Source organism: Odontesthes bonariensis, chromosome 14, assembly GCF_027942865.1.
Source record: "Odontesthes bonariensis isolate fOdoBon6 chromosome 14, fOdoBon6.hap1, whole genome shotgun sequence".
In the NCBI taxonomy this organism is placed as follows: Eukaryota; Metazoa; Chordata; class Actinopteri; order Atheriniformes; family Atherinopsidae; genus Odontesthes; species Odontesthes bonariensis.
The window spans coordinates 6915340-7203697 of NC_134519.1; the positions used below are offsets into that span (position 1 = coordinate 6915340).

A 288358-nucleotide genomic window follows, 5' to 3' on the forward strand; every position below is an offset into this window, starting at 1 on the left:
GTTCAAATATAATTATAATCAGAATGTTGCTTAACTTCAGTTTTATTAATAGAATTAACGACGATTTAGATAATTTAGGTCAACACATACATCTCAATTAAATAAACGAGTAATAAACCAGGTTATTAGAAGAGCTTTTCACACTGTTAATCATTACAAATGACCATGAAACTTCCCCAGCGGATCAGACTGCTTATAAAGACTAAACTTATTCACATTTCACTTGACCGGCGACTTCAGGACGCGTAAAAGCCCCAAAAATTATGTTCAGACTCTAAAAAATGCGGCGCTCTGATAAGCAAACGGCTTCGGCTGGTGAAATCACCGCCTTTCAGGCTCCACCTTCTCAGGAAATCCGACTTATTTTAGGTACAAACAGATTTATACCTGGTGCGGTTTTGTTGGCCCATACATGGAAATAAGAGTTTAGATTCGACTGACTCGGAGAGGATATTTATTGGTGCGAATGGAGGCTGCAGAGCTGAAAGTGGTTTTAATACGCGTTCTTCATGTTTCTGTGATTTCCTTTTTCGTTACAGACCGACAGAGTTCCTGGTTAAAAGGACCGACACCGAGTGTTTTTACACTGTAAATGTAACCGATTATCGATCTTTAACTTTTATATTTTAAAGCAGAACTGACCAGAAAGCAAAGAGTGATTTAAACAAGTTGTAGTTTGTGTTTACACCTTTAATTCGTTGACTCAAATCAGGGTTTTTTCAGCAAATGTTTACTTAGAGAGTACGAAAAGTGCATGTTAACGTATATCCGTGTTGGCCTGAGTGCGTTTGTGGTGTTTACAGGATACCTGTGTGCACATTAACAAACTCACTGGGCTCTTTTTCTTTGAAATGATGCGTCACCATCCAGAAAACGTAAAGTTAATGTCCTTTTTTTAACATTTCTGGTTACAGATGTGTGTTTTTCTGTGCATATTTGCTGTGGCTGAAACACGCCCTCTCATACTGTGGTTGTTTGAATGTATCGCCAATGGCCGGCATCTTTTGACTATGAATTTACATTATTATACCGTGTTTTTACTTAATTACTGTGAACGGGAGCAACTGTTATTTAAACACCCTTATTTTCTCTCCTTATTCAGCATTAATAACACGCATCAAGACTGGATGCAACATACTGAATGCGTGTTTATGTGAACAATAAGGGGAAAATGCAATGATTTACATTAAAACTGATGGTTTAAGCTGTCAGATTGGTTCTTTTTTTTGTGCGTCTATCCTCACCAGAAACACTGACTGTACTTAATTAGTTAAAAACAGCTCCTCAGGGTGGAGATATCATGAAAGAGATCACTTTTTCTTTGTTTGAGAGCATTTATTTGGACACTAATTTAACAATTTCAGCCTAACAAGCTCCGTTCTGTTCCTGGGAGCAAATATAAGCAAGTGTAAAACTCACCAAAAACACAATCCAAGGCGCACCATTGGTTGAAAGATCCTCATTTAACAGGCCTAAGCCCCGCCCACTCACATCCACCCTGCTGGACGGATGAAGCCAGCTCCAGGAGGAAATGTTCTGTTGCATCTCCCATCTTATAGCAGCCTCGGAGGCTATAAGAGCCCAGTGGATAAACTATATTTGAGGGTAATGTTCCAGCAGAGTTAGCTAAAGACGATGGGCTGAAGAAACTGAGCAACAAAGAGGCATCAGACCAGAAATATAAGCATCTGAGAAGTAATACACCATGGTTTATATATTTATTCATCTACTCCTTTAGCAGCAGCTAATGCTAGCAGCTTAGGTAATTAACATGGCGTACACCAACTTCTAAGGAGCTACTTTCTTATGGTTACCACGTTACTTTGTTAACTGAAGCGTTCTAGTTGAATGTCTACACCTTAGCACTTTGAGATTTTATTGTAAATGTAAAGTGCGTTATAAATAAAATGTATTATTATTATTATTATAATTATTACACCCCTCCAAACAAAGCACAAGAGCCACTGTGCTTAAACCAAACTGCTCAGAGAGTTCCAGGTTATTTCCCTCGGTTGCGAACCTTCCTAACTCTGTTACAGCGTCGCTGAGTATTATTTGTGTTCAAATGTTCCATTTAAATTGTTCTGCAAAGCTGCATCTGAGCTCCAAAGAAGCGAAACTTGCAAAAAACGAGGTTGAAGTGGTAAAATTAACCCCCTGAAGCCGGCTGCTATGAACAGAAGTGTAAAAACAAGGCTGAAAACAGGGCTGTGTGTTTTTTTTAAACCAAACTACGCCACAGATAAATTGTGTAAGCTCAACCCGGATGAGTTCTTTTCTTTCTCTCTCTTAGAAGAAGTAAAACAATTAAATGGATCACTAGGGAGAGAAAAAAACAAAAAAATACGCCCTAAAACACATTTATCTTCACACAGAAGTTCATCTAAAAGCCCTTTTCCAGTTCCAGAAAGTCCTGATGACCGAGTTGTGAGGACAGGAGGAAGTAAAGAGCGTTGGCCAGCATCAGAGGCCTCTTTGAAGTTTTCTCCTCTCGAGCGAGACACCCAACCTCTAAATATTTCTGAGTATTTGCTCAATAACTAACAAACCGCGGCTGCTCTGCAACAGTGCACGTCAGTGTCCCGAGAAGCCGTTCAAACGCACGTTTGATTTCCCCACCCTGAGTAAATAAAAGTAGAACCCGTGTGCTTTTATGTGTTTATGTTTTTAATCTGTCGGGGAAAGTCCGGATTAAGCAACGAGCCTCCAAAAGAAAAAAGAAAATGACTCAACATTACGACCATTTTCAGTCAAAACTGTGTTTTTAGTGTCACTTTCAGTAATAATAATAATGCTTTTTGCCTTAAAGTTTGACTGAAACGCCTAATTGTTCATGATAAATGTTTAATAGACGGTGCACAAAGTTAGTTGAACCACTAGGTGGTGCCAGAGATCAGATATGTTTCAGTCTCCAGTGACTCGACACACATTTAAAAACAGGATTTTCCACGCTTGCCGCGGCCTTTCTGCTTCACAGAGAAATAATTGAATTTGGGGCTTCTTTTATCCCCGAACAAAGCTGGAATCGTGTAATCTTCTGGGATTAAACTCCCAAATGAGTCACTCTTGAACTCAGGAAGGACACAGACTGCAGAAACAGGAGGAAGCCACTGAGAAAAGGGGGATTTTCCTCCTTTTTGTGCTGCGCAGACGACAGCAACTAGATTTGTTTATATGTGAAAACAGGTTGGATCATTCGTAGTTAATGATAGAACAGAAGTGAAATATTTTACTCTTTCATGAGAAATCTTTTGAGCAGCAAAACGTCTAAAAAAAAAGTTGGGACGAGGGCGACAAAAGTAAGTTTTACTGAAAGGAAACATCCGGAGGAACCTGTTAAGAGTAATTAGGCTCGTTAGCAGCAGCTTATAAACATTATTGGGTACAAAAAGAGCACCATACAGAGGCAGAGTCTTTCAGGAATAAAGATAGAAGTGGAGCAATTTCAGAAAAAAATGTTCCTTGCTGTAAAATCATGAAGACTTTGAATATTTCTTCATTTACAGAACATGACATCATAGATTCAGAGAATCTGGAGACCGTCAGGCAGCTCAGCATTAAAAACAGACCTGATTCTGTCCTGGAAATTACTGCACGGGCTCAGAAACGCTTCCAGAAATCACCGTCTGTGAACACAGCTCATCGTAACATCCACAGACGAAGATTAAAGATAGAATGTGGAAAGAAGAAGCCAGATGTGACGTCTTCTCTGGGCTGAAGTTGATTTAAAATGGACTGAAAGTGGAAAACTGTTCTGCGGTCAGATGGATTTAAATTCGTTTTAGAAATCATGGACGCTGCGTCCTCCTGACTAAAGACTCCATCAATACAGGAAGGTGTATACAGGTTTTAGGGCAACATCTGCTCCCATCCAGACGACGTCTTTCTCAGGGAAGGCTTTGCATAATCAAGCAAGACAAAGGCTGTGTTCCAAACCGCATACTTCTCCTACTACTCCTACTAACTTTTTGAGTTAGTATGCCAGTTTGAGTAGAAGTTCCCGGATGCATACTAGATTCTCCTAAATGTTGGGTATGCATCATGAGGTTACTACTCATACTCAAACTACCCAAGATGCAACGTAACGTGACGTCGCCGATCGTCATTTCCTGTCAAAACGGCAGTTTCAAGCTAGCTACAACGAGGGTAGGTTCACTTCCTGTTTTCAAAACAAAAGCACCAATTGTATCGTAATAGCTTTCCCTATGATAAAAGGCAACGGGTATTTTATTTTGTGAAAATAACCGGAAGTGCGTTAGCTCACTGCGGCTAGCTTTAGTAGCGCCGAATTCGTGGGAACAAAATTGTAAATAGCCGGTATTTTGTCAGGTTTTCAACACGTTGGGGATCTAAACGACTACTTTCTCACCTGAAAATGTTTCAAATGTTGCTAAAGTTTACAGAGTTTAGAGCTTAAGCGAAATCAGCTTCAGGCCGGCAGGAGCGAAATGCATTGTGGGTAAACGCTCTGCATACTGTCTGATCGATGAGTATGCAGTATGTAGTTTCGAACACAGCCAAAGTTCAACCACATACTACATCATGGCTTTATAGAAGAAGAAAAAACATCTAAAATACCACAAAAAAGGCCCAGCAGCCCCCTCAGTTCCCAGATGTTTACAGATGTTATTATAAGAAGAGGTGATGCTAAACGGTGGGAAACATGGAACTGTCCCAACTTTTTAGACACGTCACATTCAAGAACTCGCTGCCTTCTGTTTTTGTTGGACTTTTTTGGACTCGATGCTGAATGATGGAACCAGATGGAGACACGTTCTGGACGGTTTCTGCTGACGCACTGATGTCAGTCTCAGGTTCTTCTTCTTTCTCTGGGTTTAGATTTAAAAAAAAAAAAAAAAAAAGCAGTTTTGACGTGTCGTAAGAGCCCGAATCGAGATGCTTTTAAAGGTTCAGAGTGAGTTTTTGGCCCCTTTGTAAGTCGAGTTTGGGATGAAAGGAACACAATAAAGACCTGCAGGACGCCGCCCTCCCCTCAGGCTGACCTGAGCTCACACCTTCCCACAAAGATCCTTTCTCTCCTTTCAGATTTTCACCCTAAATTTCATCCCCGTTTCTCCGATTTTGACGCTCCTCACACTCTGCTTTTAAGTTCCTAAAACATAATTCAAACAATGTCACGCTGAAATCCTTTAGCCTGTGTTCTGTGTTATCGAGAACACAGACTAAATCAATCCACAGAGAAATAATAAAACCAGAGAAAAGACAAGGAACTCTAAACAGAGTTCAACCAAAATACCAACTCAGACTTCAAAACAAAGAACTAAACCATAGAAAAGGCTAAAACCCCAAAGTTTTCTCTCAACTCTGGTGGACTGATGCAAACGTTTGAAAAGAAAATGGAAGCACAGCTGCATCTAAAACAAAACCACAAGACTGAAAGACCACAAAACACCTCACACCAGCTGTCAAGCACGGTGGTGGAGGGCTGATGATCTGGGCTGGTTCCGCAGCCACAGGACCTGGGCACCTCGCAGCTATTGGGCCTCATGCAAGAACCGTTCGTACGCACAGATTTGTTCTGAAGTCGTGCGTACGAGTGATTTAAGAGAATTGGCGCATTCACCAATCTTTTTGTATTTTACAAGCCCCTTTCACACTGAGGAATAACCCGCGTTTAATCCGCGAATTTAGCGTGTCCGCTGTTGCGTTCACACTGCCGACCCGGGCTGCCGCGTCCACTCGACTCGCCTTTCGACCCGCGTCGGACCCTAGTCTTTTTGCCGAGCCGAGTTTGGTGTGAAAGCAATCGACGCGGGTCGGACGTGGGCGTGGCGTGACGTGAGGAGTTTAAAAGACAGAATGGACAGCTGATTCAGAACAACAGCGACAGGTGAGGACAAGTTTCACTCCGTTTTAGCCTACATCAAGTTCGAGACATTTTTTAATATGGCCAACTGGGGAGACAAGGAGGTCCGCGAGCTACTCAGCCTCCGAGCAGAGGACGTTATTTACCGCCACATTTCGGGGACTATAGTGCTCTTGTATTCTCCGCATATGTTCTTCGGCGGCATCCCACGTTGTAACCATCCACACCCCGTAAAATAACATCTCCATGAACTGCATATACAATTGCAAAAACGAGTCGAACGAAAACGAAAATTTGATGCAGACAGGTGTATTTAACCCTACCTCCGACGCATGGCTTGTGCCTACGTCATTGTACACGCCCAGCATTTTATGTGTTTCGTGTGACGCTCTGCCACTAGGCAACGCTCCCTGAACTCGGCTTCAGGCGACACGGGTCACCTACACGCCAAGCGTTCACATTGCTGGTCGAAGGTGCAATTTGGACCCGCTAAGGTAACGGGTCTCAGTGTGAAAGGGGCTATTGAGTCCACCATGAACTCCTCTGGATACCAAAGTGAGTCAGATGTGAGGCCGTCTGTCCGGCAGCTGAAGCTGAAACTGGCTCACCAACAGGACAAAGATCCCAAACACAGCAGCAGATCTGCAGCAGAATGTGTGAAGAAGAGAAGAATCGAGGTGTTGCAGCGGTCCAGTCAGAGTCCAGACCTCAGCCTGACTGAGATGCTGTGGTGGGACCTTCAGAGAGCTGTGCAGAAACCAGAGCTGCAGACCTCAATGAGCTGAAGAGCTACGATTACTTTGAATTATTGCTGCTGAAGGTGCTTCTACAAGCTGTTTGGATCGCGGGGCGTATTTAGTTTTTTAAGACGCCGCTTCTGCCTTTTGGACTCATTCTTAATGAATAAAGACGAACAAACGGAGGATCAGCTTCCGTTTTCACATCCAGGCTTGGTCTTTTTAAAGGATCTCAGATTTCCTTTGAGGCGAGTAAAAGCCCTGCAGGTCAGCAGCTTGTTTTGGGACTTTCTACACGGAATATTAGCATAGAATAACTATACAGCAATAACTATACAGAGGCCCTGCCAGAGGAATGCGGTGGTCCAGAGATACCAGAATACCTGAAGGCTTTCTCCAGAAAAATACAGAAAAATACTCCGTTCGTGATGATAAACTACCCCCCCCACCTCAGCACAACAATATGAGATTACAAGCTGCAGACTCGACTCTCTGGGGTGTTACATCAGATCACAAATGTTCCTTTGACCTACTTAAAACTCCAGAATGGTTACGAATGACTACTTTAATTCACCGCACAGCATGCAGCCTCTGATCTCAGCAGCATTATATGGACGCTCAAACCGAAGCACGGCAACTCTGCACACTCACGCAGAGTGATTAGGACAAGCTCCATCGTTCCTTTCTGCCCTCTGACTCATCATCAGTAACGAGGCTGCCGCTCACGCCTGCTCTCTCTGCTAATTGAAAGCCGGGACTGTGGACGAAAGATGCGGCCGGAAAAGACAAAGTCGGTGTAATAATGAGGCCGGGGTGAGCGAGAGACTTCGTGTCCACGCTCAGCTCGGCTTTGATTGGGCGCCACAGAGCTCGACCTCGCTTAAAGCACAAAAAACAGAGTCGAGAAACTTCCCGTTCACACAGCTAGAGACTAAACACGGGACTCGGGTAGAACTATCCTGCCCGTCTTTTCAAAAGACCAAATAATGAAACTACAGAAGTTATAGTAACAGCGATGATCTGACAAGGAGCAGAAAGAAAAGACAAAAAAACTGGGAGTTATGACACAACACGAACACAGACTGCCAGGGATAAAGTACAGAACAAAAACACCAAGAACACAGAACAGAGGCTAAATCGAGGCCAAGAAGTTACAAAACCAGAGAAAAGTTCAAACTATATATCAACTAAGACTTCAAAACAGGGAGTAAATAAAGAGAACAAAGAAGTTATCAAAACACAGAAAAGACGAGAAACCCAAAGGACGGGAAAATCACTGGTTCGTGACATGCGTGTCGGTAACATAAAACCAACCCGAATGTGTGACTACAGGGGAGCTCTGGGAAATATAATAATAATAATAATACAGTGAGACTATATAGAATGTGCTCATTAGCATATAATTTAAATTATTTAGTTATAAATATATGAGATTTTGAATTGGTCTAAAAAAGAATGAGGGAAAAATCTGAAAGTTGTGCATAGAAATGTTTTTAAAAAGCACAAAAGATGAAGGATGAACTTTTCAGACCTTCCACATTAATCTCTTTATCTTCTAGACTTCGTGATATCATCAAAGATGAATCTAATTCAGAGACGTATCTTTAGTCTAGAGACGAAGAAGGCGACTAAAACTGGACGTCTTTAGGCAGGAAATCACTCCACGTTCTCAGGAAAACCTCTGAAAACCTCACTGTCAGTGGAAACGTGGAAACTAAAGTCCAGTTTTTACTAAAGATGAGTGAAGATGATCTGATCTGAGCGTTTTGAACCAACTCCCACACTTGGCCCTACCCCTCCATGTTAGAGAGGTAGGGTACCCTTCCTTCTTTGCATCATTGAGCGGTGGTCATCCAGCCTTTCATGACCGCTACGTCCTGATCTATAAAAGAAAAGAAGCACCTCCCCTTCCAGCAAGAATTAAAAAATGGAGGTGCAGGGTGGAGTCTTCACACCAGCATCCTGTTTTCTACGCTTACGCTTTTCTACGCTTACTATGATGCTTCAGAGTCCAACGACCAAAAGGTTTTTTAATGATGTACATTATCAGCTACAGTTCCTATGATTAAAACACAAGTTAAAACTTGTAAACTCCAGTTTGCCATCAACGCACAGCTCAAAATTCATCGCCTGTGATCACGTGAGGCGGGAAATTTACCAGGACCGCTGGAATAAAACGACATCCATCTTTTTCAGGGAAGGCGTTGCTTATTTCCGGGAACGTAGCACAACGAAATGAGAAAATAGTTCTTTAAAGTTGAGCGTTTTCTCCAACTTTTGAGACGTTTTTTTCCGGAATAAGACTCGAAATGAGCATAAGTTTCTCACTTTTAATGCTTTATCTGCTAACTTTGTGCTATTAACGCCATCAAAACAGGGTTTGAATGATTTACAAAAATCGCTGCTCTCCGATTTTATAGGTGAAACAGAAACTGTTCCTCTTGTTTCAGATAATTGAATTTTTAATTGGTCACATTTAAAATGAGCAGCCAGACTCCGCCCACAATCCAAGGATTGTCCAATCGTCTTAAAGTTTTACCTTAAAAAACAAACAAACAGCTGAATGAGCCAGACACTACAAAAGTCGTGGCTTAAATCTCTAGATTCGGTGAAATGTTTTGATGTTCGAATGGTTTAAATAGCACAAACTAGTACAGAGACAAAGACTTGACAACCGTGTGAAGTCAGTATTCACATGATAACTAAACCAAAGCAACGATAAACTGATAACTAAAGTGAACATAACACCAGAAACCAAGAGCCTGGAAGGCAAAGAATAAATGGCCCGAGAACATAAAACCCCACGAATCATTTTTAAATACTTCTCGGTGGGTTAAGAGAAGAAGCTCAGAGGAAGTAAAGTAAATCAGTTAATTAATCCTGTGGGTTTTCCTTCCACATCATCTGGTGGAGAAGAGGTGAAACCCCGACCGAGCCGTTCAGACGACCTCATAAATCCGTCCTGATTTCTTTAAAAGTACTAAATCATTCATCAATTGTTCTGGTTCAATAAAAACTAATAAACCAACTAAAGCCAGAACAAACAAAAAAAAATGCAGACACGCAGGACTGCAGGTGGTGCTGCCATGGCAACGGGAATCCATCCTCCGGGTCTGAGCCGCAGTCAGACCGCAGGGCGGCTCTCGGAGTTTAAATACTTGCCGTCAGATAAGCTGACGTGGTCGTTCATGGGACGTTTCTTCTTCCTGAAACTAAAGCTGCTTCATGGATAAAGATATCTTACAGGGTTAACTCAGGGGGAATGTCTCACAGGACTAATGACTCGGCTGTTTTGGTGCCCCTGGTGCTGCATGAGGGGGAGTGGAGGATTACCAGCTCGTTCTCAGGGGGCTTTAACACCCACTCTTAAGCACCCCACCCCCCAGGAAACAATCTTCAATCCAGCACATGCTGCATACAGACACTCTGCCATGTACCACCAGAGACACCCTGCACAGGTTTTATTTCTGATCCAAACAAACATCCCTGGAGGTCGGCGCCCCTTAGCTCACAGCTAACAGCTAACCAAGTTAACGCTAAAGCCACCAAGAACCGTAACTGGTTTAATGAGCCATTCATAGGACCGGAAATAGCTTTTACTTTCGGGTTAATCCACTTTATTTATAATATTTTCATCTTAAAAAAGGTGAAGAAGAAGCTTCTGAAACGTTTCCTGATGTTCAGTATTTGCTGAATTATGTTCGTCTTCACAGAAAGTTCATGAGTTCGTGAAAAAAAAAAAATCTGTTTCTTCCAGCATTTTCTAATTGAAAATCCAGGTTAAAAACATTTATTTTCTCATGTGTCTATGCACGAAATCTTTTAATTTATCTGGACTGTTGCTTGTTTTTAAATTCATTTAAATTATTTTATTTGTTTCTCTTTATTATTCTTTTATGTATTTTTAATGCTTCTTACACTCCCTGCTGCAATGCTTTTATTTTATGTAAAGCACTTTGAATTGTTTTGTACATGAAATGGGCCACAAATAATATTTGATTTGATTGGCTTTTGATGCTAATTAACATAATCCACTTCAAACGAAAGCAGCGCAATATCTACAGGTTACAGGCTCCTCCCCCTTCTCGTCCCTCTCTGCTGTGCTTCAGCTCAGGCTCCGCCTCCTCCGCGTGGTCTCCTGGTTTCCATTCTTACATAACGTACGTACTGCTGACCCCTTCTGCGCTGGCGAGCTTCGTCTTCTTCAGCAAACTTTACGTCATCATAGCAGCGCGTTCTTTTTGTTTTCCAACATTATGGCGGCGCGAGGCCTTCCGTAACTTTGCTTTGGCGCGTTAGAGCACTTGGATTCTTCTTCTAAATCCAACAGAAGCATCAGGATTTGCTTTATAGACTGTCAGAGCTCAGTGAAAGTGTCCGAAAATATGACCAAGAGTTATTCTGTGTTAATGAAAACAGCTCAGAGGCAGAAGTTGCCTTCACCCAGGTCGACTCTCCTGCTTTGAGTTTGAGAAGGGAACAAATCAGCAGGAAATTCAAAATAAAAGGAATATATATTGATTTCTGGCTGAATTAAAAGACTAAAAATCGTGGGCCTAACCATCGCTGTACATTTCCAGCAGGTTAATTCACCTTTTCCCGTCTCTTTACTCGCTAAACAACTAAGAAAACCACTCGGAAACATGTTTCCTGATGAACTTTGAGGTCTTTGTGAAACTGATTCAGATAATAAGACTGATCCCACAGTCAGAACATCTGCTGCATTGAAACCGCTTTAAACTTCGGCCATTTTCTCCACATTTTCTGTTAAATATTGTTACAAACCGCCTCGCTGCACTGATATCAGCCGAGACTTCGCACCTTTCTGCTCCTTCTGCCCATCTGAGACGAGCAATTACAGGCAAAAGATCTAAATAGGATCAAGTCAGCCGCACAGTAAAGGCAATCTCTGTGGGAGCTTATTTACTCTGCAGCTCTTATCGACTCTTCTCTTCGAGGCAGAATTTACATTTAAATGTCAATTTGCGTTTACTTTGCGGGAAGGAACCACAGGTGGGGAGCTGCAGGATTTTTCTGGCTGTAGGCGGTAGTTTCTGGTGTTTTTCCCATAAATAGAGTCAAATTTTTACTGAAGTTCAGCAGTTTTCTCTAAATTATGGACTTTCTTAGTCGTCCTTTTGGATCTCAAGTGTCTCAGATTAGCTCCAAATTACCCATAAACTCAGCTCGGCCTCCTCCTTAAAAGTCTGTTCACCCTATACATGCTGCCTCTGGGTCAAATTCTGAAGAACTCTCAAGTCAACCCACACAGCTAAGCAGATGACACACAGATATATCTCGCACTGTCTCCAGGTGACTGCAGTCCCATAGAGTCATTGTGCGACTGCTTAGAGCAAGTCAAAAAGTGGATAAACCAAAATTTCCTTCAGTTAAATCAAGAAATAACTGAGGTCATTGTGTTTGGCAACAAAGAGAAGAGGTTTGCTGTCAGTAAACATCTTGAGTCACTGTCTCTAGAAACTAAAGACCGAGTCCTGACCTTCAACTATCATATCAAATCAGTCACCAAATCAGCCTTTTCTCAACTTAACATATCCAGAATGAAGGGTTTCATGTCCCAAACAGATCAGGAGAAGCTGATTCATGCTTTCATCTCCAGCAGACTTGACTACTGTAACGGTCTTCTGACTGGACTCCCCCAAAAGAGTCTCAAACAGCTGCAGCTCATTCAGAACGCTGCAGCCCGAGTTTTAACCAGAACACAGAGATCACATCACATCACCCCAGTTCTCAAGTCTTTACATCGGCTCCCGGTCAGACACAGAATAGATTTTAAAGTTCTGGAATGGTTTAGGTCCAGAATACATGAATGACATGCTAGCAGAGTATAAACCCAGCAGAGCTCTGAGATCTGCTGACTCAGGTCAGATAGTGGAGCCCAGAGTTCAGACTGGACCCGGTGAAGCAGCTTTTAGCTGTTATGCTGCACACAACTGGAACAAACTACCAGCAGAACTGAAATCAGCCCCAACTGTAAGCACTTTTACATCCAGGTTAAAAACATTTCTCTTTCCGTGTGCTTATGGTTGAGTTCCTTTAAATCATAATGCTGTAAATCCTCTTAATTGTTTTATAATTTTCTCCCCCCCCCCTCTTCTTTGATTGCTTTTAACTGCGTTTTAATTTTTATTCTCTTTTAAATTGCTTGTTTTTCTGTTCTTTTTAAATGCCTTGTCTTTATTTAAATACATTGTGGTATGAAATGCGCTATATAAATGAAGATACCTTGCCTTAGTCAATCCATTAGTGATGTGTCGTGTTTTTTTTTTTTGTATTTCGAAAGAAGAAGAAAAAGAAGAAGAAAAGCAAAACTGAGGATGACTAGTGGGTCTGACTCTGATGTTTAATGTTTAGTTTTTTTCGATAGATAGATAGATAGATAGATAGATAGATAGATAGATAGATCGATCTCTCCACAGTAAGAAGAGCCATTAGAGCCGCATCTCAAAAAGAGCTGAAAATCCCATCACTACAATCCATAAAGGGACGGGTGTGGCAACCTTTATATTTAACAGACCAGAACTAACCTGTTCACGGACGTCTGATCGTCTGCTGCGGCCCTCTCTCGGCGTTGCTCTGGCTCGCTGAAAAACAAACGAGGTCAAAGCCGACGGGACGAGCTGCGTCGCCGTCTTCGTGGCCTTCTTTGCAGCTGCAGTTTCCCCTCTCAGGACGAGCTGCCGTCTCACTTTAGTTCAGCAGCTCCGACCCTGACCGACCTCACTGGAAGAAGAGTCGAGTCATCCCTCATTTTTTCTTTACACATCACCAGGAAGACGAGAAATAAATGCAGAGATCGATACAGACATCAATGTCAACGCAGGATTTAAGGCTAAAAACTGAGTTTTAACGAGCCTTTAAAGTGAATATCTGGTCCGTTACTCTCCAACACAGCAGTCACTCGCACCAAAAAACAAACGAGACGAGCTGGTCGAAACACATAATGCCCTGGATTTTTATTTTATTCTGTGACAATTCAAAGAGGATTCTTTTCCATGTGTGTGGTGGAAGGGTCTACAAAAACAAAAAGTCATGAATCAAACTGGGCCACTGGAATGGGCAGCTGGGATAGTGGTACAGACAAAGAAAAACTACAAGTAGCCTTGTTCAGTACCAAACTCTTCACAGAAGAGAGCCATTTTTTTTTTTAAATCTCATTTTTTCCCAAATGAAGGCACCCGATAGATAACATGTGGTTCGTGGCCTTTCAGCCTTCAGGTTCTTAAAAGTACAGAAAACGCTTTTTAATTCTTTTTTCTTCAATTCATACATGTTTTCTTATTATATAGAAGCTGGAATGATAAATGTCAGTTACTGCATGTTTTTTTTTTTTAAACCTTTTTTCAGTTTTTCTTTTTTAACTCCCTTATAGTTTTTTGTCTTTTTTTTTTTTTTTTTTTTTAGATCAACAAGTAACAAAAGAATGAAGTTCTTTTGTGAGGGAATTTAAATTTAAATTCAAAATAACAAAAAAAAAAAAAAAAAAAAAAAAAAACAGGAGATACAAAAATATTCTTTTAAAAATTATAAGGAGATGTGGGGGAAATCTTTTAGAGAAGAAGAAATGTAAATGAGGCCGTCTGATGCAAACCAGACGCCAGAAATCATACAGAAGCAGCATCGATCAATTAAAAAAACAAAATTATTTAGTGCTTAGGTTCGTCAGAAGCAGCAAAGGCTTCTGGGGGAGTCTTCTTCCCCATTGTTTTGTTACTTGTCTCAGCAATAATATGTATGGAAGAGCTTTGTGGAGACTGATTAACCCACTGATGCCTACGACAAACAAACCCACACCCGCCGCCTTCTTCTGCTGCTGCCGCCTGAATACGTCTCAACATCGAGGAAGGACGCCAAACCAGAGCCGGGCGACCTCCCCCCGGCCATGTTCGACACACGGATAATTCAAAGAAAATAGAGGAATTATGTGAGCTAAACGTGATGAGTTTAAACACGGGGAACCAGTGGAGGAGGGAGGGAGGGAGGAAGAGGGGGAGGTAGAGTGTATTTAAAAAAGAAAAAAGAAAGAAAAATGACATGAACGGAGGGAGAAATGAGACCTTTGTAAACACGGCACAATAAATAGATCCAACAGCAGGCCCCAACGCACCGTGCACGTGACCACACGTGCACTTTTCTCACTCCGGCTGCGGTTTTGTCGTTTTCTCTTTTAAATTTTTTTTTTTTAAACTTGTTTTTTTTTTTAACATCTCGAGTGCAAAACATCACAAATGAACAATTCTGTATTCAAGTAATGTTATATACAAGAACGGGGGGGTGGGGGGGTGGGTGGTGGTGGCGGGTAGGGGGGAGAAGAGGGGTGGGGGGCGGGAGGGCGTATTACAAATATGCAGTACTGTACAGATAATTGCCATATTAAGAATTTACAGACGATCTCTTATTAACAGTAACAAAGGGGGAAATTGGGGGGGGGGGGGGATTTGTACGAGACGAGCATTGCAATTAAGTCCCAAAACTGTTGCCATGGAAACCCAGCCTTGCCGCGCTCATTCGGCCACCGCTTGTCTTCACGACCAATCGAATGATGCATAGCACCTAAAAAAAGAAGAAAAAAAAAAAAGCCCAACTCAAAACGACAACGATGGGTCGTGTTGCCCCGCCGCGCCGCGCCGGAGGCTACGTGACCTCCATGGCCACTGTGTTCTCCGATAGACTGTTCAGTGCTGGCTTGTCTTGTTCGTGATTCTCCCTGAGAGCAGAAGAAGAAGAAGGAGGAGAGAAAGACAGCGTTAGTGTCACAGCAGCTTCCTTCTGCCTCATTTTAACCGTAAAATGTCGGGCGAATAAATGCTCCGAACTTTACGTAGTTTTTACACTTTTTACTGCACGTTAAACAGAGTTTAAAATAAATAACAGAAAAAGCTTAAATTTGAACAATATAAAACACATTTTTATAAACTTTGGCTGTGTTCGAAACCGCATACTACTCCTACTAACTTTAACTTTTTTTAAGTTCCCGGATGCATACTAGATTCTCTGAAATGTTGGGTATGCATCATGAGGTTACTACTCATACTCAAACTACCCAGGATGCAACGTAACGTGACCGATCGTCATTTCCTGTCAAAACGGCAGTTTCAAGCTAGCTACAACGAGGGTAGGTTCACTTCCTGTTTTCAAAACAAAAGCACCAATTGTATCCTAATGGATTTCCCTATGATAAAAGGCAACGGGTATTTTATTTTGTGAAAATAACAGGAAGTGCGTTGCTCACTGCGGCTAGCTTTAGTAGCGCTGAATTCGTGGGAACAAAATTGTAACCAGCGGTATTTTGTCAGGTTTTCAACACGTTGGGGATCTAAACGACTACTTTCTCACCTGAAAATGTTTCAAATGTTGCTAAAGTTTACAGAGTTTAGAGCTTAAGGGAAATCAGCTTCAGGCCGGCTGATTTCGGCGCGGGCAGGAGCAAAATGCATTGTGGGTAAACGCTCTGCATACTGTCTGATCGATGAGTATGCAGTTTCGAACACAGCCCGTGTCTCATCTTAAGGCGTTTTAACTTCTAGTGTTTGACCAAGTCGATTTTAAATCGATTAATTCTAAAGTTTTATGATAAGAGTTTATTTCCGCTATGCTTGAGCTGCTGTAGAGACACAAAAACCATCATGGCAGCTGGCAGGAAGCGTTCGTTCCCGCGTCTTCAGACATCTGGAACCTGTTTGGTTTTGCGATCTCTGACTAAACTAATTTCCCAACGTTTCATCTCTCGTTTAAAGGCCGTTGCTACCAAAGATGTGAGCACATTCGGTTAATTTCAGCACCTTAAACGAAGGCACGCTGCCCTCAAACTCCCACATTAGGGGATTAGTTTCCACCGTGTGTCCCGCTGGATATCGCTAAAGATATGGCGCCCATTTAAACGGTGGAAAAGCCCGGTTTTATGGCCCACTTGTGAGCTAACGAGTCAGAAACATTTACTCAAAGTTTCTGTTTATATTTAATGTAATTCATCATCTTTTATCTTCCTCTTAAAACGGTTTCAAAGCTTCCGTTTAGCTGCACCTTTAATCTAAAGGAAACGATCAAAGTGAAACTCGTTTTTAGTCATTTAGAATGTTTTTAAGAAATTTTAAAATCGAGTTTCGTGTGAAACTGAAGTTTTATTTTTAAGTTAAGTCTGAGGTTCTGAGGCCCCATCCACACGCAGTCGGGTATCTGCTAAAACGAATATATTTTTCTACGTTTGGACCCGTCATCCACATGAAAACGCATCATAAACGAATATTTTTAAAAACTCGGGGCAAAGTGAAGATTTTTGAAAACTCCGTTTATGCATTTGCGTGTAGACAGAGATAACCGGAGTTTTGCGTTTTCGAACGTCACAGTATGCGCCAAAACAACAACAAATCTGCTCTGACGTCAAACGTGCGACCTTTGTTTACTGAAGAAGCATGCTTTGAGAACTGTGGTGGTTATTATTGTGCAGGCGCTGTTTACCGCCTTGATTTTACACGCCCAACTACTGCTCCAAGAGCACAGGCGACGGGCAACATCGCGGTCGGTGATTTACCCCCTCATAACAACTCCACGTAGGCATGTTCTTCGCCGGATTTGGATCAGACCGGGACGCACTGCCATCTACAGGTTTGGATGCTTATGAATGCGATTGAAAACGCAGATGTTCGGTTATGTGTGGAAAGTTGTTTTTTTTCCGAAAACGAGGCAACGTGGATTCAAATTATTCTATAAACGGTTTTAAAAATACCCGGCTACGTGTGTACATAGCCTGAAACTCAGAATCAAAGCGATCGTGTGACCAGCGCCTACAGAAAGGCGAGCAGCATCATTCTGATGCGTGGTTTGGTCCCTCACCTGGGCACTATGTCCAGCGGCGAGGCCGAGGCCGGAGCGACCTTGGGTTTCTGACAGTTGGCGGTTGCTGCGTGGGCGAGCTTTAAGGCGGATGTCGACATGGTGGCGCTCAGCGTCCGGGGGGCGTGGATGCGCTTGCCGGCGGGGACGCCCAGACGGAGGCTGTTGTTGTTCCCCAGCAGGACCTGAGTGGCGGCGGTGTTTGTGGTCGTGGCGTTGGCGGGGTGGGTGGTGCCGTTGTTGTTACTGGTGGCTGAGCTGGTGGTGCAGGGGTGGAGGAAGGCGGATGTCTGGGTAGTGGTGAGAGGAGCCGGAGCGGCGGGGGACGGGGACGCTGTGCTCGAGAAGTTCAAGCCCTTGTAGACACCTGAGGGGATTCAGAGATGTTTAAAAATCACCAGAAGAAGAAAAATCCTGCTTCAAACATTTAACCCAAATCCCTGATGGGGGACATTTTTGTCCACTTGGGGTGAACTTTCTCCTCTAATTTCACACTGTAGATAGTGATACTCATCATATTTGGTCCAGTTGTGCATTTTTGACTATTTTTTCAACTTTCAAACACACGTCATATACAATGCAACTTTTCATTGTGTAGAAAAAAAACTCCTTTATTTCTGAAAAGGGACATTTTTGTCCCCTTTTAAAACGACCTAAAAACATCAAATATGAATGTTTTTTTCCCACTTTTTTCCAGAAATCTTTTATTCCACTTCAGTTTTCAATTATTTTTCAAAAAAATTAACCCTTTAGATGCCAATTAGAACTTTTTAGCCCAAATTTTAAGCCTTTAGATGCCAGTATTTTCAAAATATGGAATGCTGAAATATTGAGTGAGGATAATTATGGTCTGGGATATGTCAATGATTAGCAACAACGTTGATTTTTAGGGATTTTTAATTTTTTTGTTATGCCCGATTTAAAAAAAACAAACAAAAAAAAAAAACAAAAACAAATGCTGTATTCATTATAATGTATGTCTATGGGAGCCGTTTCTGTAATCTGCCACTGCAGAAAAACTTAAAAGCTGTAAAAACTGATGTTGTAGCTCATCAACGATATATCCCAGACCTAATAATCCCCCATAGAATATTTCACTTTGCACTGCATACATTGAAAAAACAAACAAACAAACAAACAAACAAACGTGAGACTGATTTGGACAGGTTTAAAAGCTGGCAGGGCCGTCATACCTGAGGGGGGGACGACGCCATTGACTCCGCCTCCCAGGGCCAGCTCATCCTTAGATTTCAGAGCCAGGATTTGGTCGGCGGTGACGAGGGCCGAGGCGGCAAACTGAGCACCGGCCTGGTCCAACGTGTTGACCAGGCTCTGTCGGGAGGAAAGAAACAAACGGGTGAGGGCGGCGGGCTGGTGTAACGGCCGCGGTCACATCTGTCTGCAGCTGGTTACTGACCTGTGTGCGGTTGGCAGTGCTGTTGGCTTGCTGTTGCTGCTGGGCTTGGTCCAGCTGCTGTTTGTGCATCAGGGCCAGCTGCTCCTGATGCTGCTGGTACTGTTCAGCTGTCAGAGCTGAGGGGGACAAACGCAGCGTCACAAACGCAGCGTCACAAACGCAGCGTCACAAACGCAGCGTCACAAACGCAGCGTCACAAACGCAGCGTCACAAACGCAGCGTCACAAACGCAGCGCCACAAACGCAGCGCCACAAACGCAGCGCCACAAACGCAGCGCCACAAACGCAGCGTCACAAACGCAGCGCCACAAACGCAGCGCCACAAACGGTCCCAACCGAGAACTGAACCCACAGCTTTTTTACTCTGTACGCCATCAGCAGCACGCGGCCGGACGCTATCCTTTTCTATCGGGCCTCGTTCAGGGCAGAATATTTGGAACAGTTTTTTTTTTTTGAACAACCTTAGTTGGAACAAACTCCTCCAACGCTTTCCAGGGTGCTTGCTCTTTTTCCAAATTAAAATTCCAGATTTTTTCCAGACTTTTTTAAAACAAACTTTTTTTCCTCCCAAAACCTTAACTTTATGTACTTGTAACTTGTGTGCCTACTGCCTACTTCATTGGTTGAGATTGTACCAACTGTGTTTATTAGAAATGTTCATTTTTATAGGCTAGTATTCAATGAACAAATGCATTATTCACAGTAAATTATGCTTTTACTGATGAAAACGTTTCAAACTAAATAAACAAACAAAAAAAAAAAAAAAAAAAAATCACAAGTACATGAATTTCACATCAAACAAAAACTATTTATAAAAAAAATAAATAAATAAAATAAATGAATGTATGTAGAATTCAGTCTCTTCACTCACATCTCATCCCATTAGGCTAATAGAGTACGTGACCAGATACTAAAATTATAGTTTTATAGCCTACCTTCCTATTTCTCATTTCACAATGCCTTTCAGCATTCTGTAACATTCTACCATACATTTATTTTCCATAACTTTATTCAGACTTTCACACAAAATTAAAGACTTTAAGGTCTGGAAAACAGTGCTTCACAATTCCATACTTATTAAGACTTTCAAGACTTGCGCAGGCACCCTGACTTTCTCTGCCACTTAAAGTGTGCAACAGAAGCCTTCCATTAGAGAGAATAACTTACATATTAAAGGCTAAACAGCAATTATTTGAAGCCCTTTCATGTGGACCCCATCAGTCCAGCTCTGAGGTCTTTACACTGGCTGCCTGTCCATCAGAGGATAGACTTTAAAGTTCTGATGCTGCTCTATAAAGCTCTGAATGGTCCAGGACCAGAATGCATCAGGGACCTCCTGACCCAGTATGAACCCTCCAGACCCCTCAGCTCATCTGGATCCGGTCTTCCATCAGTTCCCAGAGTCAGAACCAGACATGGAGAAGCTGCGTTCAGCTTCTATGCTCCACATGTCTGGAACAAACTCCCAGAAAGCCTCAGATCAGCTGAAACACTCAGTGTGTTTAAGACACACCTGTTTTCAGCTGCGTTTGAATAAAGCTCAAAACTTAATCACATTTTAACTACCGATTTTATCCATTGTTCTTATTTCTTTCTTTAAAATTTAAATCATTATTATTTCTACTGTTTTAATGTCTCCGTAAAGCACTTTGAATCGCCTTGTAGTTGAATTGTGCTGTACAGATAAACTTGCCTTGCCCTTTCATCAGCTACATTCAGGACTTGGATTTAAGAGATGAAGAAGTGGATGACTAATCCTGACCTTGTAAGATTTGTATGTTTTCTCTATATTTGCATTTTATTTTGCATTTATTAATAATACTTGTTTGTATATAGATTATCACCTTGGTCAACAGGAGGACTATCCTTGTTTTGAGTGTTTTGTTTTACTTTTACTTTTCTTTAAACAAATGCAGCGACTTTTTGTATGGAAGTTGAATGAAGATATACAAATGTAAAGGCTGTATGTAAAAGTTTGGGGACCATTTAGTCCAAAACGGGCAGTATTCTTCTGTTGGAAAAGGTCTAAATGGCAGGACAGGCTTGTTTTCAGTCGCCTGATGATGTATTAATAAAAATCAATTCACCTCTCCAGTTGTTTTTGTTTTAATTTGACGCCACAGGTGGGCCAGATCGAGACGATTCACAGGTTGCGTTTTGCCCACGAGTGCTCGAAAACCCTTTGAAACTTTTAAAAAACGGCACCTAAAAGCTGTTTGGATGTTATTTAGACTTTAAAATCAACACATTAAAATAAAAAACCAGGCCGCAGACGCGGGTGAATCATCTCACCGAGCAGCTTACGCAACAGAAACGTGATTACACATTACGGGTGACGGTTTACCTCCGTAAATACGGCACGTTTAATGCAACCGGGATTAATCTGGGAAAGAAACAGAAAACCAGGCTGGGATCAGGTTTGTGTGCTCGTGTTAAAATGACACCAACAAGCCTAAATAAGCCACGCCCACTGCGGGGGCGAGCCGATAACCAGGAAGAGAAGAGATGCTTTAGATATATTACGCGTTTATGATCGGGGTTGGAAATGAAGAAAAGTGAAATATGCTGCTCACAGCCGCCCTGTTGAGGGACAGATTCACCTCTCTTCTTTCTTTAGGGACACTTTGATTAAAGAAAGCATCGGAGCTCCTTTCCTTCAAACAGCTCTCATCGTGAGGTATGCATTGCTCAGATATTTCCAGGTCTTTTCTTAGTTCTTAGACTTGAGTCTCAGGGCGTCTTCAACTCACCAAAAAGCCACTTTTAGCAGAAGGTGTCAATAACAGAACATTTTAGGTGTAAAACAGCATCAACTTGCCTGTTTTTACCTCCTTTTGAGCACAAAGAACGAGCCCAAACAAACAGAATGACATTTCCATAAGAACCATATGGAAATAACCAGGTTCCAGAGGAGCTGGAAGTGTTACTCAGCCTCTGCGTTAACCTCCGCCTTCACAGGCCGCCTATTGACCGTAAAGCCAGTTCTCACATTTCAAGGTATTAAGTGACTTTGAGACGAACTGAGAGCGACGAGCTTTCTGGGATCTTGCGTAACGGAGAACTTAAGAGTGGATCAATATTTCACCGAAGCACAAAGTCACAGCTCGTCCTCAGGAACTCCCACCGTGGTCGTTTCCTACAACCCGACGGCATCTTATTTCAGCCAAAACCCAACTCTGAGCCGTTTCTTTAGTTTCCTGAAAGGACTTCTGTTCGTTATATTCATCCACAGGTGGCCGTTTTTCATGCGTATTAAAACACGGCTTGAAACAGCAGCCAGACAACAAACGACTGACGGCTCTCAAAGTAACACCACCCCGGGACGCCGCGGGCCTACGTGTCAACATGCTAATAAATCCTGTGCATCTCATGAATTTATTCATCAAAACCAGCTTTAATTGAAACAAAGCTCCAGGACACAACCGACGCCGGTTCTGCAATCAAAAAGCGCTCAGAGCAAACAAGAAAAATAAGACGTTCGATGTTAAAGGGAAGCGTCCACTTTAAAGGGATAGTTCGCCTCTTTTGACATGAAGCTGTATGACATCCCATATCAGCAACATCATTTATGAACATCTTCTTACCCCCTGCTGCGTCCTGTGAGCAGAGTTCCAGCCTCGATTTGGTGTTGATGAAAGTAGTCCGGCTAGTTGCCAACAGCCGCGCCTGTTACGGTGTTTGCTGCTCGGTCTGCACAGCAGGCAGTGATACGAAGGGAGAGAAAATGGGGCCAATCGATTGTGAGGTCTGACTTTTCCTGGAGAATGATTTTGTGATGCAAATGTATTACTCTGTTGAACGCATATTGTTTTGAGAAGCAAAACGCTTCTTTTTTTAAACCCCAGCCAACTAGCCGGACTACCTTCATCAACACCAAAACGAGGCTGGAACTCGGCTCACAGGACGCAGCAGGGGGTAAGAAGATGTTCATAAATGATGTTGCTGATATGGGATGTCATACAGCTTCATGTCAAAAGAGGCGAACTGTCCCTTTAAGCTCAGAAACGTTTTTAAGAACAACAGAACAGTGAAAACATGGGATTCGCCATCACTACCGACTCGTAGCCATGAGCGTGACGGTAATCACATGAATACGGTCCGACAGGGCGGAGCCACACTTACCAGCAGCCGGTGCGGGCGCAGGGACGACCCTCGCCAGGCGTTGGGATCCGAACGGCCGTCCCCCGGCCGAGAGCGGCCGCTTCAGGCCGCGGCTCAACCTCCTGAACAGAGGGTGGGCGTGGTCCAGCTCGTGTAGTGGTAGTGTCCGTGGTCTAAAGTGCCTCCATCGGCATGACTTTATATTCAACAGTATCTGGCTGAGGTCCGTGGGGGATGGATAGGGGGGGGCGGCGGAGGAGGAACTTCTGTCCGAGGTATTTGTTTCTGAGGTACTGGCAAACTTGTCGGTGGCCGGCGAGCGCGAAGTCGCTGAAGGAGGAGGAGACGCGGGGGGAGGCAGGCCGAGCGTTTCTGGATCCAGTCCGTGGAAAACGTCGCCGTGTTCCGTGTGCGCCCGGTCCAGCAACACCCTGAGAGACGAGGACAGCGTTGGGAGGTTATTTTTAGTTTTCATACAGGTCGAAAAAAGGAAAAGAAACGAGTTTACTGACCTGCCGCCTCGTCCCACGCGCCGTCGAGCCATGCCCAGGCAGCGGCGTGGAACAGTGAGCGTGGTGAGACTGTAGCGAAAGCGATCCTCTGCCAAACCGCCCTCCCAGGGACCGCACCACGGCCAACTCCCCACCCGATCCTGACGAGCCTGCGGACGGGACGCTGGATGTTAGTGCGCTCAAAGCCTCAAACCTCCCAGGGTGTATACAGGCATAAACAAGTTAAATTTAACTTTTTAAGACCTTTTAATACCACTTCTAAATGAAATTTAAGACCAAACGTACGATGGAAATAACATCGACAGATGACGGTTGAGTTTAAGAACATCGACTAAATGTGTGTCATGCGAAAAGATCACAAAAATGTCATCACTGTCCTAAATTAAATTTATTACAATATTTTCAGAACATTTAAGTCCCATGAACAAATGCTTATAAAAAACCAAGAAAATTATTAAAAAAATAAATAAATACTGTTCCTTTAGAGCAAAAAGAAAAATACACAAATATTTAAGACCCATGCAATCTGAATTTAAGACAATTTAATACTTTTTAAGGTCTTATTTTCAGGAAAATTGATTTAAGACTTTAAGGACCCGCGGCCACCCTGCCTCCCCTCAGAGGAGGAAACTAAAGCTTCAAATTCACCACTTTAAAGAGTAAAAACCACGATAAGTCGGATCCGTTTACGCCAACATTTAGCGCGTTATCCAACAACAGATCATCAGCTGAGGGGGACTGAAAGGTGACGGAGCTTACAGCGTAGTACTGGCAGCCTGCTTTCCTGCGAAAGGCGAAGGCGCCATCTGGGTCGTTCTCCTCCTCTGCTTCCGAGGAGCCCGAGTGCAGCTGTGGACGGGAGAGGTCAGAGGTCGTGTTAAGGTCAGTCTGGATGGGTTTGGAGCATAGATATGTATAGAATGGCTAGCTGTCTCGTCCGCGTTGCTGGGCAACGGAGTCGAACGTCCGCAGATGGCCGCCATCTTACCACAGGCAGCTCTCTCGCTGCGTTGATGGTGAAACATTCAAACATTCAAGACATAACTTGCTTAATTCTCAAACGTTTAGGTTATTATAAACATCAAAGTAGTAAGCTAATTATCACACTACAGACGAAGTCCATATTTATTTTATTTTTTAAATAAAAACGTAAATATTTCACGTTTATTTGCCCCATGACTCAACTTTATTTATCCCTTGGGATGACTCCCTCAGGGAAATTCAAGTCCCCAGTAGCTCCAAACACACACATAGGATCTGTATAAATATATAATTAAAATATAATTAATATAGAATAATCTAAAACAAAGTGTAAAAAAAAAAAAGAATATAGGCTATACAAGATATACAAAGTAAAGAGTTAAATAAAATAAGTTATAGCACTATGGTTGAGTTATTGCCCATATTGCACAACACTTGTGTTAATTACACATTGTATGCACATAATCTGAAGATATTGCACAGTAGTGACGTGAATTATTGCACAGATGACCGAATAAATAAAATATCCCACAGGGTCTTTTAGTATGTAAAATAGTGTAAAATCGTGGAGATTTCTGCGAGATGAGAGTAATGGCGTCAGAGCAGATCACTTACAGTAACTATGGTTACCTCAGGTTTGACTGTCTCCCGGTAAGATGGCCGACTTGTGCGGACGTTTTAAACTCAGACGTAACACATCTAGCCATTTTATATTCTAGCCATATTATACATATCTATGGGTTTGGGGACACTGCAGAACAGCGAGACCAAACACCGGCGTGTTCCCACCAACCTGTGAGAAGGGCTCGTCGTCCGAGCTGGGGAAGTCGTACTGGTTTAGGTCCTTGGCGTTAAAGACGGCGGGGCCCGGGTGGTGGGGGGTGCCCGACGACAGAGGCAGGACCTTCTGCTTCTTCTCGTACTTCCTCTTCTGCCGGGGAACTTCCGTCTTCTCGGGCTGGAGGAGGCGAGGAAACGCTTTAGACCGAGCGACCTTAATTACGAGCCAACACTTTCCCGAGAAGCGGCGGCCTCACCTTGGATTTGTAGTCCTTGAGGTCCATGTGGTCCTGGTGTCGGTACTGGTTGGTGAGCGGGACCAGCGGGATGATCTGCGGCCTCACCAGCGCCCGCTCAGCCAGAACCTCTGCCATCACTTCTCCACCAAAGTCTGACATGACGTTTCTGGGACAAACGGAGCACCAGTTAGTCCAAACGACCAAATGTAGTTTTACTCTCACAACAACAGCCTCTAAAAACAGATAAACGACCCCGCACTCAACCCGCCTTTGTTCCGGTTCTGTTCTAACCTCTTCTCAAATATCTCCAGTGTGAGGTGCAGCAGCTCTCTCTTGCTCTTCTCCCTCCTCTTGATCATCTCCAGGATGGTGACGGCTCGGCTCAGATCCCTGCGGAGCTTCAGCATCTTCTCGTAGGACGCCTCGTCGTTCTTACGGTTCTGGACGCCAAAGGAAAAAATAAATAAATAAATAAATAAAAGCAAAACATCTAAAAACAAAGATTCCAGTTTGGTTTACATGAACACGTTTAACAGCATCCTTCTTCACAGATTCAAAAGTAATGAGACAAACTGGCCCAATTATCATTAAACTGGTTCAATCTAAACCTTTAAAGCCAACATTTAACCGTCTGGAACCCACAGACATCCCCTCACGCCGAGTTTCACTCGCTGCTTCACTTCTTTGTGGGTCGTCGTGATCCTGGACTTCTTTTAAAAACAGAACTTTCTCCTCTCATCATCATCATGGTTTCCTTTCTTGGCCCTTTAGAGTTTGAGTAAACTAAGTTTTGTCCACCAGTCTCTGACTGGTCTGTTTTTTTAAATTTCAGCCCAGTGTTTGCCTTCCTGACCTTAAATATAGTGGATTTATCATGAAATAACAGCAAAATGAGGGACTTCTGGCAAATTCAGCAATTTGTCCGATTACTTTTGAGCTACAGAGTGCATATCTAACTGTCATACACACCACTTTTCATGCCTCCGTGTCCTTTTAATACTCTTTAAAGTACTTTAAATAAAGATTTACTGGCTGAGGGGTTGAAAAGCCTGCAGTTAAATTGTTTGGACGACCACTTGGTGGCATTTTCTTTACTAAAGGGTTGAGAAAAACCAGCTGACAGAGTCAGTCGTCCACAGTATTTAGCGGTTTGACACGATTAAATTAAAGGCTGGCATAAAAACAACTTTAGCACAGCGAATGACCCCTTTTTAAATCTTTTTCCTGGACCTGGGAGAGCTTTATAGGCTTTTGAATGAAATCCATCCACTAATAAAAACGACCATCTATCCAAGCACAGGCCAAAAACAACTTAAAAGTCTCTCAAACGCCTCCTCGACATCAGCAAAAAGCCGCACAGACCCACGTGACACTTCACTGTTACGAAAGTCTTCATCAGTGAAGCGATGTACTGCTAATGTGGCGTAGCGGTGGTTACGCTCCTCTACTAACATGTGGTCTGCGTTTACAGCAAACTGGATCTGTGTGAAATTCGTGGACAGAGGAGGAAGAAAATATCCTGTAACGGATAAAGAAAGTCCAACTGTATCTGTGTCTGACTGCATCTCCGCTTCTGAATGCTCAGAACGCAAAGAAAAACCACACACGAGGTGCGACTCGGACGGATACGACCAGCTGCAGGTCAGCGGATAAGAAGAGGGACACCGACCTTCCTGGTCTGCATCTTCTCGGTGCGCCGTCGGAAGGCCACGTACGGGTCGCTGGTGCTGGAGCCGTCCCGTTTCTCCTGCTTGACGTTGGGGATGAGACAGTTGGCTTTGCTGTTTTTCCTCTTGCGGCTCCAGTAGTCAAAGACCTCCTTGATGAGCTCGTCGTCCTCCTTCAGCAGCAGTTTGGCCTCCGGAAGACTCACAGCCTGAGCGGCAAAGAGGAGAGTCACATTTTAATCACCAGAACCAACCGTTTAACTCCCAGCTCATTGTGCAACCGGCGCCGACCTGCTGTCCGCTGCCTTTCTCCAGCCGGTCGATCATCTCCTCAAACTGCAGGCAGCTGATCTCCATCTTCTTTTTCAGCTTGTTGACAAAGGCATCGTCCTCCGAGTCCAGGTCGTAGTCTGGCTGCTCCGTGTCCAAGCTGAAAGCTGCAGGAGAGTCAAAATTAGGGCTGCAACGATTCGTCGACAAAAATCAACAATAGAAATGATCGACAATGAATTCCACTGTCGCCAGACGAGTTTTTCCCAACAGAGTGAGGCATCTCACTTAATTACAATCTCTGCCGAGAGTCGCACGTGCACAATGTAACGGTAACGTACACGGAAATGGCGGCGTCCAACACATTCGCTACGCGTACCAAAACTTCTAAAGGTTGGGAGCATTTTAGCCTGGATAATGAGAATAAAAAGATTACTTACAAGGTTTTCCACGAACATTTAAAGAGAAAGCACGTCGGGCATCTGAACGAAACGGAGTCCGACTCGCCAACATTCAAGCCAATACGTTTTGTTGTTGATGTACATTTTATAATGGACAGGGGTTTATTTATTTATGGATTTATGTCCATACTGACCGAGCACTGTGCCTAATTGGTTTTAGATGGGACATCATTTGCCACATAATTAAAGCAACTTCATGCTAAATTAAAAAAAAAATAATAATAATAATAATAATAATAATCCAATTAGTCGACTAATCGTTTCAATAGTCGGTGACTCGTCGACTATTAAAATAGTCGTTAGTTGCAGCCCTAGTCAAAATACAGCTCAAAACACACTTTATCATCTAAATCTGCCAAACAACTACAGCTGGATTGTTTATTTTGTCCGTTTATATTCAAATGAAGGTGCTTTTGAGCCCATTTGATGGACAAACGGTTTGTGTTTGATGAGTCCATCCACTCAGGGAGGGTTACGCTCACACAGCCACGATTTGTTAACCAACGTGCAGCACTGCAACACACCTCGAATAAAAAGCCCGACAGGAAATCTCTCAGACGACGACCTCGTAAAAGATGAGGTCCAGATTTACATTTCTAACCATTTCCTGTGAAATCCAAACTGAACGCTGAGCAGAGAAAGTTCTTCCTGCATTCAGCAGAAACACAAAGACCGACAACCTTCGGTCACACTGAAAGTTTTGGGACGAAGACGACAGGAAGCACCTTTACTTCCAATTTTTGCTCAACCCAAAGAGCTTCGGTTCTGCTGTGAACAACCAGAGTAGAAACCTCGTGTTTACAGGAAAATAAAAGGGAGGCACAGACTAAAATAAAGCAGAATACCTCCGATATCTGGGCCAACGACACACAGCTTACAAATGAGAGTTCAGATGATTATCAGGCTGAATTAAAACACGTTTCAGATAACTCAGGAGCTAATGAACGCTGAACATTATCTGCTGTTTGCTGGGTTCATACAGACAGGTGATTCCACATTAAATGTATTTCCTCCCGACAGTTAAATGACATTTAAATCACCGCCACTGAACCCGTTTCCATTCTGAATAATGATGGCAGCTTGTAGCCTGAACGTGGATAAAATAACACCAACGGACCTAACGGGGCCTCTTCTGTACCGAGTATATTCACGATTTCCGTCCTACAGTCGGGTTCAATCAGACCAACTCAAAGCTCAGAGGCGGCGGCGTTTGTTTAAACTCGGCTCCCGTGTTCCCGATCACAGATGCAGGGTGCTTGCTCTTTTTCCAAATTAAAATTCCAGACTCTTTTAAAACTGATACTTTCCCCCCCCCAAGACCTTAACTTTATGTACTTGTAACTTGTGTGCCTACTGCCTACTTCATTGGTTGAGATTGTACCAACTGTGTTTATTAGAAATGTTCATTTTTATAGGCTAGTATTCAATGAACAAATGCATTATTCACAGTAAATTATGCTTTTACTGATGAAAACGTTTCAAAACATGAAAATCACAAGTACATGTCAATAGACCTCAGCAGTGACGTTACAAAAATGTGCCAGACTAGGCTAAGCATGCGTTGATTGGATATCATCCCATTAGGCTAATACAGTACGTGACCAGTTAGTAACATTAGAGTTTTAGAGCCTACCTTCCTATTTCTCATTTCACAATGCCTTTCAGCATACTGTAACATTCTACCATACATTTATTTTCCATACTTTCACACAAAATTAAAGACTTTAAGGTCTGGAAAACAGTGCTTCAAAATGCCATACTTAAAAAGACTTTCAAGACTTGCACAAGCACCCTGCAGAGGAGACGACGTGAAGCTCAGAGCATCTGCTGCTTTCATCTTTAAAACAAACACCTCAGATTTAATTAAAGCGCGCCTCTCTTCAGCCTTCAGACGTCAACTGAGAGCGGCGACTGGGCGTCTAAAGTCTGAAACTCGCACACATGAACTTTCAAAAAGAAGGTTAAAAATTATCCAAACTGAATTTTCTACGAGTCTAAAACCGTCGAGAAACCCTGAGCTCAATCTGACGGCCGGTGACGGGACCAGACGTCCGTTATTTCATCCTCCAACAGACAGCGGCCGTCTGCGTTTGGTGTTCAGCAAATTGCTTTTCTCTAAGAAACAATCGCGGCGACCGCTCGACACGATTACTGAACTAAGCAATCTAACAAACTCATTTCCTCCGATATTAAAGAGCGAGGCAATTTCTCAAACTCATTTACTTGGACAAGCGTGCAACAACTCGGGAAAAGCCCACAAAGCCGTTAACGGTGCGAACAGCCGACAGAAACAACAGACTCCTTCACAACCATCACTTTATAATCGAAGCCTCTTTAGAAGCCATTTCCCTGTGAGGAGCCAGTCGATACGAGAGGAAACCGCTCTTCAAGGACGTCTTAGGCCACATTTACACAAAGTGGGTATTTAGAGAAACGAATATTTCCCCCCCTCCGTTTTCAATAATAACATCGTTTTCAAAAAAAACTTGTAATTTACATCAACCCGCATAAATACACCGTCAAGCGCCAGAATAACTGTGCCAAACCTATTGGAGGCAGTGTAGGGAAAGGAATAAAGCCATGCAAGCCAATCAAAATCCTCAGAATCGAGGACTTTCCTCATGTGAAGGAGGAGATAACGCGAGCAAATATCACAACAAAACTGAAGGCAATAAGAGGGAAATATAGACAGTCGGTGCATACTGGACGCAGGAGCGGCCACGGAAGAGTGGTGCTCCTCTATTTTGAACTGTGCGAGCAGGTTTGGGGTGGCAAATGCAATGAGGCCAGAATCGTCTGCACAGAACTTTTACATCATCCATGATAATCCTGATCAGCAGCCAAACAAACTGTAAACATAAGGCGCTCGCATGACGTTAAGCATTTTCTGGCGCATAATGTGACGTTTAAGAACCTAAAACGCCGTTTCTCCCAGTTGACACGGCAACACATAACCGGCGTTATCAGAAATCTCCACTTTGGCCGGCGGTTTTAGAAATAATCGTTTTCTGTGATAAAAACGGAGTTTTGGTGTAAATGAGAGGCCAAACCGCAGGAAAATATCTGCGTCTTCCTATCGTGTAAACGGGGCCTTAAACAGCTTTCCTTACAATCATTTCTCTGCTTTCTGGGTCACATGTCGTCCATCGGGGGAAAGCCCACTTACGCTGTATGTGAATTAGCTGCTTTGGCATCTTGTAGTCCCCGGGGTAGAGGGATTCATAGTAGGTGATGTTGCTCTCTGCCTCGGGGACGGGGATGACCATGTTGTCCCGCTTCTCGCCGTAGACCTGCTGCGCTGAGATGGCCCGCTGGAGATGGTGTTCCTGCAGGCACAGAGACGGAGGTCATTCACACCGACAACCTTCATCATTTCCAACACAGGGACGCCGCCGATAACCACCGTAAATACAGTTTGTACGACTTTACCGACACGCAGCTGGTTAGATGAAATGAAAATAGATCGTCTGAACAGCTAAACTGTGATTTTACCCACACACTAAAAACACATTAAAGTTTCTAAATGCCTCGCAGCTGGGCTGGACGCACCGTGGGGGCTGAAACTGAAAGAATCCCGTCCCACACAAAGTCCAAGGCTGGATTTACTCCGGCAGCGTTATTCTGCCGAGCTGCTGAGCAGATTCATGTCCAGAACGAGAGTACAGCGAGGCCCCGTTTTTCCTTTCTCATTTCATAAAACGCTTTTAAACACAAACATCTTGGCTCCTTCCAGCTTAACGCGTCCGACAGCTACAGGGTTCCTCATCTATCTTAGCAAAACAAATCAGACCGTAGCCTCCTCCGCTCTGACCGACCCATTTCTCAGAAACTATTCAAATTAAGGCCCATTTTCTGAGGCTGAACTGGTACCAGAGGAGATGACACAACTTTTAGGGTTCAGCAGAGTTCATGCCTGAACACAGCTGCTCACATTCATCTGCGTTTGTCCCATTTTAAATCAGAAAAACAATGCTTTACTGTGACCTCAGATAGATTAAATTAAGTACAAACGAGGACATGTAAAGACTGTCAATAAGTGCTAACTGCTATGGCCAGATGTGCAGGATAAAGCAGCTGGATTAATGAGACAACGGGAGATAAAAGAGGGTAAAACTGCTCCTCTGCAGGTTCAAAGAGGAGGAAAAAGGAGCTGGGGGAGGGAAACCGAACTCTCTTGAACTGCAGAGCACAAACACGGAGGAAAACTCGACACTGTTTTTAGCTTTTAGCTCGATCTACCAGCCGTCTTTGTTAGAACAGCCTGCCGCTGCCAATCTCTGACGGGGGCTATGCCGGAGGGATGGGAGGACTTTATACTACGGGGCTGTTTGTCTGGAGCCGTTAGCCCAAGCTGGGCAGCGAGCCACCGGCGGGCAGTCTGTCAACGAGGCAGCATGCTGCAAGTCTGCTGGAGCGGCTCTCTGGAGGGAAGGTGTGTGTTAATCGTTTTCCCCGAGGCAGCCAGTGAGAGCCAAGGGTGGTGGTGGAGGGTTATTTCTGTCTGGGGAATGCAGACGGAGCGAGCGAGTGAGTCAGACAGGTTTGAGTTTAAAAGAGCCACAGCGACACTTTCAGAACGCAACAGGTCTGTTACGCAAGCATCAAAGTGAATTCGCCCTCCAACGACCCCGGTCACATCTACAGACGACTACGAAGCTTTTTTTTTTTGGCTAAAGTTTCCACGGCAGCTTTGATTTTCTGTGTTTTTAAGTTCGCCTGCTCAGAGTCACCGAACACTAGGGATGGGAATTGATAAGATTTTTACGATTCCAATTCCATTTTCGATTCTGCTTAATGATTCGGTTCTTTAATCGGTTCCCTTATAGATTCTCATTTGGAGAAAAAGGACAACAAACCGGTCGATTAAGCATCAACTTTGTTTAGTTTAGCCGAGGACATGCTAACGTTGCTGGGTTCTGATTCACCGATGTTAATCATTCATTCATAGTTATTGCATGTTGATAGTGTTTCCTCCCTTTGGTGAAATATTCACTTTGCAAGTTGCCCTGTTGTCTTTTTTAGGGATGTGTAATCAAACTTTCGAGCGTTTGTACCGCTTGGGTGCCATGTTTACTGTTGACTGCGCTGGACTCGCCACGCAACGTTGCGTGGTGACGTCATTCGCGCCCACTGGAATCAATAAGGGAATCGTTTGCAAAATTGCCAGACGCTTCCAAGGAATTGAAACACTGGGAACCGGTTCTCAACAAGAACCGGTTCCCGATTCCCATCCCTACCGAACACAGACCAACAACTCAAAATGAGCTCAGATCAACCGATTAACGCCGTGACACTGAAACACATCTGGGATGATCTGCACCCCCCTTCCTCTTCAACAAGTGATGGGACGGTGAAAAGTGTGCAGATAGTTTTAGATGGAGGACAGATTATCCTCCCAATGCGAGCGGTAAACTTCTGGAAACTTCCCACGATTTCTACTTTAATCCTTTCTCCCGACGTGAAAACACTTGGATAAAAGTCAGACTGAAAGAAATATCCAAACCATAAATTCCTGAACAGGAACGACAGCGTTTCTGGGGCCGATCGTCTCGGGTTATTGAGACATTTTGACTTTCAGATTATTGGGATCAACATCAGTCTGTTTCTTCGCTCGTCTTCAACATTAAATGGAAATTTTTACAGCTCTTACAGATAAAAAGAGTCTTTTTTTTCCATAAATACCAGTTCAGAAACAGCGGGAATAAATTTTCCTCAGAATAGTTTTTCTTCTCCGGGTTGTTTTGAACAACACAGCAGAGCTGCGAGTAAACCACTGATATTCTGACATGGAATAAATGCACTAAACTAACTGAAAATACTGCTCGAACAGATGAACATCAACTTCTTTGGTCATCTGATGAGCTGCAACATCACGACCAGCTCTATAACAAAACTTTGTATTTCACAATGGTTCTGTATTCAATCAATCTTTATTTATATAGCGCATTTCAGACCACAGGCAACTCAATGTGCTTTATATATTAATTCCAGCTGCCCCTGGCACCAAATAACAGCCAGAGGAAGCGAGAACGAACTGGCGGCTGAGATGAACACGGAAAAACAACAAGTTTTCTCCCTTTTTCTAAAGCAAAAACAGACGCAACAGGCTTTCCCATCATGTCACCCGGATATTATTCCATAGATAACCAGACGAAGTCTGAAGGAATGCGTCTTATTTAGGCCGAGGCTTCGAGGCTCGTAGAACAACCTCTAAATATGTGTCCACGCAGCGACAACTGGTCGGCCATGTGCACAGTCTGCTCCATCGTCCTCAGTATTACTGTATAGATCCACACGACCACATTCTGTTTGGCCACGTGGTCGTTCAATCTGTTCAGAGGTAGCTGGAGGAACCTCTGAGCACGTGATGATCAGTGCTTCCCGGAGGAGCTCAAAACCTCCCGTTTAACCCGCCTGTGTGTGTTGGTGGGACGCCCGCTAACCCTCAGGATCCCACAACAAGTTATAATCCACAAAGCCAAAACGGCCTCAAGGAGAAACACGTCAGCTGCCAAACCTGATCACACGCGTTTGTTATCTTAGCACTGCAGCCGTGACGGTTTGCCTGATGAGAAACGGACTCGGATGGAGGTAAACAGTCAGAACACAGAGTATTAGTCTGCCTTTCTCACACAGGACTCCAGAAATAGCCCTCCAAAATGACCACATCGATCTCTGTCAAGTCTGCTGAGCGAGCCGGAGCCGCCGCCAGCTCCTCCGGCCGGTCGCCCGTGTGACAGCTACTGTCCCAGACGACTGTAAATGCCATTTAAACATGATGGACAGCTGCAGGGGAGCGTCTGCGAGGGCCCGCGCAGCTTTATGCGCTGCGTGGGAAGCGATAATATTTAACCGAACATACGAGCAGGGTTAAAAATCACTGGCAGCTTCGGGTGGAAGAATAACCGCTTACTGGGGAAGCCAACTGCTCCGAATTAAACCCGCCTGGAGGCCTTTTTACAGAAAAACTGTAAAAAAGGTGAATATAAAGCGGCCAGATTCCCAAACGTGCAGGCAGCAGGTACGTTGGACGGCTGACATGCCCCACATTCCCACCGAGCAAGGTCACACAGCCAGATTGTGTCCGAGGTTCAGTGCAGAAACTGCGTCTGGCAGAGAGGCAAACACAACAGATGCTTGTGGTTCCCAGCAGGGCCGCAGACACTGACCTCACTTTCAACCGAACGTAAACACAAGACAAAGTGTCTGACCCAAAACAAACAAGCCACACGTGCTGGTGGAATTTCAGTGATGCCGACTCTTCAGCTCAGCCACGCTGTGCAAACGCTGCCCGAGAGTTACGGGACGACACGCCGGGCTGAGATACGCCTTCTCTTTTTTTTTTAAAACGTGAACATACGAGCTGTTTCTGCGGTCTGTGTCGAGCAGCTGACTGATGAAAGCTTTCTATTAGGGAGTCAGGAAGTGCACTACACCACAGGCTCTCCCTGCAGACCACTGAACGCCGAGTGGGGGGGGGGGTCACTGTGGTCGAGGTGGCGGCGACTGAAACACGCGAACCCGCTGCTTTCTGGGAACGCCGTCAGAACGCCGTGCAAACATAAAAATCGACTTCTCGCTTTGCGTGTGAAACGCTCTGCCAGAAAAAGCCACGCGCCGCTCCCGGTTCGGATCAATACGACTCCCCCCCGATGTGCGTGCCCACCAAAGAAGATTCAAAACACACACAGGAATAGTGCGAAGAGGCCATTCCAGGAGACGGCTTATGTTAATACAACCGTTACATAATCAAACACTTCAGCTGAGCAGGGAGCAGACCTCGAACTGACAACAAAGCACCCCTCCTCCATCCCGCCACCCTGATCTCCTCCACAGGGCCTGCCATCTGACACACTGAACCCCTGACACCAAGCCTCCACAAGACCGTGAACTACCACAGCATCCACCCTGCAGTGATACCCCCCCCGCCCCGATCAGTTGCCCTCGAATCAAAACATCAGTCACGACTGCTGGCTCAGCAGACGCCGACTCGAACTGTTGTGCAATGAAGGGAATAAATGAATAAATAACAAAAAAAAAAAAAAAGGAGTCCAGTAAAGTTGCTGCAGAGCGTAAACACTCCCAAACAGGACGAACACACCGACATCTACAGACTCTCCACAACGAGAAGTATGAATCTTTTCAGATATCAACTAAAAGCAAAGCTTTCCAATCAAATGTCAACACTGGTAAAACCAGATTGGAGTTTGTGGTTCCCTGTAAAAACCACCTCATATCCCCCCTGTGATCCGCAGTGGAAAGTAAACATAGTTTCAGAGCAATCCCTGCTGGTAAATGGGAGATTAAATGATACACTTATCTGACAGCTGCACAAGCCTGACAGTAAATCCAATGTATTTCCTGTTCAAACAACGATTACTATTGTTGCAATGGCTGAATGACAGCAGAGGCATCACACACACACACACAAACAGGTTAAGGATGCAACCCACAGTCTGGGTATGAATAAACATGCAGGGCTGTGGAATAACTGCCCGAAATAAAACGCTAAAAAGCAGGAGGTCCCTTCGTTAAAACAGGGATTAAACAAACACATGCACAGACTCTCTATTCGCGTGCCCATCCCAAAAAAAAATAAAAATTAATGGCAGGACTGTTGACATTTCTGTCTGCTAACGGCACAGATGCCACATAATCTGAAACCACTAGCTCCCCCTTGCCCCGGTCCTCTGCAATTACGCCAACACAAGGCCCCCCATCCCGACAGACGACACAAAATGTCGGAACTGCTCAGGTCACATGACTCCTTTGTACTCCGAAAATCGCCTCATGCTCAAAATATGCCGGCGAAACCCGGCGATTTTATCCAATACCGCCTCGCTGTATCCCGGGGCAACCCAAACACCCGTCCGAATCCCTCACACGGGCATATTTCCAACTGAAATCCGTCGTGTTTCTCCTGAGAAAAATCGGCGGCCATTTTGTGAAAGCTTGCGCAGAGAGAAAAAAAAAAAAGGAAAAAAAAAAAAAAGAGGGACGCCTCTGACCATGTAAAAAAAATAAACGTATATTTTTCAAAAAATTTCAAACGGTTAAAAGCATACCGATTCCTCTTCTTTCTCCATCCCCGTAGGCATCTGCGGCACTGCCCGGTTAATTGATGCATATTCGTGTAGGTCGGGTAAATCCTCACAACGGAAGACGGGTAGTGGCTTGGAAGCGTCCAGCGCCCTCGCCCGAAACGACAATTTACTCATTTTTTTTCACAACTCGAGATGCAATATAAATCTATCCGATCTCCTAATATTCACAACGGCGCCGAGTGGAGCTTTCATGGATGATTCTGTGCGGTTGGTCTCTGTTCGAACGTTCGAATGGTCGTAGCCAGTATTTAGGGCGTCGCCAGCGGAGCCGGGGTGAAGGCCCGGATCTCGGTAGCTCTCTCTCGGACTGTTTTTTTCCGACGCTCCGCTCCCTATCGTTGGTTCAGTGCGCCATGGACAACATGGCGGACATTTAAAACTCTTTTGCTCTGTTTCGCTCGGAGCGGTCCAACCCCCAGTTCGCCGACCGACCATTCCCACACGATCCCGAGCGCTTGCGCGTTGCCTGGGTAGGGGGAAGGGGGCATTTTCTCGCAAACTAACTCCTGTCCACACACAGATATGATAAATGATTGAAATAAAACGCCGTGCATGGCCGAAAATGCGCAAAAATATAAAAAAAATATAGAAAAATTAAAATATTAAATGACATCATAGACAAATAAAACTATAATTTAAGACTAAAATAATATAAATTTAAGTTATATAAAAATAAATAAATAGAAAAATTAAAATATTAAATGACACCATACCCAATTAAAACAAACAATTAAGATTAAAATAATATAAATGTAAGCTATATAAAATAGGGATATTATTTTTTTTTTGATTATAAGAATAAATAAAAAAAATAAAACATTTTATAAAGTGGACCTGACAAAGAAAATGAAAACAAAATGTAACTTTTTATTTCAAGAGCCAAAAACAGGTTATTTTTAATTATAAATATACACACACGCACTTTATAAAATAAAATAATTGTCTCTAAAATAATTTTGAGGCGTTTTTTTTTTTCCCCCATCAAGAGAAAGCTAATTTGTTCAAAAGTTTTTATATAAAAAGGATGATTTTTGCCTTTTTCAAAAAGGTGACTTTTCAAAAACATACACCTTAAACAACTCACTCACAATGAAAGTAATTTCTCCCAAATTGGACTAATATTTTTCATCAAAAATACCTGAAAGTTGAGTCACAAGAAGTGTAAAGCTACATAAAAGTGTTTTCCGATGAGTCGTTTTGTGTTTGTGCTTCGGTGGAAAACTGGAGGAACGAGACTCTTTATCAGCTTCGAGCCAACACCTTAAATACCACAGAGGTAACCGAGCGTTGGTGCCACCTGAGCTGTCGGAGCAACTCAGGCCCAGTGAGCCATGTCAAGTTGATGCAACAACTACCTGAGACATTTAAAAAAAAAAAAGGTGTTTACTCCAGGTGAAAAGCTCCCACTGTGTGCACACTGCTGCCTCCTTCTGGTCTGACACGGAAATGCACAGCATGCATGTTTGAACAGGGTAAAAAAAAAAAAAAAAAAAAAAAAAAACACGACACAATACACAGAATTTATTTGAGTATTTGCACTACAAACACTTGAGAATGTGATATTTAATGCAGGTGCGTTCAGTGGAGTCAGACCTCTTACACCACGGTGCTTTCAGGACATTCAGCTTTTGTTTTAATCATGATTTCAGAGTCTCTGCCACATCTACTGTGCACAAAAACACCCAGACTATCAACATCAGAATGTTTATTAACCATAAAAGCGCCTTACCTGGTGCTGCCGTGTTTATCCGGGATCCAGCAGGAGTGGCTGAGCTTTTGTTTTCACGGTTAAATCCAAACACGGTGCCATTATTACCTGCGAGAAAAACAGAAAAGAAGACACACATTTAGCAAAAAGCATTTAACCCTCAAACAACTCAATTTCTGAAAAGGAGACATTTTTGTCCCCTTTTAAAACGACCTAAAAAAAAAACACATATGTTAATATTTTTTCTTTTATTACACTTCAGTTCTGATCATAACTACCAAGTTTTCAATTATTTTCAAAAATGTAACCCTTTAAATACTGGTTTATATGATGTAAACACCAATTTCTGTAAAAAAAATAAATAAATAACACAAAAACTGCTATATTTTCAATATATAGAATGCAAAGTGGAATTGTTGAGCGGGGATAATTATGGTCTGGGATATGTCAATGGTCAGCAACAACATTGATTTTTAGGGATTTTTATTTTGTTTGCTATGTCTGATTAAAAAAAAAAACTCCTTAATTTCTGATAGGGGACATTTTTTTGACGTTCAATGAGTTTTTTTTCTACACAATGAAAAATTGCATTGTATATGATGTGTTATTTATATTTTATTCATTTCAACTTCACAATGTGCAATATTATTTATACTAGGTCACTTTACTTTTAGTACTTACTTTTTTTTTTTCTTACTTTTTAGTACTTGCTTTTTCTCTATTAAAAAAATGTTTTATCTTTTTTAATTTCTTGTTTCATGTCTATTGTTGCTGCTGTGACAAGGGAATTTCCCCGTTGTGGGATAAATAAAGTACAATCTAATCTAATGTGCGTTTGAAATAAAAAAAAATAGTAAAAAATGCACAACTGGACCAAATATGATGAGTATCAATATTTCCAGAGTGAAATTAGAGGAGAAAGTACACCCCAAGTGGAAAAAAATGTCCCCCATCAGGGATTAGGGTTAAAGTGAAGACTAAATTTACAGTTCCTGTCAGGTCAACGTGACCGAAGACCCTACAATCAAACCGCGGTTCAGGTTATGAGCTGCTTGGTTCGCCTACCACCCGATTACAACAGCTGGTTACAACGCTTTCACCTTTTACACAATCAAATCAGTCACGTTTTCTCACAATTCAATGAGCAACAATGCCTTCAAGGTTTTATTTCATCTGTCCAGACTAAATCTAAACGTGCCAACATTCATGCTAACATCATAAAGTGGTGGTCATTCGTATCTTTGGTGTCTGGTACAGATATTTAAAACATTCACAGGAGCTCAAAGCTTTTAGTCTTTGCATCCAACAAATTATTTGAGGTTTTCTTTCACACTAAACAGTCACAGGTGTCAGAAGGTGGAGTTACGGCTTTTGACTGAAATCTCTTGACAGCTGCAGGATGGGTTCCTGTCACATCTGAGCACCAAAAGTCTCTGAAACCAACGTGATCATTTGTAATAAATCCTGTAAATCCTGGCAGTCCTTAGATGTTTAATCTACAGTAAAACTACCAACATTTACATTAGAATCTACTTGGTCTTTGGTGCCAGTTAGAGGTCAACTCATATGTATACACAGCAAATACCGTGTTGTTTAAAATAGAAGAATAGAAAAACACTTTATTCATCCCCCAATGGAATGGGGGAAATTCAAATTAGTCAAGTCGCTCAAAAAATTATTAATATTTAAAATATTAACAACAACAATAATACCAATTCTAATAAAAATAATACTACTAACTAATAATAAAATTAAAATAATAATAATTTTTAAAAAAAGCTTTAGATTACTGCAGGAGGGGGGGGGGGGTCGCAAAATCTTTGGTTGATTAGACGATTTTACATTTTTTTTTTCTTCAAACAGTTTTTTCACACAAATTGTGTGCAAACATGTTCCATCCACAGATGGTTTGAGGATTCATTGTCCCATCTACATGCATGTTTAAAGTTAAAATCTGTGGATTATTTGAATAGCTCAGTGTTGAATGTACAATAACAGAGTAGCTACGTTTACACACGGCACTAGGCCCCCGTTAAATATAAAACACAATTGTATGCCTTATAAATAGTAGGGGGTCCCTGCTCCAACTCTCCATCAGTTTGGGGGTCCCTGGCCTGAAAAACATTGAAGACCCCTGTCTTAAATAAATGAGGCACACATTACTTTTGCTTTCTTGTGACAGAGCCAGTCGATGAAGAGGAAGTCATATTTACGAATAAGTAAATGTAAGTCATTCTATCCATCCCCTTCCACATATCCGAGGTCGGGCTGAGGAGGCAACAGGTCCCGGAGGGAAACCCAGGCCTCCCCCGGGCCAGATGGAATATTTAATCCCTCCAGGAAGTCGTGGGTCTGCCTCCCAGTTGGACGTACCCAAACAAAAACTCCAAAAGAAGGCGATCAGGAGGTATCCTAAACCAGATGCCCGAACCTCCGGAACCGACTGAAATCACAAGATTTGAGCTCTTCACCCCGTCTCTAAGGAGTAGCCTGGAACAAAGACGAACCAGTCCGACTCGGTTCCCTCTTCACAATAACAGACAGGTTACTGTTGGTAAATGTTAGCATGCTAATGTGCTGACCTGACTGTGAATTTGTTGGCGCTATAGAAAGAATAATACAGATCATAGTGAAAAATGTAATCCAACAACTCATCAATCATGATCCGAGGACTTTACGTTTTCCCCAGGTTGTCCAAACCTCTCCGACGGTGCGTTCAGACCGGACGCACAGCGTTACTCGCGCGAGTTTTGCCGCGGGTGTAGTTGAATTTACTCGCCTTATTCGCGCGAGTAAACAACGAGCGAATTTTCGCTTAAGGGGCTATCCATTTCATTCTCTCATCAACCATGGCCGACATAAGTACCACGGCGTCCTTGTACCTGCTGTGGCAGTCCCAGATTCGACGGAAACGCACACGCCGTCGTGTCTGGGTCAGTGACATCATCCGGTGGTGCATTCAGCTCGGAGAATTTCACCGCCTTCTTCAGGAGTTGCGTCTGGATGACGGCCGCTTCCAGCGGTATTTCAGGCTCACCAGGACCCAGTTTGATGACCTGCTCGGGAGGATCGGTGCCGTGATCTCTCGGCAGGACACCAACTACAGGCGCTAGACGCAAATCCTGGAGAAGGCGGTGAAATTCTCCGAGCTGAGTGTCACTGACCCAGACACGACTCCATTTCTGCTGCGGAGCGCCTGTCCATCTGTCTCCACGTCACTGTCGTCCAGAATCTCAACTAGTAGTGCAACGGATCATCATTGATCCGTTCGGATCAATTATTTCGGTTCGGCACACACACGATCCGCGGATTGATTTATGAAAAAAAAAAAATTGTGCGCATGTTCAGTCCTCACACAGCCGTTATTAGAGGTGCACCGAAATGAAAATTTGTGGCCGAAACCGAAAAATAATCACTTGGCCGAATACCGAAACCGAATATTACAGTTCAGTTATCAAAAGTTAGATTTCTCACCATTTTTAAATATTGCTTAAATCTACGCCTTACAATAAATGTTTAGACATGTTTTTCAAAGAAAATAAATGTTTATTTGAAATCTTCTAAAGTTATTACTAATAACTATAACTAATAACTAGAGATAAGTTTCATTAATTCCCATTTTCAATTCATTCTGTTTTTTTTTTTCATTCATTTCATACAACAAAAAATACAACATATTATAAAAGCGTTGAGTTCCAACACAAAAATGTAAAAACATGCAATATAACAAATTATCTGAGTGTCCTAGCCTGCTCCTTCAGGAACAGTGGCAGCATTTTTTGTAGTTTGGGTGTTTTGCCTTTAAGTGATATTTTAGACTGAAACTACTACGGTGAGAAAACAATTCAACTTGGCTGTAAATGCAGGAGTTTTTATTTTTAATTTATTTTGAAATGCATGCTTTTACGTGGAAACAAGTCAAACAGGAAGTAGCGCCGGTTAGCTCCGAGAGCTTCACACAGAGACCGAGGAGCACCTGTAGCGTGATGTTAGCTGCTAGTTTATTTTTATTTTATTACTCCATGCTTGGTGGTGTTTGCTGTAACTGTGTGAATGTGATGCAGAGGAGAAGTGGAAGTTAAAGAATCCTAGTTTTGACCGTGAAGATTGCCTCTGGGGAATGACTCTGCCGTTGGTTGAGAAGCAGCTAAAGTGGCCAGTATTACTTTGATTATTTATTGGTACCAGCGACAATGCTAAGAATGCTATTTCTTTAATGATTACAACAACTAATGTTGTATTTTATTTTGTTTACTTGTTTACTTGAACATTTAGTTATACGGTGTTGATGTGGCGTTATTAAACATCTGTGAAAAGAACCGGAGTCTCGCATTGAATCAATGGGCGGCATATTGGCAGAGTTCACAGATGACTTTGGTTCTGTCGACTCCGCCGTCTGGAAGTGGATAATTTTGCGTCACCACTATTCGGCCTCCGATTCGGCCACTCATTTGGCTTTCGGCCGAAAGCCGAATGTGTTTTTTTTTTGTGTTTTCGGCCGAATATTTTCGGTTGCCGAATATTCCGTGCACCTCTAGCCGTTATACTAGTGCCAGAGCTATAGAGTAATACAGAGTTGCGACACGCTTTGAAGTCGCCGCTAGGGCTGTCACGTGGTTCATGTGAGCCTCCGGAGTTCCAAACATCACAGCGCTGTCAGTCAGTTTGAACGGGTTTTAGCGGGACGGAGCACAAAAACGATAACTTTAACATTTACGACGCAATTTTCGGTAAATATTGACCCATAATGTGCATTGATCACTTCACCGACTATGTATTTTAATCAACGTTTTTCTTTTTTGGAGCACAGAGACACATTTATCACCATTTTAAATCGTAGAGGGTACCCCTGCATGCTAGCAGGGGGCAGCTACCTCGTCCTCCTTTATACTGAATCATGCCAGTGGTCCAGCTTACCTTCAGATCTACATCCTTCAACAGAGCATGATGTTACTGTCTGTTCCCAGGATTTACTCCTGTTGTCCCAAACACTCTATCTGTAGAAGATGTCATTCAGTCTGTCTGTTCTCTCTGGTGTCAGATGGACAATGAGCCCCCCCCCTCCCGCGACCCGATCGACGGATTCAGCGGGTATAATGAATGGATGGATTAAAATATGAATTTAACTTTTTTTCTGGTTAAAACCATATTAATGACAAAATAAATGTGTCAGTTGTGAAAAAAATAAACAAAACAGATTTAAACCAAACATTTTATTATAAAATGTCATCATAGAACATGTAAAACAAGCCTTAATAAAGAAGTTATTTTACTGCTATCTCTACTGTTGGGTAGATTAATCTGCAACAATGAACTGTATTTGATCAAATTCAAGGGTTTGGACATTGTAGAAAAGTTCTGAAGTCCTAAGGGTTGATCCATGGCAGCAGCGAGCACCACATCTGCTGACCTCCCTGACAACAACAGAGAAATTAATAAATTTATTATCACAGCTGCAAAGTCATGCTGAAAAAAACTTACTTAATTAAAGAACAGTCAGCTAATGCCTCACTATGCCAAAAATGTAGTAATTTAATCAATTTACCGGAGAAAATACGTCAGAAATACCAAAAATGTATTAAATATATAGTATTTTGGTAATGTTTTAAAACCTAACAATCAAAACAACTTTACACAATGTCACCTGACAATAAAAAGTTAACGGACTTTAGTGAAATGATCACGTTAATTACCTCACGTTAGCCTCCGTTACCAAGCTTTAAGCTAGGTCCCTAAATCCATTCCATTTTTAACATCAACATCGACATTTCATGCTAACCAAATATAAAAATAACGATGTCTAAGAGTATACTTCTGATAGATAATGCTTAAAAATGTAAAAAAACGTTTAAAATGCTGTTATTTTATTAACTTACCAGTAATTGTTCTTGACGAGCAATTGAGGTTAACGGAGCTGCGTCCGTTGTTTGGAACTGTGGCGTCTCCGTGACCCACGTGACTTCCGCATTCCTTTCTTTCAATAGAAGTCTATGGGAGTGTCGCCACTCTCTTTTTACACCACTCTGACTAGTGCTACGTCACAAACCAACCTGACACAAACCTGTCGCCTAGGTTACCACACAGACATAACACGTAGCTGACATAGCGATAGCTAACATGAAGAAAACCCCTAACCTGCAACACAGCGTGGTCATGGCGAGCGGAGGAACGCCCCACGTCCTTTAAATCCCCTGTTTGGGAGCATTTTGGCTTCCCTGTCAAATTTAATGAAGAAGGAAAGAGGTTGGTGGATAAACAAAAAGACAAAATTAGTTTATTTGTCTAGTCTTGTTTTGTTTTTTTTCGAACCGTGAGTTTCTTGATCCGTTGCACCCCTAATCTCAACGCTGTCGTGACGCGAATATTTCGCCAAAGTTGGATTTTCTGAACTCTCGCGAATTCGCATCTTGTCATTCGCGCGGTGGTATTCACCTCAGTCGCGCCGCCGGCTCGAATCCGTGTCTATTCGCGTCTTTGCATTGACTTTGTATGTAATCACGTCGCCCGAAACATTCCGGTCTGAACGCACCGTGAGACCCGACGCAGTCGTACGGTCTGAGGAGGCCAAGAGGATCAACCCGATTGAATTAACGGTGCCTTGGTAAGATGGACGTATCGAGGCCTCAGAACGTAAGACCTGGAAATAATACCAGGACCCGGTCCAGCAATGCAGGGACAAAGGGTGGCAAGCCTGGCTATTCCCTGGAGGGCCTTTACAGTACTGGGAAGGGCGTTGTGGTTCAGGGTCGAAACGCCTGAGGAAAGTTGGAGGCCACCTGATGAAATCTTCTCCTGGCTGAGAGCGTTGGTGTAACCCATCAGAGCCTTCAGCGTCCACGACTTCCTGCCAGAGATCAACAACTCTGGCTGCATCGCGTCTTTTGTCCTTCTTCATTTTTCTACACTGGTTTGGATGCTTCGCTGCTGAAATAGTTTCTCTTGGCATCTTTTAACACAATTTACCATGAAAACGGGGAAGCTGACATGTGGGACCAGCTGCTGGTCGAGCTTTCCGAACCCCAAACCCGGACGAGCTGAAGAGGAGCCGTCACAGGTGTCGGGCGGGAGCAAAACGGAGACGAAGGAGGAAGAAGTTTAAGACATTTCTTCCCAGATTAACTACAGATTACATAATCCCCGGATATTTCTTATTTTCCTTCATTAATACTCCCAACATTATAGTTTATTTTTGGCAAAAGCTAAACGGTTGTTGCTGGTTATTTCATATCCAGATGTTCCCTTTTTGTCCACACAGGCAACCAAAGCCCACTCAGATGTTAGAGCTTTATGTTTGTCTCGATGAATTAATTTATGAGGATTACGGCGAACAACAAAGCACCAGAATGCCTCCAGAGACAGTCGACTAAAATTAAGTTAAATCTGACCATGTGCGGACATGTTTTATTTAAAGTTTAGACTGTAACCTGCCTAGTCATCACACTTGGTAGATGCTCGTTCAACAATATGACACAAAATTATTTTATCTAATGAAAACATGCATAAAGAACAGGTTAATAAAAATGTTTATAGATTAAGTAGAGGGAGAAAAAAAGAGATGAGATCCCCTTGTAATTTGCATTTGTAAAACGAGTCTGAATAAGCAAATGAGCTGCAGTTAAGAGAGTTTTGCAGCGCTTAATGAGCCGGATGATTGACAGGAAACACGGCTCCAATAAGAGAGCCGTCAGTGGGAACAATGGGATGGATTATAAAGCTCCTTCAAGATGGTAATTCAACATGAAGTGTGACAAAAGATGTTGCTTGTTCCCAGTCAGCTGTGTCAAAGTACAAACAAAATGAGAAGGCTGGAATGGTTTGTGGCCGTACCAGGTGAAGGAAATGGGATTTATATCCAGAGAAGCCGAACGTAAACCGTCACTAACCGCCTAAAGAGACGCAAACAAGGACTGTGGATGGTTGGATGAAGGTGAGATTCAGGGATGAATCGCCCGCATTAGACAAGGAGATGATGCTCGAACTGCAGTTTGGTTCAGCTGCGATGAAACATTGATAATTCGGGGTTGGTGTCGAGGGGAGATGGCAGCCATTCCCTCCACAGTAAACGTACAGGTGGACTCTGACCTTTTGGACACTTTAATCATTCCAACAATCAAAAAACAGGTTTGCGAGATGATGACGGATCTTTCCACGGAGCAGAGAGCGTTCAACCTCTATCCGATTGAAATTCAAACAAAAATGATCCACGACGAGGCTCCATCCTGCAAATTGGATCCGCCAACTGCAGCGTAAGAAAGTCGGGACCGGATTAAGATCACGTTCTCCATCGGTGACGCCATTAAAGCCAGATTAAGCTAAAACCCAAGCATCAACTCGTTTTTTTCCCCTCCTCCTACTTTACCTGAAAGAAAGCAAAAAGAAATCTACAGTTTTATCAAAGACAAGATTGTTCAGCCATTAAATAAAAATGTTTTATCTACATTTCTTTTAACCTAAAAAAAAAAAAAAAAGAAGCTGAATGAACATCCTCAGGGTTGACTGATCCCGTGTCTTCTTTATAAGAAAATACTTTTAAATCATCTGAATGTATGCCTGCTTTTAATCTATTGGTTTTTAAATCAATACTCTTGTAGTTTTTAAGTGATTTTTCCAATGTTTTCCCATTTTACCATCCTCTTCTTTGACCTTTTATCTGTTCAACCTTGTGGTTGGCGGCACATACACTTTAAATACTCTGTTATTAATCTGATTTATACATAAAAAGCTTAAAACTTTACTTTAATTGGAAGATCTAAGATCTGACTGGCTATTCCGGAGATTTTGGCAAAAATATGTTTTTTTTTTGCACATTTATGACCTTGACATGTTTGCTTAGGAGACACAAAAACACAACTCCTACACCTCTGACACTTCCAGCTAAAACACACAAAAGTGCCATGTGGGAGGGGTTTGTCCCACAAAGGCAAAAGAGTTCAGACCACCACGGGAAAGCACGAGAAACCCGATTTATTGTGCTGTTCACCTGGATGACAGGAGGCTTTTTTTTCCTTTTCTAAACTGAGAATTATAAAAGGGGGGGGGGTTACAGCCACCAAAAAGGCAGCTCTAATCCGCCCTTCATCTCCACAGACTTCATGATCTTCCCCCAGGGTGGGTGGTTGTGCAGATTAGATAATGAAAAAGGGACATACGAGAGACGCAGGGTGTGATATTAGCCATTTGCACAGACTCTATCATCATGCACTCTCCCATTTGCACTGCTCACTTTGTTTTTGCACTATCCGCACATTCAGCACAAGCATCCCACTCCTCTTCCTGCACAGTTTTGTTCATTCGTTCGTTCGTTTTGTGTGTGTGAACTGTGATCTGTGATGTGTTGTGTTGCATTTTGTATTCTGTGTCTGTCTATATAAGCTACTGGATCCTTAAATGTCCCTCGGGATTAATAAAGTATCCATCTATCTATCGATCTATCTGATCCAGACCCGTGCAGGCCAGGCCAGGCCAGGCCAGGCCAGGCCAAGCAGTTCCCTGGCAGACCACAGGAGCAGCCTGGCACTGTTTAGCCACACACACCCAAAGCATTTGACCCCCCCCTCAATGGTACATTTCCAACCGAGATGATGAAAACTCCTAATAAGAAATCGTGTTAAAATAACCGCGAGCCTCTAGCTGGCTCCATCTCACCGCCTTTTATTGACGTTTTCCTCCTCCTCAAAAAAAAGAGAAAATCCCCCATTTTAGGGTTTCCGACATCTTTATCCCCCCCATTAATGTGACAACTCGTGAATAAGATTTTTGTTTTAAAGAGTGAAACATCATTTCCATCGTCCAAACCCCGTCATATCACTGGAGCTGATAAAGTGAGCAGGAAACTTGTGGGTTTTCCGAGCTGAATTGTATCCAGCTGACCAAGCCAGGAATTTGATTGCGTGTATGAAATCATCTGATGCCAGAAAAGACTAATCACGATGGGCCTTTTCTTTTTTTTCTTCTTCTTTTTTTTTTGTGGTGGCGACCATCGATTCAAGTTGAAACCATAACAGGAAAATAAAAATACTCACCAAGTCGATGGTTTGGTACACGAAGAATGGGCTTTCAAGACAGATGGACAACATTTTCTGCAAGTCAGAAGTTTAAAAAAAAAAAAAAAAAAAATGGGAAAAAGACGACAGGCAACACGACGCAGCTCCGCCACAGAGGGAGCCAACTATAACAAACGTTTAGCCTCGGCTACTTGTTCCAGTTGGTTTCATAATAAACCGCAGACGGTCAGCCGGCTGTCTGGTGTACGTCCACCCCGTCAAACAGCGGATTTCGATCGGTGAAAACTCCGTATTTTCCCTGTCGATGTAATGCAGGCTGAAACTAGAGAGGTGGAAACCAAAGTGCTACTGTTGGGGGTTAACAACTTTGCTGTAAAAGACGCCCTCCGATTGGACAGCAGCGACCACCAATCACCTGCGGAGAGTCTTAGGCTCGTGGCGTCACGCTCTACAGGAGATGGGACGAAACGTGATTGGCTGGCAACGGTCACGGTTAGCTTTAGCGTACAGCCAACGTTAGCTTTAGATTTACAGCTAAACGTTGGCTTTAGCTTACAGCCAAACGTTGGCTTTAGCTTACAGCCAAACGTTAGCTTTAGCTTTACAGCTAAACGTTAGCTTTTTTTCCAGTTGTAGTGATTCACTGTAAATGTGGGGCTGTTCGAGCAAATGTAGCTCAATACCTTTTACAGTATTCCGTCCTATTGCGTTTTGCTTCCTTCAAACACCTTGTGAAACAAATTTGACCCTTTTAGAGTGTTATCTTCTTATACCGACCTTTTATTTTGTTTTACACAGCATTAATATTCCCGTTGAAACCGTTTAAAACGCAGCAAAAACTACCGTGTCACTCGTAGCAAGTCCAGTTAACTCAAAATTCACATAAAATCAAGGAACCAAAAGCATTTCTTTCCATATTTTCTTTTAATTGGTCAAAAATGAATAAGCACTGCTATTTAATACTCTCATTTTACACATTTTGAGTAAGAAAAATGGTCAAAACAGGACTAACAAACACTAAATTGAGCTTAAATGTCTGTTTTAAAACAAAAAGCTTCACACAACAGACATAAAACTGTTAACATGGAGGATATGTGGTTTAAAAACTGTTGATCTCTCTTTTGCAAGTTTACTTTCCAGTGCCTCCACTTGCCAGGATAATCCATGAAGTATTAATCAATGACCTGGCAAGTCATTTGTTCACATCCCATTAAAAGAAAAAAGGAAAATTCAAGGCAAATAAAAGTAAAAGCACAATGACGCTTTAACCATGTCGGGGTAAAATGTTTTTGAAAGTTTATTCAATAAATAATTTCAGAAAACAGAAATGTGTTGGTGAAATATGAGAGAAAAAAGGCACTTAAAAACAATGTTGTGATCTTTTCATTTACAGTAATTTATGAGATGTACACGTGGTTCTCCATTCACCAACCGCTCCGGATTCTTTCAACAGATCAGATCAAGGCATTCATTTAAATTTGAATCACTTATAGAGGAACAAGTTGGGGCTACTCCCAAGTTAATGTCCCACAAATATATAAAAACAAAAACACCCCAAACATTTAATGTAAGAAAGTTTAGTGAACAACACACACACACACACACAAAAGGCAGATTTGCATGTATTTGGCATTTCTAAAAACGATTAAGGACCTGAGGAGGCTTTAAGTTAAGCAAGTAAATCCTGCAGCCGCACAGTAATTCTACTGTAAACTGATGTCCTTTCATTTAGAAAAGGCACCCCAAAGAAAATATCAACAAAGACAGATTTCAAATGATTGTTCAGATGAATTAAGTCGCCCATTAAACAGAGCGTGGCCTTCGGCCCCGTTCTGAGAGCACATGTATGGCTTTGCACAGAACCCAAGCACTCTGTACACGTTTCACTGCTGCTACACTTTGCATTTCAGAGATAATAACTCCGTTCACGTGATCACGAACACAGCGACACCTTTGGTCAGACGGCAGATCAATCCGAGGACCTTTGATCAACCTTTTTAAGATTCATTTCTTATTCGTTTCTCCCATCCAAAACGCCGCAGACGCCATCATTTGGAAAGGAGCTCCTCGATATTAAACGATCAATTCGACCCTCCACCCAACACTGATGGCTTATGCTTTCAAAAAGGCACAGTTTTTCTATTACCCGGCCGGTTGTGTGGCAAAAAAAAAAGAGCCAAAAATCACATTCTCTCAAAAAAAAAAAAAAAAAAAAAAAAAAAAAAAATCCCACGAAATATCCAAACTGTACACAGACAATGCAAAAGGAAATCAAAGAGTTTGTTAGTAAAAACAAACAAAGAGTGGCAAAATGTACTGACGACAACAAACAGTGAGCATTATTGTAGAAAACCCGCCCCCCCGTGGTCAACCCGGCCCGGTTTCTTCTCCATACAGTGTTGACACTACGAGCCCGGCGCTCCATCACTTGCCCTCGTACCTCGGATTGACGACAGTCGTTACGGCACTTTTGTAGATCGGATTCTCGCCCTGAGGAACACAGAAGAGGAGCAGCGTCAGGGTCACAGGTCAACTCAACGCCACTCTGTAGCGTCAGGCGTTTAGCAGCCTTTCAGGAGGGCGCCGGGACACGTGTATCCCGCAAATTTACACTCTTACACTGTTATACAAGCTGCACAGTCACTACTTTACATTGTAGCAAAGTGTAATTTCTTAAGGATTGTCTCATGAAAAGACTTCATTTTGTTAAAAAAATGTCGACGTTGGACTTACTTCTGTGGTATACTGTACTTATTGTCTGTTTCTTTTAAATGCTTGCCTTTAATATCTTTTAATTGCCTCCCAAAACAAATTCAAGAATATAAAAAAAATATGATGGGAGATAATCGCGTCTTAGAATATTTAACAGAGTGGCGTAGTACACCAAACTACGCTGTCTGTCATGAGAATTTATTAACATTACTAAAATATTCGGGTATGACAGGAGATAAACAGGAAGTGACCAGTCAAGCACGCGAAACAACACTGTCACAACAATAAATAAACATTACTAAACTGACTGCTTTACACAGTAAAGTTACGATGGCAGGCGAGCAATGATAGCGTATGGATAGCTGCTGCTTCGCGTCGGCTTACGCGGCTTCCGTACTGCGTGGTTTTGTCTAAACTGGGTTGGAGAAGGGATACACGCCGCCAGGACACGGTTCAGCCTGAGGCCGAGCGCCGCCGGAGCGGCAGAAAAAGCAGAAGCTCCGTCCTGTGTATGCGGCGGCATGTGAAGCTCAGATTAACAGGAGATTTAATCAGAGTTAAAGGACACAAATCAGTCCGTCATGTGGAGGCTAACACACACAACAATGTGCAGTTTGGTGCGTAAAGTAGGGATGAAGGCGGGTAAAAAAACAAACAAAGGTATGGCGGTCCAACTTCTCCTTTTTCCTCAGGAGTGTTTGAAGCGTCTTTAGGCTTGTGAATTATTGGAGAATCCAACCTTTTAATGGTTATTCATTAGGGGTGGGTACATATCGCGATTTTTTATGGGATGATTTTAAAAATAGATTTTTCTCCCCTGAATTGATTTTATTTATATATATATATATATATATATATATATTTTTTTTTTTACCCTTGTCCTGTCCAGCATTATGGCAGCAGAATTGTAATCTGAATACCGTTTATGCTAAACACATTTGCTATGCCAAGGGAAGCTTTATCGATTATATTACGTCATATCCGTGTCCAGATAAACTTCATCAATTCATCACATTAAGTTATGTTAAAACTAGCCCACATTTGTGCTGTGTGGACATTTCAATTCATTTTGTAACTGTAAACTTTAAAAGATGCCTCTTTTTGTCTCAGTTGAAATAAATGTCAGCTGCTGGACTGACTGACACAGACTGATGTCCATCGTTTATGGGAACGACATTCATTCTAGAAGTGTAGATTCAACTTGTTTGTTTTTTTTAAGGAGAAGAAAATTGCAATTACTGATTATATCGAATCGCAATTATCAAGAATCGTGACCAAAGCTTATGGTCCCACCCCTATTATTCATTGAAGGAATGAAGGCGTCCACTGACTGCTGTTAAAATGTTCCATAAATCATTACCTTTGGGGATAAATCGTCTCTTCAGCTCTGTAACTGTTGGCAGTTAGAAATGCGTCCACGCAGCTTCTTATATTGTACTTAGAAGATGGAAAAACACTGTTTTTATTTATTCAAACACGAGTTTAATGACGTAAGCACAAGAGTTTGAGGTAAAGAGCGGATATAAATTTGATGAAAGCATTTGGGAATGAAAGCTTTCCTTCAGTTATTTAACTTTTAAATGTGAGAACGATATAAACTGATGTTTTTAACCGGACACTGCAGCCTGGTAAATGAAAATAGAAGCTCGCTGTGTTCAATATTCACATTTTTTCTGGGACAGGTGAGAGAAAACCGCCGCCAACGGGAGCACAAGAGACAAAAAGCACGATGAAAGAACAGGGACAAGAACCGACGGGTTTTAACTGTTTTCTCTGAGGTTTTTAAATCCCTGAAGGCCGAAGAAAACCCAAAATTCTGTATCATTTCTTGGATTTCTCATTTGGACATGAATAATGGGCGAAGGTGCGCTCCTTCCAGCAGTCATGTGACACGTCGTGACATCACGGCGAAAATGGGTGTTGAAACGAGTCAGCTGTTCGATAGGAAACAATAACAAACATGGCAATGTGTAGTTCGGTTCCCGAGGGTCGTTTTTGGTGGACAAAAAGACAATTTTGGAATACTACAGTGTATGACTTCGGCGATCGATTTGTGCGCACGCCTGTGGAACACGGAAGCTGAGAGAGGTAGGTGCGCTGTTTTTGAAATCTCAAAATGTATAATATCTGTGCTAGCTAATGGTATGGTTAGCCCCTGGGTTGAATTGTATTGCTACTGACTCCACGGCCAATTCGCTCAAGGTGGATAAGTGTGTTGTTTTTGGTCCATTATCAACTAAATGTTTATATGTCAGCCTAAAAGTTTTGCAGGCAGGGTTGTGAGAGAACTTCATCCACATTTAAAGCTTCCCTGTGTTCATCATAAGAGGCTGGAGGCTGAACAGTGAATAAACGTGCCAATAAAGCCCAAATAAGTAACTTATTAATCAAAAGTAAGAACACAGACGCCTGTGCTTCCACATGCTGACGTCACAACATGCGATATCTGGCTTAAAACCACACTCAGAGAGGAAACGCATGCACGGGACTATTAAATGGGATTCACTTGCTAACATGAAGGAAGAAGAGAAGAAAGAGAGAAGGGGGGGAACAGATGAGAAATAAATTAAAGGGACAGTTCGCCTCTTTTGACATGAAGCTGTATGACATCCCATATCAGCAACATCATTTATGAACATCTTCTTACCCCCTGCTGCGTCCTGTGAGCAGAGTTCCAGCCTCGTTTTGGCGTTGATGAAGGTAGTCCGGCTAGTTGGCTGGGGTTTAAAAAATAAAGCGTCTTGCTTCTCAAAACAATATGCGTTCAACAGAGTAATACATTTGCATCACAAAATGGTTCTCCAGGAAAAAGTCAGACCTCACAATCTCTTGGCCTTATAAGCCGCTTTCGGACTGTAGGAACCTTTGGCAGTTCTAATAACCTTTTAATCCGCGGGGCCGTTTTCTCCCGTGTTCGGACATACAGGAACTCGGGGCTTTCTCCCTTAGTTCCTATAACTATTTAGCTCCTTCTCTGAGGTCGGGTCTTTTCATGGTTCTATAGAACTAATCTAAGGGAGGTGTGTGGTGGTCGGTAGCTACGCCCCATGTCATGCTATCACGGCTGAAATGTCTCCTCATAGACACAGACACAACAGGCGGGTGTTTAATAAGTTAAACTTACACTTTGTCTCATTTGTCTGCAGCGCTCTGCTCTCCTTTCTTCCTTCATGAAATGAAAAAGTATCTCCTGACTCTCTCTGTGAGCTTTTCCAGCCTCGATATTAGACGCCTGATGTGATTGTCCATGATTAATATCACCATCATGCAGACCATAAACACAGTGGCCTCCCCGCTCTCCATATTAGCTTCTTGGTGGTGTTTTTTCTACTCTCCTTACTTTTACCGTTTTGTTTTGTGTTTGAATGTAGCGCTAAACGGCTAACGGCTAACACGTCACTGAAGCAGACGGCTGCGCGCGGCGCATCAGTCCCTATCAGGTCCCGACTCATGTGCGAATGCAGACTGAAACAGTTCCGCTGGGGAAGGATAGTTATCAGAACGAAATTCAAGGAGGGTAGTTCTGATAACTACTTTCTTAGAACGGTCTGTCCGAAAGCGGCTATTTTCTCTCCCTTCATATCACTGCCTGCTGTGCAGACCGAGCAGCAAACACCGTAACAGGCGCGGCTGTCGGCAGGCGGCAGCAGGCAGCGATACGAAGGGAGAGAAAATAGGGCCGAGCGATTGTGAGGTCTGACTTTTCCTGGAGAACGATTTTGTGATGCAAATGTATTACTCTGTTGAACGCATATTGTTTTGAGAAGCAAAACGCTTTATTTTTTAAACCCCAGCCAACTAGCCGGACTACCTTCATCAACACCAAAGCGAGGCTGGAACTCTGCTCACAGGACGCAGCAGGGGGTAAGAAGATGTTCAGAAATGATGTTCCTAATATGGGATGTCATACAGCTTCATGTCAAAAGAGGCGAACTATCCCTTTAAGGCAGGAAAAGGAGAGACAACCGGGAAACTGGGATAAATGAAAGAATCCTAGACTACAAGAATCCTTCAGAGGGAAAGCAGGAGCAGAGTAATGAGCAGCAGGCTGGATGGGATGAGCAGCCCTCCTCCGTCTGTTTTATTTCCTTTTAAGGTCGTGCAGTTGGAGCGTGCGGACGGTGAGTGGCAGCAGCGGCAGCCGGAACGAAGGCCACTCCCTCAGAGAGCAGAGAGCAGGCTGAGCTGCATGCAGCCGGGGGGCTGATGGAGGACGCCGTCAGGGCCGGAGATCCTCCCGTTCAGCTTCAATCCTTCGAGAGTAAAACCACACAAAAGGCTGCTGTGGCGGCGTAACGAACTCACCGTGTCCCACTTGGCGTTCATCTTCTCCTTCTCAAACTTGGCAAACTCGCGGCGGTCGTGGATGATCATGAGCAGCTTCCAAATGAGCAGCAGGGCGAGGCCGATCATCACGATGCCGGCGACCACACCCGCCACGATGGGGATGATGTCGGGGCCCGTCGGGCACTCTGAAACGGAGAAAAAAGGCGCCAACATCCGGTCAAACCCGTTGCTTTCTTTTATGAGAATAATCAAAAGCCACCGTTTCTAATTAGAAAATTCCCTGGAACAAATTATTGGAGCACTTGGCTACTGGAGGAACAGCACTGCTGCCACAATCCTGCCTAAACGTGTATATTGTGCGGTGTATACGTTTCATGATCAGAGGTGTACAGTAACGAAGTACAAATACTTCGTTACTGTACTTAAGTACACTTTTTAGCTATCTGTACTTTACTGCATTACTTATTTTTCTGCCTACTTCTGACTTCTATTCCTTACATTTTCAAAACAAACAGCCTCGTTACTCTTGGCTTCAGTTTAATGTTTATGTATTTCACGTCATGTGCGCCATCCACACCTAGTGAGAACGAGTGTAATTGGATGAATCATAACGTTTTTGTCTTGACTGTCAGCTATGACAAAGGGGGGAACGTGCGTGTGAATATCTTTTTTTCTTTGAATTTTTCAGGCAGTAAGACTTTTTTTGTTTTTTTGATGGGACGAACATGAATACCTCACGACCTACCTTTTGAATACTACCTCACGTGTAATTGAATTCCAATAAAGTTTGAGAAAGGACATGCTCCTTGAGTGACTTTGTCTTTGACAGGAATGGTTTTATGATTGTTGTCTTGGGCCACATGTAGAACTAATGAGTTTTTTTAATTTAAAAAAGGTTACTTTATACTCTAAGTATGTTTTGGAGCACATACTTTTTCACTTTTACTTGAGTAAAGAGTTTAAGTAGATACTTCAACTTTTACCAGAGTGTTTTTAAACTGCAGTATCTATACTTCTACTTAAGTAACAAATGTGTGTACTTTTGACACCACTGTTCATGATCCACTAAACTCTTCATTGTTCTTGCTTTTCTTTTCTGTCCTTTTGTGTTTTCTCTCTGTGATTATTCCCTCCTTTCACACTGACCATGAAGGCTAACTAGTCTAATTGTTGTTACTGTTGTTTTATTGATTTTACTTTCCTACGTTGTTGACATCAATCCGCCGAAGGGACTAAAAATGGAAATTAGCCGTTGCATATTTACATGTATATGTTCATTAATATGCATTGTCCCTGCTTTAAATAAATAAACTCAAACTCAAACTTCCTCTTTTTCTCTTCTGCCCTCGTGGGGCAAAAGACACATTTAGGCTTTTTTTTTTTTTTTTTTTAAGGGGTTAAAAACTCAAAAAACAGGGTATGTTTAAAGAGACATTTCCTATGAAAGCAGAGTTTTGTGTGAGAGTTTGTCTGGTTTTTGGTCCGGCGTACCCAGCTTCTCCACCACAACGACCTCCTTGGTGTCGTTCCTGACGGCGTAGGTGAAGTAGAACCAGCAGTCGTTGGCGTCCCGCTCCTTGCAGTGGCTCAGAGGGTAGCTCTGGTCTGTGGGCTGGGGCAGCTTATCACGATCGGACACCTTGATCAGCTTGAAGTAGTTGCAGTCGCTGTCGCACGTGTCCTTCTTATCGCCCGCCTGGAACACCCGACACTGCACACAATCCCTGAGGAGACACAGACGGCCCGCATCATTAAAAACAGCCCCATCCTTGTTGTGTCCCAGCAGCTCACTGCTCTTTGACTTTGGACTCTTACAAGCCAGGAGGATAATTGCATTATTGTGGAAAAGTATGGACACACCTTCTATTGTAGTGTGGACAAAAGAACTGATGTCCTGTCTCGCTTTGGAGAGACTAACATATATTGTAGAAAAGAAAAAGAATTTTGCTCACTTATGGAGACCTTATATGGACTTTCTGTAAACTCACAACCTTGAATTGTGATTAACTGTACAAGTTCTGCCATTTGTGCACTGCTGGGACCCTATTGGAATGTAATTTAGTTTTATCAATTATTATTTATCTACATTAGTATTATTTTGTTTGTTTTATTCCATGTTTATCTGTTTATTTATTTTTATTCTATGTTTATCTGTTTATTTATTTATTTTTATTATTCCCAGATGGGGATATAATGTTCATGCTTCAACCAAATCGATGAAAAATCATAATAAATTATTTTTTTAAAAATCCGCCTGTCAATCTCCTGCTCCATTCGTCCCTCACTCGTGAAGATACTTGAACTCCTCCACTCGAGGAAGGATCTCATTCCCGTTCCATCCTAGTTGGAACACACCTTCCGGTCCCCTTTTTTAAAGAGGGGGACCACCACCCCGATCTGCCAGTCCAGAGGCCCCCGATGTCCACGCGATGCTGCAGAGGCGTGTCAACCAAGACAGCCCCACAACATCCAGAGCCTTGAGGAACTCAGGACGGACCTCATCCACCCCCGGGGCCACCGAGGAGTTTTTTTGACCACCTCGGCAACCTCAGCCCCAGAAATGGGAGGCCCCACGTCCGAGGTCCCCAACTCTGCTTCCTCATCGGAAGGCGTGTCGGTAGGATTGAGGAGGCCCTCGGCCTTGAAGTATTCCCCCCACCGACTCACGACGTCCCTATTTGAGGTCAGCGGAGCCCCGCCCTCACCATACACGGTGTTGACGGTGCACCGCTTCCCCCCCGAGCCGCCGGATGGTGGACCAGAAACTCCTCGAGGCCGTCCGGAAGTCATTCTCCATAGCCTCCCCGAACTCCTCCCAAGCCCGAGTGTTTGCCTCAGCAACCGCCTCACGAGCGGCGTCCTGGTGCACATGTGGACCCCCTTATGCCTGAACATGGTGTTCGTTATGGACAGTCCGTGACGAGCACAGAAGTCCAACAACAAAACACCACTCTGATTCAGATCGGGGGGGCCGTTCCTCCCAATCACGCCCCTCCAGGTCTCACTGTCATTGCCCACGTGAGCATTGAAGTCCCCCAGCAGGACGAGGGAGTCTCCCGGAGGAGCACTCTCCAGTGCCTCCTCCAGGGACTCCAAAAAGGGTGGGTACTCTGAACTGCCGTTCGGTGCATAAGCACAAACATCAGTCAGGACCCGTCCCCCCACCCTAAGGCGGAGGGAGGCTACCCTCTCGTCCAACGGGGTAAACCCCAATGTACAGGCGCACAGCCGGGGGGCAATAAGTATGCCCACACCTGCTCTACGCCTCTCACCGCGGGCAACTCCAGAGTGGAAGAGAGTCCAACCCCTCTCGAGGATGCTGGTTCCGGAGCCCAAGCCATGCGTCGAAGTGAGTCCGACTATATCTAGCCGGAACACCTCCCAGCAGAGAGGTGACGTTCCACGTCCCAAGAGCCAGCTTCAGTAGCCGAGGATCAGACCGCCAAGGTCCCTGCCTTCGGCTGCCGCCCAGTTCACATTGCACCCGACCCCCTTGGCCCCTCCCACGGGTGGGGAGCCCGTTGGAAGGGGGACCCACGTCATATCTTCGGGCCGTGCCCGACCGAGCCCCATGGGCACAGACCCGGCTGGGCACCACCCCTGGACCTGGCTCAAGGGGGAGGCCCCGGTGACCCACGTCCGGGAAAAGAGAAACGTTGTCCAATATTATTTATCATCATAGGGGGTTTCTATGAGCTGTTCTTTGTCTGGTCCCTCATCTAGGATCTGTTTGCCTTGGGTGACCCTATCAGGGGCTTAAAGCCCCGGGCAACATAGCTCCCACACTCATTGGGGCACGCAACCCCCCCCCACCACAGTAAGGTTACAGGTCATGGAAGTGTTATAATGAATACAAAATGTGAAGCATTTTCTGACTCTGAAGTAGCCTGGCTGACGCGTCCACATCTCGATGAGATGGTGGTCTGGGAACTAGGTGTGCATTTTCTCGTATTTGAGGCGTGGTTTACGAATGCCTAGAGCCGTTTATTGGGCGCTACGAATGTCTATCAAATGGCGTCTGGTTCTTCCAATGCTGCTTTGCGCGCGATTCATAGCCAATTGTATCACTTATACCAGATGACGTATGTAGAGCGACAGAAATTCGACGAGGACGAAGGCAATGAAGTCTTTCAACGCCAAACGTTGCTCTTTGCGTTCTAAGCTACTTAAAACACTTGCTAAGGCTGCATCGAACGGTAACGTTGTGTCCGCTGCCATGTTGGATTAACACTCTACAAGCTTCGGTGTCGGGCATAGACGTCGTCATCGTCTCACTGCCCCCACCCCCCACCCCCCACCCCCCCCCCATGGGAATTCCCAGCTCAACGTGTCACGCAGCCTCCGAACCTCCAGATTTTATTTTAAATTTCGGACTCACTTGTGCTCTGCGCAGACGCCGGGGCAGGTGGGGCAGAGCTCGCAGGTCGGGCCTTGGAATTTGGAGTCGGTACATTTGCAGGTGCCACAATCGCAGATCCCGCGGCCGTTACAGATCTGCCCGTTCTTGGCGAGGCAGCTGGAGCTGTCCAGCGAGCAGTCGCAGGCGCTGCCCGTGTAGTTGGCGTCGCAGATGCATTGCCTGCATTCGCACCGCCCGTGTCCTGGTGGAGCAGAGACAAGCGTTAGCACAGAACCGGCGCCACCTCCGCGCTTCGACCCCGGCGTCCTCCTTCGGGCCTCACCTCCGCACAGCTTGTTGTTGGAGCGGTCGCAGTTGAAGTTGTCGCACTCGCAGTACTTGCCGCTGTAGACCTCGGCGGGGTTATCCCGCTTCTTGCACTCGCAGGTCCCGCAGACGCAGTCACCGTTGTTGCTACAGATATCTGTGCCGTTGTCTTTCCGGCAGTTGGCGTCCAGGTCCTCGGTGCGGACTTCGTCTTTGCTGCACTCGCAGAGCCGGCCGATACGGCCATCGTTACACCTGAAGCACGACACAAAGGTGAGACGTCTCAGTCAATGCAGAAATAACTTTTTATTCACTAAACAATAGGGGTGGGTATTGGCAAAGAAGTCACGATTCGATTTGAATCACGATGCATCACGATCCTTGAATTATTGCGATGCATTGCGATATTTTCACTGAACATACTTAAAAAAAAGATACAGCCATTACCAGTGGCTGACTGGCTGTGTATGATCTGGATAGTGTCTTCAATTGGTACATAACTCAAAGCAAATCAATTCATAACTGTATTTATTGAAACAACTTTTGGAGGTATTGCCATTAAAACAAATATTACTGGACACACTCATCACAAAAAGTGCATAGGATTGATAAAACTTAAAATAACAAAAAGCCCCAAAAAAAGTATAAATAAATAAATAAATAAATCGATACTTGGCATCAAGAATCGATGCAGTAGATCGCGAAAATTAGAATCGCGATGCATCGTCATGACGATTATATTTCACACCCCTACTAAACAATGTGACATAAGAGGCCGGACACCAAACATCCGACTCATGCCCACATATTTCGGCCCGTGGCACATCGTCCTCACTTACTTGCAGGCGCCACACTCGAAGGTCCCGTTGCCATTGTTACACAGCAAGCTGTTGGCCTTTCCGTCTGCGGCGCACTGACAGTCGCAGATGAAGTTCAGAACCACCACCACCTCCTCATTGAAGCCCAGCGGTTTAATCGTGATGACCTCAGGCTTCCCGTGCGAAGGACACTTCTGGGACTCGACGGAAATCTCAAAAAACACCTGCGAACCGGATGAGTTTACAGGGTCAGTGAACAAACAAAAGGTGCCTCTAAGCTCACCGTCACACACAATTTAAGATTATCAGCTCGTCGTGTGTTTGATCAACAGCTTCAGAGCGTCCAAGGCTCCTCGTTACCTCATCTCCGATGGAGATGTTGGAGCACTTCCTGCCGTTCTCCCCTGTTCCCACCACATTATTCTTACAGATGGACTTGTAGGAGATAGAGATTCCCTCTGGCAGTTTGCCGTTATCCAGGATGACCTCAGACGACAAAGACTGCCGAGAAGTAAAACAAAAAGAAATCGCATTCGTTTAGCTGATCATTTTATCTAAGATTTAAGATAGTAAAAGACCTCCTCCAGATGCGTTTTTAGGAAATTTTTCAGGGTCGTCCTACACAATTCGACAACTAAGAACACCAGGACCTGAAATAAGCCCCAAATGCATTTATTTATTTATTCATTTATCCATCAGACATCTTATGAAAAGCCAAGAGGAAGAATGTGCGAGTGTGTTCGGTGCTTCAAACTTCATCCTGACATGTGGGGAGCAGGGCGGCAAAAAATGTTCAAAGTTGGAAACTTTTCATGAGATTTAACGGGAATTTAAAGGAAATTAACGGAATAAACTGAATATTTTCTAAATTAAAAGGTAGGGAACTTAAATATAGTTGGTCAAAAATATATGGTAGCATAAAACAATCAGATGTGATGAAACTAAAGATGACATGAAGTCAAGTAAATTTTGATAACATCATGAGGTAGATAAAGTTTAACGAGCAGCGATTAAATCTCAGGCTGTGTTCGATACCACATACTACTCCTACTACTCATACTAACTTTTTGAGTTAGTATGCGAGTTTGAGTAAGCGAGAAGTTCCCGGATGCATACTAGATTCTCTGAAATGTTGGGTATGCATCATGAGGTTACTACTCATAATCAAACTACCCAAGATGCAACGTAACGTGACGTCGTCGATCGTCATTTCCTGTCAAAACGGCAGTTTCAAGCTAGCTACAACGAGGGTAGCTTCACTTCCTGTTTTCAAAACAAAAGCACCAATTGTATCGTAATGGCTTTCCCTATGATAAAGGCAACGAGTATTTTATTTTGTGAAAATAACCGGAAGTGCGTTGCTCACTGCGGCTAGCTTTAGTAGCGCCGAATTCGTGGGAACAAAATTGTAAACAGCCGGTATTTTGTCAGGTTTTCAACACGTTGGGGATCTAAACGACTACTTTCTCACCTGAAAATGTTTCAAATGTTGCTAAAGTTTACAGAGTTTAGAGCTTAAGAGAAATCAGCTTCAGGCCGGCTGATTTCTGCGCGGGCAGGAGCGAAATGCATTGTGGGTAAACGCTCTGCATACTGTCTGATCGATGAGTATGCAGAATGCAAGTATGTAGTATGCGGTTTCGAACACAGCCTAAATGTTTTCATACAGAAGCGATCTAACTGGTAAACCAGATATGCTAAATGTAAGCTAGCTAGCTTATCTCGGTGCTGGCTGCCTCAGATGTGATGCTGCTTCTTCCGCTTCCTGTTTTATACGACATCAGCAGACTGTCATCTGATCCGATGTGTGGAGTAATATTTACAAAACCTGAACCGAAGTTCCCATGGAAACATTCTCGGGAAATTTCGGCCCCATTGCAACCCTAATGGGTACGAAGCCACGTCGTCGTCGTCTATCTGTGTCCAACAAGCAACCCGCTGTCGCTTCACCGGCTGAGTGGAAGTCAAAGGGCTAAAAATGTTGTTTGAGTCGACTAAACAAAGGATCGTGTAGACATTCATCTCTTCAAAGTGTTAAATTTATGATGAGGACTGATGTGGTTCAGCAGTGACCTCACTCTTCTCGTCATGAAAGGCATTTCATGCAGGAAACGATTCATAATCATAATTCAAGCACTTTCTACCTATTCGCCCGGGTCGACTTACATTGTAGGCGTCAATGATGAGTTTGATCACGTTGCTGGAGTTGGAGGACAGAGTGCCGACGGCCGACTTGGGAATAAGATTTTTCAGCTCCTGTAAGAGAAACAAAAATCCATCAACACGTTTGATCCGAGCGGCTTAACTTGGAGACGTGTCACGTGAACATTAAAGAGGGCGGACCTTGTAAACGGGCTGGAACTCCTCAGTTATAGCAAAGATCGTCTGGATGTTGTGGTCACTCAGTTTCTGAACCAGATGAGCGATGGAGGGATAGTCCTGTCGAAGCAAGCACAGAAATGTTCAGAAAACGGCTCGCTCGGTCAACTCTCCCCAGATTAAAGGAATAATCCGGTGTAAAATTCACTTTAGATCAGTTTACGGGATGATTGGGAGTACATACGTTGAGTTGACATCAAAATCATGTCATTCGGATGTGTTTTGAGAATTTCAATTTGACCGTTTTTAGCCAAAAGTCGTTAGCCTGGAAGTGAGGGGGGCAAATCATGTCACCGCTACAAAACGCTATTTTTATACCTCTTCTACAGCTCCAAATAACATAACACTTACGTGGTAGTGAGTAGAGGGTCCCTAAAGCCAAACCGAAGTGTCCCGAGGTCTTCATGTGGTCGGATAGAGAGTCCAGAATGAATTAATCAAGCCAGTACCTGCTCTCAATCAGAGCTCTTCCGTCAACAGGAGGCTACCTCACGCGAGACATCACGTCACGTGACAACCTGTTAGTAAGCTAGGCTTTGCTGTTGCATACAACTTCATTTCACTTTCGAAAGAAATACTGGACTATGTTTGTAAAAAGAACGGCAACGAAATTGTGAATTTCCAGAGCGAGTTACTCCACACTCGGCAATTAACTACGGACTCACGTGACGTGATGTCTCGCGTGAGGTAACCTCCTGTTGACGGAAGAGGCTCTGATTGAGAGCAGGTACTGGCTTGATTAAATTAATTCTGGACTCTATGAAGACCTCGGGACACTTCGGTTTGGCTTTAGGGACCCTCTACTCACTACCACGCATGTGTTATGTTGTTTGGAGCTGTAGAAGAGGTATAAAAATAGCGTTTTGTAGCGGCGAAACGATATGTCCCTCTCACTTCCAGGCTAACGACTTTTGGCTAAAAACGGTCAAATCGAAATTCTCAAACACATCATGATTTTGATGTCAACTCAACGTATGTACTCCCAATCATCCCGTAAATTGATCTAAAGTGCATTTTACTCCAGATTATCCCTTTAAGTAAACAAAGAACACATACGTAGTAGTGGCTCATGGTGTACATGTTGTTCTCCAGGTGGCACTTCCCGTCATTGGGCAGGACGATGCCTCCCAGTTTGCCGTCTCCCGCGAAGTGGAAACCGGCGTCGGTGGAGAACACGAGCAGACGGGTCACGTTCCTCCAGCCGATTTGTTTCTGGGATCAACACAAACAAACATTAACTTTGTGCTCGACACTTATCGGGAAGGCGGAGTTTAATCTCCCGAAGAAGCGGCCGCTCACCTCGCACACCGCCACCTGCATGATGGCGTCGAAACCCCCCTCTGGGGAGTCCAGGTTGCCCGAGATCTGCTGCTGACTGACCAGCCGGTTGAACTCGTCTCCGTTGTTGGTGAGCTCCAGGACGTTCTTGTAGCTGAAGGGGCTGGTGCAGTTCTGGTTGCCCGTGCAGGGGTTGAGGAGCCTGGCTGGCGTGGTGCTGATGTAGGGCATGACCGTTTTCTCAACGAAGGAGCCGAAACCTCAACGGGGAAAAAAAAGAAGAAAGGATGTAACGTCAGACAGGACAGAGGAAATCTCTCCTAGTCTTTTCCTGGATGTTTTCCTCTCACCGATCCTGAAATCCGAGGTGATTCCCTGCATTTCCCTCATGAGGTCGGTGCCGAGGTTCTTCACGTTTTCCAAATCGTCTTTCATGGAGAAGGAGAGGTCCATAAGGTAGTAGAGATCGATGGGGTAGTCCTCAGCACGCTTGAATTTCAACTTAAACATCTGCGGCTCACCTAAAGAGATTTTTTTTTTTTTTTTAAATCCCATTTTTAGTCAGTGGTAATTTAATTAATGAAGTTATGGTTAAACAAAAGGTGAAATAAACACAATAAAACCAAAGAAAGTTAAATAAAATAACATAAAACACAACGGATAAAATCAAGGTGGTAAATTCTACTGAATTCTACTTTGATAACATCTTAAAATGTCAAAATCTCAGCATATCTCAGAGGAAAAGGTGAGTTTTTCATATATTTTTGTGTTGGACATTTGAACAATAACGATGCAAAGGTTCCTGCATCATTTAGAGCCTTAAAAATAAAATCAATCCTGTGATGAACAGGAAGCCATTAAAGTGAGGACAACACCGCTGTTATCCGGTTACTTTTGTCCGTTTGCTCCAAATGCTCTAAAGTGGCCTCATTTTGTATCAAGAGACGGCTGAGCTACGCCTTCACGGAGTTTAAATGATGCGACGCTTTCAACGAGCTGTAAAAACTCACAACAAGGTTTACTTCAAAAGTCGATTAATTACATGAAGCCAAAGACGACCGTTGGGCTAATTTACAAAGTCTGGTGGTGGAAACCGGAGAAAACTACGAGGAGCGACACCTGAGAAAAAGTTTGGGTGTCGGGTTTAAACCAGTAAACCGGCTCGTTAGCAGAGAACATAAATAAGCGACTTTTTTCATTTTAGTTTTTGCTGAAATGTCGCCGGCCTTTTTCTAAATTCTTTGAACGACTGTTGTTTTGTTCTTTTGATACGCAGCTCAATACTTGTTGCATTTGTTGAATGGTTCCTGCTTATTTTTGATCCGATAACTCGATTAATCGATGGTATATTCGATAGAATAGGCCTTTGCCTTAATGCCAACAGTCTTCATCCTTAAGGGCAGTTGTAGATTTCCTAAAAACACTAAATTTAAAAAGAAAACAGGGCCCAGGACGGAGCCCTGAGGAGCTCCAGATGCGAGCGGGGCTGCACAGTGCAACAGACTGTGATAAAAATAACAAACCGTTGAGCTCTCGCTCACCATTTCCTGTTGTTGATGCACAACAGCAGGAGGCACAGAAAGTTAAATAGACTCTGAAATGAATTAAAATCTTGAAAATAAGACTGATCCAATCTTTTTAAAGGGAGAAGTATGATACAGTTCTGTAGATTCTGCTAATTTTTGTGTGTTTGACCGATTCTGGAGGAAAGATGATGTCATTAAAAATTACGTCAGGCTGACTTTTTTAAGCAGACACCAGTGACGGAAACCTTTAAGCAAAACGCTGCCGCTTGAGAGCAGCTTGAAGCCGACTTTGTGTTTAAAGGAGTTGAATATTCACCAGATCTGAGCGACAGGGAGACTTCCTGAGGCTGGATCTGGGTGATCTCCTCAGCATTCAGTTTCCCTGCGACGCTCTTCCTGCGAGAGGTCACGGCCTTGTTTTTTATGATGACGATGTTTCCACGTGGATTCTCAATTTTCTTCTCGTCACAGTTTCTTTTCTTCAGGGACTCCAGATCGTCGCATCGGGCTGATTTGGGCTCCCCCTCTGTGAGGAAATTCTACCAAAAAAAGAAGGAAACAAAGGCGGTCGATACACACACATCTAATTCTCTTGATAACACAGTTTAACAGATATCTTCAAACATACTAAGTAAGTTTGCCTGCAGTTTTGTGAGCAAATTTTCCTCTTAAATTGGGGTAATTTTCAAAGGAACAACCACGAACATCTGGAAAGATCCTGCAAATGTGCAGGAATTTCTCTCGGTGTGGCTTGCATGAAAAGACATGTTGGCACCAGTTTCACTTCACATGTTGCATCAAAGATCTCTAAACTCAGTCTGTGAAGCAAAAAAAAAAATCCTGATTTCGGTTATTGGCTGCAAAAATGTACAAATCATAAAGGAATCTATGCAAAAATGGTTTAATTTCCACGACTTCATCACGAACAACTCAAAAACATCTGCCTTCCGAGGCTCGTTAACAGCGACGGACAAAGACAAACAGGTGACTGGGAGTGAAGCTCAGTATGAATTAAGTCGATTTGGAGGGAAAAGTTGAGACAACGAACAAAGTTGAATAAAAAAAATGGTGCTTTGACCCAATTTCTTTAAAACCACATGACCCCCCTTACCTTCTCCCCCACCTGCAGATGTGCATATAAAATGAGACGGAGGGATAAAAACACTAACATCAACCTGATTTATACAGATAAATAGTTTAAAATGCAGATAAAAGCTCAAATATTAAACTGAATTCATTCGGAGCTGCAGATATTCCACCTTATCTGGTGAAAAACAGCAGCAGGGGTTGGATGAGTACTGACAAAGTCCAACAGGAATGCAGCCTCGTCTTAACAAATGCTAAAAACCGACTCCCAGGATTTTAACCGTCCAATTAGATCTCAGCTATGCTAACACACGGTACCTACAGTTTACGTCTAAACACCCAAATGACATGTTAGGATATTTATTTAGGGTAAAAACAAACTGGATAAACTCCTGACGCATGCTGCTGCTTCCTAAGAAGTCACATCCGTCTCACTCTTCCACAGCAACCCATTGATTTCATTAACATGTGTCATTCGTGCTGATATATGCCAGATGTGCAGGAGTAAACACTTTGTTTCAACCTCATGCTCAGTGTATTGTTACTACAGCAACAGCATCGCCCTTGGACACTAAAAAAACATCCAATTAAACAGCTTTTCTCAGCCCGAGTTTCCAGTAAAGACGAGAAGAGGCAGCACTGATGTCAGCGTTTAATGGAGCTGTTGTGGTTCAGTTGCCTTTTGCTCAAAGCAAAACAAAGAAAAAGGCCCTTTCATCTCTTAAAACTGTGGTTGTTGCAACACTTTTAAGGCCAATTAAGTGCAGACAACATAAATTGTCAGAAATAATATGAATAATAATGATAACTTGTCTCCTTTATCATCATTATTGTTTACAGTGCTCATATTTTGAGACATTTCTTCTGGAAAATTAGAAAAACTTTGCATTATAATTACATCTACAAAGTGCAACAACCTCCATTCTCCATCTTAGAAACACATGTTACAAAAATCTGTTGGGGTAAAAGATTGGTATCCCGGTTTTATAACATGTTGAAATGTTGAAAACCATAAGGAAAACTCAGCAATGGATACAAGACCAACAAAAAGATATTACACTGGAGTGAAATATGTTTAAAAATACACTCAAACCATCAACACTCGATTGAGAATGATACAATTTAATTGGATAATGCGAACATACATCTCTCCTGTACAATTTAAACAATTTGATCCTAATATACTTGATCTGTTATAAGTGGAACAATCACCAGAGTACATTATATCACTGTTTATGGAAATGTGAAGAGATTCAAACATTTTGGAGCTCAGTGTTAAAGTGTATCTCTCAGATATACCTTTATGCCCTGAGGTATGTATTTTAGGCATTTATCCAGATGCCTGTTCTTTATCTTGTAAGGAAAGAAAAATGGTCGACCTTTGTTTATTGCAGGCCAAACGCTGTGTTGCATCATGCTGGAAGAATGTTGGTTGCCCCTCTTTAAATAACTTAACATCGAGTTTGGCCCTTGAGAAACTGACCTACATTGTTAGAAAGAGGGCTTCTGAATTTTATGATATTTGGAGGATATTTCTGGAACTGTTGAGGGAGGGAGAATGAGAGAATGAAAATTATTTTATTTGTTGTTGGGAGTGTCCAAGCTGTAAACTACATTTTGAATACTTTTTTTTTTTAATTCATTTATTATTATTATTATTATTATTATTATTAATATGTGTGTTTATTTACTTATTTATTTTTATTATTTTCATTATTTCATATTAATTGCACAGTAATTTGCTGACTAATTACTGCGGTTTATTGTATCTTTTTTAATCATTTAATTATTATTTTCTTTACGGCCATATGTTTTGGATGTTTAAATTGTTGGATTTTGTTAAATTAACATGAAAAACCAATAAATATAGGTTAAAAAAATTAAATAAAATTACGTCTACAAGCCTGAAAGGTAACTTAAAGAGCCAAAGATCCTCCGGTTAGGTTTCAGCCGTGAAATAAAGTCTCCTCTGCAGCTTTATCGATTCAACTCACTTCATCCGAGCACCATCCGCACGCCTCAGAGACCTGGATGCATTCCCCACAGGACTGCGCGTTCGCCTTGATGCATATGCTTCCATCTGAAAGAGACCAGGCGAATTCCTCTCAGCTAAGATGTCCAACAGATTTTCCATTTGTTCACCAGCTTTTGGCCGTAAAACGCCGCCGCTCGGCCAGTTCAGAAAAGTGAGTCATGCTGGGGGAAAAGCTTCAGGCAGCTGACCAAGAGATGACTTCACCCAACTGTTAACTGCCAAGACAGCCGACGCAGTCAGCACGTTTTATACAAAGCCTAAACTACATATTTATTCATGGCTTCTCCAGAAAAGACAAGAAAACAAACTGCTGAGACTTTGGTGTTGTCCCTTCTTACCTTGCTGCGCCCAGCTGCCACAGAGGACCGCCGATAATGTTGCTAAAAGAAGAAAACGTAGATCCATCTGCAGGAGAAAAACAATGAAACACGTCACGGACGGGTAAAAGGAGGAGATTTATGCCGTTTAATGTTTTTAAAAGAAGAACCTGCGCAGGTTTCATGGAGCCAAGAAGGACAACAAACAACAAACGAGCCGTAATAAACAGGAAGGTATGTGCATGAGCACCCGGCTTATGTGTTCTGCTGTGGTTAGAGAGGTTTAACACGACAGAGCTCACACCTGAAGAGTAGGTGCGTTAATCACATAGTTACTGAGCGTGAAAATACAGGAAACTGTGGTTATCTCACGTCACCTCAAACACATTGTGTCAGTGTGTCAGTGTATACCAGGTTTGGCTGCAGAGAACACAGTTTTAATCAATACATCTGCACCGATTTCCACTTTAAAACCGTGATAAATACCAGGAAAAATGTGTGTTTCATCGCAGATTCTCAACCTGCGTCGGGACTTGTAATGAGGTGAAATCCCTTAGATAGTTGGGCTCCAGCGGAGAGAACCGATCCCAAATATGGAGGAATTATTCACCCGCACTCTGCTGACGCCGGCTGCCGCTTCATCAGCCCTTCCATGAACCAACATGCCTGCTTTCTGACTGGAGTCTTTTGTCTTGCTGGGCCTACGTCAAACTAACTAACGAGATCCAACAAGGAAACGACAGACGATGCAAACTGTGGCTCCTAAAAAATGCCTCTTCAGCACATTAAGCAACAGCCCAAAGCAACGAGAGCTGAATTAAACACCGCTGTGTGCAGAAAGGCCGCGCCTGAGATGTTTCAGCAGCTGGAATCAGAGACAAAGAAGTGTGTGCGCCCATATTTGGTCTGGCATCTCTTCCTGAATCTCTGCCATTCCCAAATCCTTGAGAGGGTAGACCTCTGGTTATTGGAAACATGCAGCAAATACTCAGTGTCGACACCAGCTGGGCCAACAAGCGCGCCCTAAAATAGCTCGTTCCTGTTGAATATTAAGCCGGTCGGGGTCAATGGGTGTTTTTATTCTTTTTGCATTTTTTTTTCATTTTGCAGACGCTTTTATCCAAAGCGACTTACAATAAGTGTGTTCAACATCGGTAGGCAAAAGAACTTCAGGTCACAATAAATAATAAGTGCATTTCCTTCCAAAACCAAACAGCTAAGCGCATAACTAGTGCTAGAGTAAGTGCAGTAAGTTAGGAGACAAATGGGAAGACAATTTAAGAAACAAATAAGTGCGTAAACGTAAACGATGTGGAGCGGGAAAGAAGTAGCTGCCCGGCGAAAGAGCTGCAGGTCAGCGGGTAAACGCAGCGCGCCACAAAGCGACCACATCCTGTGAAACGCCGCCAAATGGCCGACTTCCCATCAGCGCTGGTGTGAAACACAGCGACAGTCAAACACCGCGAACAGAACAGAAATGTGATGTATATGCAGATCTGAGGCTCCAGCCCAACATTTCTGAACACAAGCTTTGTTTACTGCTCTGGGGTTCGCTCTGCAGAGGGCAAAGAAGGGCAAAGAAATGTAGATAAATGCAGAGAAATGATGGACTGGAAGGCGTTCAGGACCTCCGTTAGTCTGAGGCAAAGTCAGCGCGTGATCCGACTCAACAACGACCAAAAACTGCCGTCATCTAAAAGAAAAATTTACTTGTTTTTGTTATTGGCGACAATTCAAAATATAAAAAGCCTTTAAAACAGTGATACGCACTATTTTTTTCACAAGAGCAAAATCAAGGGCAGAGCCACTTTTACCACAACATACTAAAGTCCCCTTTTGCAAATATGCATTTCTACATATAAAACATCCCACAAAAAAAGAAACAACACAGCCAATACATTTTCAATTCAGACCACTTTTACTTTAATACTGGGATGAGCTGAAGCTGGCGTGCATGTGCTCGACTTTCTTCATGTTGTATTTGTAGTTTGTTGTTCTAATCATAGTGAGACATTCAGGATGAGCATGGTTTCTGGGCTGGTTTCTGTGCTGGTTTCTGTGCTGGTTTCTGTGCTGGTTTTTGCCCTTTTTTTAATTAAAAACCGATCCATTGTGCCTGCATCTCGCGCTGGCTAAAGCAGCTAGCGTGCACTGCGGTCAAGTGTGACGGTGGTTTAAGCGGGCTGCGTTGCCAGGTTTAACAGTAGCCCCCCCTTTAGGAAACACCATTAAGCCTTAATTAATACTTAATAAAAATACTTAATACTGTGCAGTATTCGCTGTGTGTTATTTGAAAAAAATGTATTGTTATTGTTACCATATTGTTATGAGCTACTATGAGAGTGCGAGCCGCGCAATGAGTATCTTTGCTTTAAAATGATCACATGAGTAGAAAATGTCCAACAGAGTCAGACTTCCTCTTTGGTTTTAAAGCATTAACGCTTTTCAACCTTAATCAGGGTCTGAGCGTCCAACTTCACAGGTTCTACAGACATGAAAGCCCGTCGGCGCCGCAGCTGATGAGAGCCGATAGCTGCCAACACAACCAGCGAGGAGCCCTAATCCAACACAGACTGTGGTCAAACTGTTGCTCAAAACTGTGAAAACAGAACGAAAGAAGGCAAACAAAGAGAAACGGGTCCAAAAGCACCGCCGGCTCATCTGCTCGATGGCTCAGTGGATTACCAAAGCCTCAGAAACGCCACTTATCACATAAATAAACATAAAAGTTGTTGGTTTTCCCCCCATTCAGAGGTGAAAAATGACTCTCCCAGTGGTAATAAAGGGCAGCCAGGTGCAGTCACAAAGTAATCAATGGTTTAATTAGGACAAAAAAGGTGGATTTTTCATGGTAAACTACCTCTAAAGCCTAAAGTTATCTGGGTGTGTTTCTTCTCTTCTTCACAGTGTGACACTTTATCCATTTATAAGCGCTCACAGACAGAGGAAGAGTAAACTGTGGCTTTGTATGGTCAGGCTGGAGAAGACGGGGACGGTGCATGCTTTGCGTTTGTGGCGCCGAAAGTCAACGTCAAAATATTTGATGCGATTCATCGTCTGTTTATAAGAGCCGGAGCGGCTCGTCTGCTTCCAGTCAGCCAGCTATCGATGTGGGACTGTAGCAACAAGTTTAACCTGTGAGGGTTCGAGTGTAGGAGTCATGTTAGATACAAATAAGAGAGACAAATGAGCGTCACTAGTGAGATGTCGAGCTGAAACTCAACCCTCAGCACTTGTTAGGATTGTGGGAACGTTTCTGTGCAACAACGGAGCATTTCTGACGAGAATACATCCAGAAAATGTTGTTAGCATGTGAAACTATAAAAGGGGAAAAGATACATTAGCATAAAAATCAGACTGAATTTGAAAAACAGTGTAAAAAAAAAATAAAATCAATTTCTAAAAAGAAAAAAGAAGCCGATTTCCCTTAAGCTCTAAACTCTGTAAACTTTAGCAACATTTGAAACATTTTCAGGTGAGAAAGTAGTCGTTTAGATCCCCAACGTGTTGAAAACCTGACAAAATACCGGCTGTTTACAATTTTGTTCCCACGAATTCGGCGCTACTAAAGCTAGCCGCAGTGAGCAACGCACTTCCGGTTATTTTCACAAAATAAAATACCCGTTGCCTTTTATCATAGGGAAAGCCATTACCATACAATTGGTGCTTTTGTTTTGAAAACAGGAAGTGAACCTACCCTCGTTGTAGGTAGCTTGAAACTGCCGTTTTGACAGGAAATGACGATCGGCGACGTCATGTTACGTTGCATCTTGGGTAGTTTGAGTATGAGTAGTAACCTCAGGATGCATACCCAACATTTCAGAGAATCTAGTATGCATCCGGGAACTTCTCGCTTACTCAAACTATCACACCAACTCAAAAAGTTAGTATGAGTAGTAGAAGTATGCGGTTTCGAACTCAGCCTTTATCTGTTAAAACAAGGCCGTGTCCACTAAAAGCAGAATCTTGTCTGATTGGTCAACTCTTGTGGCCTGATCAGACCCCTACGATCATTCTGCATCAGCTCTGCTAAACTTTCACATCAGGAAACCATCGCTTGATGCCCCTCGGAGCAGGACAAATAGGTCTCCACCATCTCTACAGTAGGTGGACAAAGTTTAAATGCCATCAGCTGACACATATACGAGTGTTTATGAGCCCACTTTGAACACACGGCGGATTCAAACACAACAGGGTCGTATCACTGCAGCTTTTAAACTGATGAATATAACAACAAAGTCTGGAAATTCAGTGAAAACAGGGCATTCAAAGTTGACGCCTCCACCCGTTAGAAAACATTTTCCCTCCATTTAAGACACTCCCCCCCCCCCCCCCCCCCTCTTGCCCGGCTCGTGTTCCAGCAGCAAGAAAACCGAACGAGTCCAAAAATCACTTTTTTGGTCATCGTTTGGGCTCTAAATGTGAGATCTATGCTGCTCTACAACAACTAGATCATTCACAGCTTTTCACCAACGCCGTCGCGATTTACAAGAAGCAAAGATTCACATCTAAACCTCCAGAGAACGAACTCCTCACATCAGCTTTCACAGCTGGATTTCCACTTGTTGCAGCTTAAAGTTCCTGCAGCGTGATGCAGAAACGCTGCGTTTTTTTGCACACTTTTGTTTGTTTTCCGTCAGTTAAGGTGACAAACGGGAGGTGAACATGATCGCAGTCTGGGTTTAAGTCTGAAAATACTGAGGCCCGAGTGTGTTTTTTATCAGAAGAGCGAACAGAAACGCCCTCAGCGGGAGCGGCTCGGGACAAAGTATCATGAGCTCGGGGCATATGTGTCGTCACCATGTGGGTCGCCCAGTGAAGGAGTTTATTATCGCCCGACTGAGAGTAAAACAGGCCTGTAAGCGCAGCAGGAAGTCTGCTTTCCTGAACCTGTGAGACGCCGAACAGAGAAGCGTGGTGTTGCTGCAGGTTAGAGCACATCTGTGAGCGTTCAGCATTTCTTAACAAAGTCCGAGTTCACAAACAACTGAGAACATGCAGGCCGGCGTGTCATGGTGGCTTCGTGCATCGGGTAGATGAAACTCATGCCTTTAAAGGTTAACCGCAGCGTGCCACCGACTCTGAAAAGTGGCTTTTTTTCTTCACAGAAACAGAAGTGAACACTGAGCCCACTTCCACATGAGAGTTTCTAACTTGTTGGCTTTTCGCTGCTGTGCATGTTCTACACCTGTGGGTCCATGCCACTAAATCCTGAATGCAGGCACTGATGAAGAATGAAGAACAAACCCGTTACGATCATTTCTTTAAACCTTCTCCTCCCCTTCCTGCTTCCTGGGTGCCACCACTTTTAAAACCTCTTATATCCAGAGGTGGGTAGTAACGAGTTACATTTATTTGAGTAAGTTTTTGAAATAATTACACTTCTAGGAGTAGTTTTAAATCTCTATACTTTTTACTTTTACTTGAGTAGATTTGTGCAGCAGAAACTGTCCTCTTACTCCGCTACATTAGGCTACAATGAGCTGGTTACTTTTCTTCTTACCTCTTTGGTATTCTACGCCTCATTATTTTTAGCCTCATTTTAATGTTTTATTCTGACAGAGAGAGAGACTTCCACCAAAGGCTCTACCACCTGACTGTGTTCCACCAATCAGACGCAGCCGTGCAGTCTGCTCACGTGACCGTACTCGATCTCAGCGGCGGGACGGGTTAGCTTTAGCATTAGCAGTCGTAGCAAACAAACAAAGAAACAGATGAAAAATGTCAGAACCAACGGTGGGAAATGAAGACGCAGACGAGGCCTCATACTGAAAGCATGTTTACCTTACAAAGAGTGAGAAACAGCAGCTACATTATGTGTCTTCTGTGGCAACCAAAACAAACGCACATTTCAGCAGAAACTCAACATCTAACTTGAGGAAACATGTAGCGCTAAGTTTCCTAAACTCGTTTTTTCCCCCCATGGATAGGTGAATGTTTGTTTTTTAGGTTACATATGGGTTACATATGTTTTAAACATTTCCTAAGTCTCTTTTATTTTTCTTGAATTTACCTGGATTATTTTAATTTAAGCTATTTTGTAATTAATTAATTAAAATTTATTTTATCAATTGGATGAACTCTAATTGGCCTAAAGATGATTATTTAGTATTTTTGTCTGTCTGATTGAATGCTTGTGTTAACAAATAAATCAGACGTTACTCAACAGTTACTCAGTACTTGAGTAGTTTTTTCACCGAGCACTTTTTTACTCTTACTCAAGTAATTATTTGGATGACTACTTTTAATTTTACTTGAGTCATATTATTCTGAAGTAACAGTACTTTTACTTGAGTACAATTTTTTAGCTACTCTACCCACCTCTGCTGAACACATAGGATCTTGCAGCAAAACGTCAACCTTTGTAAAGCATTTTTAGGCTTTACCAGAAGTTCCCATCGTACAAAGCCTGGTAACCTGAGCCAAACATCCTGCCCAGCACACAACTTTGCCTAAATCCCCATAAATCAAAAATATTCGTGCAGCCAGACCATTCTGTAAACAATCGGCGAACTAATTCAACTTTCCATCAAAACACATAAAAAAAAAACTATGAATCCATTTAGGGCGCAGTGCCCCAAATGTTCTCAAATCTTTGGGGAATTCTGCGACTAAACTGTGTGTTTATGGAATGAATTCAAGTTGTTCTTAACCCACATTTTTAATCTTAAATATCACTGGAACTTTGTAATAACCCACAGCTCTAATTTTGGCGGTTAGATTATTTACCGGCACCGTTTTCCAGCTTTTACTCACTGTACACCATCACGTGGAACACCCAAAAAGCTTCAGAGACTTCTCTAAAGCATCTCAAAACTCAGGTCTCACTGCGAGTGACATCACGAGCCTCCTCGCCTCCGTTCGCCACCAGGTGAGCCAGCCGTGAGCCGCCTGCCTACTCTCAGCACATTAATCCGCTCAGCGGGACTCTTCCCGATGCTAATTCCCTTCGTTGAGTCCAACCCAGGCAGAGTTTTTCACCCCGACAGGATGTTGGAGGACCAGGACGGTTTAAAGGAAACTCCACCCACACATAAAACGCCCGTTTATCAGGTCAACACCTGACTTTTCAGATCATTTAAAAGAAATTAGCTCTGATTTAACCTTTTTTTCCTGCTGTTACACAGAGAGCCGCTTTAAATGAGCATGATGAACTGTAAAAGGACATTAAAACTTCATGCTACGTGCTCATGAGATGTGGAAACTCAATCTGGGAATCATTAAATCCTTTTTTCAGCTGGAGCATGAACTCGTTTGGGGTGGGGGTCTGTTGTCATGTGGAGGATATCCCGATGTAGCAGCCCCCCTCAGAGAAGTGAGATCATGCATTCCAGCTTAATAAACTCCATACGGTGTCGTGGAAAACTCAAAGGATGGACTGAGTCAGCCTGTTTGACATCAGTACCTTGAACGTTTCTCTTAAACTCTTCCCCTTATGGTGAAAATTTACTTTTCCTTTAACTTTTCAACCCCCAAACATTCTCGATCCCTCTAAATGTTACCGAGACAAAACATAAATCAGACCAAAGCTCAAAGCCTGACCAAGTCTTGGTCCAAATTTAATAACAATGGCACAAAAAACTGAATGTTTAACACAGCTTTTAGCTCCAGGGGATCTTAAAACACATTTCCTCTACATATCTCCACAATAACTTGAAATATAGTTTAGTGACCATTTGTCCATAAAAAACTAATTCAAATTAAACCAAACCAAATGAAAAGACCACTGATGCACCATGGGGGATGTGGTTTAACGCAGATGAAATGTCCAAAAGGAATTCTTGCGTTTTCTGATGATTTATTTCAAAACAATAAAACAAACTAAAGAACAAAGAAAACCTGCTGCTCTCTCCTTTTCCCTAGTAAAAAAAAAAACATTGGCCCACCCAGATGCATGCTGGGACTCCAGGTGCCCAGTGTGACCCAATTACCAAAATATTTCAAACAAATAACTAACTAAGAATATTTGCAAAAAATCTAATCTAAATAAAGCTCTGAAATTAATCAAGTAAAGTTACTCAAAATTAGCAAATTAAATTTACAACCAGAACCAAAAAACAAAAACTAACTTTACAAATAGCTCCTACATATAGATTTAATTCAGAGTCAGACTTGTCGGCTGCTTCAGCCTGTGGACACGACATGGAAGCTCTAATATCTTAGCATTTTGGCCATATTTTGAACGCTCACATGCAAACCGGACTCATAAGAGAGAGAAGACGTGAATCGTTGGGCTCAGCAGTCGGCTCGTTTACTAAAAGTTTCACTAAGCTGGAATTATCGGGTCCCACGTCAATGAAAATGTGGACCAACAGATAACCAGGAGGCTTTATGGGCGAGTTGAGGGTTCAGGGTTTGACCTTTTTTGGGGCAGGAGGTCCGTCAGAGACGAGCGTGCCGTGAGAAAATCCACGACTTTAAATGGATAAACAGAGTATTTTACATTATAGAACACATGAATAACACGTTGTACATCGAAAACAAACACAGCTGAGCTACACCCAGGATCAATCGTGGTCAGAAAACGATTAATTTTACGTTAGCTGCAAACATTAACGAGCACCTGTGGAAAAACTACCGAAAAACACCACAAATTTGCATCCTTATTAACAGAAATGGGGGAAACTGCAATAAAATGCGTGGATTTAAGCAGAAATTAGCCTTTGGAAAGCTAAGGAACAACTACCCACAAACTATACTACAAACATGCCAGGAAAACATCTCGATGCCGAACACTGTACTACAAATACTCCATTATTTGGTGCCAATTTCCACATCTGCAGCCCTCATTAATCCACCGGCATTTGTCCTGTTTCGAGTCGAAATGTCTTTGCGATACTGGGATTTTCTGGGCGATCTTATAGCGCTCGTGTGGATTTATTAAAATAAAACCCAGCTGAGCAACAGCCTCAGATTCCAGCCAATAACTGAAATGGTTGTTACACTTTTCTACTGACACTAAAAGCTTAAAAAGAGTTAAAAAACAAGCTTTTCTGAGCCTGGATATGAATCATTCCAGAGGTGATGTTACTCTAAACCATGTGAAAGGCTATATTTAACACTTTTAATGAAGGATTGTGTTTTATTTACTGCTTGTGGTAAAAAAAAAATAAACAGATTATTTGTGAACTTTGTCCTTGAAGTTATGACACACACAGCCAGTAGGGGGTGCTGCTGCAACCGTGCACAGATTGTGTCCGCTGTGGTCACTGTATCGTGAAATGTTTTACATCAATCCAACCACAAGAATCGTTGCTTTCCAACGGCACGTTAAAGGAGCAGCTTTCAGAGGTGGGTAGTAACGAGTTACATTTACTCGAGTAAGTTTTTGAAAAAAAATATACTTCTAGGAGTAGTTTTAAATCCCTATACTTTTTACTGTTACTCTTACTCCGCTACATTAGGCTACAATGAGCTGGTTACTTTTCTTCTTACCTCTTTGGTATTCTACGCCTCATTATTTTTATCCCCCGCGTACGCCTCATTTTAATGTTTTATTCTGACAGAGAGAGAGACTTCCGCCAAAGGCTCTACCACCTGACTGTGTTCCACCAATCAGACGCAGCCGTACAGTCAGGTCACGTGACCGTACTCGATCTCAGCGGCGGGACGGGTTAGCTTTAGCATTAGCAGTCGTAGCAAACAAACAAAGAAACAGATGAAAAATGTCAGAACCAACGGTGGGAAATGAAGACGCAGACGAGGCCTCATACTGAAAGCATGTTTACCTTACAAAGAGTGAGAAACAGCAGCTACATTATGTGTCTTCTGTGTCAACCAAAACAAACGCACATTTCAGCAGAAACTCAACATCTAACTTGAGGAAACATGTAGCGCTAAGTTTCCTAAACTCGTTTTTTCCCCCATGGATAGGTGAATGTTTGTTTTTTAGGTTCCATATGGGTTACACATGTTTTAAACATTTCCTAAGTCTCTTTTATTTTTTAATGAAGTTCTTGAATTTACCTGGATTATTTTTAATTTAAGCTATTTTGTAATTAATTAATTCATTTTAATTTATTTTATCAATTGGATGAACTCTAATTTGCCTAAAGATGATTATTTAGTATTTCTGTCTACTTTTGGCTACTCTACCCACCTCTTTTAACGGGTTTATTTACAGCACGACATACGTAAAGGCCTTTTTAATGTCTTTTAATCCCTGTTTAATGAGGTTTTTTAAAGAAAAACACTCCTAAACGTTGTAAAAATGCAGCTGGAAGGCTTCGTATCTCTTCTTTAAACATATCACTCCCAAATACCCCACACAGCCATCCCTGGAAGCCCCGTCATCCCTGACTCACATCTCAGAAGTCAGAGCAACAGACCCGGGGGTGTGACGCACAATGACCCCTTCAAACTGCCCCGGACACTCCTGCTTAAACAGGGAAGTGACTCAGTGGTGCACAGCTGGTTATAGTCTGCAGACGTGCATCAGGCCTGGAAAGGGTGTCATCTGAACCCATGTTGCCATGCAAGACCAAATACGTTCATTTTCATGTCTCAATACGAAGCCCGGGGCAAATCTGTACAATAACCCCGGTCACTTACGCCCCCAGCGGCACAGATGACCAGTTTTAACCCTGCAAATCAAACGTCTCCTTCCTTTAATTCAACAGGGAGAAAACAACACCCTCAGGGATGCAATTCCTTCACAAGGGGAAGTTAAAGAGGCGGACAAGACCGATCCTGTTCGACTTACATACTGCAGTAAACATCTCTGACTCACATCCCTGGGCAAGGATCAACAGGATACTTTAGCTTCTGGTTAACCAAAGCGGTCCGCTTTGACATGCCCCGGCTTTACTGCACCCTAAACCACAGTTTATACACCGTGGAGGCCTTTAAACGGTCTCTACAGAGATTAAAATGAAAGTTTTTTTCCACTTGAAAAGGTCAGTTGAACTGGAGAACAACGCCAGCACATGGAAAAACACAAATGTTAAATGAATTCCTCTGGAGTAAAACTGCAGAAAAGAACATTTCAGACAAGCAGGGGTCATTACAGGACTACACAAACTGCTAAATAACTCACAACTTGAGCTGTCAAACATTTATCTTCAAGTTATCACTGGTTCTCGTTTGTTTAACACTGAAAACGCACAAAAAACTGGACCTGAAAATGAGAAAAAACATTAAAAGTCCTCCAACTTATCCCAAAGTCAATATAAACCACTGGGAGAGCTTCAGGGGGTGAAAATGCTGTAGAAAAGACCCAATAAAAATCACTTTGAGAGCAGTACGTTTCTACAAATCTACGTAATAAACACCTAAATGGATCTGTTAAAGGTTAAGTGGTGGTTTTTTGGCTTTAAACGGAAGGTTAACGTGATTAAAAGTGATCCAGAAGACATTTTTCTTCCTTTAACCACCCATTCTGCCCGTTTCGGCCACCAAAGCGCCTACTTTTGGCCTGCTTTCCGCAAAAAAAATCCACATTTTTATTCAATGAGGCCTCCTGTGGGTTGAAATAAGCCATTTGAAGCACAAAGCCCTTTTAAACCCGCACTTTGTGATGTCTTAAGACGATTCCTGAAAGTGTCTTTCGGCCTGGTAAACTCCTTAATCCACACCCAAAGTTTACCCCTGGAGACAGGCATTCTTCTGTGGCTTACATTGTTTTCAGGCAGGCTGGTTAAATGCGACAATAAAATACAGGTTAAAATAACACAACTCACCTTAAGATGACGCCTTAATTCCCTTTCTGTGGATTTAGAGTAACATTAGCAGCGAAAGAGTCCTCTTTTTAACGGGATAAAAACGGTTGCTGGGGCACAAAACTAGCTCCAACTGTTATGAGGGGTCCGCTTTGTTTTAGCTACAGAGCCAACGGCTAACGGCGTAACGTTTCCGATTAAAACACGGGAGGGGCTAAAATGTCTTCGTTTGATTATATGAAAAAAAAGAAAATGATAAGGGCTAAGGACACTCGGACTCGTCGGAACACGTTACAGCTCTAAATGCTCCTGGTGGTGACGAGCCGTTTTTTTTTTTCATTTCTCACTTCAACAAACCTCTTCTTCTTCTTTCTTTTAGCCCCGCCTCCACAGGAAGCATCGCGGTAGGTGTGGGGTTGAAGAACGAACACACAGCAGAGAGATGAACTCGTCCTCACCTCGCATGCGGTGAAAATTCTCACTCATGTGCGCTTTTTTCCGCACTTATTGCTCATATGCACATATTAAAATCTTGTTCAACCTCTCATTTCTTTTATATTTTGCTTCCCCGCAGTCTAGCTTTCATGTAATCTTTTAAAGTGATGCCGAGCAATAGTTCTCCAGGCTTTCTGGAGATATTTTTTAAACTATTTATTTAAAAATCGGCTGATTTTTCACTCACTGGATGCTGTTTACGCCTCTAAAACAACTGCATCTGTTTGTTTTTATATTCCAGAAATATTTGGTGATTAAAGTACTGTGCAAAAGCCTTCAGCCCAACTTCTAGTTTCTTTATATTCTCCTTTAAAGCAGCCAGACCGTGTAATATCTTAAAATGGTCTTTATCAATAGTTCTGAAAGCTTTTTGAGGGTCTTTCAGAGTTTTTCTTTGGACATTGGCTGCTTTTTCACTCACTTTCAGTCCACTCCTTGTTCCTGACCATTTTCAAGTGAACGTGTGTGCTTTTAAAGCCTCTTTACAAACACCTACGAAGCAACTTAGCAAAGAACCTATTTTAAATTATAGCTTTTGTCACATTTTTAATAGCAGCCTGTTGCAAAGACAACATTTATTCCCATTTCTTTAGTTTTTAGTTCTTCATCTATGAAAAATACCAGAGATAACACAGCTTGACAAACAGAATAAAGTATTTTCTGCACCAACAAGGTGATTCCCGAAGAGCTAATAGCTGAAAACTTGGCATATCTCAGCCTGGTGCGCATTGTTAAAACATTAAAACATTTGAGGAAACTGGTATTTGGAAGATGTAGCTGAAGCTGGGGAAGAAATCCAGCTGGAATTAACTCCGATTCCACAAAAACCCAAATAGATGGGAAATATAGAGCCGACAGGGTTTAAATACAACGAGGGGGAGAAGGTAAGTGGAAACGCTGTGTGAACCGGGTCAAATAGTCTTTGTTTAGGAGCCTTTCTGACGGAGTGAAGTGACCCGGAAGTGTCACGATGAGAGCTCCTCAGATTCTCTAAATACTTCCTCAACGATCTTCATAAGCACCGGATACACTGAGCCAACATTTATGAGAGTAAAGGAGATATTTCTGACCCTGAGTTCCCTGCAGCGCTCGATTATTTTCATTTTCAGGCACAAAGTTTGACGACAAAGTAATAATCTGGATCATCTCTAATATGTTACATGTGACCTGATAAGAGTGCAAAAGACGAAGTATCTGAAGCACTTTTTAGTGGCATATTTCTGGATCTTCTATAGTTTCAGAGCTGCAGACCCTCATCAAAACTTCTCGCTGCAGCACAGTCGTCTCTTCTCCTTCCTTCCGGCTTCAGGCCTTAATTCAAGGTGAAGGACTCAGACTCTAAGAGCTCCTGGAGGACGGAGAGAGCTCGAACAGAAGAACACAAAACAGAGTCCCAAACTGGAACGCTTAAGTTCGTGAGCAAAGACCTCAACGGCCAAACTATGAGGAAAGTTACCCGACTGCAACCTGACCGCTTGCACCTTTTCATACCATTTAACACGCTTACGATCAGGCATGAAAATGGGCCTGAATCTCCATTAATTTACGATTTAAACTTTTTTTATTTTTGAAACAATAACAATGAACAAACAATAATCCACATTATATTATTATACAATATAAATTCAGTCCTTGACAAGTGACTTCAAGTGAATTATACAACATTACACACACACAATTAAATAGTAAAAGGAGAGAATGTATACAAAACAAAAATTAACAAATAAAAAAAATAAATATAAATATAATCATACAGTATTAGTATATTAGTAAAAAAAATAAAAATAAATAACAAATAATAAAATAAATAAATACAAAATAAATACAAACAAAAGTGATGCCAAACTAAATCTGGACATGAAGTTTCAAGAGTTCAGCTGTATAAACCTATTCAGGTGCCTAAGTATTTGAGCTGGAGAGGGGCGCTAATTGAATATAAGCCAGGTAGGAGCCCCATTTTCAATCATAATCATCTAGTTTGTTCCATAATTTAAACGATAACCTTTCTAAAGAAGCTAGTTGGCCGAGAGATGTGTGCCAGTGATTAAGCGATGGAGCTGAAGAAGATTTCCATTCCAATAATAATAATTCCCTACCCAGCATAAGCGCTGTCTGATTATGAAACTCCATTCATAATATAAATCAACACATATGCTTTTACTTTTTCTTTTCCAGTCAAAATTCCACCTCGAACCATCAGTTTATAGACACAGAGTTCGCTTCTCACCCACATATGTAGCAGCTGCCGCCACCAGCTGGCCAGATGACACATGAAGCCGCCTCTTTGCATCGCTGTCACATACCTCTGATAATCTATCCAGGAACAGCTGGCCGAGAGCTTTTGCTTTTTAATATCAGTTTCACACAAAGGTTAATCTTAAAAGCGGCAGCTCTTTGATTCCTTCGCTTAAAGACAAGAGACTCTGGACCAGTTTGAGAGGTTCAAACCCGTGATTTGTGCCATCTTTGACCTTTAGGAGGTCCTTTAATATCCCCACACATTGGTCCCTAACGACAACAAAGTGTCAGCTTCCCAAAAACTGCTATAAAAATATGATATGCTCATATTTTTGTTCCACTTTAAACGACTCAGTCTTTTAAAACTACTTCAGACTGAAAGATCAGATCACTTCCGCGGCCACAGGTGTATTTATTCCAGCACCTAAGCATGCACACTGCTTCTACTAACATTTGCTCAGTGAGTTCCAGCCTGGTACCGTGACAGGAGGCCACCTGTGCAACAAGTCCAGTTTAAATTGGGAATAAGATTGGGAACGCCAGCAGCTCAAGAATCAAGAATCTTTATTGTCACTATGCAGGCATAATGAAATTTACTTCAGGAGCTCTTGGCTTTGGATACACGAAAAATATAAAAAGATATCTAAATAATATACAAGAGAATAAAAATAGTAAAAGTTAAAGTAAAAAAGTAAAAAGTTACAGTGCAATCTGGTTATTGTATGACTGTATCGTACATATTGCAGCATAAATAAGTGAGTCAAATAAGTCAAATAAATAGAGCTCAGCCACGAAGTGTTCGTCCACGTAAAACGACAGAAACGACAGACCTCTGAGGCTCAGAGGTCGCCAACTTTCTGCAGAGTCGGTCGCTGCAGACCTCCGAACTTCATGTTAGCTTCAGATTAGCTCCAGAACAGCACGTAGAGAGCTTCGTGGAATGGGTTACCATGGCAACTGCATCCAAGCCCTACGTCACCAAGTGCAATGCAAAGCGTGGGATGCGGCGGTGTGAAGCACGCCGCCGCTGCTCTAGAGTCCAGCGGCGGCGCGTTCTCTGGAGGGACCAATCACGCTTCTCCATCTGGCGATCTGATGGAAGAGTCTGGGTTTGGCGGTCGCCAGGGGAACGGTAAAGTTTGGTGGAGGGGGGATCATGGTGTGGGGTTGTTCTTCAGGAGCCGGGCTCGGCCCCTTAGTTCCAGTGAAGGGAACTCTGAATGCTTCAACAGACGAAGAGATGTTGGAATATTTCATGCTCCCAAATCTGTGGAAACAGTTTGGGGAACGAACCCTTCCTGTTCCAGCATGGCTGCTGCACGAGAGCACCAAGAAAGGTCCATAAAGACCTGGGCTGTGTTCGAAACCGCATACTACATACTACATACTACATACTCATTGATCAGACACTATGCAGAGCGTTTACCCACAATACATTTCGCTCCTGCCCGAGCCGAAATCAGCCGGCCTGAAGCTGATTTCACTTAAGCTCTAAACTCTGTAAACTTTAGCAACATTTGAAACATTTTGAACCATATTTTAACCCTTTAAAGGCCAGTATGCTCATATAGGTCCACATAGTATTTGATAATTATTCTCATCAGGCCCTGAGATGGGTCGATGATTGGCAGGAACATTGATTTTCATGCATTTTTACTCGCAGGAAACTTCGCTGCTTGCTTTGAATGGTTAAAAAGTAGCAGCAGCTGGTGAATAAATATAAAGTTATTAGTACTAAATTAAATCTCAACATAAAGAAATTCATGAGTTGACGTTGAGATAAATGTGGGACAAAATGGTATTTTCAATGGGACATTTAGCTTAGCCATTTTAGGCTAATTTAAGGAACTGACACGACAATTTTATAAACATTTTTAAAAGTTAATATCCTCTAAATTCATTCAGCACAGCCTAAATGGCTTGAAAAAAAAAAAGAGTGGCACAAAATGTCCCGAAAGGAGGGCAACTCCTAATAGCTGCAGGTGTGCAGAATAATATCAGAATAATTGGTTTTATTCAGGCGTTGTGGTGGGTTCCGTGTCTGTGCAAATATTATTACATCTGCTACTGAAAGAGAACACGACTTTAATTCTGTTCGGATGATTAAAACAGACAGGTTATTGCTACTTGAAGAGTGACTGAGCTGAAACTTGTGGGTAAGCGACTCAGTGGTGCCACTTTGGGCAGGAAACCTCCCCCAAAACCGAAGCCACAAGACAAAAGTTCTCACGAGAACCGACTGAGCTGAGACGAAGACGTCAGCCTCACTCGATGTAGGTCAGAGCTGAGACAGCTTCATGAAAGCATGAACACATTTCAGAGAATATCTGTGGCACAAAGACAAATTTACAGGCAGAACGCTGCCACTCTGTGGACAAAAAAAACTCAGCAACCAGCTCCGAACATCCGGATGAACTGACCTGGAAGCATGGGCGTCGCACCCGTGGGGGATGGGGGTGTTTCGACACCCCCACTTTTACAGCAAGATGATTTCACCTTTTTGAATTTTCAATGACCAAATAAAGTTTTAACAAATCATAAAATGTGTTTTAAAGACCCTGTACCCTCTTTAGAATGATTCCTTCCAGATTTGAGCAGTCTAACTATTGTAGTTTCCATACAGGACCTAGTTTAGGGCGATCAAAATGCAGTAAAATGGCCCTGTTCTGCATTTTCACAAATCAGAAAAAGGTTTCACAAATCCCAAACAAGGTTTTAATGAATCTATAGCCTCTTTAGAATAATTAAAGCCAGATTTGAGCAGTGTAACTATTGTAGTTTCCATACAGGACCTAGTTTAGAGCGATCAAAATGCAAAAAAATGCAGTAAAATGGCCCTTTATGCCCATCCATTTAATTTGTGAATCGGATGCCAACTTCAGCGTCGTGTCTATGGGCTTGATGTGGCGCTCATGTAACACCCCCACATTTAAAATCACTGCTCCACCCCTGCCTGGAAGCATCAGAGAGGTAATGAGAGGAGCTTTGGTCTCCTGTAAGGTTATCAGCAAGCATGCAGAGAGGATGTCAGAGGGAGCGATAAGGTGAACCAACAAGGTGATTCCCAAAGAGCTACCAGCTGAAAACTAAGCAGCACCGCTATTCTCTGTAGATGGAACAGTCCTAAAGCAACAGAAAACCAGACGAGTGCTTTTAATGGTGATGGAAACTATCAAACTGATGCCAGAAACCAAATCTATCAACTGATTGGATGCTGTTTACGCATCTAAAACAACTCCATCTGTTTGTTTTTAATATACTGTGCAAAAGCCTTCAGCCCACTTTCTAGTTTCTTTATATTCTGCTTTTAAACAGCCAGACTGTGTAATATCTTAAAATAGTCTTTATCTATAGTTCTGCATAGCCTGGCTGACGCGTCCACATCTGGATGAGATGGTGTCTGGGAACTAGGTGTGCATTTTCTCGTATTTGAGGCGTGGTTTACGAATGCCTAGAGCCGTTTATTGGGCGCTACGAATGTCTATCAAATGGCGTCTGGTTCTTCCCATGCTGCTTTGCGCGCGATTCATAGCCAATTGTATCACTTATGCCAGATGACGTATGTAGAGCGACAGAAATTCGACGAGGAAGAAGGCAATGAAATCTTTCAACGCCAAACGTTGCTCTTTTTTAAAAGCAAACGTTCTAAGCTACTTAAAACACTTTCTAAGGCTGCATCGAACGGTAACGTTGTGTCCGCTGCCATGTTGGATTAACACTCTACAAGCTTCGGTGTCGCGCATACACGTCGTCATCGTCTTGCTGCCCCCCCCCCCTCTGTGATTGGTTCCCTAACTCAGGCAAAAATAAGGGCGGTGGTTTCCAGGCTGCCTTTGCAGTGTGAATGAAATCGCACGCAAAGCAGCATGGGAATTCCCAGGCTAAGTTCTGCAGGCTTTTTGAGGGCCTTTTTAAATTTTTTTTTTAAAATAATGTCAATATATGTTGGTAATTTATGCAAATCCAATGTTCTCTGGAAATACATCTGTTGAAATGTTTATCCCAGCCTCCAAATAGGCTATAATCTATATCAGACACCCCCATTATCAGTGCGCATTGGTTTAGTCCACCCTCTGGCGGACTTTTGATTGTACATGCGCAATAAATTTCACTCACTTCATTATTAGGCATTAAACGCAGCAGCCGGCACAAGAAAGATGTCATCCAAAAAAAAAATAATCAGGCTTTCAGAAAAGAAAAGAAAGGCAAGAGAGACAGAGGAAAGAAAATGAAGGAAAACAACTGCTGACTGATTTCTTTCCCAAGAAAGGTGAGCCCAAATGTCAAAATTACAGCCTACAGTAACTGATTATCCCATTCCCATTCCGTTGCATACCACTGTGATGGCAGCCGAAGTCAAATAATTAAAAAATAATCTCTCATTTTGTTGACTACCACATAATTGTGATATAGAAGCCATTGTAGCGATATTGGGCATTTATATGTATCAAATATAAGGATTTATAAGACGTTCTCACTATCTCAATAAACCTTAAACCTCGAATGTAGGGCATCACCTTCGAATGAAGGAAAAACACAAAATCTTACGATCCTGGTATGTTAAATTAATCTTTCAATTAATAATCAGTCTCATATCTCGCTACTTTCGTGAAAGTTCTCGTTTGGTTGGACAGACATTACGTAAAGAAAGCATACGACACAATCTGTGATTATAACATATATATAGATATATGAACTATTTATTAAAATGATATGACCAAAGACATGAACCTTAAACAAACAGGAGATGCATTGAATATGGGTGATTATATAAAGACTTAGTGAATGGAAAATAAAAATTATGGGAATGGAGGGATACTGGATTTATTCAAATAGTTTAGGTTGGCTGACTATTTCAAGCTAAAGGCTGACATCTTGGATTCATTTATCATTCTAATAGTGAAGGTCTCGAGACATCCATAAAACCACTTTAAGGTGAAAAACGGGTCGGCCTTACTGTACTGAAGTTCTGTTTAGTCGGTTCGGAACACGGCAGGTAGTGGCCAGCGACTGAACTGCACTCTGGGTTCGCGGGCTCCGTGGTTTGACCAGAGAGCCTCTATTATGAGGAGAGGGAAAACTGGCGGCTATTTCCGGGTGGTACTGCAACCAAGGGGCGCCAACGAAGCAGTGCAGAGCACGCCGAACTCTATGGTGGTACTATGAAATCCACCTTAGATGCAGCCATTGCTTTTGATAGAAATTTTTACATTTTTTCATTTTAATTTTCCTAAAGGCAGGATAAATTATCCTTTCAAACGGCACTTGGTTTGATTTTTTGGACTCACTAGATTTGTTTAAAATACACATTTATTGTCAGTATTGCATCCCGAGTGATGTCACGCATGTGGCATCACTTTACGGCATGGTCAGTCCTAGCGCTGAGCTAGCAGAGAGGTGTTAGCTCAAATAGTTACAGATTTCAGCACAGCCCTTTTACATACTCTCTGACTAGCCTCTGGTTTAGCTTTGGTTGTTGTTAGCGGCACCAGGTTAGCACTCTGGCACAGTGGACGAGTGCCGTAAAGCAGCCGGTCGTAATCAGCCGTGCGTTCTTCAGATTCCGTTAGCTAGATGCTAGCAGAGACTGACTCGCAAATGCCAGACCTGTAAGAAAACAGAAAGCTATAACTCCCAGGTTATTGTACTTTCGATATAAATCCACATCCCTCTGTCAGAAATCACAGTATTATTTTCAGGTTTCAGCCGCTAGCGGGGACATTTTTTGAGTTATTAGCGCCAGCCCTATGGAAAATGGTCATTCTGCACTCGCTCGCCAGCGCCCCCAGAGAAAATCAACTGAACTGCAGCCAAATTTTTTTATAATGGGGCGAATAGGAAGTGGAACGGCTGTCTGTAAAAGGGCTGTGGTTTGACTCTCGGAGGCGGGGCGTGACGTAAGCTTACACTACTCTTTCAGCCAATGATATGCCTGAACTGTGGTGACGTCTGCCTGGGTGTCTGTGTAAGATGATCTGTTTTTATATGGGGATTTCTGGATAAAACAAAGAAACTCTTATTTCTCCATTACTCCGTCTCATAGAACATTTGTCTCGGTGATTCTGAAAACACCACAACTTGTTAAGATATGCAGATTCAAGATACAACATAGACTTGTGATATAAAGACATCAAGTAACACAACATGATACAGATGATCAAAATTCAGATGAATATCTGTAGAGTCGTGACATATGAATAGCGAACCACACAATGTTAATTTTCTGTTAACAATGGGGATACCAAACAAATGACAAATAGATACCGAAGGGACATCGTTAAAAGTTACATTGTTGCATATAACTGTCCGGTTTACTGGGTCCTTGGGGATTTAAATGTTCAACACTACAGACCACTAGGGGGCAATGTGGTTCCATAGGCGGGTTGGTCGTTTTCCCACAAGATTATTTCTCCGTCAATATTTAAGCCAGAATCGTACAAATTGTCTCTCTAGGCATCTTGTGATCAAGCTGGAAACCTGAAAGAACTTGTATAAGGTTATCAAACACATTTAATACAGTTTTAAGATTCTACTAAAAGTAAGTATTAGTACAGTCTTTTCAGTTCGTGTTTAGCCATCTGGTCCCCTATCTGGGGAAATGGGGTTTGAGTGTCAACTACGATTTATTGGTCCAGATAAGAGGGGTGAGTCTCCCACTTTTCCAACAGAAAGGTTCTTTGTTCATTTGAGCTTATTCCAATTTATGGCAAGTGTCTGTTGCTAGTTCCACTCCCCAAAAGCTTTCAAAGGGCCGAAGGTCGTTGTAACTTCGGCAGTTTTCTGTCTCTCTCTCCTTTGTGGAAAAAATGAAGATCTGGGTTTTATCCATATACATCTCCCACAGGAATGTTGGTATTTCAGAGGTTGAAGGCTTCTTAATCCAACACTGAGACTGCTACACCATATTTGTCTTAAATATATTTATTTTCATAGTAACTATTAGCCTATACAAGTGTCCCAAAAGGCTAACATAGGGTCGATGTTGGTTCAAATATTTGTCCAAACGTTAGCAAAGCTAATTTGTAAAATGAATCCCACTCAGTTTCAGAAAATGTCACAGAATGTGACGATGCCGCAGCAGCTGCAAGTGGCGTCAACTTGAGAGAAGGTGAGCCTATTTTAGCTAATGTAATCTTAAGCGGGCCTACGTTTCAGGGTGCCTCGACTTAAAAAGGTTGAGAAACACTGCTAAAAACAAAACAAATATGAATTATATTTATTTATACCTAGTGATGAAGTGATTTTAACATCTATAAATATGATACATTTCATTGTACTGTGAAAGATTAGGACATTTTATAATTTTAAAAAACTATGTCTGTCCTGTCATATCAAATAGATTGCATGCTTATATCTGTATGCTATCTGTAAGCAGAGCTACAAAGCATCCCCACTTCAATGTTGTAATGCTTTTTCTGTTGCAATGAGTAAATAAATGAAACAACAAAAAAAATGTGCACGTGCAATATTTGCTAAGGTATCAAGCAATGCAATCGCGGGGGGAGGGGGGGGTCCATGGTAGTGGTTGTTCCTGGGGCCCCAAATTTGGTGCTACGCCCCTGCCGAGAGGGGAAGGACCTCGAACGTCTGGCAGAAAACACCACAGACACATTCTGCCCGGCTGAACTCACATTTTGATATCAACTAACTTTTCTGGTTAATTTTCTGTAAATGTGAGCACAACAAACATTTTAAGGAGGAAACAAAAGTTGATTTTTAAGTGTGAAACAGTCAGAGAACTTTGATTTAATCGAGAATGTTACTGAAACCAGTTGATTTTTGTTTATTCAAACTGAGAAAAATACTGTACAAATACAGTAAAACCAAAAAAATGAAGCGTTTTGTTCATCGATCATCACGATGCCGGCGCTAAAACACACCCGCCACGATGGGGATGATGTCAGGGTCCGTCGGGCACTCTGAAACACAGAAAAGGCGCCAACATCCGGTTAAATCTGCTGCTTTCTTTTATGAGAATAATTAAAAGCCACCGTTTCTAATCAGAAAATTCCTTGGAAACAAATTATTGGAGAATTTTCTCCTTTTCTCTTCTGCTCTCATGGGGCAAAAGACACTTTTAGGCATATTTTAAAGGGAATTAAAAATTCAAAAAACAGGGTATGTTTAAAGAGACATTTCCTATGAAAGCAGAGTTTTGTGTGAGAGTTTGTCTGGTTTTTGGTCCGGCGTACCCAGCTTCTCCACCACAACGACCTCCTTGGTGTCGTTCCTGACGGCGTAGGTGAAGTAGAACCAGCAGTCGTTGGCGTCCCGCTCCTTGCAGTGGCTCAGAGGGTAGCTCTGGTCTGTGGGCTGGGGCAGCTTATCACGATCGGACACCTTGATCAGCTCGAAGTAGTTGCAGTCGCTGTCGCACGTGTCCTTCTTATCGCCCGCCTGGAACGCCCGACACTGCACACAATCCCTGAGGAGACACAGACGGCCCGCATCATTAAAAACAGCCCCATCCAATGCGCCAGCATCAGAATGAATTCAAACGGTCGGAAACAAATCAATTCGTCCCACGGAGGAGCGAGCGCGAGCTCCGAAGCTACCGAAGCATCCAGAACGCTGCTGCTGGAGTTTTAACCCGGACTAAGAGATCTGAACACATCACAGCAGCTTTAAAATCTTTACTCTGGCTTCCAGTCAGTCACAGAATAGATTTTAAAAGCCTGCTGATGGTTTACAATCTGTGATCTGTTCAGAGAATATAAAGCCAGCAGAGCTCTTAGATCCAAGGACTCAGGTCAGCTGGTCCAGTCCAGAGTCCAGACTAAACATGGAGAAGCAGCATTTAGCTGTTATGCTGCAAACAAGTGGAACAAACTGCCAGTGGAGATTAAACTTTCACCAAATGGAGACATTTTTAAATCCAGGTTAAAAACATTTCTGTTCTCATGTGTCTATGCATGAAATCTGCACGATATCTTTGAACTTATCTGGACCGTTGCTTGTTTTTAAATTAATTTTAATTATTTTATTTGTTTCTCTTTATATTCTTTTATGTATTTTTAATGTTTCTTCCACTCCCTGCTGCAATGCTTTTATTTTATGTGAAGCACTTTGAATTGTTTTGTACATGAAATGTGCTACAAATACATTTGATTTGATTTGATTTGATTTACCCGAGAATCAGACGCGTAGACGAGGCTGAGAAAACGCAGCAGCAGCAGCATCCAGGACACAAAATGCTCCAGTCTGAGCCATTAGATGCTGATAACGCCTCACGCTGTAGCTAAACAGGCTACTTTGCTAAAAACGACCTCTCTGTGAGACCTGGGAGTCCCTGAGTTAAAGTTAGTATCTTTTTAATCATTTTCACCACCGCCGACACAACTTTTATTTGACCAATTATGAAAATTTATCTAACATGTGCACTAATTTGACTGATTTCATATTCTATCCTTTATTTTACATCTTATAAAGTCAAATTGGTAAATCTAAACTGATGGATATCATCGAGCAAAACTAAATCCTGATTTATTCAGTGCTTTCCTCAGCTGCTTGAAGTCTCCGTTTCCCACTCAGGAACACACTGTAAAGACATGCTAACTCCTGAGTTTAAGGCTTGAGGTTTTTGTCCACATTAGGAAGGTTCCTCACTGGGTGAAAGGAGCCAGAAGTGTTGAAGTAGCGGCCGTGAGAAGAGCTGGTCAAAGTCTCTAAAATGTCAAGGAAAGGAGCCTTTTTTCGTCTCCTTTCACAGGAGGAAACAAAGCCGTGGATGATATATTTGATATAACCTCCTTTAAACGATAAAAGGTATTGTCCTTTTACTTGCATCCTTTCTGTGGTTTGTGGTGTTTTAGGGCCCAATAAAATAATATTACATGTAAGGAGGGAGACCTGGCTGACACCCCAGTTCTGTAATCCCGAAAATACCTGAGAGCAAACCGCCAAGAACTGGTTTCAACTGCAAAAACAGAGAAAATCTCCAGTGGAACTGGCAGAAGTGTCATAATTAATACAAAATGTGAAGCCAGCCTCCGAACCTCCAGATTTTATTTTAAATTTCAGACTCACTTGTGCTCTGCGCAGACGCCGGGGCAGGTGGGGCAGATCTCGCAGGTCGGGCCTTGGAATCTGGAGTCGGTACATTTGCAGGTGCCACAATCGCAGATCCCGCGGCCGTTACAGATCTGCCCGTTCGTGGCGAGGCAGCTGGAGCTGTCCAGCGAGCAGTCGCAGGCGCTGCCCGTGTAGCTGGCGTCGCAGATGCATTGCCTGCATTCGCACCGCCCGTGTCCTGGTGGAGCAGAGACAAGCGTTAGCAGAGAACCGGCGCCACCTCCGCGCTTCGACCCCGGCGTCCTCCTTCGGGCCTCACCTCCGCACAGCTTGTTGTTGGAGCGGTCGCAGTTGAAGTTGTCGCACTCGCAGTACTTGCCGCTGTAGACCTCGGCGGGGTTATCCCGCTTCTTGCACTCGCAGGTCCCGCAGACGCAGTCACCGTTGTTGCTACAGATATCCGTGTCGTTGTCTTTCCGGCAGTTGGCGTCCAGGTCCTCGGTGCCGACTTCGTCCTTGCTGCACTCGGTTCCTGTTTATTTTTGATCCGAAAACTCGCTTAATCGATGGTATAATCGATAGAATAACCTTTTGCCCAAATGCAAACGGTCTTCATCCTTAAAGGAGAAGTCCGGCCATTTTACAAACATATCCCATCTGTTGGAGACCCAGGGAAGTTTGCCAAAGGGAAAACCGCGAGAAATTTTCATGCCCGCTGCGCAAAGTTGTCCAATTGCGCTGATTTCCATGAAAGCGGGCTCTATCGGGCAAGCTTTTAACCTTTCCTGAGGCTCTTAACGTGTATCAAAATACTTTTGAGCGAATCGGCCGTGGTGTCAGTAGCAATACAATTCAACCCAGCTCGCCTGTGGAACACGGAAGCTGAGAGAGGTAGGTGCGCTGTTTTTGAAATCTCAAAATGTATAATGTCTGTGCTAGCTAATGGTATGGTTAGCCCCTGGGTTGAATTGTATTGCTACTGACACCACGGCAATTCGGTAAAAAGTATTTTGATACACGTTAAGAGCCTCAGGAAAGGTTAAACGCTTGCCCGATAGAGCCCGCTTTCATGGAAATCAGCGCAATTGGACAACTTTGCGCAGCGGGCATTAAAATTTCTCGCTGTTTTCCCTTTGGCAAACTTCCCTGGGTCTCCAACAGATGGGATATGTTTGTAAATGGCCAGAATTCTCCTTTAAGGGCAGTTGTAGATTTCCTAAAAACAGTAAATTTAAAAAGAAAACGGGGCCAAGGACGGAGCCCTGAGGAGCTCCAGATGTGAGCGGGGCTGCACGGTGCAACAGACTGTGATAAAAAAAATAAACCATTGAGCGCTCGCTCACCATTTGCTGTTGTTTTCCATTTGTTCACAAACTCAAACCAGCTTTTGGCCGTAAAACGCCGCCGCTCGGCCAGTTCAGAAAAGTGAGTCATGCTGGGGGAAAAGCTTCAGGCAGCTGACCAAGAGATGACTTCACCCAACTGTTAACTGCCAAGACAGCCGACGCAGTCAGCACGTTTTATACAAAGCCTAAACTACATATTTATTCATGGCTTTTCCAGAAAAGACAAGAAAACAAACTGCTGAGACTTTGGTGTTGTCCCTTCTTACCTTGCTGCGCCCAGCTGCCACAGAGGACCGCCGATAATGTTGCTAAAAGAAGAAAACGTAGATCCATCTGCAGGAGAAAAACAATGAAACACGTCACTGACGGGTAAAAGGAGATTTATGCCGTTTAATGTTTTTAAAAGAAGAACCTGCGCAGGTTTTATGAGCCAAGAAGGACAACAAACAATAAACAAGCCGTAATAAACAGGAAGGTATGTGCATGAGCACCCGGCTTATGTGTTCTGCTGTGGTTAGAGAGGTTTAACACGACAGAGCTCACACCTGAAGAGTAGGTGCGATAATCACATATGGCGCTTTTCCACCAGCTCGCAGTACCTGCAACCGGGTAGATTTTCCATATCACCTCAGCCCTGGTTCCAAGCGAGCCGAAGCATTACTAAAACGTGACGTCAGCCGACTGCCTTCCACTGATTGGCCGATGAGTGTCGTCACTTTTCAATACTGTTTTGTCTGGCGGCCAGGAGTCTTCTCTGGCCTTCTGTGCGACACAAAGCCACAGGGTGAGCAGCAACACCACGCTTCTCTGTTCGGCGTCTCACAGGTTCAGGAAAGCAGACTTCCTGCTGCGCTTACAGGCCTGTTTTACTCTCAGTCGGGCGATAATAAACTCCTTCACTGGGCGACCCACATGGTGACGACACATATGCCCCGAGCTCATGATACTTTGTCCCGAGCCGCTCCCGCTGAGGGCGTTTCTGTTCGCTCTTCTGATAAAAAACACACTCGGGCCTCAGTATTTTCAGACTTAAACCCAGACTGCGATCATGTTCACCTCCCGTTTGTCACCTTAACTGACGGAAAACAAACAAAAGTGTGCAAAAAAACGCAGCGTTTCTGCATCACGCTGCAGGAACTTTAAGCTGCAACAAGTGGAAATCCAGCTGTGAAAGCTGATGTGAGGAGTTCGTTCTCTGGAGGTTTAGATGTGAATCTTTGCTTCTTGTAAATCGCGACGGCGTTGGTGAAAAGCTGTGAATGATCTAGTTGTTGTAGAGCAGCATAGATCTCACATTTAGAGCCCAAACGATGACCAAAAAAGTGATTTTTGGACTCGTTCGGTTCGGTTTTCTTGCTGCTGGAGCAAGAGGGGGGGGGTGTGTCTTAAATGGAGGGAAAATGTTTTCTAACGGGTGGAGGCGTCAACTTAAAACAAAAAGGATCTCTCTGGGTCACAGAAGTCAGCTTTGAATGCCCTGTTTTCACTGAATTTCCAGACTTTGTTGTTATATTCATCAGTTTAAAAGCTGCATTGATACAGCCCTGTTGTGTTTGAATCCGCCGTGTGTTCAAAGTGGGCTCATAAACACTCGTATATGTGTCAGCTGATGGCATTTAAACTTTGTCCACCTACTGTAGAGATGGTGGAGACCTATTTGTCCTGCTCTCAGGGGCATCAAGCGATGGTTTCCTGATGTGAAAGTTTGGCAGAGCTGATGCAGAATGATCGTAGGGGTCTGATCAGGCCACAAGAGTTGACCAATCAGAGAAGATTCTGCTTTTAGTGGACACGGCCTTGTTTTAACAGATAAAGGCTGAGTTCGAAACCGCATACTTCTACTACTCATACTAACTTTTTGAGTTGGTGTGATAGTTTGAGTAAGCGAGAAGTTCCCGGATGCATACTAGATTCTCTGAAATGTTGGGTATGCATCATGAGGTTACTACTCATACTCAAACTACCCAAGATGCAACGTAACGTGACGTCGCAGATCGTCATTTCCTGTCAAAACGGCAGTTTCAAGCTAGCTACAACGAGGGTAGGTTCACTTCCTGTTTTCAAAACAAAAGCACCAATTGTATCGTAATGGCTTTCCCCATGATAAAAGGCAACGGGTATTTTATTTTGTGAAAATAACCAGAAGTGCGTTGCTCACTGCGGCTAGCTTTAGTAGCGCCGAATTTGTGGGAACAAAATTGTAAACAGCCGGTATTTTGTCAGGTTTTCAACACGTTGGGGATCTAAACGACTACTTTCTCACCTGAAAATGTTTCAAATGTTGCTAAAGTTTACAGAGTTTAGAGCTTAAGGGAAATCGGCTTCTTTTTTTTTTTTAGAAATTGATTTTATACACTGTTTTTCAAATTCAGTCTGATTTTTATGCTCATGTATCTTTTCCCCTTTATAGTTTCACATGCTAACAACATTTTCTGGATGTATTCTCATCAGAAATGCTCCGTTGTTGCACAGAAACGTTCCCACAATCCTAACAAGTGCTGAGGGTTGAGTTTCAGCTCGACATCTCACTAGTGACGCTCATTGGTCTCTCTTATTTGTATCTAACATGACTCCTACACTCGAACCCTCACAGGTTAAACTTGTTGCTACAGTCCCACATCGATAGCTGGCTGACTGGAAGCAGACGAGCCGCTCCGGCTCTTATAAACAGACGATGAATCGCATCAAATATTTTGACGTTGACTTTCGGCGCCACAAACGCAAAGCATGCACCGTCCCCGTCTTCTCCAGCCTGACCATACAAAGCCACAGTTTACTCTTCCTGTGTCTGTGAGCGCTTATAAATGGATAAAGTGTCACAGTGTGAAGAAGAGAAGAAACACACCCAGATAACTTTAGGCTTTAGAGGTAGTTTACCATGAAAAATCCACCTTTTTTGTCCTAATTAAACCATTGATTACTCTGTGACTGCACCTGGCTGCCCTTTATTACCACTGGGAGAGTCATTTTTCACCTCTGAATGGGGGGAAAACCAACAACTTTTATGTTTATTTATGTGATAAGTGGCGTTTCTGAGGCTTTGGTAATCCACTGAGCCATCGAGCAGATGAGCCGGCGGTGCTTTTGGACCCGTTTCTCTTTGTTTGCCTTCTTTCGTTCTGTTTTCACAGTTTTGAGCAACAGTTTGACCACAGTCTGTGTTGGATTAGGGCTCCTCGCTGGTTGTGTTGGCAGCTATCGGCTCTCATCAGCTGCGGCGCTGACGGGCTTTCATGTCTGCAGAACCTGTAAAGTTGGACGCTCAGACCCTGATTAAGGTTGAAAAGCGTTAATGCTTTAAAACCAAAGAGGAAGTCTGACTCTGTTGGACATTTTCTACTCATGTGATCATTTTAAAGCAAAGATACTCATTGCGCGGCTCGCACTCTCATAGTAGCTTATAACAATATGGTAACAATAACAATACATTTTTTTCAAATAACACACAGCGAATACTGCACAGTATTAAGTATTTTTATTAAGTTTGCGTTTTTGTAGTATGAAGTATTTTCATTAAGTATTAATTAATTTTCGATCTTGGCTGAACATCAGCTGAGTTACTGAGTTATTCCGAATAGCTTAGTACAAGCGCTAATGGACCCTGGCAGTATCTCCAAAATTACCACACTAAAATCACATGCCATGACACCAAACTTCTACAGTAGTACAAATATGGTCTGTACTCACAAAACGATGCATTTGGAAGTTTGAAAATAGTCCAGGAGTTTATTATTATCAACACAAGCCTGATAGCTTCTCTGCTGCTAAAGCTGCGTCGACGTCACTTCAGGGAGCTTCAAAGTAAGATGAGGCCTGATCTACTACTGTAGACAACAAAGCAAGGCTGCTCAATTTCTCCATTGATAAAATAAATCCACAACTCTACAACATAAAAATAAAAAAAAAATCATGTAGAATATAGCATATACTTTGTTGTCTACAGTAGTAGATCAACCCTCATCTTACTTTGAAGCTCCCAGATCAAGGAAGTGACGTCGACGCAGCTTTAGCCCATCTGAATGTTTTTGGATGCTGCCGGTGATTTATAATTTTTGGGCATAGAGCTACGGTGTAAATCAAGGGCAAATACTAATGAGTACGTCTATTCTAAGGTAAAGTCCACACACGTAGACTTGATAGGCCCGCCAAACACTGCCGGAACGATAAGAACGAGCGATATTTTACGTTCCGAACCGGTTCAGGAACGATATGTTGGTGGCGGAACGCAAGAACGAAAACGTTAAACATGCCTGAACCGTTCGGAACGGAACGATTGAAAAATAATTTAGTTTTCAAGCCCTGCTTCTGCCGCAGCTTCAGCTTGGCTCTCGGTCATTTCAATCATCCTCACCACCAGTTTTGTCTTCCCTTATATCACTACTACTCTGCTCTCACCACTTGAACTTGACACCACTGCTGGCTGCATTAGTGAGGAGCTGCGCGCTTAACTTGCTTGTGGATCAGTTAGGCGGCGTAACGAATAGGTCCATGTTCGCCCCCTGGTTGTTGGCGGAGTACTGGTTAAATGCTTGCATGCTGGAGTATAATGCAACTGAACCCGCATTAAGAAAATAAATGTAAAAAAAACCCCACGATTTTCATTTTTCATAATCGTCGTGGCCAAAATCGCGATTTTGATTAAAATTCGATTAATTGTGCAGCCCTATACTTCAGTACAAGACGTTTCGGATACTTTAAGACTTTAACTCAAGTAACATTTCAGTCAGTGACTTAGACTTTTACCAAGGTCATATTTTGGAGGGGTACCTATACTTTTACTTGAGTGTGAGATTTCAGTACTTTATACAACACTGATTACAGGACTACACAAACTGCTAAACAACTCACAACCTGAGCTGTCAAACATTTCTCTACAAGTTATCACTGGTTCTTGTTTGTTTAACACTGAAAACACACAAAAACTGGACCTGAAAATGAGAAAAAAAACATTAAAAGTCCTCCAACTTATCCCAAAGTCAATATAAACCACTGGGAGAGCTTCAGGGTGTGAAAATGCTGTAGAAAAGACCCAATAAAAATCACTTTGAGAGCAGTACGTTTCTACAAATCTACGTAATAAACACCTAAATGGATCTGTTCAAACCAAAATCAAATCAAATTTATTTGTAGCACATTTCCTGTACAAACAATTCAATGTGCTTTAAAATATAACATAAAATAAAGGCATTGCAGCAGGGAGTGGAAGAAGCATTAAAAATACATAAAAGAATATAAAGAGAAACAAATAAAATCATTAAATTAATTTAAAAACAAGCAACAGTCCAGATAAGTTCAAAGATATCGTGCAGATTTCATGCATAGACACATGAGAACAGAAATGTCTTTAACCTGGATTTAAAAATGTCTCCATTTGGTGAAAGTTTAATCTCCACTGGCAGTTTGTTAAAGGTTAAGTGGTGGTTTTTATGCTTTAAATGCAGGGTTAACGTGATTAAAAGTGACCCAGAAACCATTTTTCTTCCTTTAACCACCCATTCTGCCCCTGTTTAAGCACTCAAAGCGCCTACTTTTGGCCTGCTTTCCGCAAAAAAAATCCACATTTTTATTCCATATGAGGCCTCCTTCGGGTTGAAAAAAGCCCCACACCCAAAGTTTACCCCTGGAAAAAGCCAATGTTCTGGGGCTTACATTGTTTTCAGGCAGGCTGGTTAAATGCGACCAAAAATACAGGTTAAAATAACACAACTCACCTTAAGATGACGCCTTAATTCCCTTTCTGTGGATTTAGAGTAACATTAGCAGCGAAAAAGTCCTCTTTTTAACGGGATAAAAACGGTTGCTGGGGCCAAATCTGTCCAAGTACCCCTGACTGCAGACCGCAGATCGGGGGCGGGGCTCAACGCTGACTCCTTTGCAGGCGCCATCTGGTGGCGGAGACCATGCAGCACATTCACAAACAGCAAGCAGCACCGAGTTGCCTAAAATAAGGAAACAGTTATAACTATATATATATATATGAAACAATTATAATAATATATATTAGATTGATAATTATATATATATATAACAATTGTAATTATTTGTAAATAATTTGTACATTTTGTAAATAATAATACAGTCACTTTACACTTTTACACTTTACAAGCATTTTTTTTGCACCAAACTTGCAGTTACTTGTAGCATTTTTAGTATTGTCTTTGTTGTCCCAGCTGTTCTTTGTTGTTGCTGTTTGTCTGCACTGAAAACTTCTCGAGAAACGTTATTTCATTGCACTGTGCACTGTGTATATGGCTGGAATGACAATAAACCCTCTTGAATCTTGAATCTAGATAATTATATATATATATAACAATTGTAATTATTTGATAGATAATTATATATTAAACTATTATAATTATATATATTATACCAATCAACTATCTGCAGACTGTGATCAGCTGATTATCTGAGTCAAGTCTGGTGTACTGTTGCCTGTTTGGGACGAAAACCTGCAGCTAGTGATGGCAAAATGAAGCTTTTTGAAGCATTGTGTCATAAAGTGGTTCACTACCCGAAGCTTCATTCAATTCCCTTGGGTTACATCAACTAGCAGTAGTGATTGTTGCACCAAATGAAGCGAATGTGATGCATCTCTTCTGTATATAATAACACTATAATAACACTTATGTATATGTGTTGTACACATGTGTGTTTAGTACCTCATTAAAGATTCTGAGTAATTTATCCATGAAACAATAATAATTTAAAAACAATGTGAAATTTTTTGGTTTGTCATTCATATTTTCTGTGTGCTTGGTGCAATATAGAGGGTGCTTGTGTTACTTCGGGTGTTTTTATTCAAGAAAATTAGTTTTTGCACAGTAGAAGGGCTCAAACGGTTTCTTTTTTTTTAAAGACAATTTCTCCAGTGAGGTTGCAGCATGCTTTGAAGCTTCGGTGTTGGAGGTAACATCACCACCTGCAGCCACATGGCCCTTTGTGGAATGGTTTGGACATGCCTGCTTTCTCTGGCGAAGACAAACTGGCACAAAACAAAGGGGAATGCAGAATGCATATATGCGTTTAAGGAGGTGGGGGACAGGTGGAAACAATCAGGGCAGGGAAGACAATTAGACTAGCAGGGGAAGACAAGAGGAAGGGGCATTTGTTCCCATTTCTTTAGCTGCATGTGTGAAAAACAGCAAAGATAACACAGTGTGACAGACAGAAAACAGGATTTCTGCAGCAACAAGGTGATTCCCAAAGAGCTGTTAGCTGAAAACTTGGCATATCTCAGCATGGTGTGCAGTGTGTCCTTAAAACATTTGAGGAAACTGGACAAGTGGAGGACAAAAGAAGAAGTGTCAGGCCTAAAGAACTATCTACAGCAGATGAACAGGATCTGAAAGTGATGTCCTTAAGAAAGAGGAAAAAATTCATCTGGCTCTGCGTTCTCCATCTTTCTCCAATGCCTGAGTTTGTTGTTGTTGTTGGTGGTGAAGAGGTCAACAGGAAGTGGCTCTTTTAGCAATAGTTGGAATGGGTACAGCGCCACCTATCATACCGGGGTATGACACGCTTTGTGCCTATGATTCGATTCATTCACCGCCATATATCCAAGGAGAAATACCCTTGCTCAAATAAGGAGCATAACCCAACTATAGCTGTAATCAAATTAATCTCATCATGTAGACCCGCTGAGCGGCAACAGGTCTGATGGAGGGATGAATCCTTTTGGACTGTCTCATCACCTAAAAAGGAAGTAAAAGTGACACTTTGGAGGAGGATTTTACACAACCTGGCAACCCGTTTCAGGCAACCATCTAAAAGATCCACATTTCTCTTAAATGTGAATATTTCTGCAGTAAACTCTTCACGAGTAGATTTAGATGTAGGTGTTTGGACTTGGGCAAGTTGATCCCGTCGAATGTCCTCTTTAAGGTGGAAAAAAACAGCAGAGCGGCTTTTACTTAAAACATTTATTTGACCCAATTCTTTGGAATGTAATAGTCAGTGATGGGAGTCTGAAACAACAGAGACGAATGAGTCTGGGTGCTGCCCAGAAAGTCAAAGTACAAACAATACTTTTAGTCACATAAGGCCTCACTGCTTCCCAATTCTTTTTACTTCCTTATCTCCTTTGTTTTTTTTTTTAGAGACGGCAAAATCACATAAACAGTACAGAAAATAAAACATCGTCTTACAAAGAAAAGAAAATGAATAAAACAATGGCACGTACATCAGTGACAGTACAAAAACACAAGGTGATATTATACCAAGTAAATAAAACTATTACGCTTCGAAGAGACGCATATAAGCTTTTCCAAGAATGAAAAACATCTCTGTAAATTGTACATTTCAGAATTAAAACACCGTCATCTGAAACCATGTTGGAAAGAAGCAACAATAACACTTTCCTCTCCTTCCACTCTTTTCATAAATCAACATCAAACACATAGATTTTTTTTTTTAAATATATCAGTGCAACATTTGTTTTCTGGTCGAGTGCTGCAGCATCCTTTCACGTCCGAGAGGTGAAGGAGCTCGAACGTCTGGCAGAAAACACCACAGACACATTCTGCCCGGCTGAACTCACATTTTGATATCAACTAACTTTTCTGGTTAATTTTCTGTAAATGTGAGCACAACAAACATTTTGAGGAGGAAACAAAAGGTGATTTTTAAGTGTGAAACAGTCAGAGAACTTTGATTTAATCAAGAATGTTACTGAAACCAGTTGATTTTTGTTTATTCAAACTGAGAAAAATACTGTACAAATACAGTAAAACCAAAAATTTTGAATGTTTTTAGAGCAACGTGTTAATGGAAAGAAGTAATAGTTGGGCTAAATGACCTGCGTCTCTTTTTGCACGATAAAAATTGCGATTTAATGCGACATTAAAGATCTGATGTACACACAATGAGAAACAATGCCAAGTTAGTTATTTTTAAATTTTGCCCTCATTGAAATCAGCTGTTGAATATTGACACGGTTTGTCTTCGATACCAGAAAAACAACAGTTTTTATCAAAGTATTGATTCAATCCGAAGCTAATCTTATGAAGGAGTATTAGGGTCACTGAAAATAAAAATAAAAATAGATGACGGACTTTTGTTCCTTTTAAATACCTGAAGATTAAAGTTGAAATTTCATGAATGTAATTGACATACCGTGAGATTAAAGTTGACATTTTCAAGAATTAAATTGAAATACTTTGAGAATCAAGTTGAAATTTCGCAAATACTTTCAAAATTTCGTGAATAAAGTTGAAATTTCGTGAATAAAGTCATAATTCCTAAAATAAAGTCACAATTTCAAAAATAAAGTCGAAATTTCGAGAATAAAATTTAAACAATGAGAACAAATTCATAATTTCAAGGATAATGCTTTGTTTAAATGAACTGGTGAAATTGTACCTCAGGATAGGTTTAGTAAAAAGAAAATTCTCTCTCTTATAGCACATAAGCACAGAGTGACAATAAGTAAAAGTTATTTTAACCCTTTAGAACACACCCCTTTTTTCAAACTTCATTTACGAAATTGGCATACCCAACTTGAAAGTAGCAGAGATCCCACATGGTTGTAGATACATGCATGTACTTGGTACCATTGGAAAGGTAACACTTCCAGGTTTATGCCTGAAATGTCAATTGCATTGTTTTCAGTTGCAAATACCATGGCGTCACATACAGAGAAGATCACACTACTGTTAGTGCTGTGGAGAGTGTTGTTCTTCGTGGTTGGGCTCAAACGATAGCTGACGGTTTCAGCTTTCAAACGGTATGCGGCATTACAATTATATGTTTGTGTACATGCCGTATGACATCAATTTCGTTAAAAATTTGTAAACAAAATGCCGTCAGCGTCCCGTTCACGGGACAGTGTGTGTTAAGAGGTTCAAGAGATCTGTCGAAACTTTATTTTCAAAATCAGAACTAAAAAACCCAAAACTTTCTTAGTGTGACCCGAATACTCCATCGTAAATTAATGTTTATAAAAGATGCGATCAGGGAGGCTTCACTAACTGCTTCAATGGGACTAAACTGGATTGTAAAAACTTGTCAGCAGGAAGCGGTATTGGCTGCAAATATTGTTTCCAGTCAGCGAGCATCGACCGTGTTTATTCTTCGGAGGCGGGTACGGATCATGTGACCAATCGCACGAATAATATCTTCGCTGCGTCAGAACTTGTCGAAACAAGATTTCATCCTACCCTGCTGCACGTCAACTTTTTCAACAAAGGTAAAAAAAAAAACAGTCACGCATGATTACGTTTTTACAAATGTGTATAACTAACCATTGACGGAGACATGATTAATGGTGTAATTTCTGTCTTTTGAGATCAATCCACCCATTTATAAGGTGCTAGGTATGAGTGACCGGCATCACAACACATAAAAGCAGTGTTGTTGGCACAAGCCTCGTTGTTCTTGGCTTTTAACAGATTTTTGTCAGAAAAAAATGTCAGATCTTGTCACGTCCCCTTCCCCTCTAGGATCACCTCTTTATGGAAAACTGTAACAACAACAGGGAAGAAAATGCTCCTTGTGTAAAAAGGGGTTAAAATCCAGGTCATGAACCAAATTTCTCAAAAGCCAATACCCAAAATGTGCTAAAAATGAGCATTTATGCTGCAATTCAATCTATTTAAAAGAACTCCTCCTTAATATTAACTTAAGAAAATGTAAATAACAAAACATTTGGTTTTATTTTCCCTGCTCTGATCGCCTCATCAGATCACCACAGCTGATGGGGAACAGATGAACCTACGACGCACGAAATAAGTAAAATATATGTAAAATATCCTCGTTGTTTCTGCACTTAGCTTCTGTTTGTTGGAGCTGTTCCAACACCATCTACCTCCATAACAGATCCTTCAAATATGTCTCCTCTCATAGTCGGGACTCACAGAGAGCAGAGTGTCAACACAGCGTACGATAAATTCGTGGTCAGACAGTCTGCATCCCGATCACTGTGAGCTCCGTAAAAGATCCCCAAAAAGAGTCACACGAAATCTTCGTGGTGGCTCCCGGGCAGCTGGACACAACAAAGGTTTAACAGTCTCTTTATGTGTCAGTGAGGAGCACAGATTCATGATTGTGAGCAATGATTCCCTCTCGATCTTCGGGCGCTGAGGTTTTCCGTTTTACCCTGTACTGTACAGAAAAATAAAAATAAAAAAAATCAACGCTTCTCTTGAGACTTTCTGAGATTTTTCTCCGTAATCTCACTTCATTTGTTCGAAGAGTTACGTTGATTCCAACATAGAAAGGATACCGCAGCACTGATGTCTTTTTCTATAGAAAAGAGCGCTCAAATATATTAAAACCTATGTACAATATGTTGGATGTGTCATGTGCCGTGAAAAATGAGGCATTCGGGGCTCCTACACATTTTCCATTTGGGAAATTCCAGTTTTCCACTTTAGCTCTCCAGAACCTAAAACACCAACTTTGGAATTTAACGGTTTTAGTCCACGTCGGTGCGATCGTCAACAAGGCATGAGGACCTACAAGATGTACACTGACGCCTGTGGCGAGCTAAATTGAAAGCAAAGGAAAATTCGTAGCTTTAAGATCACAGTCTGTGTAGGAACCCCGGACGGAGCGCCAGCCGATGGGAAAACAACCAGCAGAAACAAAGGCAACAGAAAAAAAAAAAAAGGCACTGTCGGAGCTGGACGAAGGTCAACGGGCCGGGACGGCGCCGGCTTCACACACACACACACACACACACACACTTTAGATGAATTCGTAAACACGCTTTCACACACTCGCTGGGACTTATGTTCAGTTAAAAGAGCCGGACAACAAACTTCACAAAGTTAGCTCATTCTGTGAAATGATGGCAGCTGAAAGAAAAAAAAAAAAACAACAACAAACAAAAACGTTGAATCTTATCTTTCCGTAAAAGTACACAAACGAAACTTTCATCTGAATTGGTCTCAACACCAGCATGTGATTACATGAAATCAACAAAACACGCTGAAACACAAATAATCCTTAAGTTTTCTTTCTTTTTTTTTTTTTTCTTTTCTTTCTTTTTTTTTTTGCTGTACAGTTGCTTTATACACAGTGCCCCCTACAGGTCAGTCTTTTCCACTGCCGCTCCTGAGAAATCAAATTACGTGGGCTCACAGTCAGCCCCACCCTGCCGTCCCATTTGGTTGGCTTTCAGCCCCCACGCTCCTCTCTCTTTTGATTGGCCGTGTCAACAAGTCCGCTTGGCGGAGCGATTCGCAGCTCCGTCCCTCATTTTGTCGCTCACGCCTCCGAGTAGTTATTAGTCTGTCCGTTTATCTTGTCCTTCTTTAGCTTCACGCCGTCCACCAGCTCAAAGTTATAGTTTTCCAGGGCAGATAAGTTCCTGTCCGTCATGCTGCCCTGCGAGCAGGCGCAGTACAGGACCACGCCGCAGATGGCGCCCAGGAAGACGCCCAGCGCGGACATGGCAATGATGGTGATTAGGATGGGATCCAGGGTCTTCAGCATGTTGCCCGGGCCGCCGAGCTCGTCCGTGTCCGGAGGGATGGCGTCTATAGCTGCGGGAGACGGAACAAAAGACTTGAATTAGATCACGAAGACGAGAAACTGGTGGTTTTTCCCTCCAGAAAAAGTCAGACCTCACATCGCTTGGCGCTATGTTTGCCATCCTTCATATCAATGCGTTCAGCCACTTAGCGATAGCCGCACCTGTTATGGTGTTCATGGTGTGCATATTGTTTTTAGAAGTAAGACGCTTTATTTTCGGGACCCTAGCAAACTAGCCAGACTACCTTTGTCAACGCCAAAACGAGGCTGGAACTCGGCTCACAGGACGCAGCGGGGGGTAAGAACATGTTCATAAATGATATTGCTGATATGGGATGTCATACAGCTTCATGTCAAAAGAGGCAAACTATCCCTTTAAGGCGAGACACGGCAGGCAAAAACAGAGATTTTTCATGCAGTGGTCAATTCTGAGATTTTGGGCCAGTCTACTCCTTCAATATGTGTTCTTTCAACCTGCTATAAAGAAAACGTTGAAAACAAATATTAAAATGTTTATTTTATTACATTTTGTTTACTCGCGGCAGTGCGTTTCTTCCGAATTTACCAAAAAGTTAGCATTCCAACGCACCATGCCGAGCTTCGTATATTTACTGAAGTCTGACATGACCGGTATCGTTGTAAAGCTCTGAGTCTCCTGCACAATGATATGTCACCCAAATAACGGCACTTCCTTTCCTTTCTATCAGAAACCAATCGTGAATGTCTAAAGGCGGATTTATAGCTAAAGACAAAATCTCATTGGCTATTGCTCGTTTCTGCTAACGTGGACTCTGACGCTCCCGTGTTTAGCTTTCGCGGAATCTCCGAAAATGCCCCATAACACCACAACTATCAAAGAAAAGAAAGCAACAATTGCGCTTTGCAAGATGCAATAAAAGAAAATCTATTAGATCAGCTGATGAACCATCGGGAAGCAGCACACCTGACCGTAAACTGTCGTTAGGAAACCGAGGGGAGTTAATGACATCATACATGTCGCACGTCTCAATTAATTGATGTGCAATCTTTTATTGTATTGTATTGAGCTTGTATTCTTTATTAATAAGACTATTTCATTCTATATTAGTATTACTAGGGGCCTGAACATTTATTCTGTTTTTGAGCAATTGTTTCCAATACAAATGTATTGAATTCCCCTATTTAAATCTTTAAATGCCATTTTCTCAAAATCAGTTTTCTGTATTTTTCCACTATCCATCTCAGCCTATGGCGCACCTACTAACACCAAACTTTCCAGTTATACACTTAGCTGTATTCTGAAGATATTTACAAAAGGATTTGTTGATAAATAATTCCTGGCCTGATTTATGTGACGTTATAACCAAAAAATATGGCGAAAATCAATGTTTTTTAGGCTATGGACAGTATATTTTGATTTCCTAGGAAATGAAAGCAGATATCCTGAAATCCCTCTGTAATTTTCTTTTCATTTTGTGTGTAAACAAAATGAAAACAGAATTTTGCACCTGGCTTTATCATATGTTCAGATCTATCTTCCGGAAGTATATGCAAATTTGCGCATATTTAATGAGAGAATGCCTAATTTGCATAATTAAACATACAAATTTCTAAAACTTGTAATACATTTTTTTTTCATACTTGTATAACCAATCAAGTGAGGAAGTTTCATGGTGATATCTATTATTTTAAAATATTACGCTATTCACCTGTAATGTCTCGCCTTAAAAACGAACAGATGAAGTTGTTTTAGACGTGAAAACAGAATCCAATCAGTTGAAAGATTTAGTTTCTGTTGCTTTAGGACCGTTCCATCTATAAAGAACAGCTGATGACTGCCACGTTGCGCCTTTCCGTGAGCTCATATTCTGGTCGTCATGGTACTTACGTAGCATGAAGATGTCAGTCGGTGGAGATGTCGGGACTTCTGGATCTGGAGTAAAATAACAGAACCGCCATCAGATTAAAGCACGGTGACAGTTTGACACCATAACTTTACTCATCTTATATCCCGGCTGCTTTGCCAGGCTTCAGAAATATGTCTCAAATATTATAACCGTTGTTAAAAGTAGTAAAATACACACCCCTGCATTCTTCAGGATCCAGTCCATCCATGATCTGGATCTTGTCCACAGCGATGTGGCCCGTGCTGTGGCGGTCTGCGACGCCTTCCACCACCACCTGCAGACAGCAGCTGTGTTAACGCGCCAGTTGCTTAGAAAACGCAAACGGATGCTTCATCCCCCGATGAGAAACCCTCCCAAAGCCTCGGATAACATTTCCTCATGTCAAACTGGTTTCTACTCTGTCAACCGCCAAATAAAAGCCAAAAGAAAACCCTAGAAAGTGCGACAAGCTCTGTAAGATTACTTTTAATTGATTTCTCATCTGCTTTTAAAGGGATAGTTCGCCTCTTTTGACATGAAGCTGTATGACATCCCATATTAGCAACATCATTTATGAACATCTTCTTACCCCCTGCTGCGTCCTGTGAGCAGAGTTCCAGCCTCGTTTTGGCGTTGATGAAGGTAGTCCGGCTAGTTGGCTGGGGTTTAAAAAATAAAGCGTTTTGCTTCTCAAAACAATATGCGTTCAACAGAGTAATACATTTGCATCACAAAATCGTTCTCCAGGAAAAAGTCAGACCTCACAATCGCTCGGCACTATTTTCTCTCCCTTCGTATCACTGCCTGCTGCCGCCTGCCGACAGCCGCGCCTGTTACGGTGTTTGCTGCTCGGTCTGCGCTTCGGTCTGCACAGCAGGCAGTGACACGAAGGGAGAGAAAATAGCGCCAAGCGATTGTGAGGTCTGACTTTTTCCTGCACAACGATTTTGTGATGCAAATGTATTACTCTTTTGAACGCATATTGTTTTGAGAAGCAAGACGCTTTATTTTTCTAGCCCCAGCCAACTAGCCGGACTACCTTCATCAACACCAAAACGAGGCTGGAACTCTGCTCACAGGACGCAGCAGGGGGTAAGAAGATGTTCAGAAATGATGTTGCTGATATGGGATGTCATACAGCTTCATGTCAAAAGAGGCGAACTATCCCTTTAACTTCCAGACCTGCGTTACCTGATAGGAGAGGGTGGAGTGTGGCAGTAGAACTCGAGCCTCCCTCCACTGGCTGCCCTTGCGGCCGCTGACCACCCGCAGGATCTGCCCCTCTGCCTTGGGGTCCCTCCTGCGTTTGATGTGAAGCGCCCCGGCGTGCTCGCCGAACATGTGATACCAGAAGGACATGCACAGGTTGGTGTACGGCGTGGTGATGGGCGGGCTGGCCAGCCTGGCCACCTTCTCCTCCTCATCGTTGTCTTCGCCCGTTTTACTGGGAGCGTCCGAGTCCGTCGGCTGCATGTAGATGAAGTTCCCCGGTTCGCCTGCAGGGGGCAGCAGAGGACAAGCAGTGACCACGTGAGACAGAGAAAGTGACACAACATGCAGCCTGTTATTCTGTTGTTTTTACATTTTCAAAGGAAGGAAAGCTTCAACTCTACTCAGAGGAAGCTGTTTTGTGACATTAATAGCTCCCTAAACTCTCAACAACGTCTCGTCATAAAGTAAAAAATCCGTCCCACACAACCCAAAAGGCTTCAAGGACCTCTCAAGGTTGTTTGGTGAAGCACATTTCAAGAGAAAATCTGACCTGCTGTCAGACAGAGCTCATTTTCTGCTTTTGATCTGGTTAAGTCAAAGAAATCAAGGAGAAATCATTAATTTTAGAGCCTCTCCTCACAAACATCCTTGAATGGAGAAAAGGCCAGAGTTGAAGGATGTTCGTGAAGACTTCAAGGCTTGTTCCTTTGATTTTTAAAAATCTTTTAGAGCTCAAAACATCTGCAGCTCCTTGGTGCTCATCATGTCACTATGGGAACAGAGTTTTATTTCTCTGCATTCCTCTGCAAAGCTGCTGCTGCTGCTGATTCTTGTTTTTTGGTCGTTTCAAGCTGCCATCAGAGTTGTTGGTACAGCATTTATGAACGGTTTTATTACGGTCCGTCTTTGATCGAGATCGTCTAAAATAGAAAGAATAAAAGCATCTGCTGTTCTTGCTTATGAATCCTGAAATGAAGCTGTGTGCACTGGGTTCAGTCCAAATGCAGAAATTCATTATTTCAGGCGAATATTTGAATAAAACACGAGTTTTATCAGAAAAGGACACGTAATTACAGCCCAAAATATGTCCTTAAATAATCCATTTCCCTCGTTTTTGACTCTGGAGGTCATGTTTTCACCCACGAGGAATTGCATATCCGATCTAGTGCATCCAGGCTCTGTATGGCAGGGATACCCACATCCGATTTAGATGTTTCCCCTGCTTCAGCTTCAGATCAGTGCATTATCAGCAGGCTTGTGCAGAACTTAATCTTTTGAAGAGATCCATTTAATCTGAATCAGGTGTGTTGAAGCAGGGGAAACATCTAAGACCTGTAGGACAGCGGCGCTCTAGGATCGGATGTGGGTATCCCCGCTGTTTGGGCTCGACGCCACATACAGACTTGGATATGGTTGGTTAACTTTGGGGTACTTTTTCCATGTTCACCTTTTCCAACTTCCTGCCCTTCACAGTGTTATTGAAAGCTTTCCAACAGCCGGCTGGCAACGTCAGGCGCTCTCCCAAAGCATCTGTCGAGTGCCGCTGGTTCAAAGATAAAAGGTGTCCCTACCTGTGTGGTCGAGGGTCGGTCCTCGGTGGATGGCCGGAGCCTCGCCGGTCTGGATGAACCATTCTGCTCCCGAGCCGGTCTCTTTGGACCAACCGCAGAACGACGAGTAGTCAAAGTCACAGTTGAACCACATATAAGCTGCAGGGAAGATATGAAAACCGTTGTAAGAAGCCGGCCGCTACGTATGAACAAACGTCTACGAACAAACTCATTATTAATGTTTGCGCTTTGACTGGACCGTTGCAACACCTCGATTCTTCTCTTTTTAACACATTCTGCTGTAGAGCTGCTGCTGTGTTTGGGATCTTTGTCCTGTTGATGAGCCAGTTTGAGCCGAGCTTTAGCTGTCGGACAGACAGCCTCACATCTGACTCACTTTGGTATCCAGAGGAGTTCATGGTGCCCAGGTCCTGTGGCTGCAGAACCAGCCCAGATCATCAGCCCTCCACCACCGTGCTTGACAGCTGGTGTGAGGTGTTTGTGCTGATATGCTGTGTTTGGTTTCCTCCAAACGTGCTGCTGTGCATTATGAGCAAACATCTCCACTTTGGTCTGCTCTGTCCAAAGGACATTGTTCCAGAAGTCTTGTGGTTTGTTCAGATGCAGCTTTGCAAACCTAAGCTGTGCTGCCATGTTCTTTTTAGAGAGAAGAGGCTTTCTGCTGCAGCCCTTCCACACAAGCCATACCTGTTCAGTCTGTTTCTAACTGTGCTGTCATGACCTTTAACCTTTAACATGCTAACTGAGGCCTGCAGAGTCTGAGATGTAGCTCTTTGGGTTTCTGACCTTGGGGTGACCTTTAACCTTTAACATGCTGACTGAGGCCTGCAGAGTCTGCGATGTAGCTCTTTGGGTTTCTGACCTTGGGGTGACCTTTAAACCTTTAATCTTTCCTCCTTGGCATCGTGTTAACACACACCTGAATGCTGAGTTTTAGTTAACAGTGAAATATGTTATGTTGTTATTTATCCGAAGTTGTATTCAACTCATTTTGAGACCTGATGAAGATCAGCGATGTTAATTTACTTCTTCAGATTCTTCTTCTTCTTTACGAGGTCCTAACATATAAACCTTTCACGGGATTGTAAGTCCATCTTTTCTGGAGAAAAATACCAATTTAAACTATGTTTAGGAGGGTTTTTTTTTAAAAGCAACCTTAAGGAATCAATTATCCTCTGTCGAATCTCAAGTATTTTATGAACTAATGAGCTGCCTCCCTCACACAAAGCCCTCATCAGCCCTTGTAAAACTTTCCAGGGAGCCAAATGATGTGTTACCGTAAGTCCCCGTAAAGCTCCTATGAGGCCAACTGCATACAGAGAAAAGGCAAAGCTAAATAATACGATCTCCCGCCGCGTTCACCGACTAATTTGCCTCATTCGCCGGGAGGCAGAGGACACAGTCTGCAGAAAGAACTCCATGTGTTGTAGCATCACTGATGTGTAAACTTATGAAGCCCATAGATGAGAAACACAACAGCCTATTGTGACTGTGCAACATGTGGCGCTGCAGGGCATTTTCCTCCACATCCTCAGCTACGACCGCCGACAGAAAACAGTTCAGGATGCCACCAACATCGGTGCATGTGGCCCCCTGAAAAGAACTTTTTCCCCTTCTTTCTCTCTTTGTGTCTGCGGTGGTGAACCGCCGCTGCCAAACAGAAATCTCAGAGCGGCGGACATGTTGTTTCTGAGAGGCTAATAGGATGCAGAGATGACCGTGGAGCCTCCCCTCCCAACCCCGAGCTGCCTTCACGCGATGCTTCAGCTCGGCTAATTGAGACCCACGAGGCCTTTATTCTTTCCTTCTCTGCGGCTCTCGCTGCACCTCCCTTCATTCCTCCTTTATTCAACTCTCCACTGTCTAACCTCCAGCTGGTTTCGCCTTACTGTCATGGCTTCCACATTTCCACCTCTCTGCCGATTCACTCCTACATTACGGTCATTCTGCAGACGCTTTTATCCAAAGCGACTTACAATAAGTGTGTTCCACATCGGTAGGCCAAAGAACTTCAGGTCCTTCCAAAACCAAACAGCTAAGAGCATAACTAGTGCTAGATTAAGTGCGGTAAGTTAGGTACCGAGACAAATGGGAAGACAATTTAGAAAACAAAGACAATTTATAAAACAAATAAGTGCGTAAGGAGCTGGGACGAAACAGGTGATGTCCTAAGAGGGCAGATCAGGGTAGTGTTCCCTGAAGAGATGGGGAAAGATGGGCAGCGACTCAGCTGTCCTGATATCAGTCGAGAGATCGATCCACTCCTCTCTTCATGACGCCCGTTTACTCAGAAACGGTTTGAATTACGAGATGATGAACTGTGACAAGGTGTAAGGCAGCGGTTCCCAACCTTTTTTGGCTCGTGACCCCATTTTAACGTCACAAATTTCTGGTGACCCCAGAGACGATTCTTTTTTCTTTTATTAGTTCTTAATCATGTTTGTTATACTGCAGATACAAAGCAGCCAGATTAGTGCACAAAGTGACATTTCATTTGCCCCGATCAGGATCAAGGCTTAACATTAAAAAATGTCTTTTATGTGTTATTATTGTCTCTCAACTCACCACATTTAATGGCACGGCTGAGCTTGCACACATCGCTGCAGCCTTTCAAAGGCTGTGTTCGAAACCGCATCCTACATACTCATCGATCAGACAGTATGCTGAGCGTTTACCCACAATGCATCTCGCTCCTGCCCGAGCCGAAATCAGCCGGCCTGAAGCCGATTTCCCTTAAGCTCTAAACTCTGTAAACTTTAGCAACATTTGAAACATTTTCAGGTGAGAAAGTAGTCGTTTAGATCCCCAACGTGTTGAAGACCTGACAAAATACCGGCTATTTACAATTTTGTTCCCACGAATTCGGCGCTACTAGCTAGCTAGCCGCAGTGAGCAACGCACTTTCGGTTATTTTCACAAAATAAAATACCTGTTGCCTTTTATCATAGGGAAAGTTATTACGATACAATTGGTGCTTTTGTTTTGAAAACAGGAAGTGAACCTACCCTCGTTGTAGCTAGCTTGAAACTGCCGTTTTGACAGGAAATGACGATCGGCGACGTCACGTTACGTTGCATCTTGGGTAGTTTGAGTATGAGTAGTAACCTCATGATGCATACCCAACATTTCAGAGAATCTAGTGTGCATCCGGGAACTTCTCGCTTACTCAAACTCACATACTAACTCAAAAAGTTAGTATGAGTAGTAGGAGAAGTATGCGGTTTCGAACACAGCCAATATATAAGTGTGCAAAAACTAGTTAGCAAGCTAACATACCAGCTAATTAGTAAGCTAACATGCTAGCAAGCTAACCCGCTAGCTAGTTTGCTAACATGGATATGCATCCGGGAACTTATCTGGGTACTTTTTTGATGTACACTCGTCGTTTATTCAGCTCAGCATTTTTCTTTTCGAAAAAAGATCTGACATGTTCTCTGTGTCAAAGTGTCTTTTAAGCTCGTTCGGTTTCATACTTTCGGCAGACAGGACATTGGCACACAGACATTTCGGCTTCTCTTCGTTGCTTTCAGTGACGCTTGTAAATCCAAACTGAAGGAATCTTTCATTCAGTCGTTTTGGTGTTCGTTTCTCCGTTCCACTTGTAACTGTATTTACGGTTCCAGGCGGGTGAGAAATCTTTCCATTTTGTTTTCTGTTTTTTTCCCTACTGACTGCTTAAGTTTGTGTTTAGACCGGCTGAAACTTACTGAAACTGGCTGAAACTGGCTGAAACTGGCTGAAACTGGCTGAAACTGGCTGAAACTAGCTGGTCACTTGTGCAGTCACGTGATTGAAAGATGCGCCAGCTCAGATATTTTCATTTGAATTTAGTTTATATTCGAGAATGCGAAAGTATAGAACACACAAACAGTTTACATTTTAAATCAAAATTTAAATCAAACTTTTAAAAAGAAAAATAATTTGTTGAATTTTTTTTTCAGTTACTACACATTTCAGGCGACCCCAAGGTTGAAAAACACTGGTGTAAGGACTAAAACAAAGGCTTTGAATGTGTGTGTCTCTACAGTTTCACACCAAGCATCGATTTCTTTCCCTCCGCATCTCCTAGTTTTTCCTTCTATGATCCCCACGAATATAAAACATAATGTTGGTTTAATGCAAAATCCCTACGATTATGAGTCTGGGCAACACACACCCTACTTAAGCTGCTTTATTTATTTATTCTTGTATGCAGCACACAGCCTTCAGCCATTCTTTTGAATTTGATGTTTGTTTTTTATCTAATCTGTCGTACAAACATCAGCGCGCGCCCCGATAAACAAAATAAAGTTGTTATTATTCACGGTATTCTACAGTTTGTCGTTATTACAAATGTCTGACTCGTCTCGACAACAATAAAAAAAATTTGGCGTCCCTTTAAACAATTTTGAATTCAAGCAGAGCGGTTATAAAAAGGTGGGCGGAGCCTTTCAGTTGACCAATCAGAGCAGACTGGGGTTTTCCCCCAATAATCATGCTCCCTAACAGTTTTGTTGCTTTTCTTCGACCTCTTTTTTCCCCTCCTCATGTTCTGCGTCTCAACACGTAATCATCTTCTGTCCTCTTTCACAATTCAATCAACCATTATTTATCGGCACATCAGATGAAACATATTGATAAAAGTACGGCGGATGCATTTAAGAGCCGATCCGTCAGCGTTCCTCTCTGCATCCTGTCGTGTCTGAGCAGAGTCGGGCTCATTTGTGAACTGGTGCGTTGAAAAAGCCATTTAGTCTAATGGAAGTCAGCTTGTGTGTCCTCTGCCGGTGACACTGAATGATGACGAGTATCGGCTGAATTAGTGCAAACTCGGAGCAGGGACTTTTTTCGAATTGACCTCGAAAGTGACAGAGTTGGTAAACACGGCAGCAGATTGTGGCGGACATCCTCACCTGGCTGTGTCCGCGGTGGGGTTGGCGCCCAACTGTGCCTCATGTTACGGACAGATGGGACAGAGTCGGGGTGTGGTCAAAGGTCAGAGAGGATTGTCCCACCCACACAGATGCCAACACAAACACAACACACCCGGCCTTTTTGGAAAATGAGAACCAGGGCCCTAATTTATCAACCTTACTAGGGCTGGGCAACGATTAAAATGTGTAATCTAATTAATCTCATGATTTCCCTGATTAATCACGATTAATCGCATTTGTACGCAAAATCCAAAAATGAATCTAAAAGTAGTGTATAGCTTTTAGCATTTAGTTTTATTTTAAATGTGCTGCCATATGAATGAAAGTGCCATAACATTTGTTGTGCAAACACACTTTTAACATCAGCATCTTTCTGTAGTTTTTCTGTAGAAGCCTCGCTCCACTGTCTGTTTCCTTGAATGACTTGCTGCTATCAGTTGTGTGTTTTGCCTTTAAGTGATATTTTAGACTGGAACTACTACGCTGAGAAGACAATTCAACTTGGCAGTGTTTACAGATGACTTTGGTTCTGTCGACTCCGCCGTCTGGAAGAACTTTAAAATGAAAATGGCCGAGTAAAAGTTCCGTACCCTTCTCCATGTTTGGTGGATCCGCCGATTACTTTCTTTTCCGGTTCTGCAGCAGACAGCCACAGACTTTTACAAAATAAAAGCCTATAAAACAGGGGTGGTTTGTGGCGTAGTGGGTTGAGCAGGCGCCCCATGTACAGAGGCTATAGTCCTCGCTGCAGCTGGCCCCGGTTCGAGTCCCGCATCGGACGGCTCTGTGCTGCGTGTCGTTCCCCCTCTCTCTGCCCCCTGCTTCCTGTCTCTCTGAACCTTCATATCCATTAAAAAGGCACAAAAGCCCCCCCCCTCACCAAAAAAAACAAATAATAACAATAATAAATAAATAAATAAAGCGTTAATGCGTGATGAAATAATTATCGGCGTTAAATAACCAATCGCCCAGCCCTAAACCTTACATAAAAATATTCAACATTCTGATTTAAACTCAAGAAAAAAGAAAATTTATTCGCATCAAATATTCGAACGCCGGTTTGATAAACGTTGGTAAGTAAGTTCCAAACCTTCATTGTTCTTTGCATTGAGAATGCACCACATAGGGGGAACAAAACATCCCTCTGAAAAACACGTGGAAAATGCTCGAGAATATCGGCCAGGGGAGCAAAGGAAAAAACTTTATTGAAACAGAGATGGAGTCGGTTGTTACCGAGGCTGAAGCTGCTGTCAGCGCGGCCTTTACGAATCGATGCCGTGCATTTCACGTGCGACACGACACAGAATGCTTAATGCAAGGAAAAGCTAAACAAAACAGAAAAGAAGAGGAAACTCAGTGCTGAAAATCCAAGGGAACCGAGGTTATTTTGGAATTGAGCCAAAATTCCAGAGCATTGAAGGCTGGAAAATGCCCGCTCCGTCTCCCTGACATGTTGGTCAGCATCTCCCTGCACCACAGGTCCCAAACAGTGTTAATTTCGTCAACCAGGACGATGACGAAAATATTTTGTTAACGCCCCTTTTTCCCGTGACAATGACGAGACGATGACGCACAAAATTGCGTCCAGAAAATAAAAATATGACGAAAATAAAAAAAATGATTTTCGTTAACGAGACTAAGACAAGACGAAATTTACAAACCATGGACGAATGGACATTAAAAAACGTAATTGTTTATAATTAATTTGTAATTTGTAATTGTTAATATAAGTGTTTCTTGAACTTCATACAAGATTACGCGCTGTTGCTCTGTTTGTCCCTGCACGGCGCCTGTCCAGTTCATTTGAGTTTAGGCCCTTCCCATGTCAAGTAACGTAGCCGGTAGCTAGCTATAACTTAACCGTAGCTAGTTCAACTTTGCAGTCCAGTCATGGCGTCGGGCTCGGATACCGGTGTACGGTTTGTTGGAGCTGGGCGAAAACAACGCCTGGATGGATGGAGCCATTTTGTTTACAACGCGAAGGACAACAAAACAACCTGCATGATAATGATGGATCATGCCGCCGTGTGTGGAGAAGTTCTATTATGTACAGTGTTGACTAAAATGACTAAAATATGACTAAGACTAAAATTGATTTTCAACATTGTGACTAAGACTAAGACTAAATTAAAAAAAGCTGACGAAATTAACACTGGTCCCAAATCAACGGGATAAATCTAGCTTCTGGGAAGCGGTATCAGCTCAGAAACTCTCTCAAGATTCATAAGATCTCTGATCACAGTTTTGACACCAAATATTCCACATGTCTGTTTCAGCACCTGTGGAGGTTGCATGCCGTGATGCCAGCGGTGGATTTTACTCGCAGCGTCCCCGTTCTTCCACGTTACTCTGAGGCGGTAAATCCACATTTTCCACGGGAACTCATTACGCTCACGTCTGTTTGTAAGCAGCACGGTTGATAAATGAGAGCCCAGGCCTTCATTTTTCAGTTTAAAGCATTTTCCGCTTTACTCTTACGCTTTAAGCTTTCAGAGCTCAGATCATTCGTAATGACGGCATCCTTGGGAAGATGGAGGAGAACTTTAAGTAAACACAAGTTTGGGGAACTTACCCATCTCTGGGTCGTAATCTTCGGGCGTCTCCGTTTCATCCTCACAGTCCCGCCGTCCTTCCTCGCAGCCCGTGCTCGGTGTCGTGTCGGGGACCGCGGTCGGCGCCGTGGTGCTCGCACCAAACGCGGTCGGGGGAAGCGTGGCGGCGAGCAGGGTGGTGGGAGGCTCCGTGGTGGGAGGCGCGGTGGTGGGAGGCGCTGCTGTAGTTATCTCTGCAAAGGCGGGCGGACAAGAGACGACGTGTGAGTGATCAGGAAGTTAAAGGTGAAATTAACGGCAGGAAAAAAGTAGAGATAAAACAGAGCTTTTAAAGCAACCTGGACTTAAAAAGAAATAATAATAATTATTATTATTATTAAGCCCTGGTTTTGGACTACAGAACACAAGAATAATTCAAAGAATAATGGCCTTTTTTCAATATTCTCTAGTTTCATCATCAGGAATTTACAGATTTATGAGGAAATAATATGAATTATATGGCACATAATCATTAGTTGTTATGCTACAGTTCTCCAATATCCAGTTTGTCGAGCAATGTTTGAGAAAATCATTTAACTATCCAAAAAACAGTGACATCCCAGCAGCTGGTGAGAAAGAAATGACAGAGAAGTAGTTGAAATACAGTTTTAAACTGTAATTTTTGTCTTTTTAATGCCAGATGAAGGGTGTTTGTGCACGTAATAACCACATGGAAAAGAGATTATGCTGGGAAACCTTTGTTAAGCTCTACAATACAGAGTTGCACTCTAAATGTTACTCTAAAGATGCTGCTTAAAGCTTTACTGTGCAGATGTAAAAGCCTTCATTTTCCTCATTTAAATGATGACAGAACTGAATGCATTGTGTTTGGGGACACTGTGACGGCTGGCTTTGGCACCTCGTCTTCAAAGCTCAGTTCAACCGTCAGAAATCTCGGAGTGACCTTTGACCTTTGATCTGAGGTTGGACAAACAAATTAACAATGTCGTCAGGACTAGTTTTTTCCAGCTGCGTCTCCTGGCCAAAGTTAAAATGTTTTTAAGTCGTCATGACCTTGAGAAAGCCATCCATGCCCTGATAAGTTCAAGGTCAGACTGTTGCGATGCGCTTTATGTGGGCGTCTCCCAGTCTTCTCTCAGCCGCCTTCAGCTGGTGCAGAACGCTGCTGCCCGTCTTTAACCAACACCAACAGACGTGTGCACATCACTCCTGTTCTTAACTCCCTCCTTTGGCTTCCTGTCCTTTGTAGAACTGATTTTAAACTTTTAATGTTGGTTTTTAAAGCTCTTAACGGCCTCGCCCCGTCGTATTTATCTGAGCTTTTAACAGTCCTGGTAGAGCTCTGAGGCCAACAGATCAGTTTCTGCTGGAAGTGCCCAGGTCAGAATACAAACCCTGGGGTGAGCGAGCCTTTTCCCAAAGCTGCCCCCAGGCTCTGGAATAAGCCCCCCGTCCAGCTGCGTCTTATTTCTGACCTGGGCCTCTTCAGATCCAGGCTAAAAACCTACTTATTTAGGATGGCTTTAATACCCAGTAGTATGATGACACTTTTATCTTATTTGATTTTGTTGTATTTGATTACTTTCACAGTTCTTTTATTGTTTTTATTTGTTTTTACTTAATCTTCTCGTTATTTATTACCTGCTGTAAAGCACTTTGGTACACCGTAAGGATTGTCTGTAAAGGGCTGTATAAATAAAATACATTTACATTTTCATTTATATCGACTTCTCTGGGCTTGGGAGCATCTTGGGAGACATCTGCAACATTGACTCTTTACCCCTCTTCAAATCAAAACCCTAAACCCATCTGTTTAAAGCTGCATTCTCCCTCTAGCCTCTTTTTAACTTGTGTTATTTTATTTATTGTGTTTTTAATGTGTTGTAAAGTGTCCTTGAGTGTTGAGAAAGGCGCTTTTTTTAAAAAAATTAAATGTATTATTATTATTATTATTATTAATATTATTATTATCTTTGATGAACCATCACACACACATATATATGTTCCCTTTGGAATAAATAAAGTATTTTTTCCATCTAATTTAATTACATGTAAATGTGCATTGTGGTCAGATCAGTCGGTACTTTAGATATTTTTTGTAAGAAATGGGCGCCACTGGGGCGCCACAGAGCCCAACTGGTTGAGCGGGCGTTCAACATATGGAGGCTTTCGTTCTTCTTCTTCTTCGACCACACAGACCGTTATCAGCAACAAGTAACCGACAGAAACTCGTGTTTCTTGTTTAAATTCTTCTTTACAGTCGAGCGACACGTTTTTAATGGAAATTCAACCAACTGAAGTTGAATCAACAAAAGCAGGATAAAAATCCCAGATGGTCTGCATTTAATTAAACAGTTTTTTAAAAAACATTTTAAGTAGGACGGAGATTTGCTCCCACAGCAGCGAGGATGTAAGAACAGAGCAGCTGATTTAACTCAGATCTGCAGGCGCACGGCTAAGCTCGTTAGCTTCCCTCTGCTTGTGTTCGTCTGAGCTCGAGTCGGCGCCCACGATGACTTCGTAGAGGCAGGAAGAGACTCGTTAGTGGCTCTCAGATAATTAACAGAAACACCGTCCGATTGTCAGTAATTCAATAAACCCGGATAAAACTGCTCGTTAACTGACTAAAAATGTATTTTCAGAGGAACTTGAGCACATTTGTTCAGCATTAAGGGCCAAAACTTTAGCATTATGTGCATTAATGAAGCAGCAAACTTCCACAGTGAGCTTCGCCATAAACACAAATAAAGCTGTGAGTTGGATAGTTGAATGTGATTGCTGATGTCTATATGCTGAGCATCCAGCTGCACATGGTGTGCATGCGTGTGCACGTGTGTATCTCGTCTCAATTGTCTCCTTTTGAAGGCAAACTTGACGCAGACTTCCTCCTTCAGAACCCTTCTTAATCCATCCTCTATTCTTTGTGGAAACTATCTGCCGTGCCAGATGCTATTCCCCTTCTATGGGTGAATTATCTCTTTGTTTACTTGGTTTTTTTCTCTTTGGTACTGAGAGTAACACAAGCAGGTCAGAAACCATCTGACAATACAGAAGAAAATACTCAGAAAACATCAAAAAAGCGATGCATGATACTGCATTTTTGCTGATATCTGATCATTTCCAATGTTGCTGATACAGTTTAAGACCCACTGCGCAAAAACAAAAGAAAACAACTGGAATCCACGTTTAAAACAGGGTATATTTACCTTTTATAGAAGATTTTTAAGCCAAAACCAGATCAAATGTGACCATATCTGATGCTCATATTCATCATTTAAAGTCTTAATTGGCAGGTACTCATTAAACAGCATCAAAGTGCATCAATGTGAATTACACTGAAGTAAATAAGACACTTATAACCTAAACTACTTCATGCCTTACCAACTACTGCTACAACAAACACAATTAGGCCATTTTTATCACCATCAAGTAACCCCTTGGAAGATTTTTAATTGAATCTGTGCTCCTTTTCTGCATTTACTCGGCTTTTCTCATCCTTGTTACACACAAAACAATTGCCTAGCAACACGTTGCATCTCCAGACTTTTAACCGTGGATTAAACATTGCTGCTGCACATTTCTGCTGGGACTGGGCAGGTTTTCTGTATCCGCTGCTCGTCACGCTCATATTTAGTTGAGCTCTCTGAACCCGCAGAATGTTACGTTTAAAGGATTCAGACCTCCATCATTTTGCCCCGAGGCCTCAATTTATTTATTTAAATGATTTTTTTGGCTCTTTTTTATGCCTTTATTAGATAGGACGGTGTAGAGAGACAGGAAGCAGGGGGCAGAGAGAGGGGGAACAACATGCAGCAAAGGGCCGTCCGATGCGGGACTCGAACCGGGGCCAGCTGCAGCGAGGACTATAGCCTCTGTACATGGGGCGCCTGCTCAACCCACTACGCCACACTACGCCACGGACCGCCCCGAGGCCTCAACTTAAAATAAAAGGGTTTTCTGTCCACATAAACCTCCATTTTCATCATTTTTGCTTCTGAAAAAACTATAAAAATCAACTAAAAGCCATTTGAGAGGTCAAACACTTGGCTTTTATTGCAAATATTGTTCATGTGTCTTTAAAGGTAGACGTACACATATAGGTGGTGCAGAAAGGTGTGTGCGCATGTGCTGCAACAGGTCTGATTGTTGCTGTGTTAGGAATTCGACGTCTACACAAAAACATGCCAAAGATGCGGCTGCTTTAACGCTTATGCCGACAGCTGTGAAGCCTCTGGGCCGCCTCCCACCCCCAGAATTGTACTTGTGGTGCAGATGAGCAGAAATAAATCAGTTAGCCGCTGAAAGGTCTTGGAAGTTTTCACAAGTTCTTAGAAGTCAACAGATTAAAAAGAGGATGTCCTGTGACTCCATGTTGCTTGCAAACGCTGATCTCCAACACTCCCGCTTTAATCCATCTTCTTCTTCTACTCTCGCTAACGTAGAAAAACCTCGCCTGCTTTCGGCTGATTCTGATCATTCTACCCCGCAGGGCAACCAGATACGCCACCAGAGAGCCCACTTCCTCCTTCATCTGCTCCTCCATCAGCTCCGGTGCGAGGTCACGCCCTGCCTCCCCTCCTGCCTCACCCCCTGCCTCCCCTCCTGCCTCCCCTCCTGCCTCCCCTCCTGCCTCCTCTCCCCTCCTGCCTCCCCTCCTGCCTCCTCTCCTGCCTCCTCTCCCCTCCTGCCTCCCCTCCTGCCTCCCCTCCTGCCTCACCCCTGCCTCCCCCGCGGCTCTGACCACCGCAGCAGCACAGACGGAGACCTGCCATGGCATGCCTCGGCCTTTCATCTGCTCCCTCCCCTCCTGCCTCCTCTCCTGCCTCCTCTCCTGCCTCCCCTCCTGCCTCCCCCCCTGCCTCCTCTCCTGCCTCCCCTCCTGCCTCCCCTCCTGCCTCCCCTCCTGCCTCCCCTCCTGCCTCCCCTCCTGCCTCCCCCCCTGCCTCCCCTCCTGCCTCCTCTCCTGACTCCCCTCCTGCCTCCTCTCCTGCCTCCCCTCCTGCCTCCCCTCCTGCCTCCCCTCCTGACTCCCCTCCTGCCTCCACCCCTGCCTCCCCCCCTGCCTCCCCCCCTGCCTCCCCTCCTGCCTCACCCCCTGCCTCCCCCGCGGCTCTGACCACCGCAGCAGCACAGACGGAGACCTGCCATGGCATGCCTCGGCCTTTCATCTGCTCCCTCCTGCCTCCCCCCCGCCTCCCCTCTTTCCTCCCCTCCTGCCTCCTCTCCTGCCTCCCCTCCTGCCTCCTCTCCTGACTCCCCTCCTGCCTCCCCTCCTGCCTCCTCTCCTGCCTCCCCTCCTGCCTCCTCTCCTGACTCCCCTCCTGCCTCCCCTCCTGCCTCCTCTCTTTCCTCCCCTCCTGCCTCCCCCCCGCCTCCCCTCTTTCCTCCCCTCCTGCCTCCTCTCCTGCCTCCCCTCCTGCCTCCCCTCCTGACTCCCCTCCTGCCTCCCCTCCTGCCTCCTCTCCTGACTCCCCTCCTGCCTCCTCTCCTGCCTCCCCTCCTGCCTCCCCTCCTGCCTCCCCTCCTGCCTCCTCTCCTGACTCCCCTCCTGCCTCCACCCCTGCCTCCCCCCCTGCCTCCCCCCCTGCCTCCCCTCCTGCCTCACCCCCTGCCTCCCCCGCGGCTCTGACCACCGCAGCAGCACAGACGGAGACCTGCCATGGCATGCCTCGGCCTTTCATCTGCTCCCTCCTGCCTCCCCTCCTGCCTCCCCCCCGCCTCCCCTCTTTCCTCCTCCCCTGCCTCCCCTCTTTCCTCCCCCCCGCCTCCCCTCTTTCCTCCTCCCCTGCCTCCCCTCCTGCCTCCCCTCTTTCCTCCCCTCCTTCCTCCCCCCCGCCTCCCCTCTTTCCTCCTCCCCTGCCTCCCCTCTTTCCTCCCCTCCTGCCTCCCCTCCTGCCCCCCCCCCTGCCTCCCCCCCTGCCTCCCCTCTTTCCTATTAATGCAGAAGTATCAAACAGTAATGTTTGCATTGGAATGTTTGCATTGGAATATTTTCAACGATTATCTTCTTTTTGTGTGTTTTGTTTTCTAGAAATACACTGAAAAAAGTGACTTTTTGGTGAAGTAAACTCTATTAGAGTCATAATTTCTACCTTGTATTTTTAAGATTCAGTAAGAACTCGAGCTTCTTAAGTAAAATTAAACATTTTATTAACGTAATACATGAATTATGGGGGAAGAGGAAGTTTTACTCAGGTTTCCTCATACAATTTAAATGTTTAATAGTTTTCTGTACATAAACCTAGAAATACTACATAAACTTTACTCTGAAAGTGTATCGTTAAAATCTACTAAGTTACTTCATAACAGCAAATACTACAGATATATAAAATTTACTTAAAATGTTGAGTAAAATGATGTTCCTGCCTATGAAAAACAAGTAGACTTTACTTAATTTGTTTAAATAAATATAACTTAAAACTTAGATGTATTTAAAAAATTTACTTGATATTGCAGCATTCAATCTTACTTAAATCATTTGAGTGCAAATACTTACAAAGGGTTTTTTAAGTAAATCTTATGAGTTGTTTTTTTCAGTGTAGAGAAATACCAGACAGATATACACATGTTTCAGCCTCCACATTCAGCCGATGTTACAAACTCAACATGAAGGGGATGAAAATGTGCTTTGATGTTGGGAAAAAAACAACAATCCTGTATGTTGACGTGACAGGCATCAACCTATGATGACAGCAAGTGTCACAAATCAAAAGGTTTTGTTGTTTAGATGTGGATTATCAGCATCTGCCACTGATCAAACAGACAAGAAGTGTCACAGAAGACCCACATTCTCCCAATCATCCTTTATGGATTTTGGAAAAGGGGAATCGGGATGAATTGGGTTGGAGCGTGTCAACCTCAATTTGATCACAAAGTAAGAGCTAACACATTAGCCACAGAGCTGTTTTTTTAACATTTGAAGTGGAAGTCTCTAATAGCATTCTTCAGGCAGTAACGGTTGAAGGTAGATGGGTAATTTCACCAGCTGTCATCACGGTGGCGCCGACGATGTCACGTTGCAGAATAAACAACAGAGCAAAGGAGGGAGGCCATGCTGTGCATGTTATATGTGACTGTCAGTATGTGGTTGTTGCCACAACAAAGATTGTGTCACAGACAAAAGACGGCAGCAAGAAAAGATACAGATGAAAAAAAAACAGGAGAGTTTGGGAGCTCCGATTCCAAATCGCAGCTTATAAAACTTCTGTTTGCCAATAAACGAGGGCTGTGTTCGAAACCGCATACTACATACTGCATACTCATCGATCAGACAGCATGCAGAGCGTTTACCCACAATGCATTTCGCTCCTGCCCGAGCAGAAAACAGGCGAGAAAGTAGTCGTTTAGATCCCCAACGTGTTGAAAACCTGACTAAATACCGGCTGTTTACAATTTTGTTCCCACGAATTCGGCGCTACTAAAGCTAGCCGCAGTGAGCAACGCACTTCCGGTTATTTTCACAAAATAAAATACCCGTTGCCTTTTATCATAGGGAAAGCCATTACCATACAATTGGTGCTTTTGTTTTGAAAACAGGAAGTGAACCTACCCTCGTTGTAGCTAGCTTGAAACTGCCGTTTTGACAGGAAATGACGATCGGCGACGTCATGTTACGTTGCATCTTGGGTAGTTTGAGTATGAGTAGTAACCTCATGATGTATACCCAACATTTAGGAGAATCTAGTATGCATCCAGGAACTTCTCGCTTACTGAAACTCGCATACTAACTCAAAAAGTTAGTATGAGTAGTAGGAGAAGTATGCGGTTTGGAACACAGCCAATGTATAAGTGTGCAAAAGCTAGTTAGCAAGCTAACATACCAGCTAATTAGTAAGCTAACATGCTAGCAAGCTAACGCGCTATCTAGTTTGCTAACAATGGATTTCAGGTGACATATTCTGTAATTACTAAATATCAAAAAGCCTTTCATGGTCTCTGGTGACCACCAGCACATAATAAATACTGTAAATATGCCGTGTGTGTGCGTCTGTATGTCAGATTTGTGGCTGTTAAGACTCTTGATCCAAACAGAGGTCCGCAGTTACTCTGTGCCAGCGTTTAGTCTGATAAATCAGCCGTTTGTGTTTGGCTGTGACTCTGCTAAAGAGATGATTCAAAACAATCTGAGAAAGCATGAAGTGTCCTGAGACTTCACTCTTATTCAAACTTGGAAAACGAGATGGAGGCTTCAATACAGTACAGACAAGAAAACCATGAAAACTGTCGTTAATGTGGGAGGACAGTGGGAAGGCGGGGGAACTGATTGACAGCGGTCTCATTTTTCCAGACTTACATCAGCTGTCTTATACATATAAAGCCTTATTTACTGTATTTTATTCACTATTGTTTGGAGGACCAACTCTGCCAAAGCCTGAACCCACAGGACTCACCCTCCAGCTCACAGCCCAGCAGCTCCAGACGGAGACCCACGCCCTCGGTGGTGGCTCTTTCCGGATAAATCCTGACGAAGCGAGTCAGAAGTGGACCGACTGATCTCAGCTCTGGGATTTCATGGTTCTGATTTCCCCCGAATATCTGAAGAAAATGCAAACAACAAACATGTCAAGCCTCAATTTATCACACCTGAAGGGTGAAAGATTTAAAGATTTCGTGAGTGAAAATGTTCAAAATGCAACAGATTTCTAAATACCATTAGAGCTCATAGTTGTCTAAAAACCTCAGTGAGTCAATACAACAAGCAGTGATGTGCACTTTTACTGATCATGCATCCGTCAGTTTGACAAGAAGCTGAAACAGAATAAAAGATCAGGAAATCAGAAGCAGAGACCAATCTTTTCCCCATTTCTAAAATGGAAGCAGCACAGACGAAAATGAGAGCCGAGCAGCGGAAACACCGAACATCAGATACAGCCCTGCCCGTTTGAACCGCCGACATTTCCATAAGCCTGATTTATCAAAAAGCTGCCGTGATGGAGGAAGCTACGACGTTTGCTAAATACGAAACTGAAACAGCGAACGCCTGAAAGTTGAAATATTTCCACAAAGAGTGACAAAAAAAAATAGGATGTTTGCTTGAGATTTACTTTATTTAAGTGTTGCTTTATTTATTGCCACATGTGACACTCCACTCTGATCATACCATGTATTTCAAAGGCTTCTGGGAACATATTTAGTTCTTTTTAAATATATGCAGTTTTAGCCTTTTTCTAGATGCATTGTTTTTTAAACAGCTGGTCAGAACAACCGGATGAAAGGTTTTATCCCTCTAAGATAAATCCGCTTGGTGTTTACAGTTAAAGTTCCGTATGTTTTATTTACACTACCTACACCAATCTACTTCTAATTAATTACACCTCCAATCGGTGAAATGATAGCCAGTGCTAACCAGGTAAGCTAAACATTTGTGAAAATTAAAGTCGCTTTTTTCAACAATAAATCTTTAAAATAATCAATAATTTTATTTCATGAAGATTTGCCCTTTAAAAATGCACATTTGTTTCAGTTTATGTAAAAAAAAAAAAAAGGAAAAAAAAGAAAATTATGCTGCATTTCTGGATTTTTACAACACTTAAAAAAATAAATAAATAAATAATAATAATCAGGTGATTTTAATGTTAATGTTTAGAAATATTATTATTTATTGAACATTTGCCCCTTAAAAATACACATTTGTTTCAGTTTATGTAAAAAAAATAATAATAATAAAAAAAAATTATGCTGCATTTCTGGATTTTTACTACATTTAAAAAAAAGAGAAAAAAAGAAAATCAGGTGATTTTAATGTTAATGTTTAGAAATAATATTATTTCATGAACATTTGCCCTTTAAAAATATAATTTTTTTTCCAGTTTATGTAAAAAAAAAAAAGAAAAAAAAGAAAATCAGGTGAATTTAATGTTAATGTTTAGAAATATTAATTTTTTTGTGTTATTTTGGTGTTATTCTGAACGTGCTGTGTATAACGCATCACCCAACGCCACCCTCCTTTCTCTTTATGAGGATTGTTAAAGGAGACACTTCAGAGAAAAGCTCATGTTTGTCTTATTTCTGTTTCCTTACAGATTGTATTAAAGATAAACTATATGGTTGCATCGACTGGACGTCTTTTCGGGTTATGAAGCGAACTTGGCTGAGTTGGTCTTCAGGCTCTCTGTGTTTTTGCAGGTATATCTTCAGTCTCCACATAAAAAAACGTCATTATATGAAGAAAAACCAGACTTCTGTAGAAGTTATAATCACTCAAAGATGTGTACAGTGGAGGCACGGACGTCCTGCAGCTCAGTGTTGGAGCGCTGCACCGACAGAACAGTTCTATTGTGCAGCCTGCGTGCCTCAGCCAGCCTGGTACACGCACATGTAACCGGCTCAGGCCTTCCTGCCTCGTCTTTTGAAGCGGTTTTATAAAAAATAACAACCTGCAGGAAACAGCGCAGAGTCGCTGAAAGGACAGACGGGGCAGCATCTAGATCTCCGTCTGCAGTAAATCAGCAGGAGTTTGACGGCCAACCTCGGGCTTCAGGTTCCATCTGGAACAAATAGAGGAGGATGTCGCACCAACGGGGCCGGCCGAGGAGAGGAAGCAGGGTCTCCGCGGCAGTGACACGGATTTCCTCTTATGGATCGGCAATAAAGTTTAGAGTCAGAAACCTTCTGGGTTCCTGTACTTCCAGGGATGAAGGTATGAAAAGTACGTTTTTAAATCGGCTCTAATAACAAAAGTCTCAGTTTCAGAGCAAAAGGTGCCACAAAAGGCCCAAATATATCTTATATATAGCATTCTCATTAGATTATTTATCAATTAAAAATACAAACAAACACATTTTTAAAGTAAAAAAATGTAAAAAATAAATAATAAGAAGACTGGGACAAAAAAAAAAAGCATCAAAAGGTCTGCTTGTAAATACCTGACGTCCAACAAATGCCTCAGTTTCCACATTTGATACGCCGTGTTTGTAATATTAGGAAATTAAAACGAGGGTTTAGACTTTTCCAACTCATTTCAACCAATCTTTTGTTCTGTTCTCCTGCGCTTACTTGACATTGTGTGGCGTTTTATTGTGGAAATAAACCTTTTTCAAAGCATTCTCATCAGATAGTTTACATTTCTTGGTGTAACTAACTTGTACAGAAGACCGGGAACAAAAAAAACCCCAAAAAAGGTGTGAATTAATGAGCAGAAACCAGCTTAAAGATTAAATGCTAAATTTATGAGTGCTCATGCACACAGATAATTAATTCTGGGGTCCTTTGACTCACTAAATCCGACTGATGTTTCATTTCCGTTTTTCTGCCGTGGTTCTCCCTCTGAATTTGATAGTTTTATTTAGGAGCTCCATGTTTCACTGCGACCTGATGAGCGTCTGTCTGAAGACTTTAAGGAATTAGAGATTTTTATTCCGTCTCCTCAACCTTTCTTTCAAAATAAACAAATACAGCGGTGGACATCCACAAAAACAAAAAGAGAGCTCTTTGCTTTCGATCTCTGGGAATATTTTCACATCTTGGAAGACATCAGTCAGTTTGTGGCCCAGGAGCCAAACGAAACAGCTGGAATCATTCAAGCATCTGAAAAAACTCCTTTTAGCTGTCGCAGAGCCGGCCCAAGGCATATGCCAACTATGCGGTCGCTTAGGGCCCCCACGCCACCAGGGGGCCCCAGAGAGCACCGAGACGTTGTGATAAAAAAGTAAATATATACATGAAATTAAAATAACATTGAATAATTTAAACGAAATTGTATTACACCAGAAAAAAAAAATTTAATTTAGACAAAATACTAATATTAGGTTAATTTATGCCTCCTGTTGGGTGCTGCCACCGTTGGGCAAAATTATTTAAGTATTGTATTTATTATTTTATTATTATTTATTATTTAAGTATTTAATTTTGATTACAACTTTATTTTTCTGTAAGATAATGTGAATGTCATTTGATTCTATTTTGGATTTTGAACATTTTGCACACCATTGCACATCTGAAAGAAATTAAACTATTTAACGTGTTTACTATAAAGTCAGTCTCCAGCCTGCTGATGTTACTTTCAAATAGTTAAATTAATGAGCCATACTTATACATCACTCTTTATGTAGAAGTTAATTAAACCATATTTATGAGTTTGCTATCCCTTTAAGGTTAAAAACAAGAATGACACCTGTATAATGATTACAAATAATGCTAATGATTGTGGGTCCGTTACACACATAACAGTGCAGCCTATGGAATAATGAGGCATCTGGAGCTGAGGTGATGGTAGGGGGGCCCCAAATGAAATTCTGCTTAAGGCCCCATAAAGGCTTGGGCCGGCCCTGAGCTGTCGTCTTTCCTTAAATTAATGCGAATTATGATGAAATCAGACTTATAACCCGACAGCAGTCACACTCAGGCGGATGAAGTTCTGCCTCAGAGCACCAACCTTTGGCCTGGTCGTGTTCTCCTCCTTGATCGTCGTCCACTCCTCGCCGTCCACGCTGTGGCCCACCTTGAACCTTTTCATGAACACGTTCCGGTCGCGGTGTTTCCCCCCCTGGATCACCACGCCGCTCACCATCTTGTTTAGGCCCAAATCCACCTGCCAAGGAGTTAAAGTTGCATTATAGTAGTGACAAAAGAAGTGCACGGCAAAAAAACACCCTGAAATGCATGACAAAAACAAAGGGGAAAAACAGGTAAATACAGCAGTTTAATGCACGGAATAAGGGGGTGGTTCAGTGGCTCCTGATCTGGAAACCCTCACAGGAAAAGAAAGAAGAGAAACATCAGTTTGAGGCTCTTTGTCTGGTTTCTTACGTTCATATCAAAATTTGTGTTTGTGTTTTTTTTAATGTGCGTGTTCGCTTCGTTTGAGTTGAATACGGCAGCGGTCTCCAACCTTTTTTGCTCCAGATCAGATTTTATTGGTCATGCATACACATGAAATTTGTTTAATTAATTTGGTTTAATGTCAGACAATATTTTCACGGTGTGGCAGATAAATACAACAAAATAAAATGATACGACCAACACAGACTCTGTGGTATTTAGTAAATATAATTATAAATTTGAATCCACTGTGTACTTGTATGTAACTTTATTGGCAGCGTCCTCCTGACATAACATCCTCTCTGCCTCCCAACGCGCTCTGGTCGCTATGGTAACGCTTAAACATGCCTTCAAAAGGCAGCTTTTCTTTTTCTTAGTGGTCACAGCCTCTTCTTCTGTCTCCTTGCTGGGAAGAAGCTTTCCAAACACGTCTGTTTTTGACTCATTTTGCTCGGCTCGTGGGTTTTAATATCAGCGTCGATGCGTCACGTGACCGAAACGAGAGAGCGAGTCAAGAACAGACGGATGGAACGGGGAGAATTCGCTAATTTTTTCAAAATAAAACATTGTTCAGACTCGGATAATAAATAAAACAACTACTTTGTTTTTTGATAATAGTCGCTACAATCATGACATTTACAAAAATGTGGCTGAGCAGAGGTGTGTGAGAGAGGAAGGGATGTGGTGATGTTCATGTGGCTCTTTGTGGTGACACACAGTAAAAAATGCGGCTCCTCATGCCTGCGTAGGAGCATGTCTCGAGCCTCTTGTGTTTCCTCTGTGAATTTCTACTTTATTTTTGGACAAATAAATACTTCAGGACTGCGCTCTTCTCTCCATCGTCCCACATTTGGGCCCATGACGGATCTTGCTTCATTTCAAGGCGGCTCAGTGATACTCGACTTTTTTAATTGTAAAAACTGCTGCCAGGCTTCTTGCACAGAAACCTCCACTGGGACAGACCCACCGTTCCCAAACCCTCTAAACTTAGCAGCCCTCATCGTTAAACTGCAGCTGAGGTGTGAACCAACCTGGAGCCACTCGTTCCTGAAGGGCTGCTTGGTCTGCTGCCCGGTCCAGCCCGACCTCCCCGTCAACAAGCGGGCGTTCTCAGCCACCCAACCCCGGTCGGCGTAGGACGAGGCGCTGATCTGAGCATCCGAGATCAGGCCCGACACCATTCCCAGCATCCCCGAACACGGGTAGTCTGCGCAGAGAGAGGAGAGAGTGGTTAGGGAGGTTCTGAGAGGCGTTATGTTGCTGCAGCGTTTAAACTCAGGAATCAAAATACCACAGAATCATCTAACATCTGTGGGATGAGTTTCATTCTTCGAGAGTAAAACAAAGACGTAACAGGCTTGTGGGCAGGTAAGTTGTTTCGAACATAATCGCACTGACACTACTTCATCTTTTCCCAGATGTGCCCAGTTCTGCTCTTACTTGAAGCTGCTGCTAGAATGCTTTAGGTCCAGGTCCCGGAGCAAAAGCAACAGCAGCCTTCTTTGTAAGTGTTACAAACCAGTATTCTGTTTTCAAACAGACTACATTATCACCTACATCATGGGTAGGGATGGGAATCGAAAACCGGTTCCCAGTGTTTCAATTCCTTGGAATTGTTTGGCGATTTTGCAAACGATTCCCTTCTCGATTCCAGTGGGCGCGAATGACGTCAATGAGTCCAGCGCAGCCAGCAGCCAACAGTCAACATGGCGCCCAAGCGGTACAAACGCTCGAAAGTTTGATTACACATCCCTAAAATAGACGACAACAGGGCAACTTGCAAAGTGAATATTTCACCAAAGGGAGGAAATACTACCAACATGCAATAACTATGAATGAATGTCGCGTTTTCGATCTGCTCCGGACTAACGTTGGTGAATCTGAACCCAGCAACAGAAGCAGCAACGTTAGCAACGTTAGCATGTCCTCGGCTAACACTGCAGGTAACTAACTAACAAACTAACTAACAAACACTGCCTATCATGTTAGCGCCATTTGCCTGATTGTAAAAGCTGCTGTTAGTAACGGTTAAGGTTAAATGAATGCCTTCTCAGGCGTTACATTTAGATGAAATCATGAGAGACAGAGCCTGACTGGCTCAGAGCCAGAGGCTGGTGGTACTACCCCCAGTTCACCTCTACCTCCAGCTTCTCCTTTCACCAGAGCAGGAAGAGTTAAATTACCCAGGCCAGGATAGACCAATGTGGACCTCACCGTTGTTGGGTTTGTAAGGTCATGACTCGTGTTACTTCTAAACTAAACAAAGTTGATGCTAATCGACCGGTTTGTTGTCCTTTTTCTCCAAATGAGAATCAATGAGGGAACCGACAAAGAACCGAATCATTAAGCAGAATCTAAAATGGATTTAGAATCGTAAAAATCTCATCAATTCCCATCCCTAACCATAAACATAAGGAGGAAATTTTGTCTGCTATTGCCGATGTACAGCTTGGTGCCAATACCATGGCAAGGAGAGTGTCTGCGCTTACCAGCTGTCAGTCGACCATTCGACCTGGATTTAAGCGACATTAACCCTAAACTCCATGCCTTCCTGCTCCATCTCCACTCCCATCACATCCAGGGTGTCTCAGCCTTCCAACCCTTTCGATTCTTTCAACATCCCTTTGCTTAATAAAGCCTTTACTTCCAGTATGGCTTCTGCATTACCGTCCATTTTTGGGAAAAAAAATCTCCCATAATCATTCCACTTCTGTAGGTAGAGGGCTGAGGCTTTGGCTGCTTTACTCTGAACCAAAGTAGTGTTAACTTTATCTGCCTCAAGGGTTTTTTTCTTCCAGTTCGCACATTACTTTGGACAGATCCCTCTGTTCTGAGACTGAAGATTTCACCAGTTAAGGGAATAGAGAAGTTTGTTCAGATTTAGGTTTTTCTTCTGCACACCGTTCTCACGGAGAGAAGAAAGATCCTGGGAACCAGCTGGAAGCTTTAAGTCTTGCCTCGTGGGCTTTTTCACACCGACAGACTCGCTGACAGTTGAAAACTCGTGATCTTGAGGGGAAAACTACAAAAAGCCGAACAACAGCCCATTTCCTGTAATTGCTGCTATTTTAAAAGAATCAGAAAACATTCAGGGATAATGACTAAATAAGTACACTTGAGCTGGGAAAAGAAAACCAAGTCAAGCTCTGACATTCTTGGAAACAATTGCCCGGTCAATGCAAGCCAAGTTAAGTCCATTATCCTCAACAAGTTAGATTTAATATTGCATTTGACAAATGCCTCCACAATGATATGTGCTGATGAACAACAGCTACTCAGTGTTCTTCGTGGAAAACCCCTTCGACTCTGCCTGTGAGTGAGCTTAAGGGCACAAAATGTCCGATCAAGAAGAGGAATTTAACTTAAACGCGTCACTCCTGAACCGCCTGTCCACAGCAGCCCGTATATCCCTCTGTGGGATTTTACGCTCACTTTGGAAACAATCATTGTTTCAAATCAAACGAGAGCAGCAGGAGTTTCTCATCCCAGAGGCAATAAAGATGCGAGTTTGATTAACGTGTAATGTAAAAGAGAGAGATCGTTTAGAGAAAGCGTGTCGCTGAAAAAGAACCACGAACCAGCAGCAGAGCTGGTTAAACGTGGCTGATTAAAGAGCTAAAAGTACATTTGTTGTTGGTAAAAAAAATGCAACGCAGGTGTAAGAAGGTGCATGTGGAGGTTTACCAACAGTGTGAAGCATATGTTAGAAGCATATAATGTGGTTGGGGATTGATGAAATCTGTTGGTTTTCTTGGCACCGAAACTTTAAAAATAGGCATTGTATCAATTGGACTCATTTGGATTTTATTGAATTTGATTTAATTGGATTATGACGCTATAGCAACAAACTGGATTAAAATAGACTTAAAATGGACTCCGAGGTGAATTGAGATGGCATTTGCTGCGATTTGTGACGATATAAATAAACTTGAAATTAATTTAACTGAACTATTCCTGCACGGTGGTTTGATGGTTAGCACCGCCTGCCTCACAGCAAGAGGGTTACTCCGGCTTCCTCCCACCGCCCAAAAACATGCATGTCAGGTTGATTGGTGATCCTAAATTGACCCTAGGAGTGAGTGTGTGTGTCTCATTGTCTCTGTGTGGCCCTGTGATGGACTGGCGACCCATCATGCGTGCACCCCGCCTCTCGCCCAATGACAGTTGGGTTAGGCTCCAGCCCCCTCGCGACCCTAAATTGGATTAAGCGGGTATAGAAAATGGAAACGGTTGAATTACTCCTGCGTGTCGTTAGGATCAAATGGGATCAAAGGTGCACCAAAGTTCCATCTTTCTGTAGAAACAGTTGAGTGTAATTGAAAAATGCAGGACATTCTTTTCTCAGACATATAGAGGCATCAGAAATTGGCAAATTAAAACTTTTAGTCTATTAAAGCATTCCCAGACTGTCGCTCTGCTCTAATAAAATCCTATTTCTATAAGTTAGAAGTGGCACAAAGATTGCACTCCTGTTCAGGTATATTAGGACAAGGACGGTAGTCCGGTTAAAGGGCAAAGTCGCGCTGTAGCTCGAACAGAGCATGTCACCGTACCCAATGTGACTTAAAACTGTCAGTTAAAAGCTTGTGTACTATCTAAAGCATTTATTCGCTCATTTGCCATCTTATGCAGTGTTCCCGGGGGGTTCGAGCCTATCCAAGCTGCAGTATACCCTGGACGGGTTGCCAATTAAACCCAACATGCATGTTTTTCAACTGTGGAACAAGGCTGGAAAGAACCCACGCATCCTAGGGGAAAACATGCAAACTCCATGCAGAAAGGCCCCAGGGAGCATAATTTTGAAGTCACCATTTGATTCCTTGACCAAGAAAACATAGGATTGGCATGTTAAATTGAGTTTTTAGGTTGTTTAGAGGCCAAGGTAGCTGAAATTCTGTATTTTATGGCGCCCGTTTTGAAATTCCAAAATGGCCGCCATACAGTTGTCTGTTCAAGTGGCAACATTGGTTTTTGGAATCCCCAAGGTCTCCAAAAATGTATAGGTCAACAAATCCCCCAAAAATTCCCCACAAAAGTACATTTTTGTACACAGTGAACCTGACTACATGTTTCTGTGTGGCTCCTGCCCCCCTGAGGCCCCCCTGAGGCCCCCCTGAGGCCCCCTGAGTTACCTGATGTCCTGCAGCCGTAGATCTCAAAGCGCATACAGATGCCCTGCTCCCAGGACATGGGGCGGATACGAATGTAGCGAGTCAGAGTCTGTTTGGGGAGGAAGGCGTTAACTTTATCTGTTGGGTTGTTGTTCCCATCAAAGATCTGAAAAGAAGATGACAGGGGAGAAAAAAAAATATGAAGGTCGTTTTATTTTTGAATAAAATCTCTGATGCTTCTGTTAATCCACCCGAAACCGGCACAGTTCTTAAAAACAGTTCCCAGCTGCGGTCACTAATGGCGTTGCTTGTACTGCTGCTACACAATTACAGTTCCTTTAACAAATGCAGATATTACTGAAGATATTAAGACTTCTGTTATATATGCTGCTAGTACATGGCTGTTGTGCTGTACAAAAACCATCAACCTTACTGATGTGAATCCAGAGAATTGTGGGCCTCACAATGGCCATGTAACACTGCAACTGGGTTCAAAATACTCCACAAATCCAAGCTGGAAATTGCCTCTGCTTTTGCATTGATGCTTCACATAAAATTTGAACAGCCGGAGGCTTGTTTGCCATGTGATTGCAAACATTTAAGCAATGATCTTCCAGTGCGTTTTTTCTTTTTGCACAATTGGTGTTCATACTATAATAATTTAGTATTTAGATTTCTACAGCTGAACCGTCTCTTTGCAATAAAAAGCAAAGTTCAGCTGGAAGCACAGTAGAGCAGTTGAGACTGAGGTTATTTGTTGTGTGTTTATCCCCATGTTTGTAAATAAATGCGATTTTAAATGCAAATAAGAATCCAATCACCTCATATCACTGATTGCTGAGCTTTTTCAGCTGATTCCTTCCACGCTAACATTTTTTTACACAATCCTCGGTACCCTTGAAATGCCTAAATGAAGTTTTTTTTTGTTGTTATTATTTATTTATTTATTTTAGTATTATTTATTTATTTATTTTAGTATTATTTATTTATTTATTTTAGTATTATTAATTATTTATTGTTTTAAATTATATAGCTGTTTTATGTCTTTTAATTTATTCTTGTATTTTATTCTTTTAATTTTTTGTTTTTATTTTTCTGTACAGCCCTTTGGTCAACTGAGGTTGTTGTAAAGTGCTTTATAATAAATAAAATTGGATTGGATTATAGCCCTAAAATGTATAGCTGTAATTTTGTTGCTTTGAGAGCTTGGTGAAGCAGGTAATATGATCCATCTCATGTCTGAAAAGGTCTTTTAAAACTTTCGAAGTCGTTGGTTAACCTCAGCATCCACTTCCAGAACAGCAGAGTAATATCAAAGTAATTAATTCTGATGTGAAGCCTTCACTCAAGGCTCAGATTACACATAAAGCCCTTGGAAAACATTGATTCAGCAGTCTCATTAATTGATAAGAACGCAGAGTCCTTCATTAGTCATCAGTTTAAGGTAGAAAAAGCATTGTTTGAGCATAAGTGAGTCATCGTTACCTTCTGCTTCGAGCCCTCCTTCACCGTGACCCAGTCCTCTCCGTTGGAGCTCAGGTCCACTTTGTACGTGCGGACGTAATAGCGCTTCTTGGTCTCTTTGGAGATCGCACCTTGCGTCCCAATGGCTGAGACGAATCTGAGAAACCCCAAATCCACCTGGAATCACAAACAATCGCAAGAATGGTTAATTAAAAGTGTCGGACTGGATTTATGCAGAGGTACCCCAAAGGCTTTGACTACCATACAGTTGCCTGTGAGAGTAGTAAGAGTACCCAACAAACGAAAAAGGGTCCCCTCGAAAAGTATGCCATTTTATAGGGTTAATTTTGTCCTTACATGACGTTATTAGTAGGATATTCAAAATTTGGAAAGTCATAGTTTAACCTGTAGTCAAGACGCTTGGAACATGTTCCCAACTGAGGATCAAATCCGGTCCTCTCATAACAAAGTCAAATGCAAAACTGGCTGAGCTATAAACAAACACTCAGTGAGGTTACATGGCACTTAAAGGATCAGATTATTGGCTAAATTATAATAAGAATGAGTTGAGCAAAGGTAATTCTCCTTGGATATATGGCGGTGAATGAATGGGATCAGAGGCACAAAGCGTGTCACACCCCGGTATGATAGGTGGCGCTGTACCCATTTCAACTGTTGCTAATAGAGCCACTTCCTGTTGACCTCTTCACCACCAACAACAACAACAAACTCAGGCATTGGAGAAAGATGGAGAACGCAGAGCCAGATGAAGCTACGTCCCTCTACATTTGGTCTGTGATGAGCTGCTTGTTGCACAAACTCGATGCCCAACGGAGCATTCTCCATCGCGTTGTTTGTTTCTTTCTGACGGCGACAACAACAGGAATATCGTCTCCTTCGACTTCCGGGTCATGACCCCGGGAAAAAAAAAAAAATCAAATCAAAAAGTCTGATTCACCACGTGCTTCAGCATCTACAAGCAGGTTTATTTTGACTTTTAACCGAGTTATCTCGGGGTCTTAATCCAATCCAGTTCAATTTCTTGTCATATTAAGGTGTCTACATGAACTTAATAACTCAGTCTGATTGTAATTTAGCCAATAATCTGATCCTTTCAGTGCCATGTAACCCCACTGACTATCAAAACTGCAACATTTGGGTCTTTTTACTTTGTTGCTAGCAGTTGTTGGGAAATTGTTTAACATTATCAGAGTGACCAAAAGAGGGCATTTATTTGAGGTCAGATTCACCATCATCAACACTTGTTATGAATGTCAACAACTTCCCGCTAATGTCCTGCTCAGAACACTGTAGTTGGACCGGTAGCTGGTGTCATAAATGCCAAATGGACATCCAGGTGGTTTCCCTTATTTTCTGGGTAGCTCTAGTTTAAATATTTTCTCATCAGTATAAATTATTACCACATATTTGACTGTAATAGCTGTAACTAAGAACATGAGTGCAAGAAAAAAAACAGCTAGCTAGTTTGTCTAAACAGTAAAATGTACACAAACAAGCTAAAACAAGCTAAAAGTATGAATACGGGACTGAGAAGTATGAACAAAAAGTTGAAAATGTTATTTAATAAACACTTTAAATAGTCCCTAAAAATAATAGATGTAAATTGTAAAGCACAGAAGCTAAATGCACTGGGGAAATTGCCAAAATAAGTTGTTCAAGCAGTTAGCTTGAACAACTTATAGAAATTTTGACTTCTACTGTTACATCAACAAAAAATATTGGAGAAATATATTCCTGAGGTAAAGATGCATAGTTGAAAAAGCTAACATTAATGTATCGCCTACATGTTTGGAGTTTGTACCATGTAGAGCTAATTTGTTTTCGCTGTTGTTAGCTAGCTAAACCTCAGTTAGCTAAAAGTGCTTATAGCCATATTGTTTAACCAAAAGGGAAAATTGATGAGAGGAAGTGGCATAAAAGCTACAATTAATAGATATGAGTGTGACAAATAGTTTTCCAAAAGTACTTCACAAATGATAAATAGCTGAATTGGATTAATGGCTCAAAATTATATCTGATTAAATAGCCAGAGACTAAAAGAAGGGATTGGACGGGCAGTAAATACTATCAAATAGCATTTAAACAAGGAAGTGGAAGCCTGTGGATCGTAAAGCTCAGAGTTTGAGGCTATATCTAACCCTAATGTCCTTCCAGTTGTTTGCTCGAGGCACATAAATCTAAAAGTGTCACTTTCTTAATCCGCTCCAAAACGAAGCAATGTTTTCTGCCGGCTAAGAAGCCTTTTTTCAGGGCGTTTTTCTTTTTGAGTGTCATAAACAAAACACATTTTGAATGTTAAAATAGTGTGCATCCAAGATACAGCTGTTCTGCATCATGTTTCACTCGAAGTTTATGAGAAACAGGGGCTCCGATCTCATTAATTATCTGTAAGAACAAAAACATAAAGAGAGATGGGCACCCTGATTTGTTGGAGCCACTCCTCACCACATGAAGAGCTTTACAGACTCTTGTGTTTATTCCATGACTAAACTTGCTGACGAGCGTTGTAAGAAATGATCTATTCAACGTGGCGAGATGAGACACTGGCTGCTGAAACTCCGGGTTAAATCTAATGTAAAAAGACGTGGAAACTGTATCAAGCACCTTTCTTTATTGATGTTATACTTAATCAATAGTGTCATTGTGTCAACAGCACTCTTTTCATACAAAAGGGATGGAGCATGACGTGCAATTTAGGTCATGCGTTTGATCCAGACATGCTGAGTCATGGATTCACTGTGGTTTGAGCCCCAGGCCGATCATCCAAGAGGAATACCAGACGAGTCTGTTTTCTGCGATGCACAACAGAGTGGATGTGACATTTAACTGGTTGAAACAATGCTAAATAGTAAACGTGTGTGTGTGAATCAGCTCTGAGACGATTCTACGGTCGTCCACACGCATCCCCAACGGCTAATGTATGACCTGCGGTGTGCATGTTTGTAACCCTAAAAGGTTGAGAGGTTGCGCTAAACCAACAGTAGACTTTATGAGGCCAACTGTGAGAAAATAAGAGCTAAATATATAACTGAAACAGTTATAGACCCTGTTACTGTTACAGGCTGCCAGCTTGGACACCTAAAGTCACTGCTCTGGGCTGAAATCGATTATTTGGCTATTATTTTCCATCTAAACTGATTACCGACTAAAATTAACACCACAATAAACCACCATTTCAGTTGAAAATCCTTAAATCAAACATTCATTTAAATCAGACTCAAGTCAGTTGCATTGTAAGCTGCAAGCTCTTAGCCCCCAACTGCTAAACTTTGGCAAAATACTTTAATTAACTGAAATCCCTATTTGATTGGGACACCTGATTATTTTCATCTATGGCTCCACCAGGAAGAGGTCCATCTTCTGAGGAGGACTGCTGGCTAAACTGTGAGTTTATGTTAACATTTAGCTTCAGACTGTGCACAAATATATTAAATATAACAGCAGAAACTTACTTTACAGATTAAAAAAAGCGATTGGAAGCCACGTTGCTGCTACAGGCGTCGCTAACCTGGGCTAAACACGTGTTAAAACTGAGTTAAAATGAATCAATTTCAACTTTGGGAGCAAAGAGAAGAGGGTCAGCGTTGGTAAATCTCTTGAGACTCGGGCCCTTACAATCACTGACAGAGTTGGTAACCTGGGAGTGTTGATAGACTCAGATCTGACTTTCAGCAGCCACATCAAAGCTGTCACCAAGGCAGCTTTTTACCATCTCAGAAACATCAACAGAATTAAAGGTTTCCTCTCCCAAACAGAGAATATAAAGCCAGCAGAGCTCTTAGATCCAAGGACTCAGGTCAGCTGGTCCAGTCCAGAGTCCAGACTAAACATGGAGAAGCAGCATTTAGCTGTTATGCTGCCAACAAGTGGAACAAACTGCCAGTGGAGATTAAACTTTCACCAAATGGAGACATTTTTAAATCCAGGTTAAAAGCATTTCTGTTCTCATGTGTCTATGCATGAAATATCTTTGAACTTATCTGGACTGTTGCTTGTTTTTAAATTAATTTGTTTCTCTTTATGTTCTTTTATGTATTTTTAATGCTTCTTCCACTCCCTGCTGCAATGCTTTTATTTTATGTGAAGCACTTTGAACTGTTCTGTACATGAAATGTGCTACAAATAAATTTGATTTGGCAACAATTTAAAGCACAAAACTATACCAGGGCACTTTTGAGAAACCCAACAGTAGAGAAACAACTTCTTCTGTGTTGTGCAGCCCACTCATCGATGATCAGTCATTAATACGTCTGTTCCTGCTTTGACATGTTAAAATATCTGCTATGACAAGTGCCAACACGGGAGGATGATCAACTGGGGCAGCTCAGCGGGCCTTTCAAGCTATAAAAAAAACAGCATGTGTGTCAAATCCATCTCAACATCTTCCCGTTGCCATCAAGACTCTCTGAGCTGACATCTCTGAAGCTAAATACTAAATAAAAATGCTGATACTGTCGACTTCTATGTATAAAAGGAAGAATTTGAAACATAAATAGGATGTAAAACAGCTGTCGTTAACCTTTACTCAAACAGTAATCAGGTAATATTACACGAAAGCTTCAAGATTTTAAGGAGGGCTGGAAACTAACAAGCTCGCCTCCCCTGACATTTTGATTTTATTCTTCTTATGATTAAATATCTTAAAAGCTCTGCCTGAGGAGAGTTTCTGGGTTTGACTGAGTTAGGGTATATATCTCAGAGAACAAAGTCACAAACAGGTCTCGGGACTCTCCGGAAAACCTAAAAATACAAAAGAATCCAATTTGAAGAGATTTAATTTGGTTTTTACTGCAAGCGAGCAGCAGGCTAACACAGTCAAACTCAATTTGTTTTTCCTTTTTATTGTTTAATAATCAAATGTGACCACATATTTTCTTTTTAAAAAAAAAACCAGAGAGCTTATTTTTCAAAGAACTTCTTTATCTCAGTGAAGTTCCAGTAACATTATCACATTTCTTGGAAACACATTCTTTTTTTTTCATGAGACGGTGATCTTAGGGCTAAAAAGCAGATAAAGACTCGTTCAGATGGGTTTTTTTTTTTTTTAAAGTCTCGCCGAAGCAGAGCAGCGTACGGGAAACCCGGCTCTTCAAAGTACTTCAGTGGAGAGCGATAGAAAAAGATTAATAAAGCGATAGTTATTATCAAAGAGAGCAGCAGCCATATCAAAGAGCCTTACAGTCGTAACACGGTCCACAAACACGGCTGCTTATCTTAAAGGAAAAAACGCTTCGACCAAGTTGTTCTGGAACTCCGTAATAAAAAAGTCGTCACATCGACTTTCTCCAAACTGTGTTAAAGCATGAAATCAGTTTGGGGGGGTGAAATGAATAAATAAACGAGGCGGCTCTCCATTCGACTTCCGTTTCATTCCTGTTTAACTGAATTACTCGTTTGTTGAGTTTGGAAATTATTAGTTGCTCAAACGCTTTCAGAATGTGGGATGCCGTTTCTCTACGGCGTGTAATTACGTGACCGGAGAGACGCCGCTGTACATGGGAAGCACCCAGAGGGCGGGTGTTGGCCTCTCCCACTGCTGCTTTTTCAGGAAAAGAAGCAGGAAATAGCACCCCGCAGGTCTGTGTGGCCTCTGTGACTGACAGGGAGACCCCTGGGAAAACCGTGCTGCGTGGGATCACTCGCCCGCGCTCCCAGCTCGGTTCTCCACTAAATTCCCACGAAATGCAACCCTCGTATGTGCCCAACGTGAAATGTGTGACAAAGAGGTCATTTGTAGTAAGTTTTGCTCATTACAGAAGAAGAAGAAGAAATGACTCGCTTAACTTAGATCACATCTAATTCTACTAATTCAAAATGCAATTGAGAAGAACTTCATCTTAAAAGTGTTTAAAAACTGTTTTAACAACGTTGACCGTGTGCCTGGAATTTTTCGTCCCATCCGAACATAGAACAAATATATATATCTATATCTATATATATATTAAGCTCAGATTTATTGTCATGTATGCCTGCATCTCTGTAGATGGCTGTGGTGACAGTGTTCCAGTACATTTAAATATATTAGATAGATCAAGACTTTATTGTCATGTCGATACACGAAATGCACGAAATTTCTCGTACGCATTTAACCCATCCAGGTTGGCACCTGTTGAACACACACATGGAGACAGATGCTATACACTGGAGCGGTGGGCAGCCAATCAGAGTGGCCGGAGAGCATGGGGGTATGGTGCCTTGCTCAAGGGCACCTCGGCCGTGTCAAGGAGATTTTTATATTAGGGCTGGGCAACGATTAAAATGTTTAATCTAATTAATCACATGATTTCCCTGATTAATCACGATTAATCGCATTTGTACGCAAAATCCAAAAAATGAATCCAAAAGTAGTGTATAGCTTTTAGCATTTAGCTTTATTTTAAATGTGCTGCTATATGAATGAAAGTGCCATAACATTTGTTGTGCAAACACACTTTTAACATCAGCATCTTTCTGTAGTTTTTATGTAGAAGCCTCGCGCCACTGTCTGTTTCCTTGAATGACTTGCTGCTATCAGTTGTGTGTTTTGCCTTTAAGTGATATTTTAGACTGGAACTACTACGCTGAGAAGACAATTCAACTTGGCAGTGTTTACAGATGACTTTGGTTCTGTCGACTCCGCCGTCTGGAAGAACTTTAACATGAAAATGGCCGAGTAAAAGTTCCGTACCCTTCTCCATGTTTGGTGGATCCGCCGATTACTTTCTTTCCCGGTTCCACAGCAGACAGCAACAGACTTTTACAACTTTTGCTATAATAAAATAAATAATAAAACAGGGGTGCTGCGTGTCGTTCCCCCTCTCTCTGCCCCCTGCTTCCCATCTCTTTTAACTTTCCTATCCATTAAAGGCACAAAAGCCCCCGCAAAAAGTAAATAAATAAAAAAACTGCGTTAATGTGCGATAAAATATTTATCGGCTTTAAATAATTAGCCCCTTTTATATATATATAAATAAAAGAAACCCCAGTCTCCTGGGTGAAAGTCTTGTATTTGGATCATATCTCTAGCATCTACTTCTTCAAGTACAAACTTTGTGGCACTTTATTAGTTAAAAGAGCCCCATCCTCAAACTCCACCACCTAAAAAAACTCAAAAGTCTTTACATTTTACATCTTTCTCTGCGACGAATGAAGCGTTCTCTTCTGTTAGTTATGTAGAGGTTAATATATATTCTGAATTTACCTGGAATATTTAAAGGTTAAATAAGCATAATGTGCAAAAACAACAACAAAAACAAGGTAATTCAATCTTCATCGTGTCTTCTCACACACTAGAAGTGTGTGGTGGTGTATTTCTCTCCACAATCAGCCTCTATTTTTGTTGTGGTCAGGATGTTTTTTGATAAAACAAGCTGTAGTTTTTCCTCCCGTTTTTGAACACTTCTACTACTCTTGCTCTCAGTTTAGGGGTGGAGGCCCAGTTTGAATCCTTTTCACTGCGAAAGCTTCGCTATTGAGATAGTCTCCTAAAAGGAATTGATGGTGTTTCCCCACTTTAAATGGGAAAGGCTGATATTTTACAGTAATGCTTTGGCTAATAGTTTAATTCTCCACACTTCTACCAAGAGACTGAAGATAATTGCCTCTCCATCTTCTAATTACTCAACACTTGGCAGTGCCTACCATTTATATCGTAGAAAAGAGTCACAGTTAGGGTTTTTTTTAATGAAGAAAACAAAATGCAGGAAGGGTAACATAATTCAGTCCAAGTGAGGCTAAATGGGATTAAATGCGGCCATTTCCTGCCAAAACAGAACACTGGTGTGTAGTAGATGTAGTCAAAGAAAAAGCCTTCAATCCGTTTAGTTATAAGAGGCCAAGACTTTCTGGGACACGTGGAAAAGAGGATGACTGATCATATTTCTGTTTGCAGGGTCATATAACCCTGAATACTGAACTTAACTGTGTTTTTTTCTTTAATTTAACATGAGATTTTGTCTGTATATTCAAGTGTTGCCTTTGTCTTTTGTTTCCAGTCGATATAGAAGTTGCGGGTGAAGTTGGGAACGACAGCCTCTTAAATGTTGTTCCCCTCCTTCAACATCTGACAACAGCTGGAACATCTGCTTCAAGCTAATCCGCGCTGATCTTATTATGAAGCTAAATAGCTTGCGTAGCTATGCAAAAAGTTTCTTAACCCAGTCTGTTTCAAATTTCTGAATTTAACGTTTTTTAAAGCTTCGAGGGGTTTATCTAATAAAAAAGAAAAAAAACACCTGATATGATTAAATGATCTGAAAAAAACACAATGTTTTACTGTCTGATGTATAACTACAGTCTGGATTTAGAGTCATGGGTTCAATGGGTTTAGAGTCACACGACTCCTTTCTGCAGAAAAGAGTAGATTCTCAAATTCGTCAGCAAATGTTACAGTCGGTAAATTTCTCATTGCTCACCATCACATCAAAAGATTTGTTTCTCTGAATCTGCAGGATGTTCTGAAACTGAACGTGTTGGTCTCATTGTCTGAGATCCTTGATCTGAATGGGACTAACCGGGATAAATATGGGTTAAATTAAAAAAATGCAGTATAAGTTGCTTACAACATGGTTCTGATCCTTTTAAAAAATGTTTTCTAGATTGTGGAGTTGGACTTTTAAACAGGCTGTCAAAGATGCAGGATTATTGGGTACATAAAGGGACCCCCACCACTAAAACATGAACTTTATAAACAGACGCCTGATGCATTAAGCTTGGATTAGCTACCAGCTAACTGTTCGGTCTTGGTCATAGAATCGATTTAGTGCCGAGCTGCAGTGAAAGAGGGTTCCGGATCACCCCCAACACCCGCCTCATTATTCACCTGGCACTTTTACAAACTTTTACCGGAGACAGCTGGGAATAACGGAGTCTCTCGCTTTCCTGCTGGCGTGCTCAGACTGCGCCGACGTATGTACACGCCACGAGAACGTAAGTAAGATGCAGACTTTAACAGTTAAGTTAGTCCACAGCTAAGTCAGCTAAAATCAACTCGGCTCTGTTCGCCCTGTGGTGCTGTTCGTCTGAACTGATCTAAGATCTGTTAATCGGTGGATTCCAGGAGACATGCTCCCAATATAACTCTAATTATATTTACTCAGTGATCGTTTAAATCACTTGTGCTTGTCTGGGTGGTTAATAAAACAATTTCTCTGTGATTTGAAAAACTCAGAAGATGGATTTATTGTTGCTTTACTCAAATTTGAAGCATCTGTGCTCAGAACGAGGTGGTTGAAACATGATGCCAAACACTTTAATTGATCTATTTTGTCTTATAAATCACAGTTGTTTGACATTATTTGTGAACTGACAGTGTTTACTGTTACTTTACGATTTATCGTTATAACAAAACACTGCAAGACGTTTGAAATTCAAACAATTCCTGTCATAATTTTGGAAGTTACGTCTTTGTCTACTTAACAGAAAACCATGAAAAAACAATCTTGTGCCTTAAAAAGCTCATTTCGTGGGTCTGATGATTAAGTTTTCATGCTGGGAAAAAAAGTTAATTTGAAGCAACAGCTGTCAGACGTCCCAAGTTGATGCTAAAAATCAGAAACGATACAAAATGCAAATCAAACTGGTCCTTTGGTTTACTTGGTCTAAAGTCAAATTGCTAAAACATTTAAGAACGTAAGTGAGCTCCTTTTTTAAATTCTTGCTCAGAGTTAATTTGTTTCTTGGGAAGTTTGACACGATTATGTATCTGCTGAGAGACTTTGTTTTTATAACCACTGGGTTCCTAAAATCTCATTACAGAATTTCCAAATTACTTCTTGGCACTGATAGAAAAAAAAAATTAAAATATTTTGTTCTCATTTATCGCTTACTTTCCTTTAGTTGCCTTGAGGTTTCCATCCAAACTGAACAAGAGACTAATTAGATGTACTGGGGTTTTTGGGCTTCATATTCTTTGATGAATGACACGGCTTGCATTTCATCCCCTCTGTGGCCTCTCGCCGTTTAAAACAGCAGATTTATGATTACACACAGTGTAAAGTCTCCTGACTGGGTTTTCGGGTCTGATCTGGGGGGATATTTCTCCTTATTTATGATATTTTTCCTGGTTTATAAGTTCACTGAGGCGCAGGTCTATTCTGGATGGCTCAGCCCTCCGGCATCTTTTTGTTTTGTAGTTCCTTCTTCCCCGGCTTTGACAATTCACCTCACTCACTCGAAGCTTTAAATGGGTTTTCCAGATGTATGAAAGTGAGCTCTTCCTGGTGTTTTCAATGAGATCCTGAAGACAAACGGGACAGTGTCTATAAATACCTGAAGTCTGGGGAAGGAAGCATTTCCTGCTTTTACATCACTGCTATTACTAACAAATTGATTTACCACAACTCATAAAGAGGCTCGTAACGTCTATTTTAACCAAAAGAAGGATGCATGCAGCGTTTTAGCATCTTCTTTGATTTTTTTAAGCACCTCTAAAGCCAGTAAATTAATTTACACCTAAGATGAGACCAGGTTTCTTGATTTGAGCCTGTGAGTTTGTTCCTTTTCTTGATGCTAGCATGTATTTCTGAATTAAAACAACACAACATTAGGTTGTGAATCTTAAAACTATTCTCTAGGTGTGAGACTGCATCTTTGTGAACTCTTCAGCATGTCAACAAATTCACGTTTGTTTTTATGACAATGGTGTTACATCCCACAACTGTAGGGGGAGCCAAAGAGCCAAAGAGCCAAAAAAAAGGCCAAATTCTCTAGTTTTACTTTAAAGCGAGACACTACAGGTAAATAGGGTAATATTTTAAAATAATAGATATTACCATGAAACTTCCGCAGTTGATTACTTATACAAGTATGAAAAAAAATGTTTTAGATTTTAGTTTTAGAAATTTGTATGTTTAATAATGCAAATTATGCATTATCTCATTAAATATGCGCACATTTGCGTATATTTCCGGAAGATAGATCTGAACATATGATAAAGCCAGGTGCAAAATTCTTTTTTCATTTTGTTTACACACAAAATGAAAAGAAAATTACAGAGGGATTTCAGGATATCTGCTTTCATTTCCTAGGAAATCAAAATATACTGTCCATAGCCTAAAAAAACATTGATTTTTGCCATATTTTTTGGTTATAATGTCACATAAATCAGGTCAGGAATGATTTATCACCAAATCCTTCAGTAAATATCTTGAGAATACTGCTAAGTGTATAACTGGAAAGTTTGGTGTTAGTAGGTGCTCCATAGGCTGAGATATTGATACTGGAAAAATACAAAAAACTGATTTTGAGAAAACGGCATTTAAAGATTTAAATAGGGGAATTCAATACATTTGTATTGGCAACAATTGCTCAAAAACAGAATAAATGCTCAGGCCCTTAGTAATACTAATATTGAATAAAATAATCTTATTAATAAAGAATACAAGCTCAATACAATACAATAAAAGATTGCATATCAATTCATTGAGACGTGCGACATGTATGATGTCATTAACTCCCCTCGGTTTCCTAGCTACAGTTTACGGTCAGGTGTGCTGCTTCCCGGTGGTTCATCAGCTAATCTAATAAATTTTCTTTCATTGCATCTTGCAAAGCGCAATTGTTGCTTTCTTTTCTTTGATAGTTGTGGTGTTATGGGGCATTTTCGGAGATTCCGCTAAAGCTAAACACGGGAGCGTCAGCGTCCACGTTAGCAGAAACGAGCAATAGCCAATGAGATTTTGTCATTAGCAATAAATCCGCCTTTAGACATTCACGACTGGTTTCTGATAGAAAGGAAGTGCCATTATTTGGGTGACATATCATTGTGCGGGAGACTCAGAGCTTTACAACGATTTACCGGTCATGTCAGACTTCAGTAAACAGACGAAGCTCGGCATGGCGCGTTGGAATGCTAACTTTTTGGTAAATTCGGGCGAAACGTACTGCCGCCAGTAAACAAAATGTAATAAAATAAACATTTTAATATATGTTTTCAATGTTTTCTTTATAGCAGGTTGAAAGAACACATATTGACGGAGTAGACTGGCCCAAAATCACTGTTTTAGCTTGCCGTGTCTCGCCTTAAAAGGTGACTTGAACCTCATTTCACTCCTGCATTTAATTTATCTGCCTGTCCCTTCTCGAGTTAAAATGTGGTTTACCAATATGAGAGGAGGTTAAAATTTAACTGCAAATGTCCAGCATGCTGATGAAATGAGTCACTGCAGTGACAAATATGGTTACTGATTTATCAAGAAGCTAAATAATGAGCTCACCGTCTGCTGCCAACGCAACTACCCTGGGTAACATCACACTGACAACATTATGAATAGTAACCTTAAAATAGTATTGATAAAATATATAAACGTCCGTAAATGAATAATAGAGATGTTTGGAGTGGAGGGGACAGACATGCAAGAATTAACTAAGTCATAATTTCCTCCTCAAGTAAGATGAATCGAAAGCCATGAGGAGAATGATGCTGTGCAGAGTTGGCCGCGCACCACACTTAATCAAATAAAATGGAAAAATCCTCTTCACAAAAACCACGGCTCGTAAGTCAAATGGCTCACTGAGGCAGAGCAACAGCACTGGTTCAGAAGGCCATAAATCACTGGAGCAGAGGGATGGTCTGCTGTTTCTTAAGGACTGCCAAAAAAGCTTTACTCCAACAACAGAAAAACTCACATGCATACAATGCCGTCTTTGCACACTAATCTGAGCTTCTAGATTCAGGCTGGAGGCACAAGAGCTTGCTGATGAGAATCTTGTGACTGGAGAGATGAACAGCGGCCGTTTAAACCTCCGACAGCATCGGCAGCCAATCCGTCCCGAAAGAAAAAGATTTGGTATGTTTTTAAACACACCATCGATTCTTTTCAGGCGACCATCTTAATGGCAAAGTTTCCGCAATTAAAGGTATACCAAGCGGTCAAAATGTGCCCCCACGCCTAAGTTTTTAGCCTTGTTAACATGTTCATAAGATGTTTTCCTTTTTAAAAATTATGTTCTAAAAAAACATTTTAGGTGCTGTGGGGAACTGTTGAGTAGCTATGGGGCTAGCTATGAGGAGAAGTTAGCCGGGGGCTAGCAGCTTCTCCCCAGGCTGAGCAAGCAATCGGTAGCTACCATCTGTCATGACTGGGACCAACAGAGCAAATAGGGGTCAGCTGCAAGCTGCCCAGACTCAGCCAGGGCCAAGAGAGTGGCTGTGTTCGAAACCGCATACTACTCCTACTACTCATACTAACTTTTTGAGTTAGTATGCGAGTTTGAGTAAGTGAGAAGTTCCCGGATGCATACTAGATTCTCTGAAATGTTGGGTATGCATCATGAGGTTACTACTCATACTCAAACTACCCAAGATGCAACGTAACGTGACGTCGCCGATCACCATTTCCTGTCAAAACGGCAGTTTCAAGCTAGCTACAACGAGGGTAGGTTCACTTCCTGTTTTCAAAACAAAAGCACCAATCGTATCGTAATGGCTTTCCCTATGATAAAAGGCAACGGGTATTTTACTTTGTGAAAATAACTGGAAGTGCGTTGCTCACTGTGGCCAGCTTTAGTAGCACCGAATTCGTGGGAACAAAATTGTAAACAGCCGGTATTTTGTCAGGTTTTCAACACGTTGGGGATCTAAACGACTACTTTCTCACCTGAAAATGTTTCAAATGTTGCTAAAGTTTACAGAGTTTAGAGCTTAATGGAAATCAGCTTCAGGCCGGCTGATTTTGGCTCAGGCAGGAGCGAAATGCATTGTGGGTAAACGCTCTGCATACTGTCTGATCAATGAATATGCAGTATGGAAGTATGTAGTATGCGGTTTCGAACACAGCTTGACATAATTTTCTCTTTTGGGCTGAGCGGGTGGCTGCTAGCTGCAATCCACCAGCGCCTAGCTAACTAGCTTCAGCTAGCTTCTCATTAAAAAGCAAGTGGACACAGCTAGATTAGCATATTCACAGCCCCCCACTCACTTAATGAGTGAAAAAGGAGTGATACCCTAAGCCAGGTTTAGTTTTTCATGGCAAAAGGAACACGCAAGTATTTAGGAAAACCTTAAAATGCATTTGTGCCGCAGTTATAGCACATTGTTTGCTCAAAAAACGTGTGGACTTGTTAATGATACGGACACATCACTGCGCTTCACTCCTACTTTTTAGTGAGGTGGGATATTAAAACATGTTCCAACAGCAAGAAGGCAAAGCCCCGTGTTGAGTATGTGTCAGATGATCTGTGCTTATTTGATTAATTGCAGATTTGTTTGTGTATTCCAGCACCTACATTGACACTTTAGTATGAATCTATGAATCTATGGTATAGACAAGTCAAAAAGTGTGTAGTCTAAATAAAAGGTACCCTATACCCAGGACCAGGTAGTGTTTTCGACACAATATCATTAAAGAATGACGCACACACAAAGACAATAGGAGCCCACGGCTATTTTGACACACAAACGGGTTTTTTGAACATTAAACCAGTTCATAGTTGACCACTTATTTCACCTGAACTGGGACACAAGTAGCACCCACGCTAACTGCAGCGAGAAGTTTGTAGTACAAACGTGTTTAAATAAAGGACTGTACGCACCGGTGTAAGATGGGTGCCCTGTTTCCATACGTGTCCATCAGCAATATGTGTTTGTATGCGTCCTTTCAGTGAGCACAGTGGCTTATAAATGGCAGTATTGTAATAATTTGCCACAGGCAAAGAAACAAACCAGCGCTCCTTTGTTGAAATATCACATGCTATTAATCATGTTACCACATCATTACTTCCTCGGAGTACACTCAGAGCCAGAAGATTTGGGGCTAAAAGGTGTAGTAGATGCCCACTTTGCCCATTCAGTAATCCAGATTTCTTTGATTATAAAAAGTAAAGTCAACTTTATTGTCAATGCTGCCATATGTGCAGGACTTACACAGAATTGAAATAGTGTTTCCCTCTTATCCCTGGTGCAAAACAGCAATAAACATGAAGTAAAATATAATATATATATAAAGTAGAGGTAAAAAAAGAAGAAAAATATTTTTTAAAAAGCTTAGCGTACTAATCACAGTCGTCTTTAATGACCTTATAATCATGATTTCTGATTTAATTCATTTTAGATATGCAATGCAACATATCAGCCATCGCTTAAATCAAATAATTCAAGTAGATGTAACGGTGTACGGGGTTTTTTAAGTGTTCATATAAATGAACAACACATCATATAATGAAGGAAAAACAATAACCTCTGGTGTTATTTCTAGCTCATTTTCCAATTTGTCTGTATATAAATTTTACCTCAAAATAATTTGTACCACATGGTGAAAACAAACAAAAAAAAATCATGCAATATAATAAAGTCTTCATGTTTTACGTGTGCTCTGTAACCTTCAGATAAACTCAGCCTCTTTCCGTAAAGCACATAAACTCATTAACCTCAATTAAATTGCTATTCTTCATTTCCTAATATCCCAGAGGGCCCAGCTGTGAGACAGTAGCTAAAAGAAGTCCCAAGACAGACAATAGAAAGCCACAAGTGCTAATCCAGAGCTGGGGCTGTTTTCCTGTCTGTTTCCTGCTGTAACCCCCACAGGAGGGAAGTGGAGGCTCAGCTCATACTGAAGGCATTGTGAGTCTTCCTGTATGAGTTCCTGTTCTGGACAATGGGACAGTCCTGCAACTCTAGCCGCACCTCAATGCTAGGTCTATAAATCTGGCTGGACAGTCTGGTGAATTAAGTTTTCTTGCTCCAAATCAAATAAGAGAAAACACATGTGCTTGTTCAGGGCTTCAAATCCCAATTGTAAGAGAGCAAAGACCCATAAATACCCAAAGTTTTGACAACCTTTGATTCCGTCTGGTCCACTAATTAGGCCCCAAGATGAATTTTAAAAAAAAACATCAGATTCGAGTTCCTGTGACTTAAGCTAAATGTAACGTGCTGCATTCTTCAGGGATGCTGAAGAATATCCTACAGGAGGAAAACAGCGGCAGATTCTAGTTGATATTTGTCCAAAGGTCTATAACATTTTCCCCATTGCAAGTACATGAATACTTTCATTCTTGCTTTTCAAAATCCGCTCTTGCTTATTGAAAGTATTGCACCATAGAAAATCGATTACGTGGCTATATCTGAAGTTCAAAACGACTTTAAGAGTGCTGTAAATATACATAAAAATTTCCTATTGCATGAATGAAATGTGTTGCAATTAGAAAAAGAGAGAAAACAAATCACAATAACTTCACTCTGGTAATCTCTGCAAAGGTAAACCTCAAAAAGCAAACCCAACACAGCCGTTAGCTAGTGCTATTCATGTTTCTTTAGCTCCTAACTATGTACTTGGGTGAAATAATATCTTAATTATTCAATTTGCCACCAAAGAGAGCTAAATAAGACTGTATTTAAAGGAGAAAACAGCTAACCAGTTTGTCTAAACCATTTTAACTAAGCTAATGCTTTGCTAAGCTAGTTAGCTGCGTAGCTTAAGTAGAGCAGCTACAAGCTAACTGCTGAGTGATTTTGGAATTTCATGCATCAATTAGTAGTAATTAATATTATATGAAATTTAATAAAAACAGCCCTTATATTTTAGTTTACTGTAGTTACACAAACTTTATTCTTTATAGAAATGTTTAAATCCAGGTTAAAAACATTTCTTTTCTCATGCGTCTATGCATGAAATCTGCACGATATCTTTTCATTTATCTGGACTGTTGCTTGTTTTTAAATTATTTTACTTGTTTCTCTTTATATTCTTTAATGTATTTTTAATGCTTCTTCCACTCCCTGCTGCAATGCTTTTATTTTATGTGAAGCACTTTCAATTGTTTTGTACATGAAATGTGCTATATAAATAAATTTGACTTGATTGAAATACTGTACATTTGTTAAAAAAAAACCTCAACAAAAGAAAAATTACAGGCAAATGTAGCCCATCTCAATATTCATATCCTTCAACAAACCCTCACAGAGGTGCTCTAAGACACAGCTTTTAATTCCTTTGTGTACATGGAGGTTTTTCTTAATTTAATACCTTTCAAATGAAGTGTTTGTGTGCTTCTCACTTTTTACCTTGATGCTACACAAATGCATTTTTTAATGATTTCCCAATTTTCAGGACATATAGCCGACTTATCGGCTGTCATGAAAACATACAAAACAAAACAAAAGAATGTCTTATGGCTACATTTAGTGCAGGCTGCTGTCAGATTTCACAGTGAAGATATATACGAAATGTGACCTGTGCTGGAAAGGCAGGCGTCAATAAATAATTGAAGTTGGGTTACCCCCCCTCCCCCATCGAGTGTCCTTATGATGTGCAGAGAAGTGCTACAAATGAGAGAACAATATTCAGACCAGATGTGAGCGAGAGCCGAGTTGTACTGTTAAGTGCAGACGGAGGAGCACTGTCTTTCCACCGGGAAATCAGCACGCTTTTATTTTTAGATCAGACACTAAAAATGAGACGATGACTGTATGACTCGGTACAGAAATATATTTAGTGTCAAATATACGGCACCCAGTCGCTTCTATAAGCTCAATCATTTTGCTAAACATTTGTATTTATTTATAAACAATGTATTTATTCTCAAACTAAACCAATGAAAGTTTTTTTTTAAAGTGATGGTTCGGAGTAGATTCACCCTGGGGTCATTTGAACCGTGATATCCAGCCAAGTAGCCCACCCGAAGTTTTTACGATCTTGGCTGAACATCAGCTGAGTTACTGAGTTATCCCGAATAGCTTCGTACAAGGGTTAATGGATCCTGGCAGTATCTCCAAAATTACCACACTAAAATCACATGTCATGACACCAAACTTCTACAGTAGTACAAATATGGTCTGTACTCACAAAACGATGCATTTGGAAGTTTGAAAATAGTCCAGGAGTTTATTATTATTAACACAAGCCTGATAGCTTCTCTGCTGCTAAAGCTGCGTCGACGTCACTTCTGGGAGCTTGGAGCTTCAAAGTAAGATGAGGGTTGATCTACTACTGTAGACAACAAAGCAAGGCTGCTCAATTTCTCCATTGATAAAATAAATTCACAACTCTACAACATAAAAAATCATGTAGAATATAGCATATACTTTGTTGTCTACAGTAGTAGATCAACCCTCATCTTACTTTGAAGCTCCCAGATCAAGGAAGTGACGTCGACGCAGCTTTAGCTGCAGAGAAGCTATCGGGCTTGTGTTGATAATAATAAACTCCTGGACTATGTACAAACTTCCAAATGCATCGTTTTGTGAGTACAGACCATATTTGTACTACTGTAGAAGTTTGGTGTCATGGCATGTGATTTTAGTGTGGTAATTTTGGAGATACTGCCAGGATCCATTAACCCTTGTACGAAGCTATTCCGGATAACTCTGTAACTCAGCTGATGTTCAGCCAAGATCGGAAAAACTTCGGGTGGGCTACTTGGCTGGATGTCACGGTTCAAATGACCCCAGGGTGAATCTACTCCGAACCATCACTTTAAATATTTTTTGGGGCTTTTTATGCCTTTATTGTATAGGACAGTGGCAGAGACAGGAAGCAGGGGGCAGAGAGAGGGGGAATAACATGCAGCAAAGGGCTGTCCGATGCGGGATTCAAACCGGGGCCAGCTCAATGAAAGTTTAAAACATCACCGACCTGTATCCACTCCCTCATGGTGTCGTCAGAGGGCGTCCAGCCGTTCTCCTCATAGTTGAGACGGGAGCGCTCAGGGGACCAGTTGGAGTTGTACTGGGAGGAGGCGCTGATCTGGTCCGAGGAAATTTCCCCCGACTCCATGCCCAGTGGCTCCATACAGGCGAAATCTACCCAAGACAGAAAGACTTCAGGCAAAGAAGTAAAAACACAAAGTTTTACTAAACAAAAAGCCATCAAGATGATGTTCCAAGATTTAAACCCAATTCAGTGGACGTAAATAATCGAGTCACTAACTACGCTTTTAATACGACTTTAAAAAAAGCGCATTACACACATCATTAGCAGGATGAACTGAGACTTAAGTCTTCTGCTCTTGGGCTGAATTGATCATTTGACTAAAGAGAGAGGCTCCTCGAGTTACAGCCATAAATCTGGGCTGGAAAACAGCTAATTTTGTGTCACACAAGAAAAACAAGGCGGCTTTTTTTTTACGAGAGTGATGGCCAGACACCGCGGTAGCCTGTCCCTGCTCCCTGCAGAGAAGTCAACAACGGGTCGTTTCAAACAGCCTCTGAGGGGGCTGTTTGGTAAAACTTGATACATTTCAGCAGTCACCATATATCCACTCACTTAAATACTAAGTAATACGGACGCAAACAAACAGCAAACCTGCAGCTGGATTGTGAATTGTTTTGTCCGAGCAGGGTAATTAAATCCTGCGTGATTAAATTAAACAGCCTATGAACTACGTTTCATTTAGTTACTTAATTTATTTAATTTTTTTTGGATTCGTGAGATTGAGATCGTGCTTTAATCTCTTTTACTTTTGTGATTTATTTTCATTGACATTCAGAAACAAACATCCAGTACATGTGCATACATCTTGTATCTGTTGTCTGTCCTAAATGTCAAAGTAGTATTTTTGTTTTATGTCTAAACGATGAAAATAAAACCAAAAAACAACAAAAAACACATATGGCATAGTTACTTATTTGTAAAAATAAAATCAGGCCTATGGGGCGTGACATAATTGACCCAGTTTTCCCAATATGAGGCGAATTTCTCCAGTTTAAGATTAACAAATGCTGTTATTCTCTCCATTTTATACATGTCCATCCATATGGTGACAGTTGGGCTCTCCTGTGATAGCCATTTCCTGGTAATATTCTTTTTACAAGCCACCAGCAGGATATTTATGAGGTGCTTATCTCTTTTCAGCCATCCCTCAGGTATGTGTCCGAAAAACATTGTCTTAATATTCGAGGGCTATTTCGCATTTGAAGATGTCCTGTCGGGCTTTGTGTATCTCTTTCCAACAGTCCTTCATGACCGGGCAGTCCCAGGAAATATGGCAATGGTTTGCATTTTGATTTCCACAGTTCCTCCAGCAGACAGAGGAGTTATTTTCATCGTGAGATATCTGGGAGGGTGCAATATAGTTACTTAATTTAAAAAAAATAGTAAATTGTCAATAACAATGTGTCGCCTAATTATTTAGGTAAACAATAATTTCTTTAGAGATGTCAAAATTCTTTGGCATTCTTTGGCAACTGTGCATTGGTGTGATTTTATTCATCATCAGGTACGTACTGCAGTCATGGGAATACCTGAAAGTTTGTCAGAAAGATCTGTGGTGTGTGGTCCTTTTAAAACACTATTTAGAATAGAATAGAAAAATACTTTATTCATCACCCAATGGTGGAAATTCAAATCAGTCAAGTAGCTCAAAAAAATTATAGATATTTACAATGATTGTATATTAGCAACAACAAATATAATAATACCAATTATAATAAAAATACTACTACTACAACTACTACTAAAATAATAGACAAAAAAAATAAAAAAATAATAAAAACAATCAATCAATTAATATTTAATATAATCATAGTAATAATATAATAATAAATGACTAAATATATATATTAAATCAATCAATTGATTTATAATATTATTATAATAATATTTAATTATATTTGGTAATAGTATAATATTATTTGCATTTCTATCTAAATTGATCCCAATTTCTTAATAACTATTTGGAAAAATCTGAATAATGAGTGAATTAACAAGCATTTCCATCCCCTACTGGTATATGATTATTAAAGGCCCTCTCAGCTATAAATGATGTTTTAACCATGTCATCATGTCTATAAGATGTTTATTGTGTCTTATAAGACATATACATCATGTGCAAAATCAACTCTGTAGCTGAGGAGTGATGTTATGAATGCAAACCCCCCTACAGCCTCAGGAAAATGAGGTCATGCAGCCACATTAAGGGAACAAATCCTAAATAGACTACTTGTAGTCGGGGCTGCACAGCTATTTTCCTTATGCTGTGAGGAGCTAATTAAATGTGAAGCAAACAGATGTTATCAAGTAAAGTTAATGGTGGCTAGCAGCTGCTCTCCAGGCCAGCAAGTGAACCTGCTACCAGCCCCGACTGGAGACAGCTGGGAGGCGCAAGCAGCCACTAGCAGTTAGCGCCCGCTAGCTGTTAGCACCTCTTAGCAGTTAGCGCCTACTAGCTGTTAGCACCTCTTAGCAGTTAGCGCCTACTAGCTGTTAGCTCCTACTAGCTGTTAGCGGGCGCTAGCTGTTAGCATCTACTAGCAGTTAGCTCCTACTAGCTGTTAGCGCCTACTAGCAGTTAGCTCCTACTAGCTGTTAGCGGGCGCTAGCTGTTAGCGCCTGCTGGCTGTTAGCGGCCACTAGCTGTTAGCGCCTCCTAGCTGTTAGCTCCTACTAGCTGTAAGCGCCTGCTTGCCCCAGGATGACTTCTTCTTGTTGTTCATGCAAGCTTCTCATGTCATGACTGTTGCTAGATTAGCATCTTCATAGATCCCCATTTATTAAATAAGAACACTGGTTTAGAAACATTTTGAGGCCATGAATTCTTTTCATTACAAAAACCGATAAATTAAGAGTTTTAAAAGTGTAATAACTGCTGAAATTGGACTTTAAGGGTTGATTAATCAAGATAAGAAAAGGGCAGATAAAACAACAGACAGCTAATATTAAAACAACGTGCATTTGTATGATGCGATTTCTTTTATTCGGTCAACTTGTTTCCATTGAATTTAGTCTTATCCATCTTTCACTGGTGTTTTTTTTCCATCTCTCCAAATCCTAAGTTTTTCTGGGATAACACAAGATTTCTCCGTTTATTATTTCTTTTTCTGCGGTGTTTCCATCCTGTTTTCATCCATTTTCAGCCGTTCTTATGCGCTCGCTGAAAACGCACAGCTGGGAGCAAACGCAACCACTTTCAAAGCAGCGGTTACACATCAGAGGTAAGCCTCGTCCACTCTGTAACAGCAGGGGAGCCTGGGGAAGGAAGAGGAAGGGACACAAAACGAAATTTGGGCCGTGTTTTTTTGAGTGTGAGTGGGAGGGCTTGTCTGGAGACACAAGGTCTGCCAGACTGAGACAGACAAACACAGCATCGTTCCAAGGGCCGCAAAACAAAAACAAAAAAACAGGGAACAGGTTTCTATCACCCTCACTGTCTTCCAGCTTTTACGTCGGTTCATCCCTCTCAAACTTCTCTTGCTCTCTACTTATTTCCATTCATGAGACAATCTCTGTGATCTCCTCACAGAAGGCACCACGGGGTCGACTTCAACCTCATCCCCGTAGCTGTCCAAGTAAAAAGACAGAAAAGACGTAAAACCGACGTTCTGATCAAAGGCCCCGCTGGAGGCTATTCTGGACGAGGGTGACGGCTGGAGCGGAGCGCAGGAAAACTGCAAATTCACTGCAGGATGTTAAGCACTCAACTCCTTTGTGGCCGTTAGCAAAGAAGAGGCAAAAATACTTTGCTTAAATGAAAGCTCGGAGCAGTTTACGAGGCTGCATTAGCTTATTATCTCACAGTCTCCGCTGTTGTGTTCAGCTGCTGCAACTAAATTTTCAAAATCTTTTAAAATAAGTTGAGCCATTCTAACATTTCCTATGGAGAAAGCGGCTCATAGCGTCAGGGTAGCTGTAAAAAACAACGTGACGCGGTTCCCAGAGAGGCTTTAATTCAATCTGCAGCCACAATAACTGCCCGTGCGTGTGTTTAAACGCACGTGTGCGACATAATTACAGCTTTGTCTAACAGCGAGTGGCTCTCAGATATGCTAAATAACACCAGAGGTACAGATTTAAGACTTTAACATAGATAAACATGCAGGCTACATCCCGGCATTATCGCTCCGTCACGGATGCTCACCATCAGCATCAGATAGGAAACACACGAGCCGACAGCACCCACATCTTCAGCTTGAGGCAGAAACAGACCAAGGGGAGTGATACAAACCCATTATAATTTTTTGACCCCTCTGATTCAGAGGCTGAACTGCAGTGCGGTGACAGACAAATAGGCTTTAATTTTGGAGCTGGAATGGGAGAAAGTTAATTTCTTTGGAATATTTCACTGAAATCGATAGCGACTGCGTTTATCAAACGCTTAGATTGCGTGTAATCTGAATACTTCAGCATCAGTTTGTAAGCCAACAAAGACGAGAAGTCCCTGAAGTTGTAAACAAACTAGGGCTGGGCAACGATTAAAATATCTAATCTAATTAAACACATGATTTCCCTGATTAATCACGATTAATCGCATTTGTACACAAAAATCCCAAAATTAATCCAAAAGTAGCGTATAGCTTTTAGCATTTAGTTTTATTTTAAGTTAACTCTAAAGCCCTAAAACAGACTAAAACTGGAAACATCTCACGATTGAGATCAATTTAACATACTTTAAAACCAGATTATCTGGAAAATGACCTTTGAGAAAAGGTTCTCTGCAGCTGATGTTTTCTGTTATATCTGTAAGCTTCTAGACGTCCCCGCTCCGTTCAGTGGGGACTTGTAAATTTTACAACAGAGAACACAAACACAGTTAAACTGGTTTCAGGTTCTTTAAAATATCACTTTTTGGAGCTCATTTGTCCCAAACTGCCCCGGTCGTCCACACCGGGACCTCACATAAACTCACCTCTGAACACACACTCGCATTCCTAAAAAAACAGGGGTGAGCAGGGTTGAGGTTACCAGAGTGCAGGAACCATACGGGCCAACATAAATTAAATCTGTACGGGCATTCCAGCAGGGTCAGACTGACACAGACAAACGGCTTCTTTTAAGAACACGTGGACGTGAAAAAAAAAAAAACGCCACAAAGAACTGGAACGGAGCACGAGAAACCGAGTGGCTGATAATATCCTGAGGCGTGAAATTGGTCAAACGGATTGTTCGGGTTCGGCAGGAGAAGATAAGAGCTGAAAGTAGGTCAAACTGATAAGAATAGAAGTTATCTTCATCGTAAATAAATCACATCTGGAGTAGATTCTCATTATTTACAAAAATAGCTCAATAACTGGCTGAAATATAACGTTTGACTGGTCACGAGTCATTTAAACAGTATAATAATCCTCTAAATAGGGATATGAACTTGAATGAGATGCACGATGGTGAATCTATTTACTTTTCTTAAGTCAGAGTCGACACACGATTAGATTTTGGTTTACAGTAATGGCCCTACGAGCCTGATCACAAGCCAAAACAGATGGGAAACCAGAGGCTTTGGGTGCTTTTGTTCTTCTGTAACCATGGTAACTGAACTGCGCGGTCAAATCAAATTCAAAAGCGAACTGCAGTGATGAAAAATACCTGAAATTAATCAATAAACTGATTCCTAGAAGGAAGAAATGGTGATTTTTGTTTTTTTCCCTCTATGAATTATACACAAGTCAAATTAACCCTTGTTACACTAATATATGTCTTATTTCATATATTTGAACTTTATTTCAATTTTGGAGAAATTAAATTAAAAGAAGCATAAAAATTCCATTTGATTAAAACAATAATTAATTTGACTGGTTCTGCAACCGGAGGCTGAACTACAGACTACAGCAGTCTCTGATGCTGCGGATGACTGTTGCAAAAAGGCTAATCCCACTGGAGTGGAAGTCCACGGCTGTGTTCGAAACCGCATACTTCATACTGCATACTTCATACTGCATACTGTATTCTCATCGATCAGACAGTATGCAGAGCATTTACCCACAATGCATTTCGCACCTGCTCGAGCCGAAATCAGCCGGCCTGAAGCTGATTTCTCTTAAGCTCTAAACTCTGTAAACTTTAGCAACATTTGAAACATTTTCAGGTGAGAAAGTAGTCGTTTAGATCCCCAACGTGTTGAAAACCTGACAAAATACCGGCTATTTACAATTTTGTTCCCACGAATTCGGCGCTACTAAAGCTAGCCGCAGTGAGCAACGCACTTCAGGTTATTTTCACAAAATAAAATACCCGTTGCCTTTTATCATAGGGAAAGCCATTAGGATACAATTGGTGCTTTTGTTTTGAATACAGGAAGTGAACCTACCCTCGTTGTAGCTAGCTTGAAACTGCCGTTTTGACAGGAAATGACGATCGGCGACGTCACGTTACGTTGCATCTTGGGTAATTTGAGTATGAGTAGTAACCTCATGATGCATACCCAACATTTCAGAGAATCTAGTATGCATCCGGGAACTTCTCGCTTACTCAAACTCACTTACTAACTCAGTTAGTATGAGTAGTAGGAGAAGTATTCTGTTTCGTTCAACTGCCCGACATGCTTTCTCTTTAACTGTTCGTGCATCACCGAGGTGCTGCCGTGGTACATAATAAGTAATTAGTAATCTTTTTATTCGCCGTATTTAGGCTAAAATGCTCCCAAACTTTAGAAGTTTTGGTAAGCGAAGCTAATGTGTTGGATGCCGCCATTTCTGTGTACGTTACCGCTCGACAGAGACGCTATAGTTTATACACTCATTTATGTGTATGTGTGCTCACTAATGTCACAAGTATCTTTTTCTAATTTCATTGTGCGTGTCTGAGCCGGGGTGTTGTTACTGTTGTTGTTATTGTTATGTCTGTTATCCTTTTTAAATGAAAACAAAATAAAAAAATATTTAAAAAACAAACAAAAAAACAATAATTAAAGGGATAGTTCACCTCTTTTGAACTCTTTTTGTGATACGAAGGGAGAGAAAATAGGGCCAAGCGATTGTGAGGTCTGACTTTTTCTTGGATGAACGATTTTGTGATGCAAATGTATTACTCTGTTGAACGCATATTGTTTTGAGAAGCAAAACGCTTTATTTTTTAAACCCCAGCCAACTAGCCGGACTACTTTCGTCAACACCAAAACGAGGCTGGAACTCTGCTCACAGGACGCAGCAGGGGGGAAGAAGATGTTCATAAATGATGTTGCTGATATGGGATGTCATACAGCTTCATGTCAAAAGAGGCGAACTATCCCTTTAATAGCAGCATTTGTAGCATGTACCACTAAGGTGCTGTTTACACATACCCGGGTATTTTGATAAACGAAGACCTTTCCCTTCGTTTGTGCCTTTCGTTTATACACAAACGGAGTTTTTTCCTCCGAAAACGAGGCATAAAAAAAAACTCCGGCAAAAGTGGAGATTTTTAAAAAAACTCCGTTTAGCGTGTATAAACTGGTTGAAAGAGACAAAAACGGAGTTTTGGGCAATATCCGCGGTAAAAGACCGACGTCCATTGTTTATCTGGTAAGCATGGAGGTACTAGCAGCATTTCTGTTTTTAAGAGCTATGCTCGCTTGTGTGCTTTTCAAAATTAAAGTCATACAGTGTATTGACCAACAAAGACGCATTAGGGCTCGGAGGGCAGCAATTGCGGAGCTTCTTTTGGCAGACAGAGCCCGGCCATACCACCGCCAGCGATTCTGGGTTTGACCCGGACAGACTGCGTATTTATGCTGATCAATGTAGACGTGTTTTTTTTTTTTAAAAACGGGGCTGTGTGCACCTAGTTATTTTTGCAAACGAAAGTTAGAAAATATGCGTTTATCAAAATACGTATGTGTAAACAGCACCTAAAAATGTGCACAAACTGTTGCAGTGAATTTTCTCTTTCTGCTCATCCAGCCTCCAGCAGAGGTCAGAGGTCAGATTCTTCCCATCATGCTGCAGATATTCTGCATCTTCACTCGAGGACGGGATGGACGCTCTAATTTGATCATTTCAGTGTTTTTATGCTACCGTGTGAGGTTACTGAAACGCACCCTTTTAATACCAGACGACATCTCCGCCCCCACATCACACACTCGCCCCACTCATCAAAGCTGCTCACCCTCATCTTCATGCCCAGGGGGGAGGCTCCTCTCACGGATGGTGTAGTTAGCGGAGAACCCCTCCTTGGCGATGGCGCTGTCAGTGGTGATGGTCATGGACAGGATGCCCGTGTAGGAGATGACTCGGCCCGGGGACTTCTGGCCGCAGTATCTGCCGATGTGAGGGCCCACTGAGGGAGGAGAAATGCAAAGAAAGGGATGTAGAAAACGAGGAAGGAGGCGAGGGAAAAGAGAAGGCATGAAGGGGGAGGGAGAGAAAAGGGAGAATGTCAGCTTCATCATCCATTAAAGAGCTGAGAGCTTTCATCACTCGCTCTGTCCCTCCCGCCCGGGGAGACGTTTCGTGACTCCGTGTTGGGGCACTCCAGCTCGTTTTATTCTATCCATGCAGAACTTAATTCACAAAATGTCAACTTTAGATTAAAAGCCCAAAAACTTTAATCTGCTGTGATGGAGCACCGTCAGAAGCTGATCTCCCGTCAGCTTCGATCTCTCACCTTCTGTGACTGATGCGACAGGAACAAAGGTGAGATAGCAGGACGCAGGAACAATCCTTTCTAACACATACTGTTTTGACATCGAGTGTCCGGACACGATATCTACGCCGTTTTATACTGAAGGATCACACGAGTGAAGAATGTTTCTTTTATGGTGCTAAATCTGGATGCTTTAGCTCACATCGACCTTGAGTCTGAGATGCTGAAATGAAACGTACAGACTAGAAATAACAGAATAAATTACATGCAAACACAATAATGGCGTCGTATTTATGGCTGAAAATGACGAGATTATCTCTCAGATTAGATAAATACCAAAAATTAAACGTTTTCATGCCTCAAGAAGCACCAGAACGGCTTATTTTTTTTACCTTTGTGGCTAAAGAAGCTAAACGTTCATTTGCTCCCAGCTGCTTTTGTGACACACTTGCAGCCAAATCACATCTTTTGAGACAGAGAAATCCCTGGAAATTTGAAAAATCTTTAATTGAGCGTGGCGTTGGTTCAGGCAGTCCATTAAGTCAAGATTAGCCCACATTTCAACACATTAGCTGATTGAACAGATGTTTCCCTTCTATGGATTTCATTTGTAACTCATTCAGAGTTTAAACTGGAAGCTGCTTTACGCGCCACCTCCCACTGCGTCTGAATTCATCAGCGTCACGTTCGTCAGTGGATACGCTCAGATGCACGCTTTATTCTGAATAAAACACTCCCGCATTAACGGCTTTTTCGATTTGTTGTCGTTGTCGACAAAAATCGATAATAGAAACAGTCGATAATGAATTCCATTGTCGACTATTGTCGCCAGACGTGTTTTTCCAACAGAGTGAGGCATCTCACTTAATTAACACATGCACTACAGCGTCTCTGTCGAGCGGTAACGTACACAGAAATGGCGGCATCCAACACATTAGCTTCGCGTACCAAAACTTCTAAAGTTTGGGAGCATTTTAGCCTGGATACGGCGAATAAAAAGATTACCAATTACTTATTATGTACCACGGCAGCACCTCGGTGATGCACGAACATTTAAAGAGAAAGCATGTCGGGCAGTTGAACGAAACAGAGGCTGTGTTCGAAACCGCATACTTCTCCTACTACTCATACTAACTGAGTTAGTATGTGAGTTTGAGTGTGCGAGAAGTTCCCGGATGCATACTAGATTCTCCTAAATGTTGGGTATGCATCATGAGGTTACTACTCATACTCAAACTACCCAAGATGCAACGTAACGTGATGTCGCCGATCGTCATTTCCTGTCAAAACGGCAGTTTCAAGCTAGCTACAACGAGGGTAGGTTCACTTCCTGTTTTCAAAACAAAAGCACCAATTGTATGGTAATGGCTTTCCCTATGATAAAAGGCAACGGGTATTTTATTTTGTGAAAATAACCGGAAGTGCGTTGCTCACTGCGGCTAGCTTTAGTAGCGCCTAATTCGTGGGAACAAAATGGTAAATAGCCGGTATTTTGTCAGGTTTTCAACACGTTGGGGATCTAAACGACTACTTTCTGACCTGAAAATGTTTCAAATGTTGCTAAAGTTTACAGAGTTTAGAGCTTAAGGGAAATCAGCTTCAGGCCGGCTGATTTCGGCTCGGGCAGGAGCGAAATGCATTGTGGGTAAACGCTCTGCATACTGTCTGATCGATGAGTATGCAGAATGTAGTATGTAGTATGCGGTTTCGAACACAGCCAGAGTCTGAAACGCCTCGGTAAGATTCAAGTAACATTCAAGCCAATACGTGTTTTGTTTTATGTACATTTTATAATGAACAGAGGTTTATTTATTTATGGATTTATGTCTATACTGACCGAGCACTGCGCCTAATTGGTTTTAGATTTTGGACATTTTTATTTACTTTTTGTATGAATCAGCAGCAAAGTTGAATAAAAGATGCATTTGTCACTGAAGTACCCATCTTTCCTGTGTTTATTATCATTTGCCACATAATTAAAGCAACTTAATGCTAAATTTAAGAAACAATTAATAATTATTCCGATTAGTCAACTAATCGTTTTAATAGCCGGTGCCTAGTCGACTATTAATATAGTCGTTGGTTGCAGTGTCGGCACGTTTTCACCTGAATGGCAACTTTACTTCCTGGCAGAGTTCCGCCTTCCTTCATCTTCTCAGCTACCAGATCTGCTCACGATAGCCAACCCTGGGCTCGTTTGCATAGATACGGTTCGCTTTTTCTGGCAGAACAAACTCCAGCAGAAGAGCCGGAGCTGAACTGCTGCTGCTAAAAATAAGACGCACCCCAGCGCTGCTCCACGTTCTGAAGGATGTGATGTGATGAAGGTGCTGCAGCGCTGGGGGACCCTAATGTGGGCACGGCTCATTAGTCACACTCTGTAATACATAAACTGGATCATGAGTGGAATATCCTACGTGCACATGGCCTTTAATGTCGCTCTATTATGTATATTCTGGGAACTCTCTGCAGCCGCTCTGAGCAAAGATAAACTTATGCTGCAGATCCTGACCAACCCAAACCAACCCAACCCAACCCAAACCAAACCATCCACCAAGACAAAGAAGTAAGTTTCCGTTTCATTACGCAGACTTTTAAAATGTAATTACTGGCACAAATCAAAGGGAAAATAAATATGTTTTAAGAAAAAAATCTAATTAAACCCAAACTTGATATAAATCTATTATTCATATATGATGGGGAACTTAATTTCCATTTAACTGAACCGTCTGCTTGACTGCGTTTGAATTTTGCATTTTTCTGTTGGTTTGCTGCTGCCCTGATTAATGGCGTGCTGATAATTAATTGCTTTTAATTAACTTAAAAGTGTACCAAACGGAATAAGCAATCTCTCTCCTATCAGAAAATAACAAATGCGTGCGGTTCTTTTTGTAAACAGAATTATAAATCGGAGGGCCTGAGTCTTGTGCATTGGATTCAGGAAACCTTTGTGGTCACCTGTAGGGGGGAAAAGAGACGTCTGAGGACTCAGAGTCCCCTCACGTCCACGCCTGGCTGCTTATTTCGTCTTGTTCTTATCCGAGCGAACCAACGCGAGGCTCGTTGGTGCCGTTTGCTGGAGATACTGCATCAGAACATCACCCTGTCCTATAAAACTCTGTCAGCTCTGGAGGCGAAACGGCTAAAAAACCCCAGAAACGTGGGGTTATCTCACTGGAATGCTGAGCCTCAGTAATCTGACGGATTATGTTTATCAGTTACAGTCTGAAGCAGGTAGCCGACGATCTGTGACGGATTACGGTTTTAACTAATTCGGCTTTATCGGAGGCCGTGTGAAAAAAAAAAAACAGTTTGCAACCGTAAAGCTTTCGGCTGATGCAACGAAACCCCCGAAATAGGAAAACTCTTGAAGGCGGCGCGGCTGGAAAGGAAAAGGTTACGTCAGCGAGGAAAAATAAAACACGTGTAGCAATTTAAACATCACAATTAGCCATGTTGTGGGAGTTTAAATATTTAATCCACACAACAAGATAAATACAGCGCTTGAGGCTTTAATCCTCTGTGACACTTTCTTGTAGCTTTTATATCACAACGAACCAATTAAAGTGCAACTTGCAGGTTTTATCATTTTCAAAATGTATGTATATATATATAGTAGGGCTGGGCAACGATCACATTTTTAATCTAATTAATCACATGATTTCCCTGATTAATCACGATTAATCGCATTTGTACGCAGAATCCAAAAATGAATCCAAAAGTAGCTTATAGCTTTTAGCATTTAGCTTTATTTTAAATGTGCTGCCATATGAATGAAAGTGCCATAACATTTGTTGTGCAAACACACTTTTAACATCAGCATCTTTCTGTAGTTTTTATGTAGAAGCCTCGCTCCACTGTCTGTTTCCTTGAATGACTTGCTGCTATCAGTTGTGTGTTTTGCCTTTAAGTGATATTTTAGACTGGAACTACTACGCTGAGAAGACAATTCAACTTGGCAGTGTTTACAGATGACTTTGGTTCTGTCGACTCCGCCGTCTGGAAGAACTTTAAAATGAAAATGGCCGAGTAAAAGTTCCGTACCCTTCTCCATGTTTGGTGGATCCGCCGATTACTTTCTTTTCCTGTTCTGCAGCAGACAGCAGCAGACTTTTACAAAATAAAAGCCTGTGAGCAACAGACTTTTACAATAATAAAATATATAATAAAACCTGCGTTAATGCGCGATAAAATATTTATCGGTGTTAAATAATAGGGGTGGGCGAAAAAAATCCGATTCATGTACATATCGCAATTTTTTTATGGGACGATTTTAAAAATCGATTTTTCTCCCCTGAATCGATTATATTACGTCATATCTGTGTCCAGAAAAACTTAATTAATTCATAACATTAAGCTAGCCCACATTTTTGCTGTGTGGACATTTCAATTCATTTTGTAACTAAACTTTAAAAGATGCCTCTTTTTGTCTCGGTTGAAATAAATGTCAGCTGCTGGACTGACTGACACAGACTGATGTGCATCGTTTATGGGAACGACATTCATTCTAGAAGTGTATGATTCAACTTGTTTGTTTTTTAAGGAGGAAGGAAATTGCAATTACTGATTATACCGAATCACACTACTTGTAGAATCGCAATTATCAAGAATCGTGACACAATCGAATCGTGACCAAAGCATATCATCCCACCCCTATTAAATAATTAACGAGTTAACTCGCCCAGCCCTAATATATAGATATGAATGCGTTATACAGATCATATCCCACCAGATCAGCTTCTAGTTTTAGTCCTGCTTAATACGATCACTTTTACTTCTGTCTTCCTCTTAAGTTTGACGGCAAACTTTACCCTACAGACGGCGTTGGTATTCGTTAGCCAGCATCGCTCCACTGTTACGGACGATGTTTCTGCTGATCATAGTTCCTTTCTGGTCTCATTTACACCTTTCAGGCTCCTCGTTAGACAGCTGTGGTCAATCACGCGCTTATCATTTATGAGTTTTCGATCCCGACAGCATCAAAATAGCCGTGTGGATCCATATTTCTCATCTTTAAGCGCGTCCCAGTTTGGCTGCTCTTTCTCATGCATTCACTGCTAAGGTGCATCTCTAAAAGATCTACAAAACTGACCCTGGATGGATGGATGGATGGATGGATGGATACATACTTTATTGATCCTGAAGGAAATTCAAGCATCCAAGACATAATAAAGCAACAAAAATGTTTATACAATTATAAACACTTTAAAACACTTTAAAAGCAGATTGAAGTGTTGTTGTTGGGAGTATTTTTTCTTAAAAACATGTAAGTTCTTCCTACATTAGAAGCAACTGAGCTTGTTAATAGAATAGAAAAATACTTTATTCATCCCCCAATGGGGAAAATTCAAATTAGACAAGTAGCTCAAAAATTAGTAATATTTACAATGATTGTATATTAACAACAACAACAATAATAATAATAATACCAATTATATTAAAAATACTACTACTACTAATAATAATAATAATAATAATACAAAATGACTAAATTAATTAATTAAAAAAATCGATTTATAATATAATAAAAATATTTGGTAATAGTTTAATAATATTTGGGTTTCTATCTAAATTGATCCAAATTTAATAAATTTAATAAAAATACAACAACTACTACTACTACTAATAATAATAATAATGACAAAATAAAATTAATGATAAATAAAATAAATGACTAAATAATCTGCAAGTTGTTAAAAAGTAATATTTTTATATGGATTCACTGTTTTCCTTCACGTAGGAGAGAAATGTCGATGAAACACGCCAAAAATCTATAAAATCGTTTTTTTGGTGTTTTTTTTTGGAAGAACAAAAATGAAAAGCAAATGTCCGCCTGATTAAATCCAACCAGAAAAGATTCTTCCTGTTTGAAACCTGTTTCCAGCTTTCAGAGTGGATTGGAGGCCCACAAAGGGAAGGTTTCATGGCTGCGTTATCGTTTGATGAGACGGGCAACACGCTGGTCTTAACCCCGCTGCAGAGCTGCTTTGTTATCTGCTCTGACACACATGTTCGCTCAGCAAACAGGGGGGAGCGTCAGGCTTAGACATCACCCCCCCCTCCACGTGCGTTCCTGTACGCAGACACACCTGAATGCACACCGACACACACGCTCACACAGATCATTTGGCACGTTACGCATGCTGGCACGGCTTAAAAGTGCGTGTCATCGTCTGTGTACCTGTGCCAGTCTTTGTGTCCCACATGTTCTCATGCCAGTCTCCTCCCTGGCAATAATCGGGGGGGGGGGGGAGGCTTTGGGCACAGAGATGAGAATTGTGGGCATCCTGAAACAAGGTATGCAGCTCTGACGATTATCTGCACGCTCTACGGCTAATTAGGCAACAATAGGAGCCGAGAAACGCCGTCCAAGCGCGAGGAGGAGTGTGAACAGAGGGTACAGCAGGCTGCGTCCCCGGCATTCATCTGCCGGTTTCCCCAACTGTGGTTGATTAAAGAACAATGAGCGAGCTGTGTGGGAGTCTCTCTTTCACCGTCGGTACATCCAGCCTCCGCACAGGAAGAGATGAGTCTCAAACCAAAGGCTGAGCCACTGATGACTGTCACCAGCTGGAAGCTTCCGTGGGTTCATCGTATGTTACGGACGTCACTCTGGACAGCAGGAGTGACATATCTACATTTTTTTTATCTTGATCCACTCCTTTTTTCTTTGTTTCTTCCAGAAAAAACAGGAAATATTTGCATCGATTTGTTGAAGCTTCCAGCGTTTCTAACAAGCTTTAAAGTGTTAAATATCTGCTCTGAGCTCCTTTCTCCTCCAGCACAGCCTGAACCCTCTCAGTCGAGCTTTCTGTCCTTTCTTTAAAGGAGAATTCCGGCTATTTTACAAACATATCCCATCTGTTGGAGACCCAGGGAAGTTGGCCAAAGGGAAAAACGCGAGAAATTTTCATGCCCGCTGCGCAAAGTTGTCCAATTGCGCTGATTTCCATGAAAGCGAGCTCTATCGGGCAAGCTTTTAACCTTTCCTGAGGCTCTTAACGTGTATCAAAACACTTTTGACCGAATTGGCCGTGGTGTCAGTAGCAATACAATTCAACCCAGGGGCTAACCATACCGTTAGCTAGCACAGACATTATACATTTTGAGATTTCAAAAACAGCGCACAGAAATACTGGTTTATATGAGGTTAACACCAATTTCTGTTAAAAAACACAAAAACTGCTGTATTTTCAATGTATACTGTGCAAAGTGAAATATTCTATGGGGGATTATTAGGTCTGGGATATGTCATTGATGAGCTACAACATCAGTTTTTACAGCTTTTTAGTTTTTCTGCAGAGACAGATTACAGAAACGGCTCCCATAGACATCCATAGTGCATTGTGTTTTAAATCAGGTATGAGGGTTAAGGACATCACTTTCAGATCCTGCTGTAGATAGTTCTTTAGGCCTGACACTTCTTCTTCTGTCCTCCACTTGTCCAGTTTCTCTCATATGTTTTAAGGACACACTGCACACCATGCTGAGATATGCCAAGTTTTCAGCTAACAGCTCTTTGGGAATCACCTTGTTGCTGCAGAAATCCTGTTTTCTGTCTGTCAGACTGTGTTATCTTTGCTGTTTTTCACAGAGGAAACTGAAGAAATGGTAATGAATGATAAGTCTGTGCATGGAACGGTAAAAGCAAGACCTTCAGAAATCCTGGAGTAGCTCCTCTCATCACTAAAAGATCACAAGAAAGTCTGGCTGCTTGGAATAAAAATATAAAGAAAAATGAGGAGTGGCTCAAGATCATGTGAAAAAGAGAAAAGTATTTTCCTAAAACAACATGTTAATCCCTTTGTTTGCCTTTTGTTTCAATCCAATATCAACATATGCTTCTCTAACCTGGACTCTCCCTCCTGCAGGGGAGGCATCCATCCCCCCCCCCCCGCCTTTCACCTTCACACGTCTGTCTGTTTCCTGTCAGCGTCCAACGGGGCGAAGCCGTCCTGAGCTCTTCTCTTCCCTCTTTTCCATGCTTCACCACTCTTTAACTTTCTTCATGTTGTATTTGTAGTTTGTTGTTGTAATCACAGTGAGACATTCAGGATGAGCATGGTTTTTGTGCTGGTTTTTGCCCTTTTTTAATTAAAAACCGATCCATTGTGCCTGCATCTCGCGCTGGCTAAAGGAGCTAGCGTGCACTGCGGGCAGGTGTGAGGTGGTTTAAGCGGGCTGCGTTGCCAGGTTTAACAGTGTGCCCCCTTTAGGAAACACCATTAAGCCTTAATTAATACTTATAAAAATACTTAATACTGTGCAGTATTCGCTGTGTGTTATTTGAAAAAATGTATTGTTATTGTTAGCATATTGTTTTAAGCTACTATGCGAGTGTGAGCCGCCAAAATGTGTAAGTTAAAGGAATTAATCACTTTTTGCTTCCATCAAAGTGTGGCTTTGTTTTGACCTGGCTTTGCTTGTTGTTTTTATCCTAAATTAGGCATTACCGCGTGCAAACGGCCCCGAGTTAATCTACAAGTTATCCATCTATAATACCAGCCTTTCACTGATGTTTTTCTCCTTGTTCCTAAAATCTGCAGCATCACTTTCTTGCTAAAACAACTCTCACCTGCAGGGAAGCCGTCCCAGATCTCCAGCCAGTCGTATCGGCACTGGGCGCCCGGCGGCGGCGTGGTGTCGGGCTCCATGATGAAGCTGTCGAACTCCACCACGATCTCCGACATCTTGGGGGCGAAGATCATGAAGGTGCAGTCCAGGTTGTTGGGGTACTTCTCCGGGAAGCCCGGCGTCTTGATGACCCCCGCGGGAGTCGTGAAGTTCCTGGAACATTCTGGACCTGCGCGGACAAACGATACTGGTGAGTTTCCACAGAGTGACAAAGGTGGGAACTCTGCGGGGGGTCAGAGGGCAGTAAGGGGTGAATATTACTGCTGTCACTCTGAACAGCACTTCAATTAAGTTTTGTAATCACTTCCAGGAAGAAATTAATTCCCCACAACGTCACTGCATCACCCAAAGTTTTATTTATTTATATTTAACCTTTATTTAACCAGGAAAAACTTCTTTTTGGAGAGCAAAAAAAACGTTAAACTAGAATTCAATACATTAAAAAACATCAAAATTAAAATTGCTCATGAGATGAAAAGTTTGTGCATCAGTCATAACATCTGCAGCCAGATGCGTCTGCCTCCAAGTCGCTCAACAACCTCTTAAAAGAGCCCAATGGGCCCTTGAGAAACTGACCTATATTGTTAGAAAGAGGGCTTCTGAATTTTATGATATTTCTGGAACTGTTGAGGGAGGGAGAGTGAGAGAATGAGAATTATTTACTTTGTTGTTGCTGTAACCTACATTTTGAATACTTTTTAAAAAATTATTATTATTATTTTTATTTATATGTGTTTATTTACTTATTTTTATTATTTTCATTATTTCACATTCATTGCACAGTAATTTGCTGACTAATTACTGCCGTTTATTGTATCTTTTTTAATCATTTGATTATTATTTTCTTTACTGCCATATGTTTTGGATGTTTAAATTGTTGGATGCTGTTATATTAACATGAAAAACCAATAAATATATGTTTAAAATAAAAAAAAAAAAGAGCCCAATGAAACCAGATTTTTACGTTTCAGGTCTTTTTTGTAGATTATTTCAAGTAAATGGAGCTTCAAAACCTGAACGCCTTTTTTTTTTTTTCCCCAGTTCAGTTGTGACTTTCAGAACAGTCGGTAAAAAAAAAAAGATCCTGAGAACGAAGGCTTTAGGCTTCAGCGCTCCTCTGACTGATGCGGGTCAGAAGGCAGGACGGGAGCAGACCCAGTATAGACTTATAAATCAAAAAAGAAGCCAGTGATTGAGTCTAGGAGCAGACAAAGAAGCCCATCCGACACGAGCAAACAGCAAACAATGATGTGTGAGAGATTTAAAATTGGTGTTGAAGCTCAGAGCTCCATGATACACGGTATCCAGGGACTGGAGGCTTTGAGAGGAGGCGTGCATATACAAGACATAACCGTAATCCGGCACACAAAACATCCTTTTAAAAAGGTTTTCTGCCTGTTTCTGTTCAGATTTCTGACTTTTTTCCTGTCTGAACAGCAGCAAAAACAAAGAATTTTGGAACACAAAACATCATCAGTTCCATGACCGGATATTCTTAGAAAACATGGAGGAAATTGGGGAAACTGGGTCTCTGAGAGAGAGAGAGAGAAAAGAAAATCCACTTTCTCTGCTGGAGACAAAACAACTTCTGACCTAAATCACGTTGAATGATCTCTGGGAGATTTTTCTACGATGTTCCCAAAACAAAATCTTTGTTTTATTGACATAAATAATTTCCTCCTGCGCCGGAGCCGTCTGTGTTTGTGCTGTGACTGGGAGGGGGGGGGGTGACTGGTATTTATTGACTGTCCCAGACACTGAGACTGATGGCCAACAAACAACATGAACACACACAGATGAACTCAGAAACAGGCTGATACAACCATAACAGCTCATTAGATGCATCCCAACACACAAATAAACACAAACAAACATTACAACACAAATTTATAATCTGTTTGCAATAGAAATTACCAATAATAATAATAATAATAATAATCTTTTTGCATGTTGTTAGAAGAAGTAAATGTATCAACTAGGGCTGGACGAGTTAACTCGTTATTATCCCGTTAACTCGTTAATTATTTAATGACGATAAATATTTTATCGCGCATTTTTATTATTTATTTTTAATTTCATCTTTTTATTTATTTATTTTTAAATAAAATTTATTTAATTTATTTAATTCATTTAATTTATTTAATTTAATTTATTTTATTTTGTAAAAGTCTGTAGCTCACAGGCTTTCATTTTGTAAAAGTCTGTTGCTGTCTGCTGTGGAACAGGAAAAGAAAGTAATCGGCGGATCCACCAAACATGGAGAAGGGTACGGAACTTTTACTCGGCCATTTTCATGTTAAAGTTCTTCCAGACGGCGGAGTCGACAGAACCAAAGTCATCTGTAAACTCTGCCAAGTTGAATTGTCTTCTCAGCGTAGTAGTTCCAGTCTAAAATATCACTTAAAGGCAAAACACACAACTGATAGCAGCAAGTCATTCAAGGAAACAGACAGTGGAGCGAGGCTTCTACATAAAAACTACAGAAAGATGCTGATGTTAAAAGTGTGTTTGCACAACAAATGTTATGGCACTTTCATTCATATGGCAGCACATTTAAAATAAAGCTAAATGCTAAAGGCTATACGCTACTTTTGAATTCATTTTTGGATTTTGCGTACAAATGCGATTAATCGTGATTAATCAGGGAAATCATGTGATTAATTAGATTAAAGATTTTAATCATTGCCCAGCCCTAGTATCGATACTTTACTGTAAATTAATTGCTTTGATCTATTGTGTCAAACACAAGTCACATAAACTGAAACATATGACTTTAATCACAGGATACGAACACAAATTCTTGCTTTGTCATTCGATAATTGAGACAAACGCTCCGATGTTAAGCACCTCTGAGAGGCAAACGTTTGTGCCCATTTGCTTTCAGCGTCTCCAATAACTGGTGATCAATCCCGAGTTTTAGGCTACACAAAAAAAAAAAAAAAAAAAAAAAAAAAAAAAAAAAAAAAACACTCAACAGAAACACAGAGAAGCCGGCCTTTTGGACACTTTTTTTTTTTGCCCCACAAAGTCGCATCCTCAATGTCGACGCTGCCCGTGAAAAAGCTGTGTCGACTCGCATCAGTCACCCCGGCTGGCAGCTCACACCTTGCTTGTCGTAAAGCGACATGAGCGATGCTACGAGACAGTGACTGATGGGTACAAAAGGGGGGCGACACCGAGCGAGGACGAGGGTCAAGCATCCCTCCGAGGCAGAAACTGTGTGTCGGGGGGGGTTTGCTCTCGTGTTGCCAGGCCAGATGTGACCTGCGTGTTATCTGAGCACGCCGGCAAACACAAACCCGCACAAATGGAAATGCAAAGAGACACACACATGCACACACACACACTCCAGTGGACCCCTTGCTGTTGACACAGGTGGCGTCATTAAAAGGGAGACATGATAAATGATGAGGCCGGCTCTGATTCAGCTCGGCTGGCACACTTTGGATTGTGAAATGTGCAGCTGGGGTTGAAAAATATGCGCCGCTGTACGTCTGTAAATGGTCAAAAATGAATGACGTTTCATGCTGAGGAAACAGAAAAATCGCCCACATTCCTTCAGCGAAGCTTTGCTCCTTACAAATGCTCAAAGTGTTACAGTTTGATCTGCTTTTGGTGTCGAATTCATAGCAAAAACGGATCATTTGTTGCTTAAACTATAAGAAGCGTAAACCCAAATGTGAAATCATGATAAGAATTCACTTAATATCAAAGGTCAGATTCTAAAAAAGAAATCATTTGGTCTTTATTAAGTGTAACATACAACAGATGAATAATTACACAGGTTCGTTATTCATGTCACGATAACTACGTCAAAATGCAGAAGTAGTGTGTGAAAAACTAAGTGAACCCCTTACTGCTTCCACAGGATTTAAGGCACCTGATTAACTGATCATCAGTCAGTGTGAGCAGCTCTATAAAAGTACAAGTTCTGTCAGTTTGCTGCTCTGCAGCATTCAGGTGTGTTAACACGATGCCAAGGAGGAAAGACATCAGCAACGATGTCAGAGAAGCAGCTGTTGCTGCCCATCAATCTGGGAAGGGTTATAAGGCCATTTCCAAACTATCTGGAGTCCATCGTTCTACAGAGAGAAAGATTATTCACAAGTGGAAAACATTCAGGACAGCTGTCAATCTTCCCAGGAGTGGACGTCCCAGCAAGGTCACCCCAAGGTCAGAAACCCAAGAGCTACATCTCAGACTCTGCAGGCCTCAGTGAGCATGTTAAAGGTTAAAGGTCATGACAGCACAGTTAGAAACAGACTGAACAGGTACGGCTTGTGTGGAAGGGCTGCAGGAGAAAGCCTCTTCTCTCTAAAAAGAACATGGCAGCACAGCTTAGGTTTGCAAAGCTGCATCTGAACAAACCACAAGACTTCTGGAACAATGTCCTTTGGACAGAGCAGACCAAAGTGGAGATGTTTGCTCATAATGCACAGCAGCACGTTTGGAGGAAACCAAACACAGCACATCAGCACAAAACACCTCACACCAGCTGTCAAGCACGGTGGTGGAGGGCTGATGATCTGGGCTGGTTCTGCAGCCACAGGACCTGGGCACCTCGCAGCCACTGAGTCCAAAAAAAATAAACAAAAAAACTCTTCATACTGTAGATTTGTAAATAGCGAAAGTTTTATTCACTATTTTTTATTTTATTTTATATTTATTTTATTCTATTTGCTTGTTTTTACTTTAATTGTTTTCATAACTTTTACTGTATGCTGCTGCAACAAAACAATTTCCCAAATTAGGATGAATAAAGTATCTATCTATCCATCTATCTATCTATCTATCTCTCTCTCTCTCTCTCTCCTCTGGATACCAAAGTGTTCCAGAGTCAGATGTGAGGCCGTCTGAAAACTCTGCTTCTGTATTTTAACTTTGTTTTGTTGACTAAATAATGAAAGAAAGTAATATATGTGTTGTTGCTCCTCTGAGGTATTACCCCGATTCTAAGAGCTGATCAGGATCTGATGACGTTTTATTTTGTCCATCAAACCTTTGAACTGAAGGAGGGTGTACTTACTTCTCACCATAACCAAAGCGAGTTGTTCAGACTTTCACAAAAATAAACAAAAAGCCATAAAAAGTGTGATGTAGGCCGCGTGCATGTTTTTGTCTTATGTTCCCACCAAAGTGAATTCCTTTCTAAACAACACGACGCCCACATCTGCCATCATCACTTTCATCTCCTCTTTTTTTTTTTTAAATTATCGACCCTTCAATCAGCTGCGGCTTCTGATGAAAAAGAAAAAAGAGAAGACACAGACATGTGCTTCTGGTTTAAAAACCTGCAATAGAAGGAGAGAGTCGGGACAAATATAGTTCCAGGACGACGAAGAGGTCTCAGTCGGCTATCATTTATAAATGAAATGTATTTCGCGGTCAGCGGCGGGCGGAGCGATGCGAGCGAGCAGAACAGAAAAACACCCGTTTACCCACCGCTGCCAAGTGCCATCTGCACAGACTAACAGAATGTGTCATCTGGACGAGGGTTGCTGCTCTTTGTGGTTGTTTTTGAGGCTTTTCTCGTAATGACAGACGGGGGAAGGAGAGGAATGGAGATGAGGGATGAAGCCACAAAACAGATACAAATGAATGAATACGGAAAGGTAAGCAGAGAAATATGTCGCATCAAGCAGGATTTAAAGGAAAATATATGTTTGGTTTCAACTGTGCACCTCGACTTCCTCTGGGTTGGCGTGGCAACATCGCACCTCCGTCGTATTTAATACAGAAACGCACTTATCTCAACGTTTTGGTTACCTCGGAAGAACAAAAATAACACAAACACCCACACCCCACATCCTGGTTTCATAGAAAACAAACTGAAATTAGAAACCTGGGTGCCTTTGTGTCAGATAAAGCTACCAGAAACTAACTTTTTAACACTCCAACGTAAAAAAAAAGGAGCGGACAAGCATCAAAGCAAAGATTCATTACATATCCATCCCAAACACGGATCATCTTTCACATTTGTTTCCATGTAAGTTCAAAGGTTTCCTCTTCTTTCTAAGCCTAAACATCAACCGCTTTTCAGCTTTTTTTGTTTGTTTGTTTACATATATCAACTAAAAAGGTAGAACAAAACAGGGGGCGGACACTGCAAGTGATTCTTTTATTAGCAGATATCACAGTAAATCTACACCTGAAAATCTTATCAGTTGCATTTTAAGCATTAATTTGGATTCATTTCCAGGCAGAAATCTAAATAATTGGATAAAGACGCGTTTGATTTTGTTGCCATATTGGAGTTAAGCCCCCAATAACAACAACAACACGGCAGCTCTGAGCTAACAGTGCAACAGTACGCGTTCATTCATTCATTGGTCTTAAAGTATTGGTGAAATAAAGACAGATAATGCCTTATTTAGAGGCTGTATTGTCTCTGTTCTCTCCCGTTATATGGATATACGCCGATCTCCAGTGATCTAAATATCTTCCGAAGGACACCGACTTTCACCAAACTGTTATCGGTGAGTAGATGAACGGATTTTATGCCAGAAATAAGGTCCAGGTTTAAAGAAACTAACTTCCTCTTTAACCTCGACTTTAACATTAACATATTTATGCTTCTCTGGCATCACAGTCAGTGGTGCAACACCAACATTCATCTCCTCCTTTCTCCCAATGGCCTTTTTAGGCCATTTATTGGTCGTGTAATATCACATTTGTGTCATTTAATATCAAACTTGCATGTTGCAGTTTGCAAAGGAAAATGTGTGCATGCAGTTTTGGGTTTTTGGAAGCCTTAAAAATGTGGTAATTTTACAAATCTTGAGCAAATGGGACAGAATCATGTGATTCAAAAAGACAGATGTTGGCATAATAATGGCTTTTTAAGCACAGGAAGTGTTGTAACCTTATCATTTTGAAGCTTTTACTGTGAAATCGCTGTGTTTTTATGCTGCGGATTAATGTATTTATTAAACATTGTGGTGTGGGATTGCGTTGCTTTGGCAAAAATGGGTGTAAAAATGAATAAAATAAAGATAAAACACAAGACGAGAAAGCATAGCACCACAGAGACAAAGCTGGAGGTCTCAGCCTGTTTGTCAGCAGCACCGTTTAGCAGCGTGTTACAGTTTGCTGCTCTGGATTTTAAATGTGACGAGAGAGACGGCAGCAACAAGGCAGGGGGATTACCTGAGCGAGTACAAGTGCTGTTTTTAAACTTGTATGGAGGTGGGAGGACCCATATTGAGGCCAGCACACACACAACACACAACACACACACACACACGGCAGCTTCTGTCCTAGTTTCAGAGCCGCTCTTCTATGCCAGAGCATCCATCTCATCTGCAGGTCACCGCTGTTGCCTCCAAGGACAAACAGCCCATTAGCTAAATGAGCCTGAGGTCCCACACACCTGTGTGCTGCACACACACCCCATTAACTACACACTGCATCACAAAGAAAGGGAGCTGCATTGAAAAATAAAAGATATAAGGTAGAAAAATACACAAATTCGCAGCCTTTTAATCAGCAGGTGGAGCAGCTGTGGACTCCAACCTGACATCTGCGCCTCATTCCTGCCCGCAGATTCAAACCAGCACGCCTGACAACACAAGGGGATCAAAGTCGCTCCGTTAAGTCGGAGAGGTGCGTTTATCTGAGAAAGCCAGAGCGCTCAGGGACAGATTTGGGTTTTTGTGTTGAAACATTTCGGCTTTCATCAGGTCTCGCCGACTCTCTACGAGGCGCGCTTTGGTGGAGGTCGTAGATCTGTTGGAAACACGTTCGGCTTAATCAGCCGAGGAAGAAGAACATGACATAAAAGCCAAGGTTCAAACTAAATGCTTAGAAAAGGAAATATTTTACATTCCATAGTTACATTACATGGATTCTTGAACTTTATGACAAACTCTTTCCAAAACGGCTTTATCCTGTCTGTCAGTAACTCTTTTAATGCAATACTTTCTTATATATATATATATATATATATATATATATAGTCTGAGCTTTAACATTTGCCACCAGTACGTTAAAGGTGTGGTTAAATCATCCGTTTTTCTCTCGAAGATCAAAACTTGGGATCAGTAATCCATGCTTTTATAACCTCCAGATTGGATTATTGTAACTCTCCTTTAACAGGAATTAGCCAGGTCACCCTGTCACGCCTTCAATTAGTGCAAAATTTTTAACAAGTGCAAACAAACGAGAGATTTTAGCCTCCTTGCACTGGCTTCCTTTTTATTTCAGAATCCATTTTAAGTCCCTTATTTGTCCAACCTGCTGCACTCCGTCTGGTTTCCTCAGGTCAGCTGACCAGATGCTGCTCGTGATTCCCAAATCAAAAGGAAAATGAGACGTGATCGAGCTTTTTCAGTGAGACTGACATTAATTTAACTGTTTGTTTGGTTTTTATTGCACAATGTTCTGCCTGTTTTTAGGTGATTTTAATTTCTCTCTGTTTTTATGGTTTTTATCTGTGGGCTCTTCTGATGTGCAGCAGGTTCTTTAAAGGGCTATATAAATAAATATGGTACGGTATTACATGAGTCTTTCTCAGAAAATAATGATATAAAGTTGAATTTCTTTCTCCAAGTTAATGGCAAAGTGACACTAACTTTAAAACATATGAATCCCATTAGCGTGCCTTATTAGAGATAAAAGCTTTGAGGAAGTTACATCTTTAAAGCATCTTTTAGGATAAAGCGCTCATGGCCGACGTTCCTCCTGAACGCTTTGATGACCCACTTTTATTACAGACTTTCTAATAAAGTCCTGACATCCGTCAGTCACAGCCACATTTCGTACCCTGAAATTAAAGCCGAGAGTGCAGCTTCACTTTATAGTTTACAGACGGGTCCTCTAACCCCACTCATGGCGCTGCTCGGTGAAGAACAGAGGAGCACTCGCTCTGTTTTTCCCAGACAAGTGCTCTCTAACACAAGTCCACTTGTGGATTGTTATTTCTGGATCCTCTGCGAACGGTTATTGCTCTCTGGGGTGCAAACAAAAAAATGAGGAGGAACCTCACATGTGCTCCTTTTTTTATTTTATCTGATTTATCTCCGCTCTCCATTTTTGGAAAATTGAAGCTGTCACGGGAGATTTGCAGGTTTGGCGGCTGTTCAAGTGGACCCGGGAGGGAAGGGCGAATACAAATGTAGGACATAGGGATCGGGGGCTCCTTCCTACACGGGGAGTGTTTATGTAGGTCTATCCTGCCAGCATCCTGCCCCACCTGGGACTCGCCGTCCCTCCAATGAGTTGTGTGTCTTTGCCTCGCAGCTCAGAGGTCAACCCGGCAGAGGTTCAGCTCCGGCTGTTTGGAAAACCGAGGATGCCAAACATGCAAATAAAGACAGAATGTATAAACTCTTTTTCTCAGGAAGGTTAACGCGGGGCAAAGGTTCCAGGTTTAACCAAACAACTGACAAGTGCTTTTGTTTTACTGGAGTTCAATCTAGTTTAGTCTCGAGACATTTCCAGATCACTACGAGTTCATTTTAAGGAGGACTTGTTGGGTACAAGGTGCTCATTTGAGTTGAAACTAAGATTCAAATCAGAACTGATAAGAAGATGAAGAACTTTATTAGTGTAGAAGGTCTTAAAACTTACTTTTTAAAGACACTCAGTGGGGTTACATGGCACTGAAAGGATCAGATTATTGGCTAAATTACAATCAGAATGAGTTATTAAGTGCATGTAGACACCTTAATCTGATCGGATTCAGACCCCGAGATAACTGGGTTGAAAGTCACTCTAAACCTGCTTGTAGACGCTGAAGCTCGTGGTGAATTAGACTTTGCGTTCTGCGCATGCTCCAGATGTTTTCCCGGGGTCGTGACCCGGAAGTCAAAGGAGACGATATTCCTGTTGTTGTCGCCGTCAGAAAGAAACAAACAACGCGATGGAGAATGCTCCGTTGGGCATCGAGTTTGTGCAACAAGCAGCTCATCACAGACCAAATGTAGAGGGACGTAGCTTCATCTGGCTCTGCGTTCTCCATCTTTCTCCAATGCCTGAGTGATTCGATTTATTCACCGCCATATATCCACGGATAATTCCCCTCGCTCCACTCATTCTTATTGTAATTTAGCCGATTATCCGATCCTTTCAGTGCCATGTGACCCCACTGAGTGACACTAAAGACAGAAATACCTGAGGACGGCGTTCCGAGTTGGACCCAACAGCACACAACAGAACAGTAGTGCCTGTGTCACAGTAAAAGATTTGTTGGTAAAGAATGAACTAATATCATGTTTTTTCTACTCGCATGGTCAAAGAAACATTCAAACTGCTGCCACCTGCTTTGCGTACAGTTCACAGACCCAAGATATATGGTAACCCCCCCCCCCCACCACCACTCTCCAGTTACATTCTCTTTTTGTATGTTTGTAAGGCCGGGATCCGCTGGGATGTTCTACACTTTGGGGTCCACATTGTTCCGAGTTTCACTGTAAAATAACGCACCAAAGGGACGACTGTCACCGCCCAGGGTCCTAAAGGTTGTTGCATATGACACCTGAAAGTATATTTATCTGCACTCTTCCCTTTTAAATGAATTAATTATTGATTATTTTTATGTTTTTTGTTCTTTTTGGAATGATTTTATTGCCTTCTTGTGATTTTATGTAGCTGTAAATCACTTTGAATGGCATTGTGTAGGAATTGTGCTCTACAGATAAAATGGCCTTGCCTTAAAGAGGAACGCGTTGCTGCGCACGTGTCAGTGACGGAACGGATGATTTCAACTCAGGAAAAAAAGAAACAAAATGAAGAAACAGAAGACAATCAGAGCGTTTTTTCCTAAAAACAAACAATGTAACACATCTTTCCCCCCTTGCGCGTGGTTCGCTGCTTCATTCAGCACTACGAGCACGCGTGACCCCGGCTGAAGCTGTCATGCTCTCTGCTTTTGGTTGTGTTTTTGTTTGGATTTCATTATTAATCCTCTTCACAGAGACTGCATCCAAAATGTCAACAAAAAATCCATAAAGATCCCCGACCCGGGAGCTCATTTACATCCCGAGCCGCTGATCTAGTGTCAGTGGAATCTCCACAATTCCAGATTAAACACAACATAAATGAATTAATATGTGTTCGAAGCGACTGCCAAAACTGCCCAACTTTTCAGTGAAAAATCAGAGGCGTGATTTAATATTTCAATCGTCTGCTACTTCCTTTGCCTCATGAGACGTGTTCAAACAGTGATTATCTGCGATAAACTCCTGGAAACCTGATTAGCTGCGATCTAATTTCAGGCTGAAGTTCTGCTGCTGCCCACGCAAACCAAACACATCTCCACAGACCGCCACGCACCTGTCTTGAAGACCTCGTATCGGACGGAGAATCCCGCCCCGTGGGTCTCGTAGTCGGAGACGAACTTGATGAGGAGCTGGCTGCCGCTGGAGATGATCGGAGACGGCGCGATTTTCCCACAAAACTTCCCCAATAAGGGCGAAAACTCGTCCCCGCCGTTGTAAACGGCCACATAGTCGTACCTGCAGGAGGAGAGGATAACGTCTCAGTTACTGAACATCATCATTTTCAGGTCACCTTGTTGGTGCAACAATACCATTTTATGTCTTTCAGACCCTTTGTGACATTTTTCAAAGATGCAATGAGAGAAATGTGAACAAATGATGCGTCCCTGTGACAGGCTGCTGGGAACAAAGCGCCTCACGGTGCCTTTTAAAACTGGTTCTTTGCCAAGTTGTCCGTTTAATCCCTTGACGAGTTACCTTTTTTATCCTTGAATGATTCATTGGTCAGTGTTTAGTGGCTTGATAAACAAACAAACAAAAAAAAACATATCTCTCTGGGCTGGACTGAAGAGACCTTCAGAGAGAACTATTGATCGAGAACCACTTTAAAAGATTACAAGGAAGTCTTGCTGCTTGGAAGAAAAATATGAAGGAATGAGAGATGGATCGAGTCTTTTACAAAGTACTGGGGGTGGGAATCTTTGGGCACCTGAAGATTCGATCACGATTCAGGAGCTACGATTCGATCTTTTAATTTATCTGGACTGTTGCTTGTTTTTAAGTTCATTTAAATTGTTTTATTTGTTTCTCTTCATATTCTTTTATGTATTTTTAATGCTTCTTACACTCCCTGCTGTAATGCTTTTGTTTTATCTAAAGCACTTTGAATTGTTTTGTACATGAAAGGTGCTATACAAATAAACTTGATTTCATTATAAAACGATTATTGATGGGTCTTTAATTCATGTATACTGATGCACTTTTTCACAACATTTCTTTTTGTCTCAGGCAAGGCAATTTTATCTGTAGAGCACAATTCGTACACAAGGCAATTCAAAGTGCTTTACAGCTACATAAAATCACAAGAAGGCAAATAAAATCATTCCAAAAAAACCCATAAAAAATAATCATTAATTGATTCATTTAAAAGTGAAGAGTGGAGATAAAATACTTCCAGTTGTCATATGCAAATAGAAGTTGTCAAATAGAACTGTTTTCAGCCTGGATTTAAACATTGTCAGAGTTGAGGGCTTCTAATAAACATTCAAAACTGGCAATTTTGAAAAACAGTGCATTTGTAATAAGAAACAAGAGTTGAAGTCGCGCCCAGAAACAAAATAAAAGACCACGTGTTCATGGAGGATCACATTTCCCTGCACTACACCTTGAAAACGTCATAATAAGTGTTTCCACACTTCTAAAGCCTGATTTATAGTCGTCCGAGAAAGGCTACCGTCGACGGAAACCCTCCCGAAGACGCTTTCCATCGCTTGCGTGCGTCGGCCAACATTCCTATCAAAAAATACGTCTTTTTTTTTTACAAATTTGTTCCATCTTAGGGAAAGTAAATTTCTTTTCTAAAACACATTGGCCATAAAATGCATGTCTGAGGCCTTTCAAAGCACGTATCATTTTTAAGAAGCTGTTGTTGTCTCGTTCGTCTCCATGACGTAGCTGCGTTGTACTGCCGTAAATCCTGATTTATGGTCATTTACGGAGAGCGACGGAGACCCTAACGGAGACGCTCTCCGTTGCTTGCGTGTGACGGCCAAAATTCCTATTTATCCGCCGAGGCGCCGGAGACTCACGGAGAGGTTGTGATTGGTCGACTAACAATTGTGATTGGTCCTCTCACAACAACAACGCCGCCATTTCTGAAAGAGTTTACTGTGTGCCGGTCAACATTTGGTCAAAATTATTTGCATTTCAACATCAACAAGCTCCAACTCCAACAACAGTCTTTCTCTCTCGGTCGCCATCGTTCACTGTGAGGAGTGGAACGGAGCCGGAAGGTGAACAACCAATCAACCACTTTCACCATAGACGTCAAGAGATTGGGTCGTCTAACGTAGCGACGCCTACTGATCGGGAGGTGAACTGCCTTTGGTATCCGACATCCCGACGGAGAACTTCGAAAGGACGGAGAAGCATACTGAGTCCTTTAGTTCTACATTTTAGAACCGTCTGTATTACTTCATTTAAATAATCGAAATTTGAACGTTTGTGAATCGATTCAGATTCGTCCACATCCGATTAGCGAAGCATCTAAGAATCGGAAATTGCTCCACCCCCACAAAGCACCATACTCTCAAACTGTTAATGAAGAAGCACTCAGTCTATGTACACATGTAGCCGGGTATTTTTAAAACCGAATATTTCCCCCCCTCCGTTTATAAAATCATTTGTATGCACGTTACCTCGTTTTCGAAAAAAAAAAAAACCTTCCACACATAACCGAACATCTGCGTTTTCACCTGTCTTGACAACCCAAATGCTGTTTTGCGTAATCTGCCCTCGTCAACTAAATAATAAAGTGTGCACGCCACTTTTTTGAGCACACTAGGTGATCGCATGACAGTGAACTGCCCCTCGATATGAGGACGTAATAATTCCGACAGCGACAGGAGTGAGGACCGGGACATGCGGAAATTGTCACGCCATTCCTCTGGGAGTACGACTTGGGCGTGTACAATCAAGGCGGTAAACAGCGCCTGCACAATAATAACCACCACAGTTCTGTAGGCATCCATGCTTCTTCAGTAAACAAAGGTCGCACGTTTGACGTCAGAGCAGATTTGTTGTTGTTTTGGCGCATATTGTGACGTTCGAAAACGCAAAACTCCGGTTATCTCTGTCTACACGCAAATGCATAAACGGAGTTTTCAAAAATCTTCACTTTGCCCCGAGTTTTTAAAAATCTTCGTTTATGATGCGTTTTCATGCGTTTTCATGTGGATGACAGGTCCAGACGTAGAAAAAGCAGATACCCGGCTACGTGTGGATGGGGCCTCAGACTGCAAAGCCACAAAGAAATTCATGTTGATATTTGTCTCTCTCACACTAAGAGCTGCTGGATCTGGACTGAATTGGGGGGATTTTCACAAATTCTAGTCTGGTCAGCTGAGAGGCCAGATTTGTTTTGGTCTTCTCATCCTCGTAGCCGATGGTACTTAAGAGTCTGAACGTTGACGGGAAAATCTCACAGAGAAAAACTCTCAGCAGATGAATTATTCAACCGCTTTCTCTGCAGGCTGAAAATGTTAATGTTTAGAGCCAGTATCTGCACAGAATGTGTCACACACAACTCACACGGCGCCATGATGGAAAGTGCATTAACCAGCCTCTGAGTTTAAAGCAGCTCTGCTTTATCTGCACATTCAGAGAAAATATGACTTCCTCTTAAGTTTGATATCTCACTACACGCAGCGTTCTGAAAGCAGAAGGAACATCCATACAAGCTGCTGTTTGATAAGAAATATACATCAGCTCCTTCTCAAGAGGCTAAATGAAAAGAGAATCTGATTTATGAAAGTGCAGCGTGAACAGAGTTAGATAGTCTATAAGAGGGGAAGTGATGTTCCTCCGTCTGTGAGTGAGAAAGCATGAAAACGGAAGTGATTACGGGAGGCTGGTTCCACTGCGAGGCTTCATCCGTCTCCTGCTGTCTTCATGCCGGCTGAGCGGACCTCCCAGCATGCATCCTGTCCTCCCACTGTCCCCTTCACGCCATCTCAAGTGTGTAAAAAAGGTGTGTTGCTGCCCAATTCTGCTAATAATCCCTGCCTACCGACGTTTTTCAGCCTTTACGTGTGTTATTGGTTTTCAGCAAAATTCACAAAATATACTATTTTGCCATCATGTCAGTAACAAAGATAGATAAAATACAGTAAAATATTTACATTCATCTATCCTAAGCAGGCAAATCTTCCAGTTAACTGCCCCCCCCATCTGCCCCCACAGTGCAAACAGGCACCCTCCTCGTATTGCTCTGTATAGCAGGGCCGGTTTTTGCTATGGGCAATGTGGGCGACCGCCCAGGGCGCACAAGCGCTCTAACAAAAAAAAAAAAAAAAAAAAAAATTAATTAAATAAAAAATTTTTAAAAAACCGCCAGTTTTCTAGATTACCGCTCATTTCCATGTCAACACAAACTGCTGCCAGTCCAAAATAAACTGTTTTTCATTCCTATAATGAACATAAACCTATATACCTTCATGTAATTAACTGTGTTGTGTAAAAAAATAAAAAATAAATAAAAATCTGTGCAGTCATCTATGTGAATTTGTTTACGTCATGTGACTCCGGTTGATTTACGGGTGAACGGACGGCGTTAATGGGAAAAGCAAAGGTCAAACGGGTTTGAGTCGCCTCCTTTTTTTTGTGATCAACTTTTTTTATTGAGAAATGTACAAATATTTCTATGTTCTCATCAAATGCATTATTTTATTCCTTAACAAGAAATAACCTACATATTTGAGAGGAACAACAATATAACAACCCTCCATACCCCTGGCGACTAAGTATGAACCTCCCACCCAGGATCTCTCCCGCAAAATAAAACAAACAAGAGAAAAAATAAATAATAAATAAAAAAATAAATAAGAAATCAAGGTCAGTGGTGCTGCACCCTTTCTTTAACTAACTTGTATGCTGCTTCCCAGCCCTGCAAAGTCTCATGGCTGGCTCCGTGCAGACGGGCGACCGACCACTCCATCAGGACAATTTCAGTTAGAGTCGCCTCCTTTGAGGGGAGGCCTGAGGATGAAGAGGCCTGAGGATGAAGAGGCCAGGGTCCCTCCTCACCTTTGCTTGAAAGATGCCACTCCGTTCCCGTGAGATCATACCCCAAAATATTTTTATCAATTTACATTGCCAGAAGTAATGGTAATATGTTCCTAACCCTCTATGGCACCTGTTACACTGTTACTTATGTAAGGGGTTAGGTGAAGACGGTGTAACATTTTATACTATGGCTGTGTTCGACACCGCATACTTCTCCCACTACTCCTACTAACTTTAACTTTTTTTGAGTTCCCGGATGCATACTAGATTCTCCGAAATGTTGGGTATGCATCATGAGGTTACTACTCATACTCAAACTACCCAAGATGCAACGTAACGTGACGTCGCAGATCCTCATTTCCTGTCAAAACGGCAGTTTCAAGCTAGCTACAACGAGGGTAGGTTCACTTCCTGTTTTCAAAACAAAAGCACCAATTGTATGGTAATGGCTTTCCCTATGATAAAAGGCAACGGGTATTTTATTTTGTGAAAATAACCGGAAGTGCGTTGCTCACTGCGGCTAGCTTTAGTAGCGCCGAATTCGTGGGAACAAAATTGTAAACAGCCGGTATTTTGTCAGGTTTTCAACACGTTGGGGATCTAAACGACTACTTTCTCACCTGAAAATGTTTCAAATGTTGCTAAAGTTTACAGAGTTTAGAGCTTAAGCGTCAGGCCGGCTGATTAACATGAACATGAACTTAAAAACTAAGACGTGACATGACGTAAAACACAGAACTAAAAACACAGGGAAAAACCCCATGAACGTGACAGTTTAACCCTTTAAGCCGAGCACTTAGAGGTCTGAATGGGTTAAAAAACGGAGCTTTTAATGAAAGTTAATTTTAATTTTAATTAAGTGAAATCAGCTTCAGGCCGGCTGATTTCGGCTCGGGCAGGAGCCAAATGCATTGTGGGTAAACGCTCTGCATACTGTCTGATCGAATGAGTATGCAGAATGTAGTATGTAGTATGCGGTTTCGAACACATCCTGTGTCTCTCTCAATCTATTACATGTACGTGTGTTTCAAAGGGTTAAACCTTGGAGAGTTAAGTTGTTTTTAACAACTTAATTCTGTTTATTTCCCTAACGGAGCCAGCAAATGCTTCGCAAGAGAGACAAGAGTCCAAACTACCCATACCAAAACTGACTGTTCAAATAAACTAACAGTTTGCTTTGAGAGAGAGCAGTGTCTGCAGGAGTCCGAGCTGATCTGAGACAGAAACATCAGCGGCAGCTCTGGGAACTCCGTTTTAAGGGCCCGAGCTTGACCTCTGACCTTTCAGAGAAGAGGAAGCTGGGTCGAATATCCAAAACATGCCCCCAGAAGTCAAAGAGTCGGGAGCTCTCAGGTAAGAATGAGTGGAATCACGGGAATGTATGACTAATGAGGCTCTTCTCTGAAGAAATGCACAATCGAAAACAAGCCTCCAGACCCGGCCTGATGAATAACAAACGGCTGCCTTAAAGCGTTTGTTACAGCCGGACCGGAGCAGATGAAAACACCTTTGGCGTTCCCAGCGAAGCTTCATCAGCAGGGTTTGACTGAGGCTCCTCCAGACGGTTGGTCGTCCTCAGACTGCTGACTGATGGTCTCCCTCACGGCTAACAGCATTAGTTTGTAGACATTGAGCCTGCCAGCAGCGTTTAAAGAGCGTCTTTACGAGCTGGACACAGGGAGTGTATTTCTCTCTCCCACATCTGATGCATTGCGTTGGAAAGTTTCTGTTCAACAAACGCTGAACAGAGAAAGATACCGAGCACAAATATGAAGACATTTCTGGATTCACCACGAGTGACTCTTTTCCAAACGCTAAGTGTCACAACACTGAGGACTTTACACACTTTATAAACAAGTAAATAAGGCTAATTCAATATGATTCCTCGCCTTGATTAGACGGTTAACACTGGAGATGCAGACAGAAGGAAAACACGGCAGCTCAGTAACATTGCTTCTTTATGGTTCATTTTTAGAGCTCAAAAGGCTACAAAAACACCCCTCGATCTTCTCTAATTTCATCAAACCGAGTAAGAGGTTTCCTCCAGAGATAAACCAAAAGCTCAAACGATGACACAGGGAAAGCTGCAGATCATAAACACGGAACATTTTAACACAAATTTAAAATTTACCGCCAACAGCCGGCGAGGAAACGCCGTCAAAAGCCCAAAACTTCACAAATGAGCAAACATTAAAAGCTCCGTTTTTTAACCCATTCAGACCTCTAAGTGTTCGGCTTAAAGGGTTAAACTGTCACGTTCATGGGGTTTTTCCCCATGTTTTTAGTTCTGTGTTTTACGTCATGTCACGTCTTAGTTTTTAAGTTCATGTTTAGTTAAGTCTTGCCATGTTTTGCCATTCTTACCCCATGTTCAGGTCATCAGCTTCATTTCCTTCACCTGTGTTTTCCCCATCAGCTGCACTCACTCACCAATCACCCTCCACAGTACTTAGGCTGTGTTTGAAACCGCATAATACATACTTCCATACTGCATACTCATCGATCAGACAGTATGCAGAGTGTTTACCCACAATGCATCTCACTCCTGCCCGAGCTGAAATCAGCCGGCCTGACGCTTAAGCTCTAAACTCTGTAAACTTTAGCAACATTTGAAACATTTTCAGGCGAGAAAGTAGTCGTTTAGATCCCCAACGTGTTGAAAACCTGACAAAATACCGGCTGTTTACAATTTTGTTCCCACGAATTCGGCGCTACTAAAGCTAGCCGCAGTGAGCAACGCAGTTCCGGTTATTTTCACAAAATAAAATACCCGTTGCCTTTTATCATAGGGAAAGCCATTACCATACAATTGGTGCTTTTGTTTTGAAAACAGGAAGTGAACCTACCCTCGTTGTAGCTAGCTTGAAACTGCCGTTTTGACAGGAAATGACGATCGGCGACGTCACGTTACGTTGCATCTTGGGTAGTTTGAGTAGTAACCTCATGATGCATACCCAACATTTCGGAGAATCTAGTATGCATCCGGGAACTTCTCGCTTACTCAAACTCGCTTACTAACTCAAAAAGTTAGTATGAGTAGTAGGAGAAGTATGCGGTTTCGAACACAGCCTTAGTCTCCCGGTTTGTTCGTGTTCATTGCCAGATTCTCACCCGTCATTGTCACAGCTAAGTACCTTTCTAGTTATTCCAAGCCATAGTCATGTTTTGTTTTCATCAGTTTAGTTTTTGGTATCCGGCTTTTTATTAAACCCTGTTTTGTAAATAAACCAAGTTTTGTTTTTTTGAAGAGTCTGCATCCGTGTCCTTCCACGCCTCGCACCCACCCTTAACTGACATAAACCTCCAAACTGCGAGTCATTTATTCAACTAATATACATTTTACGGCAACATCATCCTCTGAAAACACGACTATGAACAATCTAAACGATAACGCAGTTCTTTAGCTTTTCGTGTCGTGTCAGACAGTCGGAGGGATGTGTGCCGCAGGCCAACAAAGCCTCTTTTTCTCTCTCTGCTTCTCCGAGTTCGGTTCCTCACTTCAACACACCTGATGAGAAACGGACGCGAGCGCTCGGCTGTAAAGTCTGGCGACGGTGCTTTAACTCACGGCATCAAACCTCCGCCCTCTCTCCTCTCGCCTCCCCCGCCGAGCCTCGTAAAAATAAGAGCAACGAGGAGGTGGAGGTGGAGGGAAAGTGTGTGCCTGCCTGCAGATGGCTGCACTCAGTCAGTCAGTCACTCCAGCCAGTCCTCGAGGCGGTCGGTGTTTACACAGACGGGTCGTTTAATGAAGTGGGTCCGTCTCTTCACACTCTAGTTAAGGAGAGTCTCTCAGTCTGCAGCCCCGCAGCCTCCTCCTCTCCATCGCCTCGCATCACCCGTTTACCACAGCGGCTGCTTGTGAACTGCAAACGCAGCTGTCCGGAACAAATGCCTTGCTCAAGGGCTGAAAAGTCCCCATTCCATCTGGAGGCTCAAGCCAAGAGGCTTAAAATAACATCATGAGCTATTAACTGGGACTCTTGCCCTTTGAGATGCAGAGTTAATGGAAGCGGAGGAAGCACAAAGAAAGATCCGATGGTGATTTGTATACATTTGTTGGCTCAAAAAGAGATCTGAAAGGATTTAATAGAAAACAATCAGAGGGGCGCTGTATTTCTACATCTATAGTCTTTTTAAATACCATCATGCTACTGTTTTTAGGTCACAAACCAGATGAAAAGAAGCTTTGAGTTCATCAAAAAAACTTCTAACTCATTTATTTACCCTGGGTTTTGCCTCTCAGGCCACGATCATCTGATTATAGAAACATAATGAGCCTGAAACATCAGCTCACATTTGTGTTTCATTTCAGCGAGATATGGACGTAAAGAAAAATTTCTGGCATACTTTTTACATATTTGGTCTTCAGCAAATAGCCAGAAGCTGCGGTTTTTCAAACGTCCACCTGAGGTTCTCTCTCAGATTAAAATAAACAGGTTTACCATTCGGTACAGAAAACTGCTCGGAGCTCTAAAAGATTGTCAAATATTTGGATTTTTACAGGAGAGTGTGTGATTATTCTGATCTGAGACTAAATAAATGCATTTCCTTGGAACTGCTCATGTAGGAGCTCTCTGTTATCCTGTAAGGGTTCATATCTGAAGTCAGCCTGGACGATAATATCTGTGAATAACTCTTTATATGTTGGCCTTCTGCCTGTTATATCCAAACACAGGCTAACCAGGTTCTCTGTTCTACATCAACCAAAGCATGGAGCTGTGCACGGGCTGCAATGAACCGTATTAAAGGCTTACAACTGTGGCTTAATAAGGGCAGATATGACCGGTGGGTTAGCTCATGGACTCACTTCAGGTTTCTTGGTGATGAAAAACTCCATCTGGATACATTTCAGGGCCAGATTTAACTAAAACGTCTTGTTTTCCATGTTTTTTGATTGAAAAATAACTAGCGCCGGGTGAGTTAACTCGTTAATTATTTGACGATGATAAATATTTTAACGTAGGTTTTATTTAAAAAAATTTTAAAACATTTTTTGGGCTTTTGTGCCTTTAATGGATGGGAAAGTTCAGAGAGACAGGAAGCAGGGGGCAGAGAGAGGGGGAACAACACGCAGCACAGGGCTGCTCGGTGCGGGACTCGAACCGGGGCCAGCTGCAGCGAGGACTATAGCCTCTATACATGGGGCGTATGGGGCTCAACCCACTACGCCACCGACCACCCCTGTTTTATTATTTATTTTATTATTGTAAAAGTCTGTTGCTCACAGGCTTTTATTTTGTAAAAGTCTGTTGCTGTCTGCTGTGGAACAGGAAAAGAAAGTAATCGGCGGATCCACCAAACATGGAGAAGGGTATGGAACTTTTACTCGGCCATTTTCATGTTAAAGTTCTTCCAGACGGCGGAGTCGACAGAACCAAAGTCATCTGTAAACACTGCCAAGTTGAATTGTCTTCTCAGCGTAGTAGTTCCAGTCTAAAATATCACTTAAAGGCAAAACACACAACTGATAGCAGCAAGTCCTTCAAGGAAACAGACAGTGGAGCGAGCAGGCCCGCCGATAGGGCCCAGGAATGGGGGGGGGCCAAAAAATAAAATAAATAAATACAATTTAAAAAAAGGAATACGCGCATTAGTCCGCAAATATGTCCAAATGTTTCAGGCACGCACGCCAACCAGGCTGAATTGATTTGAGAATCATCCCCGGTCAGCTGAATGACAGCCAGTGTAACGCGGCTCTGGTTTAACCTCATTTTGTTTAAAATATATATAGTCATGGCAACGTGTGAAATTTCCATTTAGATAGAGTTGAATGTAACGAATGGGTTATAAACGTGACGTTTTGGGGTAGCCTGTAACTTTCGTTTAGACTTGACACTCGCCAGATGAATGGGCTCCGCCTTGTTCCCCGAACATTCTCAGAAAGTTCAGCGGACATACACGCGGGTCTGGCGATAAATAAAAGTACCCTTAACATGATTCCCTTGATCAAGTAAAAATGGTTGATTAAATGTGCAGTTTATGAGCTCTAAATGAATAAAATAGCGTGAGTTTTATTGTGGTAGGATTTTGAAAGCCATAACTTCACTCAGTCCATATCCATATCCAGGCAAAGTGGTAAATAATCCTTTTGGTTTATCCGCAATAAATGAGAGACTGGGAAAGTAGAGGTGGGTGTGGGTGGGTTGCTACGGGGGGGGCATTCAGAGAATTTTGTCCCGGGCCCAGCCAAACCTATCAGCGGCCCTGGGAGCGAGGCTTCTACATAAAAACTACAGAAAGATGCTGATGTTAAAAGTGTGTTTGCACAACAAATGTTATGGCACTTTCATTCATATGGCAGCACATTTAAAATAAAACTAAATGCTAAAAGCTATACGCTACTTTTGGATTCATTTTTGGATTTTGTGTACAAATGCGATTAATCGTGATTAATTAGATTAAACATTATAATCGTTGCCCAGCCCTAAAAAAAAAAAAAAAAAAGAGAAAAAAACTCACATTCAAGCAAGAAAACAAATTCTCTTCTATGAAAACTGGGCAAAATTCACCCAAGGACTAAAACAATCAGATGAGATGGTTTCTTCTACCTGAAACCAAAGCTATATGCTCTAAATATAACCCCCGAAGCAGCAGCTGTAATGCTTAATTAAAAACTAGGAGAGATGGGCAGCTATAAATAGCATAATTTACAACAATGGCTGATTTAAGAAAGGAAGAAAAGGCACAATCTAACGAATCAGAAACAGATTCATTTCACTTGAAAATACCCTCATTGTTGAGAAGTCATCGCATCCTCCCAACCATTTGGTAAAACTATGATACAGTTGGTGCAAAGCAAACTGACCACAGCGGAGACCGCTCGGTGCTGCCAACGCTGCCAAATGTAACACAAATAAGGATGTGGCGGATTGCTGCTTTAAATAAATCAGACCCAGACGGAGAAGGGGAATTCTCACACAGCCCTGCATTCCTTCCCGCCTCTGCCCGAGTCCTCGGCTGTAAGCTTACACCCTCAGCCCGCCCCGCTCGTATATTACGACTCATTAACATGCCGTGTTTTGTTGTGTTGCGCCCCCCCTGCGGCTGACTTCTTACAGCACATCTGGAAGGCATCACGGCAGCGTTTACGTGGGGGCGAAGTTTGAGCCGCCACGTTCGCCTCCTGCGAAGCGAAGTGAAGCCGGCGGTGACTCAAGCGGCGCGACGCCTCCCATTCTCTGACGTTCACATATTCCATCCTCCGCTCTTTCCCTTCATCTGGATCCGTCTGCTCTGCTCCTTCCTCTCCAGACGTGAGAGCGTTCTTCCAGGAGATCCTCTGTGAACCGGATTCTCAGGAGCTAAGTTTGATCTAGTGCTCTGATAAATGTTGTGGCAGCCCCACTTTTCTCCAGCAGGCCTCATCTGCCTCCGTCTCTTTCAACGGTTTCCCTCATTAACCACAAACGCCCTTTAACAACCTCAGCGAAAAAAGGTGCAAACTTGTTGCACCGAACCGCCGACACACAGCAACTTAGTCATGAGCACAGAGGCGGGGCGATGCTTTAAAAACTCACACTTTTATCCAGATTCAGGAAGTTGTTGTCGTACATCATTGTACTAAAACGAACTTCCCCTTTAGGCTTTAATGTTTGAACAGTTTAAACATTATTTGCCGTCAACATGCATTCACTGAAAGACCATCCGTCAATTAGCCGACCTTCAACAAGCTGCAGCTCATAAAAATACAAGCAGGCAACTACAACAACCACAGGTTAGGGTTCAGCTTCGTTAGTTTCCACTAGCCGCGGCTATTCAGAGACAGCACGGGAAGCCGGGCAGCCTCTCCCATTCTCTGGCGAAATTGCTACATCTTCAATGTTAAATTGACGATAAAACAGTTATTCACAAAACACAGGATATGCCCAATACTGCATTTACTTTCATAACTACAACATGTTGTCCTGTAGCTTAATGAAGTGATTTGTTCTGAAATCGCCGCCGTTCACTGAGGAAATCATGTTATGAAGCCGCCACTAACAGCCGGGCTTCCGAGCCGAGGGCTGCCCGGCTTCAGGAGGGGGCGGGAGAGGAGAGTTTTTTTCTACAATTCTAGGTCATCATTGGCTAAATCGACAAAAACTCATCACGTCCGAGGCTGCTCGGCATCTCTGGGGGTAGATTAGACGTGGGCGTGTCAATATGAGGGGCTGTGTCGTGATGATTGGAGTTAGCGTTTGTCCATCATGAGAGATTCTGTGGCAGTCGAATTTTTAAGCGGGGAGAAGCACGCTGGAGCTTCAGTCCCAAAGCGGATACCAAAGAGACTGGTTGTCTGTGAAAGTGCTGTAATACTTTTAGTTGTTCCTTTCCAGAATTCATGCTGCCCATTCACAAATGTTACCTTTTTTAAGAATACTTACCACCACCAAACTCTAAGGATTCATTATGACAGGGAAAAATGCTCCACAGATTCTGATCCAGCCATTTACAGGCCTTAGATTCCATCATACTGGATTTTGGCCTCGCTGTGTGAATTTTCAAAGTCTATACCTTCTTTCTGTGTATTTGCTGGGCATACTTGTCATACTAGACACAGCTATGTTATAACTAATTCTTTTTAACTTTGCTATCTTCTGCTTTGGGATGGCACGAGCCACTACAACCCTGAACGCGTAATATGGGCTTCCCCTGTTTTAAAAGTCAGCCAGTGGTTTCCACAGAGCAAATAGGTCTGGCCCAGATCTGGGTTCACTTACCAATTGCCATTAGGGCTGTAGCGATACACTAATCTCACAATACGATACACGATATTCAGCCAACGATAGGATTCGATACACTTACATCATTCGGTTCCACAGCCTGAGAACCGGCACTGAGAGGATGAGGAAAAGTTTCTTTCCCCAGGCCGTCCGTCTGCTCCACAGTGAGCGTTAAACTGGACTCCACTTCTATCCGTTAAAACTGTTAATACTGTACATTTCATATACCTTATACATTTTCTTTTATTCTTATTTTATATTCATTTTTATTCATATTTAATTTGAATTATCTTTGTATTGGTAGCAGCACAAGGAAGAATTTCCCTGCACATTGTACCATGTATGATTGTGTATGTGACAAATAAAACTATCTCGAATCTTGAATCATTTCCTGGGGGTAAAAAAGGGACAATGTGATTTGACATGAATCGTTGCTGATTGGACCGGTGGTCCGACCTTTGAACCGGAAGGACAACACCGCCAGACAAACAGAAACAAACAAACATGTCACAAACGTGAGAGCTGTGCACTTTATACAACATTTTTATCAACTAATTTATCACCGTTTTGTATAATGTGACCCCCCTGGCATTGTATTGTATTACCTTAATGTTCTGTGTTTTCACCAATTGTAACGTCTGACTTTTCAATAAAGTTTGCTTTAAAAAACTTTAATTAAATAATTTTTTTTTTTTAATAAATCGATACTCGTGGCTGAAAGATCGATACTTTATCGGGAAACGAAATATCGATATATATCGCAGTATCGATAAAATTGCTCAGCCCGACTTGCCATGCCAGCAGCTTGATGCCAGATCATCTGTTCAGGAGGTATTTACCTGCACTTTTTACGCAGTATCAGTCAAAAACTGGAATTGTGTCCAAACTTTTAAGAAGTGCTTCAAGTAACCATCTCTGTTATGGTTCCGTGAAGGACTGAAAATAAAAATTAAAGAGTCTGAAGTGAAGCAGGAGCAGAACAAGACTTGGCATAAAGATAAACTACTAAACACCAAATCAAACAGCGGCGAGGATCCGACAAGGAGCAAAATAAACCCGAGTAATGGCTAACAAAACACAGGTGGCATAATCTGTCGACTGAAACCAGGTGCGAGCAACAAACAGAGGAATCAAAACCAACTCCTCATCTTATTCTCTCATTTGCACACACTTTAGTCCTCTGTTTACAGCTCGTCTTTCCCACCACAGATGCAAACACAGCAGAGGTGAAGTGGCTGAATATATCAACTAAACACGAGGTATGACACAACTGCATCCTCTAACAGTCTATGACTCAGATCAGCATTAAATAGGTTTTATTTGGCCCATTCAGATGTCACAGGTGGCAACAGAAACGTGATGACATGACTCCTAACTCCCCTGAGCGTCTTTTAAGACTTGAGACATCCCTCGAAGTACGCTGCGGTGCGGTGAACCAGTTTCTGGGTCGCAAGCAGGAAGTTAATGGGAGGAGGAAGGAGAGACGACTGAGATGAGCCTCGACAGAGACAAACAAGGAAACAAGCCCTTACTGAATAAAACAGGAAGTTAAGAGTAACCACTAGTAAAAAAAAGAAAGAAAAGAAACATAGAATACAAGAAAACCCCACAGACAACGACAACCTAAACTCCATTTCAAACAGAAAGTAAAATATGAGACAAACACACCATAAATCTGCTGTTTTGGTGCCCTAACAGATCAGATCCTGCATCTTAAAGCTGGAGTCTCAGCATTAAAGGGTCATGAAGCACTCGCACAACTGTACAAAACCATAAATTAGACTTTAAAAATCAACATAAACCGCCATCTTTAGACGGTAAAAGTTGTATTTTCTTTACCGACTGCCTGTTGGCTACTCCAGTGTCTCAGTCTGCCAACAGACCAAACCCACCGACCTCAGCTTCCATCATTTCTCCTTTAATTATTAACGACCCACTCAGGACATGCAAGAGCAACCCGAGAGTCCGCCGGAAAATAAAAAAAAATCACGGATCTGAATCCAGGTCCACGACAGTTGGGATTCATGGAGGTCCATTCATACCTTCTAAGCTGAATAAGTCAATATCTGTGAGATTTATTTGAAAACTGCTTTAATTGGTCGAAAGGTGAGTTTTAGGCATTCAAAATACTGTTTTCTGTGTTTTACAGTGCCACATTATTTTGAAAAATGAGCGAATTCTCTCCGTTCCATCCGTCTGTTCTTGACTCGCTCGGTCACGTGACGCATCGACGCTGATATTAAAACCCACGAACCGAGCAAAATGAGTCAAAAACAGACGTGTTTGGAAAGCTTCTTCCCAGCGAGGAGACAGAAGAAGAGGCTGTGACCACTAAGAAAAAGAAAGCTGCATTTTGAAGGCGTGTTTAAGCGTTACCATAGCGACCAGAGAGCGTTAGGAGGCAGAGAGGATGTTATGTCAGGAGGACGCTGCCAATAAAGTTACATACAAGTACACAGTGGATTCAAGTTTATTAGTATATTTACTAAATACCACAGAGTCTGTGTTGGTCGTATCATTTTATTTTGAAGTATTTATCCGCCACACCGTGAAAATATTGTCTGACATTAAACCAAATTAATTAAACAAATTTCATGTGTATGCATGACCAATAAAATCTGATCTTAAACCGGTCCATGGAGCAAAAAAGGTTGGAGACCGCTGCCGTGTTGAACTCGAACGAAGCGAACACGCGCATTAAAAAAAACCACAAACACAAATTTTGATATGAACGTAATGAAACCAGACAAAGAGCCGCGGGTCGGCCACCCCTGATCTACGGTTACAAACATCTAAACCATCTTCACCAACGTTTTTGTGCACAAATGTTCATATCACATGTTTTCTGGTGGGTTTATTTGCATGAACGTCACTAAAGTTTGTTGTTTATTTCACATTATGTCACGAATACAAGTGCCGTTATGCAAGTTTGGTGACTTCGATGCACCAAAAGGACGTTTAAAGTGAGAAGAAAAAAGCCACGGCTCCTAAATAAGTCTACTTGATCACAAATCTCCAACACAGGCAAAACTATGTGGCAGCTTATGAGATCTCTGAACAATGCGAGCCATTCAGCGAGTTTTTGGGTGGTTTGTTTGATGTGTTGGTTCTTCCTCTGCAGCCTTCAGCCGTATGCAGGCTCCCTGAACTGGTGCTCAGTGCTCAAACCTCGGGCAGCCTCAATCTAACACCATCCCTTTGTGCGAAGAGTCAGTCTAAGTACTGTAGTTTCCATACAGGACCCTGTTTAGTGTGAGCAGAATAACAAAAATGCAGTAAAATGGCCCTGTTCTGTATTTTCACAAATCAGAAAAAGATTTTACGAATCACAAACAAGGTTTTAATGAATCTATAGCCTCTTTAGAATAATTCCTTTCAGATTTGAGCAGTCTAAGTAATGTAGTTTCCATACAGGACCCTTTTTTGGCCGATCAAAATGCAAAAAAAATGAAGTGAAATGGCCCTTTATGCTGAATCGGATGCCAACTTCAGCGTCGTCCACTGCAGCACGCATCTGATTTCAAACTCTAACCGAGCCCACAGCTTTCATCTCCAAAAAGCAAAACCGAGCCTCCACGATGCCACCGTGCAGCAGCATTCAGGTCCTCACAGCGCCAGCAACACTGGAACAAACACGAACACACGGGAGAGGCTGTGGGCCACGATGTTCACATTCTGTAAAACACGAGCAGTTTCTGTGTTTGACTGCGGATAAACTCGCTCTGACCGGTCGCGCTGAGCTCTGCTGGGAGGCTACAGATGGCACGCAGGAGTGCATGTGTGTGTTGTATCCGAGTCTCTGAGCTGAAAACCCTCCACGATGCCACCTGCCATCACACACACACACACACACACACACACACACACACCCCAGTCCATCGCTTTCTCACCTCCCCCGTGTTTACCAAAAAAAAAAAAACCTTTTTCTCACTCGCACACACAAATGAGTAACTCACTACATTTCATTACTCTTCATAAACAACACATATTCACAAATATGTGTCTTAATGCCACTATATATCTCACTTGCACGTGCAGCCATTTATAAGTCCAGTTGGAAAAACAAAGGCTGGCGCGCTGTGTAAGTAGTGACTAAAAACAGAAAGCAATGATTTGCAACTCTTTTAAACCAATATGTTTTCATCATAGAACAAAAAACAACAACAAATCAGATGTTAAAATATGAGCTGTTTAGCTAATCTACTCCATTTCCTTTCACTTTCTCTTGCTGTTTGGTTGGGTTTAGGCACCGAATCAAGAAGGTCAGCTCTGTCTTTGGCTCAGTGCAGGTGCTGCGAGAGAAGAGGAGGAAGATTACAAAACCATCATCAATGATGGACAGAACCAGCAGAATGAAGAACAGCTTCTTCCCCAGAGCTGTCTGCCTTTTGAACTCTGCTCCCAAATCTCTCAATATAGATGTATATATTAGCACTGCACTTTAATCCGTATATTTATTTGTATTTCATTGCACTATCTGTAATTACTAATCTGTAAAAATGCATTATATTATTGCTTTCACTTGCACATTACTTAATTTATTTATTGCCGCTATTTGCACTTCTGGTGAGATGCCAAAAACTACTTTTTGTTATGCTATACTTGTATATGTGTAATGACAATAAAGTTGAATCAAAATCAATCATCAGAGATCAAATCTATAGCCGCATTCGGACAGAGCAGTTCTAAAAGCTGCCCTTCCCCAGGGGAACTGTTTCATTTCATTCCCACATGAGTCGGGACCTTGATGGGGACTGATGCGGCGCAGCCGTCTGCGACGTGTTACTTTAGCGCCACATTCAACAACAAAACAGAACAAAACAAAACAAAACAAAACGGTAAAAGTAAGGAGAGAAGAAAAAAACAGCACCAAGAAGCTAACATGGAGAGCGGGGAGGCCACCGTGTTCATGGTCTGCATGATGGTGATATTAATCATGGACGATCACATCAGGCGTCTAACATGGAGGCTGGCAGAGCTCACAGAGAGAGTCAGGAGACGAAGGATGGAGCGCAGGCCATACTTCTTGGTTTCATGAAGGAAGGAGAGCAGAGCGCCGCAGACAAAGGAGACCACGTGGAGGTTTAACTTATTAAACACGCCAAGGTTGTGTCCGTGTCGTATGAGGAAACATTTCAGCCTGACAACATGACAAGGGGCGGAGCTACTGACCACCAAACACCTCCGTCAGATGCGTTCCTATGGAAACCAGAACAGACCCAGCTGAGGAGAAGGAGCTGAAATGGTTCCAGGAACTGAGGGCCGTGGTCCCGAGTGACTGTATGTGCAAATGAGGGAAAAAACGGCCCCGTTCCTGAAAAGGTTCCTACAGTGGGAATGAGGCTAATGTCTCCCGCCCCATGCAGGACACCATCAGTGCACCAAGCAGCTCCTTCAGCGACACACTCCTTCACCCCAAGTGTATGACAGAGAGATACCGTAGGTCCTTCCTTCCTGCTGCTGTCAGACTGCTAAAACAAGCACTCGAACACTGTGAAATAAGATCAAATGTGCAATAATTAATGTGCAATAACCAGTATTACACTGTGCAATTCAGTAGCCACAGTACAAGTGCTGCTATTGCTGTTGTTTCTATTGTGTTTCTTTATCTTTCTCCTGGGCTAAGGATCTTTCTTGCTGCTGTAACAATGTGAATTTCCCCATTTTTGGACAATGAAGGGAAATCTAATCTAATCAGATTTAATCTAAACCACCCGGTTAATTCTAGGCACTTAAAACTGGTTGGCCTCCGACAACATTTCATTCAAAATCTCCCATTTGGAGCTTTACGGGCTGACGTGCATTGTCATGTAAAAGAATCAGACATTATGGCGTCACATGACACCTCTGATCCACGTAAATGAGATTCTAAGCTTGACTTTTGATATGAAGAGACGATTTTTCTGACACTCAGTGATGTGTGCATGTCAGTTCCTCAAACACAAAGTGACTAAAACCCAAACAGTCCCAACATAAAGGAGGATTTTGCAAAATAGTGACTCATCTTCACCTGACCAGCGGCCATGACTGTTTATGAGGTCCTAAAAATGTCGAGTTCGGTGTTTGATGAGAAAATTTGGTATAAGGCTCAGTCCCTGGAGAACAATGATAATGAACACTTGAGCACAGAGAAAAATGTATTCAAGCAAATCCTATTAAAGGCAGTAGGATCATACACCAACAAACAGTCCCTCCTTTTGCCCAGAAAAATAAATTGGGCCAAGCAGCCAAAGCATGAATATCCTCATCCTTCACCTCGGCGGCGGAATTCTGCTGGGAAATTAAAATGGAGGCAAAGAGGAGGTGGAATTTGTTCTCATTTAGGAAGCCTTAATCCTACAGAGGAGGGAAGGAGAACCCCCTACACTCTTAGACTGTTTAGGGACCCTGAAGGATGAAATGAGATTTGGTGCAAACTCGCTTGTGTTTAATGTGGAAAAGTTTAAAAGAGCAAGAGTAATTTTGGAGAGTGGAAAAGTTCCTCTGTGGCTGGAGATGTTGTATGTGTGCGTTTATCATTTGTTGTTCATAATAAAAATGAGATTTTGTGCACAGAAAGTGCATCAAATGTGCCCTATCCTGAGTCTGTCTGGGTAACTTTACACTTGAACAAACACAAAAGGGTGTCTCCGAGCAGGGCGAAACTCTTCAGTGCATACCTGGGAGAATTGGGAGGAAAAAGGCGCTTTGTCAACCGACGCTCAATCCACACCTCGCTAAAGTGAGCTAAGGCCAAAGCAATAAACACCGTGTCACTTCCACTGCACTTTGACACGCGTCAGCCCCTGACAAGCTTATTCGCATTCACAGGGAGGCTCGCCTGACTATACACTCGCCTCTCCTGTCCCCCCAAAACATGTGACATTAATTATCAAACACTGTTCAGACACAAATTTAGAAACTCCGGCAGGGATTGTTGCAGAGCGGCAATAAGAGAGGCGAGCTGACAGACACACACACACACAGGAAGGCGGGTGGAGAAACGAAGGGCTGGAGGCTGTGAAACACTCCTCCTTCTGAGAGAAAAAAAACTGCTCGCCGGTGATGGGACTTAATGACTAACATTTGAAAAATAAACCAAGTTCTATGGAGATTAGCCCGTGTGCTAAATTAGCTTTTCCGTCATCAAGACATAAACACCCAAATTAATCTTGTTTTCTTTGAGGATTACTGCCTCTGGAGCTCCAAGCTAACAATTAAACATGATAATCGACACGCTGCTAACAGGTTTTACAGGAAAAAAAAACACGTGATTGATTCGAGGTTGTGAAGCAGATATTCTCACAAGAACCAGATGAAACATTTAGAAATGCTTTTTTTTTTTTACTCCGCCAAGACATAAAGACCTTTACTTTTAAGTGTCTGTCAGCAGAGGACTTTCACTTAAACCTGAGAACTTCTCCTTGGGGATAATATACAAACATTGTAGCAAATTTTCTATTATCACTCATCGTAGCGTGCGCCATACTGCGAGTTAGCGCAGAGCGGCAGAACAGATGATTTTTATGGTGACACGCTGATTATTGTGCAGTCTACGCTTTCAACACTTACAATGACTAATGCATTCATTTCCTTTAAACCTGCTGAGTTCCCATCGTTCAGCAGTCTGATTCATAATTAAATAGCGCTCATGACACAGAGTCACTCCAGTGTTCACTGAGCTCCTTAATGCACCGAAAGCTTAATATAACAGCGTTTCAGAAACACCGGCAGGTGATCAATAGGAACAGAAACTACAGAAAGTCCCAGTTTTTTTTTTTTTTTTTTTTTTTCGAGAGGCAAAGCTCAGAGTTGACCTTAAAGATTTGGGTCATCACAATGAGTACATTGATGTAAGCTGTGTGTTTATGCCTCCCACATATTTGTCTGTGTATCATCTGCCCACAAGATATGTGTGCATGCATCCTCTACAACCGGAGGGTATTTCTGCCCAGACAGACACAACATATTCCTTTATAATCTGAGAAAACAAAGGCTTTCTTGTCCATCTCTGCTACTGAGCAACAACTCCAGATGCAACTGGGTGCAGGTTTCCTGTCACACATGCTTTTGAAAAAGGCAAAAAGACTCCCCCGGCTGCTCATCCTTTCCCAGAAGGAGGTCAAAATACGGTTTGACCCACCGACTGACCTCCGACCCCCGTGTCCCGACACTGACCTCCTCTTGGCTCGGCATCTTGTTTTCATGGAGGAAGTTCGACAGAAGCCGAATCACATGGAGTGAAGTTCAGTCACAGCCACTTAGATCACTTTGATTCTGATTGGTATCTTGTGACTGTCGGGACACCCAGACACAAGGGTGGGTTTCTCTCAGGACATTTTGATTCCCCACTACACTGACCATTTAAAAGGTATCTTAAAGCGATAGTTCGGAGTAGATTCACCCTGGGGTCATTTGAACCGTGACATCCAGCCAAGTAGCCCACCCGCAGTTTTTCTAATCTTGGCTGAACATCAGCTGAGTTACTGAGTTATCCCGAATAGCTTAGTACAAGCGCTAACGGACCCTGGCAGTATCTCCAAAATTACCACACTAAAATCACATGCCATGACACCAAACTTCTACAGTAGTACAAATATGGTCTGTACTCACAAAACGATGCATTTGGAAGTTTGTACATAGTCCAGGAGTTTATTATTATCAACACAAGCCTGATAGCTTCTCTGCAGCTAAAGCTGCGTCGACGTCACTTCCTTGATCTGGGAGCTTCAAAGTAAGATGAGGGTTGATCTACTACTGTGGACAACAAAGCAAGGCTGCTCAATTTCTCCAATGATAAAATAAATTCACAACTCTACAACATAAAAATTCATAAAAAAAAACATGTAGAATATAGCATATACTTTGTATATGCTATACAACTTCGGGTGGGCTACTTGGCTGGATGTCACGGTTCAAATGACCCTAGGGTGAATCTACTCCGAACTGTCCCTTTAAGGTAAACAGAGGGCCATTTTTTGTGCATAGATTTTCTGGACATTTTCTGCTCATGTGTAAAAGCTGCTATAGCTGCACCTCAGTCCAGAAAATGGTCAAAAAGTACTATATATATCCTTATGTCCTTTCTGGACATTTTCTGCAAATAAAAAGTGTGTGTAAATGAGAGAATAAGATGAGGAGTTGGGCTGTGTTCGAAACAGCCTACTTCTCCTACTAACTTTAACTTTTTTTAAGTTCCCGGATGCATACTAGATTTGCCGAAATCGACGTCGTCGATCGTCATTTCCTGTCAAAACGGCAGTTTCAAGCTAGCTACAACCAGGGTAGGTTCACTTCCTGTTTTCAAAACAAAAGCACCAATTGTATCCTAATGGCTTTCCCTATGATAAAAGGCAACGGGTATTTTATTTTGTGAAAATAACCGGAAGTGCGTTGCTCACTGTGGCTAGCTTTAGTAGCGCCGAATTCGTGGGAACAAAATTGTAAACAGCCGGTATTTTGTCAGATTTTCAACACGTTGGGGATCTAAACGACTACTTTCTCACCTGAAAATGTTTCAAATGTTGCTAAAGTTTACAGAGTTTAGAGCTTAAGCGAAATCAGCTTCAGGCCGGCTGATTTCGGCTCGCGCAGGAGCGAAATGCATTGTGGGTAAACGCTCTGCATACCGTCTGATTGATGAGTATGCAGTATGTAGTATGTAGAATGTAGTAGGCGGTTTCAAACACAGCCTTGGTTTTGATTCCTCTGTTTGTTGTTCGCACCTGGTTTCAGTCGACTGATTATTACTCGGGTTTATTTTGCTCCTTGTCAGATCCTCGCCGCTGTTTGATTTGGTGTTTAGTAGTTTATCTTTATGCCAAGTCTTGTTCTGTCCCTGCCTCGCTCCTCACTGTGTTTTAGACTCTTTCATTTTTTTATTTTCGGTCCTTCGCAGAGCCATTTTGCTCCATTTTCTGTAAAAGCTGCTGTAGCTGCACCTCAGTCCAGAAAATGGTCAAAAGTACTATATATCCTGATGTGATTTAGTTAAAAACGCACACAAAAAAAAACAACAACAACAACAAAGCAGGGTACGCTTCAAAGAAGAAAAACTGCTACCGAATGAGAGTGCCATTACAGACATCCCATAATCTTTTAATACAGTTCACGATACCTACTCAAAAGCTTCACTGCCTCTTCAAATGTGTTTAAACAACCAACCCATCCATCAGCTCAACACCCACTTGCTAACATCTGTCGTTTTCTTTCTTAAAATTTTGTGAATATTCAAAGTAGATTTAAATACGGTGAGCTTTGACACACGTTTATAGAACAGTGAATGGTTAAAACGAGCTTCATCTTCACTGTAGAGTCCAGCTGTTTATCCCCTTTGTCATGCATGGGAGGGGGGGGGGAGGCTTTGAAGACATCTGGAGTGTATCAGCAAGTGCATCCTGTAAATCCTGGGATCGCAGCTGTGTGTATGACGTTGCCGAGTGGGGTTCTCCCCGCGAAAAAACTCTCTCCTCGTTAAGGATCTAATCTGACATGTGTTTTCATTCGTCTGTGAAAGTTTGTGAGTAGGAAGGCACAATAGGTCCACGTTTGCTCACAGCAGTTTGTTAGTGTTATTGTGTGTGTACCAGAGTGTGTGTGTGTTTTCTTAGCTTGTGTAAGTGTATAAGTGGGCTATTATTTCATGTCTGCCTTAGAATAATATGTGCGCATCACTGTTTCCATATGTGCAAGATGATTCACACAGTTTGTGGCCATAATTGTTTAGAGAAGCAAATCTAAACAATATTCACTTACATAAGAAAAACAATGGCAGGATTCAAAGTTCATTCTTTCTCCCATTGGACAAATATTTGCTGCTGACAAACCAGAGACAGCTGGTGAAAGTCTGTCTATACACCAGTATTTTTCCACTGTTCTTACTCAGACCCTCTGACCAAATAGTGGAAGTCAATCATTATAGTTGATGGCACTTAAATTAAAAATGTTTGGCACCATTCACCAAAGATAAACCAACTTAATATGTTCTTTCAAACGACTTGAACGTGTACATCTAATCTGAACCAATCCCTCAGTCGCAGTTCTTTGTTCATTGTGATAAAAATGGACATCAGTGTCACTGCTATTAAATAAACAAACAAACAAACAAACAAACTGACAACAAGCTCCACAATACACAAGTCTTTTGTAAAATGGTGTCACGTTCTTTGAAAAGGTTGGAAATTCAGTATTAACCACCACCATACCCTGCTACATCTAAATGAGGTTTTTAATCTGTCGTCATTCTAAAAGACTAAAAGGTTTATGAGCAACATCAGAAATGCACACCTGGGGGCAGAAAGCAATGCTCATCTTGATTTGCTTGTCAGGGCCACACTCAAAAGCAAAGCAAAGAAGAAGAAAGAAAAGATAAATGAAGGCAGTTTTTCCATGACTGAAACCAGCCACCAAAAAAAGATAGATGGAAAATATATAATAATACAATCACATCTCTTTGCCAAGAACAGATAAGACTGTGGATTCAGGGCACTAAAAGGGTGGATTGAGCTTCCAGTAATCCCAAAGACAGCGAAAGTCTGTGCAGCTTCCACTTTGTGTCTCATATTGCAAATCTCTGATCATATCTCATAATACTTGGAGAGAACATAGTAATATGAATCTAAGTATCTGTGTGCACACAGATTTCCCTTTGTATAAATTGTATTTTCTCAGTAATGTTTGTAAGCACGAAACCCATCAATTGAATGAGACTGCCTGTTCACTTTCTACCAGGAGTGCCCATATGCTGTCAAACATTTTGTGGCTTCTCAACATGAAAACTGTCAAGTTAAAACTCTACAAGTATGTAGAGGACATAACCAGTTTAAATTTTAGATGATAACAGGTATTATTATTTGTAGAATCTCAAAATAAGAAGTCTACATTTAGCTATTTTAGGTTTTTAGATAACATCGGGCAAATAAGGGTTAGCTTACTTGTTAGCCCTAAGCTAGGGCTAACAAGTAAGCTAAGCTAAAAGTACCACAACTTTTAGAAAGATAAGGGGTTTGCGTTAAAATTCAGGCTCACAATTGTGCTTCGACGTCATTCTTAGATCAAATGAGCTGCTTGAGAAATAAAATGATAAACTCAAGCTTAATTTAAGCATGTACGCTAGCATGTTAGCCATCATTTTGTGAAACCATTCACTGCTCTCGTATTAAACTGATTCACATCAATGATACTTTGTGATAACACAGTTCAGAAAAGACAACAGAAATGGCAGCTGTTAGTAGGCAGTGATGACTGTTTTTTTTTTTTTGTTAAACAGAGCCAAGAGCTCAGGCCTCACAAAGTCCAGAGTTCACAATCATTTGTCACACTGAGCAAAGTCAGACGGGGAGGGAGAGCATATGGCGAACAGAGCAAAAAGAGGGATGAAAACATGACAAGTCCACATGGAGTTCAGAGTGAGAGGAGAGGATGATGAGGAACAGAGAAAAAGAAAAGTGACTGAACAGCCTGAGGCAGCAGGAGGAGGAGAAACAGTGAGAAGACTGTCACAGAGGTCAGGATTAGACTGACCATGATAGACCAGCCTGAAGCCCTCTGTCTCTCTGAGTCCCCATCCAACCTCTCTTTTCATCCCTCATCTCTTTGTTTCTATTCACTTCTTTTGCCTGTTGTTCACGCTTCATCTCTGAGATCAAACTCTTACTTTGGCCATATATTTTCTCCTCATTTTGAACTTGTTTTTCCGCCTCCCGTCTTTCATCTTTTTGTGAGCACTAAGAAATCAATGGCTAAACTGTATTTGGGCTTTTTGACCTCAGCAGGAGGGAATACCAGAGATGCTGCTGCAACATGGAAATTCAGCCTCTTGGGAAGCAAAGACCGCAAAAAATGAGAGATATATTGGTAAATCTGGCAACCGTACCAGTTAAAACACTGAATATTATTTGTCTTTTGCAAAAAAGATGAAGAACATCTATTTAGATTGACCTAAAACTGGTACAAATTCAAGGTTTGTTCATCTTTTTTTGTTTTAATACTTGTATATAACCTTGCTAGTAAATACAATATTGAATAAAAAAATATTTTTTTCTTTAATGAGCCTCAATTGCTCATTCAGACAAGAAGCAAACAGACAAAAGAAAAATCAATAATTGAGCTATGTGTCATATTTTTGGCTTGTTTGGTGTTTTTTTTAAACAAAAAGTAGCATATCACTGCAAAAAACAAATAAAAACAGCCCAATTATTTCTGAAAGGCTCACGCCTCAAATTTTTCTTGGATGCAGGCCACAAGCTAATTGTTTCGTGACAGCAGCACATTTTGTCTTCCTGTTTGTGTGGCCAGTGTTGAACTGAAAAACACAACCATCTGGAGGAGGTTCTTTTATTTTTCCTCTGAAAATGACAAAGAATGAATTAAACAACCACTCGGTATGAAGCCACATTAAAAAAAGGGCTGAGAATTACAACAATACTTTATGATGTGGCATTTTTCTGCGCTGTAGCCAGAAAACAAAACTGAAGGCAGGGTTGCTGAGTAATCTTGTCTTGCACTTTAAGAAGATAAAGTAACAAAGCTGCTCAACCAGCTGTATATCCATCTATTCAGAATAACCAGCCCATCATATAATTCACAAATTAATCTATCCATTCTATCATGTATCCATTGTCTGTTGTTGTTCTCTATTAGCCTGCCAGCCTTTCGATTTGACTGCTTTGTCCATCCATCCATTGAACCAAACAAAGGTCTGTAAATTTGTTAGTTTATGTATTCTTCCTGCTATCATAACACAGTAATGCTCAAATTCATCAAAATCTTAAGTAAACTAGTAATTCATTGATCTTAACTGTGAAACTATCTTATAATTCAATCAAAAATCTTTCTATAATTTATCTATTTCTGAATAAGTATTCCACGCCTCCACCCATCTTCCCTCTCACATCCTTTAATCTAATAATCAATCCAGTAATCCAATCATCATTCAGATCAATTTATCACTATCATGCTAAATCTATCCAAGAATGTCTATCTATCCATCCATCCACCTTTTGATGTATTCATATATATTGCCATCCTTCCGTTATCATCCATCAATCCCATAATTTCCCCTCAGACATCCTTTAATTTATCCATCAGCTGTGTCCTACTATTCTTCCAATCACCTACTTATTTACTGAAATTTGTTCTGCTCCATCACTCATGTGATCCATCCATTCATCACCAGGCAATTCAGCCATGCATCCATTGGTTCGTTCTTCCATAATCAAACAATCAATTTTATAATTCATCCAGCAATCCATCCATCCCTTTTCCTCTAAATGGCAACAAAATGTACACCAATCTGGTCTGTTTCCATTTTCACAACAAATAATTTTCCATCCATTCACCGCCAATCCTATCAGTCTTAGGATTCAATCATCCATCCATCCATCCATCCATCCACCCAGTCAGCTGTTAAGTATGTCAATCCATTTATCCGCTGTGAACCAATGTAACCATGCACTTACTGATCCATGCCGTCCTTCGTATATCCCTTTATCCATAATCCAAAGCTCTATCCAACCACAATAAATCTATAGATTTGTCCACTCGTCACTGGAGCCACCGACCCAGCTGGCTCTTCTACAGTCTGTCAATTCTTTCATCTATCCTGTTATTCTTCAATCAGTCCTTTCATCAAAGCATAATATGCTAATCAGATCATTTTTCTATCCAGCATAAACCAATCCATCCATCAATTCATTTAGACAGGCTTCCATTCTGACACTTAACCTTGTCACCCTGAAACCCAACCATTTAGCTGATCATCCGTCTGTCAATCCATCAATCCAATGCTACCATACAATCAATCGTTCCGAATTCATTCATTTACCCTGAAAGTTAATTAATCAGCAACAATCCTTCTGCTGACAATCTATCGATCTATAAAAAAAAACCTAATCAATCTGATAATCTATTTGTCATTTTGTTGATAATCTTTCATTCTTCCATTTAGTTTAACCCAGAAATACCTTTGCCCATTGCCCAGCTGTACACCCACGCATTAATACAGCCACCCACACTGAACACAACCAACACAAGTATGTAGTACCTGCGATGTATATGAGATACTTCAGTACTTTGCAGAGATGGGACCAAGTCACACATGTGCAAGTCTCAAGTCTTAGCTTTCAAGTCCCAAGTCATTTTTTCTTGGTCAAGTCAAAGTCAAGTCCCCTTATTATTGCAATTTTACCTGCAGAATCTGATCTTAATAAAGTGAAAATACAAAGATATAAGTAACTGTCAGTAAACATCATTGGCCAATGTGTCCAACCTGTCCACCCCGTATCATATCAAGCTAACGTTAGCTAACTACCGACTAGGCTAACAGGATAATATTAGCTAATTTGACGAGCACTTACTGCTCAGAATGGATCTTCAAATGACGAACAAAGTTGGAAGTTATGCTAGATGCTTAACACTCAAGTCATTCAAGTCATCGTGTCTCAAGTCAAGTGCAGAGTCTTTAACTTCCAAGTCGAGTCTCAAGTCTTTTGTTTTTTGTCAAGTCAAGTCACAAGTCATCAAATCAGCAACTTGAGCCGACTTGAGTCCAAGTCACAGTGACTCGAGTCCCCATCTCTGGTACTTTGTGATTCCTGAAGGGAATCTCAATCAATCAACCGAGACCAAACCTCACAAACCAAGACAATATGCACACAAACACCCTTGTAGAGTGCATTTCCATTCATGTGACACCTTTGGGCGGTGACATGTTGGTCCTGTGACTGTCTCAGTTTGAGAAGAACACAGACCATAAGGACCGAATAATCCCCAATCACATTGTGGAACAACGCATAGCATTTCCCTCCGATTCTCCTTCCTCTTTCCAGTTTTCAGCATCCTCCTGACCATTTTAGCACCAAGATTTTTCCATTTATGTCCCTGAAATGCCAAAACGCATCGAGGTGGTCCACACGGAGCAGTTATTTACAGCCGCAATCATTTTCATAGCCGCACCTACTCTTCTTCAAACCCGTGACATCCCATCTGTTGTAAATCTGTGGGTTTTACACTCCACTGACAGTTTATTAACTCCATCAAGGTGTAAATTCATGAAGGTTTATCATCTGTCAGATATAACAGGAGCTAACTCTTCTGTTAAAAACAATAAGACAGCCCTGCATCGAGTTTTCAGCCTTCAGATCAGCGTCAATGCTCTCTTGCTTTCCCATAAATACTAATTTACTTCTTGTTCATTTTATCCACTTTTCAGGCTCCTTTAATCTCTCATTGTTCGTTTTTTTGTAAATGTGATCGTGTTTTGGTCATTTATCCACACCAAAGAAAGAAAGATTGCATCAAACAGCACAACAGATCTATAATTCCAATATTTATCCTCCAAAGGAGATGGAAAGAGAGGCTTTTTCCCTTTGAAGTTTCCAGGATTAGTACGAATGCGTGAGATGGCATTTGAGGAGCGTGTGCACACTGTAGCATACTGTAAGCGACAGAAAGTTTGGGCAGCCTGTGCATGTTTGTGTGTTGTGCATGTGTGAAGAGCAGGCTGAGCCAGCACAGCCTCCGTGTAGGAAGAAGAAGTTCAGCCAACTCCTAAAAGATGTCTCAAATTATCTGGCTGCCGACGCATGCTCCTCATCCATGCCTCCGCTTTATTTTTCCGCTCTCTGCGGGGATTCAATTCACCGGCTATTTCAGGCGTGGACGTGAGACACAGACTTGTTCTGGTGCCGCTCCATATAAGACGAACAGCCCACAGATCTGAATGTGTCTGAAGACGAGTGTTGCTGGTTCTTGTCCATCGCTCGAGAGTGCGTGGACGTAAAAGGTCGTTGCTGGAATTATCACCCAGACTGACCGTTTCCCAGAAGAATTAGGCCAGATTAATCTATTTAACCTCAAAGTCAATCTCATAAGATACTACAGTGTCCTATTTTTGCTACTTTTCTGATAAGATGAGGCTACAAAACTGTTGCTTTTGTAATAAAAGTCATGATATATCATCTTATTTAATTACAGAACTCCTTCCAATATTCTTCTTCATGAATCCCCCCCCCTTTTTTTTTTTCCTGGCTGAAATCTATTTTTAAAAAATGTTGTAATTACGGAGCATAATTATAAACCCTGGGTCCCGAGGCCGCATGGGGAAGAAATCCGTTGCACACATGTCAGGAATGCAGCCGTTATTTGTTTGCTATGGTTTTTTATGTTTGGTTACCAAACTGCAGACACGTTTCACAGCAACGGAGGATGTTTGTTCCGTTTTGGTCCAATAATTTCATTATGGGACTGGGAGAACTGGGCGGGCAGCGACATGCTATTTAATGATATAGGAGGTGGGGTTGTATTTCCAACAATGGATTTCAATTAGGAGAGTACTTTAATGAATGGCGTAGCACGATGTTCGAGAAGCATAAATCACGCTGGCTGGAGCTTCCCACAGAATATCCAAATCTACGTGAACAACACACTTGGAAAGGCACATTGCTGTGACAGGAACAGTGATATCAGTGAGTAAAACGGAGATATTAGTCGGTTAACTGCTTTACTTGTTGACAAACACAATCACTTGCCATAATTCCTGTAATCAGTTGCTCATTCTAGCCCTTAACTGGACAGGAGAATAGGAAAAAATACCAAACACAGCTTCTCAAATGTGAGGATTTCCTGCATTTCCTCTGATTGTTAACTGAATTTGCTTGTCCTTTGGACTGTTGGTTGGACAAGGCAAAGAAGTGACACAGAACCTTGGATTGTTGGTGAGTAAAAATGGGCATTTTCCCCATTTGCTGACATATTATATGAAACCATTTGATAATGTAATAATAGAGCTAGTTTTTGTACATTTCTCCTTCTTGTGGGAGCTGATCCTTTCATAATAACTGCATTTTTTTGAGGTTACACTAAATTATATAGATGAAAACTGAAATTTCACCTTTTGTTTGACAGTCAAAACATAAAGATGTTCTGCTTAAAATTGTTAAAAGAAAGGCAAACCAATCCTCATGAATGACAACATATACTATCTGAGTAGTTTCTGGTCAAAATATGTAAAAGGATAAGGATTTGTCGTGTTTACAGTTCAGCGGAGCAGATGTTTGCAGCCACAAGTGTCACATTATACCAACAGAGGCCAATGCAAAACCTATTCAACTATTCAAATCCGTGGTTAAACATTATAATCCGTTACCATTTACAGTCACGTTCTCCCTGATTGCACCATCTTGCTCCGTCTCGGACGGTGTGCCATCTGTATCAGCTAAACAAAACTCGATCATCTCAGGAAATTTTTTAAGTGGGACTGCGGTCTCGCCAAACGGCTTAAAGGCCTCCCTCGACGGGCATATTTCGAGCATTTGACTCGTTCCCAAAAACAACACAACTCCTGCCAAGTCGGAGAGCCATGAGCTACACCCCGTCATCGTCCAACACAAACTCGCACAACAAATAATGAAACCAATCGAGCAAAACCGGAGACCCCGGAGGCAGCAGCCAAACGACTTGTTGAGGTGGCTGCAGGGTGGTCAGGCTGTTCTACGGTCACAGCTCGGATTCCTGCGGCAGCCTTCCAGTGGAAGATGGGAAATCAGGCATGTGGAGTCAAAGTGAACAGGACTATCACTTTAAAAAAGAGATTTGCATCTGCTCTGTCACCACACTGGAAAAAAATGCCCCTCCAAATATAAGTTTTTGCTTGAAATAAGCAAAAAATCTGCCAATGGGACTAGTGAAATCAAGATTTCTTGAAATAAGATGTGATATTTAGGACTTTTGAGATAAAAGTGATATTGAAATTAGCTTAAAAACCTCTTCAAATGTAAAAAAAAAAAGCTTGTTTAATATGATATGTGACTCAAAACTATTTGCTTTGAAGACTTTTTCATTTAACAAGATATTCCAGATGTATTGTCTTCAAACAAGTCCCTATATCTGGCTGAAATAGTACTTGTTAGGCAGTTGTGTCTTATATTAAGTGTAATGACATATTTTGACTAGAAATGAGACAAATATACTTGGTAAGACTTTGATTTTTTCCATCCTCACATATGGTTGTGATAATCTCTGATAAAACTGTAATATTTTATTTTACAGCCGCTTTATTGCAGGAGATTAACCTACAGAAAAGTCATCTGGGCAGACAATAACACTCCATCTGTGGTGTGCTACAGTACCAGGCCCAGTCTAAACTTTTATCACCAGGATTTATTATGTTTCATTAAGTACTAAAACAGCATTATTCCACATTTACACGGCTCCCAGGTTTATCACAAAGAGGCACACCTGAATGAACTGTGGAAGAAGTAGCTCTCCTTCATGTTTGCTTGCAACACAGCAAAAGACGTGTAATCTACTAAAAGACACACGATATCCACTATCTGTCCCGAGCACTAATGGTTTATTAGTCCCTTGGTGGTGAAACATGATCCAATAGTATTGGAGAACTCCCATCTGTGAGGCAGAGCGGGACAGCCAGCCGTGATTTACACATGAGCCGTTTATGGAGCTTTAAAAAGAGGACAAAGGAGCCGCCATAAAAACACATGGGCCGTGTTGCATGGATGCACACAATCAAGAGTGTGTTCTCCTGTCAATGACAGGGGGACAAAGGGGTTATGTGTGTTTCTGTGTGGCTCCTTGTTTGCAACTTTTGAACAGTCATGCAAAGTAAAGCATCATCAGGACCGTGCAGGAATGATTATAGTTACCAATGTGTTTTTTTTGTTTTTATTAAATGTGGATGACCCACACTGCCTCCTGACTGGCCTGGGCCAAACATACCACTTATATTGATGAATATATGGTTGCATATATGCTTATTTTTCTTTTAATACCTAATTTATGCTCAGATATGATCCTTGGTCTTACAGGATATCAGAAAATTGCGTGAAAATGCACATCACAAGTTCCCAGGATCCAAGATGCCGTCATTTTCTGCAAGTTTTGTTTGACCAGTGGCTCAAACATCAACTGCACCCCCCCTCCAATGATCACATAGGGGAAATAAAAGCAGCTCTGCATCATTTAACATTAAAAACATACTAATACTTCTTGCTGTTTAATCCTCTACATATGCACAAACCACAACGCTAATCATTCCTTTATCAATGCGAGAAATTGATCTGAAAAATAGCAAAAGTGGAGATAAAAGCATCAGCTCATTCTTAATAATCCTCCAAAAATGTTTGACAAAGCAACACTTTTAATGCTAGAAGCCATTTCTCCACCAAATACAAATGACAGATAAGCACAAATGTCTCTATTCCTGAAATGAGAAAACTAAAGTGCATCAATCAAGTAGGTTCCAGCAGTTTTTTTTTGTGCGTTTACCCTCCTGTAAACCATTAGCCAGACGCAAATGCCATAAGTCTGGCTCCCTTCTTATCAAGTATGAATTACAAAGCCTATCAAAACCCATTTCCTCTGAAATTATTGCCTGTACCCTCCGTGCCATATCTCATCCTTACACATCCAGTTCCCTGGGAGCGGACGTGTAAGTCCTTCACCAATAGATGGCAGAGTGTGCCACTGTATCCAGGCAGGATTAAGGCGGGAGAGAGAGGGAGGGTGGGAGAAGAAAAGAGCGAGAGGGTGAGGGGGTGAGGAGTGAACTCTTACTTGCACTCTCTGTCTTCCAGATCAAAATGCGGGTTGAAGTTGATGAGGATCTTCTGACCTGCTTCTGGGGCGGTTATCACCCACACGCACTGCTGGGAGGAATCGTAGGCGCTGGGATAACCTGGGGAGGTCAGGTAGCCCGCATCGTTTATCACTATGTTCCTCCCGCAATTATCTGCACCACAGAAGAGGGCAGAAAGTTGTTTTAGTGGAGAGACGCCGACTTTCTGGTCACTGAACTGCACTCTGATGTTGACCGATGGCGCGTTTTTTTTTTTGGTGCCAAAAGATTAAAAGCGCATCAGCACGCGCGGCAGCGAGGATGCAAACACTTTTCATTTTGAGACACCATTAATAATCCAAATATCCTAAAATTTACCTTGCGCCAAAGATCCGTCCACACATTAGAATTCTAAACCCGCACAACAAAAATCACTCTCGTCCTGAAAAAGTGCCAAAACTTTTCACTTTTCAGGCTATTTTGGAATAGGTGTGGCGTAAAGTGAGGCTTCTTCGCATCACCGCCGTAAGGTGTGATCACACTCATGAAGCCGAGGTGAGCTTCCACCGTCAGGATGATTAAATTTAATTTTCTCAGTGAATGATTTATTAAATTGCTTGTTGCCTGGAGATCATGCTTCAGTGGCAACGCGCGTAAAAGCTCCAAAAAGCGTCTCTGAATGGATGAAAAGACGCATGTTTGTGATCTTATTAAAGCACTGAGAAAATCTTGATGTTGTGCATTATTTTACTATATTTTTTAGTTTGTAATTTAAATAGTTTGTTCATCCTCAGGTCCATATCATTGATGTTATAATTTCCCTGCATTGTGTAATATCCTTATTTCCCAATCTGTCAGAGAAGTACAAACAGCATTAACAGTATATATGTAAATATATTGTCAATTTAACCTCCCTGCATACGTGCTCTCAGAGGGAAAGCCGATGCATAACAGGTGAAAGGTAACAATGGTGCAAAAACTGATCAATATTCAGCTCGGCTGCATGTTATCAAACCAAAGAAGCACAGAGAACCGGTCAACACCTACCAATCGGAGTAAAAGAAGACACCAAGATGACTTGGGTGAAAAGGAACAATAGCAATCCACTACGCATCTCTATAAAATGGCACAACCAAATTTTTCTGTAAAAATAAAAAAAAGAGAGAACAAGGGCAAACGAAAAGGAGAAAACGTCCAACGGAGTTTACGTCCAGTCAGGAGAACGAGCCGATATTGTCCTCAAAGTAAGAGATCTGCTGGTTGTAGGGTCCCCAGCATCCTGCGAGCTTCAGCACCACAGCCCTGCGCCTGTCAGGGAACAACTTGCCATCTCCAGGAGACGAAAAATATCCAAACGTAGGAAAGAATCTAAGGAAAAATCCGATGGCCAAAAGTGGCAGCAGTGCGCCCACGATTAGTGCTCAAAGGTCTGACTGTTGATACCCAGCAGAGGCGATGGACGTACTTCCAAATGGCAGATGTAGAGTGAAAAATAAATGAGAGAAATCACGAGTTAATCGGTGGTCAGTGAAAACCAACCGCGGGGAACACCAGAGCGCCGCTTCACTGGTCTTTACTCCGGATCTCAGTGTTGCTCTCACTCCGTTCGCAGCGACCGCCACAGCGAAAATGTCAGGAAGAAACGAGGCGAGTCATAAAAAGTAACAGAGGAATTTCCACTCCCCAAATTCCTGCTCCGAGATGCCGCTGCGCACAACCAGCAGCGAGAGCTACCGTTACGGAGGAGGGCTGAGGCAAACTGACACCGGTGCGCCCTCCGTGCGCTCCGGACGCGTGCGTGCGTGCGTGCGCGCGGGGCTAGAAGGAGGAGAGAAAGCGGAACGTGAGAGAAACTCACGGTGGCGACATGTGGATCTGGTTCAAGGTGTGAACAGGGAGCCAAATGTGATTCAAGCGAGATTTATTTGTTCCCTCTTTGGTGACCTGCGCATACAGTTCGAATATGTTCATGAATCTGATTTTAGTTGATTGTTTTGGGTAAATTTTGGAGCTGCAAATGTTAAATTTTTAGCCAAAATGCTGAGGGTGGAGTTCATGGAAAACTTTCCTGAATCCACTTCAAGATTAAATTAGACACATTCGGTGAAAATCGAACCAACCACTGTCTGCGCGTCTCACTGACGCGCGCATGGCACGGATGGGTCATTTTGTGAACACATCACGTAAACCTGCCTCTTCCACTGCTGCTGCGGCTTGTGTGCCTTCATTTCTCAGACTGTATTTCATTCTGATTCACAGAAGCCTTTCACCCAGGAGACGGGGGTTCAAGTTTATTTCATGAAATGTGTATGGGCTCACCCAAATGTTGGCTCAGGAGGGAGATAGTGGAAAGAAAGAAATAAGATCAAACTCAATGAGAAGTACACAAGTCAAAGGTTCAGAGCTCGATGTAACGGAGTATACCTGTAAGAAAATGAAGACAAGTTTTCAGCAAAGAAACTGTTGGGAGGAGAACAACTAACGCGAAGCAGGTGTGACAATTAGGAGCACAGAAAGCCAATGTATGAGGACTTTGCATAATAAACAGGGCTGGGCAACGATTAAAATGTTTAATCTAATTAATCTCATGATTTCCCTGATTAATCACGATTAATCGCATTTGTACGCAAAATCCCAAAATGAATCCAAAAGTAGCGTATAGCTTTTAGCATTTAGTTTTATTTTAAATGTGCTGCCATATGAATGAAAGTGCCATAACATTTGTTGTGCAAACACACTTTTAACATCAGCATCTTTCTGTAGTTTTTATGTAGAAGCCTCGCTCCACTGTCTGTTTCCTTGAATGACTTGCTGCTATCAGTTGTGTGTTTTGCCTTTAAGTGATATTTTAGACTGGAACTACTACGCTGAGAAGACAATTCAACTTGGCAGTGTTTACAGATGACTTTGGTTCTGTCGACTCCGCCGTCTGGAAGAACTTTAAAATGAAAATGGCCGAGTAAAAGTTCCGTACCCTTCTCCATGTTTGGTGGATCCGCCGACTACTTCCTTTTCCGGTTCCACAGCAGACAGCAGCAGACTTTTACAAAATAAAAGCCTGTGAGCAACAGACTTTTACAATAATAAAACAAATAATAAAACAGGGGTGGTCCGTGGCGTAGTGGGTACAGCTGGCCCCGGTTCGAGTCCCGTATCCCGAGTTTCCTATCCATTAAAAAAGCCCCAAAAATTACATTTAAAAAAAATAAAACCTGCGTGAATGCGCGATATTTATAATATAATGTAAAATATATAAATAATGTATATTTTATATTATAAAATATATTATATTCTATAAAATATGTATATAATATAATATATATCGGCGCTAAATAATTAACGAGTTAACGCGATAATAACGAGTTAACTCGCCCAGCCCTAATAATAAAACCATGATACAGAACTGTGTAATCATGAGTAAAACACAGAGTGGGAGGAAACCAAAATCATTAAACAAGAAAACCAAATGACCAAACAAAACCAGAAGATCCTGGCAATAGAAACAAGGAAAAACGTGCTGACCAAAGCTATCAGAAAACATGGTTTAGATTAAATAAAGCCTTCTCAAACCTGAGATACGTAATATTAGTAGCTTCATCAACCTGTTAATGGCACAGACGTTCATGTTCCTCGTGGCTTCACTGGCACATATGAACAACAGAAGAAGAGAGAGCAGCAGCTTCCAGTCATGTAATTAAAGCTAAAGAACCTTTTCACTAAAAATTAAGAGGTGAGCGAGTCCAAACCTTTGACTTTTGAAAGTCAGTTTCTCAGAGGAACACACACACAGAAGGCTGTGCCTCTTTTCTACACTACACACTGGTGTCAGCCATAGTTCATGGTTGTAAATCGTGAGATTATAATGAGTCCCTTGGCTGTTGTTTCTTATGAAGTAGCGCTCATGTGACATGACTGGAATCACGAATGTGTAAACTGTAACCGTGTAGATTTTTTTTCCTATGGATACTTGACCTTGTACGATCATTTTAATCCTAACCATCCAACAGAGAGACAAAAGTCCCTTGGTTTGCACCTTCCACCATCACTTCCAACCAAGTAAAAACCAGCCAGACTTACGTTTGGAGACATTGGACGCTGGCGTGCCAACACACCGAAGCTCAGTCGGTTTCCTCGTAGGAAGCAGAGTAAAGAAAACGTAGTAATTTTACTGTTTTTCAGCTAATATCGTGAAACTGCAACATTTTGCACTGTGAAACAATCCAGCCGGTTCACTCCATCATGAAATCACGTTAAAAAATTCATGAGATCGGCTAAAAATATAATTTTTGGGTTAAAGGGATAGTTCGCCTCTTTTGACATGAAGCTGTATGACATCCCATATCAGCAACATCATTTATGAACATCTTCTTACCCCCTGCTGCGTCCTGTGAGCCGAGTTCCAGCCTCGTTTTGGTGTTGACGAAGGTAGTTCCGGCTAGTTGGCTGGGGTTTAAAAAATAAAGCGTCTTGCTTCTCAAAACAATATGCGTTCAAAAGAGTAATACATTTGGATCACAAAATCGTTCTCCAGGAAAAAGTCAGACCTCACAATCGCTTGGGACTATGGACTTTTTCCTGGAGAACGATTTTGTGATGCAAATGTATTACTCTTTTGAACACATATTGTTTAGAGAGGCAAAACGCTTTATTTTTTAAACCCCAGCCAACTAGCCGGACTACCTTCATCAACACCAAAACGAGGCTGGAACTCGGCTCACAGGACGCAGCAGGGGGTAAGAAGATGTTCATAAATGATGTTGCTGACATGGGATGTCATACAGCTTCATGTCAAAAGAGGCGAACTGTCCCTTTAAGGTTCAAACTCGCGGCACAGTCAGTGTTATAAAGAGCCCTCGTTGGCTTCTTACCGCACTCACAGTAATAAGATTATTACATTTATTTAATCTGAAGTTCTGTGAAAAACAGCTCAGGTACGGCACCAACTGCTGTTAGGGAAACCATGGAGGAGGAAAGCATGATGCAAACTGGGTTCTGCTGCTGTGCATTGAAAGTGATACAGCAGGTAAGGTTGGACATTGATTTATTTATAATTAGTTTTCCATTTATTCATTTTCAAAAAACAGTATTTTCTCTCTAAATTCCTATTATTTCCTTGATTACTCCTCTTTCTGTGTAGATATGTATTTGCTGCATCGCTGTCATATTGTAATGGGACCGAGCGTTTCCTATGTGTGAATGTGTATATATGTGTATGTACATATATTTGGCTCCTATATCCTCCCAGTTATACTCTCACAGCTTAGTAGTATAGGGAGACGTGAGTGTATTGTACTGTGAATGTCACACAACAAGTCGTCAGGTAATTATTTTATTTTATTAAATATAAAAAATATATATATATTAAAAAGTGACACAGCAGGTAAATGTGACTAAGTCAGATCTGTTGGCTGCAGCTCATTTTGTTGGAGAACAGGCCGACATCACTGGCTAAATGTGACCTGGAAAACATCTCCCATTCAAAGACACCTTCGTGCTCTGTGTTACTTTAGTGAGGGCGTACCCACCTTCCTTTAAACAGATAAGCAACCATCATTCTAACCTGCGTAAACAACCAGCCGCCCCCGTTTGTTTTTCCTCCTGAGGTAAACAACCACGAACAAATCCTCCATTCAGAGTGTGACTTCAGCTTTTTGGACGTTTGGGACTTTTCAGAGCCCGTGATAGGTTTTACAAGTGGTAAGGTTTGACCTCATTACACATAATGCTCATAAGAAAAAGATTATATTTGAAGACTAATCAAAAAAAACGAGAGGATGGTGGAGTTTTGTCCATCTGAAATCCTGTCTGGGATCCTCTCAGCGGTTATCAGCTAAAGACTGTAACTCCCAGGTGTGGCTGCCTGTAATTAACAAGAGCTTGCTTGTTCAGCACACCTTCTCTGCTAAACAAAGATAAAAAAGTGATTATCAAACACTTAAAAGAGCTGCTAATGGTTTACCACACTGCACTAATGGAGGGTAATTCATTATATGTGGGCTCCTCAACCAAACTCTTGTGTTTTCTGCTCTTTGGAAATAAGAGCTGTTCAGTTTTCCTCTATGTCAGCGTTCATCATCCTCACAATGAGCTGCAGTCTGCAGCTTAATCTATTCAGCAGTTGCTCAGATTAAGGGCAGGGTCTCAGGAGAGGATTTAAACATGGGAAAAAAAAGATAAATAAAATAATAGTAGTGAATTGCATTCCAAATTAGACTGTATACAAGTTAAAGTGCAAAAGAAACACACAGTCTTGCACTTGACATTCCCGGCTCTGTTGACTTTATATTAGTTTCGGTGAGTGACAGGATTTGGAGGGTGGGGAAAGTGGTGTTCATGCAAAATAAAGTTCATGTTTCGGGAACGGCAGCTGGTCTTTCAGAGTTAAGAGCGCTGCATTTTCACACAGCAAAGACAACCAACTCTCACACACTGAATGTAGACACATCCCATAGTCTGGACCAGAGGTGGGTAGTAACGAGTTACATTTACTTGAGTAAGTTTTTGAAATAAAATTGTACTTCTAGGAGTAGTTTTAAATCTCTATACTTTTTACTTTTACTTGAGTAGACATGTGCAGCAGAAACTGTCCTCTTACTCCGCTACATTAGGCTACAATGAGCTGGTTACTTTTCTTCTTACCTCTTTGGTATTCTACGCCTCATTATTTTTATCCCCCCGCGTACGCCTCATTTTAATGTTTTATTCTGACAGAGAGAGAGACTTCCGCCAAAGGCTCTACCACCTGACTGTGTTCCACCAATCAGACGCAGCCGTGCAGTCTGGTCACGTGACCGTACTCGATCTCAGCGGCGGGACGGGTTAGCTTTAGCATTAGCAGTCGTAGCAAACAAACAAAGAAACAGATGAAAAATGTCAGAACCAACGGTGGGAAATGAAGACGCAGACGAGGCCTCATACTGAAAGCATGTTTACCTTACAAAGAGTGAGAAACAGCAGCTACATTATGTGTCTTCTGTGGCAACCAAAACAAACGCACATTTCAGCAGAAACTCAACATCTAACTTGAGGAAACATGTAGCGGTAAGTTTCCTAAACTCGTTTTTTCCCCCCATGGATAGGTGAATGTTTGTTTTTTAGGTTACATATGGGTTACATATGTTTTAAACATTTCCTAAGTCTCTCTTATTTTTTATTGAAGTACTTGAATTTACCTGGATTATTTTAATTTAAGCTATTTTGTAATTAATTAATTCATTTTAATTTATTTTATCAATTGGATGAACTCTAATTTGCCTAAAGATGATTATTTAGTATTTTTGTCTGTCTGATTGAATGCTTGTGTTAACAAATAAATCAGACGTTACTCAACAGTTACTCAGTACTTGAGTAGTTTTTTCACCAAGCAGTACTTTTACTTAAATACAATTTTTGGCTACTCTACCTACCTCTGGTCTGGACACCCCTGCTCAAAACATTTATTCTTCTGAATTACTTGATTTTCATTCTTCATGGCTTCTACTTCTGTGAGGTTATCGGCCCGCCTGCACGGGTCAGTCAGACAAAACCTTAAGATTTCACCTCTTCAGGTAATTCCAACTAGATATTGATCGGTGTTAAGGATCAATGTCCTGTTGTACGAGTAATCCGCTTTTCATGTTGGAGGTTTTCCTCCAGAATTTGTGAGTACTTAACTGAATCAATTGTTCTGTCTAACGGTGAAATGCCTTTTTTTATGCCAGATTTAGTGTGAGAAGTCAAAGATGAAAGTGGATAAATCTGCTCTTCAAAGCTTCAATAAGCCAGTTCACAGATATTCCTGATAAAATAATGTTAATACTGCAACATTCCTGCAGCATGCAGCATAATGCCTGATTCTAGCTAAGCTGTTAAACCAGCAAACAAGGCCTGAGTTTAAGAAGTAGGTTTCCTAAAAGATGATTATTCTGCCGTAAAGACTGCAGACTTTGCTTAATCCATCCTTCACTTGAAATCAAAACAGAATAACCTCATCTGTGGTGGCTTTGTGGTAAGATTCAGACATGAAGAGTAGACACTCTGGAACAAGTGAGCATGCACAGAAAAAGGAGCTGAGGCAGTGACCAAGATGGTATAAACAATTCAAGAAAGACTAGACTTTGATCAGTGTTATGTTTATTGTCTCGAGTCCCCATTAAATCAGTAAGTTTTAGAACCAGATAGTCTGTGGCTGTGTTCGAAACCGCCTACATACTCATCCGATCAGACAGTATGCAGAGCGTTTACCCACAATGCATTGCGCTCCTGCCCGAGCCGAAATCAGCCGGCCTGAAGCTGATTTCGCTTAAGCTCTAAACTCTGTAAACTTTAGCAACATTTGAAACATTTTCAGGAGAGAAAGTAGTCGTTTAGATCCCCAACGTGTTGAAAATCTGACAAAATACCGGCTGTTTACAATTTTGTTCCCACGAATTCGGCGCTACTAAAGCTAGCCGCAGTGAGCAACGCACTTCCGGTTATTTTCACAAAATAAAATACCCGTTGCCTTTTATCACAGGGAAAGCCATTACCATACAATTGGTGCTTTTGTTTTGAAAACAGGAAGTGAACCTACCCTCATTGTAGCTAGCTTGAAACTGCCGTTTTGACAGGAAATGACGATCGGCGACGTCACGTTACGTTGCATCTTGGGTAGTTTGAGTATGAGTAGTAACCTCATGATGCATACCCAACATTTCGGAGAATCTAGTATGCATCCGGGAACTTAAAAAAAGTTAAAGTTAGTAGGAGTAGTGGGAGTAGTAGGAGAAGTAGGCGGTTTCGAACACAGCCTGTGTCTGTGGGAAGATGCGACTGTCATCTTGGAGATGCCTCCTGCCCAAACCAGTGCAATTCATTTAATTTCAAACCCCTACTTTCACTTTCTGTCTGGCTAGGTTTAGGAAAAGCATCACGGCTTGTGCAAAACATGTCGTGCAAACAGTTCACTGAGACTTGAGACTCAATGCCAACTTGTAAAGTACCGACTGGCGTAAAGCCCTTCATGTCACCCTCCGACGCTCAGGAACCTGTTCTGCAGCTGCATAATCCTGCTCAAGGTGACGCACCGGCTGTGTCAATAACAAACGGAGATGGGTATCTACAGACTGCATAAAGAAGAGGTGCAGATAGATAAGAGACCCGAGTCCAACCTTGATAAGGCTGTTGGACCCTTCCTTGTTTTTTGTTTTTATTCTTTAGGCTGAGTCTTTATCTTGACTTCCTTCACTCCACTCCTGCCCCCACTCCCTCAGTATACATTGTTAGGGTTAAAATACACACTAAACTATGTTTTAATTAGGGATGGGCAAGTTAACTCGTTATTATCGAGTTAACGCATTAATTATTTAACGCCGATAAATATTTTATCGCGCATTAACGCAGTTTTTTTTTTTTTAAATAAAAAAACCCAAACATTTTGGGGGGCTTTTGTGCCTTTAATGGAAAGTTCAGAGAGACAGGAAGCAGGGGGCAGAGAGAGGGGGAACGACACGCAGCACAGAGCCGTCCGATGCGGGACTCAAACCGGGTTTTTATTTTGGCTTTTATTTTGTAAATGTCTGCTGCGGAAAAGAAAGTAATCGGCGGATCCACCAAACATGGAGAAGGGTACGGAACTTTTACTCGGCCATTTTCATTTTAAAGTTCTTCCAGACGGCGGAGTCGACAGAACCAAAGTCATCTGTAAACACTGCCAAGTTGAATTGTCTTCTCAGCGTAGTAGTTCCAGTCTAAAATATCACTTAAAGGCAAAACACACAACTGATAGCAGCAAGTCATTCAAGGAAACAGACAGTGGAGCGAGGCTTCTACATAAAAACTACAGAAAGATGCTGATGTTAAAAGTGTGTTTGCACAACAAATGTTATGGCACTTTCATTCATATGGCAGCACATTTAAAATAAAACTAAATGCTAAAAGCTATACGCTACTTTTGAATTCATTTTTGGATTCTGCGTACAAATGCGATTAATCGTGATTAATCAGGGAAATCATGCGATTAATTAGATTAAAAATTTTAATCGTTGCCCAGCCCTAGTTTTAATGTGTTTGAGTTCAGCATGGTTCCCTTTTTGAAACAATAACACACTAACCCACTAAACGTAGGAGAAACGTTGGGCATGTCTTTGGCATGTGGCCGTATACATCAGCTCATAAGTCTGATGAATGAATGACAAAAAAAACTCGTGTTCCTGGATTTGAAGCAAACTCATCTGTTTGGACTTTGCTCGAGAGAAAAAGGGAAAAAAAAACTATGTGAGAACATGTAAACAGAGAGGAGGCGAGAGCGAGGAGAAAGAGTGACCGAGTCTCATAAAAGCAGAGAAAGAGATCAGAAAATGAGCAGCTGAGTGGGTCTGGCAGATAGCGAAGAGACACGTAACTCTCCTCTCAGAAACAGTTTGTTTTTCAATCCAAAGATCCCAAAAGACTTTAATGTTTCCAGTCAAATGTGATTCCGGCTCTAGTTTTGGTCCACAGATTTTTTTTTCTGTTTTTGTTTTTTTCACCGGAGTGGAGACAGTATGAAAATCGTTGGCGGCACAACGCTCATAACGCTGCCAAGCGGGACGGAAATAGCATCGGCGGCGGAGTACGTTTGAGCGAAGCCATAACAGAACCTGGACGCAACCGTTTTCTTTTCTGCTGACAGCTGATATTTGGTCATATTTCACAGCCCAATAAAGTTTCTGTGACTCAGTAAAGGAGTTGATTTTCATTGAGGTCAATTTTAGCATGTTGCTGAGTGTGAGTAGAAACAAGACGCTTGTGTTCCACTCTAAAGTCTGACCTCGTGCCCTAACCTGCCTCATCTCCTTTCCTTTTACTCTGCCCCGTCTTCTCGCCCCTCGTCACAGCCTCATTCAGCCATTTTAACTCTCTTCATGGCTCTATTTAAGGACTGAACTCACCCTATAATCTCTTTTACCTTCACACACTTCTGGGAAAATGGATCCTCAGTTCTGAAACTATGCTCTTTGCTTCCGTACCATCTGATCCTGCGGGTTAGACATCGACTTCTAATCACTTGTTGGCTTTTTTTTTTGCAGATTTACGGCCCGTGTGCGTGTTTGTGCCCCCTTTATGTTTCACTTAACGATTTTCTGGTGCTTAAGACATAAATCTTGTTTAACAGCTCTCAAGCCATTTTATTTCATGTATCCTGATCAGACGCTCACGATGATAGTCAACTTGGCCTTCTGAGCCCTCTAAGTAACAGACGTAATACTCTTAATATCATTATATTGCGTTTTCTGGGGCAGACCTGTAATCTCTGTTGCTTAATCTTCATATTTACATCATAGCTGGTATACGTTTTTGTTTCTTTAGGATAGTGTAGTGGTAACCAACCACCCCCCCCCAGCACGAAAGGTGCTACCTTGTGATTCTCATGGCTTTATGGCTAAAAGTGTGAAAAGTGTGTCACTTTGTGCACATTTTGTACATCATTCAGATGCATTTACAGCTTTCTCTTTAGTCTTTTTTACACCTTTGAAGTAACAAGCAGAGCGGTCGGGGTAGAAGTGCTTTGACAGTACATGGTGTGAAACGACACAACACAAACAAAAACCAAAAAAAACATGGTTACAACACACATAGTTACTTGGTGTGTCGTAACTTTGCTTCTTTATGAGACGAAACTGGTTCTGGGACACTTCTTTTTCTTGTATGTGGGCATGAAAATAACTAGAGTCATGGTTACAGTCTCTTGTGATTTTATCTTGACCCCTTTTCTGCACTTTATGTTGCTTGAAACTTTTTATTTCACTTGTTTAGTGTCAATTAACTACAAAAATATATCCTCAAGGTAATTTGAAAACTTAGTCCAACTCAATCCACTACCCAGTAATTGTAATCTAAACCAGTTTTAGGCATTAAAACTACTCGTTTCGAGTGAGGACTTCTCTTCGAAAAGTTCCACCACCTCTGAAAAACACACAAAACTTTAACCAAAGTACTTCGAAAGTTTCGTTGGCTGTCACGGAAGTAACTTTCTTACAGCACGAACACCACGATTTCAATGTTTTATTTATTCCACATCTTATTGTGATTCACTACAGGTGATTCATGCTGGTGATACCTTTGTTTTGCGTGTCCGGGCTTCCGTATAATAGATTCTGTTTCTCATGAATAAACGGGGAGGAATCATTTGAATATGATTAACTCTGATTCTTCTTATAAACTCAGGTCTCTGGAAAATAAAACTTTTTTTTTAATATCTGGTGGGAGATTGTAGAGCTTATGTATGAGTGTATTCAGGAACTGACAAGAATAATTCAAACTTTCCTTCTATCTATCTTTCCTGGTATTTTCTCATTGGTCCTTAAGATTAGATTCTCAACCCTACACATCGAGAATATTGACCACGAACTGGACGACTTCTGAAGACTTGTTAAAACTCTCTTCAATTATTCATCTGCCGTCGAGGTGCGTAACTGCAAACAGTACCGGCACACTTCAACATTCATTTAGCCTGAGAAGGTGTGTCCAAAAGATAAGTCTGTGAGAAAATATGAGGAGAAACGATCATAAGAACGCTCAAAGTTAACCAGAAGGTAAAGATATCAAAACCTTGTGAAACACTCAGCTAATAATTAGCAGAAGTTTTGTTTTATGGTACAATTAAGCAAGAAAAGGTCATTTTATTCTCAGGAACCGAGGGTCATGAGATATCTGGAGGGGGGGCTGTTTCCCAGAGGCAAAGCTAAATTAATTTAGTTAAATACACCATATCATTGGGGATAATACCTCATTATATAGTCTTATTTTTGGTTCCCTAATTTTCCAGCCAATTTTCTGAAACCTTTCCTCAGCTCCTAAAATTCAGCTGGGAGTGTTTCCAGAAAAATAACTGTCAGACATTGGACTGGATTGCTTTTCCATAAGTTCAGCATTAATAAACACCCCCGACCCGAGTAATAATTGTTGGTAGTGACGGCAACAGGATGGGAAGCAGCTACTTTCAATCATTTTCAGATATTTGCTTAAAGTTATACTTTACTTGAATATATTTCTGCACATCCAGAGATTACAGAACTGGCAACAAATGGGTGCAAAGGGTCCTCGTGCCTAAACAACTTAATATGCTGAGAGCCAGTGACTCCCAAAATGACTTAAATGTCTGCAAATACAACGTATGAAGCAATAAAACCCACATTTGAAGGATTCAGACCAAAAGGGACATTATTCTCAGTTATTCTAATCATTATCATCTTGCTTTATTACTGTTGCTGTTTGGTTAGGTCTAGGCACCAAAACTACTTGGTTCTCAGAAATGCTCATGGTTTATTGAATTATATTAAAATACATCCTTATGCAAAATTTCCACAATCTACCTTAAAGGAACACTGTGTAATATATTAAGTCATTTATTAGCTCAAATCAACATATTCATTCATAAATTAGTCCTCATTGGTGTAAAATGATCTCTGTCAATCTCACTTATCCTCCTGAGTGAAGAATAACTTGTCTGTATCTACATAGAGCGGGCAAGCTCTATGGAGGCTGCCATGTCCTTCCGGTCTATGAAGTAATAGTACTTTTACTTGAGTACAATTTTTGGCTACTCTACCCACCTCTGTGCATACATCAACTTTTGCCGTTTTCATGCACAACTAAACATCGTAACTGCTGTTTCTTGCAACGTCTGGATCCACGTAAGATGCAATCAGCAAATTAAGCTCATCGGAGTTGGGCTGCTGTAGTAGCCTCTGAACCTCTTAACTAGCCTTAAGCGTTGTGCCACTTTAACTACTTTCTTTGTAACTTACAGCTTTCTCAGCAGCCGTTAACCCAAACTGTCAGTTTCCTTCATTTTAATGTGTGCAGAAAGCTCCTGAGATGCTTCGCCTGTAACTGTGGAAACAAATCTATGAGAACAGAAGCTGCTGGAACAGACACACGGACACACACTAAGGTTATTGTCTTTTATGGATACTCGAGCAGAAGCACGCACACCCACACACATGCATCTAATGGCTATGGAATGATGGAGGAGGGACGGTATTTCTATAATGACACAGTCATATCCCAGTAATTACAGGACACACTGACAGTGATCCATTAGCCTGCGGTGGTGGGCTTAGAGCAACAGCAGCGACATACCAGCTAACACTGACCTTCTGGCACATGTCCTGTTATCATGCACTTAAACATGCACTGATACACAAGTTCTCGATAGGGGACATTCACAAATGCATGCACACGTTAAAGGGAACACATGACAGGCAGTATTAAACAATGCTGCATGCTGACAAATATAATCAAAAATAGTTTGTTCAGAGCAACACTGTTACATGGATAAAGCTCTCTGTGCAGTTTCAGTCGAGGATTTACGAATTAACGCTCATCACGACAATATTCTAGTAACCTCAGAGCCAGAGCCAGACGTAGAACAAGTTATTTATGTTTCAGCTGCCATCGCAGTAGCTCCGCCCCCCCAAAAACAGACGCTACCTGTCCATCATTGTATGGCTTCTGGTCCTCAGTCTTCCAATCACTCTCAGCAATACCTGGCAAAGCACTGCAGCCTGACCCTTTGATAGCCATCGTTGGTGTGGTTAGTGACAAGCTAGAGTTGTCCCGCCTCCACAAAAATGCGATTGCCTTTGCATCGTTGCATGCCCGTCGTCCGATACTATTAAACTGGAGGGGGAAGAAGCCTCCTGCCTATGTTCATTGGATTAGAGAGGTGATGTTGGGAAAAAATTAGGTATACAGTACACGGGTTAGAGGAGAAATATGACAGAACCTGGTCACACTTCATAACTCATATCCTGCCTTTTGCCTGATTCCTTGTTTTTATTCATTAATTTATTTATTTTTCTTTCCTTCTCTTTGACTGCCGTCCTAGTCTTCTCGATGCCCATACTCTCACTGTTGGGTCTTTTTTCTTATGCCAGAGGTCCAGAATGTTGGTGTTATGACCATAATGATCAACATAGATTGGTTTGAGTCTTTTCTGTCCGTGTCTGTTTTTGTATTTGTGTATATTTGTTTTCTTCTTTTGGTGCTCTTTTTGCACGTTTGATACGTGAGCGTTTTTGTGGATGTGTTTGTGGCGAAGCCACCTGGATGGGGTGGGGGGGGGGGTTCACAACTTTTGTAAGAAATGCTTAACTAATGACGTCAATGTTTTCAATATGGAAAAATGATAAAGTTGTAAAAAAAAAAAATTGGGGATTGGGGGCGGGGCTACAGGGACCAGCCAGATCAACCAAGACCGCCATCGTTATGCAGTGTGCATCTTCATCTTTGTGTCGTGTTATTCCAGGTTTTCAAATATCGCCATTTGTGTTTGTGAAGAAGAGGAAGATTCACAATTATCACTGCTTATAAAGAGCTTTTGTAACTACATTTATAAGCATTATAAATGGACCATATGGGCCAGATGGATAAAAGATGCTTTTCCTGGTATTTAAAAAGGAAGAAAGTTTGCGTCTCACACATTCTTTAGCCCATTTTCACAGCAATGTTCCTACGATATGAGATGGAAACAGATAACCTGCCATGTAATTTATCATAAAACACAAACAGCCAATTTCCCAGAGCCCGCTCAGTACGATCATGGTTCATATTCAAATCACATTTACAGTAATTGCAGGTGCTATATATAACCGCTGCTGTGCGTCTTGCGTAAATGGCCGTGGAAGACTTCTCTGATGAAGCCAGATAACAAAATATCTGGAGATCAGTTTTACATTTTCTGGCACAAGATTGTCTTGTAGAAACACTACAAAGGGCTGTTTAAGAAAAACAGCAAACACATGATACCTCCTGGTCATCTCCACGCAGACACTCTACTGCGCAGCTCAGTCCTCCGGTAACCCCGATGTGATGCGTGAGCAGATGGGCGTGTGGGCTGCTTTTCTTTTCTTACTTCTGCAGGGTCGCTTAAACTTAAGCTTTTTAAAAAAAAAATTCAGCAGTTTTTGTTCTATTCCTAAATCAAGAACTGAGATAACCGACAAAAAAACCCACAAACTGACTTCCTTTTTCTGTGACTCAGAAACTGTGCTTCTTCTTTATGGTTGCTTTCATTCTCGTGCCCTTTTAGCTGTGTGTGTGCAAACCCTGTTTTGATTCACAAATGACAAATTAGGGGAGAGTTTGCTTCCATTCACGGCTAGAAATTGGAGTGGAAATCAGGTTCATGCACATGCGTCTTGTTCCTCGATTTAAAAAAACAAACCATGGGGTGGTCAGTGGCGTAGTGGGCTGAGCAGGCGTCATTGTACAAGAGGCTATAGTCCTCACTGCAGCTGGCCCCGGATCAAGTCCCACATCAGACAGCCTTTTGCTGCATGTCATTCCCCCTCTCTCTGCCCCCTGCTTCCTGTCTCTCTTCAACTATCCTCTCCATTACAGGCATAAAAAGCCCGAAAAAATAATTATAAAAAAAAAAAACATATGCACACAAAGCTTTATAAATCTGGTTAAAAGAATGTGTGTGCACATTTCTGCCTTTGTGCACACACACACACACACACACAGTTTTATGCATCTATCTTCTGGTGTAAAAAACTTATTTGTCACATTCTTAACTTTATGTACATCATCTTCCTTTGCTTACATCATTAAAAATCCACATTCAGTAGTCATGTGGGTTGTGTGAACGTGATCCCACGAAAGGTCACGTCACTACAAAAACATGTATTAATGTGCTTCAACACAGATGCATATCACAGTCAGTCCCACTTAACACACCCCCTCTCGGCTTTTTCTAAAGCTCCCCCCTCATAACACAACCCGGCAAAACCAAAACACTCTCACAGCTTAAATCCACATTTGTCAAACACTCATTTTTCCACTCACACACACACACACACACACACACACACACACACACACAAAGTGCCCATATTTCTGAAAAGATATTTCAACACAACATGAGGTCATGGCATTGAAGATAAGATCTCACCGCCTGGCACAGAGTCAAGCTGCTTCTCTTGTTCACACAGTGGGACCGAGCTTTTGTGTTCTCACACACACACAATGAGCCGGGCTCTGCAGAGGCCTCAAAGTTAAACCTCCCGAGGGACCCAATGATGAGAGACTCTGGACTGAGGAGTGAAATGGACGACGCTGGCCAAAAAACGCCTTGTTTCAGGACTCGGATTGTGATCATTACTGTCATTACTTAGGAGGCTATTTGAGTGGGTGAACCTTCTTCTGTGGTGCTTTTGGCTCGGCTAAGATCTTTTTAGGTTGCTGGAAATAACGAGTAAAATCATGAATATTCATGCGAAACTACAGGTTTCCAAATACACCAGAGAGCTGTAAGTTTGCCTCGAAACAAAACCTTCACTGAACAGCTCTGTCACAGAAGATGACTCATCCAAACACTGTGCATGTACTGAAAAAGAGGCACATTTTTCTTTGAGTACATCTGTTGTTTGAGGCTCCATATCTCCTGCTAGCTATACAGGGGTTTATTATCAGCATTAGCTGCCCAAGTGTTGATTAAAATGACCATTTCCAAACAACAGCAGAAACAGTACAGTACACAAGGTGCATGAAATTCTTCATGCACCTTGTGTACTGTTATGCCAGAGCAGCACAGTTCCATCTAAAAGTACAAGTAAATCTGATAGCTGATATCTATTCTGAAAATGTTTCTTCCTACTGCATGGATGATAAAATAAAAATGTTTCTATACACACTTAACACAATTCAGGGTCGCAGAGGGAGCTGAAACCTTATTCCACCTGCCAAAGATGAGATGTTGCTAATTGCGGTCATTTCCAGGAGTGGAATTTGAACATTGCTGCCCCCCCCAAATTGTTCCCATGTGTATTTGGCAATAACAACCTTTAATCAGGTTTTAATTTCACGTGAAGAGTCAAAATAGTGTCCAAAGGTGACGGTTGCATCGTAAAAAGAATGTATTTTTGCCTTAACAATGATTGTTTTGTAGTACTGAACATATGAAGTTATTGCTTAACCTAACCTGACCGAAGGTAACCTTAAAGCTAACAAAGAATTGATGATGTTTGCATAGATGAAGAATAGCTTCTAAGAGGTGCATTTCCCTCCTGTCGCCTGTAGGGATTTTCTTTAAAAGTAGGAACAAACGACCTATATTGTGTCGATTGAAAGAGTTGTTCCCATTTCATTTTGTTGACAAATGCTTGCCAGAAAAATAAAAAATCCAATCTTGCTAAGTCTTTAGCAGTAAAGTTCTCTATTCATCAAACTGCCCAAGACAATTGCCTGCACAATTTATTTTGTAATATTGCTTTTTTTATATCTATTCGAGCATTTTAAGCTTTACCTCGTTTATTATGCTCTGCTTTTTAAAATGCTCATTAAACAAAGTGTTACAAAAATAGACATCTGATTTATTTAAGATGTTTTCCCTTCACTAATATTAAAGAAGTCATGCGTCATATGAAATTGGGGGAAAATAAATCGTTTTAGCTCCACATTTTCCCCAATAACTTGTCAAACTTTGTCATTACCTGGAAAACTATAAATGATGCTCATGACTCACCCTGCACTGATTTTATGTCCAATAAAACAATTTCTTTCAAATTTCACCAGGGTGAATGTGGACTGGTGGGCTGTGCCTGACCAATCAGAGCAAAGGAAAGATACAAATATTCAGAAGAATCAGTCTGTAACTGTCATTGGGACTGAAAATATATAAAACATGCCAATGAGTGTGAAATAATGATGGTGTCCATGATATAAACATTTGAGATATGATGTTTTTTTTATTGTTTGGCTTTAGTCTAATCCAAAATTTTAAGTTTCTCAGTAAAAAACAAACTGGAAAATAGTTGTAAACACAAATAAAAAAACCTCATAAAAGAATAAGAAACCCTTCAGTTATTTGACAAAAAAACAAGGTTTTAATCTAAAGACTTATTACTGACAGGGTCAACCACCAAATGGTGCCAAACATCAAAATAAGAAATGAGAACAAATAAAAATCTTTGTGGGCTCGTTCTTTTCAGAAGTCCAGCAGTTCGCCTCTGAAGTGCAGCAGCTGGCACTGGCATGTGGTAATTACCAGCATGATTTGTGTACGAGTCTTTGACCTGTTGGCTCGGTTGAAAACTTACTATATCAGGGGTCTAAAGTTCAAACTGTGACAGAAGTTCAGAACTTAACATTTGACATGAAAATATCAAGTTTGTTTGAAAGTATCTGATTTCCATCAACTTGTTATTTATTTGAGGAGCCAAGACATCAGATGCTGAGTCACATCTGAGTCAGAGACAGCTGAAAGTTGTACCCTTTGTGCTCTTCGGTAGAATTAGAGCCTTATTACTCAGTTGGCCCACAAGTCGCAGGATTTTAATCCAACAGCAGCAGCAGCGCAGTGAGTCAGCATTTATCACACAAAGTTGAAACACATTAACATTTTTACAGACTTCCTCCTGGTTTCTGTTACCACACAGTTGAGAATGATAAACATAAGTAAATACACTTTGTTGCCAAAAGTATTTCGCTCATCTGCCTTTACAAGCACATGAACTTAAATGACATCCCATTCTTAATCTGTAGGGTTTAATATGAGGTCGGCCCACCCTTTGCAGCTAGAACAGCTTTAACTCTTCCGGGAAAGCTTTCCACGAGGTTTAGGAGTGTTTATTGGAATTATTGATCATTCTTTCAGAAGTCAGGTGAGGTCAGACACTGACGCTGGACGAAAAGTCCTGGCCGCTCTCCGCTCTAATCCATCCCAAAGTTGCTCTGTCGGGTTGAGTTCAGGACTCTGGCTCATCCGTGTCTTTATGGACCTTGCTTGGTGCTCAGGTGCAGCAGTCATGCTGGAACAGGAAGGGTCCGTCCCCAAACTGTTTCCCCAAACTGTTTCCACAAAGTTGGGAGCATGAAATGGTCCAACATCTCTCGGTATGCTGAAGCATTCAATTCAATTCATTTTTATTTATAAAGCACCAAATACAACAAATGTCATCTCAAGGCACTTAAATAATAAAGTCCAATTCAAGCCAATTGGAATTCAATTCATTGTAATCATTATTAATCCAATTCATTCATATAGAGCCAATTCAAAAACTATTTCCTAGCTAAGGAAACCAACAGATTGCACCGAAACTTGTCTTCAGTCCAATCTCCCGTCATTCAGAGTTCCTTTCACTGGAACTAAGGAGCCGAGCACGGCTCCTGAAGAACAACCCCACACCATGATCCCCCCTCCACCAAACTTTACACTTGGCACAATGCAGTCAGAAAAGTACCGTTCCCCTGGCAACCGCCAAACCCAGACTTCTCCATCAGGTCGCCAGATGGAGAAGCGTGATTGGTCCCTCCAGAGAACGCGTCTCCGCTGCTCCAGAGTCCGGTGGCGGTGTGCTTTACACCGCTGCCTCCCACGCTTTGCATTGCACTTGAGGATGTATGGCTTTGATGCAGTTGCCATGGAAACCCATTCCACGAAGCTCTCTACGTGCTGTTCTGGAGCTAATCTGAAGCTAACATGAAGTTTGGAGGTCTGTAGCGACCGACTCTGCAGAAAGTTGGCGACCTCTGCGCCTCAGAATCCGCTGACCCCGCTCTCTGTCGTTTCACGTGGACGAACACTTCGTGAGCTGCTGGCGTTCCCAGTCGCTTCCACTCTGTTATAACACCACTGACAGCTGACTGTGGACCATCCAAAGAGACACTCAGTCCGTGACCATAAAAACAAAAATCAGCAACAGGAAAAAAGCAGTGCGTTTACAGTATTATATATAATATAGTTCTTATATCCGGCTTGAAAATTCGGCTCGTATTTTGTTTAATTCGGTGGATCTTTTTTAAAAGTATTTTTCTTTTTTTAATGTTTTAATGTACAACTCCAACTGTGAAAAGTCAGGATGCTGTGTAAAATGTACATAAAATGTTAAGATTTGCTTATCTGGAAAGTAGAAAGTTGGAACCGGTCCATGTCTCCCATCTGTAAACATCTGGGAACTGAGGAGACATGTTGCTGGCGCTTTGGGAGAGGAATGATCTTGATCGTATTCCAAATGTTACGGTGAACCAAATGTTTTCAGTTGGTCAAAGGTCTGGACTGCAGGCAGGTCAGTCCATGAAAAAGATCTCAGTGGGAGTATACGTTGCTCTAACACCTGAATATGCGTTTCAGCATCGATGAGTCCTTTCCAAACTTCCAGAAGTTTCCAGTTCCATAGCCACCAATGCAGCCCCAATACCCATATCGAGATGCAGGCTTTTGAACTGAACGTTAATAACAAGACAGATGGTCGCCCTCCACTTCAGTCCAGAGAACGCAGCGTCCATGGTTACCAAAATAAACATCAAATTTTGATGAATCTGACCACAGAACAGTTTTCCACTCAACCTCAGTCCATTTTAAATTAGCTTTGACCCAGATAAGACGTCAGTGTTTCTGGATCATGTTCACATTTGGCTTCTTCTCCGCAGGACAGAGCTTTAACCTGCATCGTGAACTGTGTTCACAGACAACGATTTTCTGGAAGTGTTTCTAAAGCCATGCAGTGATTTCCAGGACAGAATCACGTCTGTTTTTAAATGCATTGAGGTTTTTTCTTATTACTTATTTTAAATATTATATACTGTAGATGACACAATTTTCTGAAATTGCTCCACAATTAATAGATTTTTTTTTTTCCAGATTGCGAAACCTGTGCTGACCTTTAATTCTGAGAGACTCTGCCTCTCTGAAGTGCTCTTTCTGCCCAGTAATGTGTACTAACAAGCCAATCCAACCTAATTCGTTTCTCCAGTTGTTTCCTTTTAGTCCTTTTATTTTTCCAGCCTTTTCTTGCACCCATGTCAACTTTTCTGAGATGTGTTGCCACCATCACTTAACATTTCACATGTAAATAGATTATCGGTTAATGAGTTTATCAAATCATTATATTCAGAGGTGGGAAGAGTAGCCAAAAATTGTACTCAAGTAAAAGTAAAAAGTAGTCATCCAAATAATTACTTGAGTAAAAAAGTGCTTGGTGAAAAAACTACTCAAGTACTGAGTAACTGCTGAGTAACGTCTGATTTATTTGTTAACACAAGCATTCAATCAGACAGACAAAAATACTAAATAATCATCTTTAGCAAATTAGAGTTCATCCAATTGATAAAATAAATTAAAATGAATGAATGAGTTAATTAATTACAAAGTAGCTTAAATTAAAATAATCCAGGTAAATTCAAGAACTTCAATAAAAAATAAGAGACTTAGGAGATGTTTAAAACATATGTAACCCATATGTAACCTAAAAAACAAACATTCATCTATCCATGGGGGGAAAAAAACGAGTTTAGGAAACTTAGCGCTACATGTTTCCTCAAGTTAGATGTTGAGTTTCTGCTGAAATGTGCGTTTGTTTTGGTTGCCACAGAAGACACATAATGTAGCTGCTGTTTCTCACTCTTTGTAAGGTAAACATGCTTTCAGTATGAGGCCTCCTCTGCGTCTTCATTTCCCACCGTTGGTTCTGACATTTTTCATCTGTGTCTTTGTTTGTTTGCTACAACTGCTAATGCTAAAGCTAACCCGTCCCGCTGCTGAGATTGAGTACGGTCACGTGACCAGACTGCACGGCTGCGTCTGATTGGTGGAACACAGTCAGGTGGTAGAGCCTTTGGTGGAAGTCTCTCTCTCTGTCAGAATAAAACATTAAAATGAGGCGTACGCGGGGGGATAAAAATAATGAGGCGTAGAATACCAAAGAGGTAAGAAGAAAAGTAACCAGCTCATTGTAGCCTAATGTAGCGGAGTAAGAGGACAGTTTCTGCTGCACACATCTACTCAAGTAAAAGTAAAAAGTATAGAGATTTAAAACTACTCCTAGAAGTATAATTTTTTCATAAACTTACTCAAGTAAATGTAACTGGTTTCTACCCACCTCTGTTTATATTTTGTTTTTATTTACATGTTTCACAGCATCCCAAACCTTTTGGAAATGAGATTATAAACTGTTCTCAGACACCATTTATTAAATGACGCGTTTGCATTTTAGGGACTTTCGGGAAAGCTGTTCTCATTTTCTCATTTCAGTTTCTCTCCTGGCAGAGTTATCAGCAGCTCAGTACAAGTCCTGTCTTGGCTCTGATAAAGCTATGTGGGGAGCCTCCAGTGCTTGTGCCAGCATCTGACACTTCCAGGCACCCTGATACTTCGTCAAGTGATATGAAGAGCGACGTTTCACGACAGAAACACTGTCCCACGTCTCTGTGTGAGAGGGAGGATGGTACAGCTTGTAATGTTACTTTACAATAATAAATAGAAAACTTATGGTGCATTACTCACTATAGAACTGTACAAATATTCTACAGAAACTCGTACAAACTACTCATTGACTGTGAAGAACAAATATTCTTGTTAACAATTTGTGATACTTCGGTTTCATAGACTTGCTTTAGTGCAGTTGGATAACCTGAAAACCAACGTGCTTCTACTCTCAAATTTGTCACCTACGGGGTTTCTGGTTGGGAGCAATTGGCATCACACTTGATTACCAGGTGCATCTTTAGCTTCATTGACACATTTTTGGTCCACATTTGGAGAGTCGATTGGTGGAGAAGAGGAAAAAAAAAAAAGCATGATTTTCAACCCCAAAACTTTGAGTATGTGTTCCATTATGAGATGGTTAATGCAACCCGATATCCTCACATCCCGTTGGGTCGAATATTTCCATTTTGGCAAAACCTGCAGCATCTCTGATAGATGCACAAGGCCTTTAATGTATGAGCTATGCTCGGATGACGTGGAAGTGGAAACTCACATGTTTCAGGGTAAAAAAACAAACTTTTTCTCTTCCCTTTTCTTTAGATTTGACTGTTCGCACATTCTTTACTTACAGTTTTTCGGGCTGGTCCTGGTTTATGTAAAGAGTGTGGAGTACTCAAAGATACACGGCTTCATTCTAAATGCTTCCCCAATTTATTTCTTTTAGTAAAATAAACAGCAGAACTTTATGGGAGTGCGGGTATGTTGTTGTTGTATACATTTATGAGTTTCAGTCACAGTCACATGCCTCCCCAAAGCAAGAAGTTACTTCCTCGTTTTCTTAGTTACCATGGTGACGAATTCAGCAACAGGGATGAACAGACACCAACAGACAATTTTTGACTGTCGTCTGTTTTAACCATAGTTCACACACTTATTGCCTCGTTTTGATCCTTTTCTCCAAATGGAGCCCTCAGTCAGTGGGGTCACATGGCACTGAAAGGATCAGATAATTGGCTAAATTACAATAAGATTGAGTTATTAAGTTCATCTTGCTCTTCGTCCTCCATCTTTCTCCAATGCCTGAGTTTGTTGTTGTTGGTGAAGAGGTCAACAGGAAGTGGCTCTATTAGCAATAGTTGAAATGGGTACAGCGCCACCTATCATACCGGGGTATGACACGCTTTGTGCCTCTGATCCCATTCATTCACCGCCATATATCCAAGGAGAATTACCCTTGCTCAACTCATTCTTATTGTAATTTAGCCAATTATCTGATCCTTTCGGTGCCATGTGACCCCACTGAGTGTAAAGGTTGCATCACGACCTCCTGTGTACCAACACCAACATTGTTATATTGTCACAATTCTCCCAAAAGTTACGAAGACGCAGATTTGATTTGCAAACTGATGTCCAACTCAGTTCAAGCATACTTTGCCCATCAAAACACTATGGCTGTGTTCGAAACAGCCTACTACATACTTGCAAATGGCATACTCATCGATCAGACAGTATGCAGAGCGTTTACCCATAATGCATTTTGCTCCTGCCCGAGCCGAAATCAGCCGGCCTGAAGCTGATTTCCCTTAAGCTCTAAACTCTGTAAACTTTAGCAACATTTGAAACATTTTCAGGAGAGAAAGTAGTCGTTTAGATCCCCAACGTGTTGAAAATCTGACAAAATACCGGCTGTTTACAGTTTTGTTCCCACGAATTCGGTGCTACTAAAGCTAGCCGCAGTGAGCAACGCACTTCCGGTTATTTTCACAAAATAAAATACCCGTTGCCTTTCATCATAGGGAAAGCCATTACGATACAATTGGTGCTTTTGTTTTGAAAACAGGAAGTGAACCTACCCTCGTTGTAGCTAGCTTGAAACTGCCGTTTTGACAGGAAATGACGATGGGCGACGTCACGTTACGTTGCATCTTGGGTAGTTTGAGTATGAGTAGTAACCTCATGATGCATACCCAACATTTCAGAGAATCTAGTATGCATCCGGGAACTTAAAAAAGTTAAAGTTAGTATGAGTAGTGGGAGTAGTAGGAGAGGTAGGCGGTTTCGAACACAACCTGTTTCTGTTTGTTTAATTGCAAACGTTCATTATCACAGAGAGAAAACAGCCAAAAACTAACTAATTCGAATGGTTTTCCACATGGCTTACCGCTCCTCAGTACGATTCCCTTCGTCTGGTCAAAATTAACAAGATTTTTAAACTAAATATCAATGATGTGCTAAATATTAGTTTTCATTTTTATAAAAGGTACTACTACTACTACTACTTCTTCTTTATTTATAAAGCACTGTAAAACAACAGTAGCGGCGACAAAGTGCTGTACAGACGAAAAATCAATAAACATGCAAAATACGGAAAAGACAACAGAAACAATAAAACACGATAACAGAAAGTAAGAGCAAATGTGTTAAAAGCCAAAGAATAAAAATGTGTTTTAAGATGCAAGGGGCACTTCTGATATGTAACGGCAAAGGTAGAGACTGAAGACTCCAAACAGTCACTCACATTTAATTTCACCACGTTTTCTTCTGTTCTTTTATTAAATGCCGAGGGAGTTTGCAAAACAACCATCAACGATCTGTAGAAAGAACCCGAGCTAAACAAAATGCATCTTACAGAGCACATGGGAGCTTATGGGAGAGTGCGAGTATCAGGACTCAAGGGTCACAGAGAGTGTGGTCAGTGACCTGGAGCAACAGGGCAGAGTTAGTCATTCAGAGCGGGTTTGTGTGGGAGTGTGTGCTTGTGTAACTCATGCTGTGTGGACATATATTTGTGTTCAATTCAAAACTTTTGAAGGGTTTTTGTTTGAGGCTAGCCAAGGATCAGGTAAATTCAGGCATATCAACGTCCTCTGAAGTGATTAAAAAGCGACTTTTATGTGCGACTTCCACACAATAGATCAGAGAGAAAGTAACAAAGGAGGCGGTGGGATGTCGGGGAGTGTGTTTGCCAACAGGAATGCAGGGGAGTGCGATGTGTCAGATTGAAAGCAAGGGCCAGTTTGTGTATTCTGAGAGTGGAGAAAGTGTGGAAGATGCCTGTTTGTGTGTGTGTCAGATAAGACTGTTATCACTGTCCTTTAAGAACACGCTCCGACCCGCCTGAGACTGACAATTACAGCGTAGCGGCTGCGGGAGGTCAAAGAGCGGCGAGGTCGCGTTGGTCGACTTCTGACGACCCGAACGGTTAATTAGTGAAGCAGAGAGGAGAGAGAAAGACGTGTTTATTAGACCTTCCATTCCAAAAGAATGTTCACTTCAGCCACGCAGAGGTTATTTACCTTCATTTAATGTTTGACGTTTGTTCACCAGACAGCTATTTCAGCATTCACTCATTACAGGATGCTTGTGTTCTCTGTTACTTTCTGCTCGATCTGGCTTTAAATAGTTTAAAGGCCTTTTAAAGCAGACATTTGGCTTTGATACGTCTACCGTTCCCATAAGACCGGTTCAGTTTCCAAAAAGTGCTGAGAGGCTGAGCAGAAGGTAAATCCTAGAGTTATTTGAGAATCATTTCGAATTCATATTCAAGTTGAAAGCAATACAGAGACAGTGTTTAAAGGGATAGTTTGCCTCTTTTAACATGAAGCTGTATGACATCCCATATTAGCAATATCATTTATGAACATTTTCTTACCCCCTGCTGCGTCCTGTGAGCAGAGTTCCAGCCTCGTTTTGGTGTTGATGAAGGTAGTCCGGCTAGTTGGCTGGGGTTTAAAAAATAAAGCGTTTTGCTTCTCAAAACAATATGCGTTCAAAAGAGTAAAACATTTGCATCACAAAATCGTTCTCCAGGAAAAGTCAGTCCTCACAATCGCTGCGGCTGTCGGCAGGCGGCAGCACGCAGTGATATGAAGGGAGAGAAAATAGTGCCAAGCGATTGTGAGGTGTGACTTTTTCTGTTCGATTTTGTGATGCAAATGTATTACTCTTTTGAACGCATATTGTTTTGAGAAGCAAAACGCTTTATTTTTTAAACCCCAGCCAACTAGCCGGACTACCTTCATCAACACCAAAACGAGGCTGGAACTCGGCTCACAGGACGCAGCAGGGGGTAAGAAGATGTTCATAAATGATGTTGCTGATATGGGATGTCATACAGCTTCATGTCAAAAGAGGCGAACTATCCCTTTAACATGTTGTCATTTTAAATGATTTGTTAAAGATATCTCAGAAACATTTGGACAGGAACATGTTTACTGCCGTGTGATCAGATGTTATAAAAAGGGAAGCTGGTGGAAAAGTTGGATGTTTAGGGCTCATTGAGATTGAAAAAGTGACTTTTCTGTCATCATTTCACTTATTTTGTCATATCAAAACATCATGTTTATGTTTTCTAAAAGGGCATAACTGCTTCTTGATACCTCCCCCTTCTGTTGTTTAGTTAGTTAGTTTGTTGTGTGCTTTTAGGTTTTCATTATGTAGTATCACATCACGCTTTCAACTATCCTGCTTCCAATTACTGTTATTTGTCTGAACTTCTCAAAAACAAGATGATCTGGGTCGTCTTATCACCACTGATAAAGAACCCAGATCATGCTGGGAGCCTCCTGCAGTCGAGAGATTATGGGCATGCTGAATAAATACTGTTTTCGTAATTTGAGAAGTCGAATTTTAACCCAGAAAAATAACATTTTCTTAACCCCCAACGTGTAAAAGGGAGTTTCCTGAGTGAAAACCTAAACATAAAAGTACTTTTGTTGCCTAAATCAACCCAAAAATCAGTCGAAAACAGTTTAAAAGCTCAGACACATACATACATGTACAAAAATAAGTGAAACAGCAGTAGAGACTCTCACACAGAGTTCAAGTGCAGAGAATAAAGTGTACACAGATCATATGATACTCCCTCTTAACATTAGTACACAGCTAATAATGGCTCACTGAACATTTTACCCCAACCTGCAACCTGACCTCATTGGTTTCTGAGGTTAATCACACATTAAACTGACTACTTCTGCGGTTCATTTAGTCTTTTGGCAAAAATAAACATGTTAAAAATAGTTTAAAACTTGATTTTCAACAACCCAACGATGGCCGTGCCCGTTCCCACACCCACATCTTTAACTGCCATTTTTTTTACCAAGACCTCTTAACCTCATAAATCAGCACAGTAGGAAACCTTCAGTGTCCGTTTTCATCACAGTGGGTTAACATTGTGAAAGTGTATTTCTGCATCATTAACCAACACTGCGAGGGATGTCTTTTAAACAAAACTATGAACCTCTGACCTTGACCCAAAGCAAGTGGTTTTAATGCCTACATTTAACATGAAACTGGAAGCGGAATGAAAACACTGAGCGAAATATGGGAAAGGAACACAAATAATAGTCCCAAATAGATTCAAACTCATGCTGCCATCATCATTTAGAGCTCCGAGTGAAGAATCTGTTGGCTTTTACTCTCTTAAAGCACAGTGACAGAGTCACCAGGGGTTGGAAAACTCCTAAATCTTAGTGATATATGACATATGATGTATTTAAATCAACTTATAGCCCAGAACAGCACAACACTCAGAGCCTTGGAGGCAAACCATTGTTCGCACACATGCTGGACTGCTAAGGCCTGTGAACTTCATCATCCTCACAAGCCTCGGAGGGTCCGCTGGGTTCCACTGCAGCCGACCACATGTCACCAAAACATTTGTAACCCTGATGACTGAGCACACAGACTGTGCACACGCCTGGATCGAGCTTCATTCAGCTCACACGCCACACAAGAAGACGAGTATGACAAAGGCCTTTTTCAGGAGACTCAAATCAGTCTCAATCAGTCTGAAAATGCAGACACGTTAAAGCACAAATGACCTTTTTGACTTTAGAAACCCGTTTGTAATATGTGCAGAACGCGATTTTGGCATTGTTTTGCTGAAATTATTATTATAACCTTTATTTAACCAGGAAGATCCCATTGAGATTAAGAGCCTCTTTTTCAAGGGAGACCTGGCCAAGACGGGCAGCAGCAAATACAAAACACAGTTACAAATTACACAGATAAAAACACAAACAAATTAAAGAAATTAAATTGAATTTACGAGCAGATTATGAAAAACAAGTACAATGTAGTGGAGTCGGCCTCAAGTGTCCTCAGTTTGGATTTGAAGGCACTCAAAGAGATTAACTCTGTTAGTTTCCAGTCCTTCTGCAACATATTCCATGCTGGAGGTGCAGAGTAGCCAAAAGCCTTTTTACCCGATTCAGTACGGACATAAGGAACAGAAAGCAACACGTAGTCTTGAGAACGGAAGGAGTCAGGACCAGCACCTCTCTCAGTTACTGTGCAATTAAGGGACAAATATAGGAAGACAGCAGACCAAGTAATGCCTTATATTACGGAAGCCCAGAGCGGACCTGGTACGTATAAACTTTTTTTTTTGATGGTTTTCTCGAGATAACGAGTTAATTTACCGATGGTTTTCGAGGCCACTTTTTCTCCCCAGTCTGTATTTCGGGCAAAGGTTTTTACCCATTTTTACCCCCTTTCATTAGCCTGGCTGACGCGTCCACAATCTCGATGAGATGGTGGTCTGGGAACTAGGTGTGCATTTTCTCGTATTTGAGGCGTGGTTTACGAATGCCTAGAGCCGTTTATTGGGCGCTACGAATGTCTATCAAATGACGTCTGGTTCTTCCCATGCTGCTTTGCGCGCGATTCATAGCCAATTGTATCACTTATACCAGATGACGACAGAAATTCGACGAGGAAGAAGAAAAAAATGGAAAATAAAAGTAAACTTGCGCTCTAAGCTACTTAAATTAACAACAAAGTAGGCCTATATGCTATATTCTACATGAATTTTTATGTTGTAGAGTTGTGAATTTATTTTAATAATGGAGAAATTGAGCAGCCTTGCTTTGTTGTCTACAGTAGTAGATCAACCCTCATCTTACTTTGAAGCTCCCGGCTCCCAGAAGTGACGTCGACGAAGCTTTAGCAGCAGAAAAGCTATCAGGCTTGTGTTGATGATAATAATAAACTCCTGGACTATGTACAAACTTCCAAATGCATCGTTTTGTGAGTACAGACCATATTTGTACAACTGTAGAAGTTTTGTGTCATGACATGTGATTCTAGTGTGGTAATTTTGGAGATACTGCCAGGGTCCGTTAGCGCTTGTACTAAGCTATTCGGGATAACTCAGTAACTCAGCTGATGTTCAGCCAATATCGGAAAAACTTCGGGTGGGCTACTTGGCTGGATGTCACGGTTCAAATGACCCTAGGGTGAATCTACTCCGAAACACTTTCTAAGGCTGCATTGAACGGTAACGTTGTGTCCGCTGTCATGTTGGATTAACACTCTACAAGCTTCGGTGTAGCGCATAGACGTCGTCACCCCCCGTTCTGTGATTGGTTCCCAAACTCTAGCAAAAATAAGGGCGGTGGTTTCCAGGCTGACTTTGCAGTGAGAATGAAATCGAGCGCAAAGCAGCATGGGAATTCCCAGGCTACCCTTTCATGGAAAACTGCATAAAGTAGCCGGGGACGGCCGGCTCGACTGCAGCTCAGCAGGCGTTTACACCTCAGTGATCCTGCTGATATAGTCGACTTCATCAGTGACCAGCTGAGGGGACCAGGCCGTCTCCATGGTTACCGAATGATGCACGAGAGGTGCCGTTATCGTTTTCTCGAGATAACGAGATAAATAACTCGTTATCTGGAGAAAACGAAATGCTCGTCATACCAGCGGGATTGTGCATTTTCACAGCAGAATTGTTTCACAAACGCTCCACATTCCATGTTTGATTCACAGGCTACTTTATTCAGTTTTCAATGAAAGGGGGGTAAAAATGGGTAAAAACCTTTGCCAGAAATACATATAAACACATATAAACAGGGGCGGACTGGGGAGAAAAAGTGGCCTCGAAAACCATCGGTAAATTAACTCGTTATCACGAGAAAACGGATTGAATAAAATGTATGTATCTATGGCCGTTTAGGGCTTCTGTATTATATATAAAAGTATACCAATGACTAAGGCTGTGTTCAAAACCGCATACTTCTCCTACTACTCATACTGACTTTTTTCCCGGATGCATACTAGATTCTCTGAAATGTTGGGTATGCATCATGAGGTTACTACTCATACTCAAACTACCCAAGATGCAACGTAACGTGACGTCGCAGATCGTCATTTCCTGTCAAAACGGCAGTTTCAAGCTAGCTACAACGAGGGTAGGTTCACTTCCTGTTTTCAAAACAAAAGCACCAATTGTATGGTAATGGCTTTCCCTATGATAAAAGGCAACGGGTATTTTATTTTGTGAAAATAACCGGAAGTGCGTTGCTCACTACGGCTAGCTTTAGTAGCGCCGAATTCGTGGGAACAAAATTGTCAATAGTCGGTATTTTGTCAGGTTTTCAACACGTTGGGGATCTAAACGACTACTTTCTCACCTGAAAATGTTTCAAATGTTGCTAAAGTTTACAGAGTTTAGAGTTTAAGTGAAATCAGCTTCAGGCCGGCTGATTTCGGCTCGGGCAGGAGCCAAATACATTGTGGGTAAACGCTCTGCATACTGTCTGATCGATCAGTATGCAGTATGTAGTATGCAGTATGTAGTATGCAGTATGTAATATGCAGTATGTAGTATACGGTTTCGAACACAGCCTAAGTCTTCGGGTGGCCAAAGCAGCCCATCCAACTCGAGTGTATAACTCACAGTGGTGTGTCAATGGTTTACAGAAATAAGGAAGGCCCTCCCATAAAAAAAAGTATCAGGATAACAGCACGTTGCTCACAGTATTCACTCCCAAAGTTAACACACTAAGCAAACTCCATACTGTTCGGGGTGCTGGCTTTTTGAACTGCTAGGTTATTAAGAGCCAGATGGTCCGATTTAATCAAAAAAAAAAAAGCGTTTTATCTGTCAATACAAGCCTTCCAACTTGCATTGTTTTTGGCAGAAATTAAATGTGTTCACTTCTAATGATTTTCATAAGCAGGGTTGCCAACTCTCACGCATCTGCCGTGACACTCACTCTTTCAGAGTTAACACACTTAACAAAGAAATCTCACGCTAGATCATTTTTTCTTTCTGTGTTGATTTTTTTCACTCGTTCTATAATTTCAGAATGCTTAAACTCATGATTGGACCACAGCAGAGTGTCTAATCCCTCTCCGATTGTTGATTCGCTTGGAAACGGCTTGTCATTACGTCAGTCGGTACGTCAGTGACGTCGGTCTGCCAAGGCGAAATCTGATTGGTAACGCAGCGCTGTCTCACTACAGCAATGTAGTGTTATTCGATTCAAGTGAGCGCGGCCAGTTCAGTCTGAGGGGAAGGACAGAATTTGCCACTTCACTGAGAAGCCGCGATGGTACCCTCTCTTCCATTATGTGCATAAAAATGAACGACCTAGAGCCGTGCTACAAGTATGAGCCCCCGGCTCAGATAGTGAAAGACGCAAAGTCTGCCACAACCCGCTATAACACTTCTTTAGGATGTGATGATTAGATATGCACACACTGATATCTTCTGGGGTTTTTTGTGCCTGGTGGTGTGTGTCTGTCTGTCTGTGTCTGTCTGGTGGTGTGTGTGTGCCTGGTAACCTTTTGGAGGGGACTGTACTGTACGAGTTGGAAATTGAAGAGAGACACTTTGGATATGGACATTAAAGGCAAAAAAAAAGAGACAAAAAAGGCAAAAAAAAAAAAAAAAAAAAAGAGACCAAGAAAAGGCAAACAAAAAAATGTATCAGCAACCCTGATGAATGGTTATTTTTTGATGGTCACAATTGTTACAGAATGTTATTGTTTATATTAACATTTTGATTTCTGATTTGAGTTTATATATTGATATTTGTAATATATTATATTGTATATATTAAGTTCTTTTTAAGAGGGACCGTGTACATTGTCATTTTGTACATTTTCTGTTAAATTCTGAATTGATCTATGACTGGCATGAAACTCCGTAAAAATCTACATATACCATCTCACCTTTGCCTTGAAATTTGTTGAACCAGCCTAGACTAGTTTCTCTCTGTTAAACAACATTATCTTTTGAAGGGCAGCTGAGGCTGTAGGCTATGAATGAGATGTGGATTTAGGATTTGCCATGTCTAACTAGTCACCCTAAAATCAACTAGAATGGAAGAAATTGCATTTAAGAAATGCAAAATTGCAAAAAAGGCCCCACACTCTGCACTATTGCATATTCATAAAATGTATACATGTATCTACATCATATCTACACAGATATATATATATATATATATATATATATATATATATATATATCTGTACTGTGGAACAACTTCTGAGATGCGTGTCGCGAACTGACCCGCTGAAATCTCACTCCAAGGTTTTTGGAAAAGTTGGCAACCCTGTCATAAGATAATGCTACGGCATGTATCTTCAGTTTTTTGTTGATTTATAAGCAATTTTGTTCAAATTACAACAATCTGACAGCCTCAGATATGACCCTGATGAAGTCTGAAACATTAGGTAAACAAGATGTGAAAAGTGATGCATCTCGTTTACCAAATTCCATCAATCAAGGGTTCAGTGAGATCATTCTGTTAATGAAAAGCTAAAACCCGTCACGTCTGAACAGAGCGTACAGGCAGCATGTGAACACGCAGTGCTCTGTGTGTGATTTCTCATATCTGGTAATAGGGATCAAAGATTGCATGAAAGCGAAAGCCGCTTGCATGTCCGTCACTGTATTAAGATAATCTGCTTTTTCATTTGTGACGGGGAAAAAAAGAGCACGAAAGATGAGTTGGATATTTCTGTGACACCTCAGAGGAACCTTGGTTTGTACGGCTCGCTTAGGATTTAAAGGGATAGTTCGCCTCTTTTTGACATGAAGCTGTATAACATCCCATATTAGCAACATCATTTATGAACATCTTCTTACCCCCTGCTGCGTCCTGTGAGCAGAGTTCCAGCCTCGTTTTGGTGTTGTTGAAAGTAGTCCGGCTAGTTGGCTGGGGTTTAAAAAATAAAAGCGTTTTGCTTCTCAAAACAATATGCGTTCAACAGAGTAATACATTTGCATCACAGAATCGTTCTCCAGGAAAAAGTCAGACCTCACAATCGCTTGGCCCTATTTTCTAACCCTTCGGATCACTGCCTGCTGTGCAGACCGAGCAGACCGAAGTGCAGACCGAGCAGCAAACACCGTAACAGGCGCGGCTATGGAAGTTTTTCTGTGCCATCAGAGTTTGAATACAAATTTCTAATATTGAATTTTTACAGCATCAAAATCAGACTTTGAATTTGAAAAACCAAGAGTGGAAAAAAAAGTGGAAAAAAATTCAACATCTAAAAATTCAGTGGAAAAAAATTCAACATCTAAAAATTCAGTGGAAAAAAATTCTACTTTAAGAAATTGGGCTCCATTGGACAGATCAGCTCAATAGAAATTAGTAATATGTATTACTCAATTTTACTAACACAAATGGCAAATAAAGTAAACTCACTCACCGAAGCACCATCACCCGCGTTGGTGGACATGGCTGATCTGTCCAATGGAGCGTAACTTGATTGGCTGCCGTTTACCCGGCTGTTGAGTCTGGTTCTTTTTCCACTGAATTTTTTTAAGTTGAATTTTTTTTTACACTGAATTTTTGTTTTTAGAAATTGATTTTTTTTTACACTGTTGGTTTTTTCAAATTCAAAGTCTGATTTTGATGCTGTAAAAATTCAATATTAGAAATTCATATTCAAACTCTGATGGCACAGAAAAACTTCCATATGCGGCTGGCGGCTGGCGGCAGCACGCAGTGATATGAAGGGAGAGAAAATAGTGCCAAGCGATTGTGAGGTCTGACTTTTTCCTGGAGAACGATTTTGTGATGCAAATGTATTACTCTGTTGAACGCATATTGTTCTGAGAAGCAAAACGCTTTATTTTTTAAACCCCAGCCAACTAGCCGGACTACCTTCATCAACACCAAAACGAGGCTGGAACTCTGCTCACAGGACGCAGCAGGGGGTAAGAACATGTTCATAAATGATGTTGCTAATATGGGATGTCATACAGCTTCATGTCAAAAGAGGCGAACTATCCCTTTGAGACTAAAGAAGTGAAACGCTTCAAAAAGATTGGATTTCTTGTAAGTTTCTCTTGAAAAGGTATAAAAACAGTTTTTTTGGCTGGATTTTTCCTGCACTCTTACAACGGGAACCTTCCACCAACACGGCAGACTGAGCAGCATTTACGACCCGTGTGTGGTGACATCTCAAAGCGCTGCGGCGCAATAATTCTCACAGTTTATGTACAAAAAAAGCCGTTTTCTTTAAATTTTCACTGCAACGCTGCCATCACTAATAACCTCAGCAAACACTCTCTTTCCTCACATGACCAGCGCCATCACCACTGTATTTACATTAGCCAAAATAAATGACCCTAATCGAGAACAGCCTCCAGTTCCTAAATCACTGAAAACAGCCACCGCAGCCTGACAACATGTTCAATTTTCCAGCTGCCTCACCTCATTTTTATTCTACGTGTAATGTCCAGTGTCATGGAGCAGTGGTTTCAAGCCTGAGCAGGAGGAAAGTAAAGGGGGGGAATGGTTTAAAGCCCCATGCATCTTTTCTATCTGACGAACTCCACTGGTTACCGAGTCGATGGTTCACCGGGGCATGAAGGAGGCGATTTGTTCCCTTCCTCTGGACAGGCTCCAGGATCAGCTAACCACCACACGGCAGGAAAACAAAATCCATCTTTACAAGTCATTTAATCTGCTATCATTTATATTTGTCCTGGAAAGCAGATTTCTTCAGCCAGACTGATCACTCCGCAAGAAATTTAAAATTCTACATCTGAGTCCAGCTGCTTCTAGTGTTGACTAAAGGATTCAGTTTTTTAAATTAAACATCCATACATCCATTTTCTGTCCAACGGTCGGGGGGCTGGAGGCTGTCCCAGCGGTCATTGGGCAGGGGACACCCTGGACGGACCCCCAGTCCATCACGGGGCCACACAGAGACAAACCAGACAAACATCAGCAGCCATTTTAACATTCAAAACCCAACTGGGTATCAAATCAAATTTATTTGTATAGCACATTTCATGTACAAAACAATTCAAAGTGCTTCACATAAAATAAAAGCATTGCAGCAGGGAGTGGAAGAAGCATTAAAAATACATAAAAGAACATAAAGAGAACCAAGTAAAATAATTTAAATGAATTTAAAAACAAGCAACAGTCCGGATAAATTAAAAGATATCGTGCAGATTTCATGCATAGACATATGAGAAAAGAAATGTTTTTAACCTGGATTTAAAAATGTCTACGGGTATGTGTTGCAGATATCTATAATTCAGTTTTGCCTGGTCGAAAAGAACATTTCAGATATCCACAACTGCATTCTTCCTGGGACAAATGACGTCACTTTTGCCATTCATGCGCATAGGGTCATTACAGATATCTACAACGTCATTTCGCCTATTCAAAACTTAACTTATCTGAAAAGGGACATTTAGATATATTTAATTGAGTTGAATTAAAGATATCTCAAACTGGAATTCAGTTACAGATAACCAGGGATGGGAATCGAGAACCGGTTCTTGTTGAGAACCGTTCCCAGTGTTTCAATTCCTTGGACTCGTTTGGCGATTTTGCAAACGATTCCCTTATCGATTCCAGTGGGCGCGAATGACGTCACCACGCAACGTTGCGTGGCGAGTCCAGCGCAGCCAGCAGTCAACAGTAAACATGGCACCCAGGTGGTACAAACGCTCGAAAGTTTGATTACACATCCCTAAAAAAAGACAACAACAGGGCAACTTGCAAAGTGAATATTTCACCAAAGGGAGGAAACACTATCAGCATGCAATAACTATGAATGAATGTCGCGTTTTCGATCCGCTCCGGACTAACGTTGGTGAATCTGAACCCAGCAATGTTAGCAACGTTAGCATGTCCTCGGCTAACACTGCAGGTAACTAACTAACTAACAAACACTGCCTATCATGTTAGCGCCATTTGCCTCATTGTAAAACCTGCTATTAGTAACGGTTAAGGTTAAATGAATGCCTTCTCATGCATTACATTGAGAAAGTTGATGCTACTCGACCGGTTTGTTGTCCTTTTTCTCCAAATGAGAATCTATAAGGGAACCGATAAAGAACCGAATCGTTAAGCAGAATCGAAAATGGAATTGGAATCGTAAAAATCTTATCAATTCCCATCCCTACAGATAATGGTAATTAGCAGACATCTGTAACTGAAGAGTAGATATCTGTAATGACCCCATACACATGAATGCCAAAAGTGACGTCATTTGTCCTCTGAAGAATGCAGTTGTGGATATCTGAAATGTTCTTTTTGAGCAGGCAAAACTGAATTACAGATATCTGCAACACATATCCAGTCTGGCTTTTAAATGTTACAATTTAGAGACACCAATTAAGCTAACATGCATGCGTTTGGACAGTGGGAGGAAGCCGGAGAGAAGCCACGCATACACGGGGAGAACATGCAAGGCCCCAGATTTCTGGGGATTGAAACTGGAACCCTCTGGCTGTGAGGCGACGGTGCTCACCAGCCCTACAATTAAATAATCTCCATTTGTTGTGTTTAGAAACTAAACCTTCTAAATAAAACAGGAGTGAAGGGCGGGACTCTGAAAGGCTTGGCGCGTCCACAGGGACCCGTGAGGCTACATGAGGAGCAGAGGCCAGGCGTGGAAAGAGAGCAGCATAAATCATTTAACACGAGTCCTGAAAAGAAAGAGGAAAAAAAAAAAAAAAACAAGATTCTTGGAAAGTGTGAACCAGACCAGGAAACCACCTCACTCATCAAGTCTGGACATATTTGGAAAAGATTTCACATTTTGGCATTCATAACCTGTCTGACCCACAACTTTTAACATTGATTTTGTTCCAGTCTTTGCAGATAAGGTTAATTATTGATTATTGCTGCCATCATTAACACAGAAACATGCACGTTCTGGTAGGTATTCAGCTACCGAGCTACAGACGAATCGTCTTTATGAGTTAATGATGCTGCTGGAGTTCTGGTCAAAGTTTTTGGATGTGTATGTAAAAACACACACAGATGATACGGTCATAGCTTGATTTCCTGCATGTATCAGCTCAACGAGACTCAACTCTAAAGGGCGCTGGACCTTCCCTGTAAGCTCCATCTGTTTGCAGTGCAGTAAAGTGTGAATAATGACAGCCAGATTTCTCGTTCAATTGATTTTCTGCTTCCGTCTCACTGATTGTGACTGAAAATCCGCCCGTTACATTTTATAACCTTTATAAACACAGCGTCATCTGACAAAATCACACCGTCTGAAGGGACGTTCGGCTGTGCTTACATGGACCACGACCTCCCACAGACACAGTTAGAAGCAGCACAATATCTCAAATCCGCCGCATTGCAACATCGGACATCCTGCAGTCAATAACTTGATTTTTCTCCGGCATAGAGAGCGTTTGCAAAGGCTTAAAACATTCCCTCAGCATTTGGGGAGCTAAAAACTCCCATATTTTCTGAGAATTTTATTTAACTCTTGCCACAATGTGACTAATTGATTGTGTTTTGGGTAGGGCTGGGCAACGATTAAAATGTTTAATCTAATTAATCACATGTTTTCCCTGATTAATCACGATTAATCGCATTTGTACGCAAAATCCCAAAATGAATTCAAAAGTAGTGTGTAGCTTTTAGCATTTAGCTTTATTTTAAATGTGCTGCCATATGAATGAAAGTGCCATAACATTTGTTGTGCAAACACACTTTTAACATCAGCATCTTTCTGTAGTTTTTATGTAGAAGCCTCGCTCCACTGTCTGTTTCCTTGAATGACTTGCTGCTATCAGTTGTGTGTTTTGCCTTTAAGTGATATTTTAGACTGGAACTACTACGCTGAGAAGACAATTCAACTTGGCAGAGTTTACAGATGACTTTGGTTCTGTCGACTCCGCCGTCTGGAAGAACTTTAACATGAAAATGGCCGAGTAAAAGTTCCGTACCCTTCTCCATGTTTGGTGGATCCGCCGATTACTTTCTTTTCCTGTTCCGCAGCAGACAGCAACAGACTTTTACAAAATAAAAGCCTGTGAGCAACAGACTTTTACAAAATAAAAGCCTGTGAGCAACAGACTTTTACAGAATAAAAGCCTGTGAGCAACAAACTTTTACAATAATAAAATAAATAATAAAACAGGTGGTCCGTGGCGTAGTGGGTTGAGCAGGCGCCCCATGTACAGAGGCTTTAGTCCTCGCTGCAGCTGGCCCCGGTTCGAGTCCCGCATCGGACGGCCCTGTGCTTCGTGTCGTTCCCCCTCTCTCTGCCCCCTGCTTCCTGTCTCTCTGAACTTCCCTATCCATTAAAAAGGCACAATTTTTATTATTTTTTTAAATTAAAAAAACGTGTTAATGCGCAATAAAATAATTATCGGCGTTAAATAAGAAATGCGTTAACGCGATAATAATGAGTTAACTTGCCCAGCCCTGGTTTTGGGACTTCGCAACACACCGATAAGAGAATGTTCCGAGGAAAGAGTTGAAAGGTTCAATTACTGAAGACTCAAGGTATGTAGTTTATTCTTAGATACTAATATACAGGTTCCTCTGCTGTGTTTAAGCTTCAATCACAGCATTTTAAAGTCAGTCAGTAAAACCAACAGGTCTTTTTTTAAGGTTTCATGACTGCTCCCACACACTGTCGGAAACTACAAGGCGCTTATCGCAGCCCTTTCCCTCCACAGTGGGCCTTGTGATGCCCCCCCAACAGCACAAAGCTTTAAGAAAGCACTTCCCGTCTTTGTTCTGGCTTTTGTCCCGGATGATTTCGCACCAGTCTTCACAAACGTTCCCTCCTATAGCATCAAATCCTGGAACGGTTTAACGTTACAAACGGCAGAAAAAGATGGTTGTAATTTGGTATGGTGGATGTCTATGCAGCCTTTTATTGAATCAGTCTAACAACATGCTGATATACGGCCCGCCTACAGCAAAGTCCTGGACTGGAAAAACTATCAGGACATTCATAAGGCCCGACTTATAAAGAGTGATGAAAGGTTGGACAGCTCTGAGCCACGTGCACGCTTTCTATCCAATCCAATTTTATTTATGAAGCACTTTACAACAACCTCAGTTGACCAAAGTGCTGTACAGAAAAATAAATAAATAAAAACAAAAACATAAAAACAAAAAAACAAATTAAAAGAATAAAATACAAGAATAAATTAAAAACACATACAACAGCTATATAATTTAAAACAATAATACTAAAATAAATTAAAAAAAAATTATTATACATTCAACATCTCACATCGTGTCGTTTCTATGACGTAAAAACACTAAATTACTACATTTGAATAAGAATTAAATAATCTAATTTGACTTTCTTTAGTCCTGTTCGCCTCTAACCACCATCACTCGGCCAAAATTCATCACCTTAAACTTATTTGTTCACCCGAAGAAAGCCGGCTGAGATGGAAACATTCCCTCAGCAAAGGCTCCCATATTTTCTCAGAATTTCATTGCACTCTTGCCAAAATAAACTAATTGATTGTGTTTTGGGACTTCTCGATACGATAAGAGAATGTTCCGAGGAACTGTTCGACCCACACGATCATTACTTCAGACTAAAGTTATGTAGTTTATTCTTAGATGCAGCCATTTCTTTATTCTTTAGGCTTCAGTCATAAGGGGAAGCGACTGTTTTAAATAACAAACCTATTGATATACAGGTTCCTCTGCCGTATTTTAGCTTCAATCCTAAATCCTGTTCGCCTTTAACCACCACCACTCGGCCAAAATTCATCACCATAAACGTATTTGTCCACCCAAGGAAAGCCGTCTGAGATGGAAAGAAAACCCCAGCTGATGTGCTGTGGTGTCATCATTGGGTTTTGGGGTTCGAACGAGCAGAGAATGACTCATTCAGAAAGTGGCTGGCCAGTCAGCAGAGACACTGTCACTCCATCACATTGATTATTTGGTCAGACCAGACGACAGTTTACAGGCCAGTCGATAACTAGAGTAATTTCTAGTCACACGAGTGAACCAAAAGCAGATGCTCTCGCTTTCAGTCGGGGAGTTTAGGAAGTGCTGCAGGACGCTAACACACAAATCTATGAGCCATTGCATCATCTGAAACAGGTCAGCTTGTGTTTGGGTTTTTTTTTTGGGGGGGCGGCATGTAGAAACATGACCAAATTACACATTACATGGTGCAACTCCACACAGTCTAAGCTCGTGTTACCATGTAAGCCCAGCAGCAGCTCTGCCTTCACATGTAAAATTCATTCATCTGGAGCAGAACTCACATCCCTCTCATTAAAGTGTTGCAATTATGGTCCACAGTTCAATAATTACTGCACAGGCTGTACTTATTTATGCAGCAATCTTGGCAGGATTTGATTTATGCACCATTTAAATGGAATGAACTGCAACCAGTTCGTGAGCCAGATTCCTTTATTCCCATCTGAGAAATTAAAACTTTATTACGAGACGACGGCCGTTATTTTCTTTTTAAAGATTATGTTCTCAGTTTGTCTGATTTTTATTGATATATGTCTATGTAACAGGTGTCCCTGCTGCTTGCACAATGGTTGCCTGGCAATGCTTAATTAGAAAGAAGAATCTACTGTCTATGTAGTGCTATGAGCCGTATGAAAAACATGCCACCCTTCAGTCAGGGGGGTTAATTTGGCCTCCGACAGGTTTCTTCTCCACAGCAATGGATGGGAGGATAATAGGCACAGAAGAATTTTGACAAGGGATGCAAAATGTCAAACAAAACCTCATCTTTCCTGACATTATTCACCAGAGCCTTGTGTTTCTCTGTTAACATATTGCTGTTGTTGATGTCTGTGATACTTTTAATCACAAAATCCACATATATTTGGGAGGTAATAGGGACTTGAATTTACACAGAGGCCTTCCCATTGTTGTGCTTTTGTTTGATGTGGTTTTATTCCTTCTAAAGTTATTGAGTTTGGCCCTTCAGGACAGGTTCAGAGTGAAAACTTTGTCGAGTTAGAGTTGTGTTCTCTTCTCTCTTGTTGTTGCTTCATACCTGAAACTCTCTTTTCCCGGGCAACGAATTGTGGCTGAGAAAGAAAATGTAGAAAAGACATCACCAGCTGAAATTATTAGATGTTGTTAAGGAGACGAGGATGTGGGAAATGTTACAGCAAAGGTCTGATGAGGGAACATGTAATAACTATGTTAGTACACAACACATTAGCTCAACTTCAAATGCCTAAAAATTCTACGATTCACAACAAGAATATTACGTCTCCATCATCGTCACACTGATGTTCAAAGTCTGCAGACTTCCACTTCACGTCATCCCGTCCATCTTCCACATCGGTTCATTTGGCAACAAACACACAAGAAAGGAGGAGACAGCAGAAGGTGCTTCTCGGCAGACTTCCATGCAACTCATCTGTGGATGGTTCAGTGCTGAAAGTGCACGGTTTGGATAAAGTGGGATTACAAGACTAAACATGGTTAGGTTAGAGATCACACAGCTTAAAGGGATAGTTCGCCTCTTTTGACGTGAAGCTGTATGACGTCCCATGTTAGCGTTCCAGCCTCGTTTTGGCGTTGACAAAAGTAGTCCGCCTAATTTGCTGGGGTCACAAAAATAAAGCGTTTTGCTTCTCAAAACAATATTCGTTCAACAGAGTAATACATTTGCATCACAAAATCGTTCATCCAGAAAAAGTCAGACCTCACAATCGCTTGGCCCTATTTTCTCTCCCTTCATATCACTGCCTGCTGCCGACAGCCGCGCCTGTTACGGTGTTTGCTGCTAGTGTAACGGGTGTAAAGTGTTGATTCCACTTCCACAGTGACTACCAATCATATTTGCTGTTGTTCATGTATCTTGGATGCTCACTGGTCGGCAGGGCTCTCCTCAGTACATAAATATGGGCTGTGATGTAGGCGCAGTGCCAGTGCACGAGGATTGAGCCCATGGTGGGTTTGTTACACAAAGCACAGCGTTATAAATCAGGCTTTAGTCAGTGCTTTCTTCTACGCATTCATTCCGAGCGGTACGCTGAGCTACCCAGGCTCCGCCCTCGCAGTGACGCAACACCTTCGGCTCTGCTACACTTACTCAGGCAAACTGCTCATTCAGGTGGATTCGAGTTCCCGAAAAAATGGGAACTCCACCCACTTTGTCGGGAAGGAATCAACTTTGAGCAGCGCCAACGGCCCAGGGTAGAGGCGTGTTCAAGGTAGTGACGTGGTTGAACTGCCACTCAACCCATGGATTGTACACGGAAGCGCTTCATTCAATATCAACATGGAGCAGCATCAAGCTTTTGACACTGCTGTAGATGCTGTAATGAAAGTCTTCGACGGGAGATTCTCGTTAAAAATCGAGCAAAGAACAGCCCTTGAATTGTTTCTTGACAGGAAAGACGTTTTCGCCTGGCTTGCTCCCTACTGGCTTTGGTAAGAGTTTAATCTACCAGTTAGCCCCGCTGGTAGCTAAATCATACGTCAGAGGAAAGAGTGGTGTGATTGGCTTAAGCTTGGGAACAGCCTTTTCTGGCCACAACCAGTAGCAAGCCGAGGGAGGCGGGTTGACCAGGCCATTTCGAATCGTATTCGTTATGGTCTTGGTCAGACCAGAATCTCGAAGAGATTTGAAAGTCTATGTTAATCAGGCTAACGCTGAGCTACTGAGCAGCCGTCACAATTTATGGTTCACGATTTTGTCACGTGGACGCCGTCCAGCAGAAAAGAACAGCCCATGTACACGATCTCACAGTTAAAAAATGCTCTTACAGATGTGGGCAGATGCACCTGTGACACGGGGAGCTCCACCGGTTGAGCAGGCGGCCCCCGTAACAAAGGCTAAACAGCCCCAGCTGAAGTCAGCCTGTCTGGATTCAGGCCGTCACCCTCTGCTGCTGGCAGGCTTTGAAGAACATTTTTAAGACAGCTCCAAAAGTGCAACTGAATTGAAAACACAGGCCTGCGGATCAATATTTGAATAGGAAGTGCTTTAGTTTACCCCCCCTATGAGTGTGTGTGTCAGGTTGCTTTAGGCAGTGCTACTGGGACCCAAGCCAGACAGTTTACTGTCTGGAATTTGATGGAGTCTGGTAATGTTTTCTATGCACTCGTCTCTCTGATACATTATGAATGAAGTGCACCTTCCATCAAAGAGACAAAATAACAGAGAGGCTGGTACCAATCGCACCGACAGAGTCAAGGATGCAGAGGCACGAATGTCTTATTCTTTCATTTAATCATTTTCTTTAGTCGTTTTTATCTGTACGTCCTCCTTCTCCACAGGTGTCCTCACGCTGAACACATACCATCACAAATGCGTGTGCTCGGAGCAGCCATTTCTATTTATTTACATTTTAATCTCATCTCTCATTTTGACAGCTTCGGCTCACATTTGCACCGCAGAGACTCCCACATAAACACACAGCGAAAAACAGGTTGACACAGAGCTGCAACATTTTCACTTCATCTCTTATTGAAGCCGTTTACGGCTCCCTCCCCGACAGACACTCATGCAAACGCTGCCCTGCTGGGAGGAGGAAACCTCATCTGAGGATGCAGCCGCCCGGCCTCTCCTCCTCCTCCAACCCAGAGGTCTCCCGTTTCTTCACTTTCCCACAGACGTCTCCTTCAATGATACACTATTGATTTATTCCACCGCGCGACAGAGACCGAGTGAGCGATGCTGAAAGAGGGACAGCGAGATATCGAGGCAGGAAAAAGAGACAGAGAGGAAAATATTATTAATGTCACCGAACTGTTTTGCTGTTGTCAACGTGCCGTCAGCACAGCTCGTTGAGTGACTGTGTGTGGACTCAAAGTGCACTCTTTGATAAGAAATGATGGGGAGGAAACTTTTCAAAGGTTGTTACTGACTATAAAGTAAACCAACAGTGTGTTGTGGGGGAAACTGGTTCATAGCCTTTTATTCAGCTTTTCTTTGCTTCTTTTAGAGCAGGGATGTCCAAAGTCGGTCCTGGAGGGCCGCTGTCCTGCAGGTTTTAGATGCTTCCCTGCTTCAACACACCCGATTCAGATCAATGCATCATTAGCAGGTTTGTGCAGAACTTAATCTTTTGAAGACATATCTATTCAATCTGAATCAGGGAAACATCTAAAACCTGCAGGACAGCGGCCCTCCAGGACCGACTTTGGACATCCCTGCTTTAGGGTGGGCTCTTATGTGGGCTTTCGTGTGTGACTGGAAGCCAAACAACTACGATTGTAGTTGGGCAACTATCATGCTTCTACTTACAAGTCCTCACATCCTTAAGACATTTTAGGTCATTTGTTCGTACTATTAATTAGAAAGCTGCTGCCCTACTTTCTACAGGAGGTATTGCACATCACAGAACTGAAGGACCATACAGGACATAATTACACCCCCAAATTTGAAAAATATGAGCACTTCCACATTGGAGTAAAGGTCATTCTCAAGTGTTTCTTTAACTAGCCACAAAGTCATGCATATGCCATTATGTTCAGTCCTTTGGGACACCAGTTCAAAACCAAGAAAAAACACAGCACGTATCTAACTTTTATCTCTTAGTGTTTGAAACCGCATACTTCTCCTACTACACCTACTACTCATACTAACTTTTTGAGTTAGTATGCGAGTTTGAGTGTGCGAGAAGTTCCCGGACGCATACTAGATTCTCTGAAATGTTGGGTATGCATCATGAGGTTACTACTCATACTCAAACTACCCAAGATGCAACGTAACGTGACGTCGCCGATCGTCATTTCCTGTCAAAACGGCAGTTTCAAGCTAGCTACAACGAGGGTAGGTTCACTTCCTGTTTTCAAAACAAAAGCACCAATTGTATCATAATGGTTTTCCCTATGATGAAAGGCAACGGGTATTTTATTTTGTGAAAATAACCGGAAGTGCGTTGCTCACTGCGGCTAGCTTTAGTAGCACCGAATTCGTGGGAACAAAATGGTAACTAGCCGGTATTTTGTCAGGTTTTCAACACGTTGGGGATCTAAACGACTACTTTCTCGCCTGCAAATATTTCAAATGTTGCTAAAGTTTACAGAGTTTAGAGCTTAAGTGAAATCAGCTTTAGGCCGGCTGATTTCGGCTCGGGCAGGAGCGAAATGCATTGTGGGTAAACGCTCTGCATACTGTCTGATCGATGAGTATGCAGTTTGCAAGTATGTAGTATGCGGTTTGGAACACAGCCAATAACATTACGTGATACCCGTCATGATGCTGCGCACCATGATGACATCACTTCCTGGTTGTGTTGAAAATTAGTTTTTTCTACCATACGATAGTCTCATTTCTACCTTTTCTTGTACGAGTGTTTTCTCATCATCCCCCTCATTTGCAGATAGTTTAAAACATGCAAACTTGTCTCATTTTTAAAGGGTTAGTTCACTGAGAGAAGGTGTAGGTAGGGGTAATTCTTCAGAGGGCACAACAAAGTGAGATAACAAAGAGCAATTTATTAGGGAAGGAAAGGCAAAGAGGAACACTGAAGTTCTATGTTGTTGGGGAAAAATTATTTTTATTCTTCTTCTAACCCCTTAACGCCTATTGTCGCATATATGCTACAAACCGTAGCCGGAGTAACCGTTGGCTCCAAATTGACCAGGATGCCTGTTGTCGCAAATTTGCAACATACCAAAAATTCTATTTATTTTTTGTGCAAAAGTGAAATGAATAAACTCAGCATTATTTACCATCTACTTAAAGGCTAAAACACACACAAAATATATATTTTTTTTAATATACAGCTATATAAATTCAGGCGTTAAGGGGCTAATTGGCTTTGCCAAGAGTTTGATTTCACCAATTGACTCCAATCTGTTGAGCTAACTGGTTGGAGGTAGCCTGTAAATAGATTATTCCATCACTGCCAGGTACAATGTCTTCAACTGCCAAATTGGTGGGTTTGAAATAAAGACATCAGAGGTCCATTTTCAAATTTTTAAATATAAATGACAGATTATCTGCCTCATAAAAAGTTTGAAATAGTCTGTACTTATATAACACTTAATATAAAAGTGTTATATTCACTCACAGACTCATGCAGCAGATTCTTGGTCTGTACAATGTTAGAGGCTACCCGGTGTTTTTCCCTCTTTCACACATTCACACACCGATGGACGCATTGGTAGGTGACATGGGTTTCAGTGTCTTGCCCAAGGACACTTCCACATCCGATTGGGGGAAGCTGGGAGTCAAACCACTCATCTTCCAACTGGAAGATGAGTGCTCTTCCCCCGGAGCTACAGCCATGTTTCACTGGACTGTGTATCACTGAAAATAAAAGGTTTGCTGTCTGAAGTTGGAGGGATATCAAGATATATCAAGACAGAGGCTTATTCAGTGGTGTTAAACTAGTACGTCACGTGAACATGTGTCTAGACTCTAGAGTAAATCTGGGCAGTAGAAAAAAAACTTGGCTGCTATGATGAAAGGTTTCTGTTGTTGGATTCTGGCATTTTGTTGTTATAGGTTGAAACTAGGGCTGGGCAACGATTAAAATGTTTAATCTAATTAATCACATGATTTCCCTGATTAATCACGATTAATCGCATTTGTACGCAAAATCCAAAAATGAATTCAAAAGTAGTGTATAGCTTTTAGCATTTAGTTTTATTCTAAATGTGCTGCCATATGAATGAAAGTGCCATAACATTTGTTGTGCAAACACACTTTTAACATCAGCATCTTTCTGTAGTTTTTATGTAGAAGCCTCGCTCCACTGTCTGTTTCCTTGAATGACTTGCTGCTATCAGTTGTGTGTTTTGCCTTTAAGTGATATTTTAGACTGGAACTACTACGCTGAGAAGACAATTCAACTTGGCTGTAAATGCAGGAGTTTTATTTTAACATTTACTTTGAAATACGTGCTTTTAAGTTGAAACAAGTAAAACAGGAAGTAGCGCCGGTTAGCTCCGTTAGCTTCACACAGAGACCGAGGAGCACCTGTAGCGGTGATGTTACCTGCTAGTTTATCTTTATTTTATTACTCCATGCTACGTGGTGTTTGTTGTAACTGTGTGAATGTGATGCATTCAACAGACTTTTACAATAATAAAACCTGCGTTAATGCGCGATAAAATATTTATCAGCGTTAAATAATTAACGAGTTAACGCGATAATAAACGAGTTAACTCGCCCAGCCCTAGTTGAAAGATGTATAAAAACTATCTGGTTGCCAATTTTGCTCATTTGACTTCCTTTAGTTTCTGTCATGACTTCTCTGGAATGTGATATCTGCAGGTGAGAGTTGCACTTCTGGGCTTCTGTGGCTCTCCGGCTGTCTTAAATGCCATGCTAAAGGGCGCTTTGAGCCGACAGTCTTCATATGCAGTTCCAGTTTGGTTAAATTTGTGTTAAACTTTTTTTATTTATTTATTTTTTTAACCCCTTGTCCTGTCCAGCATTATGGCAGCAGAATTTTAATCTGAATACTGTTTATGCCAAACACATTTGCTATGCCAAGGGAAGCTTTATGAATGTAAAGCTCCCCATGATGCCAATCAACTCCTTATTTATTTATTTATCTTTGTTACAATACTTAACATGTGATAGTGCCGAACCGGACCGGGGGACAGAGAGAGAGAGAGGGAGAGCAAAGAAGGGAAAAAAGGGAACAAAAATCAGACAACCAGCTGCTACACCTGTAAAAACAAAACGGTTTTTCTTCTTTTACATGTAAAGATGAATCAAATTTGAGGGAGCACGGCACACAGAGTCCGACTGGTAAACTTCAGCTTCTCCACACTGATCTTTGCTCCATTTTTGAACGTTTTTTTAACCGCACATGCGTTCACATATGTCAAAGCATTTATCAGGATTCTGAGACGGATCCTCCGCCGTCTGCACGGCGGTATAAACACGTCTCGGTATAAACGTCCAACACAAACAGAAGAAACAACCCCTCTTCAACATGCCGAACAGCTCATCCGTCTCAGGAAGTCCAACGTGAAATTAGGGCCACTCTCTGCTCCTAGTTACCAAGGCAACCACTCAGAAATATAGAGGCACTTCTGCACGGTGACTAGCAGCATGGCCATATTATTTACCTCTGGCTGCGACTGTAATCCCTGTCACCTACCTGCTGTGTGGCAAACTATACCTCTGGAAAAGAACATCCAACCCCCGCAAGCAACAGCACGCACGCACGCACACACACACACACACACAGCACAGTGTGCCGTGGGTCTGCGGGAACAGCAGGGCGACAGTTTCCATGGCAATGTCGATAGTTATCTTTTTTGCCCCCGTGCACGTCAACAGGTGAGCTCTGTAATGTAAATCTGTCATGCTGTCACACACAGATGAGGAAGTCTGCAGGAGAGAGCGCACGTGCACACACACACACACACACACACGCACACACGTCATATGCACACTCATGCAACAGAATAAATATTTAGTCAAATTTATCACACACACAATGTATATGCAAGCATGCAAATTTGCATCAATACATACAAATAATGTCAAGAAAAGACCCAAATTAAGCCATCAACACAAAGGAGTGCGGCGAAAATATATATGAATATTAATGGCGTACACATCAGCGGGCATAAATAATCACCGCCCAAGCCTCCGTGAACACGTGCACAGGAGCCATGCACATATACAAAAACATATTCATGCATCCATACATAAAAAACTGCAGTAGTTTTACATGCAGTACGGCTTTTTTAAATGAAAATTCAGACACTCGCCGTCTCACAAAAATTGATCAACCCCCCTCTGCTCGCCCCATCAGTCAAATCCATAATTGGCCGTCCATTATGCCAAGGTTCATTTGCATGGTTCCGGCTGAAGTGTTTACCAGATGTCTGTGGGTGTCGCTAACATGATTAGGCTGCCGTTCCGCTAATTTACTGGGTTGATCCTCTGGGTGCTTGTCCATCATCAGTTTGTTTCAGGGAAAAATGTGAAACGGGTGTTTTTTTTGTTTTTTTTACAGGAGAACCTGACGTCTGCGATAGAGTCGGTCCTCTGTCTGTGATGAGTGAGACACTTCGTTGTCCCTGTGGAGCGTGAAAGTCTCCAAGTTGTCATCAAGTCCCTGCAACAACATAACCGTGATGCATCGCTGTGTATCTATCATGGTTTATGAGCTAATGGAGGCCCGCTGGCTTTGATTTCATGGCCAAGACGCAGACAAAAGAAGAGCTCTTTCTCTGTGTTCTTTCTCCATCACTACAAGCTCTTAAGGTAATTCTGAGTGCTCGTTTAACTTGTGTTAATACCATCCGGGGGATCTTCTTATGTGCATTTACAAGTCAAGAATCAGATGAATATCTTCCTGTAACATAAGCATCTCATACATAATTACATTTCAGACCAGCCCATTATAAACTTGATGTTCTGCTCTGACATAAATGGTTAAAATCCTTCTTTGGTTTGTTTAACAGCAGCTCAATCTCACAGGAAAGTTAAAGGCACGTTTGTTCCACTGTGTCATGATAAAGGTTTAAGAATTGTGAGCTGGTAACATTATCCGTTGCATGTTTTGTGTTCAGGTGATGTGACGCAAACCTCTAAGGATTAATATTCAAACCATATGTTTATTAATATGTAAAGCATGTATTATTGTAATACCCAACCCTTAACCAACTGTGACAGACAGACAAAGTACATCATGACTCAAACTTGGTGCTTTTGATGGACAGTCCTGGATCACTGAGCGATATCACAGCTTCACATAATGAAAACTGTAAGCAGTAGGGATGGGAATCAAGAACCGGCTCCCACATAACGATCCCGTTTATAGGTTCTGCAACCGTCTGACGCATTTGAGCGATGCCGTCATGCGATGTTTAAGCTGAGAATGTTTCCAACATGGCGATCGAGGCAGAAGCGCTCCAAAGTTTGGTTATATTTCACCAAAAGGGACATTATTAGGGCCAGTTGCAACACGTGCAGAGCTGTGATCACATCAAAGGGGGAAATACCTCCAACATGCTGAAACATTTGACCACACAGCATGCAGTTACTTTGCACGAATGTAAAGTCTTTGACACGCTGCTAAGCGACGGCGGCAACTCTCGCAGGGAGCTTGTGGCACAGCGTCTTCCGTCTCTAAAGTCCCAGGTAACGTAAAACTTCCAGGTCCTGTTGATTGTAATAATGTTAGCGACATGCTGTATGAATAATTTCCATCTGATGTTAATATTTAGTTGACGAGGACTGCAGAGGCCGGGTCCCTTATACCCGTAGCTCCCCCTTTCCTCGAGGTAGGGAAGAGTTGAAGGCAAAATGTTAGTGCATACATGAAATTAAACTGTTATTGCAACCAAAGCCATTTGTACTATATATATATATATATAGCGGATGAGAATCGATAAGAGAACCGAATCAATGAGCGATATTGATAAAGGAACCAGAATTGCTAAATTCTTAACAATTCCCATCCCTAGTTATAAGTTGTAAGCAGGTTACAATTTACAAAGGAAATTACACTGTTTCGTAGCCTGAATAAAACCTTTTATCACATGGGACAGTTTCACCCAATGCAAAACAAACATTATATCATTTTAAAAGGCAGATGTAAGAAATTAATCATTTTGTTCCCTAAAAAGTTTAGAAAATTTTACAAATTTGTACGGAAGCCGAGAGCGGACGTGGTACGTATAAACTTTTTTCTGATGGTTTTCTTGAGATAACGTGATAAATAACTCGTTATCTCCAGAAAACGATAACGGTATGATTGGTGTGAGTTAAACCTGATTCCATTCTTCAGATGCTCGTCCCACCAGCGGGATTTTCTTTGTGCATTTTCACAGCAGAATTGTTTCACAAACGCTCCACATTCCATGTTTGATTCATAGGCGACTTTATTCAGTTTTCAATGAAAGGGGGTAAAAATGGGTTAAAACCTTTGCCAGAAATACATATAAACACATAAACAGCGACGGACTGGGGAGAAAAAGTGTTCTCGAAAACCATCGGTAAATTAACTCGTTACCGTTGTTTTCTCGAGATAAACGATCAGAAAAAAGTTAATACGTACCACGTCCGCTCTGGGCTTCCGTACAATTTGAATGTTTATTGTGAAACTGCAACATTTCCTGCTGTGGACCCGCAGTAAATGGACTGTTTCTGTTTCTTATAGAGCGTTTTTCTGGTGTAGTTGACCTCTACAAGCCACATTCACACACTCTCATTCAGCATGTCTTACTCTATACATTGTGACATTCTACACGGTGCTTTTTGCTCTATCGCACACATTCACACACTAATGGATGCATCTGAGGCAACGTGGGGTTTCAGTATCTTGGCCAAGGACACTTGGCTTCCCAGCTTTAATTCCCAGCTTCCCACGTTATGAGTTTTTATAATTAAACTACCGACCTTCCGATTTGTAGAGGACTGTTTCTCCTCCTGAGCTACATCCACCTCAAGGTAGAAAACTTAAAGATTTGATTTATTTTCTTTGTGCATTTCCACACGTTTACCATTGAAGTATTAATCTGTGACCTCGTCTTGGTGCACATTTTTACGTTTCCCTGCTGCCGTGAAAGAAATTATCTTTATGCAACGGACATTCAAAACACAAAACATAACCACGAGAAAGACGATATTAGACAAAAAAAACACAAAAAATGTAAGAAAAAAAACCCTATTTTACTTAAAATAACCAAACTGAATCATTACATTGAATAAAACTACCTGCTAACAGTGATCAGTTGCTGCTGCCTTGTGTTTTTTTTCCATTTGTTGTACTTTGAGAATCAATGAGTTTTCTGTTCAGTTGTCTATTTACATATTTAATTTGTGAAATGTTGCATTTTCCTTTTAATCTCTGTACTGGACGGTGGTTCATTTAGCTCTGTGGAATTATGTTGTGTGCATCATGAAATCTGTTTTTTGGCTCAATGGGTCTTATATCATGGGAAATGTTGCTCTCTTGTGTTGCGTGGCATTATGTTCTGTACAATGCTGCGTCTTCTCAAACCTGTAAATGCTGCGTTTTGTGGATTATGTCTTCGTTTAATCTCAGATTAATGAAATATTTGTTTTTTGTTGGGTTCAGGAAGGGTTTCGGCGTAAAGCGTGTGCCAAATCGAGGATGCGAGATCGACTCGCTGTGGCGAACCCTGATAAAGGGAGAGGCCGAAAGCAGAAGAATAATAATGATAATAATAATACATTTTTATTTATAATGCACTTTCCATTTAAAAAAAAAAAATCTTAAATTGCTACAATCTTAAATTTCGGTGCCATTGACATCTATAGACGTCAATTTAAAAAAAAAAAAAAAAACGCTGACTGCCAAAGACGTCTACAGACGTCAATTGCGTTTTTTAACGGAGCGGGCTGGGGGACAATCCAGCGGAGTTTGTCACTAAATCTTAGGCTTGTAAACACTAAACAGAGAATATACTGGCAAAATTACCCGCAAGGTGGCAGCAGTGCCACTATGCACAAAAAAAGAAAAAGCGTGTTTTCTCCGTTTTTTGGGTCAAACAGCTGTTTTTGGTGAAACCAACCTATGTTCTACTGTCTATTACTAAAGGACTGAAAATGGTAGAAACAAACTTTTTTTCCTGACGAAAGAAGAAAGTCTACTCTTCCTTTTGGTAATTTCGGTGTGTACATTAGCCTGGGCGAAAGCCGACTGTTGACTCTGTCAAACAGTCTGGGAAAACCCAAGAGGAATCCGTTTCCATGGAGGGCGGGACCTTACCCAGCAACTTAAATTCATTGGAGTTCCCTTAACCAATCATAATGTTTAGAAATGACGTTGGTTATGCGCCGAGGTTCATGCTTGCTCGCGAATCACGCTTCCCACATCCGCTTTCATTATACCGGTACCATTTGATAAATCAAACTTTTCCCAAAGCCAGTTGGAAGGAGAGCTTCGACATCCTTGCCACTAACAAAATTGAAGAGGCATTCGTCTTGCTCTCGTTTTAATTGTGTAATGCTCTCCAGAGTTGAGACAACTTCATGGATAGCTTCTAGCGTTCTTCCGTCGCCATGTTTATTTCCGCTGCGGTTGAACTACAATTATATGGACTACAATGGACTGAGCGCGTGAGTTCTGCGTCACCACTCGCAACTGTTTGCTGATTGGCAAAACACTGAGCGAACCGAGGTAGGGGGATTTGGCCAGACTATGTGCGGAGCCAAAATCTTTGGGCGGAAGTACGTAGGATGGCGTCGCCAGGCTATGTGTACATAGTCATTAGACACACTTTTGTGTGGGTCTTGGAAAATCAGTCAAAATACTTGGCAGCATGGGTCTCTCTGCACTGAAAATGGCTGGCAGCCAATGAGTTAAAAATGAACACAACAACATTAACAGTTTAAAAAAAAAAAAGTACTTAAAGGGATAGTTCGCCTCTTTTGATATGAAGCTGTATGACATCTCGGGCTACCACACCATCATGCCTCCAAGCAGCAAACACCGTAACAGGCGCGGCTGTCGGCAGGTGGTCTGACTTTTTCCTGGAGAACGATTTTGTGATGCAAATGTATTACTCTTTTGAACGCATATTGTTTGTTTATTTTTTAAACCCCAGCCAACTAGCCGGACTACCTTCATCAACACCAAAACGAGGCTGGAACTCTGCTCACAGGACGCAGCAGGGGGTAAGAAGATGTTCATAAATGATGTTGCTGATATGGGATGTCATACAGCTTCATGTCAAAAGAGGCGAACTATCCCTTTGAGACTAAAGAAGTGAAACGCTTCAAAAAGATTGGATTTCTTGTAAGTTTCTCTTGAAAAGGTATAAAAACACTGTTTTGGCTGGATTTTTCCTGCACTCTTACAACGGGAACCTTCCAGCAACACGGCAGACTGAGCAGCATTTACGACCCGTGTGTGGTGACATCTCAAAGCGCTGCGGCGCAATAATTCTCACAGTTTATGTACAAAAAAAGCCGTTTTCTTTAAGTTTTCACTGCAACGCTGCCATCACTAATAACCTCAGCAAACACTCTCTTTCCTCACATGACCAGCGCCATCACCACTGTATTTACATTAGCCAAAATAAATGACCCTAATCGAGAACAGCCTCCAGTTCCTAAATCACTGAAAACAGCCACCGCTTTAAAACGCTTTAAAACACTTTATTTTTGTGGCCCTAGCCAACTAGCCGGACTACCTTCGTCAACGCCAAAACGAGGCTGGAACTCTGCTCACAGGACGCAGCAGGGGGTAAGAAGATGTTCATAAATGATGTTGCTAATATGGGATGTCATACAGCTTCATGTCAAAAGAGGCGAACTATCCCTTTAATTTAGTCATTTTATGTTAAAGAGTCCTCTTTGTATAATATTCTAACATTAATGAACAGGCATCAGTTCTCACATCCACCCTCGGTGTTCCCTCTTAGAGAAACTGGCAACATAAATTACTAACACATAGAAATATTATCCCCAAAACAGGGTTGTCCATTCCGGTAATAAATGAGTGGCTACACAAGATTTACATGTTGTAAACAAGAGGCGACTTCACGCCGTCATTCACAGGCGTTTTCCACTGATGGACGCCTGAAGACTGAATAAGCTCATACGTGTTTCCAATGATTTGTTGTGACACTTACATGTAAAACCAGTGGAAGACATGTACCAACACACAAACAGCTACGAAAGCGTCGACACACAAGTTTACACCTCGTGAACTCTGCGATCCAAACACACACATCCGGAAGCTCGTTGGCAGCCGACTCCCTGCTGTCACAACATTACGTATAATGGACGTGTCGGGCTGCCAGGCAGCTTCACTGAAGTTTCTCAACTCAAAATTTCAACAGTAATCTTTGTGGGAACACCACCCGCTATCCAAATGACATCTAAATAACACGCCGGGTGTCACGCCTATCTGAAATAGCAATCACCAGATGTAAATGTCATCGGGCATTAGACTTGAGGGTGCTTTAATAGGAATGTTCTGATCCTGGGATTTAAATCCAATATAGATGGCTAATCTGATTCCAGTACGTACAGCACGAGAACGAAGTGGAAGTGGCTTCAAATGCCACAGAAATGTCACAGATATTACGAAAATACAGACATTTCTTATGAGATATGACAGTCGGGTGTAGTTTTTTTTTTTTTTTTTTTTTTAAATCAATTTTTGCTCCAGAATGTGAAATACTTTGTAGAAATACAGTTCATTCAAAAACAGACACGGGATCGGTGTTGACAGCATTCAGCACTAATACGTTCTTGTTATGGTTTAAGCATGAAGAAAACTGTTCAGGTGAGAACATGCCAGAAGCTGAAGGTGTTTGCTTTTTGGCTCCAGAAAAGACATTTTGTACAAACATGCTCCATAAATACACGACTCAGGCTGTATATTGGTAGTTCTGCTGCTTTACACTCCTGTGATGTGAAAGTCTGGCGTAAACAGAGGTGGGTAGTAACAGTAACAGTTACATTTACTTGAGTATGTTTTTGAAAAAATTATACTTCTAGGAGTAGTTTTAAATCTCTATACTTTTTACTTTTACTTGAGTAGATGTGTGCAGCAGAAACTGTCCTCTTACTCCGCTACATTAGGCTACAATGAGCTGGTTACTTTTCTTCTTACCTCTTTGGTATTCTACGCCTCATTATTTTTATCCCCCCGCGTACGCCTCATTTTAATGTTTTATTCTGACAGAGAGAGAGACTTCCACCAAAGGCTCTACCACCTGACTGTGTTCCACCAATCAGACGCAGCCGTGCAGTCTGGTCACGTGACCGTACTCAATCTCAGCGGCGGGACGGGTTAGCTTTAGCATTAGCAGTCGTAGCAAACAAACAAAGAAACAGATGAAAAATGTCAGAACCAACGGTGGGAAATGAAGACGCAGACGAGGCCTCATACTGAAAGCATGTTTACCTTACAAAGAGTGAGAAACAGCAGCTACATTATGTGTCTTCTGTGTCAACCAAAACAAACGCACATTTCAGCAGAAACTCAACATCTAACCTGAGGAAACATGTAGCGGTAAGTTTCCTAAACTCGTTATTTTCCCCCATGGATAGATGAATGTTTGTTTTTTAGGTTACATATGGGTTACATATGTTTTAAACATTTCCTAAGTCTCTTATTTTTTATTGAAGTACTTGAATTTACCTTGATTATTTTAATTTAAGCTATTTTGTAATTAATTAATTCATTTTCATTTATTTTATCAATTGGATGAACTCTAATTTACCTAAAGATGATTATTTAGTATTTTTGAGGTGCAAGGAGGTGAGCAATGGCTGCCGTTCCAGTATATGGCATCTGTCTCCGTTAATGTGTGACCCTGTGCATGCGCATGCATGGACCCTAACCTGTTCAACACGAAGACATTTTGTGGATTTCCACGTTATGTACATGAAAATAAATCTGATCTTAAAAAAAAATATGAAAATTTAAAAATATTCATTCAGAATTACGGCTCATTCATTCCACTTCTCATGTTTCACAGTATTTCATTGGTTAAAGTCAAACTAATTGATACGCCTGAAAGCTGTAACGTTTTGAAAAACTTGTAATAAACGCCGGAGAAATCAAAGGGAGCCTTTTAGGTCACTTTTGATTTCCAGGAGACACAAAGAAAAACAGGCTGTGGATGCAACCTCCAGCAAATCAGAGCAATGAGAAGTATGATGCAGTGATGAGCTTCATGCCTCAAAGGTGCTTTAATGCGCAGTCTTAATGTTTGCACAGTTACAGCCACCCATTGACCAAAATAAATACATAACATTGAAGTCTTTTGAAACAGGAAGTAATTAGTGAGAAGCGTGTCTGAGAGATCCTCACGCCTGTTGAGTAACAGCTTGTGCATCATGATTGAGAACACCTTTCTGCATAAGCTATACAACTCTGAACAGGATCATACTAAATATCAAAAGAGGCTTGAAATTAAATGATTAATTTGGATTAGAAACTCATTGAAGAAACACTCACATGAAATCCAATAAGAAGAGGAATCATTTTCCCTCAAAGACTAATTAGGGCCGTCGATTTTTCTTTGCAGTTTGAACGTCGAAAGCAGTCAAAAAATACGTCTTTTCTTTTTTACTAATTTGTTCCATCTTAGGGAAAGTAAATTTCTTTTCCAAAATACACTGGCCATAAAATGCATGTCTGAGGCCTTTCAAAGCACGTATCATTTTTAAGAAGCTGTTATTGTCTAGTTCGTCTCATTACATTACGGTCATTTCTCAGACGCTTTTATCCAAAGCGACTTACAATAAGTGTGTTCCACATCGGTAGGCAAAAGAACTTCAGGTCACAAGAAATCATAAGTGCATTTCCTTCCAAAACCAAACAGCTAAGAGCATAACTAGTGCTAGAGTAAGTGCGGTAAGTTAGGTACCGAGACAAATGGGAAGACAATTTAGGAAACAAAGACAATTTAGGAAACAAATAAGTGCGTAAGGAGCTGGGACGAAACAGGTGATGTCCTCAGAGGGCGGATCAGGGTAGTGTTTCCTGAAGAGATGGGGAAAGATGGGCAGCGGCTCAGCTGTCCTGATATCAGTCGGGAGATCGATCCACCATCGGGGTGCCAGAACAGAGAGAAGCCGTGACCGTGTCGATGGTGCGCAGGGACCGCTGAGTGACGGGGCAGCCGGCCGCCTGTCAGAAGGGGGAAAAGACAGAATCTGCTGGGTGTCACCTGCATAGCAGTGGTAGGAAAAGTTATGGGACGATAGAACCAAGAGATGATGTGTAGAGGGAGAAAAGAAGAGGACCCAAGAGTGAACCTTGCGGAACCCCAGTGGTGAGTCTACGACTGCCTGGCTTCGACACAGACCCCACAGTCTCCATGATGTAGTTGCGTTGTACGTAAGGCGCCAGTTCATCCATCTTTGGTGCTGGTTTTCTTGTCTGAGGTTTCCCTCACGTAAGCGACTTGCTAGTTTGTTTCTCCGAGATTTTCCTTCTCCCGGGGCTCCAGACATGCATGCTTTTTGGATGGTGGGAGGAAGCCGGAGTACCCGGAGAGACCCACGCATTCACAGGGAGAACATGCAAACTCCACACAGAAAGGCCCCAGGTGGGAATCGAACCTGGAACCCTGGTGCTAACCAGCACACTAACATGCATCATATTTTTAAGAGAGTTTAAGTTTCTGAAACAACACGATGGTCATCAAGATGGGATAAGAGACATTCATGGGGGGGGGGGGGTTTGACTTGTTTAAGCAGTAGTACAGTCAACAATAAATGTCTATAAAATAAGAGAAAAGAAAAAGCTCCGTTACGTTAAGTAAACAGAAAGCAATAAACATTAAGTGCCTCTTCATTAGGAGGCCTGGTTTCAGATGGAGTAGTTTACAGTTTAAAGGAAACGAATTATATCAGGATGCACCACAAAGCCTGTGACTGTGTTCAGTTTGGGCATAACTCTTTCCAAATGGAGCGGCTTCCAAGATGCTGGAGCAAATGATTCATAAGCTTTAACATTTGTCTGGTTCAGCAATATTTGTCAACTCAGCTCAACAATCAATCTGCAATTAATTTAATTTGTGAAAGAAGCGCCAGTTCTCCAAACAATACCCAACCAAACAATCAACAGACCATAAAAGAACGTGAAAATGAACCATCTGCTCCAGGAAACGATGAAAACTAATTGGACACCATCAAAACACACGTCCTCAGGAAGCATTCTGGGTAGAAAGTGAGTCAGATCAGGTCATGGACTGACTCGAGCGTCAGGAACTCTGATAACTGCAAGCACAGCATAAAATAAACCCCTCATAAAGAAAAGAAACGAGATTAAAAAACATTATTCAACAGCACTTTGTGTATTTTTGTAAAAACAAGAGTGGATGCAAAAGTTTTACTTGTAATGAAGCAATTCTTATAGTATGGTCGTGCCATTTTACTGAAAAATATATATATGTAAATAAAAAACAGGAATATAACAAATGCATTTAAACATGTTAGTCTGACGATAAGGTCGAGAGTCAAATTACTTGAGCAGGTTTACGCTGAACTAGGCACTGAAGCTCCACAGATTCCTTCCAGTAAACAAGTGAAGAAGCTGGTAACAATGACCACAGAGTAAGTGGATATCAATACAGCCGGATACCCAGTAAAGCTGATCTTATTCACATATTTGGTCAGAAATGTTAACTCACGGTCACTTTAAGCATTTCCAGACTGCTGCTCTACTCTAATAAAATCCTGATCCAATAACAGCTGCAAATCACCCTTCAAGTGAATTAAAGACAACCTGCAAAGTGAATTCAGCTGCAGAAACGTAGAAGCAGCCGAATATCCCGATCGTTTTCTCACACAGTCCATCACATCGCTGTGTCGAACCTACTTCAGTCAAATAGGGGAATTAATATTGACTGAACTGTGCGGAAATGTTCTGAACAAATAGTTTTAAAGGAAGGCATATATATATATATATACACACACACACACACACATATATACACACACACATACATATATACACACACACATATACATATATACACACACACATATACATATATACACACACACATATACATATATATATATATATATATATATATATATATATATATATATATATATATATATATAGTTCTGAGGTTCTTCTTGGTGTTGATTGATTAAGAAGAATTAAAACATCCCTTATTTGAGTCCAGTCAGGGACATTTATTGTAGTTCGACCCCCTAACCTCCCTTCCCCCATTTCCGGTCAGTTCTATTGTTTCCTTTCCAATTAGAGTGACAGTGAGGCTTAAAAAAAAAAAAAAAAAAATCAATTTCTATACAGTCTGTGTGAATAATCCATAGACATCATTCAGAGCCCATTTCCAAAAGGGCTTCTGGAATCCCAGCAACCGAAATACCCTCAATGTAGCCCTTAAAAAACGCTTAGCTGCGAGTGCACAAGCTCAGGCGTGATTAGCTAAACAAGCAGCAGTGTTTGCACCGATGACAGCGAGACCCACACACATGTAGGTTAGTTATCATTAAAATTCTCAGCAAGTACGGACAGAGACCGCAACCTCAAGGTCAGATCCTCTGAGCTGGGTTCAGTCTTTGCTCCCGAGCCTGGTCCTTCACTGTAAACAGTAGCATGCAGGGGTGCGCACGGCCTCCATCCTGCACCCCGAGCGGTTTATTAGTAAGCTGTGCAGCGGCTACGGCTGGATTAGAATTCACTGAGTTCTGGCAGCATTTCATTCAACTCACCCGAGTCAGTGGCAATGACCTGTATCGAGTCTCCGAATTAATAAACCGGGACTTGGCTACACTGACCCATAAATTACTCTCGTTGTAGCTGAAGATTATCGGCTCCTTTGAAATGCACTCCTTTGAAGGCTGTGGTTAGAGGGCGAGAGTTCAAAACCCTGCAACCACAAACGCGTCCATCAAAAGTCTGAACCCATATTCTGGACAAGTTTTCCCTCCTACCTGAAAGGCGAGTCGTTCTCAAGGCTGGGCCTTAAATAAAAATGTCCCACATCAGTTTTATTGATGAACTAATCTCTGACTGAAATCTAAATGTAAGTTTTCATTAGTTTTTCAACCAAACAACATTCTGCATGAATGAAGGAAAAAGTCCCGTGAGAATTTGATTGATTTCCTTGGTGGAGTGAAGCTCCATTCAAAATGTAATTTACAGATTCAACAAGGATTATCAGCATAGCAACGAGAGTGAAAACATCAATATCAAGGAAATCTACGAGAGATAACAATGACATTCGGCTTTACGGAGCATTTTTTTTCTGGCGTAATGACTGATATTACAATAAAACCTGGGAGGTTACACCATACACTGATCAATCATCACACTTTAACCATCAGTCTGATAACGTGTGGGTCCCTGTAGCAACTTCGACCAGTCAAGGCATGAAATTCTCCGTCTCTAAAGACGTCCTGTAATATCAGGAACCAATAAGTCAGCCGAGGATCCTTTAAAACACAAGATTTAGCCTCCGCTCATCAGATGTGTTTTTCAGAGGCGCTCGAGTGGACTGAGCTCTGGAGATGGCCCACATTAAAACACGCCATCGTAGACATCAAAGTATTTCAGCACTGTGCCACATCAGCTCCTCTGTGAGCAGGCGTTCACTCCCACACTCCATCTCGCTGCTTCATAACTGGTCGTCTTTGTGTGGATTGCTTCCATATTAACAACTGCATCATGGATTTAACCCCAATTACCTCCGACCCAGTTGTGTGGCCGTATTAATTAGGCCCTCAAAGTTGCTCATATTTTCCAATTCCAACACATCAGCTTGGAGATAGGCCGTTCCCTTAAAGGGACAGTTCGCCTCTTTTGACATGAAGCTGTATGACATCCCATATTAGCAACATCATTTATGAACATGTTCTTACCCCCTGCTGCGTCCAGCCTCGTTTTGGCGTTGGCAAAGATAGTCCGGCTAGTTGGCTGGGGTTTAAAAAATAAAGCGTTTTGCTTCTCAAAACAATATGCGTTCAATAGAGTAATACATTTGCATCACAAAATCGTTCTCCAGGAAAAAGTCAGACCTCACAATCGCTTGGCCCTATTTTCTCTCCCTTCGTATCACTGCCTGCTGTGCAGACCGAGCAGCAAACACCGTAACAGGTGCGGCTGTCGGCAGGCGGCAACAGGCAGTGATACGAAGGGAGAGCAAATAGGGCCAAGAGATTCTGAGGTCTGCCATCAGACCTCTGGAGCTGGTTCAGAAAGCTGCTGCTCGTCTGGTGTTCAACCTCCCCGAGTTCTCCCACACGACTCCCCTTCTCCGCTCTCTACACTGGCTCCCTGTAGCTGCTCGCATCCAGTTTCAGATTCTGGTGCTAGCCTACAGGGCAGTAGAAGGAACAGCTCCTTCATACCTCCAGACTGTGGTCGAGCCCTACACCCCCGCCCGACCACTCCGCTCTGCGGCCTCCAGGCGCCCGGCTGCCCCGTCACAGCTTCTCTCTGTTCTGGCGCCCCGATGGTGGAACGATCTCCCGCCTGATGTCAGGACAGCTGAGTCGCTGCCCATCTTTCCCCATCTCTTCAGGAAACACTACCCTGATCCGCCCTCTGAGGACATCACCTGTTTCGTCCCAGCTCCTTACGCACTTATTTGTTCCCTAAATTGTCTTTGTTTTCTAAATTGTCTTCCCATGTGTCTCTTTACCTAACTCACTGCACTTACTCTAGCACTAGTTATGCTCTTAGCTGTTTGGTTTTGGAAGGAAATGCACTTCTGATTTCTTGTGACCTGAAGTTCTTTTGCCTACCGATGTGGAACACACTTATTGTAAGTCGCTTTGGATAAAAGCGTCTGCAGAATGGCTGTAATGCAGGGGTGCAAACGGCGCGCCTTTTGGCGGATGCCGCCTTTTTTCACAGCTGTCTGGGGGACTTGTGTGAATCGTGCAGATCCGATGAGTTGTTTTTTTTTTTAGGGGGGGTGGTGTTGTTGTAATGTCTGATTATAATTTCATCAAAGTTCAGCCCCGAATCTCTCTGGACTGACATAGAGACCAATAAAAGAAGCGGGAGAGTATTTATTTTATGTTTGCATCGGTAAAGTTTAATGTTCCTGTTGCATTTGAATGCACCGCACAGTTTGTATGACCCCACGTGGGGAGTGCCTCAACAGCCAGGTGAACTGCAGGCGCACGATTTTTACGTTATTTTCTGACCTTAACCAGAGAAGTAATGCGCAGCTACTTGTGAAAAGGACAGAAAAAGGAGAAAAATCCCGAGAAAGTCAGAGCACATGCCGATTGGAAGTCCGGAGACAAGTACGTCGGTAAGACGAGTCAGTTATCAAAATAAAGGCTTGTTAACGCTTACCGTCGTCCATGCTAATGCTAGCTCTGTGTCTAACAGGCTAACATGACTCACCTGTCACCTGTAGAGCCGCTACAAGCTCCGATATCGGCGTAATTTGAAATACAGAGAGCAACGGTGAGAAACTTGTCTTTTTAGCTGCTCTGAGGCTATTTTTCTGTTTCTCGGTGTGCTAAAGAAAGTGTTGGTGATATAAAAGTCTATGAGAGTGAACTGAGGTTGTTAATGGTGTGATATTTTGGAACTTGTGTGTTTTGAGTCATATTCAAAATGTCAGACTTTTTCAAAAAAAAATTGAAAAAAAAGGGGACATGCCAAATGTTTCCAGCGTTGTCTCAGTATTCTTTACTTTTAAGAATTTCCAAGGAACTGGGACAGTGTATTTTCATATAAAGAACATTTTTGTGTGAATAGGGTGAGCCCTGGATGGCAGAGGTGGTGGCAAAATGTAATTATATGATAATTCCTGAGGGGGCGTGGGCTTCGATAATCTCACTCCTTTTTGACCATACCTCTGTTTGCACCCCTGGTAATGTCATGATATGTAATGTAATGACTTTTTCCTGCACAACAATTTTGTGATGCAAATGTATTACTCTTTTGAACGCATATTGTTTTGAGAAGCAAAACGCTTTATTTTTTAAACCCCAGCCAACTAGCCGGACTACCTTCGTTAACACCAAAACGAGGCTGGAACTCTGCACACAGGACGCAGCAGGGGGTAAGAAGATGTTCAGAAATGATGTTGCTGATATGGGATGTCACACAGCTTCATGTCAAAAGAGGCGAACCATCCCTTTAAATGCACGTGGCTCTCTGTGGTGCTGGCATGTAGTTTTTTTACCTACATTCTGTGCCAGAGACCAACAGAAGTGCATGCCCCTACGGGTCGCAGCTTTTTGGGCAGCACGAGACAGACGTGGATGATATTAAGAAGGTGGTTTTAATGTTATGGCTAATCTGTGGATTTCACCACCACCTGTTAATTTAAAGCTTTATGAAAATAGAATTTATGGTAGAGTTGTTCAGATTTGTACAGCTGTGGGTAGTAAAGAGTTTAATAAAGAGTTTGGTGCGTGAGTGCGCTTTATTGCTCGTAATGAAACCTCCGTAGTAACACTGTAATTTTAGAGATGTTATGCTGAGGTTATGGAAAGAGAGGGAACTAATTTTGTTCTTGGGCATCACGATTCCCCCGCATCAAAGGCACAACCAAATTACTTTATAAGGGCTGCGTCGTCAGAGGCGAGATTTGTTTTCGTGGTTCAGAAAAATTCCGGAATTATGCTGTTTAGTGATAAAGTGTTACGTTTTATTCATAGATGCTGCACCATATATTCAAGAATGGATACAGATAATTCAGGCTCATAATGTACATATATATATTGTTAATGGGTTTTCCTTGTGGGATATGTTGGTACTCATTAATTTAAAACAAACCTCAGCACCCAAATGACAGAACTACTCAGCTTCCAACTGATATCATGGGTCAGATTAAACACATTTAATAGTTATTTAAACATTAATGCATCTCAGAGATGGTCTCTGAACTGAAAATGCTGATGATTACAGCTTTAGATTATATTTGTTTGTTTATACACAAAAAACGTATTTTACTCCAACACAGGGCTCTTTTCAGGCCGTGGGAATAACTGCGTAATAACTATGTGTTCACAGACATGTAGAGTTCTCATTGTCAACCTAGCATGTTCATTGGGAAGGCTAAATGTCACTGAGTGCGAGTGAGAATCGACTTAGAAATGTTTAGTCATTCATAAAAGGCTGTCAGGGCTGATTTGACTCAAAAGCAGTGACATGCTTTCAAAAATACCAATAATCTAAGCGGGCTAAGAGCTAACATTTCACTTGTAATCCTTTTACATGCTACATAATCCCACCCACTTCCACAGTGATGCGGTGTCACTCACCGACTTTGACATCTGTTAGCTATCTGCACAGACAGACGGAGAGCGATGGTGACAGACACTTGATAGAGGAGTCCTTGACTTGACAGGAGGAGAGGCTCAGACAGGCAGTGCAGAATACAGGGTGAAGAGACGAAGGCCCGCCAGAAAACCTGGCCTCCCACCCACATCCCCTCAGCTCCCCCAGAGGGCACGAGCTGGTTCCTGTTCATGCCAGTATGTGATAGCAGCCGGCATGCAGACAGTGTGTGCATTTTGTGTGGGAGGCCAACAGACTATAAAGGCCTCCAGAGATGCAGTATGTGCATGCATGATGTTAACAAGCCCTATACCTGGTACTTCACAGATGTCATTAAATCCTCTCAGAGTCATTTTTATAAGGATACAAACATGTCACAATGGTAGATTTGAATGGTTAGAATTAAAATGGTTGATCACTTCTTTCTCTAAGTTTATGTAAAATGCATACAGATGACCAGATACTGTATTTAGAGACACTAAACACAATAAGCGACATTATTTTAAAAACTATTCAATTGAATTTTAATCTAGATTGGACACTTGTAACATTGATGCAAACACCCACATTCCTGTAGCGATTTAACTTGTGTCTCTCACTGGTTCTCAGTGTCCAAGACATTTTTTTTAGCACATCTACCAACGACGGACGAACTTGAAAGAGTTTTTTGAAAAGGTTTTCTACGCAATGGCAGTATTGTAAAGCAGAAAGCATCAAACAATCCTGCTTTGATGGGATTCCTCTACATTATGGCAAGAGAAGTCTCATACAAACATAATTTCAAATTATTTATATGCCCATTTGGCACAATTTATTTTGTGCAAAACATAAAATTAAACAGCATTTTCTTCTTCTTCTTGGGTGCTAATTTTGGATATTAGACTTCACTTTAATTGGGTAATAAAACATGAATAATGTGTTATAAACATTGCTGACCTCGTTCTCCATGCTAGCACCTGTTGTGCAGTTAAATTCAGTTTTTTAAGCATTTTACAACTGTTTACATGCACAGTAAAGGTGTTATTATTTGAGTGATTTGCAACAACCATATGATATACATTTTTACGCATGTTACGAATAGTTGCTAAATATGTGTAGATATAATTTTTTTGCTAAACCTTCAGGACTTTGCTAGGTTGTCAATCATTATTGACAACGTAGCTAGCTATGCTAGCTAGCTATGCTACTTAGCATAACAACCGGCTGCTAGCTAGCACCCTGCTTTTCTAGCCAGCTAGCTGAGTAACATAGCTACCAGAGTATAAAAATAATTATTTGCTAAGTTCCACATGTGTAACTCTAATGTCACTGTTGCATTTGCTATATTGCAACCACTAGTGGGGCACTTCAATTATTTTAAAAGGAAAGCATAGCCTAACAGATAACAGCTGTAAAATTAATTAAAAAGATGTAATTGGTAGAGTTTTTTTTTTTTAAACCAATAAAGCAGCCACTAACATAAGGACAGCTACAGGAAAATGAATAATGCTACAGATACCACTCAGAATGAAAAATCATAACTTGTAAGTAAACCTGTTCTATTCTGTGGAATATATAAATCACACAAAAACACAGGTGGATATATCCCCCTTAAACAGAGTCTCTAAACAACAGGTGGTTCGTATTTTGTTTGTTTAGATGGATTTTTTTTCCAGTGTTTACATCTGCCCACTTACATGTGTGACGTGCCTCACCTAAACCACGACGTACATCTAATTTCATCTTAAATCCGAATCCTAATCTTCCAATTCCTCTTTCACAAGCTATAGCATACTGATAACATGGGTAAACACATTTTCAGCACACATATGCATGCCTTCAGGTGTACAGATAATGTGCAAGGATGCAAACACCCACACATAAATCACACCCTTGAAGAAAAAAAAAGATTGACAGTCACTACACAAGCTGGAAGAGAAAATGAGACGAGGCAAATATCAACCGTGATGACTGAAGCGGTGGATGTTATCATGGAATGCAGGTAACAGCAAGTGGGAATGTTTACCTACCCATTTTATTAAGTTTCCTGTTTGTACTTGATGACATTTTCTTTTTTTCCACACCA

The 288358-nt window shown here is 41.8% G+C and overlaps 4 protein-coding genes across 6 annotated transcripts; all 4 read right to left on the reverse strand.

Annotated features, from left to right (window-relative positions):
• Positions 1 to 13516: 13516 nt before the first annotated feature.
• LOC142398635 (enhancer of polycomb homolog 1-like) lies at positions 13517 to 49009 on the reverse strand. Of its 3 annotated transcripts, XM_075482713.1 has the most exons (15): positions 48681 to 49009; positions 38680 to 38766; positions 31013 to 31172; positions 27407 to 27552; positions 27118 to 27324; positions 25740 to 25888; positions 25467 to 25614; positions 25223 to 25387; positions 24208 to 24297; positions 23449 to 23597; positions 22958 to 23367; positions 18836 to 18951; positions 18612 to 18750; positions 17419 to 17785; positions 13517 to 15292 (listed from the first exon to the last, which is right to left on the reverse strand). In XM_075482713.1, the coding sequence occupies exons 3-15, from the start codon at positions 31110 to 31112 to the stop codon at positions 15220 to 15222; spliced, it is 2259 nt and encodes a 752-aa protein (XP_075338828.1). In that variant the 5' UTR covers positions 31113 to 31172; positions 38680 to 38766; positions 48681 to 49009; the 3' UTR covers positions 13517 to 15219. The 3 variants fall into 3 exon arrangements, with proteins under 3 accessions (XP_075338828.1, XP_075338827.1, XP_075338829.1); XM_075482712.1 differs by lacking the exons at positions 38680 to 38766; positions 48681 to 49009 and adding an exon at positions 36912 to 37373; XM_075482714.1 differs by lacking the exons at positions 38680 to 38766; positions 48681 to 49009 and adding an exon at positions 31396 to 32444.
• Positions 49010 to 49941: 932 nt separating this feature from the next.
• Positions 49942 to 81784, reverse strand: LOC142398637 (integrin beta-1-like). Its single transcript, XM_075482715.1, has 16 exons — positions 81445 to 81784; positions 69788 to 69854; positions 69409 to 69494; positions 66645 to 66867; positions 65153 to 65323; positions 64824 to 65062; positions 64581 to 64736; positions 63489 to 63584; positions 63312 to 63401; positions 61506 to 61646; positions 61167 to 61369; positions 60344 to 60582; positions 60040 to 60262; positions 57153 to 57385; positions 55680 to 55846; positions 49942 to 51152 (listed from the first exon to the last, which is right to left on the reverse strand). Exons 2-16 carry the CDS (start codon positions 69852 to 69854, stop codon positions 51087 to 51089), a joined length of 2400 nt encoding a protein of 799 aa, XP_075338830.1. The 5' UTR covers positions 81445 to 81784; the 3' UTR covers positions 49942 to 51086.
• Positions 81785 to 88823: 7039 nt separating this feature from the next.
• LOC142398638 (integrin beta-1-like) lies at positions 88824 to 101359 on the reverse strand. Its single transcript, XM_075482716.1, has 6 exons — positions 101225 to 101359; positions 95780 to 95846; positions 94487 to 94699; positions 94183 to 94405; positions 92349 to 92581; positions 88824 to 92075 (listed from the first exon to the last, which is right to left on the reverse strand). Exons 2-6 carry the CDS (start codon positions 95844 to 95846, stop codon positions 92026 to 92028), a joined length of 786 nt encoding a protein of 261 aa, XP_075338831.1. The 5' UTR covers positions 101225 to 101359; the 3' UTR covers positions 88824 to 92025.
• A 2058-nt stretch (positions 101360 to 103417) lies between these two features.
• LOC142398639 (neuropilin-1a-like) lies at positions 103418 to 222269 on the reverse strand. Its single transcript, XM_075482717.1, has 17 exons — positions 221573 to 222269; positions 220525 to 220699; positions 186543 to 186724; positions 175213 to 175440; positions 166161 to 166331; positions 158004 to 158170; positions 139453 to 139608; positions 137989 to 138133; positions 133888 to 134063; positions 132471 to 132626; positions 128488 to 128632; positions 120118 to 120330; positions 112633 to 112770; positions 111041 to 111345; positions 110048 to 110144; positions 109852 to 109896; positions 103418 to 107995 (listed from the first exon to the last, which is right to left on the reverse strand). Exons 1-17 carry the CDS (start codon positions 221637 to 221639, stop codon positions 107718 to 107720), a joined length of 2844 nt encoding a protein of 947 aa, XP_075338832.1. The 5' UTR covers positions 221640 to 222269; the 3' UTR covers positions 103418 to 107717.
• Between the last annotated feature and the right edge of the window lie 66089 nt (positions 222270 to 288358).

Bases quoted from the DNA above. Each gene is read 5' to 3' on its own strand.
- LOC142398635 (XM_075482712.1), bottom strand. From the start codon at position 37,064: ATGAGTAAATTGTCGTTTCGGGCGAGGGCGCTGGACGCTTCCAAGCCA. The intron at 24,298-25,222 runs GTTGGTGGGAAC...TCCCGTCCACAG, and splicing joins ACGACGAGCCCTTCTCACAG to CTGCACTCGGGCTCCTCGGA. The intron at 23,598-24,207 runs GTAAGCTCCGTC...TCCCGTCCGCAG, and splicing joins CAGGCTGCCAGTACTACGCT to GCTCGTCAGGATCGGGTGGG.
- LOC142398637 (XM_075482715.1), bottom strand. From the start codon at position 69,854: ATGGATCTACGTTTTCTTCTTTTAGCAACATTATCGGCGGTCCTCTGT. The intron at 65,324-66,644 runs GTGAATATTCAA...AAATCTCTTTAG, and splicing joins CTCCCTGTCGCTCAGATCTG to GTGAGCCGCAGATGTTTAAG. The intron at 57,386-60,039 runs GTGAGTCCGAAA...GTGTCTCCTCAG, and splicing joins GGCGTCTGCGCAGAGCACAA to GGATTGTGTGCAGTGTCGGG.
- LOC142398638 (XM_075482716.1), bottom strand. From the start codon at position 95,846: ATGGATCTACGTTTTCTTCTTTTAGCAACATTATCGGCGGTCCTCTGT. The intron at 94,406-94,486 runs GTGAGGCCCGAA...CTGCTCCACCAG, and splicing joins CAACAACAAGCTGTGCGGAG to GACACGGGCGGTGCGAATGC. The intron at 92,582-94,182 runs GTGAGTCTGAAA...GTGTCTCCTCAG, and splicing joins GGCGTCTGCGCAGAGCACAA to GGATTGTGTGCAGTGTCGGG.
- LOC142398639 (XM_075482717.1), bottom strand. From the start codon at position 221,639: ATGCGTAGTGGATTGCTATTGTTCCTTTTCACCCAAGTCATCTTGGTG. The intron at 158,171-166,160 runs GTGAGCAGCTTT...TGTCTTGGGTAG, and splicing joins CCCTGGGCATGAAGATGAGG to ATTTCGCCTGTATGGAGCCA. The intron at 120,331-128,487 runs GTGAGTCCTGTG...CCGCCTTTGCAG, and splicing joins GCTGGGCTGTGAGCTGGAGG to AGATAACTACAGCAGCGCCT.